Here is a 288,358-nt window from a genome sequence, read left to right on the forward strand (position 1 = left end):
TAACCCAGTAATTTGGGAGTGTTTGCAAGTTATAACCCAGTAATTTGGGAGTGTTTGTAAGTTATAACCCAGTAATTTGGGAGTGTTTGCAAGTTATAACCCAGTAACTTGGGAGTGTTTGCAAGTTATAACCCAGTAATTTGGGAGTGTTTGCAAATTATAACCCAGTAATTTGGGAGTGTTTGCAAGTTATAATCCAGTAATTTAGGAGTGTTTGCAAGTTATAACCCAGTAATTTGGGAGTGTTTGCAAATTATAACCCAGTAATTTGGGAGTGTTTGCAAGTTATAATCCAGTAATTTGGGAGTGTTTGCAAGTTATAACCCAGTAATTTGGGAGTGTTTGCAAATTATAACCCAGTAATTTGGGAGTGTTTGCAAGTTATAATCCAGTAATTTGGGAGTGTTTGCATGTTATAACCCAGTAATTTGGGAGTGTTTGCAAGTTATAACCCAGTAATTTGGGAATGTTCGCAAATTATAACCCAGTAATTTGGGAGTGTTTGCAAGTTATAACCCAGTAATTTGGGAGTGTTTGCAAGTTATAACCCAGTAATTTGGGAGTGTTTGCAAGTTATAACCCAGTAATTTGGGAATGTTCGCAAATTATAACCCAGTAATTTGAGTGTTTGCAAGTTATAACCCAGTAATTTGGGAGTGTTTGCATGTTATAATGCAGTAATTTGGGAGTGTTTGCAAGTTATAACCCAGTAATTTGGGAGTGTTTGCAAGTTATAACCCAGTAATTTGGGAGTGTTTGCAAGTTATAACCCAGTAAATTGGGAGTGTTTGCAAGTTATAACCCAGTAATTTGGGAGTGTTTGCAAGTTATAACCCAGTAATTTGGGAGTGTTTGCATGTTATAACGCAGTAATTTGGGAGTGTTTGCAAGTTATAACCCAGTAATTTGGGAGTGTTTGCAAGTTATAACCCAGTAATTTGGAAGTGTTTGTAAGTTATAACCCAGTAATTTGGGAGTGTTTGCAAGTTATAACCCAGTAACTTGGGAGTGTTTGCAAGTTATAACCCAGTAATTTGGGAGTGTTTGCAAATTATAACCCAGTAATTTGGGAGTGTTTGCAAGTTATAACCCAGTAATTTGGGAGTGTTTGTAAGTTATAACCCAGTAATTTGGGAGTGTTTGCAAGTTATAACCCACTAATTTGGGAGTGTTTGCAAGTTATAACACACTAATTTGGGAGTGTTTGCAAGTTGTAACCCACTAATTTGGGAGTGTTTGCAAGTTATAACCCAGTAATTTGGGAGTGTTTGCAAATTATAACCCAGTAATTTGGGAGTGTTTGCAAATTATAACCCAGTAATTTGAGAGTGTTTGCAAGTTATAATCCAGTAATTTGGGAGTGTTTGCAAGTTATAACCCACTAATTTGGGAGTGTTTGCAAGTTATAACCCACTAATTTGGGAGTGTTTGCAAGTTATAACCCACTAATTTGGGAGTGTTTGCAAGTTATAACCCACTAATTTGGGAGTGTTTGCAAGTTATAACCCAGTAATTTGGGAGTGTTTGCAAGTTATAACCCAGTAATTTGGGAGTGTTTGCAAGTTATAACCCAGTAACTTGGGAGTGTTCGCAAGTTATAACCCAGTAATTTGGGAGTGTTTGCAAGTTATAACCCACTAATTTGGGAGTGTTTGTAAGTTATAACCCAGTAATTTGGGAGTGTTCGCAAATTATAACCCAGTAATTTGGGAGTGTTTGCAAGTTATAATCCAGTAATTTGGGAGTGTTTGCAAGTTATAACCCACTAATTTGGGAGTGTTTGCAAGTTATAACCCAGTAATTTGGGAGTGTTTGCAAGTTATAACCCAGTAATTTGGGAGTGTTTGCAAGTTATAACCCAGTAATTTGGGAGTGTTTGCAAGTTATAACCCAGTAATTTGGGAGTGTTTGCAAGTTATAACCCAGTAACTTGGGAGTGTTTGCAAGTTATAATCCAGTAATTTGGGAGTGTTTGCAAGTTATAACCCAGTAATTTGGGAGTGTTTGTAAGTTATAACCCAGTAATTTGGGAGTGTTTGCAAGTTATAACCCAGTAACTTGGGAGTGTTTGCAAGTTATAATCCAGTAATTTGGGAGTATTTGCAAGTTATAACCCACTAATTTGGGAGTGTTTGCAAGTTATAACCCACTAATTTGGGAGTGTTTGCAAGTTATAACCCACTAATTTGGGAGTGTTTGCAAGTTATAACCCACTAATTTGGGAGTGTTTGCAAGTTATAACCCACTAATTTGGGAGTGTTTGCAAGTTATAACCCAGTAATTTGAGAGTGTTTGCATGTTATAACCCAGTAATTTGGGAGTGTTTACAAGTTATAACCCAGTAATTTGGGAGTGTTTGCAAGTTATAACCCAGTAACTTGGGAGTGTTTGCAAGTTATAACCCAGTAATTTGGGAGTGTTTGTAAGTTATAACCCACTAATTTGGGAGTGTTTGCAAGTTATAACCCACTAACTTGGGAGTGTTTGCAAGTTATAACCCAGTAATTTGGGAGTGTTTGCATGTTATAACCCAGTAATTTGGGAGTGTTCGCAAATTATAACCCAGTAATTTGAGAGTGTTTGCAAGTTATAATCCAGTAATTTGGGAGTGTTTGCAAGTTATAACCCACTAATTTGGGAGTGTTTGCAAGTTATAACCCAGTAATTTGGGAGTGTTTGCAAGTTATAACCCAGTAATTTGGGAGTGTTCGCAAATTATAACCCAGTAATTTGAGAGTGTTTGCAAGTTATAATCCAGTAGTTTGGGAGTGTTTGCAAGTTATAACCCACTAATTTGGGAGTGTTTGCAAGTTATAACCCACTAATTTGGGAGTGTTTGCAAGTTATAACCCAGTAATTTGGGAGTGTTCGCAAATTATAACCCAGTAATTTGAGAGTGTTTGCAAGTTATAATCCAGTAAATTGGGAGTGTTTGCAAGTTATAACCCACTAATTTGGGAGTGTTTGCAAGTTATAACCCACTAATTTGGGAGTGTTTGCAAGTTATAACCCAGTAATTTGGGAGTGTTTGCAAGTTATAACCCAGTAATTTGGGAGTGTTTGCAAGTTATAACCCAGTAATTTGGGAGTGTTTGCAAGTTATAACCCAGTAACTTGGGAGTGTTCGCAAGTTATAACCCAGTAACTTGGGAGTGTTTGCATGTTATAACCCAGTAATTTGGGAGTGTTTGCAAGTTATAACCCAGTAATTTGGGAGTGTTCGCAAATTATAACCCAGTAATTTGAGAGTGTTTGCAAGTTATAATCCAGTAATTTGGGAGTGTTTGCAAGTTATAACCCACTAATTTGGGAGTGTTTGTAAGTTATAACCCAGTAATTTGGGAGTGTTTGCAAGTTATAACCCAGTAATTTGGGAGTGTTTGCAAGTTATAACCCAGTAACTTGGGAGTGTTTGCAAGTTATAACCCAGTAAATAGGGAGTGTTTGCAAATTATAACCCAGTAATTTGGGAGTGTTTGCAAGTTATAACCCAGTAACTTGGGAGTGTTTGCAAGTTATAACCCAGTAAATAGGGAGTGTTTGCAAATTATAACCCAGTAATTTGGGAGTGTTTACAAGTTATAATCCAGTAATTTTGGAGTGTTTGCAAGTTATAACCCACTAATTTGGGAGTGTTTGCAAGTTATAACCCACTAATTTGGGAGTGTTTGCATGTTATAACCCAGTAATTTGGGAGTGTTTGTAAGTTATAACCCAGTAATTTGGGAGTGTTTGCAAGTTATAACCCACTAATTTGGGAGTGTTTGCAAGTTATAACCCACTAATTTGGGAGTGTTTGCAAGTTATAACCCACTAATTTGGGAGTGTTTGCATGTTATAACCCAGTAATTTGGGAGTGTTTGTAAGTTATAACCCAGTAATTTGGGGTGTGTGCAAGTTAAAAATATGTGTTAATACAATAATTCCAAAGTTTTTAATGGAATTATCCTAGTCATGTGTTCATGTTTTTCTGAACAGCGCCCTCTACATTAAAGGTAATGCGAAGCTAGGGGGCCATATGACCTTATAATCATGTCTTCCTTGAAAGGCTTGTGTGAGTGGCCACTGTCTGAGTTGCCGCCACTGCGTAAAAGAGATATTTCTGTGCCCCATGCACCAGTCAGAACACATACGTTGTCCGACGCGGAACAGAGAGTAAGTACCTTCATGATTCAACTCGTTGATGTAAATCCGTTTTATAGTTTCCCTTTCGGGTTTGATCAGCCGTCGATCACACAGCAACGGGAAACCCCCAAGTTTATATATATCTCAAAGTTCAGAAAACACGTTTCACAATACGTTAAATCGTTGTTTTGAAACAATAGCTAGTTACGTTATGCTATACGTGATTACGAGTCGCATAACTCTTGTTCGTGGTCATACAAGGTAATTGAGAGGTGTGACCATTTGACGAAACCTGATTGGCCAATGATGGGGCACAGTCCCTCTATCATGATAGAGGGACTGTGGATGGGGTGATAAGGTTGTTTTGATTTACAACGTGGTAAAAACTCATTTATTGGACGTGTTCCTCTATTTAGCATTCAGTGTACCATTTAGACTAGTAACAATATTTCCCACGAATTTCCAACTTATTACCAAATTGTCTCATTGGTACAGATGTTAATAAATAAATCTCCCAGTACTTATGCTACTAAAATTTTATCCTGGTTCTTCTAGTTGGCGCTTGAGAATGCATTGCGGTATTTTCCACCCACCATGCATCAGACCTTGGCTCCAGAATTTGCTGAAGAGCTCCGACAATACGGTCATATTTATATGTATCGTTTTAGACCTGACATAGACATGAGGTAAGTGTTTCTTGTTTTAGAGCATAACCACTAATATTACTTCTTAGTGTAATTTAAGAATGATATTGGCATTCAGGTCCTTGTCTTCAACCTATTTGAAATATTAAGTATCTCATAATCGTTGATTTGGACATATGTCATCAGCTTTTGGGCTTTATTACCCAGTACAAAATATTTTTGGAGGAAAACTGTTTATGAGCTACTACTACTATTTTGGAAATATTTCTATAGTTAATGTTAAAGCGTTATTTTCTAAAATAACAAATATTTATCAATAATTCCTAATCAACTTTTAAGAACCATAAGTAAGAGAAAGAGTTGTGTTTGTACCCCCAACCCTACCCTCCAGCGCCCCCACCCCTGCCCCTCCAAAGGACACTTATAGTTATCAAAAGGTATAGCTAAATTGGGGACTCTTTCCCTTATAACTTGTGAAAACTCTATCTTATAACTACCATAATTCCTCGGTCCTATGCTCCTCCCTTGGAATAAACCCACTGTTTATTTACAACAGCAAAGTTCTGATAGGTTAATAATAGACTTGACCTTTCAGGTCAAAGGTCGTTGTTTTAAATGAGGTTGATTTCCAATATGTTATGCTGATTTCAGGGCCTATCCTATAGATGACTATCCATGTGAGACAAGACAAGCTGGTGCAATCATGCATATGATAATGAATAACTTGGATCCCAGGGTAGCTCAGGTAAGAATAAATTTTGTGTTGTCTCAGTGATTGACAAAGTAACTGAAATATATTCTGTTTTTACTGATGTGTCACTATATAAGTATGTCACATGTGAAATATGTCACTAAATAAGTATGTCACATGTGAAATATGTCACAAAATAAGTGTCATATGTGAAATATGTCACTAAATAAGTGTCACATGTGAAATATGTCACTAAATAAGTGTCACATGTGAAATATGTCACTAAATAAGTGCCACATGTGAAATATGTCACTAAATAAGTGTCACATGTGAAACATGTCACTAAATAAGTATGTCATATGTGAAATATGTAACTAAATAAGTGTCATACGTGAAATATGTCACTAAATAGGTGTCACATGTGAAATGTTACTAAATAAGTGTCATATGTGAATGTGTCACTAAATAAGTGTCATGTAAAATATGTTACTAAATAAGTACGTCATATGTGAAATGTGTCACTAAATAAGTGTCATGTGAAATATGCTACTAAATAAGTATGTCACTTGTAAAATATGTCATTAAATAACTGTCATATGTGAAATGTGCTACTAAATGAGTATGTTACTAAATAAGTGTCATATGTGAATGTGTCACTAAATAAGTGTCATGTAAAATATGTTACTAAATAAGTACGTCATATGTGAAATGTGTCACTAAATAAGTGTCATGTGAAATATGCTACTAAATAAGTATGTCACTTGTAAAATATGTCATTAAATAACTGTCATATGTGAAATGTGCTACTAAATGAGTATGTCGCATGTGAAATATGTCACTAAATAAGTGTCACTAAATAAGTGTCATATTTGAAATATGTCACTAAATAGGTGTCACATGTGAAATATGTCACTAAATAAGTGTCACATGTGAAATATGTTACCATATAAGTATGTCATATGTGAATGTGTCACTAAAGTATGTTATATGTGAAATATGTCACTAAATAACTGTCATGTGAAATATGTTACTAAATAAGTATGTCATGTGAAATGTGTCACTAAGTATGAGGTCACATGTGAAATGTGTCACTAAATAAGTGTCATGTGAAATATGCTACTAAATAAGTATTTCACATGTAAAATGTGTCACTAAATATGTATGTCACATGTGAAATATGCCAATAAATAAGTATGTCACATGTGAAATGTGTCACTAAGTATGAGGTCACATGTGAAATGTGTCACTAAATAACTGTCATATGTGAAATATGCTACTAAGTAAGTATGTCACATGTAAAATCTGTCACTAAATATGTATGTCACATGTGAAATGTGTCACTAAATAAGTGTCACATGTGAAATATGTCATTAAATAATTGTCATATGTGAAATATGTCACTAAATAGGTGTCACATGTGAAATGTGTCACTAAATGTGAGGTCACATGTGAAATGTGTCACTAAATAAGTATGTCATATGTGAAATGTGTCACTAAGTATTGATCGTTTTCTCAATACAGTTCCCACATGAACTTGTTACTTATGGTGGAAATGGGCAAGTGTTTTCAAACTGGGCTCAGGTGAGACATTTTGTTTGTTTCTGATTCATTTTGCTGCTGTACAATGTAGCAAAAATTTGACTTGCATTAAAAAATTAATATAATATCAGTTTTTCACAGCTATATGTATATAATTTTTAGCTCCGCTGTCTACTTTGTCGAGCGGAGCTTATCATATGAGTGATTGTCCGTCGTCATCCGTGTCAATGTTTTACTTTTTCGACTTCTTCTTGAAAACTACAAGCCTGAATGCTTTGATACTTGGTGTTTATGTACCTTGGGTAGACCTCTCTTAGATTTGTTCATTTCATGATGATATCTTTAATTCTCTAATTTTGGTGAATATTTTTGTCATTTTTTGTAAAAAGTGATATTTTCGACTTCTTGTTGAAAACTGCAAGTCTGATTGTTTTGATACTATACATATTCATTTTCTAATGATATCTTCTGTTCTTTAATTGAAATGTGCATTGCTAACAGCGAAGCTATCTCAGCCGAGAAGCTGCTTGTTTTTTAAATGTTAAAAAGTTGCCTGCATTCAAAGCACCTAGATAGATTGTCTTAATCTTAATGTCTGGTTTATTTGTTGTGATTTTAGTTTAGGTTAATTATGCATTATCTGTCAAGAATGACTGAAGATCAGACCCTAGTCATGTGTTCAGGACACCCACAAGGTTTGTTTCCAAGCCACAAAGAAGCACCCAGAGTTGTAATAACAAATGGAATGGTTAGTATTACACATGTAATGTATACAATGCATGTAAAATGAATGTGTGATGTTACAATTATTATGGTTCTACTGCGTTCAACAAGTGTAACATGTACCTCATGTGTTGTAGCACCCTTTGGGACAGTCTCAAGTCTGTAAAAAAAAACATTCTCTCTTGGTTTCGGGAACAGGGTACCTACATCAATTTCCTTCGTTAAATTCACTTCAAAACTGTGTTATAAGCAAAACCAAAATGTATGCAGTCACTCAGTGACACAATTGTCATGCATGCAGTCACTGTGACACAATTGTCATGCATGCAGTCACTGTGACACAATTGTCATGCATACAGTCACTGACACATTTGTCATGCATGCTGTCACTCACTGTGACACATTTGTCATGCATACAGTCACTGACACGTTTGTCACGCATGCTGTCAGTCACTGTGACACATTTGTCATGCATGCTGTCACTGACAATTGTTATGCATACAGTCACTGACACATTTGTCATGCATGCTGTCACTCAGTGACACAATTGTCATGCATACAGTCACTGACACATTCATCATGCATGCTGTCACTCACTGACACATTTGTCATGCATACTGTCACTCACTGACAATTGTCATGCATACGGTCACTGTGACACAATTGTCATGTATGCTGTCACTCAGTGACACAATTGTCATGCATGCTGTCACTCAGTGACACAATTGTCATGCATACAGTCACTGACACATTTGGCATGCATGCTGTCACTCACTGACACATTTGTCATGCATGCTGTCACTCACTGACAATTGTCATGCGTACGGTCACTGTGACACAATTGTCATGCATACTGTCACTGTGACACAATTGTCATGCATACTGTCACTGACACAATTGTCATGCATGCTGTCACTGACACATTTGTCATGCATGCTGTCACTCAGTGACACAATTGTCATGCATACAGTCACTGACACATTTATCATGCATGCTGTCACTCACTGACACATTTGTCATGCATGCTGTCACTCAGTGACAATTGTCATGCATACGGTCACTGACACAATTGTCATGCATACTGTCACTGACACAATTGTCATGCATGCTGTCACTGTGACACATTTGTCATGCATGCTGTCACTCAGTGACACAATTGTCATGCATACAGTCACGGACACATTTGTCATGCATGCTGTCACTCACTGTGACACATTTGTCATGCATGCTGTCACTCACTGTGACACATTTGTCATGCATGCTGTCACTCACTGTGACACATTTGTCATGCATGCATACAGTCACTGTGACACAATTGTCATGCATGCATACAGTCACTGTGACACAATTGTCATGCATACAGTCACTGACACAATTGTTATGCATACAGTCACTGACACATTTGTCATGCATACAGTCACTGACACATTTGTCATGCATGCTGTCACTGACACATTTGCCATGTATGCATTCCCTCAGTGACACAATTGTTATGCATACAGTCACTGACACATTTGTCACGCATGCTGTCACTCACTGTGACACAATTGTCACGCATGCTGTCACTCTGACACAATTGTCATGCATACAGTCACTGACACATTTGTCACGCATGCTGTCACTCACTGTGACACATTTGTCACGCATGCTGTCACTCACTGTGACACATTTGCCATGCATGCTGTCACTGACAATTGTCATGCATACAGTCACTGTGACACATTTGTCATGCATGCATTCCCTCAGTGACACAATTGTTATGCATACAGTCACTGACACATTTGTCATGCATGCTGTCACTCACTGTGACACATTTGTCATGCATGCTGTCACTCACTGTGACACATTTGTCATGCATGCTGTCACTCACTGACAATTGTCATTCATATGGTCACTGTGACACATTTGTCATGCATGCTGTCACTCAGTGACACAATTGTCATTCATACAGTCACTGTGACACATTTGTCATGCATGCTGTCACTCAGTGACACAATTGTCATGCATGCTGTCACTCACTGACAATTGTCATTCATACGGTCACTGTGACACATTTGTCGTGCATGCATTTCCTCAGTGACACAATTGTTATGCATACAGTCACTGACACATTTGTCATGCATGCTGTCACTCACTGTGACACATTTGTTATGCATGCTGTCACTCACTGACAATTGTCATGCATACGGTCACTGACACAATTGTCATGCATACTGTCACTGACACAATTGTCATGCATGCTGTCACTGTGACACATTTGTCATGCATGCTGTCACTCAGTGACACAATTGTCATGCATACAGTCACTGACACATTTGTCATGCATGCTGTCACTCACTGTGACACATTTGTCATGCATGCTGTCACTCACTGTGACACATTTGTCATGCATGCATACAGTCACTGTGACACAATTGTCATGCATGCATACAGTCACTGTGACACAATTGTCATGCATACAGTCACTGACACAATTGTTATGCATACAGTCACTGACACATTTGTCATGCATACAGTCACTGACACATTTGTCATGCATGCTGTCACTGACACATTTGTCATGTATGCATTCCCTCAGTGACACAATTGTTATGCATACAGTCACTGACACATTTGTCACGCATGCTGTCACCCACTGTGACACATTTGTCACGCATGCTGTCACTCACTGTGACACATTTGCCATGCATGCTGTCACTGACAATTGTCATGCATACAGTCACTGTGACACATTTGTCATGCATGCATTCCCTCAGTGACACAATTGTTATGCATACAGTCACTGACACATTTGTCATGCATGCTGTCACTCACTGTGACACATTTGTCATGCATGCTGTCACTCACTGACAATTGTCATTCATATGGTCACTGTGACACATTTGTCATGCATGCTGTCACTCAGTGACACAATTGTCATTCATACAGTCACTCAGTGACACAATTGTCACGCATGCTGTCACTCTGACACAATTGTCATGCATACAGTCACTGACACATTTGTCACGCATGCTGTCACCCACTGTGACACATTTGTCACGCATGCTGTCACTCACTGTGACACATTTGCCATGCATGCTGTCACTGACAATTGTCATGCATACAGTCACTGTGACACATTTGTCATGCATGCATTCCCTCAGTGACACAATTGTTATGCATACAGTCACTGACACATTTGTCGTGCATGCTGTCACTCACTGTGACACATTTGTCATGCATGCTGTCACTCACTGACAATTGTCATTCATATGGTCACTGTGACACATTTGTCATGCATGCTGTCACTCAGTGACACAATTGTCATTCATACAGTCACTCAGTGACACAATTGTCATTCATACAGTCACTGTGACACATTTGTCATGCATGCTGTCACTCACTGACAATTGTCATTCATACGGTCACTGTGACACATTTGTCGTGCATGCATTTCCTCAGTGACACAATTGTTATGCATACAGTCACTGACACATTTGTCATGCATGCTGTCACTCACTGACAATTGTCATTCATACGGTCACTGTGACACATTTGTCATGCATGCTGTCACTCAGTGACACAATTGTCATTCATACAGTCACTGTGACACATTTGTCATGCATGCATTTCCTCAGTGACACAATTGTCATGCATACAGTCACATGTTTGATAAATACATGTATGAAAATGCCAGTTGTTGTCAACAATGATTTATCATTTTTCTATGTTTTTTCAAAGGTTATTCCAAACTATTCATCAAGGGAAGATTATGATAGAATGTTTGCCTTGGGTGTTACAATGTAAGTCAGACAGTGGTATGAACACTTGATGCCGGCCTAACTGAGTATAAGATGCACTTTTGAGCAACATTTTGACATATTAGCTAACTCTAAGTGTTGAACAATGTCTGCACCTATATATGAGACTGGTCTGGGAATTGAACACGTCATGTATGGATGGATTTCCATATTACTTACATGTATATGTTTTAATAGCTATAGAACCCTCATACACATTGAATCTGAAAGTCACACAGCCCTGTCATGTAGGCCCAACATAGAATTTGGTTTCTATGGCAAACTTGCAATTTGCACCAAAACTTCTCAGGTGAGACAAGATTGATATTCAATCAGTGTCCAGAACTTGAACAAAAAATAAAAAATATTTAAAAAAATAATTATTTTTATATGCATCAACATTATATTTGATATAATTCCTACTAAAATGTAATTAATGTTCAATCCATAAACTAATTTACATGTCATCTCAAGCAATCAATTAACTAAGGAAAGGTAATGTGACCTTTTTGGGACTACCTTATTGTATGCGTCAGAATACATACTTTTGTAATGGTGTTATATGTCACCTGATCACCCGAGTGTATTGATATGTAAAAAGTAGTGCCGACTTGAAAGCTCTCTGGATTTTTTGATGTTTCGTGTGTTCCTGAGTCAACACATCACAGATAGATAGTTTCAGCTAATTGAGCTGTTGATATATGTATTGGTTAACAAAATGTATATATCAGTGAAAATGATTAGCAATGATCAATGACAGACTGAATAATCTACTGTGTTTTGTATTTATGTTCTAGGTATGGCCAAATGACTGCTGGTAGCTATTGTTACATAGGACCACAGGGCATTGTACATGGAACTACAGTAAGTCATAAAAAACTTATTTCGTATTTGAAGGTTCAAAATACCACGAATTAATGTAATATTGGCTCATGTAAGCATACCATACTCGTCTGACTTAGTGCCTTGGGTACTCGGTGCCAGAAATCATGTTTTTAAGGGGGATTGTTTAGCCAAGCATGTTCCCCACAAAAAATTATACGACGACAATTTTAGTTCACCATGTGCCAGATTAGGGGGGAATATTACGTCTCTTTGGGAAATATAAAATGCAAAACCTGCAAATTCCTCAACACTATTAAAATGAAGAAACAGGAATGGTAAAAAAAAATGCATATTTTATTACAATGATAATTACATACTATCAGATTTCTTAGTATCTATGGGAAAACAGTTGAAGTCAAGATCTTTATCATCATCTTTGTTGTCAAATGTGTCGATCGTACACAAACTCTTGATGCTTAGGAATTTCAGTCATGATTTTTTCTTGCACGATTTGATCTGCAACAGCGTTGTTGTGTCACAAGATGTGCTATCTCAGCACAGACCTATGTAATAATCTTACTAGTCAATTTTGGCTAAAATAGTGCTCCATTGCCATTTTACACTTAAATAGACTAGGGTTAATACACAGAACTTGATACTTCTTTCTACAATTTAAGTTATATTCTTCGGGACTTCCCAAAGGCATCCTGGTAACACAATTCAGAAGTGAATTTGGCAAAAAACAGTAAATAGCATTTTTTGAAAGGTAAACTGATTATGGAATGAATTATTTATCCTCTTTCACAATTGCTAACAAGTCATTTTCAAAGCGTAGTTTAATCATGGTTACCTTGGTCCATGGATTCGCACAATATTCACAGTGGCGGATAACCGTGCTGTATTATATAAATTTGATTACCGGAATTCAGAAAAGTCAAACAATGATAAAGTTTCATGAGTAGACATTTTGGTGCATTTTGGAAGGAATGGGCACTTAGCTGAACGAGACCTCGAAAATAGAAAAGCCCCCAAAATAGGGGGTGGGTGGGTATGACTATGGTAAATATTTTTCAAAATGTTTGAATTCAATCACTGGATCCAACTCAACTGCTCAGTGAAAACATGGCTTCAGCTCTGGAAGTACTAGAAATGACAAATCATGCAGTATGTGTTGGTACCACTGTTAATATATATACATTAACATATTTTATTTCTTGTAAAGATGCATATACTTTGTACTATTTGAATTTCACATTGACTTTGGTGAAATTTAGTTAAATATATAAATTACAAGGTGTGTCTAATGCAGCACGCAATCAATGTAATTTTTATGCTTCTAAAAATAAGAGGGACTATAGTAATTCCTGTCTTTGTAAAACAAAATATTAAATCTTTTGTCTTAGATTACAGTGATGAATGCAGGGCGTAGATACTTAGGAAGTGGTGATTTACATGGCAAAGTGCTTGTGACATCAGGTTTAGGTGGTATGAGTGGTGCGCAGTCCAAGGCTGCCGTCATATCGGGATGTATTGGTGTCATTGCGGAAGTCAGTAAAGAAGCACTTGAAAAAAGATACAAACAAGGGTACGTATCTATTGGTGCACAATTCCATTAGATTAGTTTTCATGATATTGTCATTACAGTAGCAGCTACCTTGTTGCAGCTATATTATCTTTAAAACTCATGCATGCAGTACGTGTTTACTTTGATTTGACGTAGTATATACCATGCTGTTTATTCTGTGATATTTGCTTACTTTACTGTCAGCAGCAACTATGAGTTTTTTTCCCCTCCACAGATGGCTTGTTGAAACCACAGATAATTTAGACTGCCTGATTTCGAAGATAAGGTGATTACTGACTATTAAATTATTGTTAAATGTTTTAATATGAAATAATTGTAAGATTAGATTATGTACACATTCATAAATGATATATAGTATGTACTATTAAAGAAGTTATTAAACAGATTATCCATAATCTTTTGATAGTTTTCTCCAAACCCTGAATTGGAGGAGCACAATTTTTCTAGAGCAAAGACTCTAATAGATGTTTTATGTTCTGTAACAGACAAGCAAGACAAAAAAAGGAAGCAACTAGTATTGGTTACCATGGCAACATTGTAGATGTTTGGTAAGTGAAACTGACAAGTTTACTCACACATAGTGATGCATGCTCTCATAGCAACTTTGATATCAATGTTTTCCTATATTTTTAGTTGTGGCAGTATTTGATCCACACCAAGTGATTTTGGGTTATCTTTTGACCCAACTGCTCATGTAGTAACTCTGCCAGTGCTAGTCACTTTGTAGTAATGTAGGTGATTTCAATATTGTTTTGGCTATTGAGATTATGATCTGATTCAAAAAGGACTGGTGGCCTTTTTTTTGTCACCAATTTTGAACCCGTTTCTTAGACACACTTTTACAGATTTTGTGTAAATTTAGTATCAATGCAAGACATAACGAGTTTTCGCTTAAGTTATTTTTGGATTTCAATAAAATTTAGCCAGCTGACGGTGATTTTCATCAAAATCATAGTTTGTTTTGTGATTTGCTACAAAATGGCCAACTGGTGGCCATGTGTGTTAGTCCCCAATCAAACAAAGTCCCAAAACAGGGGCTTATCATAAAACAAACATATGTACGATATGACAAATAATGTTTGAACATCATTCATTCTTGAGTTTAAGCTCTACTTTACCTCAGTAAATTGTCAAATCAAATATTAAATATGTTTAACAGTAATTTCATGTGTGTCTTGAAGTACAATCCTGCCATAAGTCTAGGCTTTCTATACCACATTCTGTTGTCAGTTTCATGTTCGTTTTTCTTGCTTAATGAGTTGAAAAAATTATAAACAAACAGCCTATCGGCTGAGATAGCTCCGCTGTTAGCAATGCACATTTCAATTGAAGAACTGAAGACATCATTAGAAAATGAACAATATGTATAGTTTGTATAGCAATCGGACTTGCTGTTTTCAAAAAGAAACAAAAATATCACTTTTTACCAAAAATGACATAAATATTCATCAAAATTAGATGATTGAAGATATCATCACGAAATGAACAAATCTGAGAAAGGTCTACATGTAGTATCTATATATGTAATATCAAAGCAATTGAACTTTTGGTTTTTAACAAGAAGTCGAAAAAATCACTTTTTACCAAAAATGACAAAAATATTCACCAAAATTAGAGAATTAAAGATATCATTACAAAATGAACAAATCTGGGAGAGGTCCACATGTAGTACCTATATATGTAATATCAAAGCGATTGCACTTGCGGTTTTTAACAAGAAGTCAAAAATATCACTTTTTACCAAAAATGACAAAAATATTCACCAAAATTAGAGAATTGAAGATATCAACATGAAATGAACAAACCTAAGAGAGGTCTACCCAAGGTACATATACACCAAGTATCACAGCATTCAGGCTTGTAGTTTTCAGTAAGAAGTCGAAAAAGTAAAACATTGACACGGACGACGGACAACGACGGACAATCACTCATATGATAAGCTCCGCTCGACAAAGTCAACAGCGGAGCTAAAAAAAAATAAACCATCATTTTTAGCTCATCGGTCCAAAACCCCTGGACCTTTAGTTCTGATTTATAAAGATTCCTTGTTGGTTGGAGATGATAATTTGTTCAGGAGAAGAGGATCTATCAACAAATCTGGAAGTTGGGTAAAAAAAGCTGAAATTTCTCAAAAAATGTCAGTCTGATTGACTTGATATATAGCATGTAGGTACCTTGGCTAGTCCTCTGTGTAGCCTATTGATGTGGTAGCATTATCTTCAAATTTGTATTTTAAGTGATTTTTTTATCATTTTATTTAATATTTCTCTACAACCGTCACACAGATTGCTTTCATGTCAACCATAAAGTTGCATGATGTAACCTGGACTGTCGACAGTCCTCGGGCCAAAGAAAACTATTATATCGCCTAGAACCAAGGAAACAATGTGCATTGTTTGTGACAGTCAAATAGAAAATATAAAAAACTGGAGGAGACTGTTTCGCAGGATCAACAGAACTACGACATGTGAAGAATTCGAATTTGTTGTGGCAGAGACGATCGATCTACACCTTGCCAGTTCGTATGCGTGCAGAAAATGTGGACTGAGAGTGTCGACTCTGCATAAAAACATAGATGAGTTCAGAAAAGAATTTCAACAAACTAAGTGAGAGTTATTTGAAAGGTCGCAGGCATTTCCCTCTGAGAGAATGGCAACTGAAAGTGGGGGATCCCTGGTTTTGAAACGAGTTCTTTCTTTTTTGACAAGACGAATGTCAACACGGCTCGATCGCTGAGGAACATATCTCTCCCCTCTATGTAGTTTGTGATAGTGTCTCGCTTGTATTCTTTGCAAGAAATATCATGGTAGTCTAAACGTTCTAGCACTTTTATAATGCATTCGTCAAGATTTTTTGTGTCATGATATCAAAAACTGCTGTGGAAAGTGTCGCGATCGCGTATAGTACAGTTAAAACAAACTTCGCGTAAGTCGTGGGCGATCCTTGTAGCCAGCAACCCCCCTGACCCTTTTTATGATTGGCCACGATAAAATGATAGACATCTGCGCGACTATTCTTTTGCATATGAAAGTACCCGGATCTGGTAAGAAATCTTACCAGTGAATTGCAGCACCGGACAGTCGGTCATGCTTAAGGGCACTTCATACTTCTGGTCGCGGCGTTACAATTTATTCATGCCTATTACGTTTATACACAATATTTATTAATATTAACAGATTAATATTAGGTACGACCGACTGTCGACAGTCTAGATGTAACCCTCTCTGTGATTTTGTCATATGGTGGAGTTATCTTAAATTTTGTATTTTTAGTAATTTTCTAGATACTATTTTGTTAAATTTTACGGCAGAAATACCACTTTCAAGAATTTTGTTCAAACTGCTAGATTTCAGGTGAGAAGGTCCCTTATTGGTTGAAGATGGTAATTTTTTCAGGAGGTGTAGATTGACTAGGTTCTGCAGTGCCCTCTCATGAAGCTGCTTTTTTTAAAAACTGGACAATTTCCCTATTTGATTTTCTACAACTAGCACTTGGCAATGTATCGTGCCAAGGAGTAGACAATTCATACAGTGATCACCCATGTACAGCATTGCCTAACTATACATTGACAATTCATACAGTGATCACCCACATACAGCATTGCCTAACTATACATTGACAATTCATACAGTGATCACCCACATACAGCATTGCCTAACTATACATTGACAATTCATACAGTGATCACCCACATACAGCATTGCCTAACTATACATTGACAATTCATACAGTGATCACCCACATACAGCATTGCCTAACTATACATTGACAATTCATACAGTGATCACCCACATACAGCATTGCCTAACTATACATTGCATGTTTTAAGCAATACCAATTTGTTGTGAAATTTTCTAATATCAGCTACAAAATTTAACACATACAGATTCATCTTGGCCTTGACATACTTGAGCAAGTATTGTACATTATACTTCTAATTCGTTGCTTGGCTAATGTTATAATTACCGATAAGTGTCAGGCCCACAGACCTATTTTTACCTTGCCTGTACCATCAAAGATGGAAGGGAAAGGTATATTAAAGGAAAGATTTTGTCCGGCGTTGTCGTTGTTGTTGTCGTCGTCGTTAATAATTGTTATTGTGTGCATAATAACTTTACTAATTCTATTTCAAACTTCATCAAACTTGGTCACCTTATTTATCAGTATAATGTCTTCCCTGAGTTTGAACAACAGATGTCCTGTATGAAAATATCATGCAAAAATTGAGAAAATCTGATAAAATATTTTGACTGTTTCTACTTGACTGATCACTGGTGATACACATCAAAGGTCACTGATCTCAGTGGAAATATGCATTGTTGTATGTGTTCAATGAAGCAAATGATTTATCTTGTAATAATATCCTTGGTAATGAATCCCATACTGAATCTCATACTGGGTTTCAAAACCAACTCATGGAGAGATTGCACAATCTGATACACATTTGCAAACCTACCAATAAAATCTTTACAGAAAACAAGATGTCAGAAAATCAATATAAGCACTCCTATGAACTGGGTGCCAAACTTTGATCAAGATCTGAAGCTAATAGAAAATATGTTTAGTTCAAAGTTATAAAACAATACATAAAAAATACATAAAAAGCAAAACATTTCATCCACATTTTAAAAAGAAAATTGTTCTAAAATATATGTATTCTGTATTTGACAAACAGTTCATTTGATAAATGAAAACTCGCAGGAATATGTTTCAGCTATTAGAACAGAATGATAGAGTTTTCATAATACTAGTTTAAAAATGCACTTCGAAGATTGCAGTGTTTGAAGATGTAGATTCTCAGGAGGCAACAGTACTGTTGACTTCTCCCTCCACTGGACACCAACTAACTATTTAAGTTGATTTGCATACAAAGCAGAGCTTGCAACATGATAGCTATTCATAATGGGTGTTTTTTTTTTACTTTTCATATAATACAGTACTCACACAATGAGGCAGTTCATATTTGTCTCAGTGAATCATTAATTTTTGACAGACACCTGTACAAAATACTTGGACTAAAGCCAGCTAAAATTTTCTGTTATCTTGCATGTTTTATAAATCTATTCACGTCTAAATGCAGAACTTTTTTTTTGCGATGAGGCATTTATTTTTATACTAAAATATCTGAATTACTTTGAATAAAACTGGAAATTATGTCCCTTAAAATAATTAAACAAATAAGGCACTAATATTTTTGTAAGATATTTACATCTTTTAAGGACATTCGGTAGACTGATTCCCCACTGTTGGTTCAACGCCAAAACTTGTTTGTATTCAAAATTAATTATGACAATGCATATTTATATTGAAACAAACTGATAAAGGGAATTATATTATATAACAAAGGGCAAGGTCACCAGAGTTCAACTATGTTTTTGTTGTGTATTCATAACTGCCACATACTGAACTGTGTTGTTGTGGAAATCTGTGTACAATAGTAGCAGACAATCTTTCTTTAAATGTGTGTATTTTGAATTATAGGGAAAAATTATCTGAAGTATTTGACAGTAGCGGTGAATTGTTGGTGGAATTAGGATCAGATCAAACGTCTTGTCATAATCCATTTAATGGCGGTTATTATCCGGTGCAGCTGACGTTTGATGAGGCCAATGAAATGATGCATAAAAATCCATCAGGATTTAAAGAAAAAGTTGAAGAGAGGTATGTTTTATGACAATCTCAGCTCAAATGTGGTGTGTGTCTATCAATGCAGTTACTGATATGTCAAGACATAACTCAATCGATATGTAGTTTTATGCAGTAACTTGTCATAATATGAGGTTATTACGAAGATACCTCAAAGTATGCACAAAGACAGTACAGCCGCAGTATTGGCCAAAGCGCAGTGGATGTTGATGCAACAGCGTACTGTCTTAGTGCATACTTTGAGGTATCTTTGTAATAACCTTATTATTATACATCATTTCTTATCAAGGATACATCATGGGAATGCCGAAATTCAAAAAGTTTAGAACAGAATCAGCAAACTTTTTTGTATGGAGTCCGGTTAAACCCTAGTGGCAGCCATGTTTGTTTTTGACTCCCATGTGCGAAGCACATAATGGGAGTCTTTGCAGATAGTGTGGCTGTATGTGTGTATGTGTGTATGTGTGTCCGACTGTTCCACTTCTATCTCAAGAACCATACATCGGGTTTTTGATGAAACTTGGTGCATAGATGCTCTGAACTTATGCGCAGATTTGATTAGTTTTTGGTAAAAATCCATGCATATTAATTACCTAATTTACATGATAATTAGCTATTTTTTAGTGGTTCCATGACTGTTCCACTGATATCTAAACAACCACTTATTGGTTTTTCCACTGATATCTCAAGTACTAATCATCACATTTCAATGAAACTTGGTACATAGATGTCATATGACACTGCACAGACCTGATAGTTTTTATGGTAATATCAGTACATATAATTACCAAATTTGCATAATTAATTAATTTTCAGCTTTTGATATGTAAGTAGTGAGCATTACATTTCAATGAAACTTGGTACTTACATACTCAAGGACTATGCAGAGATTGATTGTTTCGAATAAATATTTGTGCATATTAATCACCTAATTTGCATAATTAGTTAATTTTCAGCTTTTCCACAGGTATCTCAAGTACTAATCGAATTTCAATGAAACTTGGTACATAGATCCTTTAGGACTATGCAGAGACCTGATTAGTTTTAGGGTAAATAATTGTGCATATTAATTACCTAATTTGCATAATTATTTTCAGCTTTTCTACTGATATCTAAAGTACTAATCATCACATTTCAATGAATCTAGAATTATGCAGAGACCCAATTAGTTTTTGGTAAATATTTGTGCATATTAATCACCTAATTTGCTAATTAACCATTTTCCAACTTTCACACTGATATCTCAGGTACTAATCATCACATATCAATGAATGTTTGTACATGGATGCTGTAGGACAATAGACAGACCTCGATAATTGTGGGTTAAAATCTGTACATATTAATTACCTAATTTGCATAATTAATCAATTTTAAGCTTTCACACTGATATCTAAAGTACTAATTACTCCATTTCAATGAAACTTAGTACAAAGATGCTCTAGGACAATGTACAAACCTAATTAGTTTGGGGTAAAAATCTGTTCATAGTAATTTCCTAATTAGCGTAATAATTCATAATTTGTTGGTTCTAATCACATTTCAATTAAACTTGGTACATAGATTTTCTGTTACATTGCGCAGACCTCATTAGTTTTACACTAAAATCTGTTCATATTAATTTTCTGATTTGCATAATTAGTTTTCAGCTAAGTAATTTCGAATTATATTTAATGTGTTACAAAACTCACAGCACATGGAAGTTCTTTCTAAGCTTCCTTTGATTATTATTAGAGGATGCTTATGCACGTAATCATTCCATATTTGGAATTCGCATTTCCTAACATGGTAGGATGAAAATACCCTGTAAAATACTGCAAAATTATGCCACACTGTAACTTATGGTGTTACGTTGACAGATGTATAATAATTCATATTATACTCATTGCATGATCTGATCTAATCTGACAAATTCTGTTGTTGGAGGTTGACAGAACACAATATTCTAGTTGGTGAAAGTTTATGTTAAATGTTTACTAATCTGTGTTCAGTAATTTAATTAATTTCTATTTCTCCCAAATATTCAATTTCTCACTGAATATTTAATTCAAACTGTCTGAAATCCATAAATATTTTAATGGTCTTCAAACTAAACTTTCTTTAATTGAAGAAGGATAAAAATATTGAATGTTTATGGAATGGGGATCCTGTATTTGAGAAGATTAAAAACAAACACACAAATCACGATTGTAATCTTTATTGTGGTGTTTAAAACCTATGTTAATTGTGTAGTGATAGTCATTTCTATGATGAAATGAAAAATACCCGGAACTACACTTATATAAAGAACCAAATATTGTTGGGTAATAATTCAGTCATCCTTTATGGATGCTTTAATTCTTGTCTAATTATTAGTTTTGACATTCTTTGCAGTTTAAAACGTCAAGTGATTGCCATTAATAAACTCTCAAAGCATGGGATGTATTTCTGGGATTATGGGAATGCTTTTCTGTTAGAAGCTGGTAGAGCAGGTAATATTTAATCTAGTTTTGGCAAATAACATTATAATTGCCCTGGTTGTGGCAATCGTTTCAGTTTCCCATTTGATTGGTTTGTTTGTTCGTTCCAATTGTATTTTCTTCCTGCACTAAATAGTTTTCCAATGGACATGGATTCACAAAGATTCACCTACATTCTGAATTACTGTACATTGAATTTGTTGAATACTCAAATATTGTCAATAATTTTTAAATATCTATACTATTAAATATTTTACATAATAGTCCCAAGAGAATGATAAATCTTTAGGAATGTTTTACAGAGTATATTTTCCACTGTATTTTGGTTAGTAATTTGGTATCTATTTTACTGATACTTTTAACCATTTTGTTAATTTTGTAGGTGCAGAAGTGAAAAAGGAAGGTGAACCAGAAAAGTTTAGATATCCATCTTATGTCCAGGATATAATGGGGTGAGTATTTAGTAGTTCATTTTATAAATTTACTGAATTGACTTTTCAGGAGCTAACTCAACTAATGAAAGTGGGATTACTCATTACTACCAGTATAAACTTGGACTACCAGTATCACCCAGGATTACCATTATGACCTATGACTGCCAGCATCAACTTGAATTTTTTTGGATTACCACCATTACCAAGGACTCCCAGTTTCACCAAGGACTACTAGTTTCACCAAAGACTACCACCATCACCTAGAACTACAACCATCACCTAGAACTACAACCATCACCTAGAGCTACAACCATCACCTAGAACTACCACCATCACCTAGGACTACCACCTTCACCTAGAGCTACCACCATCACCTAAGACTACCACCATCACCTAGGACTACCACCATCAATTAGAGCTACCACCATCACCTAAGACTACCACCATCACCTAGAGCTACAACCATCACCTAGAACTACAACCATCACAAATGACTACCACCATCACCTAGAACTACCACCATCACCTAGAGCTACAACCATCACCTAGAACTACAACCACCACCTAGGACTACCACCATCACCTAGGACTACCACCATCACCTAGGACTACAATCATTACCTAGGACTACAACCATCACCTAGGACTACAACCATCACCTAGAACTACAACCATCACCTAGGACTACAATCATCACCTAGGACTACAACCATCACCTAAGACTACCACCATCACCTAGGACTACCACCATCACCTAGGACTACCACCATCACCTAGGACTACCACCATCACCTAGAAATACCACCATCACCTAGAGCTACCACCATCACCTAGAACTACAACCATCACCCAGAACTACCACCATCACCCAGGACTACCACCATCACCTAGGACTACCACCATCACCTAGAACTAACACCATCACCTAGAACTAACACCATCACCTAGAACTAACACCATTACCTAGAAATACAACCATCACCTAGAAATACAACCATCACCTAGAACTACAACCATCACCCAGGACTGCCAATACCATATAAACTTCCAGTTATACCTAGGACAGTATCACATGGGACTACAAAGTTAAGTTCTTGTCTCCCTAGGACTACAACCATCACCTAGGACTACAACCATCACCTAGAAATACAACCATCACCCAGGACTGCCAATATCATATAAACTTCCAGTTATACCTAGGACAGTATCACATGGGACTACAAAGTTAAGTTCTTGTCTCCCTAGGACTACAACCATCACCTAGGACTACAACCATCACCTAGAAATACAACCATCACCCAGGACTGCCAATACCATATAAACTTCCAGTTATACCTAGGACAGTATCACATGGGACTACAAAGTTAAGCTCTTGTCTCCCTAGGACTCCCTCTTTTAACACCATAGATTTTATTTTTATCAACAAATTTCACTCGCCAATACTTTTCACATTTGGTCCCCTAAAGTGTTTTTTATTTAGAAATAGCAGTAAACTTGTATGTATTGTATTGTATTGTTGAATTAAAATGCATTCATACTTACACATACATATCTCAAATATGTTTTTAATTAGTTGCAAACTTTGTAGGCATGAAATGTACTGATGATTATTCTTAATTATAACATCTTCTTCTAGTGATATATTTTCTCTTGGATTTGGTCCATTCCGATGGGTGTGTACATCAGCAGATCCAAATGATTTAGAAACAACAGATAAACTAGCTACAGCAGTATTAGAAGATGTCATCAAAGAAGGAGGTATGTGTCCTTTAATTCCTCCATGTAGGAACTGTTTTATAATACATGTACTTCTATTGAAAACAATATAATTTATCCATCAGGTAAAACCTGTTGGAAAGTGTTATGGATGCAATTCAGATTTACATCACATTTGAACCCTTTTTTCTAAACACATTAGCTTAATGCAAATGATGATCACGCTGGCGCAAATCCCTCGTAATCTTCTTGCTGGCATATTGCACTGTATTATATTCTTGTCACAAAATTATGACAAGAAAAGATTATTAAGTTTAATTAAGTATTATGTTCAGTTGCGTAATCAAAATGAGCAAATTTAAGATACAAAATGTAATGTCAAAATGTCTTTCTTCCTTCCACCCTAAAATAGCTATCTGAGGTATCTATAGTGACCCGTATACTGGTAAACTTTGATGGCACAGTTTGAGGTCAAGTTTTACATACCAATTAAAGGTTCCATTATAGGGTTAAAATTATGAAATATTATGTAACAGGTTAATCTAAAGTGCAGTACTGCTTAGTCTGATTGACATTATACAGGATTATAATTTGACAAGGTTTATTTTTTGTGGTATATTTTAGTAACAGAGAAAACCAAGCAGCAATACCAGGACAATATTGTATGGATAAAAGAAGCTGGTAGACATGGTTTGGTGAGTACTGTGAATTTTGCTATTTTTGCTGCTAATAAATCCACTAAATTAATCCACTAATTTAAGTGAACATGAAAGGAAAACTCATTGTTTCACTGACAAGTTACCAATTGTGAATATGCTTAAAAAAGTGAAGTTAAATACTTAAATGCATTTTTAGTTCATTGAAATTACAAAGCTGTCACAGTGGTAAATGAAAATAAAATAAAAATTATGAATCAGGTGATAATTGTTTAATCACATGACCAACTTAAAATCATAATTTTATGGAACCAGCTCACAAATCATACAAATATCAGTCCCTGTTGGCAAGAGAAATTGTGTTTTGGGTTGCATTCATTGTGAATCTGCCTGACGTCATTGGTCTTGCATGCCTTGACTGAAGTTTGTAAAAAGGCATGTGGTAAATGGAAGAAATATGCATGTTGATTTGTTCTTTGTTTTCTTTCATAGATTTTTGACTGACTGGTGACCATTTTAGTCCCAAAAAATCAACATTTGAATATGTCATCAATTTTTTCTCAGGCATACCTTGATCGATTTCATTCTAACTTGCTATTGACATCACTCATAGTGGGGTACTGATGCACATCATTTTGTTTCACGGTTAGACTGGTGGCCATTTTGTTTTTATACAGTTTCTGAGATGCGCAAAAGCAAGACATAATGGATTGAATGTTGTCCTTAGTAAGGTTAAATTGGATTTTGGGGTTTTGATTTAACAGAAATTCAGCTCTCTCCTTGAGCTAACACAGATTGTGGTTGTTTATCATGATCTTGTACAAGACTCATACAAATGCCTTATCCATTCTTGGTGACGGTGTATTGAACAAACTTTCACAAAATGGCGCCATGGAAAAAAATAGCCTTACCCGCAGCAGCAGGGTGAGACCTGACACTGTCTATAGTGGGCTTCATAATGTCCATAGGAGCAGGTAACTTCAGGATAGTTTGAGCTGCCAAGTCTCTAGCAACCATTTGAACATTCCGACTGCATGCCTCAGCTGTAGTCACGAGGCACCAGTTTTTCCTCAAAATACTCAGACTGCATCATGCAGAAAAAACAGTCTGTCAGAGTCTGTCATAAACTGCTCCATATGCATAATTACTCAGTTTTCAGGTATACCAGTTGGTGTCACTATCTAGGAAATATTTCTACTGGTGGAGTAACAAATTCAGAGAGTGCACGATTGTTGGCCAAATGTTTGAGAGAAATGCTGGAAAACTCCATGAAACAAACCTGCACATAATGACTACCTTTTAAGCAGTCCCAATGTAATTTACATGTAAAGTGACCTTTACATAGAAGCCACCTGGCCAATGTGATGAGTGACTGCTCTTTTGGCAATGGTTTGATGTAAGATACATATGTTCAATGTTTTACATCAGTCTTTACAAGGCAAACAAATATATTGTATCTGTTGACAATTTGTCAATTTGTTTGAGAAATTATTGTCATTTTTTATTCATGAATGAACACCTGTGTTCTTTATAAAAACACCTTGGGTGGTTGCTATACACAGATTTGACTGTATTTACAGATAATATTCAAGATATAACAGTGCAATTTGCATTGTTTTTTTAAAAAATAAATGAGTTAATACTTTCCGTCTCTGTAACTCAGATATAAAGATACTCATTTGTATTTTAGGTTGTAGGTTCACAGGCTCGCATTCTGTATTCAGACCAGAGAGGGCGCATAGCTATTGCAACAGCCTTCAATAAAGCAGTCCATGACAAGAAGTTGAAAGGTCCAGTTGTGATTAGTCGGGATCATCATGACGTGAGTGGTACAGATAGTCCATTTAGAGAAACATCAAATATATATGATGGGTCTGCATTCTGCGCTGGTAAGTCAAACTCACATTTTTGCAAGACAATTGTAGTACTGGTGAATAATTATACATCTTGATAAATTATTAGCTGTTTCTAACTACAACATTATTTTTGAGACATCTATGCTTACATCTAGTGATGAAATTTGCTCTGTTAGAAGTACCGGTACATGTACATACAAAAGACTAGTTAAAAATGTTTTTATTTACCATCAAAACTTTTCAATATTTAGGTTATTACAGATACAATTGTAGCAGTTTGTTCTGGCCTGTCGCTGAGTGAGGACATTGATTATTTATACAAAACTGTAGCAAAAAATAGTAGACTCCAAGAGATGCATGTATTTTGTTATCTGAACATCAACAGCACACTTTGATACACAGTGACATTGAGAGAGAGATGCAAATCATTGTAGCTAGGCCCAGCATTAAGCCCAGCATTAGTTAAAAATGTTTTTATTTACCATCAAAACTTTTCAATATTTAGGTTATTACAGATACAATTGTAGCAGTTTGTTCTGGCCTGTCGCTGAGTGAGGACATTGATTATTTATACAAAACTGTAGCAAAAAATAGTAGACTCCAAGAGATGCATGTATTTTGTTATCTGAACATCAACAGCACACGTTGATACACAGTGACATTGAGAGAGAGATGCAAATCATTGTAGCTAGGCCCAGCATTAAGCCCCCCAAACCTACAGTTTGTTACCATGTTTTTGGTGGTAAAAAAAACTGTATATATGATACTGCTGCTCGCACAAGTCAGTTGGAAATCCAAGAAACATGAAAATTGCTGTATAAATAAAACAAGAATTAACTCCTCCCCAATGGTATTACAGTGAGTAGTACTGAACACAATCACCCGTGAAATTTTACAAACAAGATGTGTCCCTCAGTGACGGAATCTCAGAGGGTTTGGCCTATAATGTTGATACACTACATCAAATGTTATAGATAAAAATGTAGTATTGGTCAAATGAATTGCAGTAGCTTTGGGTGATCTTCTGAATTTAGTAATTTTATCTAAATTCAGGTTTGGACAATCATGATAGTGTCTGGTACATTTTGGGGGAGGATGGTAGGAAAAGATGAAAGGAGGTGAAGTGATAATCATACTTAATGTGAGAAAGGTAGGGAAGGTGGCAACACAAATCTAGTCCGTCCCTGTCACCCCCTAAAAAAAATTAGCATGTACCTTGGGACAGTGTGTAGCACATCAGGTCAAACAATTATTTATTGTGTGTCAGTGGATTTTGATGTTTTAACACAAAAATAATACCAGTCACCGCATCCATGTTCATCTGTGCATTGTAGGAAAACTCAAACATTCTCAAAAACAGTTTGATTCATTAAAATGAGTTTTATCGAATATGAAACTATTAAACTAGAAATGTAATTAACCAGGAATCATTTGCACAGTGACAACTGCTACAATGTATCAGTAAGTCATAACATATGTTGCAGTCAGCATTTATTGACTTGAAGCAGGTTGATCGGTTTTGATTGTAAAATTCACCAAAACTTGTTTTTAGCTTACATGTATCTCTGTTTGAGGTGTGACATGTTCTCAGTTTATCAACCGTATATTGTAGATATGGCAGTACAAAATGTCATTGGTGATTCATTTCGTGGTGCGACTTGGGTTTCGTTACATAATGGTGGTGGTGTCGGATGGGGAGAGGTCATCAATGGTGGATTTGGATTAGTATTAGATGGCACAGAAGAAGCTGGTGAAAGAGCCAAGCGTATGTTAGCTTGGGATGTCTCAAATGGGGTAAGTACTGCTTTGTTTTCTGCAAAGGCTTAATATATGCATTCTATTTTTTATTTGTAGGAATCAAATGTGGTATATAAAAAAAGATTTCATCTTTAAAAAACAATGTAAATGGGTCAGATTGCTTTGATATTTGATATGAAGATAGTACCTAATTAAGAAAGTTTAATAGTCACATATTTGAAGATACTTGAAAAAGACCTTTATGTTGGTGAAAATTGTTATTTACTAGTAGCTGTTTTTTTTAACTGGACCCAGATTACATTTTGATTTATATACTGTAGAATACTTTATTTTCGCTTGGAATTTATTTTCGCTATTTTCGCTGAAATGATAATTCCGTGAAAATATCTAATTGTGTGTGTGTGTTTCAATGGCTGTTATACATGTCTATCAGACATAAACACCAAAGCTACTTTAACAATTCATTTTACATTCAATTCCATATTGCTATGTATTCCAGAAAAGCATTAGTTGACGTGTAGTATGCATTTGAATTTGATTGTATTATATTTTACACACATGGTGCGTGCATGCACAAGGGGAAGGGCACTCCAATTCAGACCTGGTACGCATGCTGAAATATAGCTTTTCAAAAAAGCCGCTAAACACGTACTTATTTTTGTGAAATTATACCCCTTTCCAAGTGCAGAAAATAGATACCCTATATACACACTAAAATCATACTGTTTCCAAGTTGAGGTAACATGAATTCATGAGATGCCTTTTTTTCACGCTTTATTTATATATTCTAAGTTACATCCGGTATACGCGTCAAATAACTAAATAACACCCCTTTTACGCGTTTTTTTTACTTCTGCTTGTGTACCAATTTTTATTCAGAGGACCCTCCCCCACTGGGGGTTGGTCCCATGTAACTGTAAACACAATGTGATAATCGGCACCATTATCAAACAAAATAAATCTTCTCATTAGTATAAAACTATTTTCTCATCTTCTAGGTTGCTCGGCGCTCATGGTGTGGTAACAGAAATGCTGAAGAGACGATAATTTCAGCAATGGACCAAAATAAAAAATTGAAAGTTACAATGCCGCATCATGTAGAAGATGACACATTACTGGAAAGAGCACTGCAAAAGTAATCAAGAGTACAAGATTAGTGGATCTGATGATGAAAGCTGGGTTTAAGAGATTTACCATTGCTTTGACTACTTCAAGATTCAGCTGCTTTCTTCAAATATAGCTTGTTTGATGTGTTCCTTTCAGTTTTCAGTTTTAATTGCCATAAAACATTAAAAGTTATCAGAAATGTCATGTCAGGCCACAGTTGCAAGGTAGGTTTATGGATGCCTGAAAAACTACATCGAATAGTTGCTTTGGTTATGCCATTTCTTTCCTAATAAAATAACAAAAGGTTGTTGCTGAGTTTTTCTGTCTATTAACAATATCAGTATTGGTATTTATGATGCCAGAGTTTTACAAAACTTAGTATGGTCCTCTCATTCATTCCAAAAAGGTGATTTCAAAGTTACCACTTTAAAGTCTATGTAATCTGTCTTTACTCAAAATAAGTTTGTCTTATGGGACCCATACACCCATGTAAAATGTTTAATCTAACTAGTTCCAATTATGCAATGATCTCCAAACCAATCAGCAACTTACAGGTAGCTGGAAATGTTGCTGTTTTGATATATACAAAACAATACGTCTATACTGTCAGAATGCTTTGATAGCAGCATAGTATATAATTGAAAAAAAAAGAATAAACAATTTACTAACTTTACATAGCTTTTAGTGTTTTTTTGCCATCGTAGCTGTTTACATAGGTGATTATCTGCCGTCGTCCATCAACAATTGCATTTTTGACTTCTTGAAAATTACCGGTATTGACTCAATTTCTTTGATCCTTGGTACATAGGTGCCTAGGGTGGACCTTGTCAGATTTGCTCATTTTATGATGATATCTTTAATTCTCTACTTTTGGTGAATATTTTTGGTAAAAAATGCTATTTTCAAATTCTTGACTTTTTTTATGTGGATGAAAACAAAGTGGAAATGAAAGCCACAAGCGGCATTAGCGGGGCGCAAGCTATTAGACACCTATTCAATAATTAATGAGGTCATTGGATTGCCATAAGGGTAGTTTCAATGATCAGTACCACAAGATTAAAATGCAGTTGGTAACATTTATCTGGTTTGGTTATCAAACTATGGTTTTCTGAATATATAATGAACTAAATGCATATAAATGAGGAAACATGATCATATATATCTGTATCTTTTGTTTGATGCCTTCATTGTGGCACTGGTTGCATGGCCAGTTCTGCAACTGTTTCAGATATGACATGTTTATGTATATTAATGAGTTTACATGACCATATATGGTCATCTGTTATTTTCCATTCGGGTAAAAAAAATGCATCTTGGTATGAAGAATGTTTTTACCATTTCGTTGCGAGCGAGAGGTTAAGTGAGTGAAATGAGTAATGAACTGACAAGTTTCAATGAAATCTGATGAGTGGTACTTAAGATAAGTGTTCTTAAATAACACAATCTGCAAAAATGTGGTTATTTGACCTCTTTAATATGCATAATGAAGGCATCGAACAAGAGATATGACCGTATTACCTCATTAATGAGCTTAACTGTAAAGTACTGTGCAAGATAGAGACAAGCAGCAAATACTATAATGGTGCTCAGACAAGGTATGACCAAAATAGTCGTATATTCATACCACAACCCCCAGGATCTCTGCTTGCAGTTGTACTTTTTTAATCCTTTTGTACTCAAATACCTTAGCATGAATTGTTATGTACATCTTGTGTTGTATTTTTTTTCACTGTTGCCACAGATTCTGTCCCTTGTGCTTTCTGATTTCCAAAACTTAAAAAAAAAAATACCAAGCAAATAAATACAATATGAACAAACTTTTTAATTTTTATATATTTATTGGATTCATAGCAGTAAATGTTACATGAGTCAATAATACGTACATGTATAATGTTTTGTTACATAAAATTGTCACAATGAGTGAGCATAAAATAAATGCAAAAATGTCCTTGGCATATTTATATATTCCAATAGCACAGTTTTTGTTCAGCCTGACATGGTCGCGCCCTCTGCGGTGCTCCAAACTTAACACGTGCCTGAAAGAACGATGTAGTTTTTCACTTCCCTAACGATTTTTTTTTGTCTGTATCAATCAATACTGCAGGAACGTCAGGGATGTGCAGTCATGACTTCTGTCACTATCTAATTAATACCAGTACCGCCCCTTTAATATTGTAAAACAAGCGAACAGTTCTAGTAGATATTTGGCATTATATCCATTAAAGATACTAAACAGTTATTGAACAACAAGTTAAATGGCGCCCTCTATTGATAACATCTACCAAAATATCAAAGAAAAAGCGAGAAAAGGTAAAAAAAATACATCATGAGATTCAAATTACTCTATCTTCCACCTGCAAGGCAAAGGTCTCGTATACTGCACTATGAAGTTTCTCAATAGACACTACCATGCACTTGAAAAAAATCTTTCAAAAATCACCAAAAATACAATTTACAAATCAATTCCAAAATGTATACAAGTCAACTATACCTACATATTAACCATATATACATGTTTGATAGCAATTGGCTGAATATTATTGGAGTTATTGTGCCAATAAGTTTATGACAACGCAGGACAGACATTTTGCCACTACTATGACCTCCAATGATTTCATTACAGGCAAGCCAAAAAGTTATGACACTTAACAAGTCATTGAGAATGTCATAGCTCACTCTCTTCTTGTACATGATAAATGAAATGTCAGCATTTATAATTCTCCTTTTTGATCAAGTACATGTATCAGTTCTACCCTGAACTAATAACTTAGACTGCCAGATAATTTAACATGTGTGAATTTCGAATGTTTATGTTGGCATAAAACATAATCACAATTCCAATTATAGTGCATTGTGGGATAGTTAAATCAGATTGCGAGTGGTGTGGGTGTAGTTATGTTTGATTCGGTCATAACTATCACACAATACACTACGATTTGGAATTGCAATATGGTCTATGGCTGCAAGTCAACAATCTTTAATTGGTTTTAAACATAATTAACTTAATCAATTAAAACAGAATTCTCTGTGAACCAAGTTTGAACGTAATTGGACAGTGTGAATTTGCAATATACCTCTCGGTAAGCAGAATTGTGCAAAAAAAAAAAAGGTTTGGACGTAATTGGACAGTGTGAATTTGCAATATACCCTTGGTAAGCAGAATTGTGCAAAAAAAAGGTTTGGATGTAATTGGACAGTGTGAATTTGCAATATACCCCCGGTAAACAGAATTGTACAAAAAAAAAGACAAAAATTGCTGATCTTCGGGTCAGCCATATTGCAAAGAATCTCAACAAAAATCAACTTGCATCTTCATGAAATGATATACTGCTTTGTACCAAATCTGAATAAACTTGGCAAGTTGTAATCAAAAAAACTTGTAAAAATGGATGTGCCTCAGTAAGCAAATATGTTACCATATTCTAAATTTGAGCAGAATCGACCAGCACAGCTTGGAGATAATGCTCTACACATATAAAATGTTAACTTTTTTAAGGCTATTTTTAGGTCAAATATGGCCACCAGTCGACCATTTTATTATTGGAACAGGAAAAAAATCTGGGGTATACATATACCATATGTATCAAGTTTGGGGGAAATCAATCCATGAACTTCTGAGTTAATGTGACGGATGAACAGAACCCAATCCATCCCCAGACTAAAACATTAATTATGCATGATTAGTACAATGGTGCTACCAAAAAATATTAAGTAATTTCAAAATGATTAACCACAACGATTAGTTGTGGTACTGCACAGTTCCCTTAGCACAGGCTAAGAGGTCTAAAACGTTCACAGTATATACCAATATAACAGTAAATTCTGCTGCTATGCATATAAGTGCTCAGTCACAGCTAGATTTTTTCGAACACTTTGTTAGTCTGTACTAATTGTCAGAAAACGCACTGTATTACAACAGTTTGCACAAGCATAAGCATGGTGTAAATATTGGCAAATTGTTTTCACTCTATGGATGATTCAGAATCCATCTTCATCCTTTTTGAACGTGGATAGAATGTGGTGGTTGTTGGTGATGGTACTCTGGTTTCATGGATGGTTTCATCATGATAATTTAGTGTGTATGGTTTCACGATTTCCCACACCTGGTTATAATACAAGAAAAATATGGTTAGTATCTGGCTAGTGAGCAAAGTTAAACTATAGTGCTCCTGTGTGAGGAGAATTGTGATAATCAATATGGCGAGTATACGTTGTGTAAGGCATAGATGAGAGATCACTCACTTTTTCCTCTCGAAGTAATTTTGTTACTGCTTCAATATCAGGAGCCATGTACCTATCTTTGTCCCAGGATCTGCAGATAGATAATCAGTGTTTTATTTTTCAAAATATCCACCAAGAAGATAAAACAGAACATGGCACTATTGAATAACAATTAGTATTTTTTAACCATGATCCAGTCTATAAACAAATTAATGCAATGTACTTACTTTACAACTGAACGCACCAGCTGATGTACTGCTTCTAAAGGCTTAGTTGTTTTTAGGGGCCTTAGAAATTCTATACCTTGGCAAGCAGCCAGTAATTCAATGCCAACAACTGTTTGATAAACAAAAACAAGGAAAAAGTATATAATCAATAAAATTCAGTTCTAGTAGTTTTCAACTATGCAACTGTCATGCACAAGTACTTGTTCTGACCAACAGTTTGCATATCACTGATTCAATCACAGATGTGAACTCTCATATACGTTATCTTGCAAGAGTATATAGAATTCATATTCTACATGAGTACTACCGTTAGTTCTGGCTAATATAGCACTGACTCAATCACAGATGCCACCACGGTTGCATACCTCTATCTCCACTACACGCCATCACGGTTGCATACCTCTATCTCCACCACACACCACCACGGTTCCACACCTCTATCTCCACCACATGCCACCACGGTTGCATACCTTTATCTCCACCACACACCACCACTGTTGCATACCTCTATTTCCACCACTTGCCACCATGGTTGCATACCTCTATTTCCACCACACACCACCACGGCTGCATACCTTTATCTCCACCACACGCCACCACAGTTGCATACCTCTATCTCCACCACACACCACCACGGTTGCATACCTTTATCTCCACCACACACCACCACGGTTGCATACCTCTATTTCCACCACACACCACCACGGTTGCATACCTCTATCTCCACCACGGTTGCATACCTCTATTTCCACCACACACCACCACGGTTGCATACCTCTATTTCCACCACATGCCACCACGGTTGCATACCTCTATTTCCACCACATGCCACCACGGTTGCATACCTCTATTTCCACCACACACCACTACGGTTGCATACCTTTATCTCCACCACATCCCACCACGTTTGCATACCTCTATTCCCACCACACACCACCACGGTTGCATACCTCTATTTCCACCACACGCCACCACGGTTGCATACCTCTATTTCCACCACATGCCACCATGGTTGCATACCTTTATCTCCACCACACACCACCACTGTTGCATACCTCTATTTCCACCACTTGCCACCATGGTTGCATACCTCTATTTCCACCACACACCACCACGGTTGCATACCTTTATCTCCACCACACGCCACCACAGTTGCATACCTCTATCTCCACCACACACCACCACGGTTGCATACCTTTATCTCCACCACACGCCACCACGATTGCATACCTCTATTTCCACCACACGCCACCACGGTTGCATACCTTTATTTCCACCACACCCCACCACGGTTGCATACCTCTATTTCCACCACATGCCACCACGCTTACATACCTCTATCTCCACCACGGTTGCACACCTTTATCTCCACCACACGCCACCACGGTTACATACCTCTATTTCCACCACACACCACCACGGTTGCATACCTTTATCTCCACCACATCCCACCACGTTTGCATACCTCTATCTCCACCACACACCACCACGGTTCCACACCTCTATTTCCACCACATGCCACCACGGTTGCATACCTCTATTTCCACCACATGCCACCATGGTTGCATACCTCTATCTCCACCACATACCACCACGGTTGCATACCTCTATTCCCACCACACGCCACCACGGTTGCACACCTTTATCTCCACCACACGCCACCACGGTTACATACCTCCATTTCCACCACACACCACCACGGTTGCATACCTTTATCTCCACCACATCCCACCACGTTTGCATACCTCTATTTCCACCACACACCACCATGGTTGCATACCTCTATTTCCACCACATGCCACCACGATTGCATACCTCTATTTCCACCACACGCCACCACGGTTGCGTACCTCTATTCCCACCACATGCCACCACGATTGCATACCTCTATTTCCACCACATGCCACCACGCTTACGTACCTCTATCTTCACCACGGTTGCATACCTCTATTTCCACCACACACCACCACGGTTGCATACCTCTATTTCCACCACATGCCACCACGGTTGCATACCTCTATTTCCACCACACACCACCACGGTTGCACACCTTTATCTCCACCACACCCCACCATGGTTGCATACCTCTATTCCCACCACATGCCACCACGGTTGCATACCTCTATTTCCACCACACGCCACCACGGTTGCACACCTCTATTTCCACCACATCCCACTACAGTTGCATACCTCTATTTCCACCACATCCCACCACGGTTGCATACCTCTATTTCCACCACATGCCACCACGGTTGCATACCTCTATCTCCACCACATGCCACCACAGTTGCATACCTCTATTCCCACCACATGCCACCACGGTTACATACCTCTATTTCCACCACATCCCACTACAGTTGCATACCTCTATTCCCACCACATCCCACCACAGTTGCATACCTCTATTCCCACCACGGTTGCATACCTCTATCTCCACCACATCCCACCACGGTTGCATACCTCTATTTCCACCACATCCCACTACAGTTGCATACCTCTATTTCCACCACATGCCACCACGGTTACATACCTCTATCTCCACCACATCCCACCACGGTTGCATACCTATATCTCCACCATACACCACCACAGTTACATACCTCTATTTCCACCACATCCCACCACGTTTGCATACCTCTATTTCCACTACATGCCACCACGGTTGCATACCTCTCTTTCCACCACACGCCACCACGGTTACATACCTCTATCTCCACCACATCCCAGCATGGTTGCATACCTCTATCTCCACGGTTGCATACCTCTATCTTCACCACATCCCACCACGGTTGCATACCTCTATTTCCACCACATGCCACCACGGTTGCATACCTCTATTTCCACCACACGCCACCACGGTTACATACCTCTATCTCCACCACATCCCACCACGGTTGCATACCTCTATTTCCACCACACGCCACCACGGTTTCATACCTCTATCTCCACCACACGCCACCACAGTTGCATACCCTTATCTCCATCACATGCCACCACAGTTGCCGCCACAGAACCAATCTTACCATGTTCAACATGTTCTACCACAGTGAGAGCTTTTCTCGCAGCAAATCCACCCATGGATACATGATCCTCTGTACCTCCACTGGTTGACAATGAATCAACTGATGATGGATGTGTCAACACTTTATTCTCAGACACTGTCAAATGAGAAACATGTGATAATAAATTAAAATCAAACGTCTTTTGTGTATGTTGTTACAATAACAAGTTGTGTACAAACATACAGAATGGCCCAACTAGTTTAATAATATTAAATCATATCAGATGATTCCCTTTACTTATTTTCCATATGCTATAAATTTTTTGCTATTGTTCACAGAAATTGCATAAAAGGACTATGGTCTCTACTTTTCACATAAAATATCCATGAAAATAGTCATTTTTGAGCCATTCACCAATGGTTCCTATAGTAAAATTATTTTATTTCAATACCTCATATTTTAATTTGACAACATGTGAATGTGAAGTTAAGCTCCTATTGTGAATACTATAGTGGCTCATTTCAGCCTGTGTAAGCAAAATCTCCAAAATCATAGTTTTTGCAATAATTGTTGTTTTATAAACAACATTTACAACAGTCAGTGAAGGAGCAATGGCATCAGAGGTTAGGAGATTTTGCTGACACAGGCTGAAATGAGCCAATATACACGGTCATTGCTCCAATACTACCCCATGTAGACATGTAACAAAATCTTCAAAGTTTTTGAGATTTTGCTTACATGGGCTGAAACAAGATTCCAATTAGCTACTTAAGGTAGCAGAATAGTTTTTTGGGCACTTTTCACATTTTTTTTTGAAAATCACACGAATAGCTCCCTAAGGCATGCTACATACATTGGTGTTTTTATTTTATTGAAAAAAAAATATCTTGTACAAGTAAACTGATTTTTTTCTTGTGTGCAAACAAATGGCCAAGTTTTTGTTTATCCAGTGTACACCAAACTAGTGCATCTCATTAATATGCATGATTTACAAACATAACTGAACTGAGGGTAAATAGTTTTAAGTTGAGCCACTTTCTTTATTTGCTATTTACAAACAACTGATAAGATATCTGTTTGTAGTTTACACACAGCTGATAAGATGTGTGCACTGCTGCCTTTCTAGACAGGAAGTACAGCAAAGACAAAACAATCGCTTTTGAACAACAAATTTTGAATAAACAAAAAAGTACATGAATGTATAACTTCAATGTAATTATATGTTAACAGAATAAAAACTTACAATAAATTTCTGTAATATTTTTTCTTGGCTTTGTCATTGAAAGGTGTCTGACCACGGGGTTACTTTCCTAGTCCAGAAGTAATGCAGTTACATTGGGAGGGGGCTCCCTTTTACAAAATATGGTTGCAAACAATAAAATACGGTCATCTGTGGTGGCTATGCATTGCATGAAAATCTGGTAACAGGCCCCAAACTACATTGTACATGTAAAGGTTGATCAATGATAAGAATATGCTTGGACCTGGTTTATATAATCCATTTTTCAGAGGAGTTTTCACCAAGTAGGCATACTTGCATGCTTAGGTTTTTCTAAATTCGTAAATTATGTTACATGTAATAAATCTGTCTGATAAATACTTGGTTGTTTTATCTAATGTGCTCATGCGAACAAAATGCACGGCAACGAAATAGTAGCGTCCCCCCCCACGGGGGGGGGGGGGACGTCTTGACATCGGATAGTGGGCCAGTGTTTCACGCAAGGCAAGGGTTGACTTTTTCGTACGACTTCGGTAAAAAATAAAAGTATCATCTAAAATCTAGGTAGTTTTTATAGATGATAACAGTGAGTCAGGTTACAATTAAATTTTGAAGAGATTCATCTACAAGTATAAGACCGGAGGTTACTGCGACTGTAAAACTCTGTTTTGCGGGATTTGAATGTCACGGCCGATCGTTTGAAGAAAAAGAGATTTGTCAATTTTGCAAAGTAGGCAATATCTCAATAGTGGAGCGCAGGCGTCACGGTCTAGGCAGTCAGTTTGAATTTCTTTGCACGCAAGGAGATTGTATTCGATCGCAACTGAGCCAGCCTAGCTTCCCGTCATCCCGAAGAAAGGGGCAGTTTTCGAAATAAATAGAAAGGCTGCCATTGGAATGCGAGCGACTGGAAAGGGACGGCGCGCTCTGGTGAAACTGTCAAGCTATTAGGGGTTACCTCAACCAGTAACGGGTACACCCTTTGGCCAGTATGTACGAGCTGCCTCCAGGAGACTTCGAAACTCATGGCATCATGCTTGAACTAATAAGTTTACAAACACAACGGCCCAAAAATAAATACACTGTATTTGCAAACACTTCAACTGCCAGGTGTAGTGTCTGTATTGTTTGTTACTCGCAAACAGAACCGCCCACTTTGCATAATCCAAGCTTTAATGAATGATGTCACCGTTCGTTATCAGCACAGACCATCACAAAACTCCATAGCGTGAAAGAAAACGGCCAAAAAACAAAGTTTTTCACAGATATAAATGTCGGTTCATGATTTTTCCCGAAAACAACTTTCAAAGCATTTCATTTACAATTAGCCCATGTAAATTTTGCTCCTAAAACGGGAGTTAACGTTGATTGAAGTTTGAAATCATAAAAGTGCCGATTTCTCGGTGTTCGGTTTTTGGCAATTACCGTTGACCTAATTTTAAATGGCGTTTCAGTGAATAGCGCTACGATGTCGCCGTTTAACTTTTCTTACTCTTGGATATGTTGGCTTCATATCCGTATTTGCATATTTGCAAAATTCTATTGCGTTTTTTCACAAACCTCGTGCAAACCACCGGTATACTCTAACTTTAACACCAAAAAACGTGCTTGAAATTTGTGATTTTCGGAAAGAAAAAAAAAACTTAATGCAAAAAATAGAAATACGGATTTAAACTTCTAGACCTTTGCTTCAAAACAGTGTAAAGTTTTTGATCGCATGAATGACTGTAGAGATGACAATTAAAATTTTATTCACGTTAGTTAAATTATCAGCCCCGCTGATTTTCAGAATCACATGACGCTAAAACAAACACAATGTTCACAAAATATTAATAGTAGGAAAATACAAGTCAAGAGCTTTCTAAACATATATAGATTGTATGGTTTCTTGTAAAATTTATTCCGATTATAGGTGTTTACATTTTTCATGCAAAAAAACTATCCTGCTACCTTAATATGCACAGGTATGACATTAAAGAAATAAACAGAGTACTTATTTACCAAGAGCTGCTGCTGTACAGTGTGCCAACATAAATCCAGAATTAAAACCACCATCATTGACCAGGAATGCGGGTAGACCACTGTATGCTATATTTAACAAACCAATATTGAAATTAGTATAATTATATAATAATTAATTGTAGATTATCTGTGAAATTTGTTCAGGGCTTGTCACAAAGGGTAGGTCTGAAGAAAATTTCCATGCACACAACTGAATCATACCTTAAGTTTGCCTTAACAGACAAAAGTACATATATACTATATTAGACAACATATAGTTTTGGCAGTTGAGTTTAAAAAGTTAACGTTGTTGCTGCATGACATTGAACATCGTATGTCTCTCGTTCATATACCTGGATTACATAGTCTTTCAATTCTTCTTTCACTGATGCTAGCTATTTCATGGATACCAATTGCTAAATAGTCAAGTGCCTGTAAAATATGGATTAAAAATGTTACCACTATGAAATACTGAAATAGAATGGGATAGAATATATGGTATATATTTTTTTTTGCTGAAATCATTATCTTGGTTCTGTTGCATGTACTATAAAGTCTTCTATTAATTAATCTATTATCTTCTATTATCAACTGATTTCTTCTAAAACGTATGAATTTCCTTTAAATAGCATCAGACTGATTTTAGAAAATCTGTTGATGTTTGAAAAGTTACTGATATTTAATTCTGATTGGCACATGAAAGAATATGTATTTGATTGGGGAGGAAAAACTCATTTTTCAGCTCAATACTTGAAACAAAAATTGGCCAAATTATGGTTAAATTATTTTCTCTGCCAAATTAATGCATGCACTTATGTTTCAGTAATTCAACTACACAGAAAAAAATAACCGTATTCAAATTGTTTTGATAAATTCTCTTGATGCTTTTTTGACAAGTCTTTTTTTTCCATTTTTACTGTTTAAACTTGCGTCCATTGACATATATTTAATACTACACATATTGTGTCGACCACCCAATAAAACCATCTCTTAAAAATTCAAACTCCCAAACAATATAATTTTAGTTTCTCTCCAATAATTATGATTTATATGTGATCCAATTAATGAAAGGTTCGTTTGTTTTGCTGATGAGTAAATTTCATACAAATTCAAGTTTCATAGAAATCCCTTATGAAAATAAAAATGAATCACATTACAGTGTCTAGACTGATTGAACATGTGATCACGTACAGACAGATACAAAGCATCATTTATTTTGTGTAAATTAAAAAATTACTACAATTGGAATTTAATCTTCTCACCCGATTAAACCTAATTATCAGATACAAATTTTAAAATAGTTATTTGTTATAATCAGGAGTTCACAGGGCACTTTTCATAACTACAAAACAACAACAAATTCACAAATTGAAAGGCACTAGAGAGTTCTACTTATATACTTAGTATGACTAATTATTGGGCTGTTTGCCAGTTTAGTCTGAGCAGTTATGTAGGGCAGTTCAAGTAAGGGTCAAAATGGAAAAGGGCAAGGCTCCTAAGCAAACATGAATAGTACGAGGTCAAACTCATCACCCTTATTATTCAGTGTTTGAAATATAAGTTTAGTTTCTAGAATTCACTCAACCATTATTGTGATCACTTAGATTTACAAATCAAACTTAGCATACACATGTAATTACATTGCAGTCAAAGTATCAAGAAAATCCCTTATAAAATCAATGTTTCCACTTTTATTTATTTATCATGATTGGTGTTTTGATCAAAGTTATAATTACTGCATGAATACTTTTAGATTAATCTCAGTGACTTCATAATATTAGAATATTAAAATTCCTAATGTCATACTTTCATAGTAATAATGCTATAGAAAATGAAAGATTATTATAAATACCAGGTGTACAACATTCAATTAATCTTGTCACACAGCAAGGTATTGCAGCAAAAACAAGTACACAGTTAGTATTTTTAAATGAATGAGCCAAAATAAAGCAGTCTGTAGGCATACATGTAGACCACACAGAATCAAAGTAACTCTGAGATAATGTAGCCAACCATTATTTTTAAAACAGTTGGGGTTGATTACTCTAAATGCAAAAAGTTACACTAGCCGTGTTGATAAACATGTGTTGCCCCTTTTGACAACAGATCCTTATTGATACAATATTGTACCAGCTGTACTTTTGATAAGCTTCCAATAACAGTAAATAACCAAACAAAACAAACGTTGCACACTGCTCATGTATAATGAAAAGCAGCAATTCATGAATTCAATGATAAATGATGTCTTACTTTTGCGGGATATTCTCCATGGAAGTTGCCACCAGATATAATTTCATGACGTTCAGGAAATACCATCTATACACAACTGTTAAGGTACTTGGCTACCACACAAACTTATCCCCAGATTCCCTTCACTTTTACCATATGGTTTTTATTTTATGCTGTTACTCACAAAATCCAGATAAAAAGGTTAGCAGGTCACCAAACTGTTTTTGCACACAAACAAAGCATCAAACACCCATGAAAATAGCGATGTTTGAGTCATTTACTATTGGTTCCTATGATAAGAAGATGATGTCAAATTTTGTTGAACACATATGGTGAACAAAAATCGTAAAAAAAAAATTGTATCCAATGAGACTTTAACATGAATACCTGAATAAAATGAAAATAGATTCAAAAAGTCCCACTATTGCACTTTTTCAAAATATTTTGTTTTTAAAAAAACAAAAATTTATGACTTGTGTCTATCTAAATCAACTATGATGTCACACTTTTAAAAAAAAAATATTTTCTAGCATGGCTGTTGAGATTTTGGAATTTCAACTAATCATATATGTGAATATGTGTAAGCTTACTTTATTTATAGTCAATTTGTTGCAAATTTATTATTGTCTGCACTTTGATTCCATATATTATGACATAACCAGGTAAAATAACATATAGAATGCTTATTAGTCAATTAGGACAGCTATGGTACAAACAACATGCATGTAACAAGTTGCAATCCATTTAAAAGTATTAGGATACAAACCACACAACATGCAGTATGCAAATTACCTGATTAATATGCGCAGATATAGAAAATTCACGAAGAATGTTAATCAAACTCATTATCATGCCAAGCTTGTGACATATAGCATATCTGAGAAAAATATAAAATGAATCATCCTTTATAAAAGATGCTAGCAGGCAAGGAAAAGATCTCAAATGTCAAGAATATATTCATTACATGATGGCACTAATAAGTAATGCATGGCATAAAAAAAAGGATACAGGATTGTCTGTTGCACTGTTCATTTCAGTTGAGATGATTCCCCTTACAAAATCTATTGTATCATGTACAATCCCATGCACCTGTCAATAACAACAATTATCAAGATTCAAATATGAGATGTCGATGCTATTGGTCAAAAGCAGTCACATGATCATTTGATAAATATTGATATTGGCCTCTCCGAGCATATTTCTTGCCTCTGACATAATTTTGTGTGTTACTGTCCTTGGATGTTATAACATCCACAACACTTGGATTGTTGCAGATGACAGTTTCTAATGCGTTTCTCCACTGGGGCTAATTTTGATTTCAACTTGAAAAGTTAGCATTTCGGCTCACAGTTATACCTGGCTTACTATCTCTTTCTCTTCTGGGCTAATAAAACAGTTAATGTCCCTTGCATCAGTAAAGAATTATCATCCATAAGTGGCTTTGGTTTCGACCAATAATAGCCATTGGGAATGATTATCCTTGATATCTGCCTATAACTGTATAATATTAATGTCATATATATTGGCTAAGCTTGTTGTACATAGATGCAAATGAATATAGGAACCATTAATGCTGTAGGGTGTACTGGGAGGGGTGGAGGATTTCATGTTTGTAATGACTGGTTGTAATGTGGTATCTCGTTGTTTTCAAGATGCAGTCTGATATTTGTTGCTTTCTTGGTTGTTCAATTGTGGCTAAAATTTGTGTGGTGGGTGGAAGATGTGTTTATTGTTTGTTGAGTCATTGTTTAGACACCCTGCAGCTTGAAATGGTATGGTCCAAATCCAAATTCGATTATGGTGGTGTTGAATATCTGTGCGATATGGCAGTGTCATCTAAAAACCACGCATCAAAATGATTTCTGTTTATTTATTTACTGTTGTAGATCCTGAGAACTAGCCATTGAATATGATGTCGGGAATAAATGGTTTTCTGAACAAGCTTTATTAATTATTGCTGGCATTATTCCAGTATGAATTGGGAGCAAACTGTGACACCAAATCTACTCGTTGTATTGTTATGCTTCTAAAATATTTTTTTTTTTAAATAAAATAAATTAAATAGAAATATTATGTGTATTTTTGTATGTGGAAATATGGCTGGCCCACTCAAAAATATAAAGAAGTGTGGTCTGCAGTTTGTTTTTTTTTAAATTTTTTTATTTGTAAAAAAAAATGGTATTTTACAGAGTGTAAACAATAAAACACTCACAGTGCAAGGCTAGTTCACCAACATGTCTATTCTCTTGCTTGAGTGTGAGAGTACATGGTTTAGTGACTACCTCTTATATTTTTTAATTTTAGAATTTCTTTTATTTGGGAAGGTTCTTCTATAAAAATAGAACAGATATATATATATATACATACTTGGACAGAGAAATTAAGACACAACTACATGAGTAAAGTTTATTCCACAGTACTGTTTCGTAAGGTACATGGAGTACCTCACTCATCAGGAGTTAAGACTTTATAAGTCTTAACTCCTGATGAGTGAGGTATATATATATATATACCAGTATACCTAAATATGTAAATATTATAATGTGCTGGTGGTTGGTACAGTACAGTACAGTACAGTACTTTAGAGTCAACTTTACTCATGTAGTAGTGTCTTAATTTCTCTGTCCTCGTATGTAAATCTGCTCTACAAACTCATCGTTTAGTATCGAACACTCTCACCTGGAATAATCGACTACCTTCCTCTATATATATATATATATATATGTGTATATATATATATATGTATGTATGTACCAGTATACATAAATATGTAAATATTTTAATGTGCTGGTGGTTGGTGGGAGTTGTGCGACTCATTACTTTTGATACAATATACATGTATAAGGTCTAACTATGTATTTCTGGTATAACTGCAATTGATTCTCTAAACATATCCCCTGGTATCATTTTTTTCTTTACGAAATCACAAATTCGGTATTGCATGAATTGTCTGTGGTAATATTGAGAAACAATTAAATATTCCGATAATCAGTATACTGGGGTAACTACTGTCAGAAAGATAGATGAAAACAATTAATCTTACTTGTGGACAGCATCTTAAAGTATATGAATCTTGTACACGGTCACAAAAACGGTGACTTTCAGCAATTTCAGAAGGATGATATTCTGAGTGAAGCAATGCCCTGAATCTTGCAGCAACATCTCTCTGTCCTTTGTGCGGTCGTGATGCATGGATATCTAAGGAAAAAATGACCCTATTATGTATGTATGTATGTATATTATGTATGTATGTGTAGTACATGCAAAAATCAACATTTCAACAATTTTTTTTTCATAAAAACTTGGTATTGGCATCTCTCATATAGGGTCACTGTGTATTTATTATCTGTACACAAGCCTGAGAGGTGGAAATAAGTGCTAATCAAGAGATAACCAAATTGGGATATGTTGAAATGAAATTTTTGGAATGAAAATGGCCACCAGTCAGTTCAAAAGTGAATGAAACATCAAACAAATGAACATGCACCTATGTAACATTACGTCTTATCCTTGTAACCACCTGAGTCAAATGACATGCATCAGTGACGTCAATACAATTTTGAAAATGACACAGTTTTCCTGAGGAACAGTTGATGACATGTTTAAATATTGTTATTGGAATGAAAAACAAATTGAGATGCATATGTATACCATATACTTGCCTTTGTACCAACACTGAATATGCATGTCCAAGAAATTACATTTCAAACCACATACTACGAGAACTAATAATTATATTTATTTATCTGAACAAAATTTTATTAATTCTCACCAGAAGTTCTCGTGTCACAGGTGAAACAGAAAGTTTGGTTGAAATATACACTAGGCTATGATATTTCAAAATTAACAGAAAACTCACCACTGTCAAATGCTCTTGTTGTACCTTTGAGTACCTCTAAAGTCAAAGCTGCCACGACATCAGCCTGTTTGGCAATGACTTCTGCTCTCTCCAAAGCTGAAAGAAACATAATATGTTCAATATATTCAACAACAAAGTACATGTTTTTAAAACAATGTCAATAGACATAGTTCCTGTTCAGTTTTTAGTGACTGTATCAATCATAAACTATGAAAGATGTAGATAGATTGCAGTCTAATTAAAAGAGAGCATGTTAAAAATATAGTATTATTTCCTTAGGCATCCAGGTTTTGTTCAAAGAGATACACAGGAATAAGATCTTCTCATATCACACAAAATTGTATAATCAAGAAACCACAGAAACCAATTGAACATTTCAAATAACAAAACATTATGAATATTGTGAAAATAAAACATGGCTATCAGTCAACCAGTTTGAATCATATAACAAAACAAACTCGTCTGCATCAGTAACCCATCATGTGTGTTTCATACAAAGTTTGAATAAAATTGGCCAAGGCATGCCATGGTGTTTAGGGGAACAAAAATCAACATACGAGTATTATCATTTAATTGTCTTTTTATCAAATTTCAACAAATTGGTCAAAGTATGTTTGAGAAATGGTTAAGCGACAGCAGCTGATTTTTATATTCAATAAAACTATGTCTTCAGTGTCAATTTGTAACAACCATTGCTGAAATGTGAACGCTGAAAACATAAGCATATATGCTCTATACCAAAATTGTGCATTATTAAAATGACTTGCAAGTGAAAGAAGATGGCCGCAGTGTTACATTCAGAGGACATCATCTATTGTAATCATATTTTGTCGAGCAAACCTCAAGGATTATGGTACAAGATGACAGCTTGTATTGTATTACATGACATGTATTAGAGGTCCCGGGCGAAATGTCAAATATGGTATCTTGAGAGGCTGAGACTCTCTCTGACCGTCTAACTGATCAATTTTATGGGTTTTATTTTCTCATATTAGTGTGTGTTATGCATCATAGTGTTCTATGGTCTACACAATGATGACTATATGACTCTTAGTTTTCATGTCGCATTTTATGTGATATTAGCCTTGTGTTGGGTTACTTTGCCGTGCACTTGAGTCTAAAACATTATTCCGGTAAGATTTGTCATCGTTGTGTGACTATATTTAAACAAAAAGAAAATAACACCAACTTGGACAAGGGTCAGTTGCTCTTAATAATAACTCAAGGTTATTACGAGAATATCTCACAAAGGAAGTTTGGCGATCGTCTTGACTGATGCAAACATGTAGAAGAGATTGATGCATTCTCCTACAGCATACTTTGCAATACATTCTAGTGATAACACTTTTATTATACATCTTCCAAGCTTGTAGTAATAATTTTATGAGATAACAAACCAAAATGAAACGAAAACGTTTTACGTCTGATGTTAACAAAAGAAAGTGTTCAAATAAGAAAAAACTTTTGAATATGCCTGTAACACTTTAGAACACATCCGTATGGCATTTTACTGCCAGATGAATTCCACTGTAATAATAAGGGATAGTATATAATTACCAAATTATTCAGGTTTCATGTAAAATAGAAAGATGTATTACCTAATGCTCCAATTGCCGTTATGAGTTGTGTACCATTTATAAGTGCTAATCCCTGCAAAAAACAGAAAATATAAGAAGATTGGCAGTTAGCTTTTTTTAAAGTGTAAATTGCAAGTGCACCTCCTGATGGTACAATATACCCCAGTAGTGCATGTTTTCACAGAAATCATAATGTATTTGTGTCAATATAACAGAGCTGTGTGACAACCATCTTATCATAATTTCCTTCAGTGAGTTTAATGTCTTATTCCAATGTCAACCAGGCCTGATTGTACACATTTAGCATCTGTCCAATGAATCTGTTTGAAGACAGTTTGCCTATGGCTTGCATATACCGGTACATATATCATAGTTATAATATTTATTTTTATTTACAATCCACACACATTTTACTCCATACATTATGGGCAGCATGTAAATCATTAAAAATAATAAAATTATAATAGTCTTTATTTAACAAACTTAAAGTGCCTGTGAAATGGCTGCTATTTTCACGCTTAAAATTGTCAATTGATACATAAATATTATTAATTTTTATGTTTCTAAGCATAAATAATTTTTTTTAACTGAAAAAATGTGTTTTAAACTCAGTCTACGGCAACTTTATTTTTGTGTATTTTAAAACGAGGCTCCTCATTAGCTTCTCATTTGCATACAGAAATTCCTCTTGTGACGTCAGAAGGGGAAGTCGTATGGCAGCTTGCATTGCCGATACGTGTAAATAAGGCAAATTTCTTGTGCAGTTTTCTCGTCTTTGACTATATTGTCACTTATGTACTTGTTTGTCGAGGAAGAATGGACCATAATGAACACATAGTATAAATTGTTGTTGCATGGGGTTGAGTTAGATGCGAAATATGTCCGTACGGGTGTAGCTGGTCAGCGTGATTGTCACCAACACTGGCGCACGTTTGTACACTGTTGCTGGACAAAATCGAATTTGACGTCGGAATTATCTCGTTATTTAGCAGGTTACTAGGCATGTCACTACACTGTTTTATTTCATCGATCGTCTGAGTAAAACTTTCAAAATTATAATAAAAGAGAACATATTTTGACATTCTAAACATTAGACTATAGTGATCACTATACAATAATTAAAAAAAAAACGACAAATCAAAGTTACTAAATAAATGACAGCCGCGTAGAAATAAATTGACATTTTGTTGAAATAGGTGAAGCGGCGTTTAATTGGATAACAAAAAATAATCGAGATCGACACACATACAGATAAATTCAGAGTGGATTCGAGTTAGCTTGATCCATGGCGTGATTGTCATAATTATAACATCGTATTAAAACTTTATTTGGTGGAAACACATTGACCAAGCCCGGATTCTTATTCCATAAATTATTACGCAGATCAAGCTGCAAGCATGTAGGTAAAAAAGAACAGAGGTGTGAATTCGACATTCAACACCAATCACCAAACAATTCAGAAACTTTTAGCCTTCAAAAATGAAAACAATTAACAGTGTGTAAGGGCTGTGTAATTTCCTGTTGTCCGACGCTTCGTTTTCATGTCATTGTCAAAATTATTACTACTCTTTACTTAACAGGGACTAAATGGTCTCTATAAAACGATAATTAGGATCGCAAAAAAGGTCAACTCATTTGAAACACTTGCCGTCTCTCTCTCTCTTCTGAAATCCGCCTCGGTGATCATGGGCTGGTCCATAATCTATTACTTCCAAAAGTGTTGCGCCAGGTTTATGTTGTCTGCGTTTCTCTTTAAACCTAGTTTTTTTTTTCATGGACGAGGACAGTTTTTCCAAAAAAAAGAAGCTGAGGTTAAGTGGCTTTCGTCCACTGATGTCGCACTTTCGGATCGATTAGAATCGTGTGAATACTTACACTATGACTATACGTTTCACTGCAACTGCCCATAACACAACATCTAAAAACTCTCTCTAAAAAAATAAATAAAATAGACAAAACAAAAAGGAAAAAAAAAAAACGCCGACCGAAAAATGTATATCGTTTAAAAGTATACTGAATGACCAGTGTTATTACGGCTCAGGGGTATGACTTCCTCTCACATTTTGGCATTTGGTGGCGCACTTTCGGCGAGAGTCGGAAATCCGGAAACAGTCGACCGTTTCAGAATAGGTGGGCGTGGCTACAACACGAGAAATATCCCAAATTTACTTGGATACGAGTAATCATTTTCAGCAAAAAAATCAATAACTGCCCATTTCAGTGGGACACAGATCTAAAATGGGAAACGTGAGGGTGGGCATTGCACAGGCACTTTAAGGCACAAGACTTTCAACAAGAGAACAAAGATTGTATGGATTTTCACATTATTTTTCATCAGGTAAACCATTTAAAATTAGGTCACCTCTGTATTTAAATTATTTTTAAAATCTAAGCGTAGCTATGCACAATCTTTCTTTTACAAAAGATCTTTACTCTATTGTGAATATTGGTTTAAAAAATAAATGCATTATATCATTGTCTTACCTCTTTTGGTCCAAGTTTGATTGGTTTCAAGTTGTTTGCTTCCAGAACCTATTCATTTTTAATTAAAAAGAAATATGATTTTCCAAATATTTCAAATGCAGAAATATATTACCTGTTAGAGTAAGTAAGAGCTACAGGTATATATAATGATACAACTAAGTAAAAATAATACATCACATCAGACAAAGCTTAGAAAGAACTCCCGTGTGATGAAAGTATTGGAGGCATGTAGTACAAATAAGGAATACTGTATTTACTATAATATTAGAAACACATCTTTAACACATATAAAGCAAAAATTGTGTTTATTACATGAAAAATCATTGAAATACGTCTTATTTTGACTATAGACTGTCTTTGTCATTTATATTTACATTAATCACACAAGGTTTTCAAGTGGCTATGGTATAACAATCATAAATATTTAATGATATCATATGATGACTTTATATTTCAGACATATATCTTGTCTGACAACAAAATAATAGTACCAGTTGCATGTCCCAGACCCTATCTACAACAGTACTTAAGATATTACAGTTGTGCATATTAATGGCGTCACATGACCATATACTAGTATAGTTATCTGATATATTAGTTGAATTACTTGTCTGATATGTTAATTATAGCACTGGTTGCATGTCACTATCTGCAGCAGTGCTGAGTACATCACAGTTATGCATATTAATGAGGTCACATGACCATATATAGTCATCTGATACATTAGTCAAATTACTTGTCTGATATGTTCATTATAGCACTGGTTGCATGTCACTATCTGCAGCAGTGCTTAATATATATATGGTCATCTAATATGTTAGTCGTATCTTTTGTCAAATAGCTCCATTATAACACTAGTTGCATGTCCTTATCTGCTACAGTGGTTGAGATATTACAGTTATGAATAATTAAAGAGGAAACATGAAATTAGTATTTATACAAAGTAGGTAATTAATATGCATTGATTTCAACGCTGAAGTAATCAGATCTGTAGATTATCAAAACGCACCTATGTATTTAACTTGTTTCATTAAAATTTGATGAGTGGTTAATTTATGCAATTTTAACTTAGGTAATTAGTAAGCACAAAATTTAACCCTAAATTGAACATTTATATGGCTTATCCCAGAGAATCTAGGTACCAAGTCATTGAAATCTGATGAGTGGTTGAGATATTGGTGGAAAAGTTAAATATTGGCTAATATGCAAATTAGATCATTAATATGTAAGCTTTCAACCAAACACGAATAAGATGTTAGCATTATTGCAGAGTTTCTATAAAGTTTCATTAAAGTGTGATAATTGGTTCTTGAGATATCAGTGGAGCACACACACACACACACACACACACACACACACACACACACACACACACGCACGCACGCACACACACATACACACACCCACACACACACACATACAAAAACAAAACTACTATTATACAAATTACTTACAATTTTAGCATCAGCCCATCCACTTTTGGGACTCCACATTCTACCTTCTCCCATCAATCCAAGGGCTAGATGTGCCAAGGGGGACAGATCACCACTTGCACCCACAGTACCCTTCTCTGGCACACATGGTAAACAAGACACTAAAAATAATACAAGATCAAAAAATGCTTAGAAATTAAGAACTCCTGTGTGTGTTGAGAGTATTTAAAATTAATTAAGTAGCTTGGCGACTAATATTGGTCTGCTTATTTGAGATGCACATGTAATCCACACTACTGAAGTTTATAATTGTCACAGAAAATAAATTTGAATTTACATTGTAGGTTTGATTTATTCCAGAGCACCTCTACCACAAGTTCAATTTAAATTTTTTGAGATATCAGAAATTGGCTGATAAAAATTAGATTATCAATATACATAGTTTTCAACATTCAATTAATCATGTCTGTGGATTACCCTTAGAGCATCAGTGTATCAAATTTCATAAAATGTGATGATTATGCATATTATGCAAATTAGGTAATTAGTTTGCTCAAATTTCAATCAAAAACTACTGTAAAAGAATTAATTATTCACTCGGTTTTAAAGTGCCTGTGCAATGCCCACCCACACGCTTCACATTTTAAATCTGTGCCCCACTGAAGTGGGCAATTATTGATTTTTTTTTGCTGAAAATGATTACCGGTACTCGTATCCAAGTAAATTTGAGATATTTCCCGTGCTGTAGCCACGCCCACCTATCCTGAAACTGTCGACTGTTTCCGGATTTCTGACTCTCGCCGAAAGTGCGCCACCAAATGCAAAAATATGAGAGGAAGCCATACCCCTGGGCCGTACTTTTATATCACTGTGTCATTCAACATACAACTGTACTTTTAACTGATATACATTTTTTAATCAGCGTTTCTTTTGTCTATTTCATTTTATTTTTGAGAGAGCGAATTTTTAGAAGTTGTTTTCACAACAAACTTTTATGATGGTTAAACGTTGTGTTGTGGGCGGTTGCAGTAATGCGTATAGTCATAGTGTAAGTATTTCCACGTTTCCAATCGATCCGAAGGTGCGAAATCGGTGGACGAAAGCCGTGAAAATAACGAGAAAAGGTTGGGGTGGACTTCCTCGTAACAGCGTCATATGCAGTGTCCACTTCACCTCAGATTCTTTTTTTTTTGAAAAACTGTCCTTGTCCATGACAAAACAACTAGGTTTTAACGAGAAACGCCGACAATACAAAACGTTTTCGAAAAAATAGATTCCGGATCAGCCCATGATCACTGAGATGGATTTCAGAAGGAAGAGAAGAAGGAAGACGAGTATTAGTTTCAAATGATTTGATTTTTTTGCGATCCTGATTATCGCTTTATAGAGACCACCCGTGTTATGTAAAAAGGTAGCAGTAATTTTGATAATGACACAAAAACGAAGGGTTGGACAAACAGGAAATTACGCAGCCCTCAGGCTGTTTTCATTTTCGCAGGCTAAAAGCGTCTGAATTGTTCGGTTATTGGTGTTGAATGTTGAATTCACACCTTTGTTGCCTTTACTTGCAGCTTGATCGGCGTAATAATTTACGGAATAAGAATCCGGGCTTGAGCTGTCAATGTATTTTTTTTAATATGATGTCATAATCATGAAAATCACGCTAAATCCACTCTGAATTTGTCTGTATGTGAGTCGCTCTCAATAATTTTTGTTATCAAATTAAACGCCGCCATTCACGCACTTGTCCCCCTGACCCGACGCGTTCACCCATTACAACGCGGCAGTCATTTATTCAGTAACTGTGTTTTGTCGTTTTTTTTAAATTATTTCTCTATTTTATAAATCAATAGTGTCTAGTAACCTGCTAAATAACAAGACGATTCAGCCGTCAAATTCGATTTTGTCCAATGCCGAAGTCCAGCGACAGTGTACAAACGTGCTCCGGTGACGGTGACGACCACGGTGACTAGCGACACCAGACCGGACATATTTCACATCTGACTCAACCCCATGCAACAAACTTGATACTATGTGTTCATTATGGTCCATTCTTCCTCGAAGAACAAGTACATATATGGCAATTTAGTCAAAGACGAGAAAACAGCACAAGAAATTTGCCTTATTTACACGTATCGGCAATGCAAGCTGCCCAGCGACTTCCCCTTTTGACGTCACAAGGGGAATTTCTGTATGCAAATGAGAAGCTAATGAGGAGCCTCGTTTTAAAATACACAAAAATAAAGTTTCCGACTGAGTTAAAAACACATTTTTTCACTTAAAAAATTATTTATGCTTAGAAACATAAACATTAATAATATTTATGTATCAATGGATAATTTTAGGCGTGAAAATAGCAGCCATTTCACAGGCACTTTAATTTTGCTTATTTCGCTGATTGGAAAATGCGCTAAATTAAAACCCAGTGAATATGTAAAATTGAGCATGAAACACATTATCTAAATGATAAAACAGCAAATTTAAAACCCACTGAATATGCCTGAAATGCTAAATCAGTGAAATTTAAACCCAGTGAAAATTAGTCATTTTACAGTAATCAGGTCTTTAGCATTTTCCCAGGTTATACCAAGTATTATTGAAATGCGATAATTAGTTCTTGGGATATACATGTTGGCGGATAATTGGTTAACTATTTTGAAACATAGAAAATTGATATGCACAGATTTCAACATAAAACTAATCAGGTCTGTGGATTGTTCTGGGGCAAGTTTCATTAGAAAAGGATGATTATTGGTGGAAAAAATTAAAATTAAATTATTATGCAAATTTGGTAATTATTAGATGTATGTAAATCCAAAACTAATGAGGTCATTCATTATCCTAAAGCATTTATATACCAAAATTCATTAAAATAAGATGATTAGTACTTGAGATATTGGAAAATTCGATGAATTATTATGAAAATTAGGTAATTAATATGAACAGATTTAACCCAAAATTGATCTGATCTGTGCATTGTCCTAGAGAATTGATGTATCAAGTTTCATTGAAATGTGATGATTTGTTTTTGAGATATTGGTAAAAAAGCCAAATATTGACTATTATGCAAAAAAATGTGCAAATTTCAACCAAAAACTGGCCAGGACTGTGCATTGTCTATAGTATCTATGTACCACATTTCATAGAAATCTTACAAGCGGTTCTTAAGATATCAAGTTACATGTAATTAGTATGCAAATTTTCTAATAACTGGAGACTGTTATAAACTATAATCATTCATTGATTTATATTTAAATGGTTTATAATAAGTATGCTAATTAGCTAAATATGCTGCATAGAATGTTATAAACTTTTACTTTTAAAGTTTCAACCTATTTGAGTAAACTGTTTGCAAAGATATACAAATAACATGCTAAAACCAATTAATTATCATAAAAATGTGATATGTACATGCAATCCTAGTGGCATATAATTAAAGCTAAACTAACAAGTACAGAGAAAGTCAAGGTTTTACTCAATGTGAGAAAACCACATGATATCTGATTTTATACATACCATTAAAGGCGTCAATATACTGCTGTAATGTCTCGCACGAAATTCCACTGTATCCTTTAGCCAACACATTAATACGTAAAGCCATCAACATCCTCGTCTTCTGAATATTTAAGGGTTCTCCGACTCCTGCTGCATGGGATCTGATCAAGTTTTCCTGCAAATCACTATCATGTGGGAAGACAATTTGAAAGTTATGTAAGAGTGATGACACAAATTCAAAATAGATGTTCAATCATGATTTTTTCAAACTGAATATATTTGCTTTATTAGAAGCACATCTTCATAAGAAGTGCATGTAAAACAAAAATTTATCTTATACTGGATTATTTAAATATAAAATATTCATCAGTATTCATTCCTTTCTTGGCATTTATAAACTTAAAAGAATGTACGCCAAGAATAGACTACTGTACTGTACCATATTTATAAATAACTAAAATATTACTCAATTATAGATACAAGCAGCCTGTCGGCTGAGATAGCTCTGCTGTTAGCAATGCACATTGCAATTAAAGAACAGAAGATGTCATAAAACAAAGAACAATATGTATAGTTTCAAAGCAACAGGACTTACTGTTTTCAACAAGATTTCAAAAATATCACTTTTCACCAAAAATAATTAGCAAAATTAGATAATTGAAGATATCACCACGAAATTAACAAATCTGAAAGAGGTCCACATGTAGTACCTATATATGTAATATAAAAGCAATCAGACTTGCGGTTTTCAACAAGAAGTCAACAATATGACTTTTTACCAAAAATGACAAAAATATTCACCAAAATTAGAGAATTAAAGATATCATTACAAAATGAACAAATCTGAGAGAGGTCCACATGTAGTACCTATATATGTAATATCAAAGCAATTGGACTTGCGGTTTTTAACAAGAAGTCAAAAATATCACTTTTTACCAAAAATGACAAAAATATTCACCAAAATTAGAGAATTAAAGATATCATTACAAAATGAACAAATCTGAGAGAGGTCTACCCAAGGTACATATACACCAAGTATCAAAGCATTCAGGCTTGTAGTTTTCAAGAAGAAGTTGAAAAAGTAAAACATTGACACGGACGTCAGACGACGACGAACAATCACTCATATGATAAGCTCCGCTCGACAAAGTCGACAGCAGAGCTAAAAACTGCCGAAAAATTGCCCTGGGCGGTTTCTTGGTCCCATTTTATTTTTTTTAAGACCGAACAGCCGTTTAACAGCCCTGGGCGAATTTACGGCAGAATCCGGTAGTACCTATATACATGTATGTAATATCAAAGCAAATGGACTTGTGGTTTTTAACAAGAAGTCGAAAATATCACATTTTACCAAAAATATTCACCAAAATTAGAGAATTGAAGATATCATCATGAGATGAACAAATCTGAGAGAGGTCTACCCAAGGTACATATACACCAAGTATCAAAGCATTCAGGCTTGTCGTTTTCAAGAAGAAGTCAAAAAAGTAAAACATTGACACGGAAGACGACGATGACGGAAAATCACTCATATGATAAGCTCTGCTTGACAAAGTCGACAGCGAAGATTTTAAAGTTGTATTAAAAATAATATGGAGGTTCATGTAGTAGTTCACTGTAAAAATCCAAAGCAACATTTTCACTACATTGTTGCAATAAGTGACAAGATTTATGTTTAAAAAACTAAAGTTTTACTCCATCTACTGCAAGTTCAGTAGCCATTAATATAACAGGCGACTAATGAATTATGAAGTTTAACAACTATCTACTAACCAAGTACTGGACATAATTGCAGATTTATGACAAGTACTTTGTTGGTAGATACAAACTGTAGTTGTTAAAAATTTATTGAAAAACAATTTACAATACTTTATTTTACCACTATCACCAACATATGTATATTAAAACTTGACTTATTTCAACAGTGAACATTACCTTAACTTCTCAGTAGGAATCACTACACTGGCAAACTTCCCAAAACCAGTATTAATACCATAAGCCACTGAGGATAAAATATATCGTTGTTAAATGTTTTATAAGATTAAAGTAAATGTAACCCATTTTATATATCCAGGTATCAAAGACATAAAATAACTTTTTGAATAATTAGAGTAATTTTTACAAATTATTTCAGAAAGACTTAACAGCGATAAAGTGATATAAAAGAGATCGTTTGTTTGGAAAGAAATTAATTGACCTTTGTTTTTTCAACTAATTATAAAATAAATATTTTAAGAAAAATTGATATCTTGTATCACAATATTAATTATCACTTACAGAATGGTTCAACCCCTATCTAGTCAAGTCAATGTAAAAGTACATAGGGCTGGTAGGGTAAGGGTTAAACCTTATCTGGTCAAGTCAATGTAAAAGTATATAGGGCTGGTAGGGTAAGGGTTAAACCTTATCTAGTCAAGTCAATGTAAAAGTACATAGGGCTGGTAGGGTATGGGTTAAATTTTATCTGGTCAAGTCAATGTAAAAGTACATAGGGCTGGTAGGGTAAGGGTTAAACCTTATCTGGTCAAGTCAATGTAAAAGTATATAGGCTAGCAGGATAATGGGTTAAACCTTATCTGGTCAAGTCAATGTAAAAGTACATAGGGCTGGTAGGGTATGGGTTAAATTTTATCTGGTCAAGTCAATGTAAAAGTACATAGGGCTGGTAGGGTATGGGTTAAACCTTATCTGGTCAAGTCAATGTAAAAGTACATAGGGCTGGTAGGGTATGGGTTAAACCTTATCTGGTCAAGTCAATGTAAAAGTACATAGGCTAGCAGGATAATGGGTTAAACCTTATCTGGTCAAGTCAATGTAAAAGTATATAGAGCTAGCAAGATAAGGTTTACATGTATATTTGTAACAAAACATAAAGTCACAATCCCGGCATTGTATCAATGGGTAAAAATGTAACTGGCCCAGTCGTCATTCACAACCAATTTAGACTGGTTGTGACTTCTGGCCATTTAAATATTAGAATACCAGTAATCTGCAAGAGTTTTGTTTTATGAGAATTTGTTTTATGTAAATAATTTCAAATTTCATGACTACGATATCCATAATTTGGCAAATAAGAAATTAGACAATATCAAAAACTTTATAATGGCTCATCCCAGATAAGATGTACAAAGTTCTTTAGTAAAATCAAAATTTTATCAGCTATTCAGAGAAAAGAATCGGTCAAATTAAAGTCCGCCAAGAAGGTTATGTTTTCAGAAGCATTAATTAGTCTGTGAGCAACTTAGTTATGAAAGGATTCCTCTGAACTTATTCCCAGTGTGTTTTTTCTCAATGAACTCAAAATATTGGTGCTGATCCAGATCACTATATGGATCCAGCATGTTTTTCGAAGGATACTTTATCATTGCAAGAAAGGCCCATTTTTTAACTAATGTGCAGTGTTTTGCAAAAAATTACAGAATAAGATCGCAATTAATTCTATAAGATATCAAAGTAATCAAACACTGTAAGCCAACAAAAAAAAAAGTTACAGGCAACTATACACCAAATTGTAGCCCAAACTGTTTCTTTGCACAAAGGAAAACCCAAACTAACACTAAATTGTAGCCAAAACTGTTTATTTGCGCAAAGGAAAACCCAAACTAACAGCAAATTGTAGCCAAAACTGCTGAACGAGTACTGTGTCAACAGATTTGATGCATATTCAATGGTTACAGAGATTCATAATAACATTTTTGATGTAATAGTGATATAATTGTAAATGCTAAGTGTATGTTTTTATGGACACAGAAACTAAATAAAATGAAGGTAGGGACATTAAATTTAGGTGTAAGTCACAATATATGAGGATATGAACTGCTTGCCAGAGGTCTGTGTTCTCCAAGTGCTTTCTATTTCATCATAAGTCAAGTCATATTATAACAACTCATTGTCAATGATATAGTCCCTATTGTTATTATAGATTTTGCATAACTTAAAAATCGGTATCCATAATATGGACCGACATGTATGTGATATGGCTCTGTGGAACTGCAATTGTTCAAACAAGATGGCTGCCAGTCAACGATTAACAACTTGATGGTGAAAAAATGTATGTGCATTTGTATGGTATGATATCTGATGTATGTGTGAAGTTTGAACTTGATCGGTTGAAGAATTTTAAAGATGCATTATGTAATCAAGCCACTGAGAATGTCACAACCCCTTTTGTTCTTGTACATTATTAATACATGACAAATGAAATGTCAGCATGTATATGTATCAAGTATATGTACCAATTCTACTACTGAACTACTAGTAATTACTTGGACTGCCAGACAATTTAAAATGTGAATTTCTAATGTCTATGTTGGAAAAATGTAAACCATATATCGCAATTCCAATTATGGTGCATTGTGGGATAGTTATGTCAGATTGCAGGAGCAGACACACTTCATGATCGGCGGTGTAGTGTTTGATTCGATCATAACTATGCCACAATACACAATGATTTGGAATCGTGATATGGTCTATCATGGCTGCCAGTCAACCATGTTGGATTGTATTGTGACACAAATAAACTGTTGTTGATATGCTAGAACATAAATGTCTGTGAACCAAGTTTGGACATACTGTAAAATGACTAATTTTCACTGGGTTTAAATTCCGCTGAATAACCATTTCAGGCATATTTCAGTGGGTTTTAAATTCACGGTTTTATCATTTAGATAATGTGTTCTATGCCAAATTTTATAAATTCACTGGGTTTTAATTTAGCGCATTTTCCAGTCAGCAAAATAAGCGAAATTAAAACCCAGTGAATAATTACCCCCTTTACGGTAAGTGGACAGTGTGAACTTAAGATATAAGTACAAATGTGCAAACAATTTTTTTTCAAACAAAATGGCTGCTGTTCAGCCATATTGCATAGATTCTCGATAAAAATCTATGCTAACAAGAGTTACCCATATTCTAAATTTGAACAGAATTGGCCAGCACAATTTGGAGATAATGCTCTACACATAAATACATATAAAATGTAGGTTTTTAGACAATTTTTTTGTATCTGATAGAACAAAAATCTGTGGCATATGTATAACACCATGTACCAATCATGTACCAAGTTTGGGGAAAATCAGCCCATTGTTATCGTAAACAGGGGCTAAAAAATATGGCCACTAGTCGGTCGTTTTGAATCCAATCAAAAAAATAAAACAAAGTGCATCATGATCCCATTACGTTTCAATGCATGTACAAATTTTGAACAAAATCCCTCTTCGCATGACTGAGATCTGATTCCAGAATCGTGTGATTTTGGCATTTTTTTTTAGCCTAAGATGACTGCCATTCAGCCATCTTACAATTATGAAGTCACACAAATTCCTAGCAGTAAAAATTAAACAGTTTACTGTTGGTGGTTACTGTACCTTATACAAGACTAGTGACCTGTATATAAAATAAAATACACATGAAGTATTGGTGACAGTAAATAAAGTAGTTTTACCTTTGTTTTCTTTGATGATGTTTTCTAATAGTAACCTAGCTTTTGTGACCTTCTCCCAGGACTTCTCGGTCAACTACAATAAGTATAAAAGCAAGAAAATCACAAATCCAATAGATTCGATTAAATTCAACTTTGTAAATATATACTGAAATATATCTTATATCAGCACAGACTGGTCAACACTGAAAGTAAGCATTATATGTGGGACTAAGGGTTATCAAGACACAAATTTAATTTATTTTTCAATCACATATAATACAAATTATCCACCAAAATTAAATGGTCAGATTTGTCTATGGCATGACAGCTTAAGGTAGCGAGACTATTATTTGTGTTGAAAATTACGATTTTCACATTTATTTATTAATTGATGAAATGCACTTTCATCTGATAAAGTCAACGTAACCTAGAATGTCATGTAAGTTGGTTAAAATGTAGATTTTCTGAAGGGAAGCAAGGCAGCTTCAGTAGTGTTTTCCAAAATCAACAACACAGGTTTAATCTGTGTGCCTATAAGTTTCAAAGTTTAATTCAATGTTAGGATGTGTTATCAGTAGCTATCTGACACACAATGAGTTTCAAAAAAAATTTGAGTGGTTTGTCTCCGCCCCTGTTTATTTTACAGATTAGTCATTTGCATATAAATGTGTCAGACACAAGGTCACACAGCCACTGAAAAAAATCATTGATTTTGGTGTTTTCATCTGCCGATTTTATTGAATTATAGCTACCCCATTCCTTTATTTTTTGGTTTCCAATAGCCTTACACATTTGGATGCCCCTACACATGTTAAAACATACCTTGATGTGAAAACAAATCGCTTGTGCCAATAAACAAGCTTGAAAATCTTTGCTGTGACTTCATCAACGATTTCTAGGAGTTTATTTTTTTCAAAATACTAGGTCTTTAACAAAAAATAACGTATACTTAATAGTTGTGTTCACGTTACACGAAGTATGGGCTAAGATTTAAGCTGATTTAGGCTTATCTAGCATATTTGCATTTCGGCTAGACCCAATTGCGTCCACGCACAGGGAGGGCCAGTCGTTAGCTTGGGCTAAGGGGTGCCATTAGTCGGTGACCTTTGGTAAGCCGCTATTTATGAACGAAAAATGGATGACACATGCGAGGTTCTATTTCTGCTGCTGGCATGTTTCGTTCTAATTTTGAAGCGACGTGCACAGGAACGCGAGAGAAGACGGACCCACCTTATTTGGATGCACATAAACAGTATACAACGGTCGTAACAGAATACAGAGTTTTATTAATGCATGTCGTAGACAGCGAACCAAATTTATTTTGTCCACGATTGGAGCTGCTGTACGCTCTACTACAGTGACCCGATTAGTGTGGAAGCGAGCACGGAGTAATGACTGGTGGAATATTGTCGTTATACGAACATGGGACAATTTTCACACCCAAAGGTCGCCGCAGAGGGCGCTTAGCCCTGGGCTAAGCGTTCGCGCATACTTCGTTAGCCTGTGCTAAGGTCTAGACCGCGTCTTAAATTCGGAATAGATTTAACCCGTACTTAGCATTCCTTAGCCCGTGCTAAGCGTTCACGCACGTTTTCTAAGCACGGGCTAAGGAATTTGACCTCTTAGCCCGTGCTAAGGAGCTGTGCGTGAACGCAACTATTGTCGTCGGATTAACTCCAAATTTTCACAGCTCTAAGGTTACAATGAGAGGAACTTGAATGTGTCCAGACAAACTACTTCATGGATTATTTACCAATGTGTTGTGGTTTGAGTTGGGGGCAATGCGACTAAAACAGAAATTAAAATTCAGGACACTGTTTTTCAAAACGCGTTGCTTGAATAAAACTGACCAGACACATTCAATTTACCAGACTATTGAACAACTAGGAAAAGTGAAAAAAAACTTATCACCAGCATAAATGCATAATTATTTTTTTTACAAAAAAAGTAATTTTTTACTTTTGATTAAGTAACGCAGCGTAGAATGCAGATACGGACATGGCAAACACGCCTTTGTAAAGGTTGAAGTCTGGCGATTCTAAAAATATATACTTTCCTGGGTCTATTTGTAGTCATTTGGTCACAATTAGAAGATAAAACAAGCATGCAAATAATAGTCCCGCTACCTTAATTGACAATGTGCATACTTGGCTGTATAGCATGTAAAAAGCAGTCAGCAAGTACTGTAAATTACTCTGTTATTGCATTCATGTTATACTTAGGAGAAACATATAGAAGATGACCAACATAATTAACACTTGAGTTTTGTGATAACCTACACCATAGTGAATCATGATGAGCTCAATTTATGATTGATTATGTTCAATAACAAATCCGATGTAGAGATAACATATATTATTATTATACATCTGTCACAGTAATGCCATAATTTTGCTATATTTTACGGGGTATTTTCATCCTACCATATAAGGAAATTTGAATTCCAAATATGGAATGATTATGTGCATAAGCGTCCTCTAATAGTAAAAACAAACATGGCTGCCACCTAAGTTTGACCTGACTTCACACAAAGAAGTTCGCTGACTCTGTTCTACACATTCCCATGATGTATCCTTGGAAGGAAAAGATGTATAATAATACGGTTATTACGAGGATATCTCAAAGCATGCACTGAGACAGTACACTGCGCATCAACCTCCGTTGCACATCGGTCAATACTCCCACTCTACTGTCTTATTATGCACTGAAAATAATAGGATTTATCGGTCTGAAAAATGTGAACGTGTTTGAAGGAGTTCTTAATTTGGAAATTGTGCGACATATGTAAACACTTTACTTAGTTTACTTCACACACAGAAGCACTATAAAATATTTTGGTAGTATTTAATTATACCAAACGTTAACTCATTAATTCTAACATTTTACCAAGGCATTTATGTGCTTGCTGTACTTATAATAGAGAAATTAATAATTGTAATAACAGTATAATGACATGCACACTCACCTTTATTTTATATGTACCCAAACCAAGGTTCACCAAATCTTCTGGAGCCAGAGAATTACCATCAAGACTTAGATACTAGTAATTGTTTTTGAATAAAATTAAACAAAAAAATATATTTGATTATGTCCACTTTTCACTGCGTAGTGGTACCGGTAGGTGTGGTGGTTGTTTTGCAGTGTAGGTATTCCTAGTGGAATATTTTTTGCCGGAAAAGTTACTTGCAGATGGTTTGGTAGGTTGGGGAGTGAGAGGAAGGTTGCTGATAAGGGTGTTGGGGATGCGGTTTGTTGAGGTGGGAGTTTGTGGGAAATATGGGTACACTAATGCAATTAAATCATAAGCTTACTTACTTGGTCAGCTTCTTTGAAAGAATGGTTACTGAAAGATAAAAGTCAAGGAAATCCAAAATTGTCTGGCACTTCTATGTATACTCATATCCAAATTTAAATTCAATTGTGCCCACTCTTTGCAGCAAAAATGGTTGTGTATATGCGTTCGGCTCGAATCGCCTTGAGCAAAGTGCGGCTCCAATAAACCCTCATGGTTGAACTCTGCACCATCCCTCACGGTGAACTCTGATAGGGTTGGACCCCGATATGGCTCCAACCATGTATACACATCAGGACCCAACAATCAGGCCGAAATCAAGCCCTCAATCATCTTCTTCAAGTATCCTCTTATTTCAATTATGGGGAAGAAAACAACATTTGTAATTTTGAGTAATTTCTGGTTTGAAGAAGAGATACGCGACCTAATATCTATTTAGCAGAGTAAAAAAATACTGCAATAGATTGATAGCTCAACGAAAACAGAAAAAATGTGTACAAAATTATGTGACAAAAACTTGAGTGGACGACTGAACAGATCCAATGGCAATTGAAGAAACCGAAGATAAAAATCTTAGAAGCAATCACAGTTCCTACTTGGTTTAGTTTGACAACTGTTACACATACAATGTATCACTACAAGATGGTAATTTTGCATGACAATAGGCTGTGACACATTAAGCTCATTTTAGCTGCTGTGTATCATGTTTATTCAAGACACCTAAATCATAACACTTTATTTATCTTTATTCTCCCAGCTCAACAGCATCATGCAAAGCACAGTCCCTCTATCCCCGGTCTAGAAATGGCTATTGTCTTGGGTGCGAATTACCTGTTGTTCTCAGACTGTGCTGTGCTGATAGCAGAGCATTCTAATGAAACGATCGATTCATTGTTCCCTTAATATCCTAGTTTTTACAACCAAAAAAACCATATATTTTGATACTTTATATAGATTTAGAAGCTCAACTCAATTCTTTAGCTGGCGAGTCTTTCTATAGTGGCATATTGACATTCAAATTAATTTTTTTTTCCAAGCATATATTTGCAATGTAGTTTACAATGCTGGCAACATCATGTCTATAAGAACAACAACCTGCAGTATTAATTCTTTAGCACTGCCAGAAATTAAGTAGGTGGACTTTTCTTTGCCCCAACAGGGCTCGAAATTAACTTATATTTTTGGTAGCCCAAGTGGACTACCAATTTGTGTAGCTGGTAGCCCCAAAATAAATTCTGGTAGTCCAGTTTTTGATTTTGTAATTTAAGATTATAAAAATATTCTTTAAAAGATCTTGACTACCTATCTGACCTGTACATGCCATGTTGTATAATTTTGTTTTTGGACACAAAATTTTTAAATTTACCATTGTTTCTGAACTACACAGAAATAAAACAGATGATAGACATCAGCAAAACTACATGTAGGTAGCAGATTGTTGCAATTTCTAGTAGCCATTGTGGGCTACCAACTTTGAAATGTGGTAGCCCCATCATGAAAACTGGTAGTCTGTGGACACAGGACTACTGCTAATTTCGAGCCCTGCCCAATGAGAATTTATTTATGGGCGACATTTTGTTTATGATTTACTGAACTTACTTTTACCCATTTTATAGTAAGAAAACTGCATTCATCCATACTATGTTTTCATGTGAATAGATAGGTACATTTACTTTTTGGTGATGTGGTTAGTTTTTCTTTCGGATGTTCATATTTTGATAAATCACGGTAATATGTTCTGTTCTGTTTTCAGTTTATTATTGCAGTGCTAAAGGTAGGGGAGGCTCAGCTTTGTGGCTAATTGTCCAAGGTGTGAACGGTTGATTTACTCGCAACCAGCCCCGGGACAATAGACTGACAATAGAGTGTTTCCAGACAGGGGATAGAGGGACTGTGTGCCAAGTAAAGAAACAACACCACAAGCACGACACCGAAATTGTTTTCAATCATGTTGTTTTCATTTTTTCATTCTAAGTGTTTGATGGCGCTGTTCAGCTCTGATCGAACTGAATTAAACTCTGGCAGATCTCGGCTCTCGTTCGGCCCGACTGTGTAAATGATGAAAACTGGTGACTTATAGCAAAAGGATACATTTGTTGGCAAGTAAGATATTCTTCTGTAAAAGTGTCATCAACATTCTTCACATTGCTCAAAACTGGAGGAAACAAAGAAATGAATGGTTACTGTGTAATAATATGGCTGACTATATGTGTGAAGTAGATATGAAACCTGCGGACAGGAAGACAGTATGAGTTGCAAATGCAGCTGATGAGCACTGCTGCATCAGAGGTCTCAAAATTGTAAATACCATATGCATTAATTGGTAAATGTAGATGGAGACAAACCTTTATTTTAGCTGGAATTAATTTTCACTGAAAAAATTTTTGGGTGTTTTGTATGAAATTTATTTCCACTGATTTTTGACAAGTTGAATGTGAAATATATTGGGAAAAAGGTATATTCACTGGATTTTATTTTCACTGAATCATTCCTTCAGCGAAAATACCGAAAATTAATTCCAAGCAAAAATAAAGGTTGACGTCACAATTTCTTACTGGAGCCCGAGTTCTACACGTGATTTTATTGCGTTCAAAACATTTTTAGCAATTTTGAGCAATAGTACTAGAGTGAAATTTAAACATGCTTCTGCATTCTCCATGAATTTCGTAACTTGCTATGATCATGGTAAAGAGAAAACCTGTGCTTATTTTCAACAGTTAGCTGGAGTCTGATCGAAAACGTGTCTCAAAAAATACCTTTACATCATTTTTTCAGCTCGTAACGATAGAATCAGTCAATTTAGAACTAACATGTATGCTATCGGAAAGCATTTTGGCACAATTTCACTGAAAAGACGAGTTTTTCATTGCTAATGAATATTCATTTATGCAAATGAGACAATTATTTCAACCAATCAACTACCAACTCTTCCCCCCCTGTCCACACTGTATTGATGCCAGCAACTCATTTGCATATACCATCAACAGTGACTTTTCATTCAAAGAGCAACGTAAACAAACTTTCAAGACTTTTAATCACACATGTGCCTTCGAGTATCTCCCAACATTGACAAAGTTCCGAAATTTAGCAATCTAGCCAAGACTGTCTGGGTAAGAAAAAGCAAAAACAAAATTCACTCTGAGTAAACCTGCATGTATATCTTAATTAATAAATTGAAATTGATACAACGATTTTAATTCATGGTTACTTTTTTGAAGACAATGTCCAGCATTATAAAACAAACAAACAAGTTATTCACATTAAACCTCTGATCAGTAACCCCCCCCCCCCCCTCCTCCCACACACACAAAATGCTCATCAACTTACTTTCCACCAAAGATCACACAATTTTATACATAAGGGCAAGGTGATATTTTCATGGATCATTAACAGGCGTAAAAGCCACATAAACAGAGCAAAATTTGAAATTCTTTGTCTTTCTGCCTGTCCTTGGGCTAAATATGCTAAATTAAATTCACACAAACATTTAAAATAACGATAGATTATAATAATTAATAGTTTTATTAACACATAGAAGAGATGAAAAAGGTTATCGTTAAACATGCAAAAACATAAAATAGAACTCATTGTGTCACTGGCGAATTCGTGAACTCGAAATCCTGTGAATATGCCCAAAATATCAAAATAAATTAATAGTTAACCAGTAATCAGAATAATACTCAGTTAATCCTTATTAACTGTGAATAATATGAATATTTGTTAATACAGAATATCTGTGAACATATTTCCCCCCCTGCTGTATGTGCACAGAACAGTTTAATTCTGTGTTGGTTGGTTCATGGAGTCTTATTTTAACTCCATGGTTGGTTCAGTAAGTTATTTTTTGGGGGGGGGGGGGCAGCATGGAGCTTCACATGTGTAGCTAGCTGACTTGGCAGTGAATGGCTTGTTTGTTTATGGTATTATGCCAGGCATTGTCTTTAAAAAACTATTACAAATTATTGTATTACTACAACTATATTAATTATAAATCATGAAAACATGTATGAAGTCACTCACATGTAACAGATATAGTGTTTTGGGCTATATCTTTGCTTATGTTTTTTGGTCTCCTGCGAAAATCAAATGTTCTCCCCCCATCCATCCGGCTTTTTGATCCTGCTAAACATTTGTCACGTGGTGACTTCCGGGTGTTTCCATGGGGCATGGGGCATAGGTATGGTAATTAGGTGGTCTAAAACCATCCAAACAAAAAGTCGTGAACTGCTTTTTTCTCTCCCAATCCTCCCCAAGCACCCTCTTTGTCCCGTTTCAGCTGTTATTGCTGCCTTCAGGAATACCCCCTCTCCTCCTGAAGGACCAGCCTTTATACTCCTTCCCTCCCAGCCAGTCTGGCCTATCTTTTGGCTCCATTGGTGCATAATGCTGATCAGTATTCAACCCACAGTTTTCACCGGGGTGGTGCTTCATGGGCGTTGTACTCAGGTATACCCACTGAGTTAACCAAACTCCTAGGGGACAGGCAGAGCGACTCCTTCAGAAAATATCTGCATCCATCCCTTCCTCGGAGGCGCCAAACAATGAACCAATTCATAGCCAGACCACCTTCTACGTAACAACTACTCTCACTACAATGTCTTGGATCTTTGGGGACTTTAGTAAATTAGTTTAGTTTGTAGTTTTTAGATATGTACGTTACAAGTGTTTTCAAAGTCAGCATGTTCACATTTACATAGCATTTGCATAAATTTGCATATTCCTTGTGAAAACACTGGTTTCTTAGTTCATAGTGCTTTAGTAATAAACTACCCCCTATATGGATCCAAGACATCTATGTGTATGTGTGTGTTATTCTCTTTGACCTCCCAAACTGCCTGTCCCTATTGCTGCGATGCAGTGCCCTCACAAGCCGTACCTGGATTTAAGGCAAAGTTAATATGTTAACAAGTTTTAAATACAGGGGAGCTAGTGGGCCCTTTGGGAGGTTAGTGATTTAAAGGTCAAATCTGCATATTTCAATTGTTACCAATCATATGGACTATGCTGCCCTATCAGCATAAATAAATAAACTATCGGTTTGCCAACAATTTTTAATTTAGTACTCAGTTCGCATTGCCAAGCCAGCCACAGACGTCGTGTTTTTCTCTCCCACCCACCCCACCCTCTTTTACATGGGTAGATCATGATATTTAGCATGGGTGTGCGATTCTTTTTTTTTCTAATTCTTGCAATGTCAAAGCCAGTTGGTTGCTTTTTCTTACTTTATGGATCCAAGACATCTATGTGTATGTGTGTGTTATTCTCTTTGACCTCCCAAACTGCCTGTCCCTATTGCTGCGGTACAGTGCCCTCACAAGCCATACCTGGATTTAATGTCATTATTAGTTTTGTTTTGTTTTATTGAAAAACTTGAAATTGCTCAGAACATAGCTCCATGCTCAGAAGGAATTAAAATGGTTGAACTAACTACGAGAACGCATATTTAAAACATTATAATTGTACAAAAATTACCATCTAAAGCACGACATGTTAATTTGCCAGAAGATGTTGCTGTCTAAGGTTTGTGTTATTTTTGATAAATTGAATTATTTTTTTAATATAACTTATTAATTAACAAAACACTTTCCTATATAAAATTGATTATCAGAATATGACATAGTACTGAAAGTATTAATAACCTTGAGTTATAGTTTGTATTCATGAATATATCAATTTCTCACAAAGTCAAATTGACGAATGATCGGACAAATTACATCAGGTGATAACCTCGTAATAGCAGATGATTCTTTATCTTCCCACCCCACCCCACCTCACGATCCAACACCTTATTTTCAAATTGTGGGCCCCTTTAAGTTACAAAAGGGGTGATTTTGGTCGCTATATTTACTATAACTTATCTTGAATGGTGAGTAACATTTAGTTGACTAGAAAAGGTTGGTACACTACTATCAAATTTCAAAAATGTGGGCCACCATAAGGACGAGAAACAACTGCCACTGCCGAATCAGTGTTCACTTCTCGACTTACACTAGCTGTGGAATCATAGCCCCCTGAGGGCCGTTTTTGGTCGTCGGTATCTGGCTGGCCCGCAGTATCTATATTCGACTTACAATACAAAATTTGAAAAGAAGACGTCCAAGTAATAAAGAAAAAGGTAAAACAGTTGTCAGTCGCAAGATAGAGCTACGGATCCGCAGCTAGACTTACACATGCATGATGAACTTGGTGTTGTTTCTCTTTGGCGGGAAACACTATTTATTTTGTATTATTAGAAATCCTACCTGCAGTTACAAATTCGTTGTTTTCTAGTACATCTTGGGCAGTATCATCTGGGTCAAGTAAGCTCCCTGCCTGACTCAACCGAAGTTCAGTAACTTTTGCATTTTCTATTAAACTGGCATTGCATTTTGGTTTGTTTTTTCTATAACGACGCAGTGCCTCTTCGCCGAGAGATTCTACAGTTGTATCGCCTTTGATTGGTACGACGACCCAGTCATCGTACACTCGTACAGATACCTTCATTTCGTTGTGACGGCTTCAATAAAAAAACCGGGATAAGACAATTTGGTAATAGTAGACACAGTCTTATCGAACTACGATAGGTGATGCAGAGCGTTGTTTGCGTATAAATGTGTGTTGTTGTTGATTTGTCAAACTGAGGCTGGGCGTTATAGAGGGCACGGTTCGAAGCGAGTGATTCATTGGACACATCGTGTCACGTGGTCAGGTCCATTGACGTTCCTGCTTATGACGTGTGACATACTGGCTGGAAAACAACTTCTCTCTGTTTTCTGTGTTGATTCTATTTTTCCCAATCTACCGTCTCCCCAGTTTCTCATAGTCAAATTCAGTATCTTACATACATACATTCATTCATTCATTCTACCGATATGGTTTCAATTCAATCTTGGATAGTAAATAACAAATATAATTTTGTGATTTTTTTTAATGAAGTATTTGTCCTACTCCCTGTGTGGAAGGCTTTGTACGCCCTGGCCTAGTATGCAGTGATTATACCATGTGTGCGCAAATCTAACAATGGCTACATATAAATTATAAAGCATTCTCTGATTGGTTATTGTGGGAGTTGAACGAGATCTCCTATCGAGGTTCAATCTGATTAGAATCAGATGAATGTACATGTATAAGCTATTTCTATATTTATGTATTTTTATTGTTATTTCTGATTACATATCGTATCTCGGTCGCACCAAACAACCTCAACAGGGGTTATAACTCCAATGCAATGAGGATAAAGCACATGAATAAAGTAAAAACATTTTACAATACACAAGATTACAGAAAGCAGGATTGAAAGCTGATAAACACAGTAAAGGATAAACCGTCGCAAAAGGTGCAATCGTCACATAGTACATTCTAGAAGTTTCACACATGTGCAATGCGGCATTGAAACTACATGTATTGTAATATACTAGTATAAGAGAGGAAAACGTGTACAAAACCAGCTGCATAGCACCATATAATCGCTTTCTCACGACCACTTCAAAGTGACCATTAAGAAAAAGCATATGAGCAAGAAATTGAATTACCCTTGGTAGCAAATTTTATACTAAAATAATCAATTTGCGACACAAATATAAGTTACAGTAGATTTACATTCTTTGCTCTAGAATTCAAACTGTCAGGGAGGTGCACAGAAAGAACCATTTCTGAACTCCAATTAGTGGTGAAACTTTTAACAATTACCTTTGAAAGGAAATTTACATAACCCCAATGGATCGTTTTTTTGTGAAAGATTAGTATTTTTGTCCAGATTTGTAGGAATCTTAAAAAACGCTTTTCACAACTTGTCTCTTATTTAGTTTTATGCTGCATTCAAGATGGCGGCCCCCATATAGTAAATATCGCATTTATTTTATTATCACGTGTGCGCCAGCTGACTGTGGATTTTGTGGGGTATAATAATACGCTTCAGTTGAACTTGATGGCAGAATAAAACAGTCAATGTGGATGCAAAACACGGTATGGTTTATTGCTGGATAAACTGGCATAGAAACATGTAACACATGAATAAGGAGCCCCGAAACTCCGAAACTAGCCCTTTATATAGGTGCGAATCGAACGTGAGAGAAAACACGTAAGCGGGAAATACAAAATGAAGTACGCGGGAGAAAAAGATACAATACAGAGTAAAATGATTGGCTGAAATTAAATGATTCTAATTGGTCGAGAATTACTCAGAGGAATCCTTCATGCGAAAGGTAAAACGAATTAACTATAGCGAAATGACATGTAATAATAATATTAGCAATATGAAAACGAATACAAATATATATTATGAATCTCCGACATTCTCCCGACTTTGAGAAAAAGTACACATTCGGGAATAATATATATATATGAGAATAAACGAATAACGATTGATAAAAGAGTTCACTAATAACTATTAGTTCATTTTTTCAAGTTCAGGGGAACACAAATTGAACTTGTAAACTTCTGATCTAGTGCGATTTTCACTAAAGTTCAGAATAAATCTTTGAGTCTGACGTTGGCGGCAGCTGCGGCGTCACGATGTGATCTGCGTTGTGGCAATGGTATATCATCTGTACTTCCACTGGTAGGGATGTTGATTTCATCATGCATGTTAGTGATACCATCTGTGGCAGTGGGTTGCGTTGTGTCATCGCTGGATGATGTCAATTCCTTCGATACAATTTCCAGCGGGAACAATTTATGAATAGGGCGGGACATATGACCATTGGAAGTTTTCACCTCAGCTGACCGGACAAGTCCATCTTTGCCGTAAACTAGACTGTTTACTATAGCAAGTTGCCACTTTACTCGGCGATTAATGTCGTCGTGTACTATGACAACATCACCTACTTTAATAGTATTGTTCTTTGTACCGGTAGTAGGGTGACGTTCGCGTAGTGCGGTGAGATATTCTGTCTGCCATCGACGCCAGAATTGTATGTGTAGACGAACTAAATGTTCATATCGTTTGTTGACTTTCGTATGACTGTCATAATCGGGGTCATAAAGTTCATCGTCGGTAATGTTTATGTATGGTAACTGTGTCAATGACCGGCCGTTGAGCAGATGAGACGGTGTCAAACTGACGTTGTCTTCGATGCTGGAAGACACGTATGTTAATGGACGATCATTAACAGTAGCTTCGATTTCGGTAACTATGGTAGAAAGTTCATCAAAGGTGATTAGCGCACGGCCCAAAACCTTTTTGATGGCGTTCTTGGTTATGCCGATTAACCTTTCCCAGAATCCTCCGAACCATGGAGCTCGTTTCGGGATGAACGTCCACTCGACGCGATGCGAAGCGAGATATTCGCGAACTTCTGAAGTATCGAGTAGATTGCGTATTTCTTCCGCGGCGGATATATAAGTGGACGCGTTGTCGGACAACATACGACTGGGTAGTGAACGTCTTGCAGCGAAGCGACGGAAAGCGTGTAGAAATGTCTTTGTTGACAGGTCGGGTATAACTTCCAAATGGACGGCGCGTGTCACTGCACAAGTGAATAAGCAAACGTAGGCTTTATTTCTTTTTCCATCAGGTGTTTTGGTTATGAGACTTCCAGTGAAGTCAACTCCACACACGGCGAATGGGGGCATCATATTTACGCGATATGATGGTAGCGGTGCTTGAACGGGGTTGGAAAACGGTTTTCCATCGACCTTGCGACACGTCACACAACTTCTCAGTATACTCTGTACAACCTGGCGTATTTTGGGTATCCAGTGTTGTTGCCGAATCTGGGTCACTGTAGACTGGACACCAGAATGTTTATTTAGTTCGTGTGCTTTCATCACAATTAGTCGTGTATATGCATGGTATGACGGTAACAGTATCGGGTATTTCGTCACATAGTCGAGCGGTGCGTTGTGGATACGACTTCCACAGTGAAGTATTTCCTTCTCGTCTAGAAATAAGTTCAATTGACGAATGAGCGGTCCGAACTTGCGTCGTTGTTCGCGTAACGCATGGATAGTATCCCCGTAATGTTCAGATTGGACATTTCTTGTCCACAGAAGTTCAGCGTTCTTAAGTTCTGTTGATGTGATTATATCATTGTTATTGTCCGAGTTTGGCTGGCGAGTGATTTGTTTTATACGGTTAACAAATCGCAGTACGTAGACGGTCACACGCAACAGTTTATCGAGTGAATTGTACCTGGAAATGTCAATAATACGTTGAACACCGGAGTTGTCACTTTCATCAGTCTCTTGACGAGCGGTTTGTGCGTTGATGACTGGCGAAGTAGTATCCGGGTTGACGAGGTCGTCATCTTCCTTCGTGATGTTGACATGTAGTTGAGTAGCATTGTTCACATCCCATGTTGGCCACAATTGTTGATCTGGTAACCATGACGGCCCATAATTCCATTTGGGGTTTGAACGGAGGTCATTAGCTGATATACCTCTCGTTAGTAAGTCCGCGGGATTGTCCACGGTTGGACAGTATTTATATTCTTGTGTGAAGTCGCGTATTTCTTGCACTCTATTTTGAACAAATACTGGCAACTTCTTACTGCTATTAATCCAATGCAAGGTCGCTTGACTGTCGGACCACAGGAAATGTTCAGTTATATTGAATTTGTCCGATAAAGCATTCAGTACGAGTTTACCGAGTCTCGTAGCGATCAGTGCAGCCATTAATTCCAATTTCGGCAGAGATAATTCCGATTTAGGGGCGACTCGTGTCTTTGACATGACAAGAGCCGTTTCGTGCTGGCGACGAAGAAACACAACAGCACCATACGCGGAAGTGCTCGCGTCTGCGAAAGTGTGCATTTGATAGGTATCACCTGGAGAAGTCTTGTCAAAATATTTCCGGTTGATTTGATTATCACGAGCAGCGGTTAAATCCTCAGCAATTAAGATCCATTGTTCGTAAAGTTCAGGACTTAGTGGTTCATCCCACTCCAATTTCAACTTCCACAAAAGTTGAATAAATAGTTTGGCGCGTACCAATACCGGTGAAATTAATCCAAGCGGGTCGTATACACTCGCTGTGAAACTTACAATGTCACGTTTTGTAATAAACGACGCGACTTGAGGTTGACTGTTAACACGAGAATGTGTCAACACGTCGGATGTAATTTTCCAACGCATACCAAGCACAGAAACTTCGTCGGCGGGCTCATATTTGTTATCTCGAGTAGCAAGTTCACACAAATCATGAGAATTCGATGACCAAGCACGTAAATTAAATCCACAAGAATTCATGAGGCTCGTAGATTCACTGTAGTATTTAACAGCATCTGCTTCCGAATAGACTCCATCAATGACATTATCGACATAGATGTTGTCTTTCATTTGATTGGCAGTATTAATATCACAGTTATTATCCAAATGAGTTTTGATCACAGCATTCAGGATAAAAGGTGAGCACACAGCACCAAACAGCACAGATTTAAATTGATACACTTTGAGTGGACTGTCGATATTGTTCACGTCTGTCAGCCACAGAAATTTGGTAAATTGCCGTTCATCGGGATGCAGTCTCACGTTAAGGAATGCTTTCTCAATATCACTACAGACCGCAATATTGTTAGCACGGAACCTCATTAAGATGGCTGGCAAATCATTAATCATAGAAGGCCCGGTTTGGAGACAATCGTTCAAACTCGGGGAATTGGCGTTTCGGCGGCAAGAGCAATCGTACACAATACGAATCGGGGTTGTAGTAGAGTCCTTTGCTACCGAGCGATGGGGTAGATAATGTCCGACAGTATTATCATCATTGTAGACTTCTTCGATGAAGTCGCGGTTGAGTTGATGTTCGATGATAGAGTTGTATGCGTCGAGTAACTCAGGAGACAAACGTCTGAGCATGGCGCGCGTTCGACTAACTGTGACGTCGTAATTAGTAGGCAACGGTGGGTGGTTATCACACCATGGTAATCTCGCAATGTATTTTTTGTTTTCAATTTGCAAATGAGTGTCACGATAAGTTTCAAAATCCATACGTACTTCTGCGGAGGGGTCGTCGGTCACACCGATACTTTCTAAATCCCAGAGACGCTGGAGTTTGCTGTCGAGTTGTTGCGATTCGGTAGAGACGTGTAGTATGTTTACATCTGCGTTCGTTGACCTTTGACCCTTGTCAACTGGCCCTGATAATAAATATCCGAATTTGGACGAAACCGCTGTAGGACCATTGCCGCGGATAACGTTATCCCCGACGTAATTCCAATACTGGTCAGCGCCGATAAGTAAATCAATAGAGAATGATTTATCTTCTGTGACTGGATGCGCAAATGTTAGTCCCCGCAAATAATCAACGTGGTGAATAGATTCAGTGATGTGGTTTGTCAGTTTAGTCGATATTTCAGAGATGAACAGTACGTCAATATTCGAAGTATGTCCCGACAAATCGTGTGCTGTGACACTAGCAAAGTCTAACGCTCGTGAGTGATCAGTATTGTCGCCAAATGTAGAAAGAAATACTTGTTCAGTGCGTGTAGGAGATAAGTTTAAATCGTTAGCAAACTTACGAGAGATGAATGAACGGCTTGCCCCTTCGTCGAAAAGTACGTTAGCTTGCAGTGGCTGGCTATTACCTACAGATATCGGAATAATAGCAGTCTTGAGAAGTACGGGACGCAGACATGTATTATTTGGCGAGTTCCTGTGGGTGTCGTTGAGTTTTGTCAATGTCACATGAACCGGTGAATTTGGATTCGTATCAGATGTTGCAACGTCCGTCACGGGTTGGCTTTCTTGGTGTAGTGTTGAGTGGTGTCTTCGTTTACATGTACGACAGTTGAACTTAGATTTACATTCCGATGCTCGATGTCTTCCCAAACAATTGTAACAAAGTTTGTCACGTTTGACTATTTCCCAACGTTTGTTTATGTCCGTTACTACGCGACATGCAGAAGTGAAGTGTGTTCCTTTACAGTAGGTGCATTTGGCGCTGGTGTTACGCAATTTCGGATCGCGTTTCGGAGATCGCACATTTGTATGAAATGTAGCAGTAATGTCCGGTTGATACCGTGAATTGTTGATTGACGATTCGTCGAGCGGGTTCCCGGATTGGATCGCGGTTATTTCGCGTAGCAGTGCTTTACGTAGATTAGGTAAACTCCAAGCTTCTCCCCCGATTTCGCGAGCGATTTGCTTTCGAATGGTTGCCGGTAGTTTGTCGCGGATGATCGGAACGAGGAGGTCACCGTAAGAACTTTCCGGTTTTCCGAGTGTTTGTAGACCACGGATATGTCCTTCCAGCGCGTCATAAAATCTACGCAGACTTTCTATGTCGCTGGTGGGTTGTTGCAATTGCCAGAGCGAAGTCATATGTGCCTCGGTAACTAGGTGATCACGTCCGTATCGTTCCAAGAGCAGTTCAATAGCGTGGTGGTAGTTACCATCAGTGAGAGATAGTCCAGCAATAGTTCGCGCTGCCTCGCCCTTTAGCATGGTGCGTAGGTAGGTGAACTTTTGTACGTTGCTGAGAGTGTCATCATAATGAATCGAAGATCTGAAAATGTCATAAAAGCTAGCCCATTCCAGTACGTCACCTTCAAACTGTGGTAGGACGATCTTGGGTAGCGAGACGGTCTTTGTTGAGGAGGTAGACGATGTACCTGTCGATGAGGTGCCTCTAGATGAGTTGGCGGACGCGATGCTTGCGGTGTCAAGTAGCGGTTCGTTTTCTGTCTTCATCTTGTTAATGAAAACGTTCAGAGCGTGATTCTTGCAGAATACGTCGTCAGTATATTCGGAGCTCTCTTCGCTGACTGAATCAAAGAGTGCTTCTTCAGTGAGTTCGAGAATTTGTTCTTCGAGCATGATGAGCGTTGCGTAGCGGTCGGTCAGGAGAGAGTGGAGCGCGACGAGTTGTTCAATCTCTGTAAGCTTATTTTCCCGGCCTTCCGCGTCGGCGATTTGCTTCTTCTGGGTTTCGGCTTTGTTGAAAAGTCGTGTGAGCTGCCCTCGTTGACTCCTTCGCTTCAATTTCAGTTTTGCCAATGCGTTTGTCGTCTCCACTGCTTGGGCATCAGCAGCGGCGTTCTGTGGTGGCTGTTCTTCTGACATCGTGTTGAGCTGAGATATCCTGGTCTAGGTCACCAAATTATGTGGGGTATAATAATACGCTTCAGTTGAACTTGATGGCAGAATAAAACAGTCAATGTGGATGCAAAACACGGTATGGTTTATTGCTGGATAAACTGGCATAGAAACATGTAACACATGAATAAGGAGCCCCGAAACTCCGAAACTAGCCCTTTATATAGGTGCGAATCGAACGTGAGAGAAAACACGTAAGCGGGAAATACAAAATGAAGTACGCGGGAGAAAAAGATACAATACAGAGTAAAATGATTGGCTGAAATTAAATGATTCTAATTGGTCGAGAATTACTCAGAGGAATCCTTCATGCGAAAGGTAAAACGAATTAACTATAGCGAAATGACATGTAATAATAATATTAGCAATATGAAAACGAATACAAATATATATTATGAATCTCCGACAGATTTACACTACACCAATTTGTACCACCTGGGTGCCACATGAACGTGGGTGGAAAGGGTCTAGGGCTGCCAACAGTTGCACTCATGTCATGTGCTGTATATTGTAAGCCATATCATCAGTTTCTTTCGTAAAAGCCACTGACTTCATGTCCTGGTGACAGTGAAATGTTCATCACTACAAAATTACCCAATCTATGAATGTTTCATAAAATTAAAACAGTGGTGAAGTATTTATTAACTCATAATAACCTACTGGAGAAGGTTAAAGATTACCAAAGAAAATTACAAATAAAAAATAACCAAATTACAATGGCTAATAGTTTAAACGAAAACTAAAAAAGGTCTAAATTGAAGTTAGTAACGGAAATATATAATAAGATAAAATGAAAGTGTGTAGTAATATGCACCCATATAGAATGTGACAGTGGAGTGTGACGTCTGTTGATATTTAAAGCGCGGTGGTCGTCGCGCAGCGCGTGTTCGAATTTCATGTAAATAAACAATGTATTTTACACGCGTTGTATACGTCGCTATGAGCCCCATATCGAACAGGACGCGGCACGACGACTGCCGCCCTTTAACGAGTAAATGGATGAATACATTATGTAGCAGTTAATAAAATATTAAATTCTGTAATCAAATATAACCATTCTCTAACTGAATTCTAAAACTGCCAGATATACAATTCCTCAATCCCAAAATAGTTTGCAATAATCTCTTCACAAAATGAGCATATAATGGAGACTCCATGCAAACAGAAGTTGATTAGATAGAAAACATTTCAAAACATGTTTGTACAGGCAGGAAGGAAAGAAACATGAAAAGATTTACAAACTGAGAAATAACTAATGATTTGACTATAACAATCTTACCATTTAACGTTATAACCCTCCCACAGTCCCTCTATCATAGAGGGATTGTGCCCCTCCCCTCCATGGCTGCAGTATTTCGATCGCCTTCGTGAAGTCTGTGTATGGAAATTCGTATGTTTTAGTGATTTTACACTTATCATAATTTGCATTCAGACCGGAAATACTAGGAATGTTGCCCACGATTACTAACATCTTACAACATAATTGTTTAGTAGGCTACATCCAGTGCTTATTCAAAGTCGTCTTGACTATTTCTTAGTAAGCAACTCCCTCCAGATATCAGTGGATACTTCTGATATAATTCCAAATATTTTATCTGACCATTTATCTATTACCATCACTCTTGGGGATAAAAAGGGCAAATTAGGTAATTCATACCGGAAATTCAACAATAGTCTTCTCCTGATTATGCAGCTTATCAAGGACAATTTGGGAATCAGAATATAATCCACAGGGAACGGGAACGACACCAGCAAATTACCTCACTAGTGCTTGTGAGTCTGATGAACTAAAAACATGGAAAATACCCGACGGGAACTAAAGGTGCAAAATGACCATCTATTTGATGATGCAGCCGTTCGTGCTCGGGCTGATTGGTATGAAATGAGAGAAAAAACTCAAAATATTTTTTACGTCTTGAAAAACAAAATGCCAAAAAATCTCAAATCACTCAGCTATTTCATTCATCTGGAGAAATTATGGCTGATGTAAATGCAATTCAATTTGAAATATTTTACCTTTTTCTGGTCTTTTCTGGAGAAATTATGACTGATGTAAATGCAATTCAATTTGAAATATTTTACCTTTTTCTGGTCTTTTCTGGAGAAATTATGACTGATGTAAAAGCAGTTCAATTTGAAATATTTTACCTTTTTCTGGTCTTTTCTGGAGAAATTATGACTGATGTAAATGCAATTCAATTTGAAATATTTTACCTTTTTCTGGTCTTTTCTGGAGAAATTATGACTGATGTAAATGCAGTTCAATTTGAGTTTTTTTACCTTTTTCTGGTCTTTATAACTCAGGGACTGTAACGATTCAAGTATTGCTGAAAGCTTTTTGAACAATAATGATATTCCAATGCCCAATCAGAAAACTAAAAAGATTTGTGAGGGGGAAATTACGGTTCAGGGGGGGGGCTTAATGCACTAAATAGCATGAACAAAAATAAAACTCCAGGTCTGACCATAGAATTTTATCTAGCGTTTTGGCCCTTATTAGGACCCCATGTAGTTAAATCACTAAATTTTGCAACAACTATAGGGCATATGTCACAGGTCAGTCAGTCACAGGTGGTAATTACACTTATAGAAAAGGCAGGCAAAGATAAAAAGTATATATGTATTTGGAGGCCAGTAGCATTACTTAATGTTGATTATATGATTGCTGCTAGGTGGATAAATTAATATATTCAGAATAGGTCAATTGGTGAATGAGGGAATTATAGAATATAGAAACGATTATGATAAAAATGGGGTGCTGTTAGCTATTGATTTCTAAAAAGCTTTTGATAGCCTTGAATGGGATTTTATGTTCAGTTGTCTACGTAAATGCAACTTTGGCTCCTCTTTGTTAAGTTGGGTACCGGCCTTTTATTCAGATCCATCTAGTTGTATTATGAATAGAGGGCTGTCAACAGGTTATTTTTCCCTTTCTAGGGTCAGACAGAAGGATCCCCTATCACCTATATTGTTCATTCTGTCTTTGGAAACAATATGACAATGAATTGAGGGGGGATTAATATTGGTGGTTTTGAAATAAAACATTCTGCGTATGTTGATGACCTCACCTGCTTTATATCATACATTTATGCTGCTGGGAACCTCTTAACTTAACTCTTCTTCACCAATTCCCACTTTTGTCAGGTTTAAAAATTAATTTTAATAAGATTGAAGCAATGTGGCTAGGAAATTGGAGGCAACGGAAAGATACCCCGCTTGGGTCAAGATTGTGGGTGTTTTCTTTTCTTACAACTTTACATCTGCATATCAGAAAAAACTTAATTGTTCCAACTAAAAGTCTTGAAAAAGTTTTAAACTTATGGAATATGCGAAACCTCACACACTAATTGGTAGTAAAATACAAATCATAAATCTGTTGTTATGCCCAAATTCCTTTATATTCTAAATGTGATTAATATTAATCAATCTGATGTCAAAAAGATTAACTCAAAAATATTCTCCTTTATTTGCGGGGGGTCGAGATAGAGTTTCTCGTAATACTATGACAGGTGACATAGGCCATGGTGGGTTAGGGATGTTGGATATTTGTGCTATGCAGAAAGCTTTTAAAATTAACTAGGTTAAAAGGTATTTGTCATCATTTTTTCATCCATTGAAACAGTTCCTAGATCTTCTCAATAAATGCACTACATATTACATTACCACCGTTTTATTGGGAACTGCTAAATGTATGGATTAATGTTATACAGAACGAGTTTATTTTCCCTGCATATGAGATTATATGGAATAATACAAACATTCTTATTCAAAATAAAATTATATTTTATTCAGATTTAAAAGGATCTGGGAATTGTTCATATAGCTGACATCTTTAATGAGGAGGGTACGGTTACAAATTGGAATGACTTAAATACATTAAGTTTAAACCGCATTCAGTTTCTACGATGACAGTGTCTCATTGCGGCTATCCCTAAAGACTGGAAAATGAGTAGACCAGATTATGTGCGGCCAGATCCTCCAATCAGTGCATATGGTCGACACATCTCCACTGAATTTTTTATTACTCCATCTAGTCAGTCCTTCTTTAGAGACCTGTTGGTGGTGGAACCTGGATGGGATTTTTTTCTATTCAATGCCCTTTCTCGTTACAATTTGCAGCACTCTTCGTGAACTTCAATGGAAATTAAACCATAACATCCTGTACACAAATACTATGCTATACCACTTTCAACCACCTTTAGTTATTTTTGACATGTGTACATTTTGCCATAGCTTTAGTGAAACATCTTTTTTGTGACAGTCAAGTGGTGCAAGATATTTGGACAAGGTTTTATGTGCCCCCAGCCACTTTTCAGCAAAACAGATTCTCCTAGGTGATGAAAGTTTCTTGGACCTTTTGAACCATTTAATTATAATTTGTAAAAAGTGTATCTATACAAGCAAAATTAAAAGAAAGAGTTACCATCCTTTGTTGCCATTAAAGCTGAAATTAGCTATAATATAAGAAAGATAGAAAATATTATTTATATAAGAAAAAATACTGTTTCTAGAAAAAAATGGACCAATTTTGCACCATAAGACATGCTTCCAACGTTATTTCTATGTTTTGGAAGTGAAGTGAGTATGTTAGTATGTTTTTTGTTGTTGTTTTTTCTTTTCAAGCCTTTGAGGGATTAATGTACAGGGAGTGTTTTCTATTATGTCAATTGTTTAATGCAAATTTTATGATGAAAAAAAATATCAAATTTCTTTTTCGTTTGTACAGCGAAAGCTAACAATGAATACATTTATGCTGCTGGGAACCTCTTAACTTAACTCTTCTTCACCAATTCCCACTTTTGTCAGGTTTAAAAATTAATTTTAATAAGATTGAAGCAATGTGGCTAGGAAATTGGAGGCAACGGAAAGATACCCCGCTTGGGTCAAGATTGTGGGTGTTTTCTTTTCTTACAACTTACTTTTGTATATATATATGAATACAAACAGGGCAGTTTATTTGTTTACTACACACTTATTGTTTTTTTTTCTAGTTGTTTTCCTTTTCCTTCTTTTCTTGTCTGTGTATTTGTAATTTTGAAATGAAATAACTTAATTACTTTAACTATCAAAAAGCGTATGTATTAGTTAGTTGCAACATTATGCGAAAACTATGGGTCAATTGAGAAATGTTTTGTCATTTGCGGAGGTACGTCAGCACTCCTTTTACAAGCCCTCATAGTCACCAAAACTAATATTTATTGAACGGATATTCTCATTGGGATTTTGTTACAGAAGGTGAATGGGGCATGTACTCATTGGGCTCTCTGTACAGTAACAGTCAACCGGTAGGTTGTGCTTGGCTTCAACATGTACCTAGTCTTGCAGCTTGTACCAATAAAATCATATAATAAATCAACAAATTGGGTTACTCAAAAAAAATGAGTAAAAGATTTATCTATGTATGTAGTTGTCAACAAAAACACCAGAATTTGTAAATGTTAAGATTTTTGTTAAAGGGATTGAAGAAATAGAACGTTACACCACAAGAAGGAAGGAGAAAGTTGGCAAACAAAATAAAAAGTGGTGGAAGCTACGATACATAGACACCAACCAAACCATTGAAGACTGAATTCCTATTTCTATTGAAACCATTGTTTTATACGTTGCCCACTATTTTCACGTATCTGCTCTTGAAATACCAATTAAAGTAAATGTAAATTCAGTGGTACACCGTGACCACGTAACTTTTATTTTTTTAATTACTGTTAACCTTACCACATCCACAATATTTCAAGGTTTGATTCACGCAACTTTGTTTGTCAAATATTGACACATTAAATGTTATTTTCATATTATTTCTGATTGATTGCTATGTTTATTTTACACAGCAATATTTCACCTATAGAGGGCGACACACATCAAATTTATAACCCAATATTATTACCACGTAGTTAGGGGGTACGTGGTATGAAAATGGCACCCGAGAAGAAAGCATTGCCCAGCACTGGACCACAGAAACCAAGCATGACTGCCGCTATTGCAGATTTATATAAGAACCCAACAAAAAGGTACTATAAAACGCTAAACAGATTCATGATCTGTATCAAATCGTTGAAAACTACACTGTCATTGTTTTGATTATCACGGGTCAGACTCTGGGATCCTAACCCTAAACCTGTGCCCTAAACAGGACTGACCTCGTTCGTTCACAGACTCGTATTTGGAATTTCTTTTCATTAACATTTTGTTTTCACTCACAGGGCATTTATAAGAAACCTTTTATTATTCGGATGTGGTATATGGTTGGCAAGAGAGTTTGCAGATATTGACGTCATGGCACCAGCACAGCCATAACTGAATAACAAAGGTACACACATTGTTACTTTGCTCTTTTAAAATCATCTTTGTCCTAGCGGAGAGGATTTTGCAACATACTCGTATTGTAGAAATATTAATGACATGTGCTTTTGTACATTGTTGACCTCGAACTATTAATTACAAAACTGGTACACTTCATTAGTGGAGGATAAAAGCCAGAGTACAGAGACACTATGAATATGAAGTTCGACCAAAGATAAAATGTTGAGCCTGGAGATCTCCAGAAGGGTCAGAGGGCAAGTGCTTTACCTGACTTAAAACTCACTGCCCAAACCATCTATAGTTAAATTATACGTTTGAAGGTATTCCTTTCAACAATTATGCATGAAATATGTAATGGTAAAGAGGACCATGCCAAGCAATCAAATATGCTATAAAGTTCTTGAGATCATTTATGTGCAGTGCGTGAATGCATTACAGGTTCGCTTTCACTTTTAAAATTCAAGTTCAAATCCACGACCTTTGGTTTCTTAGCACAGTAAAACTGTAGACAGTGCATATCAAGTCCTACAATGGAGCATTCTGATTGGCCGAAAATTACTAGTATGGGTTTTAATAATAATTAGGAATCTGTACTATTGTCTGGGCACTTTTAATTTGGTACTCTTCATTGGAATAAGGAGCATATAATTGTAAGAACTGAGCAACAGAAGCTCTTCACATATTTGTCTTGTGAAATTAAAATTTGTTTTTTTTCCAGGAACCAACAAATGGTGAAACTTGGGGTAACTACACTGCAGTCTTATGTATTGGTTATTTTAATGGTACCTTCATCCATCACCTGCTCAATGAATGATTATAGTATCTGATCCAGCAAGCTTATTTGTATTTTATTAAAAAACAATGTTTTTTTATTGTAATAAATAACGAAAAATACAAATCCAGTAAAATGTGTGACTATCTTGCTGGCTGCTGTACAACTTTTCTGCCTGTGAATGTATTGAAATGGTCTAAATATTGCATAATTGTATCCATGGGTGTGTAGTTTGCATCTTGTCTGTTGGCAAGGTAACTGGGTAAAGACGGTGTATGAGATGCCATGAATCCTTGCATGAATTCTGTCAGAAGATTCCAGCAATCTAAGACAACAACACAGGGTGTGTACTCAATCTGTGGAAGAAACAAAACAAAATCGGTCAATGCATCCCTTTATTATTCACCATCTTCAAAACAAATAAACAAGAATTATGGTGTGTAGGTATGTAAAAAATATGAAAATGGTGGCTCATTATTTGTTTGCAGGCTGTAACTACGACAGTTGTATTCATATACAGTTTGTAAACCAGCTTTAGACTTGTAACAGTTCACAAGATTCCACCATGACAGTGTAATGTTATTTTGGCTTGTCTCTTTTGTTTCAACAGTTCTCTAAGGGGTCGACCATTTGAAATCATGGGGGGGTGGGGGGTGTGGTGGCTTTGTTTATCACAAGAAATTACAAGCTAGACAGAGAAAAACTGCAGGGAAACAAGTACTAGTTTACTAGCTGAAAAACATACAAATCAGCCTTTTGACACAAAAATGGTCTATAATTGTAAACCCACTCCAAATTGTATTCTACCACAAAAATAGTTTCAGGGGTTACGTTAAGAGCCAGCTGTCAGCCACATGGCCTGCTATAAGCCCAAATTGGCCGTCTACTTTCTTGTCTCCTCCCTGACCACCTACGCCGATCACACTGCTGTAAGTCTTTTTTATTTTTCTTTGGCCTGTTGTTACAGGATGATGACCTATTAAATGCATTTGTGAAACCGCTGAGTTTATCATTGTAAATCCACTTCAAAGTGTACAGTACTTATGCCAGTGTATGATCCTTACCTCCAGTAGAATACCTTTGGCATGTCCACCTAATGTCACTGTTCCAATTTTCACGTTAAAATCACCAAGCTCATAATGCTGTCCTTTAGATTCCACTTTGGGTGTTTTTTTTGGCATGTAAAACCCCTTAAGTCTTTGCATTATTTGATCAAACATAGTATCAGCTACCAAACAGTTGGCTGCACTTCCTGGACCTTCCATGACTGCATATGATGTCATCGGTTGTTCTGAATTGTGAATTATATGTACTGTTTTCTGTAGCACTAAAAGAAAATGGTAGACTAACTGAATGTTGACAGTCAACGACACAATTCTGTTCATGCTGCACCATATGTTACAGGTATACAAAACTGAAGTAGTAAGTGGTAACTTATTGTAGGTCCTCTTTTAAGCTAACGAGAAAGGCATTCTAAATTGAAGTGTAACCAATGTCTGTCATTGTTATCACCTTTGATATTGCCTCTTTAGAACCATGAATCTGATGTTATATGTCTTGGATGCACGTAGATTATTCACAACAATATCCCTGGTTTTCTAGTTTTAGTAAATATTTTTGATCACTTTGGTTCAAAAATTCTATTTTTATAAATAGATAAAAATTGAACTAGGTAACTAGTTTTACATCATTACCGCCCAGTAGCTCATATCAAATTAACAGAAATTATCTTACTCATCATAGGGGATGATTGGTAAGTCTCACAGTCCACACAGAATGTTCCACTTTTATTACTGCCCAGAAGTTCCACTCTTTTGGCAATCATATCAACAACTTGCTGTACGCTTTTATTATCTGGTACTGGCCACTGACATACACTGTAGTAAACATAAGACAAATACAAATTGAAATAAGATCACTTAGGCAATAATTCATTGTACAACATGGTGTACCAAAAGATTTTGTACAGAAGTATATGTATTGGTAAATGATCATTATTATTAATATAATTTTTAGATATATTTTCATAATAAAAACAAGTCATTGTCAATTACTATTTTTTACGGGGGGGGGGGGGGGGGGGGGGGGGGGGTTTGGCTGAATTGATATTTTAATCTGCCTCCACAAAAATTATATGCATCATCTTAATGTTTTTGGTGATTTGGGAGACAAAAATGACAACCGGTCGGTTAAAATCCAACACAACAATAAACAATTCAAAGTGCATGTGTATACCTTTATGCTATACTTTTGTACCAACTTTTAACAAAATCAGTCTATGCATAACTGATAAACACAGAGTGATGGAACCCAAAACATGAGTCCCTGTTTTAGAATACATCTGACGTTTCAGTTTCAGATATTTTTGTAATGGTTGTTACGGATAACTATCGTCATTTCATCCGATTTCGGCTTGGAAACTACTTATTTTTAACTTGCACAACAACTCTGGTGCGCTCCAGGACTTTGTCTAGGGAGGTACGCAGAGCTGTAGTGGGGTACATCTATCAACCGAACGTCCCCGTACACACAGCAGTATACGCAGGGCTACATAAATTCCATCATGGCGTAGTCATGTTTTTTCTTGTGTGTGCTGAATTTAACATACTTTATAATGCATTATATTATATCATTTTAAAACTTGTTGCCAACTACTGCATGTATGACAAATGTATTGTTGACATGATGAATCAAACTACATTACTGATTACAGCAGTTATTTTCCATTTTTACACAGTACTGTCTAAACACCATAATGTTCCCATTTTACTTATTTGATTGCTCTACATTGGATCCTAAAGGTCTATGTATGGCTTTGCAGAGGTAGTTCCACGATCGTGACACGCTATTTGAATGCGCATCGACCAATGCCCTCATCAAAGATGGTAAATAATTATTAATTATATTGCTCAATTTTATTAATTGCACATAAAACGCTGAATATAAAAGTTAAAGATATCCACAGTGCGTACTTACCACGTAACACCCATACTTCTAACACCTTTCTTAGTGCAATGTATTTGAACACAACAAAATTTGAAATACCGGAAGCGTACCTCGAGTTATTGATTCTGTACTTCTCTCCTCCAATTATGAAAACGCGCTTTCATGATTTTTAAAACAAAAAAACAAACAAAGACTATTTTTTCAGGTGTTCATAACTTCTCCGTACTTGTTGTAGGTAGATAGCTTTACAATTCGCTCCAAATAAAGACGAAACGTTCATTAATATTTCTTTGTCGAATTTATACTCAAGAAGCTAGGGACTCTAACAACTAACCATAACCTTTTGCGCAGACTCAAAACGTACAGGAAGCGTTGTTTCTGATTTCACATGCTTTACAATGGCTGCGGTGAGTTCATACTCTTTCTGTTTTACCTTTTCCGTTTCCCGGGACATACTGTAACACAGTTTTTATGCATTGTTGTATGGATATATTTTTACACAGGTTTATTTTACACATTTTCATAACTGCATTTATTTTGTTTTGTTGTGTTTTAAGACATTACCACTGAATCCTAAACCGTTCCTAAATGGGTTGACAGGCAAACCTGTGATGGTCAAACTAAAATGGGGAATGGAGTACAAGGGATATCTAGTATCAGTTGATGGATATATGAATTTACAGGTAAGTTTTTTTTTTGTGATCTACCATTAAAATGATAAAATATTTTGTTAATTAGCATACGACCATTGCTGTTTCTGGTTGTAAAGACTATTCCCCACAACAGTTGTAAACAATGGGATCCTGATTAAAACCCCCTCAACTAATGTCAGTTCGTTTTATAAGTGTCTATAAATACACCTATAATGGATATTATAATATTAATATATGTTCACAAGTCTCTCCCAAGATATGCTGCACTAATGAACAGATTAGCATCAAATGGTACAATGCAATGGATCGCAATTTACAAACACCGTGGATGTACTATGTCCATACCGCAGGGGCTTGACGATCTATTCGTCTCAATGCGTGGACGTCTATGGGGCCGTGCGACTATGTCCCGGTACAGGACCTTGCCCTTGCTCAAAATAATAGAAATTATGGAATTAAAACAGTTTAGTAATGTAAAGCAAGCACATGTTATTAAATTTAATCATCACGCTCCAAAACCACAAAAATCACTAATACTTGTTTCTGGCCGATCAGCTAGCTGCGGTTCCGTAGCTCTTTGGTGCGACCTACAATCGAATTTCGCCCTAACAATTTCATTTGGACGTCTTTTTTTTAATTTTGTTGTTGTACGTCGAACATAGAGCTACGGGATCTATCACCGTTTAAAAACAGAAATCTGGCATACGTAAATTAAATCGCTTTTGCTTTCGATTACGATGGTGTGACATACCTTTATTGTGAATTGATAGCTGGATGAATAACATACAAACTTTTGTTTGCAATTTGTGTTTATAAATAAGCAATAATTTGTGATATTTTACAATTACCGCGGAAACCAAGCAAATTACGAGAAAACGACAGCCATTGACATCCCACACTGCCTAGCGCAGAATAAATGTAATCTCGTTTGGCGGTCATGTGATACAGTGGTGGAAGAATAAAACTCACTCTTCCCGTTATTCTAATTTTTCCAACAAAGCAATCACATACAGTATTTATAATTGTATGATTATTGTTTAATAATAGAAACTAGTTGCATAAACGCAATTTATCTACTGATTTCGGTCACGTGGTACAAAATTATAGGTCTCGCGTAATTTGCTATAGGTCTCGCGTAACTCTGTGGTCCAAAATGGCGTCTTTCGTCTTGTTATTTTTCTGCGACTCTGTGTACGGTAAATAAAGTCAATTTTTTATGACCACCGTCATCATTTCACAGCGCAAATAGGTTCTGGTCATTGTTTGGAAGTAAATAAACATAGTGAGTACTTTCGAAGGTCTTAAAATGTGATTTTCGCGACGACCAAATTTGGCATGTGGATTTTAACCGGTATTCAGTCGCACAAGGCCCCATAGCCCTATGGGCCGGCCAGAGTCAGTCACGTAAATAATGCGGTCGGCAACATAGGGCTATGATTCCACAGCTAGCCGATCAGCTTGCACTATATATAAGACAAGAGAGGAACCAAAATATGCACACATTTTTCTAGCTGCCGAAAATCATACCTCAAAATACCTTGTCCAAACTAGTTACGAGTGCTTATAAGACATTGAACTATCGCAAAATGTTGTCTGATTACATGTAAATCATATATTTTTCCAGATTTTACGCATTTATGACGAAATTTGACAATTTCTATTCTCTGTGATACCAGCCTTCAAGTTGTGTCAATCTGCGCATGCGTTCGCGCCCTCAAACGCCAGGACTGCATTTCCTTTCTTTGCTGCCAGAGTTTGAAATTCTCAACTATGCATAATGCACGGAGCACGTGTTTTGATGTAAATAAACAATCTGTTGTATACGTCACTTGGAACTCAAGTTTCAAGGACATGCTCGCGACAACCCCTCTGCTTTAATATGACGAGCACAAAGAGAACTTAATATAACGGGGACTGTGTCATTTTCAATGACTTGTTATATATAAACTGTTCTGGCATGGAGGAAAATTAAAAATATTGCATCACATTAAGTTGTTTGGCCACTAGATATATAGCCTGTTGTATATTCGTGGAGAAAGTGTTCAGTACCAAAAATAAAGTATCTGTATCCACAACTCAATGTTTACTTGAAATTATTTTTACTCACAAGCCATTGAAATGTATGTCTTTAACATTATAAACTATTTTTAAAAATATTGATAACTTTCAGTGCCATTGTGTGTCCAAATTCAGTTTATTGATTATCGGTTACGACTTTAAGCAGTTTTCTATGCAGACTTTAACTAGATTTTAGTTCAGAGTTGTATATTATTGTGGATTACAGCAACTGGATTTTTAAAAATTTCAAGTTGATAGTTAGGACTGAGGTGCTTTCAAAATATTAACTAATTTTAATACCACAATTTTTTTAAAAATGTCAAAATTACCAACTCTGAAAGCCACATAATAGCCTCCATTATTATGCATTTTATATTTCAGCTTGCAAACACAGAGGAATTTATTGATGGTACATTGACAGGAAACCTGGGCGAAGTTCTCATCAGGTAAGATCTACGTTTCAGTATCATGTAGGAATTACTGTAAACTATTAATTTCCGGAACTAGGAATTTTCACAATTCGTGGCATTTGTGGAGATAGAAACCCAGAACTTGTCACTGCTGCAAAATTTAATGATTTTTACTGTCATGCGATTTGTGGTGCATGTTCAATCTATACTGTACCCTAGTAATAACTGTTCAGTGCATCTTCTGATTCATAAAACTTTTGTCAGTACATTTAATACAAGTTAAAGAATACATGGTCATGAAATTCTGGGTAATTATTTGAGGTGTTGCGTTCTATTTTCAGATGTAACAATGTGATGTATATCAGGGGAGTGGAAGAAGAAGAGGAGGATGGTGAAATGAGAGAATAGATATTTATTTGAACACTATCACTTCTACTGCCAGCAGGCAAAAACCTGACATTTTTAAAGTCAATCTTTCCTTGCTATTACATCATGCAGCAATCTCGTGAAAACATAATTGTGGTGCGGACCATCATCATAACAACCTGAATACATTTCAATACAAGATGAAAGTTCAATACAAGCTGACACAAAGTAAACTCTTGCAGAGATTATCATTCCTGTAATTTTATTTCTTTTTGACTAGTAAACTGTTTTTTATTCAAATGCATTTTATGTTTTTGGTGTGAGTTAAAAAAAAAAAAAAATGCCACATAGTTAGCACAGCCACTATGACAATACACCCTCTGACATACGACAGACGTCCTTTAAATCCATTGCAACACAAACCTACAGGCCAATATTCTTTGGAGTGAATACGAAATTTTTACCCCATTTATGCAATGCTGAACCACTCAATTAGTGTGAAACCTCCTGCAAAATACATGTGGCATTGAAAATAAATCTAGACATTAAAGCAGTTATGTTAGCAAATAGCAAGTGGGAAATCACTCGCACACCGTGACAAGACGATTGGAAAGTGTGTGTAATTTTTTATGCACATCGCCTCACTGAATACTACCTGGCATTACTGTATGGTTTGGTTTATTGGCAGACATGTTCAACTTACTTGTACATGCAACTGGTAGTATTATGCCCCTTTGTTTGAAAATCAGTATTTAAAGGGGCACTTCCAGTTAAGCCTAATCGCACAACAAATTTACTTTCTGGATTAAAATTACAATGGATAACAAAAGATAGATTAACATTGTAAGCAACATCAACAATAGTGTCCCATGATTCTTTGGTGTAATCCCTGGGCTTGAAGGTACCCCGTTTAGTTGTGCTAGTCGTATCTATTGAAGCGACAGGTGTCAGAAATGTACACTTCTTGGGTGTTCTTGTGTAAAGAAAAACTACCAACACCAAAGAGTTTATTGGGTCTTGTCACTAAAAAAAAATATCATGAAATTAAGGAGCAAGTAGTCGCTAACTTTCAGATCAAAGATGGATTAACATTGGTCTGAAAGTTTAGTAAAAAAAATTGAAGTACTGTAGGTATTTCTAGAAATGTGTCTGGCTGGTTCTAGAGCTCCATCAGAGTATTCTGGCCTTAGGTGGTATTTACATCACAATTGTGGTTTGACTTTGTTATCACTGTACATCCCTGCTCAAATGATTTCATGTTCCTCATTATAGCCATCAACAAACGACCTTTAATGTGGGGGCCAGTTACTAAACATAGATTTTGCGTGAAATATCACTAGGTATTTAATCAGTACATGGAGATGAGATGATGAAACTTGTAATATTTCTGCTGATTATCAATAGCAGTTGAGAACTGCAAAGGAACCGCTACATTTTGGTTGGTTCATGAATATTACCATGACATTTGTATCGAGCAAGTGTTCTAGAATTTCCATGGTTGTGCTTCAACCTGTTTATGGCATGATATACAAGACTAAAGTACAGTCCAGATTTTGCAACGCATAGACTACTAATTAGGCTATGCCTATTCAGTGATAATTTGATTGGCCAAAACTCCCCCAATTCATGGCAGTCTTGGAACAAATTACTGTAAAGGGATGTTTCATTGAAAATAATCCAACGAATATTTCCTTTTTCCTATATTTTACATTCAACTTGTCAAAACAAGTTTTTACAGTAGTGAAATCATGGTCACACTGAGAATATGGAACACTTTCACTGCACGCTTGTGGTTTATTCGCTGTAACCAGTACATGACAATATCACTGACATTTACTTGAATGATTACCGGTAGTTATTGCAAAACAGTCACGGATTAAGTTTTGACTGCAAAATGGCTTCCCAAATTTTGTGTGGCCTCCAGCATGTGGCTATCGTTATTATACAGCAAAGTATGTTTCAAATGAACGCAGATATAGCTTTTTATGGAAGACTAAATTCAATTATTTTTTTTTTTGATTTTCTTCTCAAGGTTTGGTGTATACTATATTCCCCTTCTTCACAACATGCTTGATAACATGACCATGTCCAGCAAGCTGATAAACTAGATGCTCCCATCTGAAGAAAGAAAACATTAGATTAGATTAGATCATAGACCTTGTTTTCTAAGGTCTATGATTAGATTAGCATTATGCTTCTGAAGCCGAAATAAGTAAATTACAAGAATGTTTACAACCAACAGTAAATGTACTCCAGACAACTTTAGTAAGCCCAAAGGTTTACAAGGTTAACAAGGTTTATATTTATGTTGAATTCTACTGGTACTTACTTGGGAGCATCTATAATCACCAGATCGCCCACTTTACCAACTTCTAGAGAACCATGAGTGTCTGATTTGTTGAGTGAAGCAGCAGCATTGATGGTTGCTGCTACCAAGGATTCATTCATAGACATGTGTAGATTGACACATGCCAAATGCATAGTTAATGGCTGTTAAGAAAATTATACATCAGTTAGTACTAATGGTTACGTAACCCTGTATCTTCTGGCATTACCAGTGGAACTTGTTTCTGAATTTGGAGGATATTTGCTCAAATCAAATAATTACCCCGGTACTGTACTGTACTGTCAAGTGAATTTTGACAAAACTCAACCTGATTTCCCCTCCAATTGAATGATTGTGTACAGAACATTCAAAAGCAATAGAAGTGTATATAAGCTGAGAATATATTTTGGAGAAATCTCAATGATTCATGCTACCATTCAACTGCTCCATACATGCACTTCAAATATGGGATATGGACAAAGCAAATGCATGATTTGCCATAGAGAGGCAGAATGTGTCAGGATTTAAATCTGCTCCCAGTGAGATAACAAATATAGGACTTACCATAGAAAGGCAGAATGCATTGGGATTGAAATCTGTTCCCAGTGCAATAGCAACACCACTTTCTATCATTTTCCTAGCAGGTGGATGTTTTAACCTCAGTATGTAAGCGGTAGTTGGTAACAACACAGCAATGGTTCCAGATGATGCCATAGCAACAATACCATCATCACTGATTTCTTCCAAATGGCTAATTGCTGCTGCATTTAGTTCTGCTCCTAACTAATAACAACAAACACAAATTATATATCTGGAATTGGTATCAAATAGGGGTGTGTAAAAAAATAATAGTGTTTCTAACCCTGGAGAATTCTGAAACCACTTTACCTGGCAATATGCAAACTTTTATCTGATTAAAATCCGATGTAGGTATGAAGCTCCAATTTTTATTTTTTTTTATTATTATTATTTTTTTTTCAATGACCTTTTATATAATATTTATTTGTATTTTAGTTTGAATACCGGTATGTTGATTTTTGGTTTTTCTTGCCGTTAATCAGTTCTTAGGCGACTGGGACATGATTTTCTAAGAACTGATTAACGGCAAGAAAAACCAAAAATCAACATATTCAAACTAAAATACAAATAAATATAATATACAGGGGCTGAGGGTCATAAAAAAAATATCTTTTAATCAGATTGATCCTAGAACTACCAAATATAATCTCATATTTATTGGATCCATTGTACAAATAAATGTCAAGACTACTGCACATCCCATTTTTATACCAATTCCCTTATGCATAAGACATTCTTAGCATACACAAACGATACAGAGAAGAGAAGGCCACAAATGGGCACACTACATAATAATCTGAGATAGATCTCAAAAGAAGTAGCAGATTTAAAAAGTACTCTATTATTGATATGAGAATGGATCAATGTTAAAAGGAGATGCTTTAGTTGAATATTTATTCTTAGCATTTGTAAATACCTCTGCGGATTTAGTTGGATGAAGTTCATCACCGTGAAAATTTATAGCGAGTCCAGCTTCTACACCAGCATTTAAAATCTTTTTAGTCTGCTCAGTATTAAATACACCTTTCTCACAAAATACATCAATATTATCCACTTGTAATTCACCATTTTTCATCAGTTCTACAATCTGTGGTAACTGAACACTGATGACATCTTCTGTTGCTTCTTCTGCTGTTTTTCCCCTTTCACAAATTAAAGGATATTTGTTGGCATGTTAACAAGCATGCATGTTACAATGAAAAGAATTTGGTTTTGAATGAACAAATTTGAATAAATAAATAATCTTGTGTTTGTATGAATGTGAAATAGATATAGGATGATTAATTTATTTTTTATCAATATAAAATAATATCAGCCAAATGAGCTGCTTGACAACCTGTTCCTGCAATATGAAAATAAACTTCAAAATTGACTCGTATATTGACCTCAACATTCATTACAAAACATCAAATGTGGCTGAATGGAGGCAGTTGTGCAGAGGAACTAAAATGGATTTTGATGGCAAATAATGCTACCTACTTCGGGACAGCATGCGCTCCACAAAAAGTACTGGATATGTCTATTGGGAGTTCTCTCTTCGCTCTCTCTATGACTTTCAACATTTTAATTTCAGTTGATACATTCAGGCCATATCCGCTCTTGCATTCTACAAGGGTTGTCCCACAATGCAGCATTCTTTCTAACCTCTCTTTGAAAGGTAGAAATAATTCGTCTTCAGAAGCACTACGTGTGTGTTCCACGGTGAAATTAATTCCTCCACCTGCCTTATGTACATCCATATAGGTTGCCCCCGCCAACTGAAAAACACAATATCGTAAAACATTAAGATACATGACAATATCGGTATTTTCATTCAATCATTAAACGTCACTGGATTTAAAGAGGAAGTAAAGGCAAACAACATTATGCTCCCAGATGAAAGAGCTCCACAAATGTAGGAGAATGCAATTTACAGTTTTCTTATATCACTTTTCATTCTCTAGATATTCAACTTTTCATCAGTATTATGTAGTCCACCATCTTGAATCTCCAGCCAAGGATTGTGGGTAAAGTGTGACATCATAGCCACCGTTGTGAAAGACTAAGGAAATGAGTAAATCACAGTCCAGAAATTATTAAAGCCACTGTATTTATTTGTGCATGATTTGGTGCATTTACCTGAATTTGTGGTATAATTAGTAATTATTTGTTATCGAAACATATGAAGTTGTTTGTTAAGACATGCATCAGCTGGGTATGTGACCAGCTGCCGTTCACTGTACATACTATATGTGTAAATCTTCCAATACAGTATAGCAAAATATTATACTCGCCTTCATAGCAAACTCATGAACTCTATCCCCAACCCAGACCGGATGAGTATGTCCATCAATTAAACCTACAAATCAAACACACCAGTGGTTAATTTCGTTATACATACATGTATGGTACACTGTATTCCAATAGAAGTACATATACTAGTAGCCAAAAATATATAGCCACATTTATTGTATACTGAAATATTATTTATTATGACCATAGAAATACACGTCTGTAATTTAAATAAGTTTAATTAGAGAGTATGTGAAAAAACTGATTCATGTGCATCTCAGACAATTTTTTAATAGTGTTTGTAGCTTTTAAGCATGTAATAATATGTGTGTTTTGCGTTTTTTTAATGCTGCAATATTCTTGCTCATTTTGCAATTGAACATTTTAAGCACCCACTATATTTTGTAACACTATTGGTTAGAATTTGATCAATGTGCACCGAGATCGCTTTCAGAGATTCGCATAAGATTTTGCTTCTCATGAGATTACATAGTTGTGAAAGTTGCATACCCTAATATACAAATCCCATTCAAAATACATTATGTTCAACATAACTGAAACCAAATCATACTAATTGAATGTGTGTAATAGATTTGGCTCAACTGAAAAATTGCCCCGGTACTTCAAAATACTTAGCTTAACATTATCGATGGTTGAAATGCAACAAAGAAGAATTCAGATAGCTCAGTTACAATAACAGGATGCAGAAGGCGGAGGAACTTAATAATGTAAAGACATGCAGCACCAGATTTAACAGATGAATAGGATTCTTATTAGAGTTGCATTTAACAGACCCAGGCAAAAATTGCAACACTACATTAGATCATCTGTGAATTCAAAAGCTTGTTCTGAATATTAATTTTTTTTTTTTTAAAGTTGCTTGAATTAGTGAGATCTTGAAAGGCACTGGTAACATTTTGAGCGTACTGGTTATTAGTCCCCATTCGGACGAAGTCCAAAAACAGGGACTTATAATTCGGTCTCCGTCTGTGCGTCCGTCCGGAGTCATATCTAAGAATCCCTTGGACCGATTCCGTTCATTCTTTGCATGTGCCTAGTACTTTATGTGGGACATATGCACTTGCAATGGTTTAGCGATTCGATTCAAAATGGCCAACTGGCAGCCATCTTGTTTTTTGAAAATGTTGTATTTTGGACATGCTTTGTCACTTTTCATTCAAACTTGGTACATAGATTATACATGTTAGGATACATGTCCATGAGGATTTATTTCACAATTGGATCAAAGAAGGTTGACTGGCAGGCATCTTGTTTTTGTTTTTTTATGCGATATCTTGGACGTGCTCTGTCAGTTTTCATTCAAATTTAGCACATGCATGTACTTTATACATGTTAGGATGCATGTCCATGACAATTTGTTTCAAAATCTGGTCAAGAATGGCCGATTGACAGCCATCTGACTTTTTGGCCTTACTATTATATTTCCACAATTTATGTACCATTTTCATTCATATTTGGCACATACATCATACATATCAGTGTGTTTCATAATCAGATCAAAGATGGCCGAATAACGGCTGTTTTTATTTTTGGCCATATTACTACTACACGGAACACTCGAGTTTCAAGGACACGCTCGCGACAACCCCTCTGCTTTAATATGATGAGCACAAAGAGAACTTTCAAAAATTTAATGGGGACTGTGTCATTTTCAATGACTTGTATATTCACAAATATGTTTTGTTTTCTGTTCATCTGAGAATTGTTTACATAAAGTGTACAGAATTTCTCATCTCAGAAATGGTGAGATGATGTTTTGAATTATTTGTGTACAATGTGTCAAATGATACAGGGGGGTTGCATGACCCGATTGATTGAAACAATCATCTCATTTGTATAAATTTATATTCATGAGCAATGAAAAACTATTCTTTTCAGTAAAATTGAGCCAAAATGTTTTCCGATAGCATACATGATAATTATAAATTGATAATTCTATCATTACTAGCTGTAAAAAAATTATTGAAAAACTATGACGTAAAAGTGTTTTTTGAGACACGTTTTTGATCAGACTCCAGAAAACTGTAGAAAGTTACCACAGGTTTTTTCTTTAACATAATCACAACAAGTTATGAAATTCATGGAAAATGCAGAAGCACATTGATATTTCAATCTAGTACTATTGCTCAAAATTGCTCAAAATGTTTTTAATAACTTTTACCAGAGACAAGTTACCTAATTAATATGCATTTTAGAGAAATCATTGTGTGTGTGCATGCACAGTTTGAAATGGAACAAATTGAATAAACTAGTGGCGGCAAACTCGTTCTCAGTTGATTTGTTTTGCAATAGACATAATTTTAGAGCCTGTCTATTTCTATGTGATGTTTCTACATTTCGTTGAGATTTATCCTGTAAAGAAATCACTGAAATAATTTCATATGTTCGTTAACAGGGCGATGTTGCTTTGACGATGGGCTACGAACAACTGACTTTGAAACGCTCCTTTTAAATCAGACGGCACCCGCTTGTGCCAATCCCCCCTGAAATGATTTAAAGTGTTCAACAAATTACACTTGGGTATTCAAGGAATACTAAGTTGGGTCTGGATGGTTTGGTATTTTTAAAATTGAAGAAATAATACCATAAATACCTGGTACTACACATTTTCCTTTTGCATTAATTTTGTTGTCAAACTTTGTATTATTATATTTTTCTTGAATCTTTGCATCATAGTCAACAGCTTCAATAAGACCATTGCTGGAAACAAAACACACATACATATTCAACCACCATAGTTATGAGAGCCAGTCACTGACCTACCAGTAGTTATACCAATTTGTTAGAATTGCTTACTTTATTATTAAACCGACCAAAGTAGAATTGCAATTTCTTTCGCATTTAAAAAAGTATTATAATGTAACCACAATTTAGGAATTGAGAAATGATTAAGGAATACCCAAGCAAAGACACCCTTAGACAATAGAATTTGTAAACAATGATCGCTAAATGAGATTGAAGAATTACACTTTTTACCAATTTGTCGTAAATATCACTTGGACCAACAAAAAATCCTGACAAATAGTGCATTCCCTGCTAAAATCACCAATTCATGCCAGAAACCTATATATCTACTTCAGAATAGAGATGGGGAAATGATCAAAGCACTGATGCTTAACAGGATAAAATGAAATTGTATATTTATTTTTTCTTTTAATGCTACTTGTATTACATTTTAGTTTTTGTTACATATATATTTATTGCTAACAACTGATAGAAATGTTTGATTTCTAAAGATGCAATAAATATTACTACTCATACTATTATACATAGCAGAGGTACTTTACTTGGGGTTTGCAACTACGGTGACATGATATCAAGATCTCGTTTCAATATCACTCTCGCATAAGCGTTCCAACTCAGAAAAATGGAAATGCGCATGCCCAGGGTAACTAGGATACTGGGATGTCCAGGTGTATCAAAATAGCTGCTCACGATATGACGGATTACGACAACTATATTTTCTGTAAATATCGATGTATTACATTTTTTCACTATGAATGTGGTAATACATGTTTTATTGTTTTATTACAAACCGCCTATGTCATGTCAGAAGGTCGTAGCATCAGTCTCGCTATCTACAAGATGAGACTTGAATGGGATCTTGACATGATGTCACCATACAGTACTATGCGTGTTGCAAACCCCAAGTAATGTACCTCTGACATAGTCCATAATATATATATATATATATATATAGTTCGAAGTTTAAAAGTACAACCATGCTTGTCATTTATGGAAGTGCCCCGCCCACATATCTTACACATAAATACCTGTCTATTACATCACAAGTATTATTATAAATTATGCACCAGTCCCATGTCATATGCATAAATAGCTGTCTATTTCAATACTGGTGTCACTATAAATTATGCCATGCCCACATGCCATTATCATATACATAAATACCTGTCTATTTCAATACTGGTGTCACTATAAATTATGCCATGCCCACATGTCATTATCATATACATAAATACCTGTCTATTTCAATACTGGTGTCACTATAAATTATGCCATGCCCACATGCCATTATCATATACATAAATACCTGTCTATTTCAATACTGGTGTCACTATAAATTATGCCATGCCCACATGTCATTATCATATACATAAATACCTGTCTATTACAATACTGATGCCATTATCGCCATCCTCTTCCATCAATGCGACATTCTTCATATCATCTCCTTTGAGAACCTTTTCTCCATTCCTACAGACAAGGACTGCCTGCTTGAAATGCTCGATTAATAGTTTCTTAGAGTCCGTCATGACTGCCGATCTCTACTATCAACCCCACACGTCCCAGTCAGAGTACGCTCATGCCTCCGTGTGTTGGCCTTTGGATGTCAGGGGGTTTCACACCCATTATATCTTTGCACGTAGGTAATAACGTATATCAAGCACACTTTTGATACTCGTGCTAAAACAAACGTAAAAGATTATAATATAATAATTAATATTTCGAATCTGTCCATTTTACTTGAAGAAAACCGCATGAACATTCAAGTTTTAGAAATCCGGAGTGAATCCCGTATTTGCGCACTGGTGGAAAGTAAGCGAAAACAAACTAACGTTGTTGCTATGTCACTTCGGACTTTGTTATTGTACGGAGCTCGGTATAAAAACCAATTCGAGCGACAGTTTGGATGCTATTTGCAGTAGTAAATCGCCTTACATTAATATATCTTATAACAGGTACGTGAAATAAACACGTTACATGTGTGTGGAGTTTATTAATTCGTAAGAAAGTGTGAAAATGTCAACAGGAATGGAAATATTCGACACTGATTTATACAAGTGACAAATCTCTTTCGAGGTACTGACCACCGTCTTTCATTATTTACGTTCTTTCATGTACGTTGTATTATAATGTAATGTTTCACGTTTTTTATTGCAGCAAGAAAAAATGTCAGTGAGTGCCAGATCAACCCCAGCCTCTCCAGGTTCTGTGACATCTGGAAAACGTTCCCGTAAGTTCTGTTCGCAGGTCAAAACTGTAACGAACATGTATACTTTCCTTCCACCCAATCAGCACACACGTACCATAATACTAATCGCTGTCGTCTTACAATGTTGTGATTATTGTGTACATAAACATAATTGTTTTGGTCTCTAATTACATTACCTTTAATGTATTTTTCAACATTATTATAATTTCTCATGTCAACACATGCAAAGTGAGACGAAGTACGAGACTGGATCAAATATTAAATGTGTATAGTAGGGAAACACCTTGAAAAATAGGATGCTAAGAATAATATTTCAAAATTAAATTTTAAAAAATCACTAGAAATTAAATTTATCGACCATCCATTAAATATTCATTAAACAAAAAGAATAACATGCCCACTATCAATCACTAGGAATCAAGAATTGATTATGTAACTGCTTTACAAATAACTGTACAAACATTCAACTCGAACTATTTTTTTTCTAGCTGTGCATGTTATTCATCACTGATATGTTGATCATATTATTTGAGTAAATATTTGTGTTTTTTTATTGATTTGTGTTTACACTTTTGCATTGCACATTTGTGGGGAAAAAATCCCAATATCTAAAAATTACAACTGTAAGAGAGAAGCCTAGTCATAATTTTTGACAAAATTGGTAATAAATTGCATGACAATGTTCATTTTTTTATTATGTACAATCATGAAGCTAATGTCCCATGATGGTACAATAAAATAGCATTATTTTGTGTGTTACAGTCATGCTTTTTGAGAAACGTGTCCTAATATTTCTTGAAAACAATTCCATAGAACACAATGTTAAAGAAAAATTGAATTGTTGACACTTTTTAAAACCCAGATTTTTTAAATAATTCAGAGCAACAAAAAGTACTCCATCATTAACAATATATGATTTTTTTTCAGCCTATGTCACAAGGTTAGATTTTGAGATAATATCTCTGCCATAGGAACCTGTGGTGAAAGTGTTATGATAGTGTCAAAATGGTGACCTTCCACTAAAATACAACCATCAATTTCTCGAAAAAAAGGCTGGTGACCCCCAACTTTTTTTAGGTCAATATCCTTATATTGCCTTGGAATACAATATATTGCAAAATAAATAAATTCTGGGTTTTTTAATTTATGAGTAGGCTTCTACTTTAAGACACAACAAATATTCCAGAAATTACTAAAATATCATTACAAAGAATACCAAGAACTATGGAGCTAATGTTTTCCAGGTCTTTCTGTCAAACTGTGTGTTATAGTAAAAGGTCAACAACAAAAAACTGATTTCCTTGAACTTTAATACAGTTAAGCAAACATTAAATAAATTACTATTATCCAGTCATACATCATGACAATATATCACCTAGTGTGGAGTAATGTAGCATGCATATCACAAATAATATTTGTATCTAAAACTATTCACATTATCACTCTTTTGCTCACTGTTATTGTCTTTAGGTGATGCTACATCCAGACAGTCAGGCAGAGTAACATTTCCACAATCAACTAAATCAGAGTCACATAGTGGTACAGCTTTATCAGGTAACATTTGTACTAATTGCATGTTATAGCTGTAAATGAAATGGGAAGATACTTACTACTTGTAGTTGCCAACTTAGCATATAATCAGGGATATACAAATATAGTTCCCAGGTTTTTGAAGTCACCTTTGTTGTCATTGTTTGTGCATCAAAGATTACACCACTTGCTGAAATTATTATTACATCAATATATGAACCATACTTCCTATTCAAGTCATAACTCAGTTACATTGTGCATACAGAATCAGATGAAATGCCTGCAGATCACAATCCATTTACAATGCCACCAGAAAATGACATTTTCTTGATGAGAGACAAGGAAAGGCAGAGAAAGAAAGCAGTAAGTGAACACATTTCTATTTAAAGAGTTTTACATTCATTTTGTTTACTCAAACAGGAAGAATTTCATAGTAGGACATAGTATCAACTTACAAAATATAAAAACTTACATTCAATTCGAATATGAGGTAACGGTGATAGAAAGCAGTAAATGAACATAAAACAGCAGTAACAATGGATACACAGAAGGGAAATACAATGTTAATCAGGGTAAACATGTACTGCTTGCAAAAGTGCGACTCAAACTGACTCACTCGTAAGGAAGATGTATCATGGCTTCTTACTAATGTCTATTTCAGCAATTTACCACTACTCTAAATTTTATTCAGGAACGTATTAAGCAAAGAGGTTTGAAAGTTTACGAAAAAACAACTTATGCATCAAGAGTGAATGCTAAGAGAGCATCAATGAGACAACCCACAGATGATTCAGATGATGAACTTGAAGGGGATGCTGAGGATACAGACAAAGCAGTAGCTGTAAAAGATGATCCACAGTTCACTTTGGCCGTTACACGAGGTAGGAACCAGTAATACCAATTGGTTTTAATATATGTTTTACCAAGTGATAAATATTAATAGCTAAATTGACTACCCATATATGCACACAAAAACTATAGTATACACTGAACACACATCATTTTTATGCAAATAATGCACTTATTAACTTCTTTAATTTGTTTCTCACTCAGATCGTCATGTGGAAAAGGAAAATTTAACTGACTATATTGCCAAAAAGAGGGAAATGTTTCTTGTTCAATATTCTCTGGGTGTTAAGAGAGATGAAATGAGAAAATTAGAAGAGATTGCCCAGGCTGAAGAACGCAAACTAGAACTTGCTGAGCAATATCTTGAGGAAGATGCAGCCATGTTTGATGAATTCTTAAAAGAAAATGATAAAAACTCAGTTGAAGCTATTAAAATGTAAGTGACAATGTTAGCTATAGTATTATTAGGTATGTTATATTACTAATATGAAGTTATCACAAAGTATTCCCAATGGCCGTACACCGATTGTATCGATAGAAGTGTAGCAGAGGTTGATGTGATTCAGTACTGTCTGAGATATACTTTGCTATATTCTCATAACATTATGATTATTCATCCTTTCTTTGCTTGTAGTAATAATTGAATGAGATATAACGACTAAAATCGCCAACAGAAAACTTTTTGTGCTGTGCAAACTTCCACATGGTGCAGTACTTCTGCATTCAATGTAAACCAAAAAATGTTTTTTCAATGTTACATCAGTAACCTGGAACACGCTCAATGTTGGCCATGTACATGTAGTTTACCACATATAAAAATGTTGATGATTGGAACAAATGCAAATGTATCTTTTTATCGAACAGTACATTTTATTGTCTTTGGTGCTAGATTTATAATAATACTATCAACCGTTAGTTATTACCGGTAGTCCCCGTTCGGACGAAGTCCGAAAACAGGGACTTATAATTTGGTCTCCGTCCGTGCACCGGCCTGGAGTCATATCTCAGAATCCCTTGGACCGATTCTGTCCATTCTTTGCATGTGCCTAGTACTTTATGTAGGACATATGCACATGCAGTGGTTTAGCGATTCGATCCGACTGGCAGCCATCTTGTTTTTTGAAAATGTTGTATTTTGGACATGCTTTGTCAGTTTTCATTCAAACTTGGTACATAGATTATGTTAGGATACATGTCCATGATGATTTATTTCACAATTGGATCAAAGATGGCCGACAGGCAGCCATCTTGTTTTTTTTTGAAAATGTTGTATTTTGGACATGCTTTGTCAGTTAAATTCAAATTTAATACATAGATCATACATGTTAGGATACATGTCCCCGACCGTCCGTGAGTTCCTGAGTCTGTCCGTCCGTTCGTGCGTCAGTCTGTCCAGAGTCGTATTTCAGAATCCTGTGGACCGATTCCGTTCATTCTTTGCATGTGCCTAGTACCTTATGTGGGACATATGCACATGCAGTGGTTCAGCGATTCGATTCAAAATGGCCGACTGGCAGCCATCTTGTTTTTTGAAAATGTTGTATTTTGGACATGCTTTGTCAATTGTCAGTCAAACTTGGTACATAGATTATACATGTTAGGATACATGTCCATGACGATTTATTTCGCAATTGGATCAAAGATAGTCGACTGGCAGGCATCTTGGTTTTTTTTATGCGGTATCTTAGACGTGCTCTGTCAGTTTTCATTCAAATTTGGCACATACATGTACTTTATACATGTTAGGATGCATGTCCATGACAATTTGTTTCAAAATCTGGTCAAGGATGGCCGATTGACAGCCATCTGACTTTTTGGCCTTACTACTATATTTCCACAATTTATGTTCCATTTTCATTCGTATTTGGCACATACCGTACATCATACATATCAGTGTGTTTCATAATCAGATCAAAGATGGCCGAATAATGGCTGTTTTTATTTTTGGCCATATTTCTACTACAAGGAACACAATCTGTTGTATACGCCACTTGGAACTCAAGTTTCAAGGACACGCTCGCGACAACCACTCCGCTTTAATATGACGAGCACGAAGAGAACTTTAAAAAATTTAATGGGGACTGTGTCATTTTCAATGACTTGTTAACATGTTACTGTGTGATAGTGCTTAGTTAAATTATCTATTTAGTTATTGAAACAATGGATGTTTGATTCTGGTATCTGATCTAATATCTATTTTCAGAGCTGAAGCAGAAACAAAAGCTAAATTAGAGAAAGTTGCAGAGATCAAGAAAATTAATGCCCAGATAATGTTGATTAAGAGGTGAGCAAAATATTTACTACATATACCGGTAATGTTGTACCATAGACAACAGTACTGCCTATCTGAGAAAATGCAGTACTACTACTACAACTATTACTACTAGGGGACCATGTTCTATCACAATAGTTTGGAAAAATAAGCTTAACAAATTCGATTCTCAAATTACCTGTATATAAAGTTAAAACATACAATATTTAGAAAGTACAACAGAGCGAATATATCATCACATTTCAAAACTGTTGATTACCGGTATATCACATTTGACACATCCAGTGAAATCTCCAAAAACGAAGATCTACTTAAAGAGTATCAACTGTACAAGAAGTTCTTGGACCATTTGACATCACCAGAGTGGAAGGCAGAGAAAGCTGCAGCAAAGGCAAAAAGAAGAGCCGAAAAAAGGAAGGACAAAGATGAAAAATTGTCATTAGGTGGTAAAAAGAAAGGTGGCACATCGCCAACTCCATCATTAGACGGTAGATCAAAGTCAAATAGACAAAGTAAAAGTGGTACAAAGGCAGGATCTGGGAAAAGGTTTGGCTGTACACTGTTCTTTGCAATAGAATCAAATAATTAAAAATTGTTTATTATTTCATTTTTGCTAAAATTTAATCTATGAATATTAATCTGTCTGATATGCATTTATTATTAATATGTCTAATTCAAACATAACGTATGAAATTGTTGAAGATGAGATTTGAGATGGCTTTCTCCACTCTCTATTTATATGTGTTGAAAAGCTTGTACTGGTTTTTAAATGTACATCAGTGAAATCCATATCCATTAGTCATCCTTATTTGTACTGATGCAAATTCTTGTTATACTTTTTCTGTTAATAGACATTCCCAAACGCCTAATCAACAAGATACAGACAGCGTTGGTTCTGGAAATATTGACTCTGATTCAGACAGTGATGAGGTTTGTTGCACCATATTGCACCAATCAGGGCTTGAAAAAATATCATCTATAATATTGATAATTAAAACTGTATTTATATAAAACTAAAAATATTATGTTTATTTCTATAATATGTACTTCAATTTGGTACTATTTTCAGGCCCTGTTATTAGTCCCCGTTCGGACGCAGTCCGAAAACTGGGACTTATGTTTTGCCCTGTGTGCGTCCGTCCGTCCGTGCGTCCGTGCGTCCGTGCGTCTGTGCGTCCGTGATCACCTGTATCTCGAACATGCATGGACCGATTAAGTTCAAACTTCACTCATACATCACACATTATATGGGACATATGCACATGCATTTTTTTCATGATCCGATTAACGATAGCCGAATAGCGACCATTTTAAGGCCGAAAATGCATCAAAATCGCACATTTTCACCATTCCGGACCCGGATCTCAGTTATGCATGGACGGATTTTGTTCAAATTTGGTACATACATTAAACATAATAGGACCTTGATGCACGTCATTTTTTTTTTTTTGGATCGGGTTCGAAATGGCCGACTGGCGGCCATTTTGTTTTAAAGAATTCAGTTCTGGATCCGTATCCGAGACATGTCTGGATTGATCAAGTTCAAACTTCACACACACAAGGTACATCATGTCACAAATATGTATGTGCATTTGTTTCATGATCTCATTAACGATAGCCAAATGGGGGCCGCTTTAAGGCCGAAAATGCATTGAAATCGCACATTTTCACCATTCCGGACCCATATCTCAGTTATGCATGGATGGATTTTGTTCAAATTTGGTACATACATTAAACATAATAGGACCTTGATGCACGTCATTTTTTTTTTTCGGATCAAGTTCGAAATAGCCGACTGGCGGCCATTTTGTTTTAAAGAATTCAGTTCTGGATCCGTATCCGAGACATGTCTGGATTGATCAAGTTCAAACTTCACACACACAAGGTACATCATGTCACAAATATGTATGTGCATTTGTTTCATGATCTCATTAACGATAGCCAAATGGGGGCCGCTTTAAGGCCGAAAATGCATTGAAATCGCACATTTTCACCATTCCGGACCCATATCTCAGTTATGCATGGATGGATTTTGTTCAAATTTGGTACATACATTAAACATCATAGGACCTTGATGCACGTCATTTTTTTTTTTCGGATCAAGTTCGAAATAGCCGACTGGCGGCCATTTTGTTTTAAAGAATTCAGTTCTGGATCCGTATCCGAGACATGTCTGGATTGATCAAGTTCAAACTTCACACACACAAGGTACATCATGTCACAAATATGTATGTGCATTTGTTTCATGATCTCATTAACGATAGCCAAATGGGGGCCGCTTTAAGGCCGAAAATGCATTGAAATCGCACATTTTCACCATTCCGGACCCATATCTCAGTTATGCATGGATGGATTTTGTTCAAATTTGGTACATACATTAAACATAATAGGACCTTGATGCACGTCATTTTTTTTTTTCGGATCAAGTTCGAAATAGCCGACTGGCGGCCATTTTGTTTTAAAGAATTCAGTTCTGGATCCGTATCCGAGACATGTCTGGATTGATCAAGTTCAAACTTCACACACACAAGGTACATCATGTCACAAATATGTATGTGCATTTGTTTCATGATCTCATTAACGATAGCCAAATGGGGGCCGCTTTAAGGCCGAAAATGCATTGAAATCGCACATTTTCACCATTCTGGACCCATATCTCAGTTATGCATGGATGGATTTTGTTCAAATTTGGTACATACATTAAACATAATAGGACCTTGATGCACGTCTTTTTTTTTTTTCGGATCAAGTTCGAAATGGCCGACTGGCGGCCATTTTGTTAAAGAATTCAGTTCTGGATCCGTATCCAAGACATGTCTGGATTGATCAAGTTCAAACTTCACACACACATGGTACATCATGTCACAAATAGATATGTGCATTTGTTTCATGATCTGCTTAACAATAGCGGAATGATGGCCATTTTAAGGCCGAAAATGCATCAAAATCACGTATTTTCACAATTCCAGAACCGGATCTCAGTCATGCATGGATGGATTTTGTTCAGATTTAGCACAATGTGTTGTACATATGCAGGTGCATTTCGGTCATGATCTGCTTTGAATGTATATGTCACTCAAATATGAACGGAACGGGGACGTGTCATTGACAATGACTTGTTTTATTTGCACATTTGTTTTCACTGATAATTATTATATTAACTATTTAATGATTAACTTGTTAACAAAGAAGCTTTCTTTGACTCCCCTCTGCTTTATTTCTTTGTTGATACGGAGTTACAATTGGCTCATTTCTGTTTCCAGTCCTTGGATCTGTACTTCACAGATCCTCATCAGTTGCTAGATATCTTCCAAGAACTAGAGGAGCAGAACTTGTCTCTTATTCAAAATAGTCAGGAAACTGAGGAAGCACTGGAAGAAATGAAACAAGCTTTTGTACAAACGAAAGATAAAATGGAGAGGGAAACTGATATTTTAAAACAGCAAATTGAGATGTTGATGGGTGCTATTGATAGGGAGGAGGAAAAGGCCACTGAATTGGAGCACAAGTCAAAGTAAGTCGACAAAATGAAATGTGATTGTGTTATTTTAATGACTAACATCACTGCACTGGCACAGTTTTTTAAATTATAATGATGAAACATGTACTAGAAGTGTTATTTTATCTTATAGTGGGATTTTCACAGATTTATTAACTTTTATTTGCATCTGATTTCTCTTTTTGTAGGATGTTTTCATTTGGTGAATTCAAATCAGAGGACCAGGTAACAATATAACCATCAGTTAGACATATTTGCATGTATTAAATATTTGTGTCGCAACATTGTATTTATGGTGATTTTGAATATGTAACTGGAACATGTCACCTCTAATAAGTGAGGCATGCTCTCATTGGTTAAAATAAATCTCAACAGAGTTGAGCTGCCTAAACGTGACTTGCTTTGTGAGAAGATGTATACTGCCGACCAGTATTACACAACAACTGGAGGCTCTGCCTATTTCTGTGTACTGTTTTGTTTTAATGGCACATAAATTGTGTCAGTAGATATTAAATGTTTTTTTGTCTGTTTTTCATATTCTTATCAACAGGACATCATGTTAACTCAACTGAATAAGAAGGTGGATGAAGTGTATCGCAATTGTATTGGTGATAATGAAGCAAACATAAGGTTAGTAGGTTATTACATTTATGTTGCCATCAAAATGCTAACATGGTGTGAAATAAGTGGCAGCCATGGTGTGGGTTATTGTTCTTGATGTTTTAATAAGTGTGTTATTCAGTGTTCTTCTCAACTCTAACCCATGCATGCTCAAGTGTCTTGTATACATTGTTATATTAAAGTTGATTGTGGGAATTTGAATTAATAAATATGGTTGAAAATGATATGATACATATGATTTTTTTCACCATCTGTAACCAAATTTTGATGTATGGTGACAACTTTATAACATACGAATGGTAAATGGCCCCAAAATCACTGTGCTTTGTGCAAAAAGTAGTTTGGTGAATATATATATATATATTTGTATTTTGTGAACAGCATAAAATTAAACCATTTGGTATAAACATAATCTGATAGAATCTGCCTTAAATTTTATCTAGTTAAATCAAAGGTTAATTTGTTTTAGTTGTGAATTTAGAGTTTGCATGTCTGATGATTTGAGTAAATGAATTTTGAAATGCTTGTTGTAGAGATATAATGAGCTTAAAATGCTGTAGATAAGATCATTAATATTAAATAAGAAAGTATTTTGTTCTGGCTGTTAATAACATGCCCACCTAACTTCATCACCAAAACCACCTTCTTACCAACCAACCAAAAGTATGGCAAAAATGAACAAAGTATAAAAGGAATTTTAGCTGGCAGTTTGCAAGAAGAAGCCAAAAATGTAATTGTTGACACTCTCTTATATGAGCTAAAAAGCTGATGAACTTTTTCCACTTTTTGCACTAGATAAGTTCCCTAAAAAAATGCACCATGCTACACTGTTTAAGTGTATACACTTCTAATCCCCATATAAAATTTCTCAAAATAATGATAAATATTATTTTACTTTTGCTCCCACATTTATACAAGTAGTGAATGGACTTTGATGGCAAATTCAAATATGTGCACTATTTCTTAAGCATAACTGGCAGTTGGGAGAACACTGAATATATGTCATCAGCATTGGGCCATGCTGCATATTTGTGGGATTTAATTGGTAACATAAATGCTCATAACTTACTGACAATTGATACTGCATTCTGAATGTACAATGCTATGCATGCTATCCATGTATTCTTGTCACGTTGTGTATAATACCAGTAATAAGACCTACTATTGGAGGTACCTATATGTACTTCATCTGTGCATGATATAAGGGGAGGTATATGTTCTTCATTGGTGTATATGATATAAGGGGAGGTATATGTATTTCATCGATGCATGATATAAGGGGAGGTATATGTATTTCATCGATGCATGATATAAGGGGAGGTATATGTATTTCATCGGTGCATGATATAAGGGGAGGTATATGTTCTTCATTGGTGTATATGATATAAGGGGAGGTATATGTATTTCATCGATGCATGATATAAGGGGAGGTATATGTACTTCATCTGTGCATGATATAAGGGGAGGTATATGTTCTTCATTGGTGTATATGATATAAGGGGAGGTATATGTATTTCATCGATGCATGATATAAGGGGAGGTATATGTATTTCATCGATGCATGATATAAGGGGAGGTATATGTACTTCATTATATGATACAAAGGGAGGTATATGTATTTCATCGGTGCATGAGTGCCTACTACTGGTAATGTAAAATTTACCCTTTGTATCATATGCAAATTTATTGTTATATATAAATCAGTGCATACTACATCAGTGCATTCTACAAGGAACTTAGGGTACATGTACTTCATCTGTGCATGATATAAGGGGAGGTATATGTACTTCATCTGTGCATGATACAAGGGGAGGTATATGTACTTCATTATATGATATAAGGGGAGGTATATGTACTTCATTATATGATATAAGGGGAGGTATATGTACTTCATCAATACATGATATAAGGGGAGGTATATGTACTTCATCAATACATGATATAAGGGGAGGTATATGTACTTCATTATATGATATAAGGGGAGGTATATGTACTTCATCAATACATGATATAAGGGGAGGTATATGTACTTCATTATATGATATAAGGGGAGGTATATGTACTTCATCAATACATGATATAAGGGGAGGTATATGTACTTCATTATATGATATAAGGGGAGGTATATGTACTTCATCAATACATGATATAAGGGGAGGTATATGTACTTCATCAATACATGATATAAGGGGAGGTATTTGTACTTCATTATATGATATAAGGGGAGGTATATGTACTTCATCAATACATGATATAAAGGGAGGTATATGTATTTCATCAATACATGATATAAGGGGAGGTATATGTATTTCATCTAGACATGATATAAGGGGAGGTATATGTACTTCATTATATGATATAAGGGGAGGTATATGTACTTCATCGATACATGATATAAGGGGAGGTATATGTATTTCATCTAGACATGATATAAGGGGAGGTATATGTACTTCATTATATGATATAAGGGGAGGTATATGTACTTCATCAATACATGATATAAGGGGAGGTATATGTACTTCATCAATACATGATATAAGGGGAGGTATATGTACTTCATTTATACATGATATAAGGGGAGGTATATGTACTTCATCAATACATGATATAAGGGGAGGTATATGTACTTCATTATATGATATAAGGGGAGGTATATGTACTTCATCAATACATGATATAAGGGGAGGTATATGTACTTCATTATATGATATAAGGGGAGGTATATGTACTTCATCTATACATGATATAAGGGGAGGTATTTGTACTTTGATGCACGATATAAGGTATAAAAATTGGTTCTACATTCATCTAATAAACAAATTATACCAACAGCACATTACAGATGTTAACAAATATTGAAAATCGTTTGGAGGAGTTATTTGAAATGATTGAAATGATGCCTCCGGAAAGGGTGGAAGCTGCTGAAAAGGTCAGAATCTCAATTGTTGTGTTATGTTGGTGGTTGCATGCTTGGACAACCTAGACATGGTTCAGATGGTCTCACATGTACTAGTTCACTTGTTAATTTTCTTAATACCTAAAGCAATATCTCTGTAAAGGCTTCTAGTATGTTCAAAAGGAAACAGCAGTAGACTATTCTGGGTAATCAGATATTTTTTTTGTTCAGTCATGAAGATTTTTTTTATAGGAATAATATTTTTGAATGTTGATATAAAAGTGAAAATAATAACCCTGTTCGATAGGTATTCACAAAAGTTGCATCAGATGGCCATAGTGTGTCATTGTTTACAAACAAGTGTCTACCCATGAACCTTTGCATTTTTAGCGTGTGTTGTTATTATTGCTTGGGACTTAATTCCTGTGTGTGCACAGGTGACGACCCTCCCACCTTAACAAATATGTTGTTATACATACCAATTCTAGTGGACCAGTAAATCTGATGTAGTCCACCATAAAATAATTTTTACACAGGCAAAGGAAAAAGAAAGGAGGTTAAGATTGAGAGAAGAAAAAATAGAGCAACAGAAACTACACCAAGAAGAACGAGTTAGAAGAGCTTTGGAGAGAGCCCAGGCAGATCCAAAGAAAAAGGTATGTGCAAGTCACTGATATGTAGTATCCTACTGCTTGCCAATGTCAACAATAAAATGACAGTGTTTGCTGAGTGTCAACAGTAAAATGACAGTGTTAGCTGAGTGTCAACAATAAAATGACAGTGTTTGCTGAGTGTCAACAATAAAATGACAGTGTTAGCTGAGTGTCAACAATAAAATGACAGTGTTTGCTGAGTGTCAACAATAAAATGACAGTGTTAGCTGAGTGTCAACAATAAAATGACAGTGTTTGCTGAGTGTCAACAGTAAAATGACAGTGTTTGCTGAGTGTCAACAGTAAAATGACAGTGTTTGCTGAGTGTCAACAGTAAAATGACAGTGTTAGCTGAGTGTCAACAATAAAATGACAGTGTTTGCTGAGTGTCAACAATAAAATGACAGTGTTTGCTGAGTGTCAACATTAAAATGACAGTGTTTGCTGAGTGTCAAAAATAAAATGACATTGCTTGCTGAGTGTCAAAAATAACATTGCTTGCTACTGCGATGTGCTTCTAATGGACAAAATGTGGTATACTAGTATGTGCTTCTAATGGAGATGTGCTTCTAATAGAACAAATACAGTATACACAAAATTTGAACATGTGCTGTATCATAACTGTGAAATGGCATAATATATTGAGGACATCATATCTCTGGATAAAGAGATAATTTGGAATCTCCAGGCAGATTATAATTGTATCATGCACACTTGGTATAGGTTTTCGCTCTATACCCCCCCCCCCCCCCAATAGAGACATAAATTTGTCATGTATTTTGATAACCAACTACCATGCATTAACTTTGTATACCAATGTTTTATATTTTTCATAGACTGGAAAGAAACTTGTTTTTAGATCGGAACCACCGCAGACAAAACGTAAAGTTGATAAAACGGCTCAGAAAGCCAGTAAAGAAGAGGAAGAAATGGCATATTTTTTCACATAATGGACTGACATAAAGTTTTTGAAGCACTATTCCATCCATGAAACAATTTATTTGAACACTTTGTGTTACAGAGTGTATAGTAGATCAACTATATAGTGTTAATAACGCATGATGTATTGTTTTAATAACACCAATGTTGCATAATTTTGTACAATAATTGACATTGACTAGGATGTCTGCAATAAAGTTTGTCAGACAAACTGATATGAGTTTTGTATGTGTCATCTCTGTGTAGATTGGTCAGTATCTCAGTGGTTTCTTTCTTTACCAATACAATCAAAACTATAATAAGAAGGTTTAGGTCAAATAACAGATTCTATGCCACCTACTTCATGCTTTTATTCAATTTTGTCTGTTAAAGGCCGATGGTCATCGTGCCACATGTGTTCAACATTCTTGTTCACACAAGTCCCATAACTCAGCATACTGAAAAATAATTATGAAGTTTATTATTGATATGAATCCATATATTATTGAAACATTTCAAAAACTTGACATTTACAGCTGTTCTGAGAATTATTCGGACAGTCAGTTAGCAATATATGTTGGAACTTTGCAAAACACTTGGGTCTTTTCAAATCTAGACTTGATTGCGTCGTTGTATTGGCACGCCCACAATTCGAATCATTTCATTATCTTGCAAGATGCGGGTAAAACACTGTTTTCAAAACGACACGCATTGGTTACTATATATTAACAGGTTATTTGTTGCATATGCATTCAAAGTGTTATTTTAAAATGTTATAACCATCTGAGTCCACCTGACATAGCGTAATTTACAAAACAACTCCCGAGTGTTGAGTAACCCCAGGTATTAATGAACTCGTCGTTGGCGGGAAGGCTCAAAGTAAAGTTTCTTAGCGGGACGCGCTGCAGTTTCGCGACAGTTTTGGGCCAAACTAAAAGTTGTTTTTACATTACTGGTGCTGTATGTCAGGGATACACAGACGGAAAACTTGATTATAATGGTTTGATGGATTTTGTCAAATCAAAAGTGCCTTCCTTGATCGAATCACTTTTTCAACTGCAGTTTGAAAATGACGGGGTATAACGACCGTTATTATGTCTAGTCCATTTTTGTAACAGGTACAACTGACTAAAATGAGCGAGGGATTGACATTTTTCGACAGATTTAAGCAACATCCAACTTGTGATTTTCAAAATTACTGAAAATAATTACAATACAATTATAAAAAATAAAGAATGGTTGCCGTGAACGCACGCTAGATAATACTTACAATTCACCAAGCCGACAACCCCTATGAAATAGTAATCCCAAACCACGCGCCCGTCACTCAAGTGGCGCTGACAAGTCTAGATTGGGCAAAGACCAAAGTGTTTTGCAAAGTTGCAAGTCATTTTGCTAACTGACTGTCCGAATAATTCTCCGAACAGCTGTAATTTGAGTTTTTAGTGTGATAATAACTGTACGGGTTCTACATTTAAAAACTGGCTGGAGGATTTTGTGGGTAAAAAAATACACAACTAAAATTGCCATCCATATTTCAATAAATGTATGTGCAAAACAATTCTTTCAGTTTCCACAGATTTCAAATAGGAAACTCTATATGAATACAATAACTAATGAGTTAATTTATGAAGTATGTCTGAATACAAAATAAATTACTAGTGACGTGAACCTGTTTCCATGGTAATATTGTTATTTCCCATTCCTCAAATACACAAAGGTGAATAATAGCAAATAAACAAAAATGCAGAATATATGGACAAAAGTTGTCATAAAATACTGTAATCAAAAAGTTTCTTCAGCTGACTAATGTATATTCGACACAGGAACTGTAAAATAAATGTTGCTATGTCAATGACAGTGCTCATTACAGTCGTTGATTGGCTGGTTGTTTCAACTGCCATTGAAATTGATAAAGATGGAGGGAATAGGTTTATTGTGCTAAGTGCTTAATCTTGATTTCACTGATTAAATATTGCAGTTAATTATCTTTCACTTCGGGCCTCGAGTAAGTACAACAAAATTGCCCCAGGTGTGGACTAATTATAGATAAAATCGTTGTCTTACTGCTCAAATTTAATGTAGAATAACTGTCATCATGGAACTATAACCATGCTGTCATAAACATTCATTTGAGTACATTTGTTTTTTTGTGAGAATATCCAGGCTTTGTTTTAAATGAGAGAAGTTGACACTGTTATCTTAGTGGCGCTATAACATATTACACAGTTAAAAATGAAATAAACACAATGTTTACCGTTATTGACGGTATTGCACAAACAACATAGAAGACAACTTCTCCAACATAGCCGGGCAAAAACGAAAGTACTAGTATTTAACTTTGTTGGCAGTGAGAAATTTGCAGTACCGCCTACGTTCAAAACAAAAAAATTATTTTTTTTTACAATCGTTCACGTTATTGCAACGGCGCTTTCAGAGTTTAATGTAAATTGGTAGTGAGTGGTTTTTTTTTTTTTTTTTTTTTTTAGACTTCCGTAAGTCATTTTTGTCTTTGTAGTTTTAAGAATTTTTAACGGCGGAGTACCGCAGACGACAGTGAATCTCAACTCTGCGTGCACAGTTTATACGGCCTTTAGGGACCAAGTGCCGTGCCCATGACGTAAAGCTGCCAATTTTTCTAATACCTCAAACCCGAGAGGGGCATTTACACGCATGCTGCAACACAAGCACGCGTATTTTTAAGTGGTTTACGTCTACGCACACACGATATTTAGTGTTATTAGAATCGTAATCGTAAAATAATGGTATACTAGTATATTTTTATCCAAATGATAACGCAAAAGATGCTTATTTTTCAATTTCCATTTCTTAATTTCTTTAGTGAATCGCCAGTTTGAAACTGGAGGGCTCCCATAGTTACTAGTAAGGTATATGCGCCACTGTTTTGATCCATATTTTCACGTTCAAACCGATTTTATTAACCCCCAAATTTAAGGTTTTCGGTCATTTTGGAGAAATTGAGGTCATTGGTGAAAAACGCCAATTCGGGGGCCAAAAACCTCCATCAACGTCTTTTTGGGCATAGTATTGAACTGGCTGCGAAGCAATCTCACCCCCCCCCCCGATTCCATCATACGTGACGTTCAGAATTGTGGGCAATCTCCTCTCTAAGAGGGTTTGCTTTTGAATTTTTTCTAATTTTTTTTTTGAAAAACCAACGCTCCAATTCGAGTACCCCTCCCCCTTCCGGGACCTCAACAGGGTGACAAATATTGTAGAGCAAATACAGACAATATATTCTATGTGACGATGTTAGTCATTAAAGTGCTAGTCAGCAGTATGTGAACGTTTTTGGTTTTCTGTCATTCTGTCATCATTTTAGCATCAATTTCTATAATTTCAATAAAACGGTACTAAGATAATTTTAATACTTCTATACCTGAAGTACCTCAAAAGAAAATATATTATTTTTCGTTCTGAGACAGTGTGATATATTATTGCCATAAGAAATAATGGTGACATGTCTTGACCCTTGACCTTTACTTCCAACATTTTTGTGCAATATATCCCCTATTTTTAAGTATTTTCTATAATTTTGTTTTGATGATTTTGGACCAAATAAACATAAGTTTGTATTAGCTACAATTCTTGATCACAATTTTGAAACAGATCTATCAAAAATGTAACATTTTATTGTGTTAATGGTGATGAAAATTGACTTTCGAAGGATTAACAGACTGAAACAAATAATTCTATTCTCACATTTTGTGTATCAATTTTGAGTATGGTTTTATTTAATTGTTTCTCCATCCTGTCATGAAATGTCATGTAGAAAATAGAGAAAATCAAATTATTTTTTTTACTCTTGAGTAGCACTGTGCGTCTCTAAATTACCACCAAAATAAAAATAACATGTCCAATGTCAAAAATGTCTAAAAATATCTGTGCACGATTGTGTGATTCTCCATTGATTCAGTGATTATTGGCAGTGGCGTAATTCACTGCAGAAAGAAAATTTACGTTAATATGTTTTACAGAAATATTGCCAACTTACATACAATGTAGGTGATTTTATGCAGGGCGTTAGTGACGTCAAAATCACGCCCAAATGCGACACCTGCATAATGCAGGTGATTTGGTGGGTATGTGGAGGCTGTTACATGACAACAGCTCATAATTTCAATACAGAGACGCAGTGGCTGTATTGATAATATTAATATCATTGCGTACAAATGATATTACGTGCCACACTCAACAATATCATGATTTTCTAATACTTCAACTTTTATATGAAAATAAAGACTAGGATGGCACAAAAATGCCAAAGTAACCATCTGGGGTAATCCGAGTACTAGTATGTGATTTGTTTTGGGTGGGAATTGTGCATATGTATTACAACCCAATTTGCATAAATTATAAATTTTGTTGAAACTGTATCTCAATAATCAATTTAAACTTGTGACATACTAGATTGCCCTGGGATTAACAAACAGCTGAAGTACGTGTACAATCAAAATTATCTCTTTTGTTTTATTATTTTCTAGATATGTCGATACTGCTTTCACATAATTGTGTACATGTATGTTAAACCTAAAGTCTTTTTTATTCTTAAATACAAATTTATGTAATCAATTGTAAACATTGCATTTTAGCTAATGGATTACATTCCGTCTGTCACAACAATTGTGTTCTAGCACATCAACAAAAGTTTATTTTTGTTACAATCTAATTCAAGATGGTCGCTTGGAAGCCATTTTGTTTTTGATGAAAATCAGCAATTCTGCTTAAATATCCTTAATTCTCACTGTCTGGTTCAGATTCGAACTTATTGCACAGACAATTGCATTTCAGTACATCAGTGAAAGTTAATCTGCGTCATGATCCTGTCTGAAATGGTTGACTGGCAAATTGAAACCATGAGTTTTCATCTATTTTTTCCTCAATTCTGCTTTACCCAGTATATCTCAAATTTTAATTACCCAGGTAGGTTCAAACTTGGTACACAGGCAAATGTGTTTTGGCGTATCAAAGAAATTTGAAGTGTGTCACAATTCAAATATGGTCGCCTGGCAACCATTTTTTAAATGCACAAAAATGCACCTTTTTTAGACATGCATAGGCTTATTTGTTTTAAACTTGGTATGATGCTATTTATATATTGGATGTCTGATGTATTTCCTGTTTTTTTTTTTTTGCATTTTGACCTGTTAAAAGCCGCTTCGATATTAAACAAATAGGTACTTACAGGTAGTCTTCGCTCAAAACTTGTTCATTTTGTGATTATATCATTTTTACACATATGATTTTCTCACATAACTGTATAATATTACCCATTGGGGACTTTCCTCAGTTTGTTATACATTAATATTATGTTGGAGAGCACTCAGGTATATATTGAGGTACTAGTCTGAATGAGGCAATTACCAGAATTGCATGGTTGGCTAACTTAGTCAGGAAATACATGCCCATGTGATTGCCTTAGACTGATTTAGCAGTCTCTCTGTTTGTACTGTTCCCTATTTCTGTACGTTTACCCAGGTATACCTGATTATTAAATATTCAACGTGAACATTATGACAAATAGTACGTTCAATTGTACAAAAAGTCCTACGGTGTGTCAAATTGTTACATAGAGTAAGTTATCTTGTTATATGATAGAGTCCCATGGCCTTGATCTGAAGTTTGCGTTACTTTCAGGAATATTGCATATTTTCACGAGCGAAACATGTGTTTATTTTATTCACTTGCTAATATTTACAGGTATGCACGCGCTCACACAACTTAAAAAGCGATGATCGTCGCACCAAGTCTTGTTTAAGATGGGTCTCATAGCAATGTATACAACGCGTGTAAAATACATTTGTTTACGTGAATTTCGTAAACATACACTGCACGATGATCATCATTCTCTAAATGCAGACTGAGAAATGCAGCAAACAGAGCACAATTCAAGAGCTTTTCAAAATGAAAGCAACACACTATAATACACCCGTCATCGCATGTGACATGGTGATCTGACCTTCTTTAATTGTATTCTAACATTGACACAAGAGGGACTGTGATTGACATCACAGACTTAATTGTGCATTTCAAAGACAATGAACATTGACATCCAAAGTTTGGCTAATATGATTTGCATGTAAATACAGGCTATTTTATTACCCAAATATGTATTTAATTATTTATTTTTTCATATACTTTATTTTATTTTAATTTATTATTTATTTGCTAGTAGTTTTATTTAAAGGGCGGTGATCGTCGCACGGCGTCCTGTTCGATATTGGACTCATAGCGACGTATACAACGTGTGTAAAATACATTGTTTATTTCACAGTCCCTCTAGTCTATCCCGGTCTACATTGGGATAGAGGGACTATGTTTATTTACATGAGATTCGAACTCGCGCTGCGCGACGAGCATTAACCTTTAAGTTTTGGTCATCACGAAAGTATAAACGTACATAATCAAAAACAACAAAATATTTACAAAATAATAAAAATATTGTACTAATTAAATAAGTACACGTCATACAGTACATCAGATTGTAATCAGATTGGGCTTTTAGTCAGAATGTTTTTGTAATTCGGTTTACAGGCAGGACAACCGGTGAAGTTAATTGTGATAGCGCCCTCTTCCGACTGACAGATCATGAATTACATTACATATATTCTCGCCAAAATGTACCACTGTTATCACGAATTTTAAAGAATAAAAAAAAAAAATTGAGAAAAAAGTTGTTTTATATAACGGAGATAATTCTTGAATAAACTCTGCCTGGTTCAAGAAACATTAGCACAAAACAACGGTTACTAGTAACCGTGCACAAACCTGGGAAGTAGCGATCGGCAGGAATGTACCATTCTCTCATTGGGGACTAAGGTATAGTCGTACGATGGAATAAGGCGTGTCCGTGCTAGACTGTGGTACCATAAAACCCGTGTGTAGTTGAATTAGTTTTAAGTCAACGTATACGTTGATGGCTCTGCGGTCCGGAAACACAGCATTTAACGATTTCTACAAGAGTCATACTCCGAATATCTTCCGTCCCCTCTCCTTGAACGCGCATTGTTCCATCCGGCCAATCTTTACTTGACCTTCTTTGATCCTGGGAACTTGGGAGAGTGCTGAAGGTGTGGATCGATCGTACTGTGTGTGTCTTTGAGTGAGTCGACCGTGAACGGGATTGTCATCAGTTAGTTTTATGTTTGCGATTATTTGACGAAGGCAGTCTCTCTCTCAGGAAAACAAGGTATGTATTGAAATTCAATATAAAACGAGTAGTAATTGTGCCGACTCGTGTTAGTGTACTGCGGTATGAAAAATGTCTTGCCTGTAAAGTAGACATTCGATGGCGCTCCAATTAAAGTTAGAGTTCATGTTATTTTGTCAGCACTGAATTTGTCTTGAAAGTGTTGCCTTGTTCAACAAAGTATGCAGACTGATTTTGTTGACCCTTGGGTCCGTTGAATGGAGACAGATAAAACTTTAAATTAGCATTGTTGTGACCCACTGTCTGAGTCTCCCACGCTAACCGCAAGAAACTCCAGACCGTACGTGTATAACAACACACTCAGTGATTTGCCTTTATTTTCATATTCAACAGACTCGGAAGGAAGTCGTCTCAGGAGTAGAGTTGTTTGGCTAGCAATTTCTGTGTCATCACGTAGTTTGTCCAGACTTCATCCAAGTTCCGTAACGCTATCGGTGTCGTCAGTTTTATCTACCCGTACTCCGCTGTCATCAAGGACCACCCATGTTTGGATAGCATTCGCTCCAATTAACAGGAATTATAAATTAAAGTTCAGCTAATATTTTTTGGAATTGATTTGTATGCTACAGAAAATGGCGTGGTGCTACTTTTTATGCCTTTTAGCCTGTTATGGTGAGTGTCTAATTTTTTATTTAGCTGTTTGATTTACTAGACTTGTCTGCAAAATAGCGTTTTATTGAGAAGGGAAGAGTTTAGACGTGATGTGCCAGACAGTTTATGCTTCTTTCGGTGCCACTAATTCCAAACTATTGCTACATTCAGTAGCCATGTTTGACAGAAACAACAACAGTTCAGATTTATTTATTATGACCCCCTAGTTGAAAGAATTTATGCTGTAGTAGATAATATGCAAGTTTTACCCTCTTCATTTACAACCAACAGTGCTAGGTCATTTTGATCTATTTGGGTCATACTAAGTCAAGCATCAGGATTTTTTGTGAAAATATATAGCGGTAATCAGACTGTGCTGTTAAATCAAGTGAAAGAGGACCAAAGCAATTTAACTGCATACTGTTCTTATAGTGGATTGAATTTCACTGCACTGTGTAGTTTTCTTAATTGCCTAGTAGTACTGCAAGTATGGCCTAACACTTTCCAGGATAACAAGGCCGTAGGAAGCAAAAATTAGTTGGTCCGGCCATCCATCGATGGACCACGTCTGCTAGGGGGGACAGCAGACGTGTATGGCTGGTATGGTTCCTACGGCCTTGGATAATGCTCTGGATACTCAGTTTTACTGTGATGTGGTTGTAAACTTTTGCACATTTTTACACAAATAGATAGTGAACTGACTGCTAAATAGTACAGGTTTTTTACAATTAAAAAACAAATTTCCTCACGGAGTTGCAAGAGGGATGTTCTTATCTGAATCAACACATCCACACATACTTGTTCAGGTTCATTCATCAGAATGTGTTGTTAGGTAAGACAAGACTAACTTTGATAAAAGCTGTCCTGAGCTGATATAAAAGTACTTGTCCATTTTGATGGGTCAATGGGTCAGTTTATGAAGTACTGCACCATTTACTGGAGATGACAAGCAGTTGCTTTGGTATAAAACTAAGCGCTTCATTCAAGTTGATGGAAGTACAATATAATTGAGTAACCTATTGCACTTTAACTGAGAGGTCACTCTGTGCTGCCTGTCATAATACTGTAATGTGTTATATCAAACACTATTGTTGCAATGTACACTTGGTTTCCATAACAACCACTAGAGAATATCCAAATTTCATTACTTTTTGTGTATTTTTGCCTTGTCTGTGTGTATGCACTATCCAAGGCTGATTTCTGCTAGGCCTATGACCTTGGCAGAATTAAAATGTTAACCATAGCTGCTGAGTGAGAAATATTGTTACTTGCCAGGAAATGCAGAGTTGTAATGTCAGAAATCCTTGTTATATACCAACGAATAGTTTTGTTAGCCTTAGAATGGGAAATGAAGGAAACCTGCAGTACAGGGCATACAAATGATGGTATATTAGATGGCTGAATAGTTTCCTTTCTAACACTTCCTATAAAGACGCATTGCATTTCTTGATAAATTGGGAGCAACAATAGGGTAGAAATAGTTCTCCAACTGGAGTTTCATTTTATGTGTAATGCAAGATGTGTGTCAATTGGATATGACAAAGGCTACCCTGTAATGGCCCCATACGGTTAATATACTGGATAGGGATAGTTGGCATGTGTGCCCCACACCATTAGACTTCTCTTTTACAACAAGATTGCTAGGAATTTGCACTTTGTGTCCTCAAATTTTAAATTGATAAAATTTATCAAGACTTGATAACAGTAATTTGGATGGTTACATTTCAAAGTGGAATTTCAGACAGATTTAAAAATCATGCCCTTTACTGTTTCTGACAACCTTACTAATGAAATCTTTTATCATGTGCGATATATACCACCATCTTAAGATTCTGCAACTCTGTCATTCTTTGCATCCTTCATATGACTGTGTATATGCAGCCATGTGTGGTGGTGAGTAATGAGCTAGCTGGAGATTGAGTTAAATTATAACATATATGCTGTGTTTGTTTAGTTCTTCCACTGTCCTGACATGAGGTCTCACTATGTTTGAAAATAGTGAAAATAAATAGGCAAGTTCACACCAGTTATATTGGTCCTGAAATTGAATTGACTTTTCCTGCATCCCATCTCCTTGTTATAATCTGATTGGAGTACGCCGTACTGTGTGGGCCTGATCACTCACACACAAAGTTCAAGAATTTAAAATACCATCTGTTTTTAATTTTTTTTTCTAGGCAATTTTTAATTATTCCCCTCTTCCCAAAATGATTTTGTAAAGTGAAAATGTTTTAAAATGTTCAGTGTATGGTAGAGTTCTTGACCTCCCATGTCGTCTTGTGATGTTAGTTATGGACAGTTTATTTAGGTCACCTTTAGATGTAATTACTTCAGCACATGGTGTGATGAAGGATTTGAGATAATTGTAATCCACAATAATTTCTCCATCTATGCTGTGTAACATTACCTCTTGTACTTGTGGTCTATCTAAACCGACAGTCAAACTGAAAAGAAACATCTTGTATACCGTGTTTATATTCATTTGGCTGGCATCTGCTGTACAATTATTGTTAGAATATCAAACAGTATAAATATATATGAAATGATTAAATGTTTCATCTGATTATCATTGTATATCATCCTTATGATAGTTTTCACTGTATTACTGTAATAACATTGTTAATTAAAGCTGCATTTCAAAGAGAGCTGAAGGGAAACAAACTTTTACAATTTTTATCTCAAAATACATGTAGTTAGCAAAACTTGTAACAAACTCTGGAAAATTCAAAACAAGTTCAAAACAAGTATAAAATCACATTTGTCGAAAGTGGAAAACAGTTTTTAAGACACAGAATGGATTGATCAAATTAATAAAGACACATTAGAAATAAAAAACAATATTATGAATATATGAAAAAGTTAGTCAAGTTAATGGCAATAATATATCACAAATTTTAAAATGCTATCAAAATAATGAGAATCTCCAACCATAGTTTTTTTATTGAAAAGTATCACCAAAACAAATACTCCAAGCTATCAGCATCCCTGACAATTTAAATTAATGAAGAACAATTTCTAAAAAAAATTGTAGATAAAAAAAAATTGTTTTCCAGTGTTAGAAAAATTAAATAATAAATGTAAATTTATTTATTTGCTTGATGTTTTTCATAAGAAATTCTCACAATTGGTTTTTCAAATTTTATTCACTTTATTATGAACAGTATTATATGTACTGTGCTAGCATGTTTCCTTCATTTGATGATACCTAGCGTATGATCAGTATACTGGAGTCTTCATAGCGTCATGCTTTACTCTGATTGGAAGTGAAATAAAAATAAAAAAAAATGAAAAAGTAGTGGTGGCAAATAAATCTATATAGAAGTGGGCTGGTCTATAATTTATATGATTTTAAGTTATTTTGTGATTACAAAATATTTTTAAATAGTAACTTGTTGAGAATAGACTTGTGAACTGTGAGGTAATTGTACATGTGCACACCATTTGCTCTATTAGGAATGCATAGAGGGGTTTTATGGTTAATATTAGAAAGTTTTTCAATAATTCCGTATACAACAAATTGGATTTTTAGTTATATAAGCGTCTAATTGAGCAAGAACAGTAGTTGATCCTTATTGTTAACGCTGTGATTGGAATTTCTCCATCTTAGTAAAAGCTATTGAGCTGAGCTGTCCTGCTGCTCTGAGTTGATATCTATGACTCTCTCAGTGTGTCTTAGTCTGATATGCTATTATCAGTTTATTTCTGGGTGTGATTTCTTCTCATAAATTCCATGGATGCTGTTGCCATGGATATATAGTTACCTTGACCTAGGATGGGTGTGACCTTCTAATGAGCTCCCATGGTGTTTTATCAATGGTCTATCACATATCCTTTGATTTACCTTGAATACATACCAAGCTGCATTGATAAACACAATTACTATATGAAGCAAATAATGGGCAAACTTTTGAGGAGTCTAGCCTGCCCCCCCCCCCCCCCTCCCCCCCTCCTCTCCAAAGTACTGTAAGTGACTAAACATAAGTCAAATGTTTCCTTGCATTGTTTGTAGACACATTTGCCGGTAATGTTATCCTATTTTTAGTTACATGGTAGTACTCCTCCCAGGTTAGTTTTTGGCCAGATAGGATAACTTTATTTCACTTACATTGTTTATTGTTTAGTATTATACTATGACCACCATAGAAGATGGTAATATTTGTGTGCTGACTTTGGGCTATGTTGGTGTACATTTGATATACGAGATATTGATTTTGTTTTATGTTACCTACAATCTGTTACACTGTATCTGCAACATGGTTTTGTTTACACTAACTTTATTTGGGTTTAAAGCTCTAACTTTAAAGCGAGAGGGTCGTCATCTGCGCACACACAGGAATTGATGCCAAGTGACGATAACAACCCGCGCTAAAAACGCAAAGGCTCAGGGGTAGACGCTTGTTTGTAAACAATGACATGATATGGCCAATCAGACGCATACGCAGGTGACGACTCCCCCGCTTTAAATAAAACTTGTTTATGTTATTGGATAATTTCCCAGATCAGTGATTGCTACTATTTACCAAAGATTGGTTGAATAAATTCATGCAGTGTTTTCCCTGTTAGCATGGTTAGTTTTATCATGCTTCCTGACTGAATTATTGGAAACGATACCACGTAGGGAAGACTAAGAAATAACGCTGCGATGTCATTTGTCTTTGAAAACTAATGACTGGTATAAATACAAAACTACATTTAGTTCTCTGGTTGCTTTTAAACGACCAATCAGAACTCTTAATGTTAATAAAAGTGTCATGTGATCTCAAAATTTGCAAAAGAATTGTTTTAGGCAAAACAGGGGTAGAAATTATAAATTTGGGTAAGCATTATCTTTAAATTGATCAAAGTCCTCGTGTATGTCCGATTAAGTGTTAAGTAATGAAACCCTACATATGCATGGCAGCTGCCATTTTACTCCCATAATGCACCATACCTAAAGTTATTACCAGTATGTGTAAAACAAAAGAATGAAAAAGTTACAATCCTGACATTTTGGTCATGCTTGAATGGACATCCTTGAACTACGCGGACCCCATTTGTATTGTATACCTGTCATACTCTCTAAAATCAGATGCAGTAATCAATGCGTGTATTTTTATTATGTACACGTAGTATAAATATTTTTCTGCTTGCAACCACACTTAGAGTCCCGTCCTCGTAGTACACACATAACAATCATGGTGGTGTAGACTTTCTCTTGAACTTCAATATCCTGTAATATCATACATGTTTACACATGACCATGGTGTTTTAACTAATAATACTGGACTAAATACCATGCAAGATTACGGTACTCTTAAATTTGTTCTCTATACTGTACAGTATGCATAAACAATGTGATATCAGAACTTTCATGTAATAACTTCTAAAAGATTTAGGCAATCAGCATTATATGATGATCGTAATATTGATTTATGGTGAATTAACCACTGTGAATGACCAAATAAATCTACAGATCTATGTGCCTTATGATAAAGCATCCAGTAGATCAGTAGCTGCATGTGAGATATATTTGAAGAGATTAGAATAGTATATAATGGTAGGAGTGAAGGTTCCACCCTGAAGGTTTTAATAGTTAAACGAATGAAATGTAGGTTGTGGTTATTGTTGTCGCATTCAGTTTACATTGCAGGTGGCAAAGTTTGTCTTTTCAAGACGTGTATCTTTCATGTGCTGTTCACTGACCCGTTGGTTACTCTTTTGTCACAAATGTTTTTGTTCCTAAATCTTTCCAATAGACATTATTAGCCCGTATTTGCCAGTTTTTGACATTGAAAAGTAACTGCTACATGACAATGAATGTCACAATATACTCGTACAGTTAGTTCTATTCCAATAGATTTAGCGATTATGTGAATACCGGTAGTCGGTATGAGAGATTGGGTAGAGTTCTTCTTGGTTGCTGATTGTCAAGTGTTTTTTGCATTCCATCATTCAGCCAGGGTATTCAAACACAAGAATAAATAAAGCTTTTAAACTTTCGTGTCCAGATTTTAAAATATTTAACCCCAAATGCAATTAACCTACATATTTAAACTATGGTAGTTGTCTTATTTGTTAGTGATTGGCACTATTGTGGTTGTGCGGTCACAGAGGTGATTTGATCTCTTCCTTTGATCACTGACAGGACCATTCTGTGTTCAAAGCTTATTTATTATACCAGAATATTTTCACTTTGAATTTATTTTCATTGAAGAGATAAATCAGCAAAAATATAATACTGATTTGTTGTCTATTGATTTGTATGTCATTTTTGCCAAATCAGTGAAACTTTAATACATTGATGGTCGAATTGAAGACAAAAATGATAGATTGCTATTGATTATTTTTTTTCTTCAATTCAGCTAAAATAAAATAATCTCTAGTATTTCACTTCTGTAAACTGTTTTGCTGTTACACAAACTTTCTAGTTCCCATACTATCTTTAAAAATTTAATGTGATCTGGTCTTTCTACATTTCTGTGAGGGGATGGGAGCTGCACTGGAGGGGAACGATTTCTGTCTAATGTTATAACTCAATTTGCCCTCTTCCTACTTTTCTTTCCGCCTCTCCTTTAATTTGCCCACTAACTTTTGATTTTCCCTCCCCCTCCCCCTCCCCCTCCTAGCCTTGCCACCTTCCTACATGTACCCTTTGATGGGTTGCCACCTTCCTACCCCTTGGTTTATTACCGCCTACCTTTCAGTTTGCCCACCTTCTACTATTCAATTTGCCCACCTCCTACCTTTCAGTTTGCCCACCTCCTATCATTCAGTTTGCCCACCTCCTATCATTCAGTTTGCCCACCTCCTATCATTCAGTTTGCCCACCTCCTATCATTCAGTTTGCCCACCTCCTATCATTCAGTTTGCCCACCTCCTACCTTTCAGTTTGCCCACCTCCTATCATTCAGTTTGCCCACCTCCTATCATTTAGTTTGCCCACCTCCTACCTTTCAGTTTGCCCACCTCCTATCATTCAGTTTGCCCACCTCCTATCATTTAGTTTGCCCACCTCCTACCTTTCAGTTTGCCCACCTTCGACCATTCAGTTTGCCCACCTCCTATCATTCAGTTTGCCCACCTCCTATCATTCAGTTTGCCCACCTCCTATTTCAGTGTGCCTACCTCCTACCTTTCAGTTTGCCCACCTTCTACTATTCAGGTTGCCCACCTCCTATCATTCAGTTTGCCCACCTTCTACTATTCAGTTTGCCCACCTTCTACCATTCAGGTTGCCCACCTCCTATCATTCAGTTTGCCCACCTTCTACTATTCAGTTTGCCCACCTTCCACCATTCAGGTTGCCCACCTCCTATCATTCAGTTTGCCCATCTTCCACCATTCAGTTTGTTCTAATCTTCAGTTTTCCCACCTGCTATCATTTGGTTTTCCCACCTCCTACCTTGTTTGACCACCATCTACCAGTCAGATTGTCCACCTCTTACCATTTGGTATGCCCACCTCCCACCTTTCAGTTTGCTCACCTCCTACTATTCAGTTTGCCCACCTTCCACCATTCAGGTTGCCCACCTCCTATCATTCAGGTTGCCCACCTCCTATCATTCAGTTTGCCCATCTTCCACCATTCAGTTTGTTGTTCCACCATTCAGTTTGTTCTAATCTTCAGTTTGCCCACCTGCTATCATTTGGTTTTCCCACCTCCTACCTTGTTTGGCCACCTTCTACTAGTCAGTTTGCCCACCTCTTACCTTTTGGTATGCCCACCTCCCACCTTTCAGTTTGCTCACCTCCTACTATTCAGTTTGCACATCTTCCACCATTCAGTTTGTTGTTCCACCATTCAGTTTGTTCTAATCTTCAGTTTTCCCACCTGCTATCATTTGGTTTTCCCACCTCCTACCTTGTTTGACCACCATCTACCAGTCAGTTTGCCCACCTCCTACCTTTCAGTTTGTCCACCTCTTACCTTTCAGTTTGCCCACCTCCTCCTAGTTCGCTTTTCTCATCAATGACCTCTATAACCTTGAAACATTGGTATAGGATGAATTTCCCTTTTTAACTTCACTTCAGAATGAGATTCAGCAACATGTGCTTCTATGGCAACCAATGGTGCGCTACATAAACTTTTATAGCTAGCAGTTTTAAAATTGTCTTCTCCTTACCACTGTGAATGAACATGCAAAAAAAGTCAGACTTAAATTGTTCAAAAATTACTCAAGTGAATCCATGCATGCATCAGAATAAATTAAAATGTTTCTACACAGACCTAAGGACATTCTAATGATGACAGTCAACTCATTCAACTGATTTGATGTTATAGATCAAAACTGATTTTTTATTGCTTACTGTAAAGGGGGTAATTATTCACTGGGTTTTAATTTAGCTTATTTCGCTGACAGGAAAAATGTGCTAAATTAAAACCCAGTGAATATGTAAAATTTAGCATAGAACACATTATCTAAATGACAAAACCGTGACTTTAAAACCCACTGAATATGCCCGAAATGGTAAATCAGTGAAATTTAAACCCAGTGAAAATTAGTCATTTTACAGTATTATTTTGTCTGCTGCTGCTTGACAAATATTTGTTTATTTTCATAGTGCATATTTTAGTTGTATGGAATGTATTTTTTATCTAATTTTTTTATCACAGTACCTTTGCTTGACTGCATAAATAAACTAGTTTTAAATCTGAATAACCAGTGTCTGTCTGCCTGACTTCCTCCAGCTCAATATGATTTCATTTGCCTGGCTCTCTGTAAATCTGTGACACAAAATTACCACCATAAATCAACCTATTTACTGTATCTTGACCAAGATTTAGAAATAAACTCAGAGCAACTTGACAAGACATAGTGGGTTAAGTTGATGTCGTAAGTATTGAATGCTTTTCTTTTGTCCTGTGATGTGGATTTCAGTGTTTTGCTTCATCATGTCAATTCTCACTTTCTCTCCACTTCATTGGTTATCGTAAATAGACGCACATGCTGCTGAATCCAATTCTGATGTGAATTTGAGAAGTGCAAAGGTCTCCATTCTCACATCAAGTGTGTCCTGTACTCAATGCTTCACTTGAAGCTGTAATATATCGTCCCAAGCTTTCTTGAAAAAACAAACTACAATAGCAAAGTGTATCGTGTTCAACTTACTTGTGTGAGGGATTCCCATGGCCCATTTTCCTAAATACAGAGAGCATAGGTCATTTTGAGTAGCCATGTTAGCCATCATTCAACGGTATGAATGAATGCTGGGATTGCTCACTCAAAGTCTAGCCATTTTGGAATGTCTATAAGAATTCTTTACATTTGCAACTACTTTGAACAAATTGATCTGTACAGCAGAATATTCCTATTTGGCTTTCTTATAACGTAATATGCATTTGACATTTTGGCAACGCATGTATGTGCCATATTTAGCTCTGTTATATTTCACAAAACATTTAAAATTCTCACCATATTTCTGTTTCCATACACATAACATTATATTAATATTTGATTCTTCTTTCTGTTAAATTTCTTGTACATTTCACTGTCATGTCAATTGCTTTGTCCATATGCAATCAGATTCATTTAACTTCTCTTGCATTATGGTCTTCTGAGAAGTCAAAATAATTAATAGTTGTGAACCGGAATGTTTCCGGTTTCGCAATCTCTGATGATCTGCGGGGGGGAAAAAGGCCAAAACCTGTTTATTGTATGATAAGTGGAGTCCCCTCCAGAGTATAAAATGACCAAAACACAGCCGCATGAATTCCTTAGTGAACTGTACAATTGGATGTTGATAATGAATAGTTGGGGGAGAGCTTCGTTTAAATAAGATTTTATTTTATCGTATTATAGACCTGAGCATTTGAAAATATTCTGTATCAATATTTCAGCATTGGTGGTGTGATTAGCATAGGGGAAAAAAATTATGCGTTTCCTGCAAGTGGTAGAGTAAAATATTGAATAATTCTAAGTTATCATATTTATATAATGTATGCAAGCATGAATTGCAAAGACATGTCCATGGTCATTATGGTCATATAATAACCCATCATAACATAAATGCATTTTGTAGTTTATATGAGACACACTGAATGACTGATGTAAAGTTGTATCTAGAAATTTAAGGCAATTGTAAATGGCCTCACGTAACTCCCTTACACAGTAATAGTAAGGGAATAGATGTATTCAATATCAACACATTGGAGGCCTCGCACATTTTACTCCAAACAGTATGGGCAACAGTAAACTTTAAGTAGAAGGCTGTGTGAGAAATTACATAACAAACGCATGATATGCTATCATGTTGTTGCCTTCACATTCCAGTCTTAATTTAATTGGCCATATTGCCACTCTTTCAAATTGCCAATTATTTTCATTATTCTTATATCATGTGGTTGGATAGACTGATAAGTCAAACAAGATACAAAACATTCAAAGTTATTCAGTGTTCACATCTGTTTTTTTGTGTCTTTTTACGCCAATGTAACTTGTGTCTGTGTAAGAGAAAAACAGATGTGAACATATTATGTCTATGTAAAAGGATTTAAAAATGGCGGAGTTTAAGCCCTCTTTGAAGGGGGTATCAGCACTGGTGTAACTATTACCGCCGACCAACAAAGTATGTTGTAAGTGCATTTACGCCCCAAAGTTCCACAGTCAACTATATTTAAGTTTATATTAGTTAAATTGGCGAGCTGGCAAAGTTTAGGTTGTTATATATACATTGTTAAACTTGAAGTATGCAGTAGTAATTCTGAAAATGGCTACCACCAGAGTTCCGTACAGTCAAACTCTCAGAAAAAAAAATCAAACCAATCATTTTCTAGTGAGAGTATAATAAACATATTCTCAATTGGTGAAAGTTTCATTAGTGTGCAATATGTGCTTTTATCATTTTTTATTATTTGGAATACACTTGTATTTTAGACATGCCTGGACCAATCACAATCAAACTTCACACATACATCATACATTCACGATCTGATTCAAGATGGCCAAATGGTGGCCATTGTTGTGCTTAAAAATCATCAAAATCAAGTCTATGCGAAAAAACAATAGCTTTTCTGTGTTCATCCAATCATAATGTCTGAAAATAACAACTTTAACTACACCAAATTTAGAAATGACTAAACTACCATCACAAAGACTAAAGACCAACACAAGAAGAGTTATGGACCCACAGCTTGTTAGCCCTTTTGCTGTTGTATACTGTAAAATGACAAATTTTCACTGGGTTTAAATTTCACTGATTTAGCATTTCAGGCATATTCAGTGGGTTTTTAACTGCACGGTTTTATCATTTAGATAATGTGTTCTATGCCCAGTTTTACATATTCACTGGGTTTTAATTACGCCCATTTTCCAGTCAGCGAAATAAGCAAAATTAAAACCCAGTTTTACAGTATTTTGAGCTGGGTGAACAGAACATAGTGAAAAGTGATATTATTTAGAAATCTTATAACTTTGATCATGCTTTATTGTAGTTGTGTATATTGACATATTTCTGTTAAGTAAAACAGTCTACAGCGTACAAATGTGTAGGATAGTTTTCTGAGATGTACATGTAGATTACAACAAAGTAACATGGATCCTTAATACTATGTAGATTTGTACAGTTCATGCTTGTTAGTAAATATAAAAAGTTACTATATTCTCGGCATTATAATTTGCTCACATATAAGCTATTACAGTCTTTGTAAACTGATTTGACAGGATTGAAGTAAGCACATTCTCTTTTAATAGAGCAAATGTGGTGTCAGGTTGTCTGGTGTATATCCATTATCAATAGTGTCATACTAGACAACAGCTGAAGTGTTAAAAATTGCATAGACACAATATATTGGTACATGGTACATGTGTGATTGTAGTTGTTTAATTCAAATATATATACATGTAAATGATATGAGGGTGCCTATCACAGTTCCCATGTACATTGAGAAGGGTTCCCGAAGTGTATTGTTACAGGTATTGTAGCTGGTTTGTTTTGTGCGTTGTGAGTAAGAATGGAGAGCAGGGGGGGGGGTTGTCTCTGAATATATCTGAAAACTACTTTATTATATTTAATATATTGGTATTTATGTTACCAATTAATCACCTCAAGTTTGACCTTTCATTGGTAGCAATTGCTTGCTTGAAGGTCTATCAATCTTGTCTTGTATTTTCTGGTATTTACAGATGCAAGGTTTTGATCTGAGTATTTCCTCAAATAAAATTCAGTAATTATTATTGCTGCCCCCCAATCTGTAGTTGCATTTATGTCATGGGTAAAGGATTTTAGACATCAAGGTAGCAAATGTTTCACGGGCACTTCATCTGATTTACCAAGAACACTGTGCTGATTGCTAAAACTGCTATTTCTCAAAAGTCGACAGAAGTCAGGGGTGATATCACTGGATTATGTCAACACTGTCAGCTCATGTTGTGCTTCGGTTGATGTTAACTTAGTATGACATGTTGTAAGCCTTGCTATCTCTGTAGCATTTATATGTGTTAAATGTGTACTGTAACACATGGAAATGTGTGTAAGGTTCAGGAATACTCAAATTTTCCAAAAAAAAAAAAGTTCAGGTTGACTTCACTAATGTTGTTGTTTTATTTCAGGTGCTTCAGTATTGGGTCAAGAACCTTCTTGTGAAGGGGGTGGATGTTACCCTGCCACCGGTGACCTTTTAATTGGAAGAAAAGAGCAACTTTCATCATCTTCAACGTGTGGTTTAGAAAGACCGGAACGTTTCTGTATTGTTAGTCATTTAACAGACATTACTAAGTGTTTTTATTGTGACTCTCGGAATTCTTTTAAGAAGGGTGTCCATGTGTTGAGCCACAGAATAGAAAATGTTGTTACATCGTTTGATGAGAACAGGAAAGAAACTTGGTGGCAATCAGAAAATGGAAGAGAGGATGTCTTTATTCAGTTGGATTTAGAAGCTGAATTTCATTTCACTCATCTTATAATGACTTTTAAAACTTTCCGGCCTGCTGCCATGTTTGTAGAGAGATCATCTGATTTTGGTAGGACGTGGAAGATATATAGATACTTCGCTTACAATTGTGAGGAATCCTTTCCAGGTATCAAACACGGTCATCAAGAAGACATCAGTGAAACTATTTGTGAGTCACGATACTCAGCTGTGGAACCATCGACTGAGGGTGAGGTAAGGAGTATTTAATAAAATCAGACTCTACTTACTCTTTCTAATCCTTTCAAACTTTAATGTTTGACAACCTTATGAAGTTATTGCTTTATTTGGCCTTGTTCGACGCAACCAGATCTTGGCTGTTTACAGATGGGTTTTGTTTAAACTTGATACATACATTATACATTATAGGACATTGATGCATGTTGTTTTGTTTTTCAGATCAGATTCAAAATAGCCGACTGGTGGCCATTTTGTTTAATGATTGTGGTTCTTGTGTCATCTCTGACTGATTATGTTAACATTTTATATATTCATTTATATGTCATGTTAAGATAAACAGATGTATTCAAAATGGCCGACTGGTGGTCATTTTGTTAAAATTAATGCTGTTCTGGAGCAATATCTCTCAATATAGACAAGTGCTTGTTTGATAATCAGATACAAGATGACTGAATGTCAACCATTTTAATCATCATCAAGCATCATCTTGTTCTAACTATATTACTATAAACAAAACTATATATTTCAAATTTGATAACTAATGGGGACTGTGCCATGCATGACTTTGTTTTGTTATCTTTTATGGTAAACTTGTTGAATATTTTGTACATTTACTATAGCATGGGAGAGTGCCTCTCAGATGCTTACAGTTTACAAAGTTACAGATAGTATTTTATATTTATTCGTAAATTGTACAATTCATGCCAGATGCACATATATTTAACTCTATTTTATTTGTTGCTAGGTCATTTTCAGAGTCCTGCCACCAAATCTTCAAGTTAATGATCCATATGCAGCCGATGTACAGGATCTCTTGAGGGTGACTAATCTCCGTATTAACTTTACCAAGCTGCATACTCTTGGTGACAACCTTCTAGATAACAGAGAGGAAATCAAAGAAAAATATTACTATGCTTTGTATGATATGGTTGTTAGAGGTAGCTGCCAGTGTTATGGTCATGCAAGTAGATGTATTCCATTGGAAGGAATGAGCCATGAGTCTGGAATGGTAAGTTGCTCTCTGTTTGTTAGTCCCCGTTTTCAGACTGTGTCTTATGGATTGACCTCTGTGTGTCTGTGCATCCGTCTGTCCAGACCTATATCTTAAACATGCCTGGACTGATTACATTCAAACATCACACATACAGCATACATAATATTATAGATATGCACATCAATTTGTTTCATCTTCAAGTTGATCGAATTTTGTGAAGAAAAATCATCAAAATCAAGCGTAGCTCAGCTGTTTCAAAGATGGATTTTGTTGGTACATACATTGGACCTTATGGGACCTTGGTGAATGTCATTTTGTATTTCAGATCAGATTCAAAATGGCCGACTGGTGGCCATTTTATTTTAATGAATGTGGTTCTAGTACCATAATCTCTGAGAGGCTTTGACTGATTATGTTCAAATTTTAAATATTAATTATTCATTATCTTGTAGATACATGTATACAGATTTATTGGTTTGGCGATCTGATTAAAAATGGCCGAATGGTGACCAGTTTGTTCTAGCTGTTCTAGAGCACTTGTACTATATTACTATAAACAAAATTATATAACTTAGTTTTGATAACCAATGGGGACTGTGCCATGCATGGCTTGTTCTCATTGGTGTGTCACAACATGACACTGAGGTCAGATCCATTTGCCTTGTACCCATTTGTACCTATATTTTACTGAAATTAGGTCTTCCGCTCAACAAAATGAAGAATTTAAATGCGACGTATCTGTAGTGTATTCATAGATTTGTGGATGTGTTAATTAAGATCCACACGTATAGTACAAACACTGGGAGTCATTATTTCAGCATGTCCCTGGCATATAGTAGAATCATTGATTGTTGTTGACATGACATACCCTGCCATATATCACGTAAAATTGACAGTAGACTATTGAATGTCTTCAATGGCAAAAGGAAGGATCAGTACAATACTGATAGTTCTCTCATAAATTAAGGTTATATACTTATGTCTTGCATTAGTAAACTATTTTACTGTCCTGAATAACTGCTGAACTGTGGCTGATCACTCAAGGATGAATATGAGGGAATTCTGTTCACTTACAGAGTACCTTGTGATGACATGTTTCATAGTCTCTCATGTTTAGCTCCTGTCAGAACAGAGCTTAACATATGAGTGATTGTTTGTCGTTTTCCGTGTGTAACTTTTTACTTTTTTGTCGTCTTCTTGAAAAGTACAAGCTAGATTGCTTCGTTACTTAGTGTATATGTGCCTTGGGTGGACCTCTCCAAGATTTGTTCATTTCGTGATGATATCTTCAATTTTGATGGATATTTTTGGTAAAAAGTGATATCTTTGACTTATTGTTAAAAAAAATGGACATGCGTAACTATTGCATAATACTTACACAGGCTTAAAAACATATGCAAAAACATTAAGTTGTTGCAAAGGGGCTTAAATGCGATATTGAGAGAGATAACACCGGTGACAATTCATAACAAGCTTTAAGTGCATGGCTTCGGCAATTTGAATTTGAGTGTCACAGTCACCTGTGTTTATGTTTAACTTATCCGATTTTAAGGCAGTTTAGATTGTTATATTGCCCTGTACATGTTGTTGAACTCAAAATAGTACCTGGCTGTATAACATGAAATTTGAGAGCTTAGATTCATTTTTTGTATTTTTGTTTGTATTCATTATGACATTTTACATGGCTAATATTGCTTGATTGAAAAAGTACACTGAAGTATCCAGTGACCACCATATTTATGGTTCTTGTAAGAAATACTAGTATGAAAGCAAGATATGAGGTCCTTATCTTTTTAATTAATGGGCACAACTTAAAAGGTCGCAGTCGTCGCAGTCATCGTGCCGCGTCCTGTTCGATATGGGACACATTGTTTATTTACATAAAATTCGAACGCGCGCTGCGCGATGACTTTTTCTAAGAGAACTTGGTAATTAATAGATCATTGCCTTTAGTGACATGTTATTGCAAAATTCTTCAGTCAAGTCAATTGCTACTACCAGTACACTTTTACTTCAAGACAGTATACCAGAGAATGACCATGAAATTTTTTTTTTTTCAAAATAGTAGCAAACAAATACAAATGTAACAATTAATTCAATTCTTGTGTTTCTATTGAATTTTGTTAAAATCTTACTCTGAAGCCTTTGTTTGATTTGAGTTCGCTTTGAAAGAAACTCTTGTTTTGATTGAATAGTCGGTCAAAAGGCATTGCTACTGTTGTACACTTGTGCTAAAACCCAATGTTATTGCACATTCCAACATTGCTTTCAGGTATCACCATGGTTACCACTCTGTTTTCTTAGAAAGACCCAGTCAGCAAACTAGACTCCTGAAGTACTTATCTGATGGTGCCATAATAATAAAACACTGGCTAAACACTTAGGAATAGTTTAATAACATCTTGCTCATAAAATGTCTACTTTAGTCCTTGAATTGGCTCTCATGGGTTCATTGTTTATGTCTACACTGTATGATTGTTGTGTGAGAATTGCCAAAATTTTCAATATCCCAGTATTTTAGAATGGTTGACATTAAGTTTGTACTCATCTTTTGATAGTTAATATACACTGGTATAATTGTACTTTCATAAATTCACCCATTAGTTGTTATAGAACATGAGGAAAAGCAGAGTTTATTACTCTATACATTCTAATATCACTCAATTACCATAACAATGTATATAGTACAGTAGTAACATAATAGTGACATTCTATTGTTAAGCAAATTATTAATTGTGCTATTTTTCCAAGGAGATGACACAAGAGAATGTCAGTGTAGTTAGGTTGGTCATTGCTAACACGTGACTTTAATACATTACAGGTGTATGGTAATTGTGATTGTACACATAACACTAAGGGTTTGAATTGCGAACAGTGTGAAGATTTCTATAATGATCTGCCATGGAGACCTGCTGCTGGGGGTGAAACTAATGCTTGTAAAAGTAAGTTTTCTTTTAATTCTGCACCATTATTAAAAATCATATTTTAAAGACTATTAGTTAGTTATTGTAATCAATGAATATGTAGACACTGGTTGATTTTTTTTTTTGGTCAAATTTCGTCTGCATCTGTATTGATCTTGTTCAAATTTGGTGCATGCAATGGATATCATGGAACATTAATGCATGTCACTTTGTTTTGCTGATCAGATTCATTTAATGAATTCTGTTCTAAAGCCATATTTAAGACATATCTCGACCAATCTGTTCAAACTTCACACATACATGTAGAGATACATATGCACATTTGTTTTTGATTTGGTTCAAAATGGCCAAATGGCAGCCATTTAAGTATTTCTGTCATTCGTGATTGACAAACTTTGTTTTAATTTGGTCCATACATTGGACAGTATGGGCCTGTGATGTATGTTACTTCAGTTGGATTCAAATTAGGTGACTAGTGGCCATTTTGTTTTAATGAAGGCTATTCCAGAGCCGTGACACGTCTTGGATTATTGAAATCAAAGTAACTACATTACACATGTTACACTTACTAAACATGCATATACTTAAAGTTCTAATTCCAAATGGCCGAATTATTTCAACTTTGTTAAGAATTTAACTCGGTTATGTTCAAACTTTCACACATGCTTCGTACATCATTTCAAACGTATGCACATGCATTTGTTTTACTATTCAATTCAAGATGGTCAAATGGTGTCAATTTTAATGCTTAAAAATCATCCAAATCAACCAACTAGATTCTGGTCATGTATAGATAAATATTGTCTAAATTTGGTGCACATGTTGAACATAACGGTAACTTGGTGCATGTCATTGTTTTTAGATCAAGCATTCCCACCATTCTGAATCAGGATAAAGTTGACCTTTTTACACAAGTAATACATTAGTCAAATTCTCATTTAAAATGGCCGACTGGTTTTAGTTTTGTTTGCTATTGCACAACAGCGACTTATTTCACTGGTACTAAACAAATTAAAACACTTGCTAGCATAGATGTGTGCATGAGTCGCCTTCAACAGTGATGCAAATGTTGTTATTTTGCATATTTACATAATCCATACATATTATTAAGTATCAAAGAGTCGTAACTTTCATGTGCGTGAACTTTCATGTGCGTGAACGGCGCATCTGTTAAATTAGACCTCAGACTATGGGAAACCCTGCTATGTGGCTGTTATTATAGCACATTTGTTGGCTGTGTATCATGTCTCTTGTGGTAATAAAAGGTCACGACCTTTCAGTGAAATATTTTGATCCAAGTTCCTTTGGCGATTTTAACCTTGTGTTAAAGTAATCAAATAAGATAATGTTCACTAACATACCAGCGTTCAAGGCTTTCATCTACAGATAGGCATTTTTCTTGCAATAAATGGTTATACTTGATTTACAGTTTTGGTTTCTATTTAGTGAATAGAATCTTTTTTGCTATCGTACGCCATATTTGAGGTTTTGATGAAAAGTATAATAAAGTAAAACATTATGAAAACATGTATATATATAAAAAAAATAACTAACACTAACAATACAGGAAAAAAATCAAACAAGATGCTAAATTTCTAAACATAGAAAAAATTTTTAATTTTGTATTTTCTAAAGCAGCTGGTTTCAACATTTCAAGGTTAATGGAATTTTAGTGTTATGTTGTTAGTTTGAATTGTTTTATTTTTATATGTAAACATAATTGTAATTGAATTCTTTGAAAATTTGAGGTTTATAGTACTACAACTAATAGATACAATTTAAATCAACACAGATTCCATTATTTCTTATCGTTTTATCAACCATTTCACTGTTAATTGAATTTTAGTGTTATGTTGTTAGTGTTAATTGTATTTTTTTTATATACCGATATAAACGTAATTGTTATTGAATTCTTTGAAAATTGAGATTTATAGTACTGAGACTGATAGATTATGTACAAATTCCATTATTGCTTTGTTTGTTCTTTTTATCAACCACTTTCTTTACATTTCAATGTTTAATTGTCGTGAAACAATATTAAAATAGAAATGTTTTTTTTTAAATGAGTATACCAAACTCAAGATCACAGAAAAATCTTGCATGAATTTTATTTACACTTCACTCAGAAAAACATAGTTGAATTACTAGTACTATTAAAATATTGCCTCTATTATCTGTTTGTACAAATACGTTAATTATCAATGATTTGTTTTCTTTTCCAGGATGTAACTGTAATAATCATGCTTCAAGATGTCATTTTGATCCAGCGGTTTATGAACAGACTGGTCAGATTAGTGGTGGTGTATGTGATAATTGCCAACATAATACCCTGGGTAGAAACTGTGAACAGTGCAGACCATTCTTTTACATGGATCCAAGTAAAGATATCAGAGATCCAAATGTTTGTGTTCGTAAGTATACCTTGCTGTCAAATTAGTTCAAAGAGGTACATGTAACTGTAGTACAGTTACGATTCCAGAGTGTTTTATTATAGCCATTGTAGTATCATTTAAATTGGAATTCTTGGTGGTCTAGCACATACTTGTAGTTAAATTGAAACACATAAAAGATTGGTGTGATATACAAATATATAGCCCTTGTCTGTTCATAATAGAAAAGATATGTTTTAAGATATTGTCTATATACCTCTCACAAATAGCTAGTTTACAGCTTGGCTATAATATTCATATTATAATTTGACAACATCAAATAAACTACCGCTGTCTATAAACTCATTTAACTTGTCAGTTACTATCTGAAGACATGCGTTAAAAAAACGTACTGCTGGGATTAAAATGGACACTTGTATTTCCAACTCTTCCTTAGTTGCAAATTTTGTTCTTATAAAAATAAATTCCATTTTGTGTGGTCTGGTTTATTGGTGTTGTGTGTACTCCCCCGGGTAGATTAACACAGTGACCCAATTTGCTGCCAATGTAATCACTATCATAAATACAGTACATGCATGAAGGCAACTAGCAGGTCACATATATCAGAGCATGATGAGTGATCTGTTACCATTGAGAGATTTGCAAGTAATAAGCACACATGGTGGCAATAAAAATATATGGATCGTAACATCTTTGGATAGTCTTCCTCATCCTGTGCCCATTACAAACTTATTGGTCCTTCTCTGTGAACATGTAGAATTAATGAAGTGTTACTTTAATTGTAGACAATATATGTTCATCAGTTAAACCTAATATTGTAAAATATTTTATTTTCACTGCGAATTAATTTTCGCTGGAGGAATGATTCAATGAAAATAAAATCCAGCAAATATACCTATATTTTACATTCAACTCATCGAAAATCAGTGAAAATAAAGGATAGAGTTCTATTTGTACCCCGCATCCCTAACCATAATCCTAACCCTAACCCTAACACTAACACTCACTCCCAGTTACCCAATTCATTTGTATATGCCCCCTTTAGATAACTATAGATGTCCTTAGGAGGGGCATGTACAAGTAAATGGGGAATGCTGGAGGGTAGGGTTAGGGGGGTATAAAAGGACCTCTTTCCAAAATAAATTCTATACAAAACACTCAAAAAGACTTTTCAGCGAAATCAATTCCAGCTAAAATAAAGTATTTTACAGTACTATTAGTACCGGTATATTTTGTCATACTACATGTATACTTGGTTTACCCTAGCAGATATGTATCTTTCAGCTGTCTCTGGGTAATACCTTCTCCAAATTACAATCAGTGTGGCAAATATTCTTGGCATATACTTCTTGACATCAAATTGATATTGCTAATAACCTATTACGATATCTGTGGCAGCCTGTAATTGTGATCCCTCTGGTGCTGTAAATGGTGGCGAGTGTGAGAGTCGGGAAGATAGAGAAAATGGTTTGGTTGCTGGCAGGTGTATCTGTAAAAGATTTGTTGAAGGTGACCGTTGTGATGTTTGTCGGGATGGATATTGGAATCTAGAATATAACAATCCAGAAGGATGTCAACGTAAGTAAATAACAGTGCTCTAATGTTCATTTATTTACTGTAATTAAAACGTCTTCACAGAATACAATTTAAACAAAGTTAGACAAAACTACTGCAAACGTTTGGTAATTTTGTTCTGACTTGTCTCACAAAATATGTGTTGGAGTAACGGTATTTTATATTCTATGACTGAATTCTTATTACTACTGTTGCATTGTTTGCAGCTTGTTCCTGTGCATTGCAGGGTACTGTTGGCAATCAGGGTTGTCATAAAAGAACAGGACAATGTGTATGTAAGAGATTGGTTACAGGCAGAGACTGCAATGAGTGCTTGGTAAGAGATTTATGGATAACATCGTTATGATTACTCATTTGTTTTGACTTTTGAAGCACCACTGTTGTGCTTCATCCCATGTGATGTTTACAGCATTTGTATTGTATTGTTTACATATTTTTTTGTTTACATCAGATTTGAATGCACGATGTTACATGTATATGACTGATACTTTCTGTTTTAATGGGCAACGTAGTAGATGGCAGTTGCTTGATAATAAAATTATGTTTCTATGTTTTCCCATCTTAGCAGTGAGGTAGATACTCGTATTCCATAAATTGATGTGATATATATGATTTGTTTGATTATAGGATGGTTATTGGGGATTAAGTGATGATCCAGATGGATGTAAACCATGTGATTGTGATATAGGTGGTTCATATGATAATCTATGTGAGAAATCTGATGGACAATGTAGATGTAAACGCAATATCATTGGTAGACGGTGTGATATGGCTGAACCAGGCTTCTTTGTACCAGGCTTAGATATGATAACTTATGAAGCAGAACTTAACAGAGGAATTGGGGTGAGTCAGTTATTTCAGTGTGTTTAAGTACTCTTAAACAGTGGTTATTATTTATATTTGCTATTTCTTAAACGGAGCAGAATTTTGGCTATTTAAATAATAAAAAATTATCAAAATCAAACATTTCTTCAATTCCTAAACCAAATCTTGGTCATATATAAACAGCTGTTGTTAAAAATTACATAGAACATAATGGAACCATAATGTTTTTCAGATCAGATTCAATATGGCCAAATTACAGAAATTTTGTGTTAACAAATTCAAGAGCCATGTCTCTAATAGACCTTGACTGATTGCAATTATGATTATGTTCAAATTTTAAATATTCGTTGTACGTCATGTCATAGATATACAGATATATTGGTTTGATGATCCTATTAAAAATTGCCGAATAGTGGCCATTTTTGTGCTAAAAAATCGTCATATATCAAGCATTTATGGATGGATTCCTGATGCACGTCATTTTATTCTTTTGGATCAGATTCAAAATGGCTGACTGGCGGCCATTTTGTTTTAATGAATGGGCTTCTAGAGCCATATCTCTGACAAATGAGGACTATTATCAATTGAAATTAACATGTATTACTCTCATCTACCATAATTACTTTTCTCAGACACGATATTAGTAAAGCATTTGCCACTTTGAATGATATAACACTTCTCTGGCATTATACTGCCATCTTAGAAAATATAAAACTATTTGATGGGCTTGAAGTGTGCATGTAAAATATTATTGATTCATTTAAGTATGAAAACATTGGTGTTATGAGTCTGGTGACTGAACATTCTATCTTAGTCTTCAATGAAAATGCCTCATGCAGTACATTTCAATTATTATTATGTGCATTTTATTTGTAAATGGGGAATATATAAAATAGACTACCCTATTATTCTTTTACAGCTAAGTATGAATTTATATTGATATAGATCTTGATGTGTGTGTTTTATTCATAGCCAACTACTGTTGAAATTCGTGAGCAGCCAGATGGTACTGTGGTCACATGGACTGGTCCTGGGTTTATGAGAATCCGAGAAGGTGGGAGTGTAGAATTTATAGTGGACAATATACCCACCTCCATGGAGTATGATGTCATGTTAAGATATGAACCACAGGTATAGTAGGGTTTCTATTATAGACGTGAAATTAATAATTATGTGTATTGGTGGTGGTAGTTTTGTATTTGGTATACAGAACCTTACCACTCTCTTAATTAAATGGTTATTCCTGTTTGTATCCAGTAGACTTAACCTAACCCTCTACTTTGTAAAAAGGGTACTCCATTTGTACCTAAACTTAACTTCCCTCTTTGTTAAAAGATATTCCCTGTTTGTGTCCAGAGGACTAAAACTTACCCATCCCCTTGTTAAAGGATATTCCCTGTTTGTGTCCAGAGGACTAAAACTTGCCCATCCCCTTGTTAAAAGGATATTCCTTGTTTGTATCCAGGGGACTAAAACTTACCCATCCCCTTGTTAAAAGGATATTCCCTGTTTGTATCCATCTGACCCAATTTTCTCATTTTGCCATGTTATTCTTGAACATAAATCAATTTCCTTGGCATTTGATATGAAAATGATAGGAATGCTGCGGTTTGGGTGGAGACAGTCTGTGTCACTCTAATTGCCTTTAGGTCATAAACTGTTAAAAGTGATACATAGCTGGTATGACATATTGAATGGCCCTGTACACTCAGAAATAACTAACATACTTTGATTGTAAATCAATCATATTAATTAATATGCATTTTGTCATTTTAATATGCACTTTGTCATAACTAACATACTTTGATTGTAAATCAATCATATTAATTAATATGCACTTTGTCATTTTATTTTCTGCCATCATTGGATAGAGTAGTAAGTGCTATTTACAACATTTATTGCCATTTAGTTTCTGTATATGTATATTATGTATGTCTTTCAAATCTTTTTCACAAGAATTCTCAACATCCAATGATTTGAAATTGATTTACATGAAATTTTGTACATAGTTGTGTATGATGAATTCCAGATCTGATGAGTTTTGACAAGTACTAGAAGCTCTTTGTGTATTGTCATCATATCAACTGTTTGCTATACATTTCATGAGTGGCTGTCGCACCCTGCCATCACAACCCTAGTGCAATTTTCACTACTACATTGCTCGCATTTTCTCTCAACATCATGTTTCTCTTGTATGCCAACAGTTGCTGAAATGTATTCAAACTTTGTGCATGAATACTTCAGTATTTAAAAATTTAATATTTTGTAATTTCGATCTGCGCTTAGTAATTAGCTAATATGCATATCTATTTCAGTTTCTAGCATTTTCTATTTTTTCATTACCATCTAAAGTGTACTTTAATTAGAGTTAGCTTAATTTGGGGGATTTTAAAATTATTGATGTTAAAGTGTCGTTGCAAAATTAATACATCAGCTTAAAACTTCATTTATGTAAGTTTGTTTTGAAATTACAATTGCATGATATGCAGTGTATTACATTTCTATAAATTGTCATAAAATTGATTTTCTTGATTCACAAATACTATTTTAAGTTTATCAATATCATAAGACAGTACATGTATATTATATTTGATCTCTAAGAAGTATATCTCAAATGAAAGTGTACATAAACCATATATTGCATTTATTGTACACTTATACACATAAATACATCCCTGTCATTTCCATGAGTGTCTGCACTACTAATAAAGCAAGTAAGGTAAATATTTACTATGCCAACTTGGCAATACATTCAGCTCACTTAATAAGTTCTATCATTCAAGGCTGAGTATTAAAATTACCATAAAGACATTGTGTGTACTTTGTCCCTATATTGTGTCACTAGAAGGTCAAATCAGTAGACTATAAATATTACTGTCACATCAATTTAGGGTATGCTGTAAATTCATCTCTTCACAGATGCCAGAGACTTGGGAAGATGTGAGAGTGACTGTAACAAGGCCAACAGATATACCAACCAGTAGTGTTTGTGGTAACACCATCCCTCAGGATGATTTATTAGCTACGTCATTGTTACCTGGACAAAGGTAAAGTTTCTACATCTTGCAATGATGAATGAATAACACATGTATGTCGTATTTTTACAAGAAGTCTATAAAACTAGAATGTGGAACCAGGCCAAGGTTAACATCCTGGGTAAATTTTGACCTAAATTTGTCAAGTAATAAAATTACACTTCACAACTATTAGCAGGACAGTGTTGGATACGTTTAGTTGGCAATTATCGAGACAGTGTGGATATGTTAATGGCCAATTGAGGTTTATCAGGATCAGGACAGTGTGGTGTTATGCCCAGTTGGGGAATATAATCACATCAGACATGTTTCACTGTGTGCTTAGCATCTGGCAATTGACTTACAGTATAATTAAATATGTACTAAGTAAATGAACAATTGATCAATTCTAATTAGTTTATCCATATATCATGACCGTTCCCGAGATATATAGTCTTATAATAATTTGTTTTATCTTCGTACTATAACAAATTCGACCATTGGCAGTTAATCTCTAAATATGCCAAATTCTTCAAAAATATTCAATATATTTCATAAAGAAATTATTATATATCATATTCAGATTGTCCCACTGCATATTGAAATTACGTATCAGTTAATTCTTAGGTTAAAATTAGTATTGCTTACCGGATTCATTCTGTTGGAAGTGCTTGTCTAAATGACCTTTTAGTTTCACTTTGTTGTTTAAGGGTTGGATCACATGCCTGTTTAGTAGAGGAAATGTGATGACATCAATATTTCTGTATCATCCGTGAAAGAAAACTGAATTTTCTGTTTACTGGATCAGTACCAGCATATTAGTTTATGAAATATATTCTTGTATAGCAATTAATTAGATATGTTTTCCTAACAGACACCGTATTCTGTCAAGACCTGTGTGTTTAGAACGTGGAACTCGTTACACTATCAGGGTTGACTTCAACAGATATCACAATGGTTCCCCTACACCAGCGGCACAAATACTCTTTGATTCGGTAAGTTGTCTTTGTTCAAGGTTTGTTCAGAACTATAGAGGGTGCTGTTTTACCACTCAGGTAACTCTAGAAATACAGTTGGGAATTGCCTGTCGGGGCAGTTAACACCGAATTCAAACTTTACACTACTGAGCATGTTACTGCTCATATGCAGTGCATTATGGGAGATAATTTTCTGTATGATGGACAACTATTATCACTCTGGTAACTGGCTAATGTACATTGTATTTTTCATTGAATGTCACCAAGCAACATTGAGATGCAAATTTTAAACATTTTTCAGAAAGGGAGCTTACGTGTGTACTCTCTCTGCCTGTTTTCCATATCAGTTATCTAATTTGCAGAATTATTATATTTTTTAAACAGGTATATTTGCTTAATTAACTTTTGACCTGCTTTTCAACCAACTTCACACACATTTACTATTTTTAAGCTCTTCTTATTAACCACTATGAAATCTCTTCTCACTTCTCTCAGTTGGTTTTGGTACCAACTCATAGCAGTTTACCCATGTTCCAAGGACCAGGTCCAGCAGAAGAAAGACGAGAACAATATGAGAGATATCGTTGTCAGGAAACTCAGATGTCTGTATTAAAACCACCAATGCCTGAAATCTGTGAAGACCTCATTTTTAGTATGTCAGCTTCCATGTATGACGGTGCTGTTCGTAAGTATTAGTTTCTTCATATATAAACTGTTTATACTAACTTTGACATCCCACCTACTTTTCATACATTTTAAAGAGAGTATAAGCCTCTACAGACATACCAAATTCAATGGTAAACATGGAGTCCAAAGACAATTCAGACATGCATGTTTATCCGGATGTATTTCTGTCTGCATAACAAATAAAATGGCTAGAACGTCTCCATTCATTCATTCATTCATTCATTCATTCATTCATTCATTCATTCATTCATTCATTCAAAGATTATGTGTAATTTATCACTTTGCTGGTCATATTCATGGGCATTCTATGGCCATCCATGTTTTGAGACTTTTGTTATGGTTCACCATATCAAGATGCATCTTAACATGTAGAGGGCAATATGCAATATACCTGGATTGATATAATTATGGAGTTATTCATTACACATTTAAAAATTTAATGTTCTTGTTTAATTTTTACTACAGCTTGCAACTGTGATCAAACTGGATCTGTTAGTTCTGTGTGTGGAGCTATTGGTGGTCAGTGTGAATGTAAAAGTAATGTAATTGGCAGAAGATGTGATCGATGCTCACCTGGTACTTATGGATTTGGACCTCAAGGCTGTCAATGTAAGGCTACAATATTGTATGTCATCATTTGCTTAATGAAGATTTAACATTATGTGTTTAAGATTTGATTGTCATTAATCAGCAGAACTGTATTGTATAGTAATATTATGCATACTGTCATCTTCTATATTGTCTACAGTGTGTGATTGTAACCAGATTGGTTCAAGGAGCTTATTATGTGATGTTAACAGTGGTCAATGTCCATGTAATCTCAATACCTATGGACGTCAGTGCGATCTATGTGAGAGAGGATATTGGAATTTCCCTAACTGTCAACCATGTCAGTGTAATGGTCATGCTGATACTTGCGATTCTAGGACTGGTACTTGTGAAGATTGTAGAGATAATACAGCTGGTCAATTCTGTCAAATGTAAGCTTATCACTGTAAATCTAATAATGCTCAACCTTGTTTAATGAAAAACCTAATATGATATTGATAAGTTATTTTTTAATTTTTGTAGTTGTGCACTTGGTTTTTACGGTGATCCTCGTGAAGGAAGTGGACAGGTATGCCAACCGTGTATGTGTCCAGGTGGTGCTGGGAGTGGATTTCAGTTTGCTGATTCTTGTTATTTAGATCCCAGATCCCAGACTGTTATATGTGAATGTAAAGAAGGATATACAGGTATTCAATTCTTTAAGTACATTTAAAGAAACTAAATTATGAAAATTGACCAATGCAAAAAATTTGTGGTGCCCGGTAGTAATAAAAATTATTTTTTCAAGAACAAGAAATAATAGGATCCAAATGGGCCGATTAATAGAATCATTCTGGTCAACTGAATTTTTTGTGTGAGTCTTGCAGCACTTTTTAAAAAAACAATTTCTTTACATTAATGATTTCTGTGCTATATTTTAAATAAAAACATATGAGCATGAATTAAAATGATTCTAATTAAAATCTTCCACCTTTGGAAACAGTGGATGCGCAATTTAATAATTATTTTTTTAGAATGACTTTGGTGCATGAATTAAAATATTTTTTTTGGTAAATATAGATTATACTATTTAAATGCTTGACACTGTGTAAGTTTCCATTGGTACCATGCTTGTTTCCCTAGGTATTCGTTGTGATCAGTGTGATAATAACTTCTTTGGTAATCCATTAATACCCGGTGGTGGTTGTCAGAACTGCAGTTGTAATGGTAACATAGATCCATCTGTACCTGGTAATTGTGATGCCAGGACTGGTGAATGTCTCAGATGTTTGTACAACACTGAAGGTACATATTGTGAAAACTGCAAACCAGGTTTTTATGGTGATGCTTTAAACAAGGACTGTAAAAGTAAGTAAAGTTATGTTTGGGTATTGCTCATGTTGTTGATAGTTTATTTATTTTTATTTTGGGGACTGCAAAATGTCATCTTGAATCTGTGTATTTGAATATGCAAATCTGTTCCCAGCTGATGACTGATGTCCGCCTTCAAATGCATGTAGAGATATTACTTCCCACATAAGTATTCAGTCAATAAGATCACCTTCCCTTCAGAAGTCAGACAAAATTATCTACTCTGCTATGTCACAACATATCCACCAATTTCCACCAGTTATTTGCTTCTGTATTAAGACATCATTTCATTTTGTGTATTTTTTGCATCTTTACAGAATGCGTTTGTAACATCCTTGGTACTGACCGTAGTGTTTGCGATAATATGAATAATTGTGGTATATGCGATAGTAATACTGGCCAGTGTCCATGCTTACCTAATGTTGAAGGACGAAACTGTGATAGATGTACTGATGATTATTGGAAGTTAGCCAGTGGTACTGGTTGCGAACTCTGCAACTGTTGTTCATATGGATCAGTATCATCACAGTGCAATGAGGTGAGTGAAATACATCATTCCAAGCAGTGTACCGGTAATATAAAACTGTGGATCTATGCACTATATTTGTCATGCGCATTACTAACTGCATTCACGCTCTTGAACTACAGTAGATATATGTTCTGTTTGCAGTTTGATGGACAGTGCCAGTGTCGTCCAGGTTTTGGTGGAAGACAGTGTTGTGACTGTGAGGCTGATTTCTGGGGTGATCCTCTTGTAGAATGCAAAGGTAACTTAAAGTGAAATGGCTGCTATTTTCACGCCTAAAATTATCCATTGATACATAAATATTATTATTTTTTATGTTTCTAAGCATGAATTATTTTTTTAAGTGAAAAAATGTGTTTTAAACTCAATCTGCGGCAACTTTATTTTTGTGTATTTTAAAACGAGGCTCCTCATTAGCTTCTTATTTACATTCAGAAATTCCCCTTGTGACGTCAGAAGGGGAAGTCGCATGGCAGCTTGCATTGCTGATGCGTATAAATAAGGCAAATTTCTTGTGCAGTTTTCTCGTCTTAGACTAAATTTTCACTTATGTACTTGTTCGTCGAGGAGAAATGGACCACAATGAACACATAGTATCAATTTTTGTTGCATGGGGTTGAGTTAGATGCGAAATATGTCCGTTCTGGTGTAGCTGGTCACAGTGATCGTCACCGGCGCACGTTTGTAAACTGTTGCTGGACAAAATAGAATTTGACGTCGGAATTATCTCGTTATTTAGCAGGTTACTTGGCACGTCACTACACTGTTGTATTTCATCGATCGTCTGAGTAAAACTTTCGAAATTAAAATAAAAGAGAACATATTTTGACATTCTAAACATTAGACTATAGTGATCACTATAAAATAATTAAAAAAACGACAAATCACAGTTACTAAATAACTGACAGCCGCGTGGAAATAAATTGAGATTTTGTTGAAATAGGTGAACGCGTCGGGTCACGATGAGGGCAAGTGCGTTAAAAGTGGCGTTTAATTGGATAACAAAAATAATCAAGATTGACACACATACAGATAAATTCAGAGTGGATTCGAGTTAGCGTGATCCATGGCGTGATTGTCATAATTAAAACATCGTATTAAAACTTTATTTGGTGGAAACACATTGACCAAGCCCAAATTCTTATTTCATAAATTATTATTCAGATCAAGCTGCAAGCATGGAGGTAAAAAAAGAACAGAGGTGTGAATTCGACATTCAACACCAATCACCAAACAATTCAGAAACTTTTAGCCTTCGAAAATGAAAACAATTAGCAGTTTGTAAGGGCTGTGTAATTTCCTGTTTGTCCGACGCTTCTGAAATCCGCCTTCGGTGATCATGATCCGGAATCTATTTCTCTCAAAAAAATAAAATAGACAAAAAAAAAAAAAGAAACAAAAAACGCCGACCGAAAAATGTATATCGTTTAAAAGTATACTGAATGACCAGTGTTATTACGGCTCAGGGGTATGACTTCCTTTCACATTTTGGCATTTGCTGGCGCACTTTCGGCGAGAGTCGGAAATCCGGAAACAGTCGACCGTTTCAGGATAGGTGGGCGTGGCTACAACATGAGAAATATCCCAAATTTACTTGGATACGAGTAATCATTTTCGGCAAAAAAAAATCAATAACTGCCCATTTCAGTTAGGCACAGATCTAAAATGGGCAACGTGAGGGTGGGCATTGCATAGGCACTTTAATTGCTGCTAATCAATTGTATTGTATCCATTCTCGTCTGACTTGGCACCAAGGGTATTCGACTGCAAAAAAATGTTTTTGTAGGAGGGTGGGTGCTTAGTCGAGCACCACTGTGTGCCATATGAGAGGAACATTACTTTTCTTAGGACAGAATAAAAGTTTTGAAGAAACAAAATGATCTCAACAATTATGGGTTTGATCATATGCTAATTCTGGATACAAATTATGCACAATGCCTTTGACCTGATAGTTATTAACCTCTGTAACTTGTACGGATGCAATTTTCTGTGAATCCCTGATGGCATTCTTGTAACGCGATCCACAAGTGAATTATGTCAAAGTACTATCTATTGGAACTGATTTTGGCGAAAAAACAAAATAATTTTTTAAAGTGATTCGCAATTTTTTGTGGGAGGTGTGGGAAGACACCTTTCATGGTCATTAAGAGGTCAAGTCGTGGCATAGTTCACACATGCACACCGTGGCATTCATGGCAGTCAATAGTCATGCTGTATTGATTATCGATATTCGGAAAAGTCGAACAATGTCTAAAATCAAGGTTTTATGACAGGACAGTCAAATTTGGGGCATTAGGGAAGGGATGCGCAGGATGCGTCGTGACTTCAAAAGCATAACTCTATGCTAGCATATTTTTTGTTTGGTCGAGAAACACTGGAATTATCAGTTTAACTGTCTTATAAATTTTCAACTTTAAATACACACTAATATAAACTCATTGATAATAAATATAATATCATATAACCAATAGGAGACAATACAACTTTATCATAGTGCTAAAAACTATACTAGGAATATGCCAGGAATAGTAAAATGTACTGATTAACTGTGTTCTTTTTTTAGCATGTAACTGTGATCCTGATGGTTCTGAGTCCCTACAGTGTGATAGAGATACTGGTGTATGTCTATGCAAAGAAGGCGTTACTGGTGATAAATGTGATCGCTGTGATAGAGGTACTTCAGGTGATCTACCAAACTGTGAACCATGTGGTGAATGCTTCGATGACTGGGATGATATTATACAGGATTTGAAAAGTAAGTTGGGTTGAACATGCATCAACAAATATGAACTGAACTTGAACGATTTTAAATTCACAATGGTGTGAATTTTGACTTATCTAGAAAGGGAGGATGTAGAATATGCATATGACTCCGGTATTTGACCCTTGTATTGTATTCAACACAGGAGCTATGGTATGATGGCTGCACATATAGTTGTGTGTAATAAATCAATCCTGTGTATTCCTCTAACTGGTCCAACCATCCTTGATTTCACAAGTTGTGTTGCTTTTATTTCTTTTGTCTCACAATTAACAATGATATTACTTGAGAAAACTGCAGAAAACGTTAAAAGTGTTCAATTGTATGCAAAATAAACAATAAAAGGTTTCAAATCAATTAAACTTTTATATTTTATATTTTCAAATTTTGATACATCAATGCTTAATCTATAGATCAGACTGATTATGAAATTGACCGTGCTCAGAACATCAAACATACTGGTGCACCTGGTGCATATGATGATGAATTCCAAGAAATGGAAGATAAACTAGACAAGATCAAGAAGCTTCTTGTTGCTCCTAATGTTACTGAAGCTGAAGTGGAAGACCTACAGAAAGACTTAGCAGATATTCGGTATGTCTTTATACCAGCGAAGTTAGTGGGCATATTACTGTTCTTGTTGGAGTTTAATATCCATAAAAAAAAAATGATTAGTAAAGTTATTGTAATACAATATTACAGAAAACATAACCGTAATGGGTATAAGGAATCTGAAATATTGTAGTCATGTTGTTGTTGTTTAATTTATTATCTTATTGACTTATTGGACTTGGTTACTTAAGTTAGAATGCCATTCTTTCACATTTACACATTGTGATGTTTGACCACTACTATTTCTATGCAGTGATGGATTGACTGGATATGAGAAACAACTTGATGAAATTGAAGATGATCTACCAAAAATAGAGGACAGAAAATTAGATGCTGATGATGAACTGGATAGATTAGAAAAAGCTGCTGGTAATTTAGCCAAAAAAGCCAAAGATCTAGAAGATAATGTGACTGATATCAGTCTCTCTGACGTAGAAGGTAAGTTGTACATGTTGTCCCGACCTCCTGTTATTGCATTAACATATTTTAGGCATTATCTTTGGCAGTGTTATTAGTTTATGTATATCGTTAATTTTAGTTTATAAACTCAGTGATGTTAACATTGCAATAAACTTGTTAACAATAGGAGCTTTTAATAGTATCAAAGAAAGTCAGAATAAATCCCAAATGGCCCAAGATAAAGTAGACGCCACAGAACCAATTATTGAGGAGTCAGAAGAAATCCGAGATGAGCTGAATAAATTGATAAAAGATAGGCAAGATGAATTGGATCAAAATCAAAAAGACAATGAAGATGCCTTGAATGATCTTGATAACCAGTTAGCTGGCTTGGAAGCTAAACTGAAAGATGTCAATGAGATGGTATGTTATTTTGTTTTACTAATTCAATTTACTTAAATTGTTTGACTTGTATAGTGAATTTTGAATTACAACATGTAATTATTTTGTTTTGTTTTTGTAGGTATGCGGCGCACCAGGTGATGAGTGTAGTACATGCGGTGGTGCTGGTTGTGGAGAATGTGGTGGATTGGGATGCGCTGGTGCAGTTCCGGTGGCAGAACAAGCACTCACCAGAGCACAGGATGCAGATGACAAACTTAGAGAGAAAGAGAAAGAAGCAAATGATATGTTAGATGAAGTAAGAACTGGAATCTCTTATACATATGATTGTAGGGGAACCTTCAGAGTCCAGGGATTGCACCAAAGAATCATGGGACACTATTGTTTATGTTATTTACAAAGTTAATCTATCCAGAAAGTAAATTTGTTGTGAGATTAGGCTTAACTGTAAATGCCTCTTTAACACATACTGTAAACACATTAAATATTTTCCAGATTTGTAATGCTATTTTCGTTGACTAACTAAAATAAAATTCACATAAGCATGTAGAATAGCAATAGAATGGGAGTCATTACAAGTGTTCATTTTAAATCTAGGTCCAGATGGCAGAAGATGATGCAAATGATGCCAAAGACAAAGCTCAGATGGCATATGATGCAGCATTACAGGCTAAGACAGAAGCTGAAGGTGCCCAGACTAATTTGACTGATTTACTTGATGCAATAACTGATTTCCTGCATTCAGAAGGTGCCAAACCCTCTGATATCAGACGTATAGCAGAAAAGGTATTGGCTATGAAAATTTCCCTCACCCCAGATGAGATCAGAGGTAAGCATATTACAGATTTTGTTCTTGTAATGTTCGGCTGAATAAGAGTTTTGAGTATTGCATCTTTTATTAGCTATTGTATATTCTATGTTATGTTGGTTTTGGTCACATTTTCATAGATTTATCAATCTGAGTGCAATGTTTGCATTATTATGAGAAAGTGTTTCCTTCATGTGGACCAGTGTACAATTACTTTGTACAAAAGAATAATTTTCTGGCATGGGAGTTAAACTTTTGTTAACTGTGATTCAATCCAATATGCTTGACCACGGGATATTTTTCCTGTATTTTTCTCTATTTTATCATTCCTTCATTCATTACTTGATTTCATTGTTAAAATCAATCAGTTTTACAACAAGGGAAATGTTATTTACAATGGGTGAATTCAATATCTGGCAGTATTATATATACTGAAAATGTAATTTTTCACTATATTAGAACTTGCCAAAGAAATCAATGAAACTATTCAGAATTTGGAGAATGTGGATGACATCTTAGATGCTACTAAAGATGATTTAGACAGAGCTAAAAAATTAAAAGAAGATGCAGAGAAAACAAAGTAAGTAATGTGTTAGTCACAAGTATAACTTTTCTCTTGACATGGAATTCAGTTCTAGTTTCTGTTCTGCAATGTTATTGTAACCCCTTTCTGGATACAGTCCACCAAGCTTTATGAATTGTGTTGATTTATGTCACTATCCAATCCAAGATGGCCAACTGACAGCCATTTTGTTGGACCAATTCTGCTTATTTCTCAAAGCCACACCGTCTAATTATGTCACATAGACAGTTGTGTTTTTGGCTCCATTCAACTTATATCTTGAATGCATAACGTATGTTTGTACAGACAATTGTGTTGTTGATATTGCTTCTTGTACATATTAATTTGGCACATCTAGACATTAGACACATACATGTTGTATGCTAAGTCAAGTTGTTTAGCAGTTCAAAACATTTAATTCAGTTCACCAGCTGGAACTGGAAATAATACCTGTACTAAAGGATGACTTCATTTGTTATCCTTCGACTATTAGAGTGTATTCCCATGTAGGCACATGCAGGGATTATGAATATATTGACATAACCCAACCTAATACAATGTTATTGTTATGGCAAATTTGACATTATATAAAATCATTTTATCTGCAGGGATTTTGCTGATGGTGTACTTGATAAGGCACGTAATGTAGTTGAAGCATTGGACGATGCTGACAAAGCACAACAAGTAGCTGAAGATGCCATAGATAAAGCGGATGATGATATCAAAGCAGCTGAGGAAGCACTCTTACAGGTAAACTACTAATTAACAGCTAGGATAATAAATTTACTCTATTCACTGCATCGTTAATTGCTCCCATATGAGGGGGAAGTTATCCGTCAGTGGTTGTCCCTGGCAAACATCTGTCATGATCCACATAACAATGTTCGTTGGTTTATTATGTACAGTCATGAAACTAATGCCAAGGCACAATGAAATAGCATTATTTTGTGTGTTATGATTGCGGTTTTTGAGAAACTTTTCAAAAATCGCTATTTTAGAACAATTCCATAGAACACAAAAATAATTCAAGACATGCAAGGTACCCCATCATTAACACTATTTTTTGTTGATGAGACATTGCATAATATCTCTGCCATAGGAACTTATGGTAAAAGCGTTATAGTGCAACTATCCACTAAAATACAACCATCATTTTCTCGAAAAATAAGGCTGGCTTTTTTCACATCAGTATCCTTACATAGTGTACAATATATTCTGGGTATTTTCATTTATGAGTACGCATTGCCATCTCCTAATGTAACTTTGATCCTGTAGATTGAGTCAGAAACAAGTGCTGCATTAGAAAAAGCACGCGATTCTTTAAATAAAGTTGAAGATATGGATGATCAGTTAGACGATGTGAAGAGAAAGTTTACAGATAATGAAATAAATATTGACAATGCTGCGGAAGCTGCAAAGCAAGCAGATGAACTAGCTGATGATGCCCAGGATGTAAGTTTTCTGTTTTTGTATATTAAAGTGAAAAACCATTTACATCAGTAAACCAATTGATATTTTTTTTTCTGTAAGATTACATCTTGCATGTGGCACAAGACCATTGATAGAATTCCCATGGAAAATTGTTAAAATTTGATCTGATCACTAATTCAAAACTTTCATTGAGCTAAACTGATGTTAGTTATTTGAAGCCCAGTACTCCACTAAATTTTCATGAGCAACTTTATGCACAATGGCTCAAAAAATTTGACCACAGTATTGTTTCAAGTTAAATCAAATATGGCCACCACCTTCAAACCAAAGGAGATTGCACTCATGCAAAATTTTATTTTATTTTTACAACAAAGAACATTTACACATTACCTGATGAAAGCCTCAATGGATAAATAAGGAAAACCAACGTCAGCAGACAAATTTTTGAAATTAAATTTAAAAAAAATTACTCTCATCTTTGATGCAGGATGCTGATAATCTACAGAATAAATACACGGATGCAGCAAAAGAAATTGATGATAAGATTAGTGAGAGTAACGATGCACTTGAACGAGCTGAGAAACTGAAAGATGATGCCACAGCTTTGGAAAGTGAAACACGAGACAAGTTACAGGAATTGGATGGTATTATTGTTAATTCAGATAAATGTTTGTCAAGTTTAATAATAGATCATGATTTCATTTTCACATATTTACAAAGTACCTTTGTAATGATCTCTCAAACAATCTTTTTTAGAATTGTACCATACGATTCTACTCACCCCCTCAATCATCAGTAACCTTATTTTTTTTATCTCTTACAGATATTAAAGGTGATTTTGATAACAATGAAGACAGGTTGGGAAATCTTGCGGATGAACTTGGTGATTTGAATGATGAAATGTCCAAATTACTTGCTGATATTGAGCGAAAAGCCCAGTTTTACAGAACTTGCCAACCTGGTACATAATGCAAGATAACATACTGGTAGCAATGATGTAGTATATATATATCATACCAGGCAGAAGAAAGAATGGCTGAAATGAATTTTCAAAATGCATAAATATTTGACATAGGATTGCTTTGAAATTCACTCCTGTTATCAAGTATTGGATTTAGCTGCCTTGTTCAATCAAAAAAGTGAATTTATTTATTCGAGAAGGGGCTTGGCTTTACCAAATTTGAATTATATAATTATGTTTATTGACTCCCCCTCTCAAGTAAATAACATAGACAAGAGCCAAACTAAAAATGGTATTTTGTAGGATTTTTTTAGTGATTTATACACGAAAACATTGTAGCTTATTTATATATAGGACATACACTAATCATTTGCAGGCTTATTATCAAGGCATAAAATGAATCAAGTTTGAAATTTTGGATAATGCTATATTGAGAATCAAACATTTTGGATGCGTTTGCTGTCGTTCTCCATGTTTAGTGATTTGTAGTGATATCTGTTTCAAACGCTTTTCTTCGCTTTACCATCACAGTTCTTATGCGAAAAAGTTGTTTAGGTACCTTTGTTTTGGCCAGTTTAGGTACAAATTGTGGCACTTATTGAGTGGTAACAGATTGAAGTGCAGTAAGATTGGAGGAAAAGTATACACAACAAACCATTTAACAGTTAGCATTAACATGGCAGTGAGTTTTCTGCACTGACCGTCCTACAATAAATTAGATCTTGTGTATTTCTATCAAAGATTCGCTTCTAATACAGCAAATAAGGTAGATTAAAACATTACTTTAATTGATAGAAACGCTTCAGCCTATGCATGAATTGAATTAAATAATACCAATGACTATTTCTTTTTTCAGGGATTTTGTAAGAGTTTTACTATTTTAACCTTTTAACTATTATTTTTTTTATCAATTTGATGAACTTTTTACCACATATATATATTTATAGCTATTTTTGTTATTTTACAGTTATGTAGTATTTATAGTCCTGTTACTGTGTATTTTTGTGATTGTTTAAGTGGGCGTATATTTTGGTTACTACATGTTGTAGCTTACAGTCATCATTGGGTAGAGATGGGCCAGTAGTGGCGCTCGTATTTAGAATCAAGTGGGGAAGGAAGATTCTAATCATTGTGTAAATAAACAATGTTATTAACATTTGAAGGGGGTCTTCTCATAAGACAGAATTCTGGTAGTATGACCTATTGGTACTCTCAGTAATGTAGTGTATTTAGACCCATTTTTAGCCTTTATATGGTCTACTTGATTTATATCACTGGTGCTTTAAATATACCATCTTTGTAATGTATAAATGATCTTAACCGACTTTTCATGTCGATTTAGGATATCAAGTACATTTCTTCTAGAAGACAATTTTTTTTTTATCATTTGATACTATAGTGATATGTAAATGTATTTTTACTTTTTGATACAGATCTGCCGTAAAACACTTTCAACCTGATCCACACTCATTCATATGGACTAACAAAATACATTAAAATAGTTTTTTATTTCTTCAAGTTAGAGAAGTGCAGCCATACATTTATTTTGCTCTGATTACAGTACCTTTTTTTGGAGACTTTCTCCAAGAATTTTATTTTCTATGATCACATGACACATAAGATGCAGCTGTTCCAGTATACATACATGTTTTAGTCAAGTAGAACTGCTTGTTTTTAATATTCAATGTTTTTGTAACTGATTTCATGGCCATTAGTGCTGTACATTCATCTGTGCAGAACAAGTTTATTAATAAAAAAACATACATACATTTATTCAAGTCTTTTATTCACTTGCTTTTATAATACTTGGAGTTGTATCTCACAAGCAAGATTGTTGTATAAATATCAGCATTTGCTTCAAATTAGCTTAGTGTCTTTTCGTGATTGTTATATAATATTTAATATATGCTATATTAATCTTGGTAGTTATTTCCAGTGTTTAAGATTATCCAGGATAATCTGTTTACTTCACATCTTGATCTACACTATTAGTGTTCTCTACAGCTTCTCCCTTTTTCATGAGTTCCCTTTTCTTCATGAGTAACTCTTTGTATTTAAGTTGTATAGTTAGTAGTTCACTTTGTAAATTAACCAGCTCTACTGATACTTCAACAGCTGAAAGATAAAACAAATTTATGTGAACATTACTTGTTGGTGAATTATAGGTACTGTCAATGTCTCCGACTTCTTTTTAATGCAGCGCCCTCACTGGTGAATACAACACAAATTATGTCTGTATTCAATGACATTGTGTTAAAGAGAAACCGCTCAATCCCATGGTTTGCACCACATGCTCATGGGTAATTAACTCCGCCTTTACCCACTAAGTAAATGAATGCTTATTATGCTCGCTTACTCAAACTGTGATTGACAGGCATTTTGCATATATTAGCCGCCATTTTAAACTCAGGATTTTTGTTGCGACATGTTTCGACCGAAAACAACATTTATACATTAAAAGCCCAACCAGAAGAGTGTAATCACTAGCGTACATATTCATGCCCCCGTAGAAATGTATTTGGAATCACAGCTTGATCTCTAAACATCGTAAATGGCACATTTCCCGGAGCTCCCGCCATGATTTGATCGGCTTGGTTTGGATTCGCATACTAATTGCAGTGGCCATCTTGCCCCTATTTATAGTATCGGTTCCCCTTTAACCATGTAGATAGGTCTTCATCACATGGTGCACTATTTGTGACATTTACCTCCAATGAAACTCATTTGACCTTGTCTTAGTGTGCCTGGTACTAGCACCCCAAACCATCGAAGTGGATCAGCAATGGTTTCTTCATCATCATCTAAGGTCATATCTTTTAACTTTATTGCTGATACTTCATCTCCTCCTTTCCGTTTCCTTACTGCAATACAGATCAAATGTCATAGAAGCAAATACGGCATTTCAAAATGCAACTGCAAGCAGTGATTAATAACACCATAATCGTATATGACAACTTGATATTTTAGTTGTATATCATATCTGAAAACACAAAGTACTGGATGCATGTCTGTAACAGTACTTAAAATATATTACAGTTATGCATGTTAATGAGGTCACATTACAATATATATAGTCATAATTCTTGTCCGATGCCAGATATATTAGGTCACATGACTATGATTATTAGTTATTAATATTAATGAAGTCACATGACTATATGGTAATCTATATTGCACAGGATACATATTATTTAAGTTATTAGTTGTGCATGATAATGAGCTCACCCCATTTATACAAAGTCAACCCAAATCAGTTCTGTGGATTTTATAAAAGCACCATGGACCAAGTTTCATTGAAATGAGATTGGTATCTTTGGATCACCTAAAAATTGGTTAACTTATAAGCACAAAATTTAACGCTAAACTAAATACAAATGTGTATGACTTATCCCAGAGCACCTCTGTACCAAGTTTCAATGAAATCTGATGAGTGGTTTTTGAGATATTGGTGAAAAGGCTAAAAATTAGCTAATTATTAAGTAATTATTATTTTTGAAATATCATTAGAAAAGCTGGAAATTGAATAATTATTATACAAATTAGGTAATTAATATTCACGGATTTCAACCAAAAGATAATCAGGTATGTGCATTGTTCCAGGGCATCTATATATCAAGTTTCATTGAAATGCAATGATAATGAGATAATGGTAGAGCAGACATATATACACACAGTCACACTTACTGCAAAGACTCCTATATTGTGTGCTTTGCAAGCAGAGTCAACTAGTATGATAAATTTGACCAGTTGAGGGGGCTGTTTTAAACTTTACCTTTGGTATATTGGAAACATTTAATAAGAATTTTGATTGCATATATTAATTAATTATTATAAAGCAATAATGTAAAAATCATAAAATATAACAATAAAAATTCCACTGAGGTCTTGAAGACAAGAGTGAATGTGAAATTCTGTCGCGCTCCCAAAAATTAAACAATTTACAGTATATCCTTCCTTGTGCTGATAAATGTATTTAAAGGATAGAGGTCATCGCGCTGCATCATATTCTATATGAGGTATCTTCATTGCACAACCTTTTGCTAAACAATGTGAAAAATAGTAGTCACCTTCAGAAGTACCGATGTTTGAACGGTGTTCATCTTCAGAGGTAGATGATTTGCGTCTGGTCGTGGCAGCTTTCTTTCGCACTACTTCAAATCGTGGAATGTCATCATCTTGGCTGTACAAATGAATATAATAAACATTAAAAATGAGACAGTCCTCATTGGTAGATTCTCAAATGCCAGATATCTCAAAGAAAAATGATGGGTTAAGTGTGAAAGAAATTATAGTGGAAATTTATTGGTATTGTACAGGACAACATGGCGGCCATTTTGAATCAAAATCGTTTCACTACCAGACTTAGTCGCCAAATTTTTTTCTGCACTTTTGTCTTATATTCTTCAATTTTTCTGGAAATGAATCCTAATTTTGAAGCCAACAGACAACAATTGCGTCAATTTTAGGTTTTTACTCAAAAAATTTGTCTTTTTTTTTGTCCCAATCTTCTGAAGGAAAGTGACTATAAACTATACTATTTTGTGGTGAAAAGATGGAACTGGTGGTGAAAAGATACCAGACCAGGCACACCTATGAAACAGTTAATAAGAAATCAGTTATATTCCAATGAAATTCAAAAATAACTGAAACGACGGGCAACCCATTGTATGAATTCAAGAAACAGGTAGAATACTTGTAAAACAAAATGGCGTTTTTTATTTTATTTTTTGAACTGGTCATCAAGTGATCAAATATAAACAAAATGAAAAACAAATCGATGTATACCTTACAGTAATAGTTGCTAGTGCTTTCATCTTGTTTGCATCATATTGTAACGAACTAACTGCTTTATTCCCCATGGAGTACCTGGCCTTAGATAATCTGAAATATCCCTATAAGACAAAATTAACGCTTTAGTAATGTTCAGTGCAAATAGAAAGTAAAATGGAATCCCATGTATTACCGTATATCTAAACAATGCGATATTTGGGAAACTTTTATTTATTGCTGTGAAATCTATAACCAACATGGCTGGAGTTGGCAATACTGATCATCATCAAACAATATAATTGACTAATGCTGATAGCAATATGTACTGGAGGGTATTTGTGTATTGGAAATACATCCCAAATAGAACTGTTCTTGTGTGGTATTAAGTACTGTGAAATACTTTATTTTAGCTGGAATTAATTTTTGCTGAAATGACTTTCTGGGTGTTTTGTATGGATTTTATTTTCACTGATTTTTAACGAGTTAAATGTGAAATATAGGAAAAAAAAGAATATTCGCTTGATATTATTTTCACTGAATTATTCCTTCAGCGAAAATAGTGAAAATTAATTCGAAACGAAAATAAAGTATTTTACAGTACACCAAAGTAACAATATAATTTCTATAAAAAAAATGCTCATGGGTATATAAAATTGTGTGTATCAAATAGGTATACAGCATCTTTAAATATACATTGTACTGCATACATTTTTTTTTTGTAGATGCAGTTCTCTGGGTTTTGCTGTAGTTTGTCAGTATAGATAGTTTTTTCATCGGGTGATCACAAAACACATTGCATTCTGTGACACTACTGGTAAGAATTATGTTTGATGCACAAAATGGGATTGCCTTTAAAGGGTGGTGGTAATCGCATCGCATCGCGTTTCATATCATATGGGGCTCATAGCGACGTATACACCGCTTGTAAAATACAGTGTTTGTTTATATGAAATTTGACGACCATCGCCCTTTAAGGTTGCTCAATACAGTTTCTTAAACGTGGTGGGTTTGAAGTGGCCACCTGGGTGCTTTCACCTGAGAACACGTATATTGCTCATGCGCATAGGGACAATTACTGAAACTGACATGTCTTTACAAATAGGACTGTAACACACATCCTCCATTTTTTCACATTGTAGTTTTAGAGACATTGTTTCATTATCTTGAGTTTTAAAAAAATTGCAAATTTTGTTTCTATGGGTGTGTTTTACTTTTTTTTTCCAATGTTTTTTAAACTGAAATTTAAATATCACGTTCATCTACAACAAATTAGGTCTGTGCCACCAAATTTGTTTTCACATATGACCTTGGATAGCAATAAGCAATTTATTTGCAAAATATAAAAAAAAAATCAAATCAAATAGTGCAACTGTATTAAGCCATCTTAGGCTTAAACGCCCACAAAGCACGAGACTAGAGTTCGCTTCTCGTGAGATCATCATGGCTATCACTGTACTGATAGTTCCCATACCCTTATCTCATCAATCTTTTATTAAATACCCCCGGTACTAATAGTTTATAATTATAAAAAAATCCTCCGTTATTTACACATCAATTCGAGTATTCGACAGGTATTTATATTTGACCATTTAATTGTCACTTTCATTGTCCACGAGTTATAAATGATGGATCTAATTTTACCTGTACTTGCACAGACCCGGTGTACACAGCACAACCACTGCACAACGTAACTTTACCTCTTTCATTAGCGTCTGTAACTGCTCTCTTGTGTCCGTAAGTTTTTCCAAGGCACTAAAATACTGTACAACGAGTTCATCCAGGCGCTTGCATATATCTTCCATCTTGTCAGGGTACCAAAAAAAATACGATCAAAACATAGCAGTACAATTCATGCACGACTCCTTTCCCCAGTTGTGTTTGGCTTATCGCTTATTTGTCTGCTTGCAAACAGCGCCACCAAGTAAATGTTATGCTCACGCCTCATAAAAAAACTTTTGTGTATCACAGATAAGTATGGCCTAAAATCAATCTGATTAAAATAGGGTCCCAGTTTGGTCATTTTTTGTTTTTGTTTGTTCAATTTTTCTAAATATGTATTTATTTTTAAATACTTATTTTGACATATATTATATTATAATTAATTTTTTTTGTAATTGCAAAAACCCGCGTATGTTGCGATATTCATGATACAAAATAAGATGTATGTAATAAAAAATATTGTAACATTAAAAATTAAAAAAAAATAATTTAATTAAAAATATAATATATAAAATATGAAAAAATATACACGCCATGCAATTCATAAGATTGATTTAAAACATAATATACATATTGCGAGTGGCGGTGGCAGCAGCATATCATAAAACGATAATTTGAAAAAAAAAAAAACTTTAATATAGTTTATTTTTGATATCCAGTAAACATTAGAAAGTATTTTGGCATACTTAGCATATCTACAATGATATTCTCGGAAATTTGATTTCTCGTGACATTATAACAAAATGTTTTATTTGAGTGTCCGTATCTCGAGACTCTCGCGAGAAATGATCGACCTTCGGCTGCGTTTTCAATATGGCGTCTGTTCCTGTGTACTGCATCTGTCGACAAGTTTATGATGTTACACGCTTTATGATCGAATGTGATATTTGTAAGGACTGGTTTCATGGAAGGTAAATATGACATTCTAACTACTGGCGAAGTTTGTTAAAATGTTATTTATTTGAAGTGGAACTATGGTCGTTGGTAGTACGGGCCACTTTGTTCTGCCAGTGACTGAGTCAGCGTAGGTTTTCAGGCATCGCGTCCCGTGTTTTGAACGAGAAAACTTTTTTCCTTTGTCCCACTATTTCGGCACTATTTACAGTAGCGCGCCACAGAAAAAAGTGTGTAACGTGCAATTAACCATATCTTGTCAAAATTGTAGTCCTCAAGGTGATCTGAAGATCCAGTTCAAAATAAAGTGCCGGCATCTGTGTCAAGGTCATAGAGCTTCGTTATTTTGTTTTTCTCATTCAGCTGATCAAGCCCTTTAATGCTCGCGTACGTCTGAATGTTGATCAAGTGTGTCTACAATTCGCAGTCATGGTCGTCAGTTCAAGGTCTAGTTCGTAACTAAACAAGCTAGAGGTACACAATAGCTCTCTTAATGAGATTGAAATCATAATAAATCCCATGTGGTGTACTACAACACATCGATCGATACATTTTCATGTTTTTTTTTCTGTTTTATTGTATATGATTGAATACCAATTTAATATTGCACCTGTCTTTTTAAATCAACTTTGTTTGTTATGTGTATTATGTGTTTGCAATCTTAGTTGTTGAAATGATGTCTTGGTTGCTGACATGTCAAAATATTATACATTATTATAACATAAATGAAACAAAAAATGTTTGTTTGACCTTATTCTTCTAAGGTCAAACAGACACATATGGAAACTCAACAAATTCTCCAACTGTGTTTACCAGGATGTGTAGACATGCGAACCCTTGGTGTAAACATTTACAGAAAATTGAATTTGTCAATTAAACACAACTTGTTGACTTCTTGTTTATGATATTATACTTTAATATGTAGAGGCAATGCATGGCGGATGAGTGCAGCTGAGTAATTTATTGTTTTACTATTGTAAACTTATAATTTATTGATTTGTAGGTGCTTTTATTGATAAGCTTCTAATAGTGTAAATACAGCACTTTTATGACAACAAAATCTAATAATTATTCGATAATGAAAAATGGTTAGTGTGATTGAAGTTTTATTTGCTACGTACATATAGACTTGTACAGCAATTATATTCACTTTGTTAGTTGTAGGTCTTCCATAATTTATTTATAATATCTATTATTTATATGTTATTATGTGAGCATGTTTGACATTAAGTATTTGTGATCTTTATTACAGCTGTGTTGGTGTCAGTGAACACCAGTCTAAAGATGTGGAAGAATATCACTGCCCGCTCTGTGCAAGAATACATGGACCACCAAAAAGTGAGTTGATATAACAACCACATGTTAATTGTAAGACTGTATAGGCTTCCAACTATATATTTTTTTATATAAAATTGAATTGCTCAACTTTCTCTCAAAAGATAATGGAATACTTTATTTTCGCTGGAATTAATTTTCGCTGAAAAGGCTTTTTGGGCGTTTTGTATTAAATTTATTTTCACTGATTTTTGATGAGTATAACGTGTAATATAGGAAAAAAGTATATTCGCTGGATTTTATTTTCATCATCCCTTCAGCGAAAATAGCGAAAATAAATTCTACGCGAAAAAAAAGTAATTTACAGTATTTGATATTTGTGTACCGGTATTTGAGTTCATGTTCATATGCTGACATTTGAGACATACTGAATTTGAACACAAATGCAGGGTCCCCTACTTCCCTACCTACCCTATAATTTTGGATAATATAATAGAGCTCACTACATATAAATAAATACAACTACCTGTAGTACAGTAGTTTCAATTAATATTTCACAAAATAATTGATGTACATTGTATTGTGTATAGATAATATTTATATATTGTTTATACCTGAAATACTGTGTCCTAAGCATTGTCTGTGTAATGTGATGGTTGAATTATTTCCTGGGTTTTATTTTCACTTAATATTTGCTGTTTACTAGTAATGTTTAAATTGAATCCCAGTAAATATAACATTCTAGTTAACCACAGTATTTCCTTTACAAAACTGTATTTTATTAATTTAAAAAAATTACAGACCATCAAATCTATCAAAATTACATATTTGATGAAAGAAAGGTATATTTTACCAGTAATTCTTTATGAAACTGGTTTTTGCTTTGTTTGGACTTTGTTATTGTTGAGTGACTAGGGTCAATGAACCATGCCATGTGCTGTCTGCTTTCGTCTGTGTACATTTCATAATCCTTTGTCATAATAACAATTGTGCATTCATTGATATTGTGTTTCAGTTTTATTTTTAGTGTCATTTAAATGGATAGTGGATTGATGCTATCATCAAACTATAATTACACAACATAGTAGATTTCCTCATAATATTTTCATCTGAAAATACTATTTTTATTGTTTCAATATCAATTATCAAACATTAAGTACACAAAATACCCCTTACATCATTTCTATGTATTACACTAGACTGAACTTAGTCTAGATTGGATTTCAATTGTCACGTTTTTGCAGAAGTTCATTGACCATTTTTTCCCCTCAAAACTTGGTACATAGTTGATACATAATTTTTTATTTATGTTCCCAATCATATTCAAAATGGCCACTTGTGGCTATGTTTGATCTAAAAATGTTCAAAAACGTACATTTTATATATGTAGAGCATTACATGTATTTCTCAAATTGTCCAGTTAGGGCCATAGACAATTGTCTTATAGTCTGAGTCTGTTAATGCATGTTGATCTATGTCATGATCCAATTCAAGATTTTGTTTTACATTTTCCTAATATTACCCTGGTAGTCCTTATAGATTCACTCATGTTAGGTTGTCTCGCAGACCAACCCATTTAAGTTCACAGTGTAGAACTGGAACATGCTCTTGTACAGAATGAGGTAGACATATGGCAATTAACAACATTATGAAATCTGCATGTAATTTATCCCACTCTTAGCCTTCTAGCAGATACAGTTCAAAGGGCACCCAACACCTGCTAGTAATTATGTTTTGTACATGCTACATAGACAATGACTCAAGCTGATTTATATTTATCTTATAATGTAAGGTCATAGATTTGATATCTACTATGTCATTATTGTAATTTCTATCCACGTTTCAAGAAAATATAGTGTAAAACCACCTGCAGATTTAAATATCATATTTTAAGATTGCTTTCCAATGATGATTAACAGTTCAGTTTTTTTCCATGGACCGCATTTGTCACATACAGCTGCCATTATATACGTAGGATAATTTAAACAGTATCTGATTTTTTATTTATTGTAGTGAAACCAAGAAGAAATTGGCATAGACATGACTACTCAGAGATAGATGCAGGCAATAAGGTACAAACTTTTTTCATTGTTTTTCCTGAACTTCACTCTCTCTACAAAATAGGACAAAAATTACTGATTACATTTGATGCTTACAGATGACTGAAAAACCATAATCTTTATTCCTTGCATTGTGTAGCATCTTTTAATTTATTGAAGCTCAAAATTTGAATTTCGGTAATCTCTATCGGTTTGTGAAATATTTGTATATTTTGCAAATTGTAAAAAAGGTGAAATACACTTGGGGAAAAAAGACAGGTGTTGCTGGATGTTATAACAAATACTCTAAACCTTACAGAGCAGATGGTGAAATTAATATGTATTGTTGGATCAGCTAATGCTTCTCTCAGGTTATTTGAGGTCACATGCTTTCTTCAATTAGGTCTTGTTTACCACACAAAAGATATGCTGTATAATGGCCAGTCTTTTATTTTGTGTATTACATTAGCAGAAGACATACTTTATATTGAAATGTATGAAAAAGAAAGTGACGGCCTAATAGGTGATTTTCCGTTCACTGTTAGTCTTGTGTATTGCGTCGAAGGCACGGACCGAATGTCAAAATCAAACGATTTGATTTTCAGTGTCGAAATGCTGATCTTTCAGAAGGGAATATGGCATCGAAATATCATTTATTAATAAAAAATCAACCATCATTAACTATGTATAGCACATTAAGCTTGGAAATACCCGCAGAATACGTGCTAATTTGTCAAATTCCATGCTATTTTTTTTTACCATTATGATGCTACGATCTTTACTAGTCCCTGTTCAGATGCAGTCTGTGCATACGTTTGTGTGTGCGACCGGATCTATATCTCAGACATTTCCTGACCGATTACATTCAAACTTCATACATACACCATACATAATACACATATGTTTCACGATCTGATTCAAAATGGCTGAATGGTGGCGATTTTTGTGCTGAAAAACCTTTGAACCTTTTAGCATTTCGGATCTCAGCTGTTTACAGATGGATTTTGCTTAAACTTGTTCATAGATTGGACCTTGATGCATGTCATTTTGTTTTTCTGATCACCATTAGTACACCATTTATTTTGATATAGAGATCTGGCATCAAGATACAATCACACACAAAAACATACACTGAAGCACCCTTTATATAGGGTTAATTGGATTGACACCTCGGATTTTAAAATTGGAGAGAAACACTGTGATTGGTTTGCCATGTGAGATCATTATTAAGTATACGTTGCAACTTAATGCTGCGATTTCTTTTGCGTTGGTATTGATAATAGTGTACTTGTGACCATTACATGAGTGGCTTATGTAAATTGATTTGTGATTCTTTGTAATATAGATGCATATATTGTGATGTGAAATCCAGCTGAGCATGAAACGACTTCAAATATGAATAAATCGAGAAACGCACACATGGATAAGCATGCACTATAATATTACTACTGGTATATAAATAAAACTGTATACCTTAAGTTTGATAACTAACAGGGACTGTGCCATGCATGGCTTATTTGTCCATTTTTTTACGTTCAATTTCGCACATGCCGCAGGTCTACTGCATGGTACTGTGAGGTGTCTTCACTCGTATATTAATATACTATATAGTTTTTATTCAACGTTATTGTGCACATACATGATAATATTAATTTAGCGTATACTCAAAATATTAAATCATCGAATACAGGCTTTATACAAGAAAAAATGTGATAATCTTGAATGTATGACAAATAAGTTTGTTCAAAGGTTGTTACTCTAAAGCTGAGACAGATTCATTATTCATATATTCTACATTGAATGCTATCATTTGACATATTATTTTTTCACAGCCAGTACAGACTGGAACACCAGTTTTTATGAAAGAACTTCAAAGTCGAACATTCCCCTCTGCTGAAGAAATCATAATTCACCTACATGGCAGCGAATTGACTACAGACTATTTTGACAAATATGGTTTTAATAAACCAATCCTTATTAACAGTAAAGAAGGGCTTGGTTTGGTAGTAACTCCTCCTAATTTTAGTGTTAATGATGTTGATGCATGTGTGGGTAAGTAATGCACTCTGTATTACTTTAAAATTGTAACCAGTTGACATAAAATCTGAAGTTTGATTATTGTATCATTTAGATTTCAAATCTTGAAATAAAGAAGGGGTAGCTAGACTTAAGTATATAGTTACAGACTATTTAGTTTATCCATACAATGTATATGCCCTTCAGAGTCATTTTGGTCTAATATTTTTGAGAAATTTTGGAACTTCTAAAGTTACTTTATTTTCAAATAAGTTATTGTGACACAATATTTAAATTGGCCATTATACAACGTGTTAAAACTTTTAGAGATAAAACCTTTTCAAATACTCACATAAATAAACATTTTCATTTCTTTCTTTCATCACAAGGTCCTGCCAAAGAAGTACATGTCATTGATGTATCAAAACAAGAGGAATTTAAAATGCCAATGAGAGAGTGGAGAAATTATTTCAATAATCCAGTCAGAAATAAAATTTACAATGTTATTAGTTTAGAATTTTCTGATACAAAGTAAGTATTTCAAATCAAAGTATTTCAGCTGAATACCGATTGTTGTTCTAAATTAGACTATAAATCATATATATAACTTGGCAAATTGTGAAGAAATTTCATCTCTATTCTGTACTAAAGTTGAACATAATTACAACCCAAAATTTCTTATACTATTTTTTTTTTTCCTTACAGATTAGCTGAAATTGTAATATCACCCAAATTAATTAGACAGTTATGTTGGGTTAATAATCTATGGCCCGATCAGCTGCCAGAGGATTGTCCATATACCAAACCACAAGTACAAAAATACTGCCTGATGGGAGTCAAAGATAGCTATACAGATTTTCATATTGACTTTGGTGGTACTTCTGTATGGTACCATGTGCTTAGAGTGAGTCACTAGTTTTACACTATTGAGATGTTCATAATAATTCCAGATTGGGGATATCAAAGCGACTGAAATAATGTTGTGTTATTTGTTGCAGGGTGAAAAGGTGTTTTATATTATAGAGCCCACACAGTCTAATTTGACTTTATATGAAAATTGGGTGTCTTCATCACAGCAGAGTGAAATGTTCTTTGGTGATCAAGTTGATAGATGTTATAAATTAACTGTGAAACAGGGACAGACATTGTTTATTCCAACAGGTATGTAATGTGTGTTTTATAATGTTCTAGAGATTTTCTTTCTAGGTTATGCATTGATTGCATTTCATAATTTTTTTCAAAGGGAGCATGTCAGTGAGACATTCTCAAAACCATTAAAAAGTGAAAAAGTTTGTTGCAATGAAAATTTGTCAAAGTCGTAAAGACAGCAAGTCACAGCAACTCTGATAAAGGGTTTACATTATTTTATTGTAGTTTCAAGGGACCTGTGTTCAGGGATTTGTCAGTGTCAGTCAGCATTGGTCGCTCGCAATCAGCTCTCTGCTTCTTTGAGTGAGGGTGGCAATGTGTCATCCATATAGTCAAAACCTTCAGCATTTCTTTTATTTTAGTTGTGAAACAGATAAAATTAAATAATCTTTACCAACACTGAAGAAATTCTAAGTAGGGATGACACAAACCATCAATCATCATCGTCAAATCAGACGCATCAACATTTTGCAATGAGTGGATCCTTGTTGTACATTCGCCTAGGCGAAGAAATGCAAGTTATGCCAGTAGTTCAACATGTTGCTGTACAATCGTGATACACATGATAAAACACCATGCTAACAACTTTGATTAGGCAGCATAAAAGTACATTATCACCATGACACTATAAGACAAGAATTTACTTTCAGTAGCAGTCAAAATATTGCCTAAGTTGTACAGTGTCTTTTTGCAAGCAGAAAATAATGATGCCATAACATCTACTTCACAGGTCCTGTATTTTTTAACCAAATGAAGAATTTCAGTACACATATACCCCGGTAGTGTGCTTTGAGCTCATGTTAAATCTCCTTAACTATACATAGCATGTTCTAGAATTATTATCTACACATCAGTAAAAATGCAACATGCTGTAATGAATTGGTATTCTTTCATCATTAATCAAACTTGAATCCATCGATGTACAGAATGCAGTTTCATAGATATGAACACAATATTATGCCATTTAAAATACCTAACACTGTTTGTAGTTAATATACTAAATACTTCCCCCAATATTTAATTATAATCTATCTCCATCTTTCATTGTTCACTTGGAAACAAACATTTTTGTCCTTTTTAGGTTGGATACATGCAGTATTTACACCGGTGGATACAATGGTATTTGGTGGAAATTTCTTACACCATTATGACATAGGATTACAAATACAGTGAGTACAGGTTATTTACATCATTTTCATTAATGTTGAGTCATACTGTGTTGTTTTCGCCAGCATGAGATGCATTTCAATCATATATATGTATTGACACCCCTGAGGGTTTTTTGTTCCTCCTCTGTGGTTCTCATTGTTCATCATAGAGATGTATAATTTTTGTTATTTTCAGAATTCATGAATTGGAAAAACGTGTAAAGACACCAGAAAGATTTCAATTTCCATGGTTTGAAACAACTATGTGGTATGCTGCCAAACACTTTCAAGAATTATTCAAAGGTAAAGATGCCCTCCTCATTACAATCTATATATCGAGAATGTGAAAAAAAACATGTCTCTATGCCAGCAATTAAATGTAATATTTATATTCAAGCTGTATTTTTGACTGTATTTGTTAGAAATGATTGTTTCAACTCAATAGTTTTGTTCTTACTGAAATCGTGATCATACCATCTGATACAAAAATGCAGTGCTGGGTTCACTCTACATTAACAAGTGTCTGCATTTCCAATCTTTCTCCTACATGCCCTGCAAACATTAATATTGATAATATTTGATTGCATGATAGTTATGAATATGTGTTTATATCTGAATGTTGCATCTGACAGATTATCGAGATGATGAAAAGAAGCCGCCAGCATATCTCTTAAAAGGTGTTAAATCACTGTGCACTGCCCTCAGAAGCTGGACAATGAAAAAAGAGGTTTGTATATAGTCTCTATCTCCATTTTGATTTGTTTTCCTCATTTCATTTTTAGTTCACACATTGTTAATACCCCAGCTGCCTCCGTCTGTTTTTTTTTCTGAAATTGGACATGGCGCATTGATTGGTCACATTTTTAATGAGTCAATTATTTATACCTCATTCAAACGCCCTTATTTGTATAAGTTACCAGAAGTAAACAAAATCTCAATTGGCACCATCGCCAAGCAAGTCTCACAAATAGGGAACTTCGTGTCTGCATTAAATCAAATCCTTTAATAACTTTCTGTACTATATTTCACTTGATTATACCACACAATGAGCGAAAATTTTAACATTGGCAGGGTGGAAAATTAGTTTGTTTTGAGAAATACTTCACCATTTGGTGGAAGTTCGTGGCGGAGTTAATGCACCTCGTTTGACTCTTTAAGTCGGATACTTACAATGGTTGATGAATGTGTCAGGATATCACACCATTTCAAGAGAGTTTGCATCATTTTCTAAAAAGTTTCAAGTTGTCCCTATTACCTCAGCAAAGGCGTGACAACAAGTTTTCATTGTAATTCCAGCCAAAGTGGGAAGTTGTTCAGCATACCGGGGTACATGATATATGACTTAGTATCGTGGTTGTTTCAGTTTAGTTTGAATAAATTTATGCTGGACTTTAGAAGTTGACCAGACACACACAATCTGCATAAACATATGCAACAGTAGTAATACTGATCTTCCTGGGAGTTTGTTCCGATAACGTAGTACATCTGTTGGGAGTCTCCATTTCAGAGTGTGCATTGCTCCTGCGATCACATGAAAATTAAAATGCAATATTTGATGCAATCACTGACAAAATTCATTTGTTTCTCGTTGTTTGTTTGGGTATGAAAAAACATCTCATCACGATAAAGGTGCAAGTAAATAATATTTTACTCAAACACTTTTAGACTTAAACAATGAAAAGACTTGTACATAGATTTACTCTATAGAGCAAACTGAAATACAATTACAGCAAACACCTACATGATTCTGCAACATTGAATCACCCACCAGTTGACTATGAATACGGACATGTAATTTATTAATTATTCAAGTGGGTGACCTTTGGTACTGACATCATGTCTTACATGATTGGATGTTTTTACAAAGGCTAAAGGTCGAGTTATGCAAATTTATAGTGGGTTGAACAGGACCATATAGCAAATGTTCTGAAGTTTATTTTTCGGTAGCGAAATAGAAAAAAAACAGACAGAGGTAGCTGGGGTAACATTGCTTATTGCAATTGGTAATACTGCTGCTTGCACTAAAATAAATAAATATCAATTTTTCAGCTTGGCTGTCCACATGATTCATTTTGTATGTACTGCTTTTAAAGTAAGGTGACTGCTGATGACATGTGTTCTAATGATTGTTTACTGTGTGGATGAAGATGTTACGTTATTACTTGCATGATTTACATACAGAGTCAGTCTTACTACCACATTTAAATAACCCTCTCGGATCCTTGCATGTGTTAAATATTTTTAATATCTACCCCTCCCCCCAAAAAACAAATAAACACACACATATGTAGTTCTGTTACTTTCACTGCTATTTACACAAACACTACTTAAATCATAGCTAACATTTGGATTTGAGATGATGAAAGTAACTGTTCTTCATTATTGTTTTTTTTTTTCCTTTTATTTCTAATTATTGACTACATGATCATCTGACAGCCAAAAGATCTGACTATTGTAAGTCATGTTCATGTTATTAACTTGTGCAATATTAATCATGGTTAATGCACAGGCTAGCAGGCTGGCAGGCAGGCGTTGTGTAACTTTAGGGCTGGCCGCTTAGTTAACCTTTTGGGAAATAATGGCAACATCGTCTCCTCGCATCTCTACAGTGTTTTATTTTTTCTTTCTGTTACACTGCCCTATTTTGGGGTGTTAAGACTTGCTGTATGTATAGAGCTATGCATTTAAAACACTTTCGCTGTGTACAGTGCTGTCAGTTTTTGTTTTTTTAGTTTCCCATTTTCTACCATCCTTCATCTTATCTGGATTTTTAGTTTCTTCAGTCCTGTTTCTAGTTGTCGCATCAGGATTTGGTTTACATTCGTCTTCACTTCACTACATCTTAACTGACTGTGTTGCCCTTAATCTTCCCTATGTATTGCATTTTGTCATGTTACTTAGGCTATTCAAGTTTAGATTTCCTTTCTTCATCTCTCTTGATTATATTCTCATCATGTGTTTCTCATTTCAGTATTTGAAACAACGTCAACATGAAATTCCAGAGACAATCAATTATAGCTCGTTAATCAAAGAGCTCAGTAAAGAATTGAAGCAGTTTGATGTAAGTATTTCAACATTTGATTATCTGTTTTGTAGAGTGTCTGGGTAAGCTCAAATACAAAATAACTGAGAGTTTTTACGCTTTAGCTTCTGACATTTTTATTACATTCTCCATCCATGTATGATATCATCCCCATATTCAACATAGCCAGTTTTATTATGTATGGCAAAATATTTCAAAAATTTGTGCACACTAAAACAAATTAACCCTTTTTCAGCCCCAAATAAAATCCCCTTGTTTTTAGTCCCCATTCGGACACAATCCGAAAACGGGGACTTATGGATTGACCTTTGTGTGTGCGTCCATGCATCCATTCGTGCACCCGGACCTATATCTTAGACATGCCTGGACTAATTAAATTCAAATTTCAAACACGCATCATACATAATATTATACATATGTACATCAATGGATTTATGGATGGATTTTGTTCAAACTTGGTACATAAATTGAACATTATGAAACCTTGATGCACGTCATTTTGTTTCAAGATGGCTGACTGGCGGCCATTTTGTTCAGCTTCTGTATCTATATCTCTGACATGTTTATGTTCCAACTATATTACTATAAACAAAACTATATATCTTAAATTTGATAACTAACAGGGACTGTGCCATACATGGCTTGTTATTGTGTGGTTTGCCATTATGTCTGGCATAGTTTAAAAACAGAAAAAATTTGCTTAATATCAATCATAAAACAGTGTGTTGACAGACTTCATAGATTTCTTGTTTCCCATGCTGATCCAGAGTGTAACATTATGGTATAATTTCTGCCATTGTAGTGTTGGTTTGCTAGTTAGATGCATATAAAAGACACTAGTTCCCTCAAAAAATACCAGTGGCTGTTTAGGTTATGTGTGGTGCCAATCAAAAAATAATAACACTCATAATACATTTTTAGCCCTAATTAACAAATGACGAAATAGACATAAGAAAGATTGCAAAGATCACAGTGACTACTTTCTGCTGCACCACCTCATCTATGTGCCTTGATAACTGTATCTCTTGTCTAGATAAGAGCATTCATATGGTTAGATCTTTAAAAATGTGTGTTGAGCATTTTGTAACATTTTCTCATGTTAAGCCTGTATGTTGTTGACACATTTTGTAATTGTTATCATAGACTAAGTCATCGTCTAAAAAGAAGGAAAAGAAAAAGGGTAAGAAGAAGACTGCTCCCTCACCAAAGCAACAAATGGATTTAAATATTCTGCATCAGTATACTCAAGAGAAATTACAACAAGTATCAGAAGAAATGTCCCAGCAGTTATCACAGTATGTGGTTGGAGATCTGTCGAGTAATGAAATGAAATTGCCACTTACTAAACACTTATCTCACAGATTGCCTGCTCAGGTTGTAGCCCCAAGAGTACATGAGGTAACTTATTTCACTTGCATTCCTGTATAATTAAATGGGAGTCTTTGTCGTTATCTTGTATGTATGTACCGGTATGTCTGTTTCTCTGATATAAAAAAAAAACAATTATTAAATTTAAAGAATTACCCAACTGATTCCAATGAAACTTAGCTCTCGAACTTAGCTGCTCCACTGATATTACGAGACATACTCAACAAATTTAAATGAAACTTTGTACATATGTGCTTGTTACCGTACGTAATCTACAGACCTGTCTGAATCTTAATTGAAATTTGTGTATATTAAATATCTAATTTGCATAATAATTAGCTTACCATTGATATTTTAAAAACCATGTAGTTTATACACAGACATAGATTAATACACAGACATTTTGTGTTTAGTGTTGAACTTTAAATTTGTTTTTCTATCATCAGCCTTATCAAGCACTACCTCAAGAAATGAAACCGGCAATAAAAGTACGCATTCCAAAACCAGGTGCCTTGGTTGATGAGAAAAAAGAGGAAACTCCTCCTGTGAGTTCAGGATTAAAACTTGTACTTTCTAATGGTAAAATAGTTAGGTAAGACATATTTATTTCTCATTTTGTGAATTTCTTCATTTATATACAAGAATTTTGTGCTAACTTTGTTCTGTAGTTTTTCGGAAAGCAATATAGAGGCAAACTTAGCTAGATATAAACACCATGTTCATTACCACTATTGCCTGTTTGTATGCATGTGATGTTGCCAAGCCCCAAAACATTCATTCTGGCAAATGGCTGCCAATTCGAATATGCTAATCGTCATGTTGTACATACAAAGAATTGTCATCTTCAACTAGTTCTTTGATTTTTTAGTTAGACTATGAAAGTGATTATGCATATGTATCTATTAAATCTCCTGTTTGATATGATTGTATTTTAAATGTTTTCCATTAGAAGTTTACAAATATATATTGTAAATTTCTTACACCATTATATATATATAATATATTGTACAAATATCTAAATTTGATAGGGAAAACAATAAATTCACAGCGTTAATTTTTTTTCTTAGTCGTAGTGGCTCACCCAGTCTTATGCGACAAAAAAAAGGTCAGTTTCAACCACTGGTTAGCACAAGCAGTGAACTTGATTCCAGCGATAATGAAGAGATTGTTGTGGATGATGACAGGCCAACATCAAGACCAGGATCACTTAAGTTAAAATTATCATGTAAGTCGGATGAGTGAGCTCACATTGAAACATTGAGTTATACTGCAAGTTATAGTTTTCCTATTATTTTTGCCAGATCACGTTGAATTGTTCTTTTCAGCTGTAGTATTGTTTTTATTATAGTTAATGGAAAAGACACTACCACTACTCAGGAGAGTTCTCAAGAGAATTATACAACAACACAGAGTGAACCCTCTGACTCTGGAGATGATTTGATGCCTTCAGATAGAGGACCACCACCTCCTTATCCAGGTGTTATTGTTGTGCCTAATAAAGTTGGTAGTATAGATGACCTGTTACAAGCAAGTCAATACGAGTTGCCTTCTGCTCCGCCAGCCAATTTCACTATAGCCGAAATTGAGGAAGAACTCAAGTAAGTGACACTCTGTCAGTGCATGCCCTGTAATGTTTTATTAACAGTATGTCCTACAGTCAGTCAGTCCAACAATATGTTGCAGTCCTTTTGTATGATAAAAAGATGGTAACATATTAATTTATACATAGGTTACAATTTTAATAAATACGCATGTTTTGCTGTAGGAATCAACCAGCATCGCCCAGTACTCATGATGCTATACAGGGTATGTTATCTATGAGTTTACCGAAAACAGTGCCTGATTCTAGCAGCCCAGTGCCACATTCCACAGCATTATCTTCATTTATGAATATCCCACCATCCAAACCAAAGAGAATATATGCAGATTTAGAGGATAGTCCAGATAGTCTTCCAACTTGTTTTCAAGATTCTAAATATGGTAAGAGTTAGTTTTTACTATGATCTAGCATCGCAATGTTGTACTTCATTGTTCAGCTTCCAGGAATGAAACAATGTGGTGATTATGAATGAAATGAAAAACATAGTCAACAAATGTTGTGTTCAAATATTACTGTAAAACATGTCTTTTTCGCGAGCATGTCTTTTTAGCAAATTTAGCGAGAGAACTGATTCGCTAATTCAAGATGTCGCTAATGACTTTCTTATAAATTCAAAATGGCCAAGGCTAGAGGATTTGTATACATAAAAATCTGGGGCGCTTCCTAATTACACTTGACAGTTTTTGACTCCCATGTGCGAAGCACAAAATGGGAGTCTTTGCAGTTAGTGTGTCTGTCTGTATGTGTGTGTGTGTGTGTATGTGTGTATGTGTGTCCGACTGTTCCACTGCTATCTCAAGAACCATACATCGGTTTTTGATGAAACTTGGTGCATAGATGCTCTGGGCCAATGCGCAGATTTGATTAGGTTTTGGTAAAAATCTATGCTCGTTAATTACCTAATTTGCATGATAATTAGCTATTTTTTAGCTGTTCTATGACTGTTCCACTGATATCTAAAGAACCACTCATTGGATTTTGATGAAACTTGGTACATAGATGCTCTGAACTAATGCGCAGATTTGATTAGTTTTTGGTAAAAATCCGTGCATATTAATTACCTAATTTGCATGATAATTAGCTATTTTTTAGTGGTTCCATGACTGTTCCACTGATATCTAAACAACCACTCATTGGATTTTGATGAAACTTGGTACATAGATTTTCTGAACTAATGCTAGGTTTTGATTAGTTTTTGGTAATAATCCGTGGATACTAATTACCTAATTTGCATAATGATTAGTCAATTTTCGGTTTTTCATTGTGAAATAGGGAAGGGGATAGGCAAACACACACACAACCAAAACAGACAAGTAATTATTAATGATGTATCATTGCAATTAATTTATTCTGTAAAAATACTGTTATGGGAATAACAAATGTCAAATAAATAAGACGATTCGACGTTTCATCGACAATGTGTAGCAATGCCTGAAGTCACGTTTCACTGACAATGCGTAGCGATGCCTGAAGTCGGATTTGGTAGCACTCTCAGTGTCTGACCCAACACTCGAATCACTTGTACAATTGTTTACCAAGTTTGGTACAGCAAACTTTTTTCTTGAAAACTGGGAATAACTTGCGTGGCTGTGGCTGGCGTGGTGGTTGATTTGGTGACAATATAAAATAGTTTCGGATAGAATTGATCTGACCAGCAGCGACAGGAGAGGACATACTTGCAAAGGAAGCATGGAACGAATGATAAAAATGATGCCCAATCACTTGTATTTATGGCAAAAACAATAAATAAAAACACGTTTTTCTATAGATTTGTACAGCTTGGGTACTTGGGCATTGTTTTAATTGCGCTAGACGTCTGACAGTACAGCTTTGGTTTATATTTCCTGTTTCATAATCAAGCCAGCTTATAATGATATTCACGTACTTCACAGTCCACGCAAACAGGGTCAAACTATAGCCCCACCCCTATATAACCAAATACGAAACGATACCGAGAAAGTAACAATTACATGTATTAAAAATAATTTCCTGTGACCAATCGGAGAGACGAAATCATTCACGAAAGCCCAGGCCTGTTACAAGGCATTTTCTGATTGGTACAAGTTCAGATTATTTTCAATTCTCACAAATAGCTAATTTAAATATTTGGGTCAGGCGGGTCACGTAGACTTCACTTTGCTGTAAGACAAGTTGATCGCACAAGTTTGTGGAACTAATCCATTCGACTTCAATTTTGATTATTTTCGGCAAGCGAGTCCTTTCCAAACTAATGCCAGTTATTTTGTTACTTCCCTGAACATTTTGTCTCGAATCATCCAAAAACGAACGTCTCAAATAAAATGCAAAAAATAACCCAAAATCACGATCAGCGAGAGTGGGCTGCGTAATCATTACATTCTCACAGTCGGAGCTACGTCACGATCCCTCAAACGTTGCCATGACCCTTCTATGGGGCAATAAACAATGCAGGTGGAAGTGAGGCACGATAAGCTCTGTGTCAGCCTGATTGTAAACAACCGGGTGGCTGGCACTTATTTCTGGGTTCTTATTGACAAAACCACTCAACTCTTGGTGGCTCTTAATGGAGGGTCAAATGTAACAAATTTTCACTGAGTGGCTCTTAATTGAGGGTGGCGCTTATTTGCGGGTTTTTACGGTAATCATCACATATCAATGAATGTTTATACATGGATGCTGTAGGACAATAGACAGACCTGGATAATTGTGGGTTAAAATCTGTACATATTAATTACCCAATTTGCATAATTAACCAATTTTAAGCTTTCACACTGATATCTAAAGTACTAATTTCCATTTTAATGAAACTTAGTACAAAGATGCTCTAGGACAATGTACAAACCTAATTAGTTTGGGGTCAAACTCTGTTCATATTATTTCCCCAATTAGCATAATAATTCATAATTTTTTGGTTCTAATCACATTTCAATTAAACTTGGTACATAGAGTTTTTGTTACATTGCGCAGACCTCATTAGTTTTACAATCAAATCTGTTCATGTTAATTTTCTGATTTGCATAATTAGTTTTCAGCTAAGTAATTTCAAATTATATTTAATGTGTCTCCAATACTCTCAGCACATGGGAGTTCTTTCTAAGCTTTCTTTGATTCTTTGTTTTTATAGAGTTGATAACTGCCCATTTGTTTTGGCACGCGACAGAAAGTATTGTGAAAACAGGAAATCAACAATGACAAGAGAGATTCACTAAATCAACATTTCGCTATTACGTCATTTTACTACAATTCGCTAAAATTGCATGTCGCTTTTTCAACATGTTTTATAGTAATTCATATTATTAGTTTTATAATCAATTCACACATCCGTTTGTTGTGTTGCAGTTAGACATTCAACCAGTGCTTTATTGAAGACATTAGGTACAGGATATAATCAACATATTTAATAATCACATATGGTCATGTGATCTCTTTAAATATGCACATCTTGTCTGGAGCACTATTGCTGATAGAAATTCAACTAGTGTTTTATTGAAGACATTAGATACATCTAATAATTAGAATATTCAATAACTATATATGATCATGTGATCTCTTCAAAATTACATAAATATCATATCTGGAGCACTATTGCTGATAGATATTCAACCACTGTTTTATTGAAGACATTGGGCATACAATATGATCAATGTAATTTGATAACCATATATGGCCATTTAACTGAATTAAAAATGCATATCATATGTGGAGCACTATTGCAGGTATAGACCTAAAAACAATGCTTTATTCTGATCAACATATTTAACAAGTGTATTAAACGCTACTGCATATATAACTCTTCAACCAGTACATGTAATACGGGGGGGGGGGGGGGGTCTACTATCTCTTATGGCTTCCTTGTTTATTAATGGTATTCTTACATTGCTCTTGTGAATCTACAATGTCCTTCAGATGACCTTATTTTGATGAATTATAAAATGCTTCTAAATCTCTCAGCTTAGTTATAATGAAATCTCACAGTATGCAAAAAAGTCAGCAATTAACAAAAGACTGTAGTAAGTAAATGTATCTGTTTAATTGACAGTGTATCCCACCCTAGACGATGACGAGGGTCCATTATTCAAATCAAGATCCAAGAAACCGAGGAGAGATCCAGCTGATGCACCATGGAATCCCAAAGCTAAATTAGTAGCATCATGTCCGAAACCTGACAGGCCAGTAAGAGAGGCTGCTAAAAAACCGAATGTTGAATCGGGTTTAGCTGAAGCTGCTGCAAGGTTAGCCAACCAGGTAAATATTATATCATGTCCTTATGCATTTTAGACTAAGATCTAAGTGTGACCATTCAATTACCATTCTCTTTGATCATGATTTGACCCTCCCTGTGACTTACATATAACATATTTTCAACAAATATTTATGTATAGAAATTTGCTGGGAGAAGCACACTGCCTTAGTATTTTGTATTTCTAATATGGTACACATTTCCAACAACAAAAATAGTGTAGTATTTTTAAACTCGTTTTACTGTTAATTTGCTGAATGTTATGTTAATATTTATTTTCACAGCCAAGACCAAAGAGGCAATACATAAGAAAAAAGTCTGTTGAGAAGCCTTGTAGTGATCCTATACTTGAACCTAGTCCATCCACATCAGGTTTAAACCTCAGTCATTCCATGGGTACAGATGCATTTCAACATGAACTTGATAGTGAACTCAATTTGTCTAGTAGTGCACCAGGCTCACTTATTAAAGGTGCTCTCAAAGACCAGTCTGGAAAATGTAAGTAGTATTTGGTGTTCTCAACAGATACCGGGTAATTGTATTTGTAAATTTCATTGCTAGGCATAAATCCCTGCTTTCTCGTTTACAATTCTTGTCATTTTTTTTGTTTTACAGCAAGAAAACCTAAGAAAGGCATGGCTACAGCCAAGCAAAGACTCAGTAAGATACTAAAACTACAGAAAGGCGGAAGGCTGATTCTTTGATAGTAGTCCATAATACAGGGTTACTAATTCATTAATAATGTACAGATTAACTATTTATACTTCCTGGGTTTTTCACGTCTCAGATGTTTATGACTATGCAATGTATTTATTTATTTCATTTTGTATTTAAGCTTAATTTCTTTTAAATTAAATTAAATTAAATTTTGGGGTTGTGATTTATTTGTAATTTCAGGTCAAGGATCAGTTTGTTATTTGTAAATATTCTTTATTTGCATGCATTGGTCGGCAAACTTTTTCAGGGAATTTATATTTTTTTTCTTAATACATGAATGCATAATGCATTCAGTTTTGTTGCTATGTAGGATTTTGTACATATTTCTCAAGTCCTGGCCCTTTTTGTATGGTACACTGTTATTTTCTGCTTTCAAAATTCCATATAATAACCAGTGAGTCTGATTTTTTTTGGCAAGTTCTGCCACAGTCTCGAACTATTTCATACCTGATATGTATCTGGTCATTTTACTGCTGGTATGCCCTCTTCTCCTTAATTTAGTTTTTCATTTTTTTCTACATAATTTTATGTCCTATTACAAGAATTATGTAATACTATTTGCATAAGAGGTTGCTTATATTATTAGTAGGGGTTTACGGGTATACCACACAGTGCTGTCAGTGGATAATGTACTTATTTTGCCCCAAACCCTGCTATTCATATTCAGATGAATTGAATGCACTTGTCTTTGTTCAGGCACTTCTTACAGCAATAGAAAAAGAGGGTTAAAACACCCATGATGACAATGTCATTAGCAAATCCATGGCATTTATGTGAGGTGAAATACGCAATTGATACTGTAGAATACTTTATTTTCACTAGAATTAATTTTCGCTGATTTTTGATGAGTTTAATGTGAAATATAGGAAAAAAAGTATATTCGCTGGATTTTATTTTCACAGAATCATTCCTTCAGCGAAAATAGCGAAAATAAATTCCAAGCAAAAATAAAGTATTCTACAGTATTATATTTTCATTTGAGCCTTATTTACCAGTGACACAGTATTCCATGGTGTTTTTAATGGCAATAAGAAATAATTGTTTTGTTGAGGAAGATAAAGAGGGATTTGGTCCTGATACTAATGTATGTATAATTCATGTGTGAAATAGTATACCACATATTTCTGCCATAGCAGAGATTTGTAGATGGATTGTTTAGGATTTCAGAAAGGGCCATTGCAATATTTATTCGTATGTGGACAAATTTTTGTGGTAGTGGTATATTCCATGTAGAGGTAGTGAATATGTTCATTATAATCATGAAACTGTGTTAATGGTTGATTTCTTAAAAAGCAAAGCGTGCAATAAAACTGTCCACTGACAGCACAGGTTAATCAAAACTAGAACCATGTTATTGGGTCATCTTGCCAGTATTTTTTCTTTGGACCAAAAAAAAAAACGTGTTATTCTATGTATTGCATTCAGGTGGTTGTGCATTGACCAATCATACTGACTAGGAATTCTTATGGAATGTTATATCAATGTTTCATTTTGCAAGCTCGTAAGTAAGTAAGTTCTTGAGTTCCTGTAAATCTATATTTTTACGGCCAACTTCATTGACCTTGATCGTAATTTTTGCTCAATGGATACAATGTATTCACTTTACATGACTCTCTGTTTGACTACTATAGACATACAACTGTACAGGACTTGGATGTCTTCGCAAAATAAGTCTTGGTGGAAATTGATCAAACTCTTATTCTGCAGCAATTTCTGACAATTTTATATCCAGTCAACTCCTAGTTCCATGGTGTATTTATAGCAATTCATAACACTGTAAATAGACCGCATGTTTCACCTGTTCATTTCTATTTATCTATTTGTAGACATTTTTCATTCAAAGATTGTTAGATTATATTGTTTAAAATATTTTCACATTTTATTTTTGATCAAATGAAACAGCAGAATAAAATGTTTTGTACATAGGGACTGATCTGTATATTCGTGTGCGTTTTGTGTGACATGTCTGCAAGAAGTATGTACCATATTTCAAGTTATAATTTACAGATGATCACAGCTGATTGACTACAAATATAATGCAGATTTATAGGGATTGAGTATATACAACAATACCTTTTGTAAATTTACGATTGAAGGCAGGCCATCATTTGGTTTCTGCGTATTGGGAAATTAAACATTTTATCTCCAGTACCTACAAAGCTTGTAGAATAGACAGATTGTCTAGTGTCAATCTGTCAAATTTTAGTTCTGCAGTTACGGTAATGAAGAGGACTGTCGCAACATGAACAGGATTTTGATATTATTAGTCCATGTTCGAACAAAGTCTGAAAAACAGGGTCTTGTGGATTGACATCTGCATTGTCTCAAGCATGCTTGGACTGATTAATTTCAAACTTATAACATACATCTTATCTGACATATGCACATGAATTTGTTTCGTGATCCAATTCAAGATGGCACAATGCAGCTATTTTAAAGCCAATAATCTCAAAATCACACATTTTATTTTTCGGGTTCAAAATGGCTAACTGTTTTGTTTCTGTGTTGGTGTTCATAATTGCACACTCTAATTTTCACCTGCTTTTTAATTTATTTGTTTAAAGAGTCATGAGTAACGTCCATATTTTTTCCACATTATAATTAGGTGATTACTAACCAATTTATATATACAATGTATGCTTAATTAATTTGTAGGACCTTTCCCCACCCTATGCTGTGATCATCCGACTATAAGCTGTGATCTTTCTTACCTTTGTAGTTATTTCTTCATGTTATGCTGTGGTCTGTCCTACCTACCTGTGATCTGTAATATCTCTAACGTATGCTAAAACCTGCCTACCCTAACATTTAAAGGGCAAGCCATGTGTAGTTTAACTATGCTATTTTTTGGATTGGGTTAAAATGGCCGACTGGTGGCATGCCTGGCAACTTCACTTATACATCGGACATCATCAGCAGTCATCGCGTTAAAACAAGTGTAGCCATATCTCCATATAAATTTGAACTCGCGTATATAAAACAAAAGGTGGTTACCGGGGTACATTGACAATGACTTGTTGAACAAGATTCACCTGGGGATTAACACCCCCCCCCCCCACACACACACACACATGCTATAAGATCTATACACTGGCTCTTAATGTAACCTAAAATGCACCAATAAACAATGACTATTCTAATTACACAAGTTAGCCTAAATTGGAGTGACACAACATTTATATAGTTGCCCCGTGTCCATTGTTATACGTATGATGCTTTCGATAGCATCCAGTTTTTTTTCAACATCCATTGTCCCATCCCTGCCCGCCATAGTGTTCTATACAAAATGAGTTGTGTGTCAAAAAACAAACCACAATGAGGAGGGAAATACAGACAACTATTAAATATAATCTAACTTTGGTCAGATGAAAGTCCTAGATGCTCCGCGCCTCAGACTTTCAACATACCTTTTCGTTAAAAGTGCCCTTTGACATACTCATAAGAGTATGACAACTATGAAATGTTTGCAATTTGATATTTGGACTTTAGCTCGAATAACTTGAAATTGTTAACTTAGGTGAGTTCGTATGACCTGCAAACTTGTGGATGCCTGGGTATAATCCACAATAACAATTTGGAGGAAATTTTTCATTACTCTATTTGCACAACAATGAGTTTGTTTTTATTAATCAGGTATTAAGAACCGCTTATAACATTTCAATAACAGAGTTAATTCATTGGGAAACTCCACAGAGCTGATTAGTTTTCATTTGAACAATAAATATTAATTACATACTTTGCATACTAATTAACCAATGTCTAGATATTTTCGGGCATACCATATGAAACACACTTTGATGAAGGTAATTGCATTTTGTGGGCAATCTTGCAAAATTTGCTACTAATTAAGATGCTAACCCTGTGTGTTCAGTTGCATCTCAGAACCTCGATTTAATTAACTTACCTCAATTAACTTAATAATCTCATTTGCATGCTTAATTGATTTTTTTGGTAAAATTATCCAAATGTTAATATGTAATTACACTACCTAATATGACACCAAGATTTACCAGTAAAACCATTATTATTTCATTTAAAAAAAAAAAATCATGAATTTAAATGACTCAAAGTTTTTTTAGACTCAAAGTACTCAATTGATATTTAAAATAATACAAATATACTTGGTATTCATCTACGACGGTAAGTTATACTAGGAACGCGATGAGATCGTTATATGCACTTTTCGACAAATCAAGTATTACATTATACATATATAGAGATATGAGTGACCTACTAAAACGCAATCTAAGCCCGATAAAACCCAAACCCAAACCAGGTCAGATCACAGAATGTAATGTGTACACACACTGTAACTATATTCGTGTATTATTGTTGTGTTTTGTAGAAACGGTTTTGCCGATTTGATTGCGAGGCATGCCGTGAAATGATTTGAGATACGTCACGCTCAGTAAGAACATAAAAACACGCCATCATTGTTCAGATCGCTATAAGTAACGCGTGTAACTTCTCAAAACGAGACAGCATTGTTCAAAATAAGCCACTTTGTAATGGTTTATTTGCTCGTAATAGAAAGGATATTATAAGGGTTTTTACATGAGAAGAGGATAAGAATTTGACGTAAAAATATAGTATTACAATTGTACATTCGACGAGTTTTCTACTACTTGCGTGAAACAGACTTAGAACATACACCATATTCGAATGTTTCTGAGTTCAAGAATGATGGTTATAAATAACTTATTTTACAAGACGTCAACACCGTGGCGAGCATAAATGTGTGACAACATGGGCAGCGTTCGACAAATTCTACTAATACTACTAAACTTCGTGCATGGTGGGTAAATACATTATTGTAACGTCGTCATTACCATCCTGAATATAGAATGTTTTCACCTTCAGTACCCCAAACTTTTACTAACAGTTTATGATTATGCCTTTCCGTTAGTAACATCTATCTAACACATTACACATTTACTATTATTATGTAAGTGTTCTTGTTTGTATCACCAGGTTTATCAGCTGCAGTAGACTGTCCATCGGGATGGTCGGAATACAACGATCAGTGTTATAAATATTATTCGACCCTCAAAAGCGCAACCGCAGCTGAGGACTACTGTCAATCAGTAGGTGGGCATCTAGTGACTGTGAGAAACGAAAATGAACAAACTTTCGTTTCAAGCCTCGTACAAGATTCAAGTTCATCAATTTGGATAGGTATGTGAATAATGATAATGTGTGTATTATTTATCAGTGATGAGAAGGGTGGTCACAATCATGTTCAAAGAGTTACTTGAGGCATACTTATGTACATTGTCGACATATAACTCCTATATTTCGTGCATGGTTTATACAATGTTGGCACGTAATTGTGACATGAAACAGTGGTTTATTTTATGATCAACAGAACTTACAGTTGTATTTGAAGGTTTATAACGAAAGTTCTGTCAACAACGTTGCACCATTCTTATCAATTGACAGTCACATTTCCATGCTAACGCGGTTATTTACTAATACATATGAACCAAAATACCAATTATTTCAGGTTGCTATGACAACAAGAAATCATGACCAAATTGTTTTTTTTGTTTGGGAGTGAGATTTCAACACAAAAACAGATCACTTCATTGAGCCACCACATGTATTACCAAAATTACGATTTACTTATGCCACACTGTATTCAGCAATATCAATCAGCAAGAAAACAAGATTTTAAACTTCATAGAGAGAATTTCATCAATAGTAAAAATGTTCCTATTAACTTAGAATGACAAACCCGAGAAATTAAGTTTACTGGTAGCGTAGTGGTTGTTGCACAATGTTGCATCAGGCTCATGAACGGTATACCCGAGTTCAATTCCTACCTGACGGCGAACATTTGAAAAGGGTCGACTCCTGCCGTGCGCCGAGACTTATTCACTAACAGATTCGAATTTGGGAAAACCTTGGTTGAGGGATGCAGGTGCCTATGTTCGTCCGGGTCTGGTTGGCGCTATGATAACGCATTAAATTGCTATTATGGTAGGTCACAAGCCCTGTTGCGCTGTCCCAAACATGGAATATGCTTCCTATGGCATCAGTTTGCAGTGCGAGAGAGAGGTGACTGAAGGCCATCTTCGGCCATTCATTTAATCCCGATTTTTGATCATGTTAAAAAAAGTAGATGTCATGATAAAGACATGTTGGTGTTGTAAGTCTCTTATCACATTATGCAAGATACACTAAATGTAACACTGACAATATTATTATTAGAGTAATATATGGTTGGGGTAAATTCTTGAGAAATTGGCTATGTATACACACTCAATAATTTGCACAATCTCGACACTTTTAATTGTTTTCTAGGTTTTTGGCAGATTGATGATGGATGTTGGCGATGGATAGAAGACCCTTTAGATGACGATAGTTATTGCCAATACGGAAATACATATAGCAATGGGCCGATAAACGATGCCTGGACATACTGGAATACGAATGAACCGAATGACTCTGGTGGCGAGGACTGTGCGCATCTGTGGCCAGCGACAACGGTTGGACATAGATGGAATGACCTTGACTGCAGCAATGCCTTCCCCTTCTTATGTAAAACAGGTATTCTGTAACATTTCATCTTAAAGGGCGGTGGTGTTCGCATCGCGTCTTGTTTGATATGGTACTCATAGCGACCTATACAACGTGTGTAAAAAGACATTTTTGTTTACATGAATTTAGAACACGCGCTGCGAGACGATCATCATCCATTAACCATTAACAAGTACGACCGCCGAGCAAGCTACCAACGGCAATATAGCATTTCTACTGAATCGAGTTTTTGTTTTGTTTTACTACTGTAAAATGACTAATTTTCACTGGGTTTAAATTTCACTGATTTACCATTTCAGGCATATTCAGTGGGTTTTAAATTCACGGTTTCGTCATTTAGATAATGTGTTCTATGCTAAATTTTACATATTCACTGTGTTTTAATTTAGCGCATTTTTCCAGTCAGCGAAATAAGCTAAATTAAAACCCAGTGAATAATTACCCCCTTTACAGTAATTTACTTTAACGCTACAATTTATCTTTATAATTTGTAATTACACAATACCTTAATAAACCTTGATAATAATCTGTATATCTGCCATGCATATTAAAGCGCGGTAGTCGTCGTGCTGCGCATGTGCGAGATATATGGATCTCATATAAACACAGATGCCGACTTTGACTGTTGCGCAGATCAACGAGTACGAACTGAGACGTTTCCAAGCTTTAATTAGGAAAATTTTCATGTGATTGGAAGGTATCGAAGGAGTCACCGTCGGTAATCAGTGCAAGTCGCGCCCAGGTCAAACCTCATACTTGTGATTCCATTTGAATAACGCATTGGATTGTGGGAAAATCAATGTTCATCAACACAATTGTCGCACATGCGCAGTGCGACGACTACCGCGCTTTAATTAAGACAGACGACATTATTACTTACAATATATTTGTAGCACTAAAAGGCGTTATTAAGGTAGGTGACACGACAGTCACATGGAATGGTTGATTTACTGGTATGTTGAACGACCCTTCTTAATAATTCTATTTTAGTGCCTGGATGTGCATGTCCAACAACGGCATGGACGGAATACGACGGTTCATGTTATCGTTATTTTGGTCAAGAAATGTCTCACACAGCTGCCGAAACAACGTGCCAGAATAATTACAATAGTCACTTAGTATCGATTACTAGCTTAAATGAACAGAGGTTCGTGTCCAGCCTAATTACCAGTGACGATGTCAGAGTATGGATTGGTAAGTTTTTTTTAAATATTAAGTAAATCGTGTAAATTGGTGACGAACGTGAAAACAACAAATTTTACTGAAGAGCGACTATGATGAAAATGTTCATGTGCGCCCATTGTTATTTTTGATTTTGGTTTGATGCTATGCCATCTTATATATTCTATCTTCCAGGTGTAAACATGTTCGTTGCAAATTGTTGAATTAACCAGCTAATGCGACACTTTACTATATATGGTGTAATTCACAAAGGTAATACATTATTCTTATACAGGTTTATGGCAATCCACTAACAGTGACTGTTATAGATGGCGAGACAATCCTTCGTATTGTGTTTATCCTAATGTGTACTCGTCGTCTACGTCGTATTCTCAATATACATATTGGGCTCATAATCAACCTGATGATTCTGGTAGTGCGGAGCATTGTGTTCATTTCTTCGATAGAACTGACTACTCCCACCTCTGGAACGACAATGTGTGCAGCACTGACTATGGATTTGTCTGTGAAACAGGTAAAACATAACAATATGTGCCCAAACGATTGTAAATGGAAAATATATATTATGTTTTTATCCCGATTCTCCCGATATTTCCAGATTTTAATCATGCATAATTTTGTGCAGTCCAAAAACGCGGACGTATGGATTGACGTCCATGTATGCGTGCGTGATTCCCCCACCTCGATATGCCTTGGACAATCAGAATCAAATATCATATGCATCATATGTATCTGGTGATACATATGCACGTCAATTCGATTCACGGTCCAATTCAAGATGTCAAATGGCGGCTATTTCAATCTTAATAACTCATCAAAATAATTTTTTGACATTCCGGAACCAGATTTCAGTTGTGCATGGATATATTTTGTTCATATTTGGCACATACATTGAACGTAATAGTATACTGATGCATGTGTTTTTTTCAGATTGGGTTAAAAATGGCCGACTGGTGGTCATGTGCACGTTAATAAGTTTTCTTTATTTATTGACGATAAGTTCAATTTTCTATTCTTGGTAAATGTTTCGGTCATTTTCAGTAAAAAAATATTATTCCAACATATTGTGAAAAACAATGCACCTAGTATTTCGATGGTTTTATGTCAGTACCATGAGCAGATATCTGTTAGAATGTGTTTTCCGTTAAGATAAACTGTTTCTAATGCAATCATTTCTCAAACGTAATAACTCATCTGGCCTATGTAATGCAATTATTTGTTTAAATGATTAACTGGTTTAGCGGGAGTGGATATAAAAGTCTATATTTACCGAGAAATAATATGTGTATATCGTGCAGTACATCTTTGAACTGGTTGGCTTGCTAAACACAATCTCTTCCAAGTGGTCACGCTGTGACACAATTTTAAAGATTACTGGCAGTAACTATGAATGTTGCATTTCTCAGCGTCAAACAAAGATTCAATTGTACTACATTGGCCGAGGAACAATGAATACGACGTCTAAAGTAGAGCGACCATTAAAACAGCAATTATCGGCACTTGATAATTGGGTTTAAAGCGGAGGGTCGTCACCTGCGCACGCGCGAGAATCGTCCTAAGCGACGATAACAACGCAAGCTAAAAACGCAAAGGCTCCTGGGCAATGCTATGGCCATCTTACGCATGCGCATGTGACGATTACCCTGCTTTAAAATATGACAGTTGACATAATTTAAGAATTGAGTTTTATTTTCAGTTCCATGTATGCATATTCTGGCAAACTCAATGCCACTGTAAATATAATTGTTATCTAACATGATCTGTTTCGATAATGGTTCTCCATTCCATAATATATTGTCATGGAGTGCGTAAATCCCAAATTTAAGATCATTTTAATTACTTGCGATACAAAGCCAATATTTAACAATAAGAGAATGCTTTGAAAACACATCGACTAAGTTCCCAACTCACTAATAAGTTTGTCGAGTTTCTACAAAAATTACAGACATAAAATATTTAAGATGTGCAATTCACTATAGCATAATACAGAAGGATGAGCAGAATTTTTTTCATATGAACATTCAAGCACCCGCACCATCAGTTAGTTATACGTGCTACTGTTACCAACCAAATTTCTACGATTAATTTTTCTGGAGATACCGTCAAACCATCGAGGTCTAACTGCGTGAATATAATTAAGACCATTTCGTTGACTTAGACACGACAGGAATTTCGGCTTCCCAAACCTTGGATCAATTCCTATTATTTTTTCAATCACAGACTTTTGGCAGTTACATTTTTTTTAGTTAAACCTGCTCGTATTCGGACAGAAAAATATGACGTTTCCGGGTGACCTAACTAAAGGCTAATTAGTGAAATCGGCGGAGCTCCCCGGGCCGGAAACCGCTGGTTTGATTTTGATCACCTCCCTTAATGGGAATTGTGTTCAATCATAGACCTTAGAATGAGATTTCTAAGGTCTATGGTTCAATGAAGGAACATCTCAGTCAGACTGATTGAACTACCTAGGGATGATGATAGACATGGCCTACCTCAACAAATGTGGCATAATATCACCGTCTCTCAAGTGCCCAGTAGTTTCAATCCTTTCATGGAGTGTCATGCAAAACATCAGTCTCAAGTGCAAGCACATCAAGAAAGTACAATACAGTAACCAACACACTGTTTGGATCAGGTTAGACAGTACAGAGTGGCCGATCTCACCGAAGATTGTCACGAAACTATTCAACTTCTAGCCAAAACTGACACTCAATGTTTTGCCATACCAATGAACCAAGAGTTGGCCAAGTTAGTGACACGCACACCGTGCATTCCGGCTTGGACACGGCCTACTACTGAAGGACACTACTCGGACGTGGGCTAGACCCCCTTTGAGGTTGGTTGCACCATCTTGGTCATTGTCACAGGCGTCTGTTCAATGGCCACCGCAAGCCACGATATGTGCATCACTTTTAGATTGATTGGTCATGGAAAATACTTTAGTGGCCTTGGCATCAGGTAGGAGTTGTGGTGGTGACAGGAAACTTCATTTACTGAGGTTTTACCGGTCTTCCAAGCTGACTTAGTCAGTTTGTGGACTAATGCGCTTTTTAGGGCACGAGAGGCTAGATGAAACTAATTGCTTTATCATGATCCTACACTTGATCCCACCTGCTGCATCAAATCAGGGAGGACCATGTTTCAGTCTTTAATGTTCTTTTGCCGTGCTTAAGATAAGCACTTTCCAGCAAGTTGCCTCGTGGCATTTATGCCTATATGTATATGGTAGTGACTAGCTACTGACGATATAAACTACAGGAATTCTTTGCCAAAGAAAGATAGTTTTCTTATGTTTTAGTCACAGCCAGTCAGAGCTTTTCTATTACACACTGTTTTCAAACATGTAGCAATTTCATCAACGTTAATCTCCATATTCAATCAATCAGTTATTGGCTCCGGCGTTAAACGACGCCCTCTCAGGTAGATATGATTCACACGCTTAAACAATTAGTACATACTGGAAGATGTATTTTTTATGAAGTTATGTGTGTCACCACAAATGACAACATCATGATCGCTGTAGCAGGTTATTTAAATTTAATTAAATCGCATTTTAACTTGTCCCCAGTATAACGTAATCCTACAGGTGGTTGGTATACTGTTTCAAGGGTTAACTCAGTTGTATAGCATAGACGTTACAGTACCGATCCATTTTTTGGAATGTGCCTGTGCCTGCCACGTTTAATCATTTGTTAAAGAAAACAGAGTGCAGATCGCGATGATTATTAAAATAACATCGTTCTACCACGATAATTTGTTTGCCTTCTTGATGTGAAATTAGTTCTTTTCATCTGTCCGATGAAGGGTCGTTAATATCACATAACGGCGCACATACTTGACTAATATTTTACCATAAACTATTTTGCACGTTACGGCATTTTCACATGCCTCAATGTATCGAATTTCGACGACTATGAAAACCTTGTACATTGTTGAAGATATGACATTAAAACCGTATTGTCGTCGAGAATTGTCCTTCAATTATTATATTTATTTTAAATGCCGTAGAAAAATAATTCAGGTAATTGAGCAAAAATGTTCAGAAATATCGGTAAGTTTGTGCACTGATGTATTTGTGTTCAATCATCGTCGATACAATTAATAACATACGTTAAATAGCATACGTATGGAAGTTCAATTCCCGTATCCATTAATAAAAAAAATATTACATAAGAAGTGAAAATGACCAGGGTCAAGCTTTACGTCGTGCAAAAATGCGACCACACACAAACATCTCCGTCATACTTTTAGTACAGTCATGCTTAAGCAGAATTCTAAGAGCGATACGCAACACGAACCAGCTCCGAAACAAAGATTACATTCTTAATTACATTCAGGCATAGAAACATTTCATTTACTGTCTAATGTCGCCAGCATCCTTCCATGTTGAGACACTGATTACGAATACTAATACAAATCGTGCTTTTCATATGTACAATACTACATTGGGAATATGTCTGAATTTATAGTGATAAAAATAACTCAGAAAGTATAAAGCCTTGTCGTGGTTTAATATTTATTTAATCCATTGACGGATGGGTATATAAAAACACTGTCGTCAGCGTAAAATAGAAGATTCGCGCATTGTCTGGCCACATAATATCCAACACGATTCCGTGATAACCTGTCACTAAAATTATTAATATACAGCATAGGCGTGGAGATTTCCACTTGCCGTTCAGTAAGGAAAAGTACTCTGATTTAAAACAGCCCAAACTTTGATATTTTTACCAGATTACAATCGCCCTTAACAATGAAGATTTTTTTTTGGAATAGGTCCAGAGATATCCACCCTATCAAAGGCTTTGTACGCTTTAAAAAACATAAAAAACAGGATTGTTATGTTAAACAACGCACGCATGGAACTTGTCAACTTCACACTTCGTAGCAGAAAATACAACACCACATCCCCAGCTCATAGTTCAGTCACATTCAACAGCATCAAACATTTGAGAAGTTGTGAATTATTCCTCTTTTCTGTGGATGCTTATTTACGGGATAAAGGTCAACACGCTGCCCATCCTTGCGTGATATATAAGATGTTTGTATTTTACTTGTAAAACGTTCACCATCAAAAACATACGAAAACACTCTCATAGATAATTTATCCCAGCGTGTGTTTGTGTGTATTTATTGTGGTTTCTATGTTACCCTATTTATACTGTCCGATGAAGGGTCATTAATATAGTGCAATGGTAACACGAGACCTTTGATGTCAAAATGGATATTAAGGGTAATCCATAAACTTATAGGGTGGGCTGACTTCGAGGATAGAGAGAAATACCACATTTACTATAGATAAAATAGATATAGATCATTATTAAATATAATTAAATACGACAATAGCAGTATTAGGATTTCGTGTGGCATTCTATGATTTGAATTCATAGATTTGAGTAGTATTTGTCAAAACAGATGTTGTTAACAGAACCATTTATACAATATTCCCACACCGACAATATAAATGAACACTTCCTGTACGCTAATATACATCATCAGCGGTAGACAGTGTGTACACTACAATACGAGATAATCGTTCTCAAGAATTTGTAATCGAAACATATGGATTTCATGTCGAATACAGTTGCTTTCAACGTATACGTGGCGTAATGACGATTTACTTGATGATATTTTTGGTATTTTCTTTCATAAAAGGTGAGTAAACGTCTTGAAATCTAGTTACAAGTGACCATTGACTAAATTACATCATATCCCTATGTGTGACGTCAGTTATAACTGAAATGATTACCAATAAATTAATACTTCTGCCGTACTCGAGTTGAATGATTTATCAGACGCGAACCCAACAGATAAATGCAAACCGTTGAATTTGTGTGTAAGAAATGTTCGCTATTTCCCAGTTCCAATGATTTGTTGACGACTTAGTCCCGTGACACCCTGTTTCAAGACCCCCAGTTAAATCCTTAATGTTATAATATTTCGTGATTTCACATGAAAAATTGTAAAAATATGTCTCGGGAAATTATAGGGGTTTACAGTTTTAGTTGTGTCTTCATAGGTTTCCTTGGAGCATGTCCCACTGTAGACCAATCCTGGCATGAACACGATGGAAGATTATACCGGTATTTCACTAGCATTGCAAGTGCATCAAGTGCCGAAACATCCTGTAACGATGTGATAAACTATAATGGTCATTTAGTGTCAATAACCAGTGACAGTGAACAAAGTTTTGTAACTGGTTTAATTACAGATGACTCGGCTCATGTTTGGATGGGTAAGTGAGATTTAAATTATTATGCCTTCAGGGTAATGAAAATAATCTGTAATTAGCATAAATCTTACACATGCAGTGTAGATATATATTAATTATTACTTGTCTTAAGGCAAAGTCCTTGCTTTTCACAAATGTCCATAAATAGTTATTTTAAAATATTCTAGATTTCGAGAAAGTAGGACAAATATTGTCATATTTGAAACTCTACTTTCTGTAGGCTTATGGCAAACGTCTAACAGTGATTGCTACAGATGGAGAGACGACCCCACCTACTGTGTCTCTGACAATGTAGACACTGGTACATCATATGGCCAGTATACTAGATGGTTGCCATACCAACCGGATGATGCTTCGAGTAAGGAACACTGTGCTCATTTATATGACAAAGAGTCAGGTGGCCATTACTGGAATGATGCGCCTTGCAGTATATCGTATGCATATGTATGTGAAACAGGTAAATTGCTTCAGCCATCTTGATATAATTTGAATTAATTTTGAAAAATAAGATGTGAACATGTATTTTGTTGCAGCCCATGAAGAAGCCCATGAACAAGTCAGCCATTTTTAATGAATATTTATTATATTACGCAACAACAGATAAAGAATAACAACTTAATGTTCAAATAATGCAATAAATGGTGTCGAATACAATCCATTGTATTTTACTAGAGACAAAAATACCTTTAAAAAGTTTCTCGCAGACATGTAAATGTTACTCTACAGCTTGTATTCAACGATCTATGATTGGGTATGTTATTTCCACTTTCCCACGTATTTACTTTGCATGGTCTTCCATTATATGAAAAAAAACTAGCCTTTTATTGTACATAGCTGAACCGATTTGTTGACATTTATTTCTTGACAAGTAACACATGTTGTTGTGTTTCCTAAACGGGAACGGACACAATATACCAATAAAATACATTTGCCAAGCTATTTATTGTTCTGTCGTTTGTACCTCATATTGCACACTGCACGCATGAACAACCATGTTGTAACGTGACACGTATAGTAGTCGAGAAGAATACGCCGTTGTTACATGGCGAACATTGGTACATAAGACGGCATACTGACGTAATATTGGGTATATTTTGCTTTGTTAAAGGGTTGCCTCCTGTTATGCCTCATCTCACAGTAAATTTAGGAACTACAATAACGGCAAACAATTTTCATCGTTGATAAATTACTCCTTAGAAATAACATGTAGAAATTGAATATAATAAACGACATCGCTGCCGCATGTCTACCGTTATATTAAAAAAATATTTCTGTGGATTGACCCAAATTGTTGAACCACTATAATATTGTTTATCAATTCTAATCAAACATTTCAATTACCCGTTAAAATATTTAGCCCTAGTTCTAACTATTTTTTAGAAGGTAAAAAAAAAAAATTATTCTAGCGAAGTTATAAGTTATATGGCGATTAAGTGATGAGTTGCGTACATTCTATCTAATAATCGATATAATGACGTCATTTTCCAGGTCAATTTCCCTCGGTTGCAAGTAGTTCATCTCCCAGTATTGGCGAGAATTCAGCTGTTGGTAGTGTGGTATACACACTCACTGCCAGTGACGACACAGGAGTGTCTACTTTTGAACTGCTTTCAGTATGTAAGTAACCGAGCAATATTATTTCATGTAATTTTAATTCAAACATTTTTTTTACCGGAGTAAACACAGCATGGTGGTCATCTTGGTGTCATCGTACTCCCCACCTCGATATATCTGTGTACAGTACGGGTTCTCACTTGCAATCATTATTGTACGAGTGATATGATTATATTTATATACTATTTCTTTATAGCTGAAGATATTTTCATTCTTGAAAAAACTGGCAGTTTAACGGCAACTATTAAAACAACACGCGCTCTCGATTACGAAGCTGGCGATAGGACCTTTACGTTGCACTTTCAACTCACGGACACAATGGGAATGTGTAGCACAAACTGGGTCACATTCAATGTCGCCAACGAGAACGACCCGGTGAATGTATTAAGCAGTGATGGCGATGCTTATATCGATGAGAATACTGGCGCCAATTACTACGTCTATACACTGTGTATGTACGACCAAGACGGGACTACAGGTGACACAATGTCGTATTCATTCACCAGCGTTCCATCCGGTGGAACTGCTCTCTTTGACGTTGCATCAGCTAGTCTTAGTAATGTTGACTGCAGTGCCTATCCGACGACTACACATGCAGCTAAGGTAACTACCGCTGCTAACGTGAACCATGAAGTGAGTAGTCAGTATGGACTCACCATCACAGTGACGGATTCTGGCGGTGCTACTGATACGCATGCAGTTACTGTGCATGTTGGAGATGTCAATGATGCAATACTAATTACAGATGCAACAACATCCACGCTGTAAGTTCATTGAGCGGTTGTGGTGGTTACAAGTGAAGACAAGTCGTAATCACTCGCGGTGAATATTGCAAAACATGTGTGATATGCATATTTCTGTTTTCATATATTTGAAAGTATGTTTTGTCTGAAAGATGATTATCATAGTTTTATAATAGGAAGATATAGTATTCATCCAATATTTCACATACATCCTTGTTATAACCCACATACCTATATGTTTATTGTTTTGCTCTAGGCGCTACTCAATTCCCGAGGACACGGCTGGTTTGACTGAACTATTCACCGTGCAGTATTTTGATGAAGATGGTGACGTTCCCACGTTTTCGTTGGTGACGGTCAATGGAGCTTCATCGTACAATTTCGAGATAATTGATGAAGATGTTGGCACAGTGAGAGTCACCGATCCGGCAAATTTTGATTGGGATAGAGGCGAAAGACAGTACCTCCTGAAAATCACTTGCACGTAAGTAAAACCATATCGATTACACAATCACTTAAATGTTGGTAAACTATATCTTATTATATACAGAAAAGTAAAATAAGATAGTGACATATTCTGCATGCACATGTACCATATACATGTGTATGACGTAATCGCGATGTTTAACTATTACACAATTCAATAACTTGATCAATGTTCAGTGTTAATGGAATTTTCAAACTTTTTATTTAATATGTATTATATGCAGTGATGTTGGGAAAACGACTGCGACTCAGACCTATACCGTGGCCATTACTGATGTGAATGAACTACCAGTGTTTATCAACTTTCCGAACGACGCGGAAATAGACATATATGAAAACGTTCCAATATGGACAAGCTACAATATACATCCTTCGACTTCGGGTACGGAAGTTGTTTATGAAGTCGAAGATGATGACAAGAATGACGACAATACTGTCGATACTTTGTACTTCGCTATTATTAACAAAAGTCCTTCCGACGCACCGTTTGACTTTATTGCCAAGACCCAGGGAAGTAAAACTCGCGAAGCTAATATTATCGTAACAGATGGGAGGGTTCTAGACTATGAGGATCTGTTCACGTACACAATGACACTTAGAGTATGTGACGGGCCAGATTCTAGTTCTAGTCTATGCTCACAAGAAGACCTGCAGATAAACATTCTTGATGAAAATGAATTGCCTGTAGTTACTAATGTTCCATCATCACTAACGATCGATATGGATGAAAATCAACCGCCAGATAAACTGTCTCATCTTTTCACATCCTATGATGTAGACACTCCGGGCGATACCTTGAGATGGACATTAACAAATCAGAATCCGAACGATGGAGATCGTCAGTTTGTTATCAATGCTGAAAGTGGATACTTGTATACATCTCCTAACGTGGACCTCGATTACGAGAGTGGAGATATTCGTTACATATTGACTATTACTTTAGATGACGGGACATCTGCGTGCGGTAGTCGGGTGTTCGAGTGTCTTACTGCAACAACATATTTTACTGTGAACGTTATAGATATTAATGAACATCCCACTTTTACCAACCTAATTGACATAGTGAGCATTAACGAAGATGCAGGTGGAGGGGCTGTCATAACAACTATTGTGGAATCTGATCCCGATGGGGATGCTTTGACTTTTGATATTATTGACACAGTTCCAAACAATTCTCCATACGAAACCCCATTTGAAATCGTGAGTTTAGATTCAGTAACAGCTAGATTAAGCCTAAAGGCTGCAGCTGTAATAGACTATGAACGAATTGACGAATATGTGCTGACGGTTATCGTTCGAGACGGTGTTGGTGTTGGTAGATTAACGTCAACGGCCCAATTAACGGTGCAAATTAATGACATCAATGAGCCACCAGAATTTACCAAGCTACCCTATACCATTACTATACCAGAGACTTTCCCAGGTAGCACCGAGGTGATCACGTTAAGGGCGATTGATGAAGATCTACCAGGGGATGCTTTGACGTTCCAATTTCTCACATCTGATACACCTTTCGAAATGCCTTCAACAACCGATGGAAAAATATTCACTACTACGTCGCCAAATTTTGATTACGACTCTGGGACAAGAGAATATATCTTGCGATTCCGAGTAAGTGATAATGCCGCTGGTGGCGCTCTCACAGCTGAGGGAACCCTGACTATATGGATTACATCAGAGAATGATAACGCACCATCATTTAGTTCATCTACATTCTCAGTCGACGTGGATGAGGAAATTCCTATTGGATCTTTCATCGCATTTGTACCAGCTACAGACAGTGACGATGGTGATGTCATCACATACATTCTGTCTGGTAAGTACGTTGTTCTTTTTGTCTGACTTGCTGCGTTCACGATTCAAATGCCATGAACATTATATTTCATGGGACATTAGGATGGTTCTCTTTTCATACAATAACTGCACACGTCTGTTAGATTGAGTCACGCGTTTCACTCTCTGCCAGGTAGCCAATACAAGTAACATTTAGTATATATTATTAGTATTAATCACGCCTCTAAATATGAACCCACCAATCAGATGGCCATTATCTTAGTTTCTCTATACTTTGCGCCAATCACAACTCTTATAAGTTGAAAATAATTTATGTTTATCAAAGACAACACTGTTATTATTTCTTGTTGACATTACGTGTGCATGGACGTGTATGGTATCGACACGCCATTATTTGACGTCAATGCTGTCGCACAGACTATGAACGGCAATCAAGTGGTCGATTGTTTACTCTTATACCAGTTCTAATCTCTTGTTCGAACCCCAAAGCAATTATAGATACATCTGGCATACCAATACTATTGTAATGACAAAATACTCACATGTGTTGTGTTTGCTAATGGTCAGACGGTAGATAACACTACAAGTTCACATAGATGTCACTCCCTCGGCAGTAACCTCAAGCAATGCAATTAAATTTAATACGCCACAATGCCCATAATACATATAGCGCACAGTTTATCACGATGGATTATAATAAAATAACGATATATGTCTGTTTGACAACCTAATTTTTATAGATTTTAACTTCTTGCAGTTACACACAGACAAAAATATATAAATATATTATAAAAACAGAAAACACTACTATTTCTACTATTTTGTCAACCAACTCGTTTTCATTTAATTAAATGTGTCGTTGAGAAGAAAATTGAACAATCTAAAACACTTGTTTTAATACTACAGGATCTGGAGCAGAATTCTTTCGTATCGATAACAATGGTTACATCGAGAACGCAATTGTTCTTGAGCGAGAGTATGGTTGGCCAGATTCGTACAGTATTACAGTTTTAGCTATTGACTCAGCTGGACTTACCACTGCGGCCACTGTTAATATCAATGTCAGGGACATTAATGATAATATACCAAGATGCAACCCGAGTGTGTACTACAGGTATGTGTTGTTCAAGTAACTATACAATATGGGAGATGTTTTATTGTATAGGAACTCCGATGAGGCATTATGATTGGAAATACATGTACACTTTTTTTGATTCACAAATTTTGACTTTTTATGTTATCAATTACTGCATGTCGTAGTTTAATACAATATTTTCGAACATATAAGTTTAATTGTGACCGAGAGTAATACATGTAAACGTGGTTAATATCAGTATTATTCATATTATTCGAAACTATAAATTATATATAATTACAATTAGTATTATTATAATGTTTATTAATTATCCGTAGGTCACTGGTAGAAGATACAGCTACGAGTTCTTCTGTTGTACAGTTGGAATGCTCTGACGTTGACCAGGGTGACAACGGAGTATTGTTTTACCAAATATCGCTTGGAAATTCAGGATCTAAATTCTCCATTGGTAAGTTACATATCATTTTTACCTCTAACAATCTTTTTCTTCGTACCTTTACTGAATCCCGCAATTATTCCTCACGAAAAAATATAAATATTTTTATAAATTGGTAAAAATCCCACCGCCGGTGTGCGATTTACTGTGTAATTTATTTTGTAGACCAGGATACGGGACTAATAACTCTTGCGTCGGGGCTAAACATGGAAGCATTGGCAGCTGATGACTACCGGTATACACTGTTTGTTACGGCAAGGGACCAGGCTGCACCATTTGCCGACAGACTGACATCCACTGCCACCGTTTACGTCGAAGTGACTGGTACTAACGAATATACTCCGTCGTTCACAACAATGCCTCCAAGCGATACTGTTCAGGTTTACGAAAACCTTTCCCCAGCGTCTTACGTAACCACTACTAAAGCTACAGATTCAGACGCCGGTGTTCAGGGCTACGTCACACACCGCATCACAGATGGCGATGACGTCACGCCGAAATTCCAGATTGATGCTATTACAGGAGAGATCACTCTAATCCGTGTGCTCGACTACGAAACGACAGACATGTACACGCTGACAATCGAAGCAATAGACGGTGACCCCTACAGTCCACTGACAGGCACAGAAACACTTACTGTTTCTATATTAGATGTGAATGACGTCACACCTACATTTGAGGATAGATCGTACAAAGCTACCATTTCTGAAAGCACGTCAGCAGGTGAGATACATGGTAGTAGATGACATGCTACTTAAACCATTGTTAGAATATAAAACATATTTAGTGAGGAAGAGTTGTCTAAATACGTTACTTCTTGGTCTGGTCGAGTTTCCGGAATGCTATGCGACATATTTATATCGTGACTAGTTTCCGATAGGCTATACAATCTGTAATAATTATATAAGCAATTATGTTTTTAATCCATGATGAATGTGTAAAAACTTGAACTACGGAAGAATCTCTAAAAAACTTAAATCTAACTTTCCCTAGCCAGGATGTCTGACTATACCAATAAATTTTATCATTTTTCACGGTGATCGCAATAATCAAAGGAATTTGTTCTGCTTATAATACAAAGCGAGAACAGGAAAAGGGCGTTTCACCTTTATTTGATATTTGTTCTGATGTGTGAATAGTTTATTCAAATCTCTGTCCGAAGATACTGTTATCATAAACACAATTCATTTTACCCTAGGGGCTACATTGATTACTATGAGTTGCACTGATGCTGACACACCGATGGCTGGCGTTACATATTCTATAATCCAAGGCAACTCAGCTGGCAAATTCACACTCAACCTCAATACTAATACAGAACAACCTGCTATCGTTCTTGCTAACACTATCGACTATGATACAGAGACAGACAAGTAAGTCCAGAGAATAACTAATAATACATGGATGAAATCATAAATATTTATTTTGAACCCGAAATTACAGAGAACGCTACAAAACACTTACATTTGTAAATTCTTAAAGCGCGGTGATCGTCGCGCAGCGCGTGTTCGAATTTCATGTAAATAAACAGTGTATTTTACGCGCGTTGTATACGTTCGCTATGATTCCCATATCGAACAGGACGCGGCATGACGACTGCCGCCTTTTAATTATTATTGTTCGTATCGTATTAACAATTGGTGTAATAAGGCATTAATTATCAGCGAAATATTGGTTATGCTATTTATGTACGAGTGTGTGTTCATTATATCATGGCGACTGCCTGTTATTATATATACTTAGTTACCGTCTGGTAGTTAACGCAATTGATAATGGTTCACCAAGATTAACTAGTACTACAGTTGTTGATGTATACATAACTGGTTCCAACGAAGACACCCCAGCATTCGGTAGTTCAGTTCCCAATCCCGTACAGGTGGGTTCGATTCAACTAACATATCTATATAGTTGTACACTCATACATATCACATATAGTTATATGTCGACACTCATTGATACATTACTACTACGTGACTTATTAGCAATGACGTGAGATTGTATTTGTGTGTTTCTTCGGTAACACAAAACAAACTTAAAGCGCGGTGGTCGTCGCGCAGCACGTGCTCGAATTTCATGTAAATAAACAATGTATTTTGCACGCGTTGTATACGACGCTACGAGTCCCACATCGAACAGGACACGGCACGATGACTGCCGCCCTTTAACCTAATTAATTATATTTAAAATATTTTTATTCCAGGTGTATGAAAACACAGCACTTGGGACTGTAATGTTCACTGTCGTGGCAACTGACGCTGATTTGGGCGATGATGGCACTCTCGTTTACGAACTTCTTTCCGATGGATCTGGCATGTTTGCAATAGATGCAGATACTGCTACTGTAATATTACAAGGAGAACTGGATTATGATTTAATGGGAGTAGACAAATACTACGACGTTGTGATTCAAGTTTCGGATGGTGGTTCCCCTATTAAAACTGACACAACAACAGTTCGAGTAACAGTTATCGATGTTAACGATAACTTCCCAGAATGCAGTGCGGGTTCTTATACAGAAACAAAAGACGAAGGTATCAGTTCAACTGTTGTGGTGGTTGCTATGAGTTGCACAGACGCGGATGGCGCTGGTAGTAGTTACGGGACGCTGTCTTATACCATAACAGACGGCAATACAGATGACACTTTTGAAATAAGCTCAACTGGAGACATTACTTTAAAATCTGGTCAAAGTTTAGATTATGAATCCGGAAATACCCTCTTTAATTTAATAATTAAAGTAAGCGATTCGGCGTCGGTTTCACCAAATTCAATCAATGTACCTGTGACCATCCACGTGTCACCTGTAAATGAGTATAGTCCAACCTTCCAGTCACCAGGACCATCATATCGTCTAGACATCTCAGAGAGTACATCCATTGGTGAACTGATAGTAGCGCTGTCAGTTGAAGACCAAGATGATCCTGACCATCCACATGGACAATTCACATTCACCATGGTTGACCCGGACGTGCATCCATTCATAGTTGACGTCTATTCGGGTAAGATTTGACAGACGTCTTCGAATTGACGATTTAGCAGTTTTTGAGCCAGTCAAAAAAGTGTACTTGTTATTTTATGAATATAAGAAATATTTTTTTATTTCAGGGGTCTTGAGACTGGGATTCCCGTTGGATTATGAAACTATTGATAACTATGATCTTCGTTTAATTGCCACTGATTGTGGATCATTGTCTAACACCGCCAGTGTTAGTATAGATGTATTAGATGAAAATGATAATATACCAGTTTGTACCGTGTCATCGTATAGTACAGCGATACCTGAGGATGCAGCCACCAGTACAACCATAGTGGATTTAGATTGCAGCGACGAGGACAGCACAGTGAGTGGGTTTGGTACCTTGGGGTACACTATCATACAGAGTCCGGGTGACATGTTTTCCATCTCTGGTGGTGAACTGATACTTACAAATGCATTAGATTACGAGACTGATACCGAATATATTATCACTGTAACAGTGTCAGACCAGGGAACCAACGCTAATTCAATAACAGTGCCAATATCAATACAAGTAACACCAGTGAATGAAGCAACCCCAACCTTCACTACCACCTACACTGCCAGTATTACAGAGGATATCGGTCCAGGCGTGTCAGTCGCAGTTGTATTTGCAGCAGATTCAGACTCGCCTACCTACGCACATGGTATAGTATCATACAGTATCACGGCAGGCGACCCAGGAAATAGATTTCAAGTCAATCCAAGCAGTGGACTTGTGACTACTGCTGCTTCTATAGACAGAGAAGATACGCCTTCATTTACACTTAACATCCATGCGGAGGATGGAGGAGATCCTGCAAAGTCTGATGATACGACATTGACTGTTACTATCGTAGATGTCAATGATAACCCACCGGTCTGCAGCAGTACGTCATTTGTACTTGCCATTGACGAGACAGCCGCATCAGGTTCAACATTAACTACTTTTACCTGCACGGATGAAGACGCCTCATACGGAACATTATCCTTTGGGATATCATCCGGAAGCGCACAGTATTTTACTGTTATCGGAAATGAACTAAAGCTAGCTGATCAACTCAACTTTGAAAGTAAGTCATCACGCAAATATTCCATTAAATTATTACACCACGAAATATGCTTGATGTGATTGTCTTTTTTCAACTATTATAATAATATAGAACTCTACAAACTGAGTGTAATGATTTTGCTATGCATGGAGTGGCAGGAATGGATTCAACATGCCTAAGTAACTGTAGACATTCTGACACGAAACAAAAATCATTTTCTGGAGTTCCTTGGTAACCAATCCCAGGCACCGCATACTATTCGAGAATAATGAATATTACACATCACAAAAAAACACTAATTACCCCTTTTGTAAACTTGAATATGCGTTTATACAAACAGTAGAACAAATAAGGTCACCAAATAAGAACCATGACAATAGCGATATTGTGCGTGTTGATGTTTTGCAATGACATATCGTACGCGCGGTGTAATTTTAAAATTATGAGTTTGACCGATGATATAAAAAAAAGAATTTGTACAGAGAAAGTTTTTGAGAAAAAAAAAAGAAAAAGAAAATTACAAAGGTAATGGAAACAATAGAGCAATAAAAGCTGCGTATTTGTAGTATCTTATTTATTGACGCACATTAACATTTATAGTGCTTAATAAATTCAGAAAGTCCGAAGGAGTAAAGGGTGTGCAGATTTTATTTTAGTTGGATTTTCTATTCTCAAATAACGATAGAATAAAAAAAGCAATATCCGTATGTTTGTTTCTCAGGTGACAGTATTCATTATCTTGAAGTTACAGTTGCTGATAATGGACCAGTTCCCCTAACTGCGGTGATCCCAGTCACCATAAACGTCATACCAGTGAATGAATTCGCGCCTGTGTTTAGTTCATCTAGCGATATAACCTTATCTATTCCAGAAAATACACCGAAAGGTATGACACTCACAGCTTCCAGAATGTTGATTTTTTTTTTGCCAGAGTGGATGATTATGTTTTCTGTTCTGATGAAAAATCAAGTTATTATTTTTAATTTGTATTATTGTAGGTAGTGTCGTAGCTACCCCGTGGGCAAATGATGGCGATTCCAATATCAATGCACATGGACAAATATCGTATAGTTTCGTCTCTGGCAACGAAGGTAATAAGTTCATCATCGACTCCCAAACAGCCGCAATTATGCTAGTCAGTGATTTAGACAGAGAGATAACCTCGTCTTACACTTTACAAGTGAAGGCGACAGACGGAGTCATCGACGGTGCGGGTACGCCCAACGAAGCGTTTCGTAATGTTATTGTTACAGTGACCGATATTAATGACAATTCTCCGGTTTGTAGCCGGAGCTACTATGACATATCTCTGGATGAAGATACCTCTATATCTACAAACTTCTTCACACTAACCTGTTCTGATGGCCAAGATGCATCAACGAACAACAACAATCGGATTACCTATGGGATGCTTTCTTCCGGAAATGACGACACGACTTTTGTTATATCTTCGCTTTCTGGTCGGGTGACATTGTCGAAAGCGTTAGACTATGATTCGGAGACCGCCAAGACATCATATCTCCTACAGCTTTTGGCATTCGATCAGGGATCCCCGTCTCAAACGGTGACTGTGTTGGTGAACATTGAAGTTACTCCCATCAATGAACACACGCCTGTTTTCTCAAGTTCGTCCTATGAGGTCGATACATATGAAGACACTTTACCTGGTGCACTATTATTGCAGGTATCGGCGTCTGATATAGACTATGGTAATGACGGTGTTGTCAGATACACCATGGCCAATCATGCAGTCTTTTCTCTGCAAGCCGATACAGGGTGGATTGTTCTGGCGGGATATTTGGACTATGAAGATATTAACAGTCGTATGTACACGCTATCAGTTACAGCCACAGACCAACCGAATAATCCCGCCGATGCTCGCAGTTCTGTCGCCACTGTAGTTATAAACGTACTAGACGTCAACGACAATAATCCTGTACCCAGTCCTGCAAGGTACATGGTTGAGTTCAGTGAAAACATCCCCACAAATACCATTATAACAAACATTCTAGTTACAGATATGGATAGTGGACAAAATGGACAGATTACGTCATACACAATCGTTGATGGAAACACTGATGACACATTCGCTGTGGATAGTACGGGAGAAATAACAAACCTAAAACAATTAGACTGGGAGAACACGCAAAAATATTCTTTGGTAATCGAGATGAAAGATGGCGGCAGTACTCAAAGGTCTGCCTCATCTTACGTTGCTGTAACAATCACACCATATAATGAATTTGCGCCAGTATTCAGCGACGATTCATACAGTTTTAGTCTGCCTGAAAATACTGTGATTGGCAGTACAGTATTCCAGGTGTTCGCATATGATGACGATATTGGCGAAGATTTAGAAATGGAAGAACTCCTTTATAGTTTTACCAGCAATTCGGATTTTGCGATTGATGCGTATACCGGTGAAATAACTGTCCGAAATGCACTTGATCGCGAGACCCTCTCTATTTATTCTTTGACAATTCGAGCTGTTGATAATGGTCATGTGACCAAACAGACTACAACCGTGGGGTTGGTAGTATTTGTAACGGATTATAATGACAATAAACCTATATGTAACCCTTCGACGTACCATACATCAATATCAGAGAACACCTCGCCATCTTCCTTTGTACTACAAATTAGTTGCAGTGACGCTGATGAAGAATACAACGCTCTCTTGTCATATGAGTTAGTTGCGGGAAGTGCCGTCAATGGAAACCCCTTTGAAGTGGACAGTAGTGGTCGAATATTCACACGAAATGTCAACTTTCTCGATTATGAAAGCACAAACTTGTTTGAGTTAGCAATTTACGTCACGGATGGCGGCACGCCTTCGCTGACGTCGACAGCAACTGTAATTGTTGAGATATCTACCTACAATGAACATGCACCGCAGCTTAGTGAAGGTGCTTGGTATAATGGCGCAGTGTTCGAGGATGACGTCATCGGCACACCGATTGTACAAATCACTGCTATTGATCAGGATAGTGGAGCTGGTGGGAAAATATCGTACATGATTGCAAATGGCAATGATGATGGAAAGTTCTCCATCGATAATACAGAAGGGTGGGTGAAAGTAAGAGATGAACTGGACAGAGAATCTGTTCCCGAATACAGGTAAATAAGCACATAACATCATAAATATGATTAAAAAAAAGGAACTAAACAGAAAGACACAAAAATCAAATATTTTCTTTAGTGTTTATACAAGTTAATCGCTATGCTTGAACAATTTGCTAGAAGAACACGGTACCATAATCGTAACAAAATTCAATTGACGAACATATACTATGTATTACCTCTTTTTTGTGGTTTCAGATTGACAGTTTTAGCAGTGGACCACGGTATTGACGGAGGTCAGCTCATTAGTACTGGTACTGTAGTTATCACAGTGAATGATGTAAACGACAACACGCCGTCATGTACACAGTATCTTCATACAGTGCCACTGGCAGAGGACAGCTTGGAGAATACATTTGTGGCTAAGTTATCTTGCTCGTAAGTTGAAATAATCATTCCGAAAAATAGCACATATTCAGTACGCGCGTGTGTATTTTATTTGTGTACGTGTGAAAATGTGATTAATTTGATCATGTTGAAATAATGGTTTTTGATATTTTATCTGGAGATGAACAGTATACATGGTTATCATAAAATAAATGTTGTTTCGGTAGCAAACATAGCAGTATTCGTTCGGTGAAATGATGAAAATCCCGCTAGTATGCGTGCATATCGAATTGACTTTATATACAGATGCAATCAGCTACTACGCACGCGCAAACACATGCTCATGCGCATTTGCGTCTTTCATTATTTCATCCAACGAATACTGATATGTTTGCTGTAAAATAAACAAAATCTTACGACAAAACACACTGTATTGTTTACTAATTATTTGAACATGCTCCATACCCGCATATCACTTGATGCTCACAAAAAGACAGATAACGCCCAGGTTTGATTTCACGTTGCATTTCTTCGTTGTTGCTCTATGATATAGGGACATCGACGATGGTATTAACGCCTTCTTATTTCACGAAATCGACTCTACGTCTGATCCAGATGAGCATTTTTATATCGATACAAATGGCACCATCACGTTACACAATCCGTTAGATTATGAGACAAAGACAAAACATAAGCTTGACGTCATCGGTGAGTAACCTCAGTATGAACATTTAATAAATAAATAAATAAATAAATAAATAAATAAATAAATAAATAAATAAATAAATAAATAAATAAATAAATAAATAAATAAATAAATATGACTTAAGTCTATAGATACAGATTGTAATACTGTCAAGTCCAATTATTATTGATTGAATTTATTGTGGTAAATAAGATAAGTACGATAGTGAAAATCCCCGACCAGAATAACATTTAGTACATGTATATTTGCATACCAGTGAGGGATGGAGGAACGCCAAGCCTTTCTACAGTGGTCACTGTTGTTATTGAAGTCACGAGAGTCAATGAATATGATCCTGTATTTTCACAACCAACGTACACATTCTATGTTGACGAAAACGTTGTAGCTTCGACGTTAGTTGCCGAGGTATCTGTCACTGACCAAGACAAGGAAGATGGTAAATATTATTTATAGCTGTATAGACGAAATGTCAGAGATTTTGTACATTGGGGACACTCAAATGTATTGTAGATTTGTTTACAGCGTGCACTGTGGCAAAATCTCAAGAAATCCTTTGGATGACCGATATAGTTTGACTGTATAACCCGGGCGGCATAGTTTGATTATGCTTGTATTATTTCATTGAACGCCGCTTGCTTGAAAAATACATATATACACTGGATTTTTTCAGATGTGGGTGAACCATTGGGATTAGAAAACGGCGACATAACGGACAGCCAAATCACGGCCTCGTCATACTACAGTGAGTCATATGTACCGTGGAATGCGCGTTTGAATGGGATGACCACATCCTGGACTGCGAAATTCAATGACTACAACCAGTGGATCGAAGTAGATATTGGACGCATACGAGAAATAACCGGATTTATTACTCAGGGTGGATACGATTCCAACCAATGGGTGACGCAGTACCATGTGTCGTACAGTGAAGATGACAATGCCTGGACGTATTATAAGGACACTACTGGAAATGATAGGGTGAGAAAATAAACATGTTCATTTCAGTGAGCCACATATCGTATATATATTGTACAGGATACTCGTTTTTCTCGAGTTGAAGTTATGATCGAGTACGACTGATTGGGACCGCCGCCAAATCAAGTGCGTTCGGACTAGGACATTCAAACTCGCAGTTATCGTTCAAAAGATAATGATGGTGCGAAATATGTCTGGGTTTTTAAAGAAAATGCTTTGTCACAGAATAATAGTCTGTTAAAGGTGCCAAGTATGAAATAATTTAAGGACAAAAAAACAAACCTGCATAGAAATCGGAATAATAGGTCTTTTGATTATCGGAGACGCATTTCAATGGGCTTGATTACGGACAATGCATGACGTAAATTTCACCAGGAAATTCCGCAGTGTGCTCTCGCAATCGCGTACTTAGTCATTTTTACAAGGTTCGCCATTTTTGATGTCACGTGATAATTATGTAAACAATGACTGCCCAGTTTGTGCGAACTTGTACCTCTATACTTAGTCTTTTGATATATATAACCTAAATTACTGTTCTGAACGAGACAACAGACAGAGAATGTTTTATTTAAAAACGTCACAAAACCCTTCTCGCCACCTTAATACTTGTACTTTTCACTTCTAATCAGATGTTTGTTGGCAACGTTGATCGTAGTACACCAGTGGCTCATATGTTAGATGATCACTTTTACGCTCGTTACGTTACAATCCATCCCAAGGGATACTATATTCAAATAAGTATGAGATTTGAAATCATTGGAATTAAAGAAGAGAGTAAGTAACAACCATAACTATACAATTAACCATGTCTTGATAAAAACCGTATGTAATGTGTGTGTAATAGTTTTACTTCTGTCACTCCAGAATTGAAAAATAATATCACTTTCGTTTCGTTTTCCAAATGATTGGCAATAAATGAAAAAAAAAACGTTGAATACATGGCCAACTGCCTTTAAAAAAATACCTTGACCACGTTTACGGATTTAGACAATGTACGGTAAACAAGATAAAAATTTCTATTCTATTTATATCGAAGTTGAAGTGATTCAACAAGGGTGACAACAAACACACAATTTTAATATTTTTTCTTATATTTTAGGTCAGTTTACCTATGAGATACTAAGTGGTAATAACGAAAACAAATTTTACATCGATAGTGAATCAGGAGTTTTGTTTACAACTGAACCACTGGATAGAGAAACTATTGACGCATATGACCTAAAATTACTGGTGACGGACGGTGGGTCACCTTCTCGCACATCCACGGCAAACCTGGTTGTCTATGTCAATGACGTGAATGACAATATTCCCGGATGTAGTCCTACGGTATATACGGCAATGGTGGAGGAGAACAGCGCAGTGGATAGTCTGGTTTTAAACAATATAACGTGTGTGGATCTGGATATTGATTCAAATAGTGTTCTTCAGTACAGCATATACAGCGGAAATGTCGCCACTACCTTCTACATTGACCAAGACAGTGGCTTCATATATATCTATACCGCACCCGACTTTGAAAGTTATACTTTTTACGATTTGACCATTAGAGTTTCCGATAACGGGACAGCTCCACTGCATACTTTTGTTCAGGTGTCTATTGGAATAGTTGCAGTGAATGAGTTCGCCCCAGTGTTTCCCGGTACTTACACTGTAACCATCAATGAAGTACAAAATATCGGTTACGAGTTTATACAGGTTGCAGCGAGTGACAATGATCGCACTGATCACGAACACGGACAAGTTATATTTTCTATTACTGCAGGGGATAACGATGGCACTTTTAGTGTAGGAGCGGTTTCTGGAATGATGGAGTTGAGAAAAAAACTAAATCGCGAGTATTTAGATGTCTATGTTCTAACACTGAGAGTGACTGACGGTGGAGGTCTGTACGATGACTCTGATGTCACCATAACGGTTTCAGATTACAATGACAATGGTCCAGTGTTTGAGACTACGATATATGAAGCTAGTGTATCCGAAGATGCAAATGTCGGAACCACTGTATTGGTGTTCCAATGTACTGATGCCGATGTGGGAGTCAACGCAGATATTAGTTATTCCATAACTGCTGGCAACGGTGAGAATAAATTTCTCGTGACTTCAAACAGGGAAATTCAAGTAAATAATGCCTTGAACTACGAAAGTATACGCGAATACACACTGACCATAACGGCTACGGATGGTGGGGCCGGGCCTTTGCAATCCACGGCGTCTGTGGTTATTCACGTCGATCCAGTCAACGAGCATTCACCGGTATTTACACCCGATTCATCTTTAACGGTATCTTGGATTGAGAGTACAGCGATCGTTACGACCATTAAACAAGTGATAGCAACTGACTCTGACTGGGGTGGCCAGGAACACGGAATACCGAGGTATAGCATTATCAGCGGTAACATCGGGAACGTGTTTTCTATAGCCGAGGATACCGGTGTCATCACATTGGCTGGACAACTGGACAGAGAAACGTTGGATGAATATGCTCTTACCGTTCGTGCATCAGACAACTACGAAGGCGAAACACCAATTTACAGCGACGATGTTACATTCTATGTCATAGTCACCGATGCCAATGACCACTACCCAGTGTTCAACCCTGAAGTGTATTCAGTGAGCGTTCTTGAGAATGTCAATTATGGAACAGTTGTGGTACAATTGACAACAACCGATGCCGATATTGGTTCCAATGCAAATGTCGAATACGTTATAGTAGACGGTAACACAATGAATGAATTCTATATCTATAACTCTTACATTCGAGTGAACAGTGTGAGACTAGACAGAGAAAGGTCGACACATTATAAATTGCTCGTTCGAGCCCATGACTCAGGTTCACCTAGCCTGTCATCCACAGCCACAGTAAACGTTGAAGTCCTGTCTGTCAATGACAACGCACCAGTTTTTAACATAGCATACTCATCTGTAGAAATATATGAAAACGTACCCCTAGGATCCTCTGTATTTGACGCGAATGCAGTTGATATCGACATCGGTACTCATGCGATGATTGTATATTCTATAACAGGAGGCAATGATGCCGTTATACCAGAGACGTTTCTTATTGACTCTACATCCGGGGTTGTAAGAATCGGCGCTCCGTTGGACAGGGAAAGGCAAGGAGTGTATGACTTGGTTATCACAGCTCAGGACAATTTTGCTGAAGGGTTTTATGGAACAAAAACGTTACGAGTCACTGTACTCGATAGAAATGATAACGCACCCCAACTATCTAGTGATTATTATACCACTACCATCAGTGAAGATATTGGAATTGCAGTGAGCATCATGACAATCGCTGGGAGTGATTTAGACTCAGGAGTCAACGCTGAATTAGAATTCAGCATTTATGGGGAAGACGCCCATTATTTTACAATTGGGATCACCAGTGGTGAATTGTTCACCCAACAAGAAGTAGACTACGAGCAACAACAACTCCTATTCTTCTATGTTGTTGCTACAGATATTGGTTCTCCTAGACTTGAATCTATCCCTTCAGCTGTGCAAATTTTCATCACAGATGTCAACGACAACGCTCCTGTATTTGAACCAAATATCTATTATTCTGGCATTAGCGAGTCTACCTCGCCGTTGACGTCTTTTCTACCGACACATGCTTATGACATTGACGATGGTGAAAATGGAAGGGTTACGTACAGTTTGATTAGCAGCAGTTCGCCAAATGTTTTCTATTTTTCTGTTGACCCAACGACTGGGGTCCTGAGTACGAGTTATTGGTATTTGGATCGAGAAAGCTATGACTATTATGAGTTGACAATTAGAGCATATGACAATGGTTCACCAGTCCGTTATTGTGACGTCATTGTCCATCTAACCATTGAAGATGCCAATGACAACTCTCCCGTGTTTACACAAGATGTCTACTTTGTTACAATTCATGAACACGTTGATAATGGTACATATATCACGACGGTATCTGCCACAGATGCCGATATATACGAACATGCCGAGATATCATACTATATTACTGGGGGGAACATCGGTGATTCGTTTTTCATTAACCCAAATACGGGGGAAGTGTTTGCCATCGCGGATTTGGATCGGGAGATTACGCCGATATTTACCCTGGTGGTTGAAGCAAGGGACGCATTGCATTCTGATTCATCAAATATTTCTATTACTTTACGTGACTTGAATGATAATTTCGCAGTGTTTTCTGAATCCTCGTACTACTTTGAATTTAATGAAGACATAGAGGTTGGAACTGTGGTGGGGACCATTCTTGCCCATGACACAGACAATGGTACCAACTCCGAATTGAGATATCAAATAATTAATGGGAACGAAAATGATCATTTTGACATTGGAGAATTGAACGCAAATATAACTTCGAAAGTTGAACTTGACCGAGAGAGTATAGAAGAATACAACATCACGGTACAGGTATACGACCTTGGTAATATACAACTGCAGAACAACGTGACGGTGACCTTGAAGTTGATAGACGTTAACGACAATGCGCCAACATTCGACCAGGACGTCTACGAGTTCACGATACCAGAGAATTTGGAAACTGGCACGATAGTTTTCAATCTGACTGCTTCCGATCCAGATTTAGGTGAAAATTCTCGTCTGCGTTTTTATAAAAACTTCATCCTTCTGACAAATGATATTCCCTACTATTTTGTGGACCGTGATACTGGCGTGGTGACAGTGAACGTGCCCACCGATCGCGAGGACGTGGATTACATTGAATTACGCGCAACAGTCAGAGATTACGGCTCGAGCTGGAAATACAGTCGTGTGTACGTTTACGTAAGTTGAAAATATTTCTATTCAACTCAATAAATATTACAGTTCTGTATTCCTTCCATGTATTGTATCAGTTTGATCAATGCTCTAACCAGTACTATGGACAGTGTACTGATAAGTTAATGAGGCGTCTTGTAATAGGCATGCCACTCTTCTTTACAATAGTTCCAGTCTGTCTACCAGGTAAAATTGCTTCCAAATGCCAATGATATAATCATATCCATTGCTGATAGTTTACAATTTGGCATGAACGTATTGCTGACCCAGGAGTTGTTGTGAGGATTTGAAAACATCTTTTGATAAAACAAATGTTTATGATAACAAGATATATTTATTATATAATCTTTGAACTTTTTGCCTGGTTATCCAAATCATATTCATCGATTTCGAGTGTGATAATAATGTTAAGCAAATCCAGATTTACTGTTCTGCTGGAGTAATTATTATAGCCATGTGGAATTATGACATATTGTGTATATCATATTTAATATTAAGGAGAATCTTGATAGATAGTTTTTCTTATAACACCTGTGTGTGTACGTGTGACCCACTGGTAGATTAATTTAAGAGTTTTATGTAATTATTCTTATTTCTTTGATGTAAATGGGTTATCATTAAACGTGTAAATAAAATAAATAAATATAATGCATTCATGAATGCACTACAATGTGGCTAGGTGGAATTATAACATTGTGCATGTCATTCATTATATGATATGGAATCCTGTAACTGATAAAACATTGTGTATATTTTTTGACAGATCACAGTTTCAGACGTAAATGACCATACTCCAGTTATTGATCCAAGCTTCTATTCGCTAGAAATTCGCTATGACAGCATCTCGACTGAGGCGATTGCGATGGTAACGGCGTATGATGACGATATCGACAATAATGCTGAATTGAGTTATTTTCTCGCCGAACCGTCTAATGTGTTTGATGTAGATTTGAAGAGTGGTGAATTGCAAAAGACAAGTTCAGATCCGCTCCAAGTGTATACTAAATATGTACTGTACATTGCTGTACAGGACGGAGGTAATTTATTTTCATCTTGGATGGTTCAGTGCAGTTACAACTGTGGAGGGCGCTATTTTAGTACAATGACCATGTTGTCCCGGAATATATTCTTGGCTATGCTAACAGTTATATATTGGCCAAGAAATACCAAAGACAGTCATTGTTGAATATCACCTATCAATGACTAAACAAAGCAATAAACATTACCGATTTTGCATGAACACATCTCATCTTATCCTGCCACATCGCAATGCATCTGGTCTTATCTAAGTTACCGTGTTTCATTTCATCTTATTTCATTTCACTTATCTCATCTCATCTCATCTTTTCTAATCTTATCTTGTCTCATCTCATTTCATCTAATCTTATCTCATCTCGTCACATCACAATTCATCTAGTCGTATCTTGTCTTATCTTATCTTGTCTTATCTCCTCTTGATTCATCTTGTCTTCAGTTATTTGTTCTTCTCTCATCTCATCTTCTCATATTTCATCTTGCCTTGTCCTATATCATCTCATCTCATCTTATTTTATCTTATCTCACCTTACCTAACCTTATCTTGTCTCATCTCATCTAATTTCATTTGATCCTATTGCGTCTCAATCAATCTTATCTTGTTTCATCTGATATTATCTCATTTCATTTCACTTTGTCCAATCTTATCTAATCTCATTTCATTTTATATAATCTTGTATATTGTGTGTTCTCACAATAGATCATTACATTGTGCACTGCATTGACAAAGTGCCAATGGATGCAGTACACAAATTGCTATAATGTATGTTTCTATTGTAGGCGAACCACAGTTTACATCCGAAGAGGGCGTCGTTCGTATTGATACATTTGATCCGGTTATTCTCGTAGATATCAACTTGGAAATGAGTTTAATTGAGTTCAACCTCGTTCGAGGAAGTTTTATAGACTCTGTTTCACTGCTTTTTCCACCTGGACGAATCGGCATTTCGCAAATTGTTGAATCGTCTACAGGGATACAGAGCGTTAAGCGAAAATTACTGATTACTGGGTAAGATGAATAATCAATATTTAATAGATTGTACAGATCAACGAATGATACCGTGAACCCAAATTGTAACCTGTGTCAAAATTTTAAAATGACTTGTGTGCACAAAACTATCACAACTGCAGAAATAATTTATTATATAAGTGCCATATTGACGGCTTGCATGGAATGAACACAATAAACAAAATTCATAATTATCCAAAATATATTGCCATTCACCTCCGTAAAACAATATTTTCAGCTTTTCAGAAACTTTTCAAACTGCCAATCGACGTCGCTCGATGTAGTCAGAAACTTTTCAAACTGCCAATCGACGTCGCTCGATGTAGTTATAATACGTTTACGCGCGATAATCGTGAAATTCGCAAATCAACACTTTACAGTTCAAAAAAAATTACTTGGACGTTTTTGGAGAACACGTTTCTGCCATCGCCATTGTACGTTCGAATTCCCTCTACCTACCAATAATGCATAATGCACTATCATATCGCTGTTCAATCTCGCAAGATCTCAATATGACAAAAATATATTTCACAATACTAATATCCATATAAAATTAATTGTTGTCAATCACGATATGAAAATTTATAAGAAATAATTAGGATGATAATAATAAAAATGTATACTGTTTCAGATATGTCTACTCTGTTTTAGCTTTTTTGACCCCCTCATAGTGATTGCTCAACAAGAAATATTATCGAGACACCTGTTGATATTACGTTTCTGGCACGCTTAACAATAACGTATTTGTGTTGTATCCGACTTCAATATTATCGTGACAGTTTAATTCTAATTAAGAAGTTGGGTTATATTTGTTCGAGTTGTATATTGACCATGTGTTTACGCGAACTTGAATGACAGGATAAAACTGATTAATAGAAGTGATCACTCATACATTGAACGTACTATTTATTTATTTATTTATTTATTTATTTATTTATTTATTTATTTATTTATTTATTTATTTATTTATTTATTTATTTATTTATTTATTTATTTATTTATTTATTTATTTATTTATTTATTTATTTATTTATTTATTTATTTATTTATTTATTTATTTATTTTGCATGATCCTTAATCACACTTACTGTAAAATACTTTATTTTAGCTGAAATTAATATTCCCTGAAAAGACTTTTTGGATGTTTTGTATGGAATATATTTTCACTGATTTTTGACGAGTTGAATGTAGAAAAGGGTATATTCTCTGGATTTTATTTTAACTGAATCATTCCTTCAGCGAAAATAGAGTATTTTACAGTTCTCTAAACACTAAAATTGCAACACAAGCCATGAGTTAGAACTTTTGACTTAAGCAAAACCAGTCTTGCTAAATAGCCAAGTTCCGTGCAGAATCAGAAATATTAATTGGATTTAATAATATGAAATACCTTCCAGTCGTGGGCATTGAAAGAATAAACTAGCAGTGAGAATATCGTGTTCATTGTGTAACTATAGTGTAGTTGGATAAACAAAAGTGCGTCTATTTTCTTGGATATTATTTTCATTTGATTCGCTATTTTTTCAAAGGGATACTCTTATTGTTTCAATTTACGGTGTATACCACAAGTTAGCGGATGATATTAGCGGTATATCTGAAGATAAAGAGTTTCTGAGCGCAGACCAACTGTTGTCGGTGTTACGTCTCGATAGTAGTGGTACTCCCGCCGCAGTGTTACAGACACCGACCTATAGCAATTACAGTGTGATCAGCGTACAGCCTCACTTCCCAGAGCCCGACTCAGCTCCGTTTTGGCAAACGACCTATGGCATTGCTATATTGGCACTCAGTGCCGTGATATTTGTATTGACTATCATACTGATAATTGCGTGTTGTTATAAATCAAATCGCAAGAGAAAAATGGAAAGGTGAGAGCTTATCTATAAATTTCTTGGTTATAATTGTGTTATAAGAATAACGTTTAAAATCAATTATTGTAATAATGTTGTGCGCTCGTGTCCAATTCACTATTGTGCAAATTACGACAAAACTATTAAACCAGTTCAGAAATGCGGCAAACCACAAAGACAATATTCTCGACAGTGGGTTATTGTCTGCACTGATCGCAATCGCCTAGTGACAAGAGCTATTACTTTACATCATATAACTATCGAATACTTATATTGGCCAATTTTAGCTGTATGTCGGCTCTTATAATACAGTTCTCATCGATATACAGTGAATAACCCGGAAATTACTACTAAAAATTATTACAACCGGCCGGTCACCTCAACCGACCGTGTGTTTCCGTGCTGGAATCCACTCAACATTTCGCACGGAGATTAAAACAGTTATTTTTATTGTGTTAACTAATTACTTTGTTAGATGTAATGACATTACTATTGATTTCCGCTACCCTGCTATGTACGTCGACTCCCCTCTAATAGCTGATGTGAATACATGTCAAGGTCATCAATGACGACCAAATCCATATGCAGGTGATAAAAGTGTGCGCGCAAAGATTCTGAGCTCAAATGTTCAAAATAAATACACCTGCAGATAATTGCCAGGGCTACCGTTGAAAATTATACATCATATTCAGATGACCGTTCACTATTATGCCTGACGTGGCGGGCGTGACCTTCATAAACGCACTTTGTTTTCTTAGTCATAATAAATGTACAATATTGCCCGAGGATAAATACACTTCATCAGCTGTGTTGTATGTGATGTACCTGCGGCGTAGTACCGCTTTACACGGCTGCGTATGACAGTAATGCCTGCGCACACCATGCTGGGGGGTCATTGGCTGGCACGATAATGCGGGTGGTACAATACTAATTCACAATCATTATTTTACTTTGAATTCTGTTCTGTCTTCGTGTGTATTATTAGGCTACAACACACCGATAATCGCGTACGGAGGAAGAGTGCCAATGATGAACAAATACCAAAATTTAACCGAGCATTGGTGTGGCAGAGAAACCAGCCTAGAAATCCGTTATTAGTTGGTAATTTGAACTAATCATTTATAATGTAACTAAATAGTTAATAAAAGTGACTACCTGGAGAAACGAACATGTCTTGCACTACATGCACGTAATGATATGACAGAGGTTCTCACTTTGTGTGTTTACACAAATCAATATGGTGTTTAATGGCACTGTAGACACGTTACGCAGTGGGACATGTAAGCTAATTGTTATTGGTGATTGCAATTCTTGCACCTGTCGGGTGCTTCCAATGGCTTTGCTTAAACAGTAACTCCTACTAGTGGGTTTTATTAATATCATGCCTAATAGTGATTTACATTTTTGTACTCTGTCCAGTCATTCCATGGCTCGTACCTTTGGCTTTGTTTACATCACAAAGCATGAGACTATTGTGATGTCGGTGAGATGAAACGAGAAGGACCATTTCCTCTATCTCAATGCCGTGTTTATATGCGTAGCGGGAGATTTTCTACAAGTTCTGCTGAAACACTGGTCGGCACTTATCAATCGATTATGGCTATAAATCAAGCCATGTGTAAAGGGATGTTTTGATCCACCGCCGCCGTATATCCAAGTATAATTCATTTAATTGATACCTCTTCTCAATCACAGGTCCCGCCAGTAAAGCAGATAATGCTCCGCCTATGAGAACGGTAAGTAGCTATTTCAAACGTAAATTGTATTAAACTTTGTATTTGGTTGTGTAATATTCTCGATTTAATACCAAAAAAGAAATAAAATGAAAAATATAAAATGAAAAGATCAGACAGAAATATGATTGCAAGGGCACAATGTGGAATGTCATAGCAGCCATTGTGTGTTGTGTTGTGTGTTGAAACTCAACTCAATCCAATCATAGCATAGACTGTAATAAATTACCATGTAGGATATTATGTATCTGATTGTTTCGAAGAACGTCAATATGGAATTAAGGCGTGCTATGTTTAGAGCACAACTTACGGAACCGTCAAATCGCGGACTTCAAGTCGCGTCCATTGGAATTATCCCTTTAAATAAATATTCACTTCCTCGTCAGGAAGACCTTCAAATTTGACGCTTTCCTACTTGGAGAGTTCGAGCAAATGTAGCGGCGAGGCATAATTTCGATTCAAAACATTGCTCTCCTTTTCAAAATACATATATTAACGGAGGATATTGTACGGGATGTGACATGTGTTAATATCAGTTATATATCTGATATATATACATTGTATATAATTTAAAACATGTTAACTTATAGATAATATTGTGCTGTTTTCTCATTTTGTAACCAGCAGGAGAAAGCGCAATACATAATGGCTGACAGTAGTGCCGTATTTGTAAAAACGCCACAGGTGCAACCAGCGCGGACCAGCAAGGAACGAGTCAATCACTTAGGTATTTATCCATCATGACACATGGCAATCAATATTGGTTTCGTTTTATTTTTTCCGGTCGTGGATGCACCATATTGCCGGTAAAATTTTATGGATAAGTAAGGCATTGAACTATATACATTCGTTTTTCTGGGCAGGCTGAACTAAAACTCTATTTTGTTATTACTCATGATCCATTCCTTATATTTTAATTCATTCTTGTTCAAACAGTATCTGATCGAGGCAGTAAAGATCGATATAGGAATGCCCACCAAAGACCGATTACATCCGAGTATTTTCCGAAGAGGTCCAGCGGTGTGCAACCGAAGAGACCGGGATCGAGTTCGAGTCTGGATAGCTTACCTGGCTATATCGATATATAAATTCAACACTTTTATTTGAAACATTTACAATTTTATGTTCAAAAACATAAAGGTTTATAGGAAGCACTAGCTTCATATATCATTTTATATAGTTCAGACAATCGATACTACAAATTTACATAAAAAACCCCACAGTAACGATGTTTGACGGTTGGTTTCTATAGTAACCAGATGATGACTCATAAAGGCATTTGCGTGAATACCGACAGGTAAAAGTTCATACAAACATGTTCACGGGTGTTTGTATAATGCTCCGAAGGGCAAGTTTGTCTGAGTGTTTACATAGTTACGATAATGTCACGTACGAGTAACTACAATTTGTTCCCTGTCTCTACCGTAGTTATAAACTGAAATCCAACAACAAAAGAGACATCTGCGTTTGTTTTCACTAGAAGTACACAGCTCTTCAAACGAACCGTCTTTGCTTTATTCAACACCGCACACAGAGCAAAGAACATAATTCGGCATTATTGTGGAAGTAATCGACACCATTTAAATCGCTGATATAAGTCAAAGAAGACAATATTAAGTGAAATTATTATGCATTTGGTCATACATTGACCACTTAGCGCATTATATATATAAGTAGCAACGTCTTTACTGAATGAAAAAAACGTGTAACATATTTTTTTGATAGAAATCTCATCAGTTTAATTTAATCCCCTATTGAAACTTTTTGCTGTGGTCTTTGTCGCTTTCTGGGGATCCAACGGATGTGGTGTTAGTTTTCGTTAGAGGTCATCGTTAATGTTGCCCACAGGCAATGTCTGTTGCACCATAACGTCGAGCAGCTGCGACGAGTATTATTTGCGGAATAAACCATGAATGAGAAGTTATTAAAAATCGGCATTATAGCTTTGTTTTGTTCATAACTGTCATCAACCACACGGTACGCTCTGTCAAGCTGTAAGCTCCTACGATCACCAATAAAAGTAGGAAGTGCATTGAACGATCAATCATACCGTCGGCAATAAAGCTTTTTTATTTTGATTATTGCAATTAGTGTTTTGATTAGTATATCACACTAAATCTAAAAGTTCAGCGTTCTGGCTAATTAGCATTGATAGTCCCCGCTGTTCCCGGTGGGGATCATCTCCAAATCCGTTGCATCTTTGCACTTGCCGACAAAGCGCCACTATCGGTAACTGCAATTCCGCCCTTCTGACCATCATGTTGTAATTTCCATGTCATAAGCATGTTTATATAAATAAATGCAAGAGTTTTGTATTTCAGTAACGTAGTATATCGCACCAACCTCGTATATACCTTAATCTGCTATTAACGATGGTACTTCGGATAGAATTAATGGAGTTATTATCAAATATTGCGCTGTTTGTAATTGTTTTATGCATTTAATAAAGGAGCCAGAACTAAAATTGATGATTCTTATGCAGTTACTATCTTGACTTGAAGTATGTTACACGCACACTAGCTGGCGGCACTCTTTGAAATGTGTGTTGCCCCACCCACCGTACGCCCTAACAGGCTGCCATGCGTATGAGGTGAACCGCTTATGATGACAACAATATCTATTATTCAGTGTGATTACACATTGTTTAATTGTCGAACGACAAAGGAATACTAAGCAATAAATTAAATGAAACTGATCAAACGATCGACTAAAAGCAGACCGGCGAGCTTAGCAGTGCATTTAGAGGCATGTTTACACTCGGAATGCCGACAATCACTGTACCGCTACACGCAACTTTACGTAGTGCAACGTTTCTGGCATTGCCGTCAATGGACACGCGTAGCTGGAGCTAACTCATTCAGCGTCACACGAAGATGAAAACACATATTCGGGTGAAATCCCTACGATAGTATCTGAGCACGATGAACGCAGATGCATTGTACAGGCGACACGGGCCTACGTTGTCGTGTACAGAACAAGTAGGACGACGACTTCGGACTATAGGGGATTTGATTGACGCTAACTACAGTCGCAACAATAACTCAGTGGCGTATTGGTTTCATTTCTGCAAACTGTACATCGGTGAACGCTTTTCAAACTTTCTTATTGACGTCAAATCTTCATTCGTTAGATGCGGAGATGCCCCAAACTATGTGCATGGTCATCGAAGACAGGGATGAACCAGTATATACAATTATGGACCACATATTCTCGGTACAGTATGCATGTGTTTACGGTTAATATATAGGAATTTAGGATTCTGAAAAACTCGTATACCGGAAGAGACTTTGTCAGTAGCGACCACAAATACTACATGTCAACATTGCTGTGTTGACATTATAGCTGTTAAATCGTCAACATCAGTTTGTCACGATTAACTTAGGTAAATATTAAATGTCATAAACCGTCATTCCGAGATCGAAGGAAACCAACATCAACCTGATTTATTGTTATACGTTAATTCCATGTTTCATTCGGAGAGTCTCAGTTCTACTCGCGTGCACTTATTTAATTGTTTAATCGCATGGGTGTAGACTGAATTAAGTACATCCCGACAAGTTGTTTTAAAATTTTGCATATATCATAATCTGTCATAGTGGACTCACGCAGGTCTTTAACTGCGAAATGTTGTGTTCTGTAGCGTGTTATTTATTGTGTGAGAGTAAATAGGGAACCTATTTAACATGTTAGTGTCAAACTAGAGAGATATCAAAGCAAAGGCGGAGTGGAATCTGAATGACGCTGTTTCTAATCTCACAATGGAACAAGACGCTCCAATCTGTGTTACAATCGGAAAGAATTCATGGTGACAGTGCTACCTGAATCATGAGCAGCAACTCACGAATGGAATATTAATCACTGACAGAGAAATTGCGCAGTGTATGAGTCATCGTGTGCAATACAGTACAGCGCGTAGCTAAACCATGGTTACGATCGAACCCCTGAAGATTGTCACAAATGAAGCGTATAGTGTGCATATACACTCACATTGCTCAGTCCAAATATTATTGTTTCCCGATGCGTTCGTAACGGTTATCATCGAAATGGTCACAATCATTATTATACGTTTTGGTTTCATTCAGCAGCGATTTAGTTACGTTGTGCATGATTTGAGCAGATAGTCATGTTATTTACATATACTGTTCATATTGGCGGATTTAGATGGGGGCCGAAGGGGCCGCGGCCCCGCTATTTTTAACAACCAACAGAGCTTCGCGCCATCGGCGCTCGCGAACTTGGTCTTGGTCGGCCTCCCTATTCCAGAATCCTAGATCCGACCCTGGTTCAGAATCGTCTAAATAAATATATATCGTAAATTTGTACTGTTTTTAACATAATGACAGATAAACACGTTTGTATGGTATTCCTCGCTAAACACACCGTTGACCAATCCTATTATATGTGCTTACAAGTAAATCGCTAAGTACGATGAAGCAGGCTGTCATCGGATATAGCTCCGCTGTTGCATAAGTATGCTGTGAAACCAATCTGATACAAATCTCTAGATATTATGCAACAGAGCGAATACAAGTAAGTACATGTGAAAAACATTCATGTAAAAAAAATTAAAATAGCAATTGAACGTAGTGACTCATATGTGACATCGCCATGGTAATGAGTACAATATTTGCTGAGAAATTGTCCTGTTTGAATTACATTTTTTTTTACCTCAAACGACAAAAATATTCATTCAAATTAGAGAATTGAAATTATCGTCACGGAATGAACACCATGGGCCACACAATATACCAACTTATATCAAATCATTGGGCTGATTATTTCTGAGAAGTCGCATTATTTACATTATGTATGACAAACATTCACAAGAATTAACAAAATGTAAGCAATTGTCGTGAAATATACAAATCTAAAAATCGTCCACCCAAGGTAGAATATGAAAGGAAGCCGGCTAGTCTTTATCAAGAAGATGTTGAAAATAGTATTTATACCCCAAATGAACAAACTCTTCACTAACATTAGAAACTTGAAGATGATTGCTTACACATAACGTATCAAAGCAATTGCACTAGCCGTCTTCCAGAAGAAGAAGAATAGCATCTTTTACCAAACATTTGAGTTATCAATCGAATTTCTCCCAAATAATGGTATACTTACCAATCAACATATCCAGATATATTACATCAAGAAAGACTGTTTCCCTGAAGAAATCGAACAAACTATGATGTACCAAACATTACAACTAGAAATTTGAAATTATCGCGACGAATTGAACAAATCTGAGAAAGCCGAAAATTATCGACAGTTCACAAGCAATCAGTAAGAATGCAAATAGCCCCGGTGCCAACTTTGTCGACATCGGAGTTAAGACTAATGCACAGGTGATATATCGTTATAAAAATATATTAATTATTCAATTGACATATTTGTTTAGCCCATTTTCCTTATACGGATAAGATGTCCAACTTTTAAATTTGAACACGATAAATTGTACAGATGCGGAAAATGTAATTGCACCACTAATGATTTTGAGCGAAGGGTTCAATAAGAAAGAGAGATTATGCCCAAACTTTTAAGGATTCATAATTAAAAAAAATAGCTTCGGGTACCTCTAGTTACCTTTTCATCGGACTGCCAAAATAGTAAATAGTGTCTTCATCTACAATATAGGAAAGAAGCCTGTATATGTTCTTCAGAAAATTGTAAATAACTGTTAGAAATATTTGATATTTAATTATTTAAAAGCTCTTTGTTCAGAATATTAATCGGCAATGTTAACGCATTATTGTGTAAAACCAAGATTTTAATAATATTAGAAACGTTGCTGACGTGGTGGTATTTTTAACGAATATTTTCTTGAAAATCATAGAAGTATGGCGACCCCCTATTTTTTCACGCAAAATCTTTATATTGTTTCTGTGTATGCATTTTCATTAGTAGGTTTTCCCGTAGCTACAAAGAACTTTTGCTGCGACACACCACTAGTTCTGAGGTACTTTCTACCTGAGGTTGGCCACGTCACCCACGTTCATAAAACGTTGCAATGCATGTTTGATAATTACTCCCATCTATGTTATTTACCCGGTTATTTCATCAAACGTTACAACAGTTGTTAAATGTCTGATTTTGTCATTTGTACACTTCGTATAATAAAATCAGAACAATTCCATTCCATCGAAAAATCTCGCTACTGCTGTATGTTTACTTTGATGTTAATATATATATCCAATGCTTCTGAATGAAATTTGATCATATGTATGAGCATGCGTATTATAAACCACTCAGTATCGCCTTTATTAAATCGTCGCACATAATTAAACATGAGATTTTTTTATAATTGTGTCAGCAGTGTTTATAAAACACCTGTTATTCTATCTAAACTACTGTCTAATGTTCCAACCAAAGATCTCTGTATGTGTTCTACATTCTTGACTTGGCTCACACTTATTAACGTCTCGAAGTACGCCCCCTTTAAACAGTTGTATGGTCCACTTCTAAACATCTAAATTACAACAACTTCATTAAAGCTGGTGATATGAATCGTAATATCACCTGTATGGGCACTCATTTATATATGACGACTAATTTTCTGAGGCTTAACTCCGATAAGATTATTTTATTCACTATTTTTCGGGTCACGTCGCAATATGACAGAATTTGATATGCAATCTGTAAAGTTAAATCACTGTTCTAAAGCCCCATCAACATCATCACGAAATCATACGAGTTCCATCACTTGCAAATCTGCTAATTTTCATATCAGGAATATCAGTTCAGTTTAGAAAATATCTTACTCAAGACACAACTCAATCTTGCCTTTGTTACATCAAGAATTGACGATGTACACAGTCTTCTCTATGACACCACAAATATCAATATACATAAACTACAATCTCTACAAAATACAGATGCTCGTCTGATTACGAAAACAAAACAAAAACATGACCACATTACTAACATTCTATACAAACGCCAACGTCCATCGTTTTTACTCAAGCTTATTATTATTATTACTCGTATATGTTACAGATGAACATAGACTATAACCAGGTCCATATGCCTAACACCATAATGAAACTGACAGTAAAACTTACAGATGAGCAACATGGAACCCTAGCCGAAAAACGAAAGATTTACTATGTAGTGTTTAGAGGGCAGACAACTTCCTGTTTACTAGTATTCTCTGTTCCTAAAATGGCGTCAGTGGCGGAGAGGCAGCCGCCACTTCAATCAACACGGTCTTTTGAAAATGACGAGAATTCGCCGACTATTTTGCCATGGGATAGATTTTCAAACTGGCTTCACTGTGTGTGTGTCGTGACATTCGATTTGGAGCTTGGACAGGCTATGGAGGTATGGTTATATAAGTACCTAAAGTCTAGCGAGCGAGAGAAGTCGGCTTTGTCTAATAATATTCAGCATGCCTTCTCGACCCAGTTAGTATACGTTGATATGAGAAGTGTGTAGACTGTTGTTCTTTTTATTACGACACGTTATTATGAATCGTGTTACAAATAGTCAAATTTGTTGATCATTTGATCGTGACACTACGGCGCTGACAGACGACAGTCTGGATGACAGTCCGTCAATGAGCTATTGTTCATTACACGGCAAGCTGTCTTTTTGTGGTTGCCATAGTATTGTATTATCCATCATCATGTTACGGTATGTGGTAAAATATTAATCTGAAAAAACAACAAAAAACAAAACAAACATTTTATTCAAAATATATTTCAAAACATTATGATGTGGATTTCAGATGCCGAAATAATGGGACTCCGTATCTGTTGACGTCACTTATATATTGTATCTCATTAGTTGTAAACAACATCTCGACCTCGAAAAAAGACAATCAACATTAAAAACAAGCATAATTTTGACTGCAACAAAATGTTTTTTACTTACGCTTTTCCATAACCCGTTTGTAAGTTTTATTATTTTTAAATATTATATTTTCATGGAAGGTCACATACCATAGTCGTATAAACACATTCAACTGCCGGATATGGTATGTGTTTTGATACTTACTATTCATGGGCTGTCTCATAAATAAATTATAAGCCAGTACACTGTACAAAACAATGGTGTGCCCTATGAAAATACATAATAATAATAATAATGATAGTAAAACAATACACTGAGTCACCAAATTTGTGAATAAGGAACTCTTGCAAAATTAAAGAATAACATACATGTGGTTCGTAATTTTGTCACATTATTATTCTCGTATTTCTTTTCTCAGCTTGTGTATCCATCCCATGTTAAGCTTTCTGAAAAGGAGGTGAGTAAAAATAAAATACATATATTACTTGGCAAAACAAAATTTCCATCTTAACTGTAATTACACAGTCATATAAAAGTTGATGTTTTTATTACCTGAGTAAACTATGTGGGAGTATAAATACCAAGGTCATAACAATTGAGAAATATTGTCTCATGCATGGCTGGTTGAAATATCAAGGCCACATGATATACTAGCATTTTATAAAGAAAAAATTCTAATAGAATTAACTATTACTATCAAATTGTAATTTATACAAATTTTTATTAATTTCAGAAAATGAATATTTGTTATTTATCTTTTCCTGATTCAAACTCAGGTGAGCTCATTGTAAATTATGTCTACTATTATAATTCACCTGTGTATGTTACTATGTTCTAATACATTAGACACCACCAAGAATGATACTTTTGTATAGGGTTTAATTAAATTATTAGCTTGGTTGCATTTTTGCATATTTTATTGATTGTTTAATGTGCTAAATTAAAACACAGTGAACGTTTCGTTCAACAGTAGAATGGTATTTTTTTCATTCACAATCCATTGAATTTAAAATCAAGTAAATAACCTTGTATCTTCACATTCATTGAAATTAAATCTAATAACTACTTCACCTTGTAACAGTATGTTACATGTATAACATACTATTACTGACTCTATAGGTGTATAAATATATAAGGAATAAATATACATAACATTTTTTGAGTTAAACAATTTAACAAAAATCAATTGTTATAATGGAGTTCTTTGATGCAAATAACAATTTCCATATTAAAATGGTATGCAGCTACATTGCATAATATTAAAGGGTTTTACATTTCATAGTCCAGAAGCTTTTGTTTATATATTTTGAGCAGTTTAATTCAGAACCTATACTATGCTTTGCTCTTTTTGCTCAGTACATCATTTAGTTTCTCAGGAAATTCTTGTAGGTGAGCAATTCTTGCTTGCAGTATCATAATTTTTTTTTTATTTATAGTTTTTTCATGAACAAATACATACAGAGCTGTTCAATGCTGAATGTTTTTAAAGAATCACTGCTGTTGACTTTAATGACTGAATTTTCTGACAAATAATATTTTCAATTTCACGTTTTAATTTCCATTTATTCCATGCTTATGCAATCAATTAGATATACATGAAGATTTATTTTCTTTGAAGGTTGTATGGGGGATACCCTTTTTAACTATCGTATCAGGCAACACACGACTACATTCAACAGAAAAGCTGCAACATTGAGTACACGAAATGCATATGAACGAAGGGGACCTGTCACATTACAGGTACTGTACATTAAAATTATTGGATTTATGTAATATCAGAAAAATTTTAGAAACAAAATTCATAACTAAAATCAATAAAAAGTAGTATCAAGGTGGATTAATGTAGTAATTTCTGGCCATTTCTGGATTTGGTGTAGGGAAATGGCAATTTATTGAACAACTAATAGAATAATTTTGTTACATCAATCCCCGTATATCTGAAAAATTATTAATTGAATTGATTGATCCTTTGTGTTTTCCCACTAGGGTGAAAATGCCTATTACCACGGCTTTGTTTATTTTCGTCAAGTTAGAGATAAATCTTCTCGAAGAGGCTATTTTCAAAAGGTAAGACTAATGTATGAATAAATGTCAATGAAATCCTGTTTTATTTGTCATAAAATGATAGTTGTGATGAGTGCTAGTTCTCCCAATAGCGTTATAGTGTAGAAACAATATTATTAGTTATTTACTGTAGAATACTTTCTTTTCGCTTGGAATTTATTTTTGCTATTTTCGCTGAAGGGATGATTCCGTGAAAATAAAATCCAGTGAATATATTTTTTTTCCTATATTTCACATTAAACTCATCAAAAATCAGTGAAAATAAATTCCATACAAAACACCCAAAGAGCCTTTTCAGCGAAAATTAATTCCAGCGAAAATAAAGTATTCCACAGTACATATTATATTGTTATATCACGATTATGTTATTTTTCTGTGGAAAACTCTTAGTACATAACTTTGTTTGAATAATATTCATTTTCATTTATTGAGCGACATTATTCATCAACATCCGCATGCTGGTTGGCAAAAATGTAAACAAGTGTGACGGCCTATACACATGATTCATAACAATGTAATAATAATGTTAAAAACATACAATTCTCCGCCAATTTATTCTACATTACTCATAAAATTACTCATTAAATTACCTCTCAACCTCAAGTAAGATTTAATAGCATAATAAAAAACAAACCATACCTGGCTCAATCAATTGATAGCGTAAATCATCAAAACTGATATGTGAATATGCAAAGCGACCGATAACTAAAGCATCATTTCAAATGATATAATCTCGTTTCAATCACCACTTGCATGTATTTGAGATGAACTTGAGTAAGTGGTTGAAATCTGATTAGAAGTAAACAGGTCTGCTATTTATAAAATGATCTTACTAGTAATTTGCATTATGGTTGTCGAATTCTTCAACCTGTTACAGCTGTAACTATTATGCCCTGAAATAATAGCACATCTGTTCTTGTCAACATTATGTAAGATGATTGCCATTTGTGTTCTGGAGGAAAATTGCACTGAAAATTTGACGTTTTAATAATCTTTATATTCTGTGTATAAATACACATTTATGTAATTTAAAGAAATTAAAAATAGCTCAATCTCAATGAAAAAAAAAAAATACTTGAAATGTACTTTGCAGTTTTTAGCACCAAATGTATCATAACATTCGTTCCAGGCAGAATTCAACTTTTTCTAGTAAGAACATGGTGTGAATTTAAAAGCTATCCTCTAAATTGGTCTACCGTATTAAAAGCCGCATCCCTAAAGGAACAGCTATTCTTTTTGAATAATTGAGAACCGAAAATTCAATTTCTCATATGTATAGATGCTCTAATAGAATCTGTATCCACTCTATTACATTGTACCATTTTAATAGAAGCCATTGCTTCTAATATAGATACAGTAATTATATTTCCCTGATGAGTCATCTAAACTATATCTTATAGTCTTTACATGATTGAGAAGGTTGTTCAATAATTAATTTTCTATCTTTTCCTAGTCTGTGGTACTGATTACCAAGCTGCCATATATCAATCTATTTACTCACTTAATAGATATTATAGCACCAGAATATTTTGATAATGGGGAGCCATGTCTGGAAGCAGGTGAGTTGTAATATTTCAGTATCAATTGCACTTTAAGTATTGTTCACTTTTGTACAGTATGTTATGTCACTATATGTGTCATGCAGTATCAGTGACATAAAAGCATGCAATATTTTTCTACTGTAAATTACTTTATTTTCGCTTGGAATTAATTTTTGCTGAAGGGATAAACTTAAATTCCACAGTGTATGGCAAACAACTCAACATGGCTTGCACTTTTTCTGTTTTCATTGATAATGAATGGAATGTTGCAATAATGCGAATTCAATAACAAACTTGACCTTTTGAATCAAAGAACATTGTTTGAGGTTAAATCGAGTAGAAAAACATCATGCTGAGAGTTGTCATGCATCAAATGTTTGTTGATGATAAAGATAATAATTACAATTTTGACTTAGACTATATCCCACAGACCTTGATAATTTTTGGCACAACAAAATTTTATCATTTTAGTAATTTTTTAGAGGAGGTTGATCTGGTTAAAATATTAAACAACAAAATTCTTTTCTGAGGTGGTATTTGGGTACATGCCCTTCCCTTACTTTCCTCGATTTTACATGTTGTAAGGCACATGGGCTTATGATCAAGGAAGTACAGTTCTAGAAAACTGTTGCATCCATTATCAGGAATTTGTTTCATTGTTACAGAATTCACCTGGTTCTGAACTCAATAATTGTCAAAAATTATATCTGCTTTATGGTGAAAGCAAGGCTTTCTAGTTTCTTAGCCGATGACCCTGAATAAAGGTCAATAGCTCTACTAAACAGGGGAAAACATTGTTTATTGCCAGTACACTTTATAGCTGTCATAAATTTGAACTTTGATAAAAGGTGAATACAAATCTCATTCCATATTTAGTTTTTCACTTCAGTGCTATATTCGCTTGTTTATTTGTGTACAATGGAGGGTATCAATTAAATAATTCCATGACACTAATCACTAATTTACTGAAAACTACAATTATAGAACAAATTAATTGTACAATATATATGTAAAATTTAAAATTACAGACACTGTTATTACTGAAATAGAACTATCCTGGTTAAGCACTTCTGCAGCATTATTGATAAAAGCATGTAGTAGAAACGAAGGGTAAGACCCTCTGGGTTCTTGGAAATGTGTGAAGTGGGATTATAATCTAATTTCAGTGAAATTGAATTTCCATTCACCCATCCATCACCCAATGGCAAGCAATTTGAGATGATAAAATTTCGCAGTAAATTTGAGGATTTATTGTATTGTGTGGTAAAGTTAGGCTGAAAAATAGAAAAAACGGGTCTCAATAGAGTAGGTTAACAGCTGCTCTCTTATTTATTAACTTGCAGTCTGTATATATTGTACTGTGAAGAGTTACATACTACATAATGATTAAATAATGTACTGTAGATAAGCAACATATTTATCTGTTAACATAAATAACACTATAGTACACAGTTAGGCACGCTCCCTAGAAGATATACTATGTACAAATTACTTGACCTCATTATTTTGAAATCTGTATGATAAATAGCAGTACATTGACTAACAAATTAATAATGTGTAACTAATTGCTTGAGGGATTTAAACCAACGCACATGATTTCGTTGCTAAACAAAGGCATTGCATTATTCAAGATAATTATTTATTTCATATATCCTCATCTCATACTCAATTATATTATGTACGGCATGTATATTTATCTACATAATCCTTGATGTGTTTTTTTTTTCTCACTGGCTAAATATGATATATATGATTTGGTAATGTACTGCTAATCAAAATGTGATATTACCGGTAGTTGTTTCTTTTTTCAAACTTGGTTATTATTACTATTTACAAATGCATCCCTAAAGCATGTTTTGGTGTGCTTTTCGTTTTTAAGATCATTTGTACACACTCAAGTCTTGACAATTCAATTTAAATCTTGCCAACGTGTTGCGGTACAAAAATTGTACTATGACAATGTAGGATACTGGCTCATGTATAATTTCACACTAATTCTATCTCATGCTTAGTTTTGATAATTGTTTGTTTGTTTTCTTTCTATGATAGCATGTCATGATATAGATCAATGGTCTCCACCATTTCCAGGAGCAACTTTACATTTACCTATTATGGGTGTGGTGCTACAAGTCAGAATACCATCAAAACATGATAAACCTGCACAGTCACAAGTTATAAAACCTATATTGGTAAGTTATGTTATTTTAATACCCCTGTTTTGTTTTTATATAGTTACATGTATAGTTTATAATAGTGAATATATTCCTTCCTTGGATAATAGTGATCAATACATGGTATTTACAATGTATGCATCCCTTTTCACATTTGCATTTCACAAGTTGGTTCAGAGAAAGACCTGGCTGTCATTTCTTGCCCATGCTTTGTCATCTATTGTTCTCTGTGATTTATTATTATTATAGTACTAGTGGTTTGTGTGAACCATTGTGTTTGGGTTGATTATTGATTGTCTGACAATAAGCTCAATATCTTATGAATATTTGTTTTCAGTCTCCTGGCAGTGCTCCACCAATTGTGATACCATCTGTCAATGAAGTAGAAGTTTTCAAATGTTTTCAACCAGTTTTACCTCATATACAGTTGTTATGGGAGTTAATACTCACCAATGAAGTATGTAAACATAATGTGTTTATTTTGAAAAACACTGAATCATGTATGTATCATATGTTCATAATGTGAAACAAAATTAGTTGATTTTATCAACAACCCCTTACAGTGCAATACAAATTACAGTGCTCTTACGCAACTATTAATGTTATCAATATGACTGATATATTTCATCTTTCAGCCTATTGTTGTGATGGCTCCTTCACCCACCTTTTGCTCAGACACAGTGCAGGCGCTTGTCTTTATGATGTCACCGCTGAAGTACACATCAGATTACAGACCTTATTTTACTATACATGATAGCGAGTTTAAAGAGTACACTACTAAAACCCAGGCACCGTAAGTAACCAATAAAACCTTATGTGAGATATGTTACATTGATATACAGTTAAAAGGAATTAAATATTTGTTATCTCTGAACAGACCAAAAACTGATATAGATGATATACTGGATTAAGTCACAGTACACAGTATGGCCAAAAATCAGTAATTGATGGTCAGTTGTTTATCTGTACAATGTACTTGACCTATTACCTCAAGATCATCTGTACTTTTGCAGTAAGCAGGCCTGGACTGATGGAATCTCAATGCGAATTATATGTTAGGGCTAGAAACTAGAATTGTCATAATGATTTAATTATTGAAAAATTCAGAAGTATGTTTCTGTTACCACAAATAATTTTGTTTCAGATTAAGGAAAAAAAAAAGATGGAAATCTTGTAAAAAATTCTTTGTAGGAAACCAATCTTAGTCAAGATCTTTATCATTATCTTTGTTGTCGAATGTGTTTGTTTGTACACAAACTCATGATGCAAAGCGATTTCCAAATGTTTTGTCACATGATTTGACCTACAACAACATCCTTTGACCCAATGGCATTCTGATAACACATGGATATAAAGTGAGTTATTAATGTCAAAGTACGATCTGTTGGAATCGGCAAGATATTCACGGCAGTCGATATCCATGCTGTAATATATAAATTTGATTACCGGTATCTGTATTGGGAAAAATCAAACAATGCCCAAAGATCAGGTTTTTAACTAGACAGTAAACATTGGAGCATTTTCGAAAACATAGGCCAAACATGAGCCCGAAAATAGAAATGTAGAGGGCGCTTAGTTAAGCATGGTCACTTAGTCTGGCGAATACTGTACATTTTTTCAGCCAGTCAACAACATAACGATTTTATAATATTTGTTTTCAGACCACCTGTTATACTGGGTGTTACTAATCCATTTTTTGCAAAGACCCTGCAACATTGGCCACATATCATTAGAATAGGAGAAATGGGGCCTGTAGGTAAGTGTTATTCAAATGTGGATGTGGGATAGTTATTTATGGGATAGTTATTCATCCTCTTTATTCTCTTCATCTTGCATTATACTAATACCGTGCATCCATTATCTCAAAGTAGAATTATGCTAATGCCATTCTCATAACACATGCTAAATACTGTGTGGTCAGATTTCTGTCTCAATAATAGGTTTTATATTAATGGATTATAAGTATGGGTATGCTATTATGTTTACAATTAGGATGTGATTACCCATACTGTTAAGCTAAATATAGGATATATCCACATATAAGAAATTACATGTTATTATAAAGAGAGAAAATTGGAAAAGCATGTGAAAATAAAATTATGTTTTGTTGTCGAGCTTTCTCTGGGTGATACTAAGAATATATTAATAATGGGGAGTTTATATTGTTATTAACTATTTTGCATACCTACATATTTATAAAACAATAAGGGGTTATTGTAATATTAATTCCAGCATTTATATTTCCCATTCTCTCTTTCATTTGTTTTGTTCCATGTAGATAAAAGTTCATGGAAGAAAAAGAAATCTAGTAATATAAAAACGCTAGAATCCAAACCAGGTGTGGTTGTATTGCACTATAACATCATCTCATAGAATAATGTTAACTATCTAATATCATGTTTATTAATTTTTGTCCATGTTGCTATGTCATTCACCTTGCTTTTATCTTTAAAATTGCAAACTTATTAGTCGAGTAAGTGGTTCTGTAGATTTTCATGTTTTTATTTGATTTTTCATTGTGTAATTATTACATTCATTGCATACCTGATTATCTTTAACCATTCACAGAGTAAATACAAGTAACGTATATCTATTTTTGTGCAAGTAAACTGAAATATTGAACTGATTATTGATCATGTGCACATGTTGTACATTATATATCCTACATGAAATATTTACCAATATTTTCATCCATACCATATTAGGTCTTGCTAATTATCATATTAACAGTTTGGATGTCTGTGGTTTCCTATTGTTATATTTTGATTTTGTGCGATATTCAATATCTTTTGATGCCATGTTTTTTTTTTTTACCCCAAGTTATTTTTCAATCGCAACTCTGAATCCAGAGATAACATATTTTTTTTCTGCAACCTTGCCAGTGTTGGTTATTTTGTAGTACCGTAACTTGTGTAATCATGGTCTGGTCTGTTCTGATGCTTTGCACATATGATGAAATGGGTTTTTCTTGGCTAATACCAAAGATAATGTGTGGTATTTTTTGAAGAAATATTTGTCCCATGCTATGAATTCAGAACAATATAAATTCATACTGTTTCTTTCAATACCACATGTCATAACCAGTGTTAGTTACAAATAACCTCTAAGTATGAAAGCTAATGTATTTATTTGACCAAAGACTGATGTTTCATTGTACACATTATTATTTGACTGATTTCTCATTCATTTGTTAATCTTCACTACAGGTGTTTACACAAGATATAAACCGTTTTTGAACAAGGATAAAACAGTACTTAAAAGACTGCAAAAGGTAATTCATATTTTAAAGGGTTTATAAACATTTGCTAGGTTTAGTTATACCAAAGCACTTTTGGAGAAAATATTTTAGTTTATTCAGTAAGAATGATTTATATTGTTATATAATTTTTTCACTATGAAAGATTTCCATACAAGGACTGAGGGGTGAAATAATTGCAAAGGTAAGTAATTGTCGGGTCCAATGTAACAAACAGGTGATGGGCTAGTTGGAAAACTAAAAACAACAGATCTGGATACAAAGTTATAAAGTTATATTCCACTTGTAATGCAGTACTTTGCATTATTTAAACTACATTCTGTTTGATGAGTTGATTGCAGCTGACCTGACGTTGACTGGAGAAGGAGTGAATATACCTGAATATATGTAGTTGTCAATTAGCGGGTGTAAACAGTCCTTTGGACATCACTTCAAGAAATAGTGAAATTTATAAAATAATGATAACAAAACTTTAATTCAGGCAGCAGCTAGAGACAATATGAAATAACGTCTTGTTATAACCAGGGGACCACACAAATGTCATTTGATAAATGTATACAATATAGCATATTTGTCACTTAACTGGAATTTTTAACAATAAACTTTATTTTGGTTAAAAATCAACTAAATATATAATTTACAATGCTATTACACATTGCATTACCACAGCTATCTTTAGGTTTAACATTAAAATGGTTACATATGCATGTAGGTAGTTGAATGTATAAACTAAACAAGTAGTGGAGAGTTAGTGGGTGTCTTGGGTGATCATACTTTGGTAGTACGATATAAATAATCTTGTAACTGGTTTAATGTTGCCGAATGTTGTTTATATTATCTGGTATTAAGGTTGAATCATCTAGACACATTTGTAAAGAATGTCAACATCGTAAATAGGGAAGAGCATAACCTCTTCTCAATGTTTACATTTCACACAAAATATACAGTATATATCTTGCAGTGAAATTAATAGAATTTAGCTGTTTGTAAAAAACTGTATGGATGTGTCATATTTAGAAAGTGTGCATCATATTTGCATAACATTCAAACATTATGCTTATTCTGTAACTAAATAAATGTTTTTTGTTTTAATATCAGGGTATACAGAATAAGAGGCCTGTTGAAGTACAAGACGCCATGTTGAAACGTCATTTTCTAGAATTAACACAGAGTTTTATGATTCCACTTGAGAGATATGTTGCTAGTCTTATGCCATTACAAAGAAATATATCTCCATGGAAGGTAAAGATAGAATTCTAATTGTTACCACAACATCTCTTCTATAATGTAATATGTACCACTGTAATAGTGAGTTTATATTGTATTCACCTTATTTCTGATGTCTTATTTAGCAACCACCAAGGCTAAAACCATTTCTACCTGAAGAATTTATTAAGACACTAGAACATTCAGGTCCTCAACTGACATCAGGTCTCACAGGTGATTGGATTGGTCTATACAGGTAAGTTCATACTCAGTTTTATAATAAGTAGAAAAAATATAGTTAAAGATGAACTTGATTGGTTTGTGTAGCCTTACGTTTTTGTATAAAAAATGGAAAACATACTTTTGTAAGACATACCCTGGTGACAAAATGCAAGTATGAATATTCAGCATAAGAAAAAACGTTAAATGAGCTCAAGAATGGCTTGTTATAAAATCACCACTCTTCTCTTCTGGTGCGCACATGGACTGTAAAGTTTCACCGAGGGAATACTCCTAGGAAATAGAAACTTGTCTATTACTAAATTATTTTTTTCCAATTGAACATCAGCCACCTATAAGAATTAGCCCTTCATTGTAGTTGTCTGGCTTAAAAAACTGAATTACTTCATTATATAATACTACTAGATCTACCGTAGTACATTTGTGCATTTCATTGTGTGATTCTACAGTATGCAACATTATTGCAAGTTTCATATTTCTGATGTGAAAACTGTTTTTTTCCATTTCGTAGGAGGTTTTTCAAGTCCTCAAATTTTGAAGCTTGGTTGAGAAGCCGACAACAGGAAGTAAATCAGAAGTTGTCCATATTACATCTTGATGCTTTATGCGATGCTGATCTAATGCAATGGATTAAAGATAAACAAGAAGTGGAAATTGTTGATCTTATTTTAAGACTCAGGGACAAGTTGGTAAGTTATTTATAGCGTACTTAATTTTCATTCAATTGATATTTGGCGTTACAATACTGAAGTGTCAAAACTAATATCATAGGTCAGAGAATTGAAGGTAATTCAGCTTAAATAGTTTTATGATTTAATGCTGATAATTTATTCATTGAACACATCACCACTGTCACTGTTATATACTGTAAAATGACAAATTTTCACTGGGTTTAAATTTCGCTGATTTACCATTTCAAGCATATTCAGTGGGATTTTAAATTCACGGTTTTATCATTTAGATAATGTGTTCATGACAAAATTTACATATTCGCTGGGTTTTAATTTAGCGCATTTTCCAGTCAGCGAAATAAGCAAAATTAAAACCCAGTGAATAATTAACCCCTTTACAGTAATTCAATCATGGATATATACATCCATGGTTGGTCTGTGGAGGCTTTCAATAGCTTGTGTGTTAACTAAATTTCTCAAGTTCCTAGCAAGAAATTTCTGGAACTTGTTGCCAACTAGGCTAATCCTAGGCCTCACAGAGAAAATGCTGGTGCCAAAAATAAAACATGTAATAAATTGAATATTCTAATGTCAAAAAGTTAAAATTTTTAAAAATATTCTACTTGCTTTCTATCATGGCTAGTGGCCTTTTGGCTTACCTTATTCATATAGTGCAATGTGCCATTTGGGACGCTCTAAGCAAAAAGTAATCCTACAACAACTGAAATACTGCATTCTGGGTAACTCTGTATTGATCAAAGTAACACACACAAGGCTGCCATGTTTATGAATATAATGGATGATGCTGTAATTCTTTGGATATTTCCTAAAATACCATCAACAGGATATATAAAAGTAGATATAATCAATCTACGTAAGAGCTGTAATAATCCAAGGTTATTATGACGATACCTCAAAGTGTGCATGAAGACAGTACAGGGAAAATATCGACTGTGTTGATGCAACCACGTACTGTCTGTGTGTGTGAGGTATCGTAATGACCTTATTATGATACATCTTTTCCTTCCAAGGATACATCATGGTAATGCCGAAATCCAAAATGTTTAGAACAGAATCAGCGAACTTCTTTGTGTGGAGTCTGGTCAAACCCTAGTGGCAGCCATGTTTGCTTTTATTATTAGAGGACGCTTACGTGCGTAATCATTCCATTTTTGGAATTCGCATTTCCTAATATGGTAGGATGAAGATACCCCGTAAAATACCGCAAAATTACGGCACACTGTAACTTATGGTGTTACGGTGACAGATGTATAATAATATAACATAATAATAATAATAATAATATGATTTATATATTTTAGGCTACTGTATGTGCTCCTGATCTGCCAACCAGACAGGAAAGAATAAACCAACTGAAAATCCATATGGATCACATTATATCCAGCCTACCAGATGATTTACAGTCTATTTTGAAAAGTAATTGACATGATTTTGTTTGAAATTGTATCTGCGATGTATTGCCTGGACAGATGAGAAGCTCTGATAATCTGTGAACGTTTGTGTATATACAAGGACAGAGATACGTCTTAGTGCATCACACACATAGAATACTAAGTATTCACTTATTATATATGTTTGTGTATATTGAACATGACAGGTAACAGTTCGTGATGTGATGCACTTTGAAAGTAACATGGTCAGCATGAAATGAAATGATGAACAGTCATGTGTTGTTGGCTGAGGATAAAGTTGCACTAGTCGTATATCATTGTTGCAACTAATGAGATCATTGGTAATTCTTCCTGGAAATGTCTTCACTAATAATGTCAGAATGTATTATTCAAAATACTGGTCATTATATGTACTAGATTTTACACTGCCAATACTTTATTACCGTAAAAAACTCTATTAATTCACGCACCCAATTTATTCTAAAAATATAATTGTTAAATGTATTTGGTTAATTCACGGTGTTCAAAAAAGGGATTTCAATTAGATCCTTTTTAAACATAGCACAGAAATTGTTATTGTCAAGTGGATTTGCAGTGCTGCAAAACATGGCATCTCTTGTATATGTCACATTTATTAAATTACATTATGATTTCCGTTGACTGTTGCTTAGCCTTCAATGTTTTTTACTAATGCCATAAACACAACTACTGGCATGTGTCAAGAAAAAAATGCTTGTAGATTGTAACGTTGCTCATTCAGCGCAATGTCGTTAAAAGATTGAAAGTTCATTGCTATCATATATGGATCCCATATGAATCACTAAATCAATGTAGCTCTCGTTTTTTAGATTTGATTGAATCAAAAATGATCTCATTATTTCATGCACTAGTAAAAATATGAATTCACATTCTTAATAAATAATTGTTTAATCATCGCGAGAAGTAATAGAGTTTTTGCGATAAAGCCCAGTCACTCAAATTTATACAGTAGGATAACAGTTGTCACTCAATTATATTAAATACCTCAACCAAAGGGAGAGAATTTTGAATATGTTTGAGCTGTTTCATGAGTTATCTGTGTATCAAGATTTCACACTGATGACAGAATAACAGTTTTCTATATACAACGATACATTGTGTGTACTGTGTTCACAGCATTATTTTCATTCAGTAAGTCAAATTGTTTTTAAATGGAACAGGAACAACAGGGTTTCATTTTCTAAAAATAGCATTTTGAGAAATAAAGATTTGTTTTTATTTTTCAAATGCTATAAATTAATATGTCAAGTTTGTACTGTACAGTTTTACCAAGGGTTCACTTTCTGTGCACTCTTTATAAATAATGAAAAATAGTTATAAAAAGTGTATTTAATATTTGGCAATGTAAAGATGCTACTTTTTTTTTTTACATTTCTGACTCTATTATCCCTAGTGTTCAAACTACAATTAAACCAGATATCTCTTTATATAACGAAAGAGCAACTTATCAGGAGTTGTGAATGTGTGACCAAAAACCTCTAGTTTTGAAAAGTTCTAATTGTAATAATTAAACTTAAGTAAATCATTAGTTAATCATTCTTTGCAGTTTTTGTTTAATGAACCAGACAGAATATGACTACAAAGTTACCACTTTTTATTTTATAATAATTAGTGTAAAAAGTTTTCTTTTTAACCACATACTTCTAAGTTATGTAGAATACTGTGATACATCAAATATTACAATGTAAATTACTTCATTTTGCTTTGATCTAATGAATTGTAGACACTTTTTGATATTACATCCTAAACTACTATCCATCTTACCAGTAAAACACTTTATATCACATATCTACCCTAGTGTATTTATAAATGACAATTTTTTATTACATTTAGTGTGACACATTAGTTGTGTTTGTGCACAGCTTTCTTAGTATAAGCTAAGAAATCAAAATAATGTTAGCCCATGCTAAGAAAACATATGTGAAGGCTTGGTACTGGGTAAATCTGACCCGTTTTTAAGACACAGTCTAGACCCTTAGCAAGGGTTAAACAACAGTTAGCATGGACTAAGCACCCAAAACACCTCTGTATTCAATGTCCATTTGGAATATTTATTATGATATTCATAACTTTTCATTTCCTACATGACTATCAACATGAGCACATTGTTCATTGTCATTGTTCTCAGTGGAAAATATGAACTGATGAGACTCTGTACTACTTTTTGTTTTTCTGCAATTTACACTTTCTGAATTTGCTTTGGTATTGTTTTATAACTGTAGAACTGACATGTATATCTTCCTGGTTACAGTACTGAGTAATCATAGTTAAAATTACTGAAAACTTTTGTATATTCTTAACAAGTTTAGGTAGTCCTTAGCCTGTGATAACTGTTGTTCCCTCTTCAGCGTGAATCGGGTCTAGCCGATATGCAAACATATAAGATTAACTTAGCCTGTACTTTGTGTAGTGTGAACATGACTATAGTTACTTGAATTTGAAATGAATCCTACTGCTTACAGTAGTTACATCAGTTCAGTAGGGTTGTGGTGGGTGCATCACAAGCCCATTCTGTGACTAATCACTATAGACCTAATATCCCAGAGATCTACAAGTGATATTTCATTATTATGAATAATATTTGTTTGTGATCTTTGCAGTGCATAAATATCTATTGAAATATCCCTCTAGAGTTATACTCACATACACCTGACTTTAAACCCAAAATATATATCAAAGCCAACCCATTCGTGAACAGGAGACCTATTGAAAACAACACTTTGTGTAAACAATCTTGGCTGCAGGCCAAGTGATGTTCACAATAAACATATCCCATGTCTAGTCTATAATTGTAAACACTGACAATGCAAACAAGTACTTAGACTAATGCATAAAAGTGACAGCTCTCCTCACCACCACACTACTGGCTTGAATGCACACAATCGAATTTGCATAAATATATTTTGATCTGTTGAATGCTTTATTGTATTTAATGTTTCAATGCTTGTCATGTAACATTGAAGGCTAAATTGGCATTGATTGGCAGCCATTTTAAGGCCAAAAATGCCTCAAAATCACCATTTCTGAACACAATCTCTGTTGTGCATGAACGGATTCTGTTCAGACTTGGTACATACATTAAACATAACAACATTCCTAGACCGATCCAGTTAATTAGTGCAACTTTACTGGAATATGTGGTTGCTACAAGACCAAGAGTAGTAAAAGTATATGGCAGCAAGTGTAGATTACATGGGTGTTTGCTGGAAGTTGACAATCCCCCGTGGTGTAGTTTAAAGAAATGCGTGGCCTGAACATAACCAGGAAGTGTAAAAGACAATGTAAATATATTTGTATGACACGTAATCAATATAGAATGTTGCAAATGTGATTCTGCAAATCTTGTGTGATATATATCTTTTATCAACAATTTTGTCTTGGTGCTTTTTCTGTACTGTTTTATCAAAATGTACACAATATTACTGTCATCTTTTATCTCATTTTAACAAATGTCCTACTGTTGATTTCAAAAATGGTTATTTCATGACTATAATAAACTGTTTGGATATGATTTTTGCCTTGTTCACTTTAATTGTGAAATAGTGTTGCTGTCTTCATATTTAATTTTGACATCAGAATGGTTTAAAGTCATCACCTGACGACTCTCCTGCTTTAATATTTTCTTGAAAAATGATGATTCCCGCCGTTTTGTCTACTAAAAATTTAAATTGTATATTCGGAACATTTTTCAGAAAGTGTTTTCAATAAAAAATGGTTCTAGTCACTATATTGATATACGTGTAGTAGGTTACTGATGTAAATATGATTTTAGTGGGCATCACCAAGGGGGGAGGGTACTCCTATAATTGAAGTATATAGGTACATGTGCTGCTGTTTCAGCTCTCATTTTCACGGTTGTCTTTTTGACACCATTTTTGAGATTGTCGGCCATTTTAGCAAAGTATAGGCCATTTTTGGTGAAAAATGCAAATTTGTGAACTGGAAATGCTCCTCATCGTTGATATTCTAGGTCCAGGTTTCAACTGACTGTGGGGTACTGCCAGCCAAAATCCAGTTGAGTACCCTTGGAGGGCATTAATGCTTATCTTTTCACTTTTTAACATAGTTTATGTCATTGCTAGCCAAATACTAACACTAGGTATTGTCTAAACGAGGCAAACAGGGTTTGTGGGTTGCTAATGCTAAGTCAATCTGTCCTTTTGTTGCATTGATCATAAATTTAGAATTGCTGGAAGATTTGTTGAAAAAATTCAGAAAAGAAAGATGTTCAAATAAGCTACCATAAAAAATAAATATGCACTTGTCCGACTCTTCAAGTCAAGCATTTTATTCGTTGTGTGCTGTTATTTGTAAGTCAGGGATGTACTCTTCTCTTGTGGCCACTAACAGTTGATCAACTAAGGCTCTTGCTTCATGATTTTAAAGATGCTGTATTGTTTGAGATGTTCAATTAAGCGAAATTCGAGTTATGGGCATTATAGATTTTTGGTTTTGTTTGATTTTTACATGATCTCAAGAGTTCTAACGGTTCACTCTTTAGTAAACGTTTAGAAGACGCCCTCTATGGCGGGGAATATCAAAATTGCTATCCGTAGCATATTAAACATCAGTTTGGGTACCATGAGGCTGTCTGCATATATGTATGCGATATAACGGTATATAGAGTGGAAAAAGTAAAAGTGTTAATTGATCTTGATTTCAAGTTCTCAAAAGGTCTACAAATATGAATATTGAAGACGAAATTCTAACTCCGATTTGACATTCAACTTGTAAATTTCTACAATTCTTGCACATACACGTACTTATGTATTGAATATAAAATTGCATTGAGTGAGTGTCTGACTATATAATTATATGGAATTTGCCGCTGTATATGAATGAGTCCATTCACAGACACGGAGGATTTTACTGGTGCTACATGTCTAGGATATCAGTATACTAGTAGCTAGTTCTAGTTTTCACCCCGAGGGTTTTCACTTTGGCGGCAAGCATATGATTTATCGAAAATGTTAAGAACCTACAAACTATTGTACATTCAGTCACGCCTACACCCCACATTCATGAAATGAAGTTTCATATGCACCTAAATTAATTAATAATTAATCGATTATTTTAATCATGGTTTAATTAGTTATAATTTACAAATTAAATTGCAAGAGTGTAAATAGCCTTAATGGCATGTATGGAAATTGTGCCTATTGCAAACACGACAATAAATAGTGGCATGCATACACACAATATGATCTGACCCGGAGGTGGCTTATAAATGCAAGTTACGTATATTACATATTTTATTTATGTACATTTCCCAGTCTTACATTGTTTAAAGCTGATCTACGATTAAAACATAATGGAATATTTGTTTTTATAGACACCTATCGTATTTTTTTATCTTATATATGCGGATACTATACTATGGAATTATCATCAGATATCACTTGTTTATAGAACTGGTGGAGACGAGTGATACGTCAAAGGCCAGGAAATGGTGGGATAGAAGGTGAGAGGACAATACAGCCCACAACGTCACAAGTTAGTGTCTATTGCATTGTTCGACCACGCATAAAATAAGTTTTAACGTAAGTAGTGTGACGTTTGCCATACAATATCAGCTTTTACAAATCACCACTATTTTGTTCATGACGCCAAGACTTTATAGATACTGTCATGTGATTATGTTAACTTCTATTCGCATGTATGAATACTAAAGTTGTTTGGTTTTGATGGTGGTGGTTTATAACAACATCAACAACAGTGAATCTCCAACAGCGTCACATTATGGGGATCCATTGTAAACAGTTGTTTAAATAACGGGGCAAGGACGGAGGTGTGCGCATTCACAGGTGAAACATATTGTCACGCAATAACCATGGACAGTGCGGAGTACTCTATTTCAATTGTAATACTCCGAATTGTCGAAAAAGTGCCAATCAATGCGAACGCGGTGTTTAAATAATGGTAGCGCACGGTATCATGTGTTGTCTTGTCACGAACCAACTTCGGACAAAATTGACAATGAATGCATAGACAACCTGTCAGTAACTCCAGTAAACGAGTTTGAATGAATCGGCCCACTGATCCATGCACTGACCGAAAGACAGTCGATGACACATTTCACTTATGCATCAATTACCAACAATCGGTCAAACAATCAATCATGCATCTGTACGACATTATGTAACAATATTGAACATAATCGAAGCTACTAAGTAACAATATATACATTGCCCTATAATCCATTATTATTTTTTTTTCTTATTTTAAAACATTTATTTATAAAACGGTATTAAATATTTACATATGTACAAAGTATTGTAGACTAATTTCTAAAAGAAAGTCGTTTGACAACTTGACAACTAGCTATAAATTACTAAAATTATAAATCTCTCTGTCAGGCGTGACATCAGATTCGTTAAGGGGAAATTACGTGATGCAAACCCTTGTACTAAAAGCTACGAGTACTTTATATATATCGGTTCACGATTAGTGGAAAAAAAGATATTGTTGGATAGATGAGACCGTTTTTACTAAGTTAACTTGATAAATAAAAGTAAACATGCGAACTGGACTTCCACTCAACCGATCTGAACAATCACACACCATATTAACACAGGCATATGCAAACCAATTATGATCAATGAAATAATCAATATTTCTTTAACTCGACACGTTAGCGGGAACTTCACTACTTGCGGTAGATGGACGACTATTATTCTTCATGTCAGCCGTTTCAGTTGCAGAACCTAACCACCGCCGTTCTCCATTCAGTGTGTTGTATTCGTATATTCTACCAGTTTCTAAAAAATCAAAAGTTGTCTTAATACATAACTTGTAACGGGACCTAGCAATTTAACACTGCGTATATTCGTGGATGGAAACATATAGCTTCGCCAGCTCAATTTGTCTATATTCACTGAAAAATATACTTGATATACCGATTTACGTTTTAACAAACATATAAAATGTTTAATTACTTATTTTCCGCAATGCGCAGAATTCTATGTCAAACACTATCTGTATTAGATGATGTACCTAATCAGTCGAACCCCCTCTCATACACACGATGCATATGGTGAATGCAGCCTTTACACAAGGGGACACAGTCGCATGTTAGTTACATGTATAAAGTAATAGAGAGAAGATCAAAAGGTAAATATTTGTTGTTGTCATAACCTACAGATTCATTTCAAAACATGTCGAACTTCTTCCTTGGCGTGCTTGTCATTGTGTTACCTGGATCAACAGCCTTTCCATGGTACGTGCTTCTCTTCCCGGATATCGGTGAATCGGTATTTTCATAACCCACTTCTCGCATTTCAAACGAATTTGAGGTTTTAGTGGCTCGTGCCTAAGGAGTAAATCAACGACTCACGGATTGTTATATAGAAACTAACCAACACAAGTGGATGATGAAAGAGAAAAAAAAGAACCCACAGATTTAATATGTTTAAAACATTTAGCGCATATTTGTTTGTATTACAATGACACAAGCAACTCGATTTGTGAAGCTTTCTGTTTCCGCACTCGCGTGGCATTTCAATATATGCGGTCATATTATTTTACAATGTCTGATTCGCACTGTTTTGCTGAAGCCGACAATGCATGTACATCTTTACGAATGCTTCATTCAAATTCAACAGCTGGATTTAAATTTGATATAATAATTTGCGAGGTGTTCCATGATGTGGTGCCACCCAAAGCCAAACACTGAGATTCAGGTCGATACGCTCACGCTTACGCACATTGCAGACTGGGTATTTCCTTTCATGAGTGTGTATTCATACCCGTAAATTGTGTAAACGTTTATCTGAAAGCATTGTATTTATAGGGGCAGCTTTGCTAAATTTTATATAACATACCATAAGAAAAAAACCTACCGAAAAGATTGATGGGTGCACTCCCTCCTTTTTTGATAGATAATCTCTGACATCTTCCCTTTGATGGGAACTGTAAGCTGAAAAGCAATAATGAGTGAATTAAATTAACAATCTGTTGCAAAATGGCATGACTGCTCGAAGTGCTCGAAGTGCTTACAGATGAGCAATTATACGAGTCTATATATTATTTGTAACGTACCATTATTAGACCCCCATCCATTGCGTTCTGTTGGCTCAGTCATTTGTCTTTGGACTCTTGAATCATAAACAAAACCGTCCTTATTCATTTGCCGACCACTCAAACTTCTCCGATCGTGGCTGCTGATATGTTCCTCGGCTCTGAAAGAAAAAGGTTTCAATATAATTTAATTTCCATATGCTCTATTCCAAAGCTTGTTTAAGAAGTCACACATGGTTTACGTCAAATGAAATTAAATGCCACTTACGTCTTGTTTCGTTTCCAACACCTGCATGCGAGAAGAACTATCAATAGGCATATCATCAAGAGCAATGCAGCTATGAGCACTATTATGAGGATACCCCACCATTCCTGATACCACGCCAATGTTACGGGTTCAACATGTGGCGAAACTTTAGCAATCTTCCACTCATCATATGGGTCATCTACCAGAAACACAAACAAATCAAATGTTTATCATGAACTATTTTAAATGTTTTGCGCAAATGTTGATTTACAATTGGCGCATTGGTTTGACAAGAAGCAACATTTGATACAACACGTGAAATGCGGAGCCTTACTTTGAAGATCGTATACTGGAGTACCATCGTTATCTTCTGCGAATTTGCTGAGTAAATAGTCGCTTGATATAAATTCCTTTTTTGAGTCAATGCCACTGTAAAAGTCGCTGATATCATCTTTCACTCCGTAAATATGCACAGTAATGGAATGGCTGAAAAACAAAAGATCACATAGTTTTAATTTTAAAACGACATTGATTTAATTTTGTGCATATTGCTATAAAATATTTTTTCACCTGGCATCACTTTATGTACACCATGTATCTTTCTCTCACTGATTTGACTATATTGTGTTATGTTAATTGTGTTATTCTTGTAGATATTGTTGAAGTTGACATTAACAAATCTTACTCATCAGCTAGTAGCTTTCGTCTTGATTGAGATGGGTTACGATTCCTTCTTGTGATATGTGAGACTCCACACCTAGCCGTTGGATAATCATCTTGCACGAATATTTTCAGTCTTTCCAAGAATTCATCTTTGGAAGCTTCAAACTCGTCCTCCGTAACCGACATATAGAAATCTACCAGTTGTAGATAGGGATCGAATGTGTCCATTCTAACTATAGCATTAACAGTAGAACTTAACTGGGGCGTCCAATCATCTCGTGCTTCAACGGTGATGACGTACTTTGTGTAAACGTCAGGCGCCTTATTTTGAATTAAATAAACGTAGCCTGAAAATATGTCAGAAATAGCATAATATCTGGCGATTACTTGTTATTCAGCCACTAGCATGAGATGAAAATAATAATAATATAATTATATATGTATATGAACATATAAAATAAATCTAACCATCATTTTCGTCTATTTCAAACAGATCGGCTCCATCATCTACCACGTGATACGACACTAGTTGACCTCGGTCCCCATCAGTTGCCATGACCGTAGTGATTGGTTGGTGAAGAGTATTCAAATACGAAAACTCTGTACTATAATATTCAGGATCAAACCTGGGAATATTATCGTTGATGTTTCTCGTATATACAAGTACCGTTGCTGTCCCTCGCATTGTTGGTGTGCCACTGTCTTCAGCATATACAGTGAATTCTACATACGGGATAGTATCGCTGTCTATTGGAAATTTGACAGTGATTTCACCACTAGTTGAATCAACTTTAAAATACTCATTGGCTATTATTTGAGAAGCTGGGATCGAATACCGTATGTCCGCATTTATATCCTGGTCGATATCAGTCGCTGAGATAACAGTTACACTGGTACCCACGGGGCTGTTCTCAGTGAGTTGTGTTTCATACACGTCTAATGTGAATACGGGGGAATTGTCATTTTCGTCAAGCACAGTGATGAGAACTGTTGCCTCACTGAACAGAGATAGATCACCATTGTCCGTTGCTTTGCATGTTAGTGAATAGTAATCGAAATTCTCTCTGTCTATATCAGACACTGCAACAAAAATGTCACCGGAATCTGAATCTATAGCAAAATGATTCAAGTTTTCACCACTGACAATCGAATAAATGATTCTGCCATTTTCAGCTTCATCAAGATCAGTGGCAACTATTGTGTTTACAAGTGTGCCAGCCGCAGAATTCTCCAGTACGTTGAACGTGTATGTTTCCATTGTAAACAATGGTATATTGTCATTTACATCGTTCACATTTACAGTAACATCTACATCTGCTGCCATCACCGGCGTACCATTATCACTCACAGTGACTGCCAAAACATATGAAACGACTGCTTCATGGTCCAATTCTGAATCTATAGTTATTATTCCTGTGTCCGTGTCTATGGCAAAGTGACCTAGCAAGTACAGAAACAAAGAAATGGCATTATACTTATAACAAATGTAATATATTATGCCCAAAATTCGTTGAGTGGTGTTCATATCAGTTGAGCAATGTTACTAACCTAACTCATTTCCTGACGAGAATGAGTAAGATAGTCTGGCATTTGCCCCAATATCTTCATCGGTGGCGTCAACGTCACAGACCACCAAACCAATATAACTGTCTTCTGGTATACTCTCAGAATATGAGGCTTGATCTATAACTGGTGGATTATCATTAACATCCATAATAGAAACAGTGAGAGTAGTTGTGCCAGTTAATGTCGGTACACCCCCATCCTCTGCTTCGATGATCAAATTGTAGCTGATGAAGCAACATATCATATGAACATGAAATAAATTGTCAAACAACAAAGTGATAATTCACATATATTCATTATTCAAAACAGATTTATTCTATATTGTATATTGAGTAAATAAATGTACCTGTCATCAGTTTCGCGATCCAGACCAATGCCTGAAACAGTCAGCTCGCCAGTCGTATCACTTATACGAAACTGATTGGAAGGGTCGCCCCCTGTTATAAAATAAGTGATATTACCATCACTGTCCACATCGTCGTCCATTGCGTACATCGTATACACTTGGTCGTTCTCAGCACTGTCTTCATAAACATTTGCTACAACTGTTGCAGGTACAAATACAGGTGTGTTATCATTCAAGTCATTAATGATGATCTGTACAACTGCATAGGAAGTTTTTTGTGGAGACCCACCATCTACTGCTTGTATATGAAAGCTGTACAGCGACATGAGTTCAGCATCAATGTCCGATGCAGTATTTATCACTCCTGTGTCAGACTGGATTGAAAAATATCCTTGTCCGAGACCCGCTATTATACTATAAACAATATCATCATTCGTTCCAATGTCGCGGTCTGTAGCTACAACTTGTGTAACGCTAGTGCCAACTGCAATATTTTCATCAGTATCAGCAACGTACTGCATCTGTGAGAAAGCTGGTGAGTTATCATTTTCATCAGTAATTTCAATATTCAAAGTCATTGTATCATTAAATGTATCATCCACGTTGTCACCATTGTCGAAAACTGTGATTTCAAGTGCGTAACTGCTAGTCCTTTCACGGTCGAGATTCAGGGCAATTATGATATCACCCGTTGTCTCGTCAAGCATAAATGCTTGCTCATCATTCCCATCAGTAATGAAGTAACTCAAATCTCCATGCTGGCCCTCATCATCATCCGTTGCAACAACCGTGTATATGACAGTATCCAATGGTTCGTACTCAGATACAGATACTGCATCCAAGGCTGTACTAAATTCTGGGGGAAAGTTATTTTCCGAAAGGACAACTATACTAATCGAGCACTCGCTAGACAAGGACGTTGTTCCTTGGTCTGTGGCAGTTATAATGATTTCATAGGTGTCTGTAATATGATGAGCCAATGCACTTGCCACTAAGACTTCATTTCCAACAAGTGAGAAATCGTTGTTCGGGTCACCACTCAATTTGGTCAAATCTATCTGCGCATTTGTACCATCGTCTGGATCTTCCGTGGTGACCACAATGACTGTTGTTCCAACAGGTATGCTTTCTGGAATACTGGTGGCGTAAACAGATGGATTACACTTGGGTATGTTATCGTTTTCATCTTCTACTGTGATAATAACATCTTCACTTGATGACAGCTGATCCCCGAGTGTTATAGTGCTGTCTGTTGCTGTCACAGTCAATGTATATGATGCTATATTTTCCCTGTCTAGTAAAGAAGTTGTATATATGATACCGGTCTCTCCATCAATTGAAAAATGTCCCTCACTATTTCCGGCTGTAATTTCACATTTCACTTGACCATGTGGATGGGAGGGCAAGTCATCATCAGTCACATTAACTTGAAATACTGACTCGCCTGTGGCTATAACTTCAGGAACTGAAACGGAGTAAGGCGTTGATTGAAAAACAGGTGTTGCTTCATTTACGGCATTTACAACAACTGTTACATACGAGACATCAGTGAGTCCATCTGCTCCTCCATTCAAATCAGTCGCAGTTACTTCAAGATTATACACCTGCATAGCTTCATAATCCAATACATCTGCAGTGGTGATGTCTCCTGTTGACGAGTCTATTGAAAAGTGGGAGCCGGTGTTTCCATCTGTGAAGGAAAGGTAAATAAACTTATCACACAATGAAACAACATGTCAGCTATGTATTACAATCATAGTAGATATTATTCCACGTACCAGTGATGGAAAACTGTATGACGTTGTTGTCATCTACGGTGGAATCAACATCGGTTGCTATAACAGTGACTACTGCTTCGCCTGCTGAAAGTCCTTCATCGATTGATACACTAGATATAAGATACAAAGTGATAAATTAGATACTGTCACCTTCACCTTTCTAATAAAATAATGCATTACTAGATATAGTGCACACTGTGGCTTTTAAAAAACAAAACGTAAAACGAAAGAAAAACAGAATAATGTCATGGTAGTTTGAACTTTCTTCATAGTAAATAGATGTACCCGTAAACTAATTTTGACAGGAAACAGAGCTAATTTTTTAAAAATCACTTTTGACCAAAAAAACATTTTTGTGCATAGTTATACTACAGTATCCATAAAGAATACTTACAAAATTTGTAAATTCATACAATAAGCTTTGTGGACAAGGGAGGTCATCTTGGTTGCCTAATTAACTAATTAAAATACCTGTCAGATAAACCACAGTGCGTTATAATCTTACTAATCTGCACGTGCGTATATTATTCTTCAACTTACCTATACATTCTGGGGTCGAAAACTGGGTTATTGTCATTTACATCTGTCACCGTGACACTGATCGATGCAGTGACTATTGTGTCACGATCGTATGCTTCAATGTCCACCGTGTGGGTCTGACTTGTTTCAAAGTCCAACGTCTGCAAGAGAATAACTTCACCGGTGACTGCGTCGATGGCGAATTCCGGACAGCTGCATGATGCTGCCAGAGAGTATGTGACTTCACCATGTACAGTGTCATTGGCATCCGGATCATTGGCCACAACAGTAATCAGTGTGGTACTGGCTGCAGTGTCTTCCGCCACATTAACACTATAGCTACCTATTACGTAAAGAAAGGTTGGTAAATTAGAAAAGAAAAACAAACATAGCACAACACAACAAACACAGCACGGCACAACACGACACAATACAACGCAACGTAAGACAAAATGACTAAGTATATACCGAAAACTGACCTGAAAAAACAGGTGGACCATCATCGACTGCCAACACATACACTATTCCATGCACTACAAACGTATTAGAAATTGAATCTTCTACAGTGATTTCAATATCATAAGATCTTCTTCCGTAATCATAGTCCAATCCCGGCGATTGTAAAGATAGTTCACCATTTGAATTGATGTTGAATGTTGTTGAATCGCCAGCTGTAATCGTAAACGCCAGAGTACTATCTGCCGGGTCGTAATCTTCGCAGAACAATGTGTAGACGATGCCAGGGGATATATCTTCCTCTAGCTCTAGCCAAAACGTTGTAACGTTGCAAGACGGGATATAATCGTTGACGTCAGTCACCGTAACAGTCAGCGTCTGTGTGTCTGTGCCACCATTTCCGTCATATGCCGTAATCTCCAATGTATACGACGACACGACCTCTCTATCTAATAATGCTATTGTTGTCACTTTACCATCTAATCTTCCAATGGCAAAATGAGCGTCTGGGTCACCATCAGTGATATAGTATGATATTTGTCCGTCTGTGGTGTCTGTCGAGTCAGGGTCCGTTGCTGTACACAGCTCAATAAGTGTCCCAATATCGACATCTTCAGCTACTGATGTGCTGAACGGGCCAGCGAATGCTGGAGGACCCTCGTCAACCGGATTGACTAGAACTGTGATTGGTATTTCTATTGATTTAGGTGAAGCGTCACCATCGGATACTTGCAATATTAAATCATATCGTCTGGACGAAGCGTCAAAATCCAATGTATCAGCTGAAATAAAAACAAAAACAAGTGAGCATCGGTATCTACTTGACATCCGCAAAGGTTTGTTTTTGGGGCAGACAATTATATGATCTATGGAAATAGGAATAACCTAAAACAGTACAACTTACATGGTAAATTAACGTCGCCTGTAACCCCATCCTCGGTGAATTCACAACAAGGGTCCTGTGAGGTGAGACTGTAGGACAATGTTCCCAAAACACCGTCATCATAATCCGTACAGTTTAAAAATACACCGGTGACAACAGCAATGTTATCTGAATCATAAGAACAGAGATCAGAGAATTGTCCAATACAGCAATGTAGAAACAATAAAGATAAACTATCATTATAATGAGTTTTGGTAAATGATTTACAAATCACTGTAAACACATGTATGTGAACATATATAGGTAACTTACACATCCCTTCATCAATCTCAACTACAACATTTTCCAAGGAACAAACAGGATAATTGTCATTGATATCGATCACATTGATTTGTAAATCTGCTTGGGCTGTTGCCGCTGAACCATCTTCTATTTCTATGGTGATGATATATCCAGTATCTGTTTCATAATCCAGCGCTTCCAGCAATTGAATCTGACCACTTGTTGTGCTAATAGAGAATACCGTATCGCCGCTGCTTGGAGTTACTACAATGAGAGTACATCTTTGTCAGAAATATATATTGTTAGCGGAAGTAGTAATGCTACATAGTAATGAAAGATAACCACATTTAATTATCTTTTAAAAGTAGTAACGTAAGCATTGTCATAAAACGTAACAAGAGTTGATTGCCACAAAAAGTAGCACGGTTACATTAGAAGTAGCAAAGTAATAGTACATTCTTGTTAGAAGTAGCAAAGTAAGATTACATACTCATTGGAAGTAGAAAAGTAATACTACATTGTCGTCAGAAGTAGCAAAGTAAGATTACACTGTCATTAGAAGTAGCAAAGTAATATTACAGTAAATACTCCATGGTAGTAGAAAAGTAGTACTACATTGTCGTTAGAAGTAGCAAAGTAAGATTACATTGTCATTGGAAGTAGCAAAGTAAGATTACATTGTCATTGGAAGTAGCAAAGTAAGATTACATTGTCATTGGAAGTAGCAAAGTAAGATTACATTGTCATTGAAAATAGCAAAGTAAGATTACATTGTCATTGGAAGTAGCAAAATAAGATACATTGTCATTGTAAGTAGCAAAGTAAAATTACATTGTCATTGGAAGTAGCAAAATAAGATTACATTGTCATTGGAAGTAGCAAAATAAGATTACATTGTCATTGGAAGTAGCAAAATAAGATTACATTGTCATTGGAAGTAGCAAAATAAGATTACATTGTCATTGGAAGTAGCAAAATAAGATTACATTGTCATTGGAAGTAGCAAAGTAAGATTACATTGTCATTGGAAGTAGCAAAATAAGATTACATTGTCATTGTAAGTAGCAAAGTAAGATTACATTGTCATTGGAAGTAGCAAAATAAGATTACATTGTCATTGGAAGTAGTAAAGTAAGATTACATTGTCATTGGAAGTAGCAAAGTAAGATTACAATGTCATTGGAAGTAGCAAAGTAAGATTACATTGTCATTGGAAGTAGCAAAGTAAGATTACATTGTCATTGGAAGTAGCAAAGTAAGATTACATTGTCATTGGAAGTAGCAAAGTAAGATTACAATGTCATTGGAAGTAGCAAAGTAAGATTACATTGTTATTGGAAGTAGCAAAGTAAGATTACATTGTCATTGGAAGTAGCAAAGTAAGATTGCATTGTTATTGGAAGTAGCAAAGTAAGATTACAATGTCATTGGAAGTAGCAAAGTAAGATTACATTGTCATTGGAAGTAACAAAGTAAGATTACAGTTTCATTGGAAGTAGCAAAGTAAGATTCCATTGTTATTGGAAGTAGCAAAGTAAGATTACAATGTCATTGGAAGTAGCAAAGTAAGATTACATTGTCATTGGAAGTAGCAAAGTAAGATTACATTGTCATTGGAAGTAGCAAAGTAAGATTACATTGTCATTGGAAGTAGCAAAATAAGATTACATTGTCATTGGAAGTAGCAAAGTAAGATTACAATGTCATTGGAAGTAGCAAAGTAAGATTACATTGTCATTGGAAGTAGCAAAATAAGATTACATTGTCATTGGAAGTAGCAAAGTAAGATTACATTGTTATTGGAAGTAGCAAAGTAAGATTACAATGTCATTGGAAGTAGCAAAGTAAGATTACATTGTTATTGGAAGTAGCAAAGTAAGATTACATTGTCATTGGAAGTAGCAAAGTAAGATTACATTGTTATTGGAAGTAGCAAAGTAAGATTACAATGTCATTAGAAGTAGCAAAGTAAGATTACATTGTTATTGGAAGTAGCAAAGTAAGATTACATTGTCATTGGAAGTAGCAAAGTAAGATTACATTGTCATTGGAAGTAGCAAAGTAAGATTACATTGTCATTGGAAGTAGCAAAGTAAGATTACATTGTCATTGGAAGTAGCAAAGTAAGATTACATTGTTATTGGAAGTAGCAAAGTAAGATTACATTGTCATTGGAAGTAGCAAAGTAAGATTACATTGTCATTGGAAGTAGCAAAGTAAGATTACATTTCATTAGAAGTAGCAGAGTAAGATTACACTGTCAGTAAATGTAGCAGATTAGATTTCAATCCTATTATGATATGGTTGATTTTTAGATATAATGATACGATTCCAAGATACTAACTATAAACAGCATGGCAGTGGCGGATCCAGCAAAATGTATTGGGAGGAGCCAAGCTACGCTTAAAATTACGGAGCGTAAATCGCAGAGAAACTATGCGTAATCCAGATGATATGAATCGTCATGCGTTTGCTGGGCCAGGGCCCACTGGTCCCCCTCTGGATCCGCCACTGCAGCATGGAAATGTATCAGTGGAAACCAATGTTACATTACCTGATATTATCGAGTATGACACGATGCCATGCGGAGAAACATCGATATCGTGAGCATGTGATGATGCGTCGGCAATGACATCACCAGTATTTGCGTTCTCATTCACATCCTCTGACCAAGATGAAGTGTCAAAATAGCAGTTTTCATCATTTTCTGGGTCAACGTTTATAGTAACTGTGATAACGAGTGTTGTAGACGCGTCGTCTACCTCAACTGTGAGTGTGTAAGACTTGACGGCAGATTCATAGTCGACTGTATGTCCTGCGAAGAAAAACAAAATAAATATAATTAGATCTATATACAAATTATATCTAGAAAAATTAAATTATGCAGCAAGGACAAAAATAATAATCTACCTGTTACCAAAGTAACCAGTCCCGTGGCACTCACTTCAAAGTTAGCGTCAATGTTACCAGCCGTTATTATGTAAGTTAGTACATCATTGTCCAAATCCTCACAGTCAAGTTGTATAACCTACGTAACAATCGTAACAAATAATATTATACACATAATTGGAGTACAATGCGATACTATCTTAATAACGCAGATAGAATGTACTTACGCTAGCGCCATCTAGTGATAGTTCTCCAATTGAAGTAATATAACTGTTTTTCGTACAGGTCGGCTCATTATCATTTTCATTTGTCACTGTTATTATAATATCAGATGTAGCAGTCCTCGGGGTAGGGCTGCCTTCATCAGACAATTTAATAGTCAATGTTATGGGTGAACCAGTGACCTCATAGTCTATAACTGATTTGACTTCTAAAAGACCACTGGACGAATCGATTTGGAAATTATCGTTTATATCACCACCTAGAAAGTAAACCAATACAGGAATAGCGTCATTCGTACTACAGGTACGTTGAAAACGAGTTAATAAAATTTATATTCAGTTCACTGACTGTAACTTAATGCAGTGAACCAGTCTAGTTAATGAATAATCTTTCTTCACGAATAAAACCTGATAAAACCGGCTTGAATGGTCTTACCTTGAATTGCAAAGTTGACAATTCCATCTACGCCACTGTCATCATCACTTGCAATCACCGTAGCCACAGATGTCCCTGGTGAAGTATTCTCAGAAACCTTTAAATCAACATGGAAATATCTTTTAAGATGTCATACGATTATAGACAATGTAATTTTATTTTATTATACCAATATATTAATGATATGACATGAACCGGAGTACTTACCGTGGCTGCAGTGGGGCTTGCGGCATCGAAGACTGGGTCATGGTCGTTACTAGATGTAACCATAATGATGACTGTGGATGTTCCACTGAGTTCTGGAGATCCACCATCCGTTACTTCAACCACGAGTATATACTCTTCTGGGTCGTCGGCTCCGACATCGAGATCGATGGCATTCTTTACTGTAATCTGATGGTTTGCTTGATTGAACTCAAATTTACCATCAGCGTTGCCACTTACAAAACTGTAAGTTAATGTAGACGCAGAGTCAGCGTCGGTAACGGTGAGCGTGACAGCGACGTCACTCACTGCTGCAGTCTCATCAATATATGCAGTGTAAATATGTACGTCAAACGTGGGTTCGTTGTCATTGTAATCGCCGATGTCAACAGTCAAAACACTGGCAGTACTACTTGGTATAGGTGAACCACCGTCTTGTACCTTGACGGTAATATCGTACGATGTGAACGTATCTGCCTCGTAGTCAAAACTGGTAGCTGTTACGATCTCGCCCGTATCCAGGTCTATATAGAACTTATTCGCTCCACCGTCTGTTGATTCAAATATTCGAACAATATCTTATATAGTTAAAGATGCAAAATAATGCGCATGTGCGCTGGTAATTTTGGTACGTACTGTACACTAAAAATCACTGTACACGTGTATACAATGTGCTGCAAACGCGAAATTGGGATTGCATAGGGTGTGTTACGTATTTTAAATACTTGAATGCAAAAGTCAACTCCTGCCACATTTTGAAAAATACCTTTGATTAACATCTGTCGTCAATTAAATGTTGTGCACTTTTGATTTAAATCATAGATTTAAATTATAGAATAAATGTATACATAAAACGTTGTCCCGTGTTGTTACGGCTATAACACACACTACTTATAACTACTATTAACAGTGTATTCTGGCAACCAACGCTTGAACTATGCCAACAATAGAAATAGCCCAGTATCTTCTCTGTCACCATAGTTCTCGCGATACTTTGCGAGAGTTCTGGCGATAGTTTATTTACTCAAAGCATTGAATTATACATAATTTTACGTATATTCAAGTATATGCAAATCGAACTGCTTTTTAAATCATAACTCAATTTCCCGTATATAAATATAACGAAGTGTAACAAAATATGAGATGTTCTTACTTGTCACTGATTGAATGGAATATGTCAGCTGACCCAATGCTCCTTCATCTGTATCACTAGCATCAATGTCACTTGCAGCCAAAACTATGAAACCAGATGCCTCGTTCTCGGAGACCGTGATTGCAGTAGACGGAAATGTAGTAAATGTTGGAGTTGCCTCGTTCTCGTTTTGCAGCTGTGAATATTGTAATATAAATACTGATGTGAAGTCAGCAGAATATGTGCCGTGTGATATAACGTTAAAAGTTTGGACGATTAATGTGGCTAGAAATGTTACGATGCCGAGAGTCATGTGTTATCATTTCGCTATAAACTCGAACGAGATCTTCCTGCAAATCTTGGTTATTTTTTGCCAAAGTAATTTTCCTGAGCAAAAATACTGCTTTACCCTTATGTATGGTGGTCGAATAGGAATCTCATGGAAATAAAACAAAGACGGACACTGTACAAAAATGTACAGACATATGTCTGTATAACGCGTACGTGGACTAGAAAATATCCAATATTGGTTTATACCTCGATTATAACTGTAGCTGTTGATCTGTGACTGGCTCCGTCTTCCGCCGACACCATGAGACGATACTCGTGATATTTACTAATTGCTTCTGAGTCTTCGTAATCCAAGGCATCGGAAGTTGTAATGATGTCATTTCCGGAAATAGCAAACTTAGCTGTCGTATCGTCGCCGCTTTCGATGGTCAATGTTAATGTGTCAGTGGTGTCTTCGTCAGAGACTGTTAGTGTCACTATAGTTGTACCTATAACAATGTTATTTTACAGTTTTACAAAACATATTTATTTCTATTCAATCCAGTTCAATTTAAAGGACGACAGTCGCCGTGCCGCGTCCTGTTCGATATGGGACTCATAGCGACGTATACAACGCGTGCAAAATACATTGTTTATTTACATGAAATTCGAACACGCGCTGCGCGACGACCACCGCGCTTTAATTTAATTTCGATGATCGACATTTATTGGATATTTAATGCTGTTAATGACTTACTGGCGGGTCTGTTTTCTAAAACCGTTGTGGAGTGAAATGATGGTGTGAACATTGGCGTATATTCGTTGACCTCGTTAACACTAATAGTAAGAGAGGTAGTATCAAGGTTACCGACCGAGTCTGTTATAGTCAATGTAAGTGAGTAGCTTGATATTGGCGAAGTACCGTCTGCTTCAAGGACTGCTGCCGTTGTTATCTCCCCCGTGGTCGCATCGCAACCAAAGTTCCCCGAATTTGTACCTGTAAAAAAATAATACTTCTCATTTACAAACTACATAAAATAAAGTAATTAGTAACTATTTATTTCTCAGCAAATAGTTGAAACATTCTAAAAACAAGATTATCATTTTACTTTGGTTACAGTACCCACCGGACAAAGTAAAAGTATATCTATCGAGAGAATCGTCTCCATAAGTGACGTCATTTCCGGGTGAGATAGCTGGCACTGTCCAATTAATGGTTGTACCGATAACTTGAGCTTCATCTATATTACCGGTATATCCCGCGGTATTGAAGGACGGGCTTTCATCTATGACGTCGGACAAGTGAATAGTGAGAGTGTCTATCGTAGCCGCAGCAGCAGTGCCGTCATCAGCGCTGAATATGAACACATTCAAATGTCAATACAATACAACGTCAACACATTCAAATGTCACAACACAATACAGTACAATAAAATGCAATATAATACAATAAAATACAACACAATTACCTTATATCTATTGTAAATATCGTGTCCCCACTTTCATAATCCAAACCTGCTGCGGGAGTCCACACTTCATCACCATTGACTATTGTAAAAGTAGGAGTGGCCGGTGATTGGCTATCAATAGTAAATGTGGGCGTGTCGGCGTCATCGTCCCTGTACAGAATTCTGTAAATCGACACCGACCCGCCGATATCTTCTAGTATAGTTTTGACCTGAGGTAGATTTCTGTACACGGGCGATTCTGGTTGATCAGTGATCAACACTGTAACTGCGTACACATCATTGTTACTTGTTGTTTGTAAACACTGAACGTAGACAGTTTGTATCGGACCAACCAGTTCGAAATCTATGTCACTCCCTACCATGATCTGAAATCAATGCGAACACGCTTAAATAAACTTGCAGCTCTGTGTAGATCTGAAACTATTTTCAAAATAAATAGCAAACTGTCAGTTGAACCATCATGATGTATAAACCGTGTAAGAATACATATGCTCACATAAACTGGAACTTTGTTCAATTTTTATTGCAGTTTTGTTAGATACTACCTTCCCCGTTGCACTTACCGCGCCGTTGTTTGCGTCGATGGTAAATAACCCGTCAGGTCCGGGGTCTAAATGATCGATGTCATATGAAGGGCTTGCTTGTCCCTCGTAAAAGTTACCAGTAACGTCGGTGTTGGGGATAACAACAGTCCCAGTATTGGCATTTTCGTCCACACTATGCGGTGTATTGGTCCATGATATGTCACATACTAATAATGACAGAAAATACATTTATTTCTCCACCTACAAACAAGTTTTCAAGATCGATCGATTCCCAATTGGATTTACACGTTTTTGACGGTTTTCGATTATACACATTAACCGTGGATATATATTTATACTGATCAACTAAGAACTCCGGCATACAGTTAATTTACCTAGAAGGATGGTTTATACATTTTTCGCACGCATTGTCGGATAAACATAATTAATGTAAAGGAATCTGTTTAATACAATTTTAAATTCCACTTTACACTTATTGTTCACGAATTAGACACAAAGTGTGACTTTGCTACATGAATAAATTGTTGTTTATAGCATTGACGTAATAGATTATTTAATACAATATGTGAAAATTCTTAGGACTCAAATACTACAATACTTTATATTTTTATATTTGCCGTTGACGTATGTAGATATTTAATACCATATACGGAGATAATGTATGAATATACCACGTACTTCTGATCACAAAGCAACATCATTACTTGAAAATAGTTAACAGCTATTCACAGAAACTGTCTGGTTATTTTATTTGCTGGCATATGTTACGTCCTCGGCACAAGGATGAAATAATGAAAGCTTTCGAATCTCGCTTTGTGTCGATTATCTTGTGTCCAAATACAGGTGTATCTATTTAGTGCACATTACGCGATTTGAAATAAATGTAGAATTGAAGAAAAGGAAAGTAGCTTCAATCAGGGCGAATGGGATCGTTGTTAATACAAGGCTGGTAAAATTTTTTTGGATAAATGTAACGCGCTATATGTTATGATGGACATTATAAAACCCCGGGAAAACAACTTTCACTCTCATTGTGTTTAATGAGCGAGCGAGGGAGTGTAGCGGACAATACGAACCCAACTGAGTTGTTCATGTATAACATAATTATGTCTTTATTTTGTACGGAACAATGTGCGTGAGTCGAAAAACTCAATTAAAGAACAAATTGTGAAACTGTAAATTTAAAAAAACTAGTGACTGTTTTCCACGTTTCCGTAATATGGTCAAATAAATGGTGTGTATTTGTTGAACAAAACGTGACTTATAAAATGAATATTCAAGTTTTATATATTTTACACTATTTTCAGGAATGATTATAAATCTCTTACCTTGTGCCATAGTCACATCTTCTGTCAAAATGTTCATTAACAAATAAATAGATAATAATAAATTCACATGACTGATAATATAGAATTCCATTCTGTGAAGTTTGAGTGAGCGTCCGTCAGGTTACTACACACTATCTAACTCACATGCGTTTATCTATCGCAGCGCTTCCCCAACGTTGATACAAATTATTGCCTTCACTCACGCATGCGTGTGATACGCCTATTCACTGCATTCAATAATGCGATCGTGATTGCCCCTAGAATGGAGGTCATACCACACACCGGCGGGTCCAGTTATTGTGAAATAACAAAACAACCTTACAACTGCATTGTATATTTGCAAACCACGCAATTCTATTTGGTTGTTGGCGTTACCCTGACGGTGTATTCCTCTTTTATATATTCGTTCTATTGTAATGAATTTGTTGTGATCATTGTTAAAAGTTGCAACTTTTTTTTTATATCACAATATGCTACTCCCAATCATCCTCGTTGTAGTTTTAGCGCTCACTATATGTTTATGTGGTAACAAGACAGATATCAAGTTAGAAATGATGAACTCAGTATGATGCAGTGGAAATAGTTATACCAAGGCAAAATTGGACAGATATCGGCACCTCATTAAGAATGTTATGGTGTTAAGTTGGCAAGAGACAATATCGATATCGACAAACCTTTAAAATACACTATAAGTGCATTACAAATTGATATATACTTTATATATTAATTTTCCCAAATAATCAACGGAGTTGCTATTTGTTTAGTTGTCTTATTCAGTAGTGTTAGACAATATACAACTCCATGGTTATCGTCTGTATTCTTGGCGATGATAGATTGGCATCGGCGGCAATCTGTGGTACCACTGATCCATCCGAACATTACTCATACTGATGGCGATGTGCATGCGATAGTTATACGGTGAAAACCTACTTAGGTACTATTCCACAAAATAAAAATATAATTAACTATTGATATAGATTTAATTTGCCTTTAAAAATGTTTGCTCGTTAAAAAGAAATTTGCAGACATAGGACACAGTGAATCTGCCGTATACAAAGCCTATATGAAAGCAACCATTTCTGGTAGTTTAGGGGCAAAAAATCTCCTATTTTTGTTTAATTATTATCTACAAAATGCAAGCATTTTTAACTGGCAAAAATTAAGAATAATCTCATATCCAAACGAATAAAAATAATGCACAAAGTTTTTAGGCGACACGCTTACGACATAATGCAACCACCACGCAGGATTCCTAGAATATCGAATGAATATAACCACGTATGCTGTAACGTAGGTTCAAATTAGTAAAAGTATTAGTGAATAGCGTTCGACGACTAAACAATTACAAGGTGTTAAAAGTGTTCCTTCAAATAACCTTCTTTATAACTATAACTGTATGACCTGCGTTGTGATTTCTTAACCAGCAGGAAACATACCAAACAAAGTTAACGTAGTTAGTTCCTTTTCGTGACAATGGATGTCCAATTATCTTTACCTGGTGACGAACAGTCAAACAAAGGAATTCCTATCCTTGATTTAATTCACCGAGCTATTACGTAAATACCGACAACGGTAATTTGAGATACTGCCTATGGTACTTTATACACATTTCTGCTTACACGGCAGTCACGCTGTGTCGTGACGACAATAATTTACAACCACAACCTTTTACCATTCTGACTTCCACCGGTGCCGTCACAAAGAGTAATTGTCTGACTGTATGTAGTGCGCACGTTTACTATTCATTGCTGTACATCCATTGTACAAATTTATTGTCAATCAAAATACAGTAGACGAATTCAGTACCGATTTTCCCGAGCCTTTTCGATCCCCTGCCATTTGATGGCAATTAATTAGGAGTGTATGGCACGGTGGGAAATGTTTTATTCGGTTGTCAACAGTACGACCAGTGGTGGATATACGCAAACAAACAAACACGCAATCATAGCAATAAAGTAAACATGAAATGTTTTTTTTTTTTTTAAAAAAAAAGTGCTTTAATAGTAGTATAAAAAAACGTCAGTGTAGTAGCTAGTGTCCAAACGATAGTTTAACTTGATCACTTAAGGTAGGCAGTATACACACGCTAGGGTAAACATTGCAGCCAGAATGTACATCTCCAGATGGTCATCAGAACGCTTATTGTATTATATTGGGCATTTCTAAACGCGAACTGTATTACTTCAATGTGTGACAGGACGCGAATTGAACCCTACTAATGCCCCGCGGTTATTATTGAATTATTTAACGGATGTTAAACTTCTGTTCTCTTGTTTGTTAGCTCTTTGTCTTTACCTTGAAATTGAGATTTTTATAAATTTCAACAGTGTCATACTATGTCTTTCAGCTCCCTCATTCACTAGTTGTCACAGAAGTATCGAACACTTACTATGTTTTATATCATTATCACCTGAGAAGAGTTCAAATTGCTCATATACAGATTGTGGACCATTATCGGCTTTAAACGGCTACAGTGACGATGGCTTAATAAATCAGTAGAAATATTTACCAATGAGCTTGAAAATAATGATATAGACTTAATAACTATTTTTGTAGATGGCTGATTAACAAGTTGCCACTTTCAATACTTCTTACACTATTTATTCCCGGCCAGCATACTTTTGTACGTAGTGGCTGCTGTGTTTTTCCAATCCTTGATGTCCTTCATAAGCGAGATCGACGACAAATATTTTCGGAATTATTATTCAAGTGTCTTTTAGTACGATTTGTCTGACTACACAAAGTGTAATCAAACCAGTTTGCTATGATTTTTTATGTGAACAATGTTGTGTAACACAAGAACGTTACTGAATAACCTAATCTATAGCAAGCTTTGTTGGTGGTCATATTCCCACGACAGAGTGAACTATTATATGGAAGAGGAATCATCTCAAGCAAGTTATAGGTGCACGAAGCTTTAAAGGTCTACCAGTATTTCAGCCCCATTTTTGTTGATTTGGGGTTGCATAAACTAAAATTAAACCCGTTTAAATAAAAATTAATTTAAAATACATTCATTTTTTTGCAGTCGTTCGCGTTTGTATATATATTTTCAACGCGTTTATATATTTAAAGCGTCAAAAACACGTTTTTTTATTACATTTTAAATACTTTCAAAACATGCGTCATAAATATATCCGAAATATATTTGAATTGGGTAAAGGCTAGCTTTGTAAATTTTATATGGTTTCGTGTGTTATTTTGCATGCAGAATTGACTGTCAATCTGAATAATTTACGTGATAACATCGCGAGTGCATACCAAGAACACCCAGCCGAGTTATCTTTCACATTTGGCATGATTTTTCGTTAGTTTGTCACGTGTGCACCATGTTTCTACTGGCACATTTGTGATCGCCTCTTTCCCCATTGAATCTTAACAACATCTCAACATTCTACCATCATAAAAAACAGATAAGTCAAATTCCCTGTATCCAATGGTTCTTCTTTGTTTCATGATTTTTGTATGAGCCAACGGAAAAAAAATGGCTTGAACTTCATCCAATAATATTATTTAAAGAGACACACAGGCATTTTTTATACTAAATTGTTGAACCGTCCTTTCAGTGGTTTTCATGTTTATTAACAGCGAACCGACACGAAGTAGTGACAGTCCCGTAGAGAAACGAATGCCGTGCAATGCCGCAGTTAAGATTGATAATATTTAAAACAGTTATCAAAAACAACAATACGTCTAGTCACTAAACGAATAATGTTTGCGTTCAGTATTTGCCCAATCCGCTGCGCATGTGCATCACACGTGAATCACGCACGGTTACCCGGATGGGAGAGTTAATTAAGAAATTAAAGGTTTGTACAAATTAATTAGGAATGTCATTCTGGCATGATTTACTAAGTGTGTGAGTAGAACTGGCTTATCTCAAACTGTTAAACTGTCCTCGGATTACGATACAACATGCCCCGTTCGAAAAACTGTGATTCCTAATTGTTATCAACAGATTATATTATCTTATACACTGCTTTCATGGAAAAAATGTTTTCATAGTCCACACTCACCCGTGAAAAATCACTACCATTTGGAATGTTAAAAGACTTGTCATTTATTCACTAGTATTCAGACATCATCTCCACTATATTTTGCTGATTACACAGACGGAATGGACACTTATAAGATGTGTGTATATCTACATAACGTTTTTATGAACTATACACGTATATATATAAATAATACATAGAGTAAAGGTAATAGCATATTCTCGAATATAATTATCGTTGCATAGTTTCATGAAAAAATAATTGCAGAGTTATATATTTTACTCTTATATACAAAATAATAAAAAGACAGTGAAAGGAAATATAAAACACACGTTATTGGGCAATGTAAATGTCCTCGTTATAAAAAATAAATCATTCTTTAGAATGCATCGAGCTGGCTTCCGCCATACCGTGGTTTATTCGTTTCAACTGCAAGAGAACAGAAAAGTGGAGTATTATAAACACGCTGTTTTACAGGAATAATTGTAATAATTCAGCACACTATGAAATAAGTCTGATCACTATATTTGATACCCCCTTTTTCACACAAACAAATATGAACAAAAGCACATGTCAAAACAATGTAACTGGGGCTTAATTATATCGTTCAGCTGGATATGATATCGTATCGATGAATGTTGTATCATGCCCGGTTGATGAAGAATTCAAACTTATTTTGAGTTATCAATATAATTACACAGACACATTGGCAACTTACTGGTAGATAGGGACAGAGGAATCATAATGTCAAACAACCATTACAAAATTGTAATTCAATTGTAATTCAATGCCTCAAATTGAGCTTCGTGCTGCCGTTTTTAAAAATTGCGGTCGCCCCTCGAAATAAATGCTGGGAAAGGGGCGTCGCTCCTTCAAAATCGAGCTGAAACCCTTTGTGTCTACAAGATGTGCCCCTCAAAATGCAGGAATATCGTTTCAGAGGGTCATGATTTCAAAATTTTTAAGGGGGAGTATGCCCCTGGACCCCCTAGTAAGGTCGCGAAGTTGGTGAGCAGATCTCGCCTCTCCATGTAAAATTTCGTGCTTCCGCCTCTGGCAAACATCTCAAATTGAGTGCAACGACCAATCAATTTACCGATACGAATGCCAGTGATGGATGCTATACCACACCGAACGACTTAATACATACACGAACATATATTTAAATTTTAAAAGTAAACTATTACCTGGTGTCACCGTATAATCTGGACGAGCTGTGTGATTTTTTCTCGTAGTTTGTACAGTGTTTGATCGTGCCTGTTGAAGAATATAATGAGTTATTACGTTAAACGTTTATACTGCGTTTTTACATACAGCGTCGTTACAATATGTATTGTTAACCACAGAATATCGAATATAATCGAATAAATTAATTGAACATAAATTAATCTGATCTGGACATACCGATGGCAAAGCCAATACACTGAGGGTAGGATCTGCCACACGTTTCTCTTTATCTGTAAGAAATAGTCATTATGATCACTGTGAATTCATTTATTGCAGTTTATTTTATGAAAGTCGGAAAAAACTTTCATATTTAATGTAGTTACTTCGATGCGTGGTAGCAATACATGATATGAACATTAATAAACGTTTTCACTACTATATTTTGAAACTATTTTAACAATATTTTGAACTCACCTGATCCTGGAAGCCAAGCACTTCTTTGCGCAAATGACCTTGGGATTATGGTTGGTTTTGCTTTATCTTTGTCATTCAGTCTACCATGTAATGAACGAATACACATTGAAGTTAGACATGTTATTGTCAAAAAAAAAGTATTATGCCTTAAAGATAAATTATTACTTAAATTTGTGTGCTGAATAAATGACTGTTTTAGTTCATGATAAACCATAGTTAAATATGTAAAACAACATGGATTATCAAACAACTTTATTAAAACATATATATTCTCATTCATAGTGTATAAACAATATTACAGACATTTATTGAGGTGTACAGGAAAACAAATTATTGGGTATTTGTAGTTAAATCACATACTTTTTATCCTTCTTCTTAGCACAGCAAAACCAGTATACACACAGAGTTATACAGAAACAAGCGATGACAAATGAAAGGCAGGCCAATACAATGAGCAGAATTCCCCACCAAAGCTGGTACCATTCACCGGGACGTGAGTCGTAGTCAACCATAGTAATATCCCATTGTTCGAACACACCACCTGTTATAAAAAAGGTTAAAGAACGATAGCTGTTTCAACTGGCATTTTGTATTATTAATTTCAATGATATTTTAAGAACTGCAATGAAATACCACACAATGTTCGTATTCGTAAAAGTTATGTTATACCTAGTGCGTTACCCTATAGCGTTAAGTCTGACTCATGCTATAATTGTACTTCAATCTTATGACCCGAGTGTCACTGTGCTATGTTGTAATCAATTCCTCGTTAAACTGAATCATCCGCTTTTAGTTATGATAATATAAGCTCGGTAGCCAAGCAGCCACAGAAAATGGATCTACGTGCTGTCAAAGATGAACAATATGACATTATGACTGAAGCTGTCTCACTGGAAAAGGCGAAAATCGATATCCTTCGAGTTGCTAATATGTCACAAATTAGTGATATCTCCTATTCGGCACGGGGTTTTAATAGCATTGTTTTCTTGTGATTTTTATCGGAAACAACAAAAACACACTCCAAAACTTAAAAACATGTTCTGGTATGCCCTAGAAGTATGTTACCCTTGGAGATATAACGGAGCAGCATATAGTTTAACATGTCGTAGACAAAATTAGTTTCGTTTTCAAATTGTTTTTCTTTGGCAGATTTGATGCCATCACTAAACGTGTCAGTTACAGTTACCAAACAAACCACTCCACCACTTAAACACACATAACCCATAATAGCAGTGCATTGTGGTCTATTTGAATATGACCTGCATAAATTATCCTATCACAACTAAATGAATTCTGTACAATAATTACATGCAGCAAATTCAGGCTTCAAACACTTAATTATAGTTATCTTCTATTGCATTTGGAAATGATGATAGATATAGGGGATATTTTCGTCCATGCAACTATTACACTGTAATTCCCCATTACTTGTACTTGCGTTGGCGTTGTCGATGTTATATATTGTTCCTATTTCAGAGCTAAGATTAAACAAATATTGAATGGGAATTGTTCACCTGGCAGGACATCTACTAAATATCATGCTTCACTTACTTTGCAGTTCGTCAGACGGAGTGCCACTAGAATCCTGTGCAAATAAGTCATACATATACGATGCGAGTACAAAGTCCTTTGCCAGATTCAAACCATCTTCTACGTCTGTACTATTGTCAGCGACAGCATATAGATATACTATGATTTGTCTGCAAATAGAATACATACAGTGTAAGAACATACAATATTAGATACACACAGATTGGTAAGTAGGCGCTGTTGACCGAGGTCCATTAAGAATATATTGTACGCACATCGTTTCGTAATTAAGACAACGCTATATCCATTGTAGTAAGCTTGCCAGCTCTATCGATTTAACAATCAGAAATTAGAGCTATATACTTGAATATAAAATCACAAATATTCGTTTTCATGGCGATTGTACTTACTCGTCATCTACAAGTAGTTTACGCGTGCTTAGTGTTGTACCCCCATCTTGAACAGTTATGTGTGATATTCCGCACCGTGCAGTAGGGAAATAATCATGAATGATGTTTGTAATTGCTTGCAGAAAATCGGATTTCGTCAGTGTGAAGTCCACCAATGAATTTGATATGTAGAATTTTATAAGGCATATGGAAGGATCAAATGCATCAATTCTGACAACCGCTTCGTCTGATGATGTTAATTGGGGTAAACCATAGTCTTCGGCTTCCACGCGCAGTTCATACTTCTCCCCTGCTTGCAATGTTTGCTCTTCAATTAATGTGATGTCTCCTGTAGGTAAAAGGGAATAGGTCACATTTCTCTCTGATTATGAGATGAAACATTGCCGCCAATATATTTTAACTAGAAGAAAACATTTAAAAAATAATATATTATAACATGGCTAATCTAAATCTAGCAGTCTGACTGGTTGGAGCATAGTCTGAATAAACTGGCGTAAATATCTAACTGAATTGAAATCACGCAAGCAATGTGAGCACTGTTCACAGTGATTGCTTATTTATGTATGATCAACCAATCAACACCGAGAAACCTGAACGTGTGGGTCAGCTTTATAGTGTACAGATTAAACACGTGATGTCATCGACGCGTCCATGTTCACAATATTCACAACTAAAAACATATGTTTTACTTGTTTCGAAAACAGGCTATTTGTATTACTCCCAGGTGAAATATACTAGAATTTTGTCATGCGCCTAACCCAAGTTCTATGATTAGGAGGAAGGCACAAAAGGGCGCTGTCTGATCTATTGTATTCATAGAATTGTCGAAATCACAACAGCGATTTGTAACCGTGTCAGTTGGGTTGGCATTCGTGTAACCAACACGTTTCTAAGCATACATGTACTTATTCAGGCAATATGCCACAATGTTTTTACCTATGGTCCCATACCATTCACTGCAGCACCACTAATCAAAAGAAGTTTATTTATAGAAAAAAATATACAGAAGTACGCAGAACTAATTAGGAAGTGAAATGATAATGTCTGACTACAATGGAGTTATAACAATATGCTTGGGACAAAACACCCTGATACACATACATAGATCAATGTGTACCCTAGTACTGAAATTAATTTGCTACCAAGAAGTAATATCAGGAGTTTGCAAGAGTATATAACAAACTCAGACTGACATGTTTACAATGACCATATCACACATACACCAACATTAGACTGACATACCAACAATAGACTGACATAATGTTTACAATGGCCATATCACACATACACCAATATTAGACTGACATACCAACAATAGACTGACATAATGTTTACAATGGGTATATTACCCATAAAACAACATTAGACTGACATACCAATAATAGACTGACATAATGTTTACAATGGGTATATTACCCATACACCAATATTAGACTGACATACCAACAAGAGACTGACATAATGTTTACAATGGGTATATTACCCATAAACCAACATTAGACTGACATACCAACAATAGACTGGCATAATGTTTACAATGGGTATATTACCCATAAACCAACATTAGACTGACATACCAACAATAGACTGACATAATGTTTACAATGGGTATATTACCCATACACCAATATTAGACTGACATACCAACAAGAGACTGACATAATGTTTACAATGGGTATATTACCCATAAACCAACATTAGACTGACATACCAACAATAGACTGGCATAATGTTTACAATGGCCATATCACACACAAACCAACAATAGACTGACATACCAACAATAGACTGGCATAATGTTTACAATGGCTATATCACACATAAACCAACATTAGACTGACATACCAACAAGAGACTGACATAATGTTTACAATGGCTATATCACACATAAACCAATAATAGACTGACATACCAACAATAGACTGGCATAATGTTTACAATGGCTATATCACACATAAACCAACATTAGACTGACATACCAACAAGAGACTGACATAATGTTTACAATGGCTATATCACACATAAACCAATAATAGACTGACATACCAACAATAGACTGGCATAATGTTTACAATGGGTATATCACACATAAACCAATAATAGACTGACATACCAACAAGAGACTGACATAATGTTTACAATGGCTATATCACACATAAACCAATAATAGACTGACATACCAACAAGAGACTGACATAATGTTTACAATGGCTATATCACACATAAACCAATATTAGACTGACATACCAACAAGAGACTGACATAATGTTTACAATGGCTATATCACACGTAAACCAACAATAGACTGACATAATGTTTACAATGGCCATATCACACATAAACCAATATTAGACTGACATACCAACAAGAGACTGACATAATGTTTACAATGGCCATATCACACATACACCAATATTAGACTGACATACCAACAATAGACTGACATAATGTTTACAATGGGTATATTACCCATAAACCAATATTAGACTGACATACCAACAATAGACTGACATAATGTTTACAATGGGTATATTACCCATACACCAATATTAGACTGACATACCAACAAGAGACTGACATAATGTTTACAATGGGTATATTACCCATAAACCAATATTAGACTGACATACCAACAATAGACTGACATAATGTTTACAATGGGTATATTACCCATACACCAATATTAGACTGACATACCAACAAGAGACTGACATAATGTTTACAATGGGTATATTACCCATAAACCAACATTAGACTGACATACCAACAATAGACTGGCATAATGTTTACAATGGCCATATCACACATAAACCAATATTAGACTGACATACCAACAATAGACTGACATAATGTTTACAATGGCTATATCACACATAAACCAACATTAGACTGACATACCAACAAGAGACTGACATAATGTTTACAATGGCTATATCACACATAAACCAACATTAGACTGACATACCAACAAGAGACTGACATAATGTTTACAATGGCTATATCACACATAAACCAATAATAGACTGACATACCAACATTAGACTGACATAATGTTTACAATGGCTATATCACACATAAACCAATAATAGACTGACATACCAATAATAGACTGACATAATGTTTACAATGGCTATATCACACATAAACCAATAATAGACTGACATACCAACATTAGACTGACATAATGTTTACAATGACTATATCACACATAAACCAATAATAGACTGACATACCAACAATAGACTGACATAATGTTTACAATGACTATATCACACACAAACCAACAATAGACTGACATACCAACAATAGACTGACATACCAACAATAGACTGACATACCAACATTAGACTGACATAATGTTTACAATGGCCATATCACAATTAAACCAACAATAGACTGACATACCAACAATAGACTGGCATAATGTTTACAATGGCTATATCACACATAAACCAACAATAGACTGACATACCCACAATAGACTGACATTATGTTTACAATGGCCATATCACACATAAACCAACAATAGACTGACATACCAACAATAGACTGACATAATGTTTACAATGGGTATATTACCCATAAACCAACATTAGACTGACATACCAATAATAGACTGACATAATGTTTACAATGGGTATATTACCCATACACCAATATTAGACTGACATACCAACAATAGACTGACATAATGTTTACAATGGCCATATCACACATAAACCAACATTAGACTGACATACCAACAATAGACTGACATAATGTTTACAATGGCTATATCACACATAAACCAACATTAGACTGACATACCAACAAGAGACTGACATAATGTTTACAATGGCTATATCACACATAAACCAACATTAGACTGACATACCAACAAGAGACTGACATAATGTTTACAATGGCTATATCACACATAAACCAATAATAGACTGACATACCAACATTAGACTGACATAATGTTTACAATGGCTATATCACACATAAACCAATAATAGACTGACATACCAATAATAGACTGACATAATGTTTACAATGGCTATATCACACATAAACCAATAATAGACTGACATACCAACATTAGACTGACATAATGTTTACAATGACTATATCACACATAAACCAATAATAGACTGACATACCAACAATAGACTGACATAATGTTTACAATGACTATATCACACACAAACCAACAATAGACTGACATACCAACAATAGACTGACATACCAACAATAGACTGACATACCAACATTAGACTGACATAATGTTTACAATGGCCATATCACAATTAAACCAACAATAGACTGACATACCAACAATAGACTGGCATAATGTTTACAATGGCTATATCACACATAAACCAACAATAGACTGACATACCCACAATAGACTGACATTATGTTTACAATGGCCATATCACACATAAACCAACAATAGACTGACATACCAACAATAGACTGACATAATGTTTACAATGGGTATATTACCCATACACCAATATTAGACTGACATACCAACAAGAGACTGACATAATGTTTACAATGGGTATATTACCCATAAACCAACATTAGACTGACATACCAACAATAGACTGGCATAATGTTTACAATGGCCATATCACACACAAACCAACAATAGACTGACATACCAACAATAGACTGGCATAATGTTTACAATGGCTATATCACACATAAACCAACATTAGACTGACATACCAACAAGAGACTGACATAATGTTTACAATGGCTATATCACACATAAACCAATAATAGACTGACATACCAACAATAGACTGGCATAATGTTTACAATGGCTATATCACACATAAACCAACATTAGACTGACATACCAACAAGAGACTGACATAATGTTTACAATGGCTATATCACACATAAACCAATAATAGACTGACATACCAACAATAGACTGGCATAATGTTTACAATGGGTATATCACACATAAACCAATAATAGACTGACATACCAACAAGAGACTGACATAATGTTTACAATGGCTATATCACACATAAACCAATAATAGACTGACATACCAACAAGAGACTGACATAATGTTTACAATGGCTATATCACACATAAACCAATATTAGACTGACATACCAACAAGAGACTGACATAATGTTTACAATGGCTATATCACACGTAAACCAACAATAGACTGACATAATGTTTACAATGGCCATATCACACATAAACCAATATTAGACTGACATACCAACAAGAGACTGACATAATGTTTACAATGGCCATATCACACATACACCAATATTAGACTGACATACCAACAATAGACTGACATAATGTTTACAATGGGTATATTACCCATAAACCAATATTAGACTGACATACCAACAATAGACTGACATAATGTTTACAATGGGTATATTACCCATACACCAATATTAGACTGACATACCAACAAGAGACTGACATAATGTTTACAATGGGTATATTACCCATAAACCAATATTAGACTGACATACCAACAATAGACTGACATAATGTTTACAATGGGTATATTACCCATACACCAATATTAGACTGACATACCAACAAGAGACTGACATAATGTTTACAATGGGTATATTACCCATAAACCAACATTAGACTGACATACCAACAATAGACTGGCATAATGTTTACAATGGCCATATCACACATAAACCAATATTAGACTGACATACCAACAATAGACTGACATAATGTTTACAATGGCTATATCACACATAAACCAACATTAGACTGACATACCAACAAGAGACTGACATAATGTTTACAATGGCTATATCACACATAAACCAACATTAGACTGACATACCAACAAGAGACTGACATAATGTTTACAATGGCTATATCACACATAAACCAATAATAGACTGACATACCAACATTAGACTGACATAATGTTTACAATGGCTATATCACACATAAACCAATAATAGACTGACATACCAATAATAGACTGACATAATGTTTACAATGGCTATATCACACATAAACCAATAATAGACTGACATACCAACATTAGACTGACATAATGTTTACAATGACTATATCACACATAAACCAATAATAGACTGACATACCAACAATAGACTGACATAATGTTTACAATGACTATATCACACACAAACCAACAATAGACTGACATACCAACAATAGACTGACATACCAACAATAGACTGACATACCAACATTAGACTGACATAATGTTTACAATGGCCATATCACAATTAAACCAACAATAGACTGACATACCAACAATAGACTGGCATAATGTTTACAATGGCTATATCACACATAAACCAACAATAGACTGACATACCCACAATAGACTGACATTATGTTTACAATGGCCATATCACACATAAACCAACAATAGACTGACATACCAACAATAGACTGACATAATGTTTACAATGGGTATATTACCCATAAACCAACATTAGACTGACATACCAATAATAGACTGACATAATGTTTACAATGGGTATATTACCCATACACCAATATTAGACTGACATACCAACAATAGACTGACATAATGTTTACAATGGCCATATCACACATAAACCAACATTAGACTGACATACCAACAATAGACTGACATAATGTTTACAATGGCTATATCACACATAAACCAACATTAGACTGACATACCAACAAGAGACTGACATAATGTTTACAATGGCTATATCACACATAAACCAACATTAGACTGACATACCAACAAGAGACTGACATAATGTTTACAATGGCTATATCACACATAAACCAATAATAGACTGACATACCAACATTAGACTGACATAATGTTTACAATGGCTATATCACACATAAACCAATAATAGACTGACATACCAATAATAGACTGACATAATGTTTACAATGGCTATATCACACATAAACCAATAATAGACTGACATACCAACATTAGACTGACATAATGTTTACAATGACTATATCACACATAAACCAATAATAGACTGACATACCAACAATAGACTGACATAATGTTTACAATGACTATATCACACACAAACCAACAATAGACTGACATACCAACAATAGACTGACATACCAACAATAGACTGACATACCAACATTAGACTGACATAATGTTTACAATGGCCATATCACAATTAAACCAACAATAGACTGACATACCAACAATAGACTGGCATAATGTTTACAATGGCTATATCACACATAAACCAACAATAGACTGACATACCCACAATAGACTGACATTATGTTTACAATGGCCATATCACACATAAACCAACAATAGACTGACATACCAACAATAGACTGACATAATGTTTACAATGGGTATATTACCCATAAACCAACATTAGACTGACATACCAATAATAGACTGACATAATGTTTACAATGGGTATATTACCCATACACCAATATTAGACTGACATACCAACAATAGACTGACATAATGTTTACAATGGCCATATCACACATAAACCAACATTAGACTGACATACCAACAATAGACTGACATAATGTTTACAATGGGTATATTACCCATACACCAATATTAGACTGACATACCAATAATAGACTGACATAATGTTTACAATGGGTATATTACCCATACACCAATATTAGACTGACATACCAACAATAGACTGACATAATGTTTACAATGGCCATATCACACATACACCAACCAACATTAGACTGACATACCAACAATAGACTGACATAATGTTTACAATGGCCATATCACACATAAACCAACATTAGACTGACATACCAACAATAGACTGACATAATGTTTACAATGGCCATATCACACATACACCAATATTAGACTGACATACCAACATTAGACTGGCATAATGTTTACAATGGCCATATCACACATAAACCAACAATAGACTGACATACCAACAATAGACTGACATAATGTTTACAATGGCTATATCACACATAAACCAACATTAGACTGACATACCAACATTAGACTGACATACCAACAATATACTAACATAATGTTTACAATGGCTATATTACACATGGACCGACATTAGACTGACATACCAACAATAGACTGACATAGTGTTTACAATGGCTATAATACACATAAACCAACATTAGACTGACATACCAACAATATACTGATATAATGTTTACAATGGCTATATTACCCATACACCAATATTAGACTGACATACCAATAATAGACTGGCATAATGTTTACAATGGCCATATCACACATAAACCAACATTAGACTGACATACCAACAATAGACTGGCACAATGTTTACAATGGCCATATCACACATAAACCAACATTAGACTGACATACCAACAATAGACTGACATAATGTTTACAATGGCCATATCACACATAAACCAACAATAGACTGACATACCAACAATAGACTGACATAATGTTTACAATGGATATATTACCCATACACCAATATTAGACTGACATACCAACAATAGACTGGCATAATGTTTACAATGGCTATATCACACATAAACCAACAATAGACTGACATACCAACAATAGACTGACATTATGTTTACAATGGCCATATCACACATAAACCAACAATAGACTGACATACCAACAATAGACTGACATAATGTTTACAATGGCCATATCACACATACACCAATATTAGACTGACATACCAACAATAGACTGACATAATGTTTACAATGGCTATATCACACATAAACCAACAATAGACTGACATACCAACAATAGACTGACATTATGTTTACAATGGCCATATCACACATAAACCAACAATAGACTGACATACCAACAATAGACTGACATAATGTTTACAATGGGTATATTACCCATACACCAATATTAGACTGACATACCAATAATAGACTGACATAATGTTTACAATGGGTATAATACCCATACACCAATATTAGACTGACATACCAACAATAGACTGACATAATGTTTACAATGGCCATATCACACATAAACCAATATTAGACTGACATACCAACAAGAGACTGACATAATGTTTACAATGGCCATATCACACATACACCAATATTAGACTGACATACCAACAATAGACTGACATAATGTTTACAATGGGTATATTACCCATAAACCAATATTAGACTGACATACCAACAATAGACTGACATAATGTTTACAATGGGTATATTACCCATACACCAATATTAGACTGACATACCAACAAGAGACTGACATAATGTTTACAATGGGTATATTACCCATAAACCAATATTAGACTGACATACCAACAATAGACTGACATAATGTTTACAATGGGTATATTACCCATACACCAATATTAGACTGACATACCAACAAGAGACTGACATAATGTTTACAATGGGTATATTACCCATAAACCAACATTAGACTGACATACCAACAATAGACTGGCATAATGTTTACAATGGCCATATCACACATAAACCAATATTAGACTGACATACCAACAATAGACTGACATAATGTTTACAATGGCTATATCACACATAAACCAACATTAGACTGACATACCAACAAGAGACTGACATAATGTTTACAATGGCTATATCACACATAAACCAACATTAGACTGACATACCAACAAGAGACTGACATAATGTTTACAATGGCTATATCACACATAAACCAATAATAGACTGACATACCAACATTAGACTGACATAATGTTTACAATGGCTATATCACACATAAACCAATAATAGACTGACATACCAATAATAGACTGACATAATGTTTACAATGGCTATATCACACATAAACCAATAATAGACTGACATACCAACATTAGACTGACATAATGTTTACAATGACTATATCACACATAAACCAATAATAGACTGACATACCAACAATAGACTGACATAATGTTTACAATGACTATATCACACACAAACCAACAATAGACTGACATACCAACAATAGACTGACATACCAACAATAGACTGACATACCAACATTAGACTGACATAATGTTTACAATGGCCATATCACAATTAAACCAACAATAGACTGACATACCAACAATAGACTGGCATAATGTTTACAATGGCTATATCACACATAAACCAACAATAGACTGACATACCCACAATAGACTGACATTATGTTTACAATGGCCATATCACACATAAACCAACAATAGACTGACATACCAACAATAGACTGACATAATGTTTACAATGGGTATATTACCCATAAACCAACATTAGACTGACATACCAATAATAGACTGACATAATGTTTACAATGGGTATATTACCCATACACCAATATTAGACTGACATACCAACAATAGACTGACATAATGTTTACAATGGCCATATCACACATAAACCAACATTAGACTGACATACCAACAATAGACTGACATAATGTTTACAATGGCTATATCACACATAAACCAACATTAGACTGACATACCAACAAGAGACTGACATAATGTTTACAATGGCTATATCACACATAAACCAACATTAGACTGACATACCAACAAGAGACTGACATAATGTTTACAATGGCTATATCACACATAAACCAATAATAGACTGACATACCAACATTAGACTGACATAATGTTTACAATGGCTATATCACACATAAACCAATAATAGACTGACATACCAATAATAGACTGACATAATGTTTACAATGGCTATATCACACATAAACCAATAATAGACTGACATACCAACATTAGACTGACATAATGTTTACAATGACTATATCACACATAAACCAATAATAGACTGACATACCAACAATAGACTGACATAATGTTTACAATGACTATATCACACACAAACCAACAATAGACTGACATACCAACAATAGACTGACATACCAACAATAGACTGACATACCAACATTAGACTGACATAATGTTTACAATGGCCATATCACAATTAAACCAACAATAGACTGACATACCAACAATAGACTGGCATAATGTTTACAATGGCTATATCACACATAAACCAACAATAGACTGACATACCCACAATAGACTGACATTATGTTTACAATGGCCATATCACACATAAACCAACAATAGACTGACATACCAACAATAGACTGACATAATGTTTACAATGGGTATATTACCCATAAACCAACATTAGACTGACATACCAATAATAGACTGACATAATGTTTACAATGGGTATATTACCCATACACCAATATTAGACTGACATACCAACAATAGACTGACATAATGTTTACAATGGCCATATCACACATAAACCAACATTAGACTGACATACCAACAATAGACTGACATAATGTTTACAATGGGTATATTACCCATACACCAATATTAGACTGACATACCAATAATAGACTGACATAATGTTTACAATGGGTATATTACCCATACACCAATATTAGACTGACATACCAACAATAGACTGACATAATGTTTACAATGGCCATATCACACATACACCAACCAACATTAGACTGACATACCAACAATAGACTGACATAATGTTTACAATGGCCATATCACACATAAACCAACATTAGACTGACATACCAACAATAGACTGACATAATGTTTACAATGGCCATATCACACATACACCAATATTAGACTGACATACCAACATTAGACTGGCATAATGTTTACAATGGCCATATCACACATAAACCAACAATAGACTGACATACCAACAATAGACTGACATAATGTTTACAATGGCTATATCACACATAAACCAACATTAGACTGACATACCAACATTAGACTGACATACCAACAATATACTAACATAATGTTTACAATGGCTATATTACACATGGACCGACATTAGACTGACATACCAACAATAGACTGACATAGTGTTTACAATGGCTATAATACACATAAACCAACATTAGACTGACATACCAACAATATACTGATATAATGTTTACAA

The 288,358-nt window shown here is 35.4% G+C and overlaps 16 protein-coding genes across 20 annotated transcripts in view; 9 read left to right on the forward strand and 7 right to left on the reverse strand.

The window, feature by feature from the left end:
• The first annotated feature begins 4,026 nt into the window (after positions 1-4,026).
• On the forward strand, positions 4,027-31,357 carry LOC100371290 (urocanate hydratase). The gene is made up of 18 exons (XM_085497072.1): positions 4,027-4,155; positions 4,681-4,811; positions 5,421-5,514; positions 6,982-7,041; positions 7,619-7,747; positions 11,443-11,504; positions 12,299-12,365; positions 13,730-13,911; positions 14,126-14,176; positions 14,397-14,459; positions 19,393-19,572; positions 21,928-22,025; positions 22,396-22,465; positions 24,084-24,205; positions 24,788-24,858; positions 26,510-26,708; positions 28,288-28,469; positions 29,432-31,357. Exons 1-18 carry the CDS (start codon positions 4,033-4,035, stop codon positions 29,570-29,572), a joined length of 2,025 nt encoding a protein of 674 aa, XP_085353198.1. The 5' UTR covers positions 4,027-4,032; the 3' UTR covers positions 29,573-31,357.
• Position 31,358: 1 nt separating this feature from the next.
• Positions 31,359-70,619, reverse strand: LOC100371442 (histidine ammonia-lyase). The gene is made up of 20 exons (XM_006825925.3): positions 70,244-70,619; positions 66,093-66,156; positions 64,025-64,052; positions 63,675-63,749; positions 60,731-60,803; positions 57,223-57,289; positions 55,309-55,472; positions 51,814-51,953; positions 50,360-50,407; positions 47,897-47,948; positions 46,299-46,394; positions 45,483-45,637; positions 43,448-43,528; positions 42,461-42,526; positions 40,564-40,642; positions 40,211-40,297; positions 37,012-37,146; positions 33,989-34,097; positions 33,783-33,852; positions 31,359-33,643 (listed from the first exon to the last, which is right to left on the reverse strand). The coding sequence occupies exons 1-20, from the start codon at positions 70,482-70,484 to the stop codon at positions 33,503-33,505; spliced, it is 1,971 nt and encodes a 656-aa protein (XP_006825988.2). The 5' UTR covers positions 70,485-70,619; the 3' UTR covers positions 31,359-33,502.
• A 1,827-nt stretch (positions 70,620-72,446) lies between these two features.
• Positions 72,447-77,981, reverse strand: LOC146747839 (uncharacterized). The gene has a single exon (XM_085497458.1). It carries the CDS (start codon positions 77,979-77,981, stop codon positions 72,447-72,449), a length of 5,535 nt encoding a protein of 1,844 aa, XP_085353584.1.
• Positions 77,982-83,874: 5,893 nt separating this feature from the next.
• LOC144344605 (mitochondrial import receptor subunit TOM6 homolog) lies at positions 83,875-85,222 on the forward strand. The gene is made up of 3 exons (XM_078006465.2): positions 83,875-84,022; positions 84,215-84,321; positions 85,033-85,222. Exons 1-2 carry the CDS (start codon positions 83,922-83,924, stop codon positions 84,306-84,308), a joined length of 195 nt encoding a protein of 64 aa, XP_077862591.1. The 5' UTR covers positions 83,875-83,921; the 3' UTR covers positions 84,309-84,321; positions 85,033-85,222.
• On the reverse strand, positions 85,152-88,294 carry LOC100370391 (mediator of RNA polymerase II transcription subunit 20-like). The gene is made up of 4 exons (XM_002742318.3): positions 88,063-88,294; positions 86,821-86,963; positions 86,151-86,413; positions 85,152-85,442 (listed from the first exon to the last, which is right to left on the reverse strand). The coding sequence occupies exons 1-4, from the start codon at positions 88,074-88,076 to the stop codon at positions 85,230-85,232; spliced, it is 633 nt and encodes a 210-aa protein (XP_002742364.1). The 5' UTR covers positions 88,077-88,294; the 3' UTR covers positions 85,152-85,229.
• Positions 88,295-88,369: 75 nt separating this feature from the next.
• LOC100370688 (small nuclear ribonucleoprotein F) lies at positions 88,370-91,823 on the forward strand. Its single transcript, XM_002742320.3, has 4 exons — positions 88,370-88,439; positions 88,590-88,715; positions 91,125-91,189; positions 91,495-91,823. The coding sequence occupies exons 1-4, from the start codon at positions 88,431-88,433 to the stop codon at positions 91,559-91,561; spliced, it is 267 nt and encodes an 88-aa protein (XP_002742366.1). The 5' UTR covers positions 88,370-88,430; the 3' UTR covers positions 91,562-91,823.
• Positions 91,824-93,283: 1,460 nt separating this feature from the next.
• LOC100371597 (putative imidazolonepropionase) lies at positions 93,284-101,253 on the reverse strand. The gene is made up of 8 exons (XM_002742326.3): positions 100,839-101,253; positions 99,310-99,416; positions 96,698-96,762; positions 95,904-96,181; positions 95,341-95,566; positions 94,410-94,628; positions 93,849-94,009; positions 93,284-93,637 (listed from the first exon to the last, which is right to left on the reverse strand). Exons 1-8 carry the CDS (start codon positions 100,988-100,990, stop codon positions 93,547-93,549), a joined length of 1,299 nt encoding a protein of 432 aa, XP_002742372.1. The 5' UTR covers positions 100,991-101,253; the 3' UTR covers positions 93,284-93,546.
• Positions 101,254-101,301: 48 nt separating this feature from the next.
• On the forward strand, positions 101,302-115,144 carry LOC100370537 (cilia- and flagella-associated protein 100-like). The gene is made up of 15 exons (XM_002742319.4): positions 101,302-101,416; positions 101,619-101,691; positions 103,141-103,224; positions 103,466-103,563; positions 103,892-104,081; positions 104,254-104,485; positions 106,253-106,333; positions 106,607-106,867; positions 107,173-107,251; positions 109,585-109,835; positions 110,009-110,045; positions 110,371-110,450; positions 113,274-113,370; positions 113,874-113,993; positions 114,827-115,144. The coding sequence occupies exons 2-15, from the start codon at positions 101,628-101,630 to the stop codon at positions 114,938-114,940; spliced, it is 1,788 nt and encodes a 595-aa protein (XP_002742365.1). The 5' UTR covers positions 101,302-101,416; positions 101,619-101,627; the 3' UTR covers positions 114,941-115,144.
• A 6,811-nt stretch (positions 115,145-121,955) lies between these two features.
• On the forward strand, positions 121,956-161,316 carry LOC100371750 (laminin subunit beta-1-like). The gene is made up of 30 exons (XM_006825926.3): positions 121,956-122,118; positions 122,473-122,751; positions 135,258-135,811; positions 136,542-136,805; positions 139,612-139,732; positions 141,937-142,125; positions 143,503-143,682; positions 143,886-143,995; positions 144,307-144,522; positions 145,477-145,635; positions 147,424-147,551; positions 148,393-148,513; positions 148,991-149,180; positions 149,648-149,791; positions 149,931-150,162; positions 150,254-150,417; positions 150,854-151,078; positions 151,399-151,619; positions 151,752-151,848; positions 154,171-154,362; positions 154,782-154,962; positions 155,234-155,418; positions 155,567-155,802; positions 155,903-156,079; positions 156,379-156,610; positions 157,049-157,169; positions 157,760-157,901; positions 158,427-158,603; positions 159,070-159,226; positions 159,406-161,316. Exons 2-30 carry the CDS (start codon positions 122,700-122,702, stop codon positions 159,549-159,551), a joined length of 5,313 nt encoding a protein of 1,770 aa, XP_006825989.1. The 5' UTR covers positions 121,956-122,118; positions 122,473-122,699; the 3' UTR covers positions 159,552-161,316.
• On the reverse strand, positions 161,033-166,227 carry LOC100370833 (vacuolar ATPase assembly protein VMA22-like). Its single transcript, XM_002742321.4, has 5 exons — positions 166,011-166,227; positions 164,329-164,435; positions 163,611-163,723; positions 162,252-162,404; positions 161,033-161,658 (listed from the first exon to the last, which is right to left on the reverse strand). The coding sequence occupies exons 1-5, from the start codon at positions 166,113-166,115 to the stop codon at positions 161,507-161,509; spliced, it is 630 nt and encodes a 209-aa protein (XP_002742367.1). The 5' UTR covers positions 166,116-166,227; the 3' UTR covers positions 161,033-161,506.
• Positions 166,228-166,824: 597 nt separating this feature from the next.
• Positions 166,825-187,429, forward strand: LOC102807922 (histone lysine demethylase PHF8-like). Of its 2 annotated transcripts, XM_085497074.1 has the most exons (20): positions 166,825-166,943; positions 168,179-168,264; positions 170,215-170,273; positions 172,073-172,292; positions 172,646-172,787; positions 172,962-173,160; positions 173,255-173,417; positions 174,487-174,574; positions 174,750-174,856; positions 175,186-175,280; positions 176,990-177,007; positions 177,525-177,614; positions 178,740-178,994; positions 179,411-179,556; positions 180,032-180,189; positions 180,313-180,562; positions 180,730-180,944; positions 184,583-184,788; positions 185,068-185,281; positions 185,399-187,429. In XM_085497074.1, exons 1-20 carry the CDS (start codon positions 166,846-166,848, stop codon positions 185,485-185,487), a joined length of 2,898 nt encoding a protein of 965 aa, XP_085353200.1. In that variant the 5' UTR covers positions 166,825-166,845; the 3' UTR covers positions 185,488-187,429. The 2 variants fall into 2 exon arrangements, with proteins under 2 accessions (XP_085353200.1, XP_085353201.1); XM_085497075.1 differs by lacking the exon at positions 176,990-177,007.
• A 2,292-nt stretch (positions 187,430-189,721) lies between these two features.
• LOC100371900 (protocadherin Fat 4-like) lies at positions 189,722-214,276 on the forward strand. Its single transcript, XM_085497459.1, has 23 exons — positions 189,722-189,776; positions 190,472-190,675; positions 191,804-192,049; positions 193,031-193,234; positions 193,497-193,736; positions 199,242-199,457; positions 199,675-199,911; positions 200,943-201,071; positions 201,265-201,832; positions 202,068-202,295; positions 202,522-204,113; positions 204,998-205,205; positions 205,505-205,635; positions 205,789-206,346; positions 206,822-206,996; positions 207,367-207,499; positions 207,824-208,622; positions 208,729-209,691; positions 210,392-210,556; positions 210,669-212,787; positions 212,989-213,168; positions 213,671-213,825; positions 214,080-214,276. Exons 1-23 carry the CDS (start codon positions 189,722-189,724, stop codon positions 214,274-214,276), a joined length of 9,702 nt encoding a protein of 3,233 aa, XP_085353585.1.
• A 327-nt stretch (positions 214,277-214,603) lies between these two features.
• Positions 214,604-227,656, forward strand: LOC144344607 (protocadherin Fat 4-like). Its single transcript, XM_085497460.1, has 10 exons — positions 214,604-214,801; positions 215,428-215,572; positions 215,898-219,571; positions 220,329-220,602; positions 221,381-221,609; positions 223,139-223,477; positions 224,445-224,560; positions 225,155-225,195; positions 225,817-225,919; positions 226,129-227,656. The coding sequence occupies exons 1-10, from the start codon at positions 214,604-214,606 to the stop codon at positions 226,278-226,280; spliced, it is 5,271 nt and encodes a 1,756-aa protein (XP_085353586.1). The 3' UTR covers positions 226,281-227,656.
• Positions 227,657-232,339: 4,683 nt separating this feature from the next.
• Positions 232,340-249,303, forward strand: LOC100372051 (protein DENND6A-like). 4 transcript variants are annotated; one of them, XM_085497077.1, is made up of 17 exons: positions 232,340-232,503; positions 233,393-233,431; positions 233,708-233,750; positions 234,593-234,714; positions 234,961-235,041; positions 236,492-236,597; positions 238,629-238,768; positions 239,088-239,207; positions 239,386-239,543; positions 240,412-240,506; positions 241,029-241,088; positions 241,957-242,021; positions 242,152-242,190; positions 243,105-243,248; positions 243,359-243,468; positions 243,964-244,141; positions 245,446-249,303. In XM_085497077.1, the coding sequence occupies exons 1-17, from the start codon at positions 232,345-232,347 to the stop codon at positions 245,566-245,568; spliced, it is 1,782 nt and encodes a 593-aa protein (XP_085353203.1). In that variant the 5' UTR covers positions 232,340-232,344; the 3' UTR covers positions 245,569-249,303. The 4 variants fall into 4 exon arrangements, with proteins under 4 accessions (XP_085353203.1, XP_077862592.1, XP_085353204.1 ...); XM_078006466.2 differs by lacking the exon at positions 242,152-242,190; XM_085497078.1 differs by lacking the exon at positions 241,029-241,088.
• Positions 249,304-252,044: 2,741 nt separating this feature from the next.
• LOC100372197 (cadherin-23-like) lies at positions 252,045-268,834 on the reverse strand. Its single transcript, XM_085497461.1, has 26 exons — positions 268,825-268,834; positions 267,515-267,702; positions 266,952-267,316; positions 266,610-266,836; positions 266,240-266,479; positions 265,750-265,991; positions 265,234-265,408; positions 264,084-264,631; positions 263,877-263,973; positions 263,447-263,700; positions 263,241-263,358; positions 262,885-263,145; positions 260,361-260,594; positions 260,070-260,216; positions 259,189-259,947; positions 258,731-259,052; positions 258,191-258,300; positions 256,413-258,102; positions 256,049-256,290; positions 254,969-255,940; positions 254,523-254,847; positions 254,172-254,323; positions 253,859-254,036; positions 253,320-253,374; positions 252,769-252,883; positions 252,045-252,332 (listed from the first exon to the last, which is right to left on the reverse strand). The coding sequence occupies exons 1-26, from the start codon at positions 268,832-268,834 to the stop codon at positions 252,193-252,195; spliced, it is 8,166 nt and encodes a 2,721-aa protein (XP_085353587.1). The 3' UTR covers positions 252,045-252,192.
• Positions 268,835-272,859: 4,025 nt separating this feature from the next.
• Positions 272,860-288,358, reverse strand: part of LOC100372350 (protocadherin Fat 4-like) — a 37,425-nt gene continuing 21,926 nt past the window's right edge. The window contains exons 27-33 of the mRNA XM_078006472.2: positions 276,401-276,728; positions 276,012-276,160; positions 274,821-275,001; positions 274,461-274,540; positions 274,224-274,276; positions 274,007-274,076; positions 272,860-273,248 (exon numbers count right to left, since the gene is read on the reverse strand). Of these exons, the coding sequence (XP_077862598.2) occupies positions 273,199-273,248; positions 274,007-274,076; positions 274,224-274,276; positions 274,461-274,540; positions 274,821-275,001; positions 276,012-276,160; positions 276,401-276,728 (911 nt within the window). The 3' untranslated portion in view covers positions 272,860-273,198. The remainder of the gene's footprint in view (positions 273,249-274,006; positions 274,077-274,223; positions 274,277-274,460; positions 274,541-274,820; positions 275,002-276,011; positions 276,161-276,400; positions 276,729-288,358) is intronic.

Source organism: Saccoglossus kowalevskii, chromosome 3 (genome assembly GCF_978046115.1).
Source record: "Saccoglossus kowalevskii chromosome 3, keSacKowa6.1, whole genome shotgun sequence".
Classification (NCBI taxonomy): domain Eukaryota; kingdom Metazoa; phylum Hemichordata; class Enteropneusta; family Harrimaniidae; genus Saccoglossus; species Saccoglossus kowalevskii.

Excerpts from the sequence above, each read along its gene's own strand:
- LOC100371290 (XM_085497072.1), top strand. The coding sequence starts at position 4,033 with ATGTCTTCCTTGAAAGGCTTGTGTGAGTGGCCACTGTCTGAGTTGCCG. Across the intron at positions 26,709-28,287 it reads TGGGTCTGCATTCTGCGCTG|ATATGGCAGTACAAAATGTC; the intron begins GTAAGTCAAACT and ends CGTATATTGTAG. Across the intron at positions 28,470-29,431 it reads CTTGGGATGTCTCAAATGGG|GTTGCTCGGCGCTCATGGTG; the intron begins GTAAGTACTGCT and ends CTCATCTTCTAG.
- LOC100371442 (XM_006825925.3), bottom strand. The coding sequence starts at position 70,484 with ATGAAGGTATCTGTACGAGTGTACGATGACTGGGTCGTCGTACCAATC. Across the intron at positions 51,954-55,308 it reads GTATATTGACGCCTTTAATG|TGTCTTGTTTACCATGTGTG; the intron begins GTATGTATAAAA and ends TATTATTTTTAG. Across the intron at positions 47,949-50,359 it reads TCAAACTTGGACCAAAAGAG|GGATTAGCACTTATAAATGG; the intron begins GTAAGACAATGA and ends TGTTTTTTGCAG.
- LOC146747839 (XM_085497458.1), bottom strand. The coding sequence starts at position 77,981 with ATGTCAGAAGAACAGCCACCACAGAACGCCGCTGCTGATGCCCAAGCA.
- LOC144344605 (XM_078006465.2), top strand. The coding sequence starts at position 83,922 with ATGAAAATGGCACCCGAGAAGAAAGCATTGCCCAGCACTGGACCACAG. Across the intron at positions 84,023-84,214 it reads TATAAGAACCCAACAAAAAG|GGCATTTATAAGAAACCTTT; the intron begins GTACTATAAAAC and ends TTTCACTCACAG.
- LOC100370391 (XM_002742318.3), bottom strand. Across the intron at positions 86,414-86,820 it reads CCAATCATCCCCTATGATGA|TGCTACAGAAAACAGTACAT; the intron begins GTAAGATAATTT and ends ATTTTCTTTTAG. Across the intron at positions 85,443-86,150 it reads CCAAAGGTATTCTACTGGAG|ATTGAGTACACACCCTGTGT; the intron begins GTAAGGATCATA and ends TTTCTTCCACAG.
- LOC100370688 (XM_002742320.3), top strand. Across the intron at positions 88,716-91,124 it reads ATGGATATATGAATTTACAG|CTTGCAAACACAGAGGAATT; the intron begins GTAAGTTTTTTT and ends TTTATATTTCAG. Across the intron at positions 91,190-91,494 it reads CTGGGCGAAGTTCTCATCAG|ATGTAACAATGTGATGTATA; the intron begins GTAAGATCTACG and ends TTCTATTTTCAG.
- LOC100371597 (XM_002742326.3), bottom strand. The coding sequence starts at position 100,990 with ATGACGGACTCTAAGAAACTATTAATCGAGCATTTCAAGCAGGCAGTC. Across the intron at positions 94,010-94,409 it reads ATGCATTCTGCCTTTCTATG|CCATTAACTATGCATTTGGC; the intron begins GTAAGTCCTATA and ends TTTTCTTAACAG. Across the intron at positions 93,638-93,848 it reads GTGATTATAGATGCTCCCAA|ATGGGAGCATCTAGTTTATC; the intron begins GTAAGTACCAGT and ends TTCTTTCTTCAG.
- LOC100370537 (XM_002742319.4), top strand. The coding sequence starts at position 101,628 with ATGTCAGTGAGTGCCAGATCAACCCCAGCCTCTCCAGGTTCTGTGACA. Across the intron at positions 109,836-110,008 it reads GAATTGGAGCACAAGTCAAA|GATGTTTTCATTTGGTGAAT; the intron begins GTAAGTCGACAA and ends CTCTTTTTGTAG. Across the intron at positions 110,451-113,273 it reads GATAATGAAGCAAACATAAG|CACATTACAGATGTTAACAA; the intron begins GTTAGTAGGTTA and ends TTATACCAACAG.
- LOC100371750 (XM_006825926.3), top strand. The coding sequence starts at position 122,700 with ATGCTACAGAAAATGGCGTGGTGCTACTTTTTATGCCTTTTAGCCTGT. Across the intron at positions 149,181-149,647 it reads CATGTATGACGGTGCTGTTC|CTTGCAACTGTGATCAAACT; the intron begins GTAAGTATTAGT and ends TTTTTACTACAG. Across the intron at positions 149,792-149,930 it reads TGGACCTCAAGGCTGTCAAT|TGTGTGATTGTAACCAGATT; the intron begins GTAAGGCTACAA and ends TATTGTCTACAG.
- LOC100370833 (XM_002742321.4), bottom strand. The coding sequence starts at position 166,115 with ATGGAAGATATATGCAAGCGCCTGGATGAACTCGTTGTACAGTATTTT. Across the intron at positions 164,436-166,010 it reads TACAGACGCTAATGAAAGAG|GGATATTTCAGATTATCTAA; the intron begins GTAAAGTTACGT and ends TTTGTCTTATAG. Across the intron at positions 163,724-164,328 it reads CTAGCAACTATTACTGTAAG|CCAAGATGATGACATTCCAC; the intron begins GTATACATCGAT and ends TCATTTGTACAG.
- LOC102807922 (XM_085497074.1), top strand. The coding sequence starts at position 166,846 with ATGGCGTCTGTTCCTGTGTACTGCATCTGTCGACAAGTTTATGATGTT. Across the intron at positions 174,575-174,749 it reads GACATAGGATTACAAATACA|AATTCATGAATTGGAAAAAC; the intron begins GTGAGTACAGGT and ends TGTTATTTTCAG. Across the intron at positions 184,789-185,067 it reads CTGCAAGGTTAGCCAACCAG|CCAAGACCAAAGAGGCAATA; the intron begins GTAAATATTATA and ends TTATTTTCACAG.
- LOC100371900 (XM_085497459.1), top strand. The coding sequence starts at position 189,722 with ATGAGTGACCTACTAAAACGCAATCTAAGCCCGATAAAACCCAAACCC. Across the intron at positions 192,050-193,030 it reads CCCCTTCTTATGTAAAACAG|TGCCTGGATGTGCATGTCCA; the intron begins GTATTCTGTAAC and ends ATTCTATTTTAG. Across the intron at positions 206,997-207,366 it reads TATGATACAGAGACAGACAA|TTACCGTCTGGTAGTTAACG; the intron begins GTAAGTCCAGAG and ends ATATATACTTAG.
- LOC144344607 (XM_085497460.1), top strand. The coding sequence starts at position 214,604 with ATGACCACATCCTGGACTGCGAAATTCAATGACTACAACCAGTGGATC. Across the intron at positions 215,573-215,897 it reads CATTGGAATTAAAGAAGAGA|GTCAGTTTACCTATGAGATA; the intron begins GTAAGTAACAAC and ends CTTATATTTTAG. Across the intron at positions 220,603-221,380 it reads CATTGCTGTACAGGACGGAG|GCGAACCACAGTTTACATCC; the intron begins GTAATTTATTTT and ends TTTCTATTGTAG.
- LOC100372051 (XM_085497077.1), top strand. The coding sequence starts at position 232,345 with ATGGCGTCAGTGGCGGAGAGGCAGCCGCCACTTCAATCAACACGGTCT. Across the intron at positions 234,715-234,960 it reads GGGGACCTGTCACATTACAG|GGTGAAAATGCCTATTACCA; the intron begins GTACTGTACATT and ends TTTTCCCACTAG. Across the intron at positions 241,089-241,956 it reads AACGCTAGAATCCAAACCAG|GTGTTTACACAAGATATAAA; the intron begins GTGTGGTTGTAT and ends TCTTCACTACAG.
- LOC100372197 (XM_085497461.1), bottom strand. Across the intron at positions 266,837-266,951 it reads ATATTTACAATAGATATAAG|CGCTGATGACGGCACTGCTG; the intron begins GTAATTGTGTTG and ends GTTCATATTCAG. Across the intron at positions 260,217-260,360 it reads TGAGATTGATGAAGGGATGT|ATAACATTGCTGTTGTCACC; the intron begins GTAAGTTACCTA and ends CTTATGATTCAG.